The sequence below is a fragment of the Melospiza georgiana genome, chromosome 2 (genome assembly GCF_028018845.1).
Source record: "Melospiza georgiana isolate bMelGeo1 chromosome 2, bMelGeo1.pri, whole genome shotgun sequence".
Classification (NCBI taxonomy): domain Eukaryota; kingdom Metazoa; phylum Chordata; class Aves; order Passeriformes; family Passerellidae; genus Melospiza; species Melospiza georgiana.
Genome location: NC_080431.1, coordinates 79,393,977 through 79,613,318, shown reverse-complemented (window position 1 = coordinate 79,613,318; position 219,342 = coordinate 79,393,977). Strand labels below are relative to the sequence as shown.

Below are 219,342 nucleotides of genomic sequence, written 5' to 3'. Positions count from 1 at the left end.
ACATCCTGCTGAGAATAAAGACAGAGAATGTGTTAGGCACAGATGCAAACAATTTTAAGGCAAAGGTACAATTATACAGTGACTGATCTTATCCTTAAAGATAAAGCAATAGAATTGGTTAGAGTGGCTCAAAGAAAACACAGGGAACTTAAGAAAATAATTAGGCAAACCCAGAAGATTCAGGTAGAATTATAAGAGATCCTTCAGCACAAATGCAGTTCTGTAAACCTGTAAAACATTCCCCTCAAGCACAGAAGACCAAACGCTTGTAATCTAAAAGATTTAGACTTCAGCCGTGGCAAAAAATGTGATTTTTTGACTACCCAGGGTAGATTACAATGAAACGACATTTGAGACTTTCACATATATTTTCTTCTGAGAAAAAATAAGCTTGACTTTTGTCCATATTTTTAATTTCCAGTAACTTCATGTTTAAAATCTTAAATATTCTGTAATCAGCTTCCAGGGTGTTTTTTTAACTAACCTTATAAATAATTCAGACTTAATCTGATTTAATTCTTGACTCTCTCTAGGAGTAACAAGTGACAGGAACACCTGATCAATTTTCCTGAGGAACCTGCTAAACTGAGGGACATTGCTGCCATCTACATTTTGGCCCATTCCTAACACTGAGGACATCACAGTCTGCATGGATAGAGAGAAGCTGTAAAAACTCCAGAACAGCCCCCTTTTCTATGAAGTGCTCAGAAACCATGCAGAAATACCAGAAGGGAGCTCAAAAGACTTGGCAGAAGGGTTTCTCTCATCTTCTTGTAGGAAACTAATGGAGGATCAGGACCTACTTTCCACAATGGATTTAGGGTAAATGATGAGCCCTATATCCTCTTTCAATGTTTCTCTGGGACTAACATCCAAATGCATGTGCACGATACCTCTGTTACCTTGAGCAGAAAGGCAGCAAAACAGAGGTCCTGGGCTGTGATTGCAGATGTTTATATTACCCACTGAACCATGAGGAACTATGAAAACCATTTACCTTATCTATCTTTTTAATGAATCAGGAATTGCAGTTCTGGTAAAGATGAGTAGTTGACAGCACTAACCTAGTGCTACGCAGAGCCAGTGAATGCTGAACAAGTGCTGACTCCATATTCAAGTATACTCCTGTCTCTTCATCCTTTTCAGCCCTTTCTTCTTTGATTTCTGTATCCCATTTTGGAGACGCAGGTCAGAGAGACACAGCTCTTTTCCTAATTTTACTCTCCAGCCTTGTATATCTGTGGTGTGACACCTTGTTGGCAAGATCTGCTGTTACCCCAGTCTTGCCCTTTCAGCATGTTTGTCAGTAACTGCAGGCTTGACTTCTCAATTTCTTAAGCACAGCCCACCTCATTAAAAGCAGACAGAAGGGTTTTCATTCCCTCCATATGAAAAGCATGATGCTGCATGTTGTTAGTGCATTTTCTTAGCGTATCTCCTTATTTTATTTAAGTTAATAGAGAGATGAAGAAGTTTCTTTTTTTATTTTGATTTTTTTTTTTTTAATTTGGCAGATTAAGCTGGCTGGGACTTTACAGGCTGAACCCCTGTGGCTCTCAGTATCAGAGATAATTACAATGGGCATGCAGCCAACCTTTATGTTACTTAAAAATTATTTACTTCTCTTTACAATGACATCTTTATTTTCAAACTTTCCAGAGGGGTCATTATGTATTATATTGAGCTGAAGCTCCCATGCTGGGATGGAGCAAGATGAAAGGTTTAAATCTTTAATTAGGATTCTTTTTTATCTGAATTTCCTGGTTAGAGCAGAAGGATGAGAATCAAAGAGACAGCTTTGTGGTCTGGCTGTGTATTTCCATCTGTCAGAAAGAAAGGATTTGGTTACTGAATTTTGTACTATGGCAAGAATCAATGATCCAGTCTACTTGAAACTGGTTGATGAACTTGAAATGGGAACAGAAATCCAGAAATAATGCCAGGAATATGTGCAATATCTGCATGGATCTCAGATGTCATGTGCTGGGAAATGCTGAGGCCCGGCTGTGTAAGATTGGAAGGTAATTTGACACCTTGAACAAAGTCTAGTCAAGTACAATAAATGTACAATAACCCTGGAATGCTGAATTACCACCTGTGTCAGAATTATGTTTCCTTTGTGACATCTTCATCAGCTCCCTAGTCATGTAAAAGTTGAATTATAGATCTTCTGGTTATGCAAAATATCTGATCTATAAAAGGTGGATCATTTATATGTGTGTCTTGAGAGTTCTCAACATGTTCACTACCTTGAGAACAAAAACCTCTAACCAAGTTTGCTGATGCAACAAAACTCATTTCCTGTAACCAATGTATTTATTTTAAGACTATGAATGGGCAATTTTTATTGTTCCAGGCTTTGAGAATCTCCCATGCTCCAGGCCTTGGAGGATAACGAGCTATTCAGAAACTTCTCGCTTGTAAAATCTGTCATACTGGTGAGATGGGTGACGCCCCTTCTTGTGCTAGTCTAGGCTGCAATACTTTTTTAGAAGAAAACCACTGGGGCCTGCATGTTTGGGCAATGGGTCCCAGACTGTAGCTGTAGCAGAAAATAAACTTGCCAGCTTGGAGGGGAAATGCCTGAAGGGTGGGGACTCAGCACTAGGACGGTTAATTTGTTAAAATGTCCCTGCACGTATTCTTGGCATTATTTCTAGATTTCTGTTCCCATTTCAAGCTCATCATCCAGTTTCAAGTAGACTGGATCATTGATTCTTGCCACAGTACAAAATCCAGTAACCAAATTCTTTCTTTCTGACAGATGGAAATACACAACCAGAGGCAGCCCTTCATGTGACTGCCTTGTAGGACAGTGTGGGCGCTGCTCAGCTGTGACAGACACAGCCCCAGAACCCGTCAATGAAACAATGACATCTGAGCTGTAAGCAGGTATAAATATATGAAAGGACAGTATCAGGACATCCAAATGATCAAACGTGGTCCAGTAATTGTCCAGAGCCATGTAAGAGATTCACTCAGGATCCAAAAGAACTAGTGAAAATTACTTGCTCAAGGATGTTTTATTCTACTTACCCATGACTCAGTTTTATGATACCTCTGAATACTTTGCTTTCATTCCAAGAGGTGAACTGTGTACCTACACAGTCCAAAACACTCATGTCCCTAAACTGTGTATTTAGGATGACCTAAAAAGCCTGTAAATCAATTTTGTCCTTGGAATGTATCCCATCATCAGCTTTTTGTTTCTCCATTTCTTTTTCCTATTTGATTTGTCTGGATTGATAATTGAGAAAGATCACATTGTGATCACCTCTGTGGACATATTTCAGCGCTGAGAGAAGCAGTGTGGATCCAGATGATGCTTCTCCTATCTGAAGCTCATTCTCACAGACGTTGCTACACGGACCTTCCAGAGAAAGCAATGGAAACAGTCGTGGGGAGGAGCCTCCTCCCTGAACAAACACTATTCATGAGAGGAGAAGGCATCTGAAGTTCTTATAAGATCATGTAGCCCTCAGGAGCAGTAGTATTTATTTGTGGTTTTGCCTAAATTTCAGGGTGAACACTACATTCATCTTGTGAATTTTTGGAGGGGTATGTCGCTTTTTAAAATGCTTTCATTGCAACTCTGCATTGTGTGAGAATTGCACCCACCTATTTCAGAAAAAGTCTAAAAAAAGGTAGGGAATTCGTGTGTGAAAGCTAGTTATGGTCAATTTCCTATCTATGAACAAAGATCTTCATTTCTCTGTGCCACAGCTTCTCCATCTCTAAGAGATAATTAATTATTTCAGAACCATAAACAAAAGCTACTTCACTGAAATCTGGTGAAGCAGCATTTCCAAGTGCTTGAGATATTCACACTTAAGTGTTTAGAGAGTATAAACTTATGGCTGGGAAGAGAACTGGAGTAAACAAAGTGCTAAAACACTTAAATGAGAAATGCTGACAGTGAATTTGTTCACTCTGAGTGGCAATTCATTTCACAGATCTAATATCTGCCTTTGGGTCCAAACAAATTGAATCCTGCACAGATGAGAAACTAGATTAGATCTCAGGTCTTTCCCACAGGACAAAACCTAGACTGTCTTCTAGAAGTCACTCCTAATATGAAAATGAGATGAGCCTTGAACTGATAATTTCCTGAGACTTGAAGGAAATCTTATGCTTCATCTCCCTAGCTCCATGGATATTCATCACTCATTGCCATGGAAATCTTTGAAAATCCTGTAGTTTCCTATTATCTCTCAGTTTTCCACTATTAAAATACCTGTGGCTGTGCTGTGGATTTCTAGTTGTTGAAGCGTTTCTGGCACATTTGATATGGTGTGAGAGACAATAAGGAAATCGTGTGCTGCAGGAGAGATTGCTCTTCACAGTGCTGTGGTGAAAGAAACCATCAGTTTGGTGAAAGTGATGATGGAAAAGGGAGATGATGTCAAGAATCCTCAGGCCACTAAATAAATTTTCAGCCACAACTATTACAATCTCACCTACTTTAGTATTCACCTGTGGGTTAAACTACTTTTAAACTGTGTTTTCTTTATTTCTGACATGGGTGTCTCTGCAACTGTCCAACTTTTCTTCCTCTGTCAACCTGTTGAATCAGTAGCATGTCTGTGTCTCTTCCACAAATCGTAACTTCAGAATTGCCAAGAAAGACAAATCTTATGAGTGAACTTTTCTGCAGAAGTTTGGTCTTATAAAAGGAAGTACTTTTTTGTCCCTGTACCCTAATGGAACTATATCTTGTGGAGAAATGCCTGTCTGAGCCTGCAGGCAGCCTGATACAGTGAAAAGAAGCAGCAAACTTTAATCCTGTAAGATAATGGTACTGACAAGAGCTGGCAATGACTTCGCTGTCACCCATTACAAGACTAATACAACTAATATGAATCTTCATACCATGCTTCCTCTCTCATACCGTGCCCAAAACCATCAGCTCTTCATATGCAACTATGAAAATATTCTGCAACCTCAACTGTGAATAGAAATATGCAATATGAAGTTCTGATGTCTGTGGAAAGTGATTCTAAACCAAAGTCATCATAAAAAAAATATCTAAGGAACCCAAAAGGGCAGATTGTGCAAATGCATTCTCATTGTTAATAATGTATTCAAATGGAACTGTTTTTCTGGGGGTCCAGATGTATTGTAAGGTAACATTTGACATCAGACATGGCTTCATGGTTTGCCCCTTCAATTAATACAGATGGCTTTGAGAAAGTGATATTGTTAATTTAAAATTTAGATGTCTGAACATATGTATATATTAAATATTCATATAATCTCTTATCTACCCTTCTGAAATTGAAAAGCATTGCTTCAGAGTGCACAGACTTGTGATTTTCTTTCCAAAGCTGTCTTTCCAATTTGTTCCTCATGTGGATGCATTTCCTTCTTCCATTGTCTCCTACAGTCTTGGTGTCATCACAGCACGCCACATCATCTCTTCTCACCTAATCATATGCTTCAAAAAAGCATGCAACAGTCACAGACAGCAGATATTCAAAAAGGCCTCAAAAATACCACAAAAAAAGGGGTTGAAATTTGATAAGCAAAAGTGTGTGCTGAGTATCAGGAAATATTTGTGATAGTATGGAAATGGGGATATTAAGCATTAGGCACTTAGCAGACAAATTCCTGCTCAGTTTAAATTAGAGTAGATAAAGAATTATTATTAATATGCTAACACTCAGTAAGTCTCTCTCTTGACACAAAACATCTGTCTATGATAAAAAAAACTCTCTTTGAAATGCTGGAACACCTGTGCTGCCAGGATTTGGCAAGGCAGAGATGGAAGATCAGCATAGTGCCTTGTTGCAGGAGAGAACAATCTTTTCATTATACTGTTAATCTGAATCACACCTGAAGAGCAGAAAATCTCTGCAGGACAGGTGGAAAAGAATGCAAAGCCAAACCAATTTTTTGTATTTCTATATTTCATTTTTGTTTTAATTTTTACAAATTCTGTAGCTTGCTTGTTGTATGGTCCCTTCCTAGAATGCTGGGTTTTCCCCTTAAGCTACTACTGGGCTGAATTGTCATTTGATACAAACTGGAATAATGCAATAAATGCCAGTATTTTATTTATGATAGTCAACCAGCTGGCCACTGTATTTAGTAACTGTCAATGCCACCAACTGTGAGTGTAAGGAAATAAGAGAAGAAATTTGCCATTACTTTTATACTGACAATTCAATTAATTTTTAAGCCAAACATCTGTGTGGTGTATACATATACATACCTGTGGTGTGTACAGAAATATGTGTATTTTGTTCTTATACATGACTGTACTATGTGTGTATTGCATTTTTGCTTCCATTTCTTCCCTGGAAACTTCAAAATCTTCTCCTACTGAAACTAACATTGTAGATCTTTCCATCCCATTGATTTTTCAATATTCTGCTTTAAAACTGTTACTGGTCCATTGTCTAAATTCCAATTGAGAAAGTATGAAAAGTTCCAAAAGAGGGTCACTTATCTCTCCATGTAGATACTTAATAAAAGCAACTTTTCAGAGAGTTAGACATTTTTCAAATAAAATCTTCTACAGATGGTGGTCTAATCTTACTCTTGATTACTTCACTGTAAATATAGTGACATTTCATTGAAGTAAAGGCATCTCAAGTGAACTACTTTTATGAGGAAAAAAGTTCTGTGTAAATAGAGCCATTATGAGGCTGATGAACTCCTTTACATCCCACTCACACTATAAAATAAGATTGAAGTGGGACGTAAGCCTTGCACTGTGCATGATGAACTTCTCTTGCATGAGGAATGCCAAGTAGGAGCATCCACTCAGGTTTTGCACTGCCCTGCTAATAGAGACCATGAGTAAGAGCCCATTAACAGGAGATTATAAACAGGAGTTGTGATTAATATAAACAATTCCTTTCCCCTTTTGTTTGCCCTTTCTAATGTTTGTAAATAATTATTTTGTTATGCTTCCACTTGTATTTCATTATATGAATAGTTCTTTCTCTCCATCCCACAAAATCAAGGAGATATTTTTCTTTTAATTCCCGCACTAAAATGAAATGCTGAAAACAAACCCCCCTGTTATAAATCATGCCTCTGGCTGTATGGCTTTGCAGAAGTGAGTCTGGGGATATTGGTTGTCCACAGGTTGAACATGAGCCAAGCAATGTATCCTTGACACCAAGAAAGATAATCCCGGGCTGCATTAAACAGAATGCTTCCACCAGACCAAGAGAGGTGATCATTCCCCTCTGCTCAGCTCTGGTGAGGCACCACCTGGAGTCCTGCATCCAGATCTGGGCTTCCAAGTTAAGAGAGACACGTAGCTGCCACACAGAGCCCAACAAAAGGCCACTAAGACAGTTTCGGGAGTGGAGTTTCTTTCCTGTGAGGGGAGGCAGGGAGACCTGGGACTGTCCAACATGTACAGAAGTCTGAAGGGAGTGTTTGAAAAAGGCAGATCTGGACAGGCTCTTTCAGTGGTGTCCAGTGATAGAAAAAAAAAAGCAATCAGCATGAAGGACAGCATGTTCCATCAGGAAATGTATTTTACTGGGAGGGTGATAAAGCACAGGAGCAGGTTGCCTGGAGATGTTGTAAAATCTAAATTTGCTGCATTTTCAGTCATTCTGAGGCTCTAAGCCCAAAGATGTTTCTTACTTTAAAATTCTTCAAGGGTTTGCTTGTTTGTGTCTTATATATTTTCTCAGTCTGTAAGTTCTTATTCCCTTCATCTTCTCCTCTAAAGAACATAAATCTTTCATTTGCTCTGTCTTTACTCTCTGCTATGACTTAATTCTTGTCAAAATAATTTTCTCTCTCTTTCAGCCAACCCCCTCTAGATTCCTTTACTCTTTTTGCCTTCAGCAAATAATTCCAGAATGTTCTTGAGGGAATTTCAAATGAAGTGGTGGTGTGTAAATGGAGACATTTGTTGACACAGAGCTCTCCCTCTGGATCATTTGAATGGTATTTTTCAACCTCATGGTGAAAAATATTCAGTCTCAGGCACTGATACACTACAAACTTGAAGAAAATGAAATTAGTTCTCTAGTTTACATTAATGGACTAGGCATAAATCTATACTTCTTTTTTACCTATGCCACCATCAAAGCAGATGATTAAACAAGACAGAGAAGATCCAGGAATGGATCCTTGACCTGACTTGGTATGCCAAAAAATGAAAAAGCAGGGGAGATTGATGACTAGGACATCATGGATACAGTTGCTTAAGAACTTAAGAGTAGTTCAGTATTGTGGGATCTTGACTATGATGGATCAATTTGAAGAGAGGACTGGAAGGGGTGCATGTTATTTTTTATATCTATCATCAGCTTAAAAGACTTGGTAATTCACCTGCTCCATTCCTCTGTGAATGGCATCACAGATCCCAAGTGATGTATGGACAACCATCGGGTTGCTATCATGAAACACACACATCACAGCCCTGTGCAACCCAACAGCACAGGCAGTTTCATAACAAATGACAGGAGAATTTTACGGCATGGCCATCCAGATCCACTAAAAGATTTCAACACCTGAATGCCTGAGCCTGTGATCCACTAGTTGCTCCAGCAAATCTATTTCGGTTTCAGAGAGGATGTAGTTTAGGAATTTCTTGACTGAGTTATTTTAGATCCTAGGATACTGCTGTAATGCTTACCCATAAGATCACATATATGTTACTTAGAGATTATCTCATCTAGCTTTGCCCTGGCTGTACGTTGTAGGGGACCTATTTGATAGGTATTCTCTCAAAGCAGAAATGGAAAAAAATGACAGGATACAAACCAGCAGTCATGAACCAACATTTAGCAGGTGAGGTGGTAAAGTCTACCTTTGATAGGGCCATTAGGGATTCAAAAGTTCTGGATCATTTGCATTTTTAGACATTTTGTGTTTGTAAATTCCTGGTTGTAATTAAAAAATGCTGTAACAATATGGCCTGGGATTTGTAACTCCTCTGCCCTTGGAGTTTCACCAAACTGGAGTCACAGGTTCATTCCTTATTGTATTTAAGAAGGGCTTACAAGCCAGGAACAGCTAGTTGCTGGATTTTCTGATGAGGTGCTGAACAAGCAAGAGAAAACTGAGTCTATGGAGGAAGTGGCAGACACTGATATATTTTCCTTAATTCAGGCAGTTCTTACAAATACGTACTTTGAGATTTGGATAGCAAAGTTCCCATACAATTGATCTTAGGTAGTCCAGACTTGATTTATGGATCATTTTATGGTCTGTTAGATTGAAATACTGATTAAAAACTGCTTAGCATTGTAAAATGCCCATACAAAGATCCATTTTTTTTAAACTCTCCTCTAAGGGTAGCGCTTGACAGCTGAGAAAAGGGTGCACTTTCTATCTATATAGAATGGGTTTCCTAAAAAAACATTTACGTCAGAAGGATCAGAGTGCCCTGATTGAGTCAAAGAACTCAGTTGTGAAAGGCTTACTGTGATCTGTGAGTGAACAAGCAGAGAGCAGTCAGTGTGAGAGGCTGGTTTCCTGTCCATGGAGAGTATTAGTGAGACTGGTTCTGTCTGTTCTTGATATTCTTTTCTTAGAAAGGAAGGCAGAAGATGAGATGAAGAAGAGAACCATAACAAGGATGGGAGGACCAAAAAAGATGTGTGACAGGGAAGGAGACATGTAAATATTTCCTTTTTTAAGAATATAAAGAAGTGAATATGTGACCCAAGGAGGGTGGAAAAGGCAGAAGTATCAGATTACAAACAGCTCTTTATCCAAATTGGCTAGTAAACAAAAAGTGCCAGGGAAATGGCAATTAAAAATTATCACAGCCACAGGATAAAACAGTCCAAGGTATCTTTTAAAATAATTATTCCTGAATTAACCAAGATTAGATGCCTTTCTAGCAAAAATTCTTCAGTCAAATGTAAGTTAAACTCAACTGGGGGTCAAGAGATGAAGTGTACTGTCCTGAAGGGTAAAGATCAATGTTCCTTCTTCTACCTTAATAGTAGAGACAGTAAGGCACATTATAATTACTGTCTCTTCTAACAGAACAACATGAATAGATCTATTTTTAAATAGCTTATTCCAGATAGTGCCTTGTCATTCATATCTGTCCAACTAGATGACTTCTCTGAATAACTCTGATTTTTTATTTTTAATGTCCTGTTCAATTGAAGAGTTAGTAGGATTCAAAGAAGATAAGAGTCTGATCTCAGCAACAGAATTGCTTATAAATGATCAATCTCCTCCAGCTGTTCAAATGCATAGGCAGTACTAGGTTTGGCTAAAAGTGTCCAAAATGCGATGAGATGTAACTCAAATTCCAGTTGTAGCCAGCAGCATGTGTAGTTTCTAGTGTCACTATAAACTGGAAAAAATCCAACCTTACTTAGCACGGCCTGAATTTAAAGGAATAAGTTTTCAGAAGCAAACAGCTTTAGCACTGTCAGCTAAGCACACTTGGTCTTGTATAAGACACATAAGTAACAGGACAAACTATTAACGATTTGGGGCACAGATGTTAACCCATTGCACTCATACTTGTGACTTGCTCTTGCAGCACTTGAGTAAAAGACCATGTTACCCTGTTTGTTTGAGGAAAAGAGGTCATGGAAGAAACCAGAAGGAAATCTCAGAATGTTTTCATGAACCCACATGTTTCACTTCAGAGTATTTCAGGAAGAGAGTTTTCTCATCACTCAAGAAAGGGAAATGAAATGGCTAAGCTCCAGGCTTTTTGAGGGCAGTTCTTGCTACAGCACACTGGGACACTTAAGCTCTGCATTTAAGCACACCAGGGGGAGTGATTCCTCTTTGATGAGGTCCTAGTTACAGGTCCACAAGATCTGGAAGACACAGTGGCTTTTCAACAGCTCAGTGCAGCTCTTTCAACAACACTGAAATGGAACAGCTTTACACAAAGAACACGATGACCTTGAATGCCACAACAAAATGTAAATTCTGAGAGAGGTGCCATTTTTTCCATATAAAGAGTGAAGGATTAGACTAGCTTTTAGGTAGAGCAATGAGGTTTGCTCTTCCATGCTGTCTTTTAATGATATCCAAAGATCCGAATATATGTGTGATCTGCTCTGATCCAGATGCCTGGTACTCCCGAATAGTTGCTAGTGCACATCACATGTGATCAGCTGATTGCATTGCCCCTCTAGCATTACCTGGTTTCAGGAAGATAATTTATCACTTTTGTCCTGAACCTAAATCTCCTGCCTAGCTGCATCTCTAGGTGTAGAAGGCATGAACTGCACATAGAAGACATGAATTCTTCATGAAGAAGAATCGTGTAGCCAGCTGATGAGAAAATGTGCCAAAAGCAGGATGGATTCAAGCTGGTTACCTTCACTTGGAATTGCCCTCAGGTCGATGTGTTGGCTGGAATCATGACCAAGGAAGATCCAGTGGCAGGGACAGTTCTACCCTTGTTTGTTTAGTAAAACCAAGTTCCTTGGTGGTGTTCATTGTTTCCCACCACACCCATAGGTTTCATTCAGCTTCATAACATGTGAATTGTCTGGGACTAGCTAAGCAGCTTCTCTCTTTCTACACAGCCCTAGGTGCTGAATATGTTTGTGCTAAACAGACAGACTCTTTCAGCATTTCTCTCCATGGAGCAACTTGTGCTCTCTTAATTAGCCCTAGTACAGTGTTGTTGAAGCATGGACTAAGATTACACCCTTCAATTAAAAAAAAAACCAAACAAGCAAACAAGAAACCAGGGACTTCAGCCATTTCACCCACACATGCATTGAAGCTACTTGGGCACAAAGCACAGAAATCACTGCGTTAAGTTATGCCGTCATTGAGCCTTTCATTAAAATCATTTCAGGCATGGAAGAAAAAATCTTAGCTTACGTGCTTGTCTTTGAACACTCTGGTGAGCAGGGCCTGCTTCTGGCAGAAACATGCCATGGCTTAGTGAGGCAGGAGTGCACAGGCATGTAGCTCCTGGCTGAGAATTTCGCTTGGCTGCCAAAGCAGCATAGGTGGGAACTTGCTTGCCCGACGTGCTCTCTGGCAGCACAGAACACTAACTGACGCCCTGGTGCAGATCCAATTATCTGTCTGGGAGGCTGTCCAGCAACAGACACCAAAAAGACAGGTTCAAGGAACCTCATCAAGAATAATTACAAAACAGCTTGCCTTAAGGTGAAGTTTCTTCCTGTTTCCAGACAGTGAAAAGTTGTTGTTCAAGCACAAAAGACATTCATCTTTGAAATATATTCTTTCTAGCTATAGGCATGATTCTTCTTAGCTTTCTTACAAATGCCTAACACACTTAAGAAGGTCTGTCCACTGATCCCTATGCATTTAGTTTATTCATTATTCTTGTACACTGCCTGTTGTAGAAATCTTATGGAGTGAAGGTGGGCAGTAACTTCTCCCATTGCTTCCTTGGCAAAACTCTGCGAGACATTTTCAGCACTGTTTCTCACTCTTCTGGTGAAGGGCAGATATTAGGTGCCTAGATGAGCCCACTGCTTTCCCTCCTCATTTCCATGCCTACCTGTTAGGATTGCAGGACATCCCAAATGACTGTGGAAACAGAATATAGAATTTCTGGTTTCAGATGATTAAGAAAAGTAGGATCAGGGTACTTCTAATGCTTTTGCCCCGACTGCCCTTCCTCCATGTTTGCACAGTTAAAGAGTGACATGATGGCAAATGATACAAGTTGCATTGCAACTTGAGAACCTTTGCATCCCAAACTGTGTAAGAGAATAACTGCCTGAAAACTGGGAACACACTGGGAATAAAGAGAATGGAGACACTTCTTACAGAAAATAGTTATCCATTTGCACTCAAATGTGATGCCAAGCCTGCTCCTTGTGCAGTTCTAAGTCTCATTGAACAGAATTCAGGCAAGGGTCCCATTTAATTTCCTATCACATGAAGAGAGCAAGAAAATGTTTTTCTGCGTATAAGTTTCTACTAGGCTGAAAAGAGGCCATAGAATTCTATCTAGATTGCTAATCTCTCCAGTAATCCTGGCCACTCAAGGCATGGAAAAGAAAGGCTGCCTAGTTTCCCCAAATGGCACACAAACTTCTAGAATATGCTCATATATGAAGATGCATACATGCACTGTTGTCCTCTGGTGAATATATATGGAAGGTGCTAGAGACCACAGATTCCCCTCAACATCTTGTGCTCAATATGCTTTCTGAGGAGGACAACACTTGTTCTGTCTCAGATGCCGTGGGTGGAGCTGACAGTCAGCATACATGTGACTGGATGTGTGAGTATTACAAGTTTCCAGAAACCCCTTAAAAAGCACAGACTGAGATTTTCTGGGTTGGACTCTAGACGGATGTGATTTGGGGTTTTTTTTTTTAATCTTCACACTCTCTTTGTACTGTCATGAATGTTTTATTCATGTTTCCTTTTATTGTTTTTGTATTGACTTTTTTATATCTTGAAAATGCGCTGCCGTTCTCTCTCTTCAGCTAAAAAAATTAAAATAACGTTACTCTAATGCTGCAGCAAAGAGTCTAAACTGCACTGGCTATTCCAGTGCAACTATTCTGGAGCACATCCCATCATATTATTGGACTTTTCAATCACTCTTAAATATGACTTCTTGGTCTTCAGTTGTTAGGTTGACTGGGGGAATCTTTAAATCCATACAGGAGTAGTATGTGAAGAAGTTGTGATATACTTGACAGCTAGAGAAATACATGAGGTTCATGTCTAGTCCACAGATGAGCACAGATCACAACAGATGGGGTTGTTTCCTCTCCAGACACACAGAGGGTATCATAACTGGGGTCTTGTTTACCTTGGCCATTTCCCTTCCTATGTGTTGATGAGGTAGACAAGTGTGTAGTTTTCCTCTCAAGTTCAACTTCATAAGGATAGATAGACAGATACAACCCCAAAGCTCTGCTCCTTGAAGCAGAGTTTCCCATAAACAGGTAATAGTCTACCTGAAGGGATACATAAACTCTGCCATTCTGGTCACTCTCATGTGCCTTGGGATCAACATTGTTGAATCCAAGAACACTGTTAGCCCTTTTTTAAGGACTGAAATGACTTATGGAACTGGTACTATTCCCTGATCACTCTTGACAAAACCTTGGAAAGAGTTTCATCTCACTCATTCCAACTGTCTTTTTGAAGTTGACTACTGCATGTCTGCATTTTCTTGAAAAAAAAAAAGAAATCAAACTGTCCCTAATGGCTAGGGTGAGAAAAAGAGGAAGTATTTTTCAGCAGCAAAGAGTTTCAGATTTTTGTCATTCTGTTTTTCATTGTATGGGGTTCAGAAGAAAGCAAAACCCAAGATCTGGGTACTCAGGATTTCCATATATAACAGGTTATGCCTTTCCTCACAAGAATGGGCTTGTGAGAACCAGAACCTGTTTGTTTCCCCCTTCACTTGCAGGTCTTGCAGGATGGATTCTAGGTATCATTGTTTATTCTCTTGCAGTCCCATAAATAGAGATGGGACTGTTCCTCACGTCAGCACAAAAGATTAGCAATTCCCATCATGGAGCATACCCAAGAACTGCACACGAAATAGCATTGAATTTCGATTCTTTACTCTGAACCTGAGTACCAGGTGACATCTGTTTTTGCTTACCACATGCTGTGCATTAGCTGGAACTTCAGTTCTGAACTGAGCTGGCACACCAAGTGATAGCCTGATGCTCATCTCCATCTGAGGAATAATCTTTCACACCACAATGGCATTCTTCTGAAAAAAAAAGCTAATTTTTTGTTGCCTTTATTATGTCTTTGCAGCTTTGCTGGGCTCTCAGCCATAAATAAAGCCTGCGGATGACTTTGTAAAGTTGTCAGATACCTTTCGTTGGCAGACAATAGGCAATAGGTGCTTGTGATCTGTCCAAGCCATTATTTCATCTCCACCCTCTGTTATTACAACCTTCCCTCCCCAAACCCATTCCCAATGTATGACATCAGCCACATGTAATTGTCACCAGTCATTCAGTTCTGCTTTCAAATCACAGCAAGGCTTGGTTTTTGTTCATGGAACAGGACACGTGGTGTGCACTCTCTGGGTGCATTAAGTCTTCAAGTAGCATACTGACATATTTTCCTTACATTGAAAATCGCTCTGAATTCCCCCAGGACCTTTCCAGAGTCTGAGAGTAGTGGAATGAGGATGATGTAAACATCACACTTCAACTGGTTCAAGTTGATTCAAATGGACTCGCATGAGCTGGATGCTGTTTAGAATCTTCTTCTGGTGACCAACGAGGGTGATTCCAATACGCTGGATATCTCTGCAAAGGAACAGAGGACACAGAAGTTGTTAAAATGAACTGCTTGTTCTGAACAGTCTCAGTCTATTTTGCTGTAGATGCAAATAAATGTGGATGGATATGTGCGTGTGTCTATCTGTGTCTGAGAAACAGCTGACGAGGTTTCTGCTTTTGCTTGAAAAATGTGTGTGGGTGGAGGGGGTGTTGGCAGAACTTGGTAGGTACAAAAGGAAGCAGTGAAACTGGGCCACAAAAAAGAATCAGAAGGCTGATCTCATACAGAAAAAAAGAGAGCTGGAGTTGTTCAGTTAGAAGAGAAGGCTCCAGAAAGAACTTTCTCAATCAATATATAAAGGGGTCTTACAAGAAAGATGGACAATGACTTCTTACTAGGTGCTGTAGTGACAGGACAAGGGGCAGAAGTTTGAAACCGTTGAAAGAGAGCAGGTTTAGACTGGAAATAAGGAAGGGTGGTGGGACACAGAAACAGGTTGCCAGGAGAAGTTGTGGATGTCTCATCCCTGTAAACATTCAAGGTCAGGTTTGACAGTGCTGTGAGTAACATCATCTAGTTAAATGTGTCCCTGCTTATGGCAGGGGTGTTGGACTAGAGGATCTTTAAAAGTCCCTTCCAACTCAAACCATTATGTGATTCCAAGAATGTTTGTTTTCCTGGATCCTGTTTTTTACATAACACTTCAACACAGTATATGGTGTGGCTGGTTCTACACATCTGCTTAAAAGTGGTTGTTATTATCAGTGCTAGCTGTCATGAACACTGATATAAACAGGCTCTCTGCAACACTGACAATACATCTTCTGATGCACACTGGATCAGAATTGCTACTCACAGATACAGGTTACAAGTGTATCACAGCATGGGTGCCGTCCAGAGACCCTAGTAATATGCAAGCAACAGTAGCTACTTTGCTTTGGCTTCCCTCTCCTTTTCCATGTGTATGTATTTTCCATATAGCAAATTTCTCAGACTGCTTTCACTTTCTGCATGGAAAACTTAGTGTCTGGTATTTGCTGTTCCCTGCTCTGTTACTTACTCGAGAGTCATGCGTGATATGACATCAAATGTAGCCAGACCGGCCTGGTCAAAATTCTCCTTGTAGCGACCCATCTTGATAGCATCCAACCACTCGTGGGCATTGCTAAGGGAAGGGAAATCTGGAGGACAGTTGCTCAGGAGAGGCTGAGATGGTCTGCAAAAGAGGCAGGTTCTAAAACCCAAGTTATCAGCATCAGCTGAGCACACTAGTAAAATAAGAATGATGAGAGGGAGAGAATGCAGCCTCCGAAGAGGACAGAATGAAGAATAATATTTGTTCTTCGTGCCCTGGTTCCTGAAGTCCCACTTTGATGTGCTGTTTTTAGACTTCCAGTGTCCCTTTTTCTGCCTGAAAACAATCAACCAACCCAAGAAATTGATTCTCCCTTCCCATTGCCTGTATTTTCTCAGACACGTTCTCTTCTTGTTGCCCAAGATCCTTCCACATTTTCTTGGTCTAGACCTATTAGCTGGGCAATGAACTGCAGTGAGGAGGTTTCTGAAAGAGACCTTATATACCTTTTCACTTTTGTGACTAGGTCTCTCTCTCCTAAATGTTTTCTTTTGGTCAGATAGTGACCTATGACCCAATGAGTGCGTTATTTCAGCTCCAACACCCATCAGATAAAAGACTTGCACTAAAAGGCAGAAGAGATTACTGTTTACATATGGTATTTGCTCTTTTCCTCATCATCTGAACTTGACCCAGAGCTTTAACACTCTTTAGGTGCTGCTTTTGGTAAACTGGGCATCACTAGATACTTTTCCCCTTCCCCAGCTGTGGAGTGCATTCCACTGATACAAGATTTATAATCACAGGGAAAACCCCTCCAGGCCAGCAGGATGTAATTTCGTCATCAGCCCAGCAGGCAACTAACCTTGGCACCATTTATCCCTCCAGAGACTTCTTCTTTGCTGACCTCCTGCCTCTTGTTCCATCAGACCGCAAAATGCAGTTGGGAAAATATGGGATGTAAGCTGCAGTTCTAATTATTCCCACGTAGAGACTTCCTTCCCTCCCTCCTTAGGCTAAGGTCTTCTTTTCCTTCATCATCTCTTGTGCTCACATAATATGGTGTGATTGCAGAATATCTCGTGCTGCTGCACCCAGATGTGTCCCTCCCTTCATTCCCTATGATCCCTCAGTCACTCAATCTCAGTGCAACTCATCGAGATTTTTCTCCTGTCATATTCAGTGCTCAGAGCTCCCCATTAACTGAATCAGGATATACAGTTCTTCCAACCTGCTTCCTCTCTTTTTTTCCACTTCCTGTTTGTTCCCAATCTCAAATGACTGGGTTAGGAAAAAATGATATAGCCTGATTTCTGGCTTTCCTTTCCTCATGATGCCTACTGAGAGACAAGTCCTGTTATTTTGCATTAAATCCCCATCTCACCTGCTGGTCCCAGTGCCAACGGCTTTGAGGGCCGATGGCTTGCGAATCATTTTATCCAGGGCACTGACTATTTGCTCAAATTTGGGTCTCTGGACCCTCTCCTTCTGCCAGCAGTCAAGCATCAGCAGGTGCAAAACAGTTGGACAGTCTGGGGGTGGTGGCAAGCGATAATCCTGGTCAATGGCATTAATTACCTGCAGGAAAAGAACAAAGCTTTATCACAACTGGGAAAATAAAAAACAAAAGAGCTTCAATAATTCAGTGTGTGTGCCTTTCTTCTGCTTGAACTGATACAGGACAGGCAGGCAGAAGTAAATCCTCACCACTTCCAAAACTTACATCCTGATTGGACATATCCCAGTAAGGCCTCTCACCGTAGGACATCACCTCCCACATGACAATGCCATAGCTCCAGACATCACTGGAGGAGGTGAACTTGCGGTACTGGATGGCTTCAGGGGCAGTCCAGCGGATGGGGATTTTGCAGCCCTGGCAAGCAGACAGAAAGCAAAGAATGTATTGAGATAAGGACTGCTTGTGAAAACAACATCACTGAAACAATCAGATGTTAGCAGCACAACACAGCCTGGAGCACGGAGTGACAGTTCCATTGATTTGGTCTTGGAAACATTGCTGGTTTTAATTCATACAATGTTCAAGGTTTCCACCTTGTTTTGCTGACAAGTGTAAATGAAAAGAGAGAATCATGTCTCCATGATGCTACAAATCCCATGATTTTATACTTTCACAGCTTTACTTCACAGCATTTGAAAGCGGCATATAGCAGAATCCTCCTGAGTCACAATCATTTGGAAATCTAAAACCGTTTAAATAATGCCAAACTGCAGCACTTAGGGACAGATACACTGAGTAGCTAGCATTAACTCATTTCCCTTTCCATCTTGACCTCTCTAACTGCAGGTATGACCTGTAAGATTAAATACCATTCAGGTGCTGGGTCTTCAAAATGCACAGATCTAAAAATTGTTTCACTTTTCAGTGACTGAATTCTTCATCCCCTTCTTTTTCAATCCACCTGCTATACTCCCACACTTTTTGTAGTATGTGTGAGAGGTGTCACAACTTCATAGGCAATAAGCTCATTTGATGGTTGGTTGTAAGCCCATAAATACACTAAGGTCATTTATCTTTTCTGTAGGAAAAAGCCCAACTCTTTCTTCAAAGAGTGGCAGTATGGGATTGTAATCTCTCCTTCGGTCCTTTATCCTTCCTATAAAAAGCTAATGAAAGGGGGAAGATAATAGCTACATCAGGCTGTGAGGTTTGACCTATTCACCATCAGGCCACAAAGAACAGCACCGAGACTTTACATGGCAGAGTGGCTCAGGTACTCAGTTATTTTCCATTTTTACTGCTTTAGAACAAATAGCCCACAAGACAGAAGGCTCTACTCCATGCTTCTCTATGGTCTTAAGACGGAATTAAGAGGGTACACCAAACCAAGGAGGAACACAGGAAAAATTCTGTGAGCACTACACAACTCCCACCACAGCAGTGACTCACCAGACCCCCCGTGTAGGTGGGATTGGAAGCATCATCCTCCAGGAAGCGGGACAACCCAAAGTCTGACACCTTGCACACCAGGTTACTGTTGACCAGGATGTTTCGTGCTGCCAGGTCACGATGCACGTAGTTCATGTCTGACAGGTAGCGCATGCCGGCTGCAATCCCCCGCAGCATTCCCACCAGCTGCAGCACACTGAACTGCCCTTCCTTCTGCTGCAAGGCACGAGGCAAACACAGGCTCTCATGGCCACAGAACATCAAGCCAACAGGGGAGAGTAACAAAGAGCAAGGTAACAATGTGGATGTATAAAATTAGAGAACACACAATCTTAATTTCAGCCCAAATCTGCAGGTTCAAGGACAACACATAACAAAGGAGGGTGGGCTTAAAGCAATGAACCTCAAATAAAATCAGACATTGGTGAACGAACTTCTCCTGAAGACAAACTTCCTCTTTGGGCCACATCCCCCTTCAGCATCCTACACCTAACCTCACTAAGATGGCTAAATGAATGTGTGCAGACAAATCTGCTTGTACTAAGATCTTTACAACGGTCTCTATGCAGCTTTACTCAATGTGCTATTCAAATTGTACCTGCCAAAGCATTTCTGGCTGAATGAACACATGAATCAATAAAAAGGAGAACTGAAGCAGCTATACTACATAGATTGTCCGTATTTGTGTTTCATTACTAGAAAACTTGAAATCCAAAAATAACTGCAAGTTTCATTACTTCATCACAATGTTAAAACTAGAAAATATTCTGTGAAATAAAGTCTGAAAAATGTTATTACAAAGGAAAAATTTGGAACATGTACATAAGCAACTGAAAGGGTGTGTACAAAGATTTGGCACTGTTTACATTAATTATTGAAGAAGTCTGAAATACTGAAATTTTATATGGTTGTTGAGCCCTTGGAGTATTTTCACCATGTTGCTCTGAAACCACTTACTGTGGCTATTTCCTATAATTTCTATTGCACCTGAAGAGGGCAACTGAGGACTTAGGGAGACAGGAGTGAAGAAGGACAGGCAAAATGATCAGGTCTGAGACTAGCACACAGCAAGATGAAGAGGTTAGTGGTTGTGGGAGACTCTGTGGTACCCTGAGGAAGGAATCCAGCGATCCGTTCTCCATGAACTCTGTGACAATCATGACTGGTCGGCTCTTGGTGACCACCCCCTCCAGGTGGATGACATTGGGATGCTCAAACTGCCCCATGATGCTGGCCTCGCTCAGGAACTCCCGCCGCTGCTCCTCTGTGTAACCTGACTTCAAGGTCTTAATAGCTACCATGTATTCACGCTTCCCTGGGTGTTTCAGGCGCCCAAAGCACACCTCTCCAAACTCTCCTGTCAGGGAGGGAAGAAACACACCTCAAGTAAGGAAACACAGCAATGGATTTTAGTCAGATGTACTAAAGCATTCTACTGTGGATGACTTTGGGCAATGCATACAAATGAGGTTATGGGGCTCTTTAGATTAAGTCAAAATTTTTGGTGAAGGTTGGAGACCACTACATCTTTGGTGTTCAAATGAGGAGTTTTGAGTCTTCAAAGGGTGTTTTCAATTTGGCTTCGAGCCAGCATCTAAGAGTTAGTATGTTAAAATGAATTTTGGTAAAAATGAAGGTTTAGATATCCTGAGACACTTGATGTACCATGGATCCATGGGTCCACTTCAGGCCAGTACTGTGCCAGGACTCAAGGTGAACAAGAAGGCACTTCAAACACTCTGCAGATTCTCACACTACCTGATCCAATGACCTCCTCAATCTTGATGAGGGACACATCAATCTCCTTGGCAAATTCTCGAATGGCTTCATTGGGATCTTCATAGGTTGAAGGATCAATGTAGTACTTCACTCCAAGTCCTGCAGTGGGGGAAACAGCCCAAAACATAACCAGAATCAAACCCTGAGACACACAGGTATTAATGAGTCCTAGAAAGAGACAGGCCCTTGCCATCTGTTGCTCAAACACACTTACCTCGTGCACCAATATACTGCTGCAGGCGGTCTGTGTATGGGGTCTCTCGCCTTTTACTGCAGGACACAAAGGAAAGGAAAGTCAAAACACACACAAGAGTCTCTCATCAGATGCTGGGGTAGGCTTCTCAGTGCAAGACTCAGAGAATCCTTCAAATTAGGGGTAGAAGACAGATATTAAGATCCTGCCCATCTCCTGGTAACCAGTGCATGCTTGCTTTCTATGTGGTGGCTTTTACACCACTGTTGGCACCCGGACATTAGAAATGACAAATGATAGGGCTTTCAACACTATCCTGAAAAAGAATATTACAGTTTAACTTTACTGCCTTGGAAGTTTTATTGCTATTCAGGCTAAATTTGCATTTTAATTTAATTTAATTACAACAAATTATTCTTCTCAATTATAATGTATGCCTTCTTCTGTGATGCCTTTTAAGTTCTTCAAAAACATTCTAAGAGCCATTTACTCTATGTATAGATCTCCCCCAATTATTTTTCCTCCTGGCTTTGTTTAACAGCATTTACTTTGGCCATTCTATTCGTAAGTATGGTACCCAAACAAACCACACAGACCCAAACAGATGGAAATCTGTTCCTTGATGTGACTTTTGCATGTGCAGGTCAAAACAGGTATGGTCTTTATTATTGTACGTTTATTGCATATATGCATCTAATTTCCAGTAAGCACAGATCCTTCTCAGCACAGGCATTTATCAGATTTCATTCTCCTTCTGAATGTGTATGATTCAATCATTTATTTCCCACAAAATCTAATTATTTTAGAAGTTTTATTCTATTCTTTGTTTGCACTAAATCTATTTGCCATTTTCAAGCTACTTCCTTTGTTCCAAGCAGTGTTCATTTAAAAAAATAAGTATGTTTCATGCTAGTTTCCAATCATCCTATTAATTAGACCAGACTGTAAATCAAACCCTACAGTATCCTGCAGTATCCCTGCTGTCTGCATGGATTTGTGTCAACTCATGTTTTGCTGTTTCAGCATGAGACCTTTTAGCTGCTGATTCAATTAGCATTTGAAGGCAAAGTATCATGAAACATTATGTTACTTTTCTTTATGAACATAAGTAATTCTGACATTCTAACAGCTAACTGTATTATTCTTACTTGTCAGACTTATCTCTTTAAATTCTGCTTTCAAATCCACAGACAGCTTTAACGTCAAAATTTTTTCTCTTGTGCAAAGAAATCAGCTTTGCTGGGAGCCTATACCTAAGAGCTCTAATTCTGTTGTTGAACTGGAAAGTCAGGTCTACAATAATGTTTTTTATAGATTATCTAACAAATTAATTGTTTTCCATATAAAAAGCCAACAAAGCAATTAGCCAAAATAGACATTTCACAGTGCATATTGCCTGAAAAATGTGTACCAACAATTTACAAAAACAAGTTAAAGTCTTAGCATTTGACTCTAGATATGTTCGACCTTTTAAGGAACTACTCATTTCATCTGGCGTTCTTCATTTTCTGCATCTTCAAACTTTTCTTATCAAGGACAAATTTAAAATAGAAATTTAGTATCTCCACTTCTTCTGAAAAGCTGTCTATTAACTGTACATAATTCTTTAAGTATAAATGAATGTATTTTTTATGATGTTTCCTCATATGTATATTTACAAATGCCATTAATGTCTTTCCCCAACACAGTTTTGGTAATATTAACTGATTCTGGGTTTTGTTTATTTTTTTAGAAAAATATATGCTTTATTGAGTTGCGCACATAATATCACATTTCCAGCTGGAACAAGAAATTGTATTTTTAACAGTTCAAAGTAACAAAAGGAAGCAACATTTAAAATATAACAATATGTGATAATTCTTTTCTTTCCAGAAAGAAAAATATTAAAAGAGAATATACAAAAGAGGAGAAAACAAATGTAGAAAAGAGAATAGAACAAAAAAGAAATAATTAAAACTAGACTTCACTTTCTAAAGTTAAGTAGTTTATACATTTTTTTTTTAGGTCAGCAGAAAAAGCTAAAAAGTCCCTCTTGTGAAGAGGCACAGTAGAGCAAAGACACAGAAATCCATTACTGACAATCTAGGGGATTAAGTTCAAACCTCAGTAAATTCAAGGAGCGGGTAATGACTGTTTCTTTTCTTCAAATAACAAAACCCCCATTGTTTACTTTTGTACCTCTATAAAAATAGCAACCCTCACCTTTTTCTCTTTAAAATTTCTGTCCTTTTTCTTTTTTTTTTTCTGTAACAGATTATCTCGACAATCTTTTATATGCCCTTTATTCTTTTCAAAATGGAAAGTGGTATTTGCTTTCTTTAACCTGCATTTTATGAGCTAGTGTTCCATGGGGTTGAATAGATTTTATTCTTCAGCAAATGAGCCCTTGTGTTTTGGTCCTTGGTGAAAGGGTATTTATCACCTTCTAAATAACTGGATATGCATACTTATTCCACCAGTCCTTCTCCACTACATTGTTTCATTCTCCACTGGCTTGCCTAAATTGCAATTTACAGTCCCTCCTTCACAGTGATGCATTTAAGTACCTTCTGAGTAACAGCTTTGAAATGCTTTCCTTGTGTTCATATTGCTAACTAGCCAAATATCAGCTAAGTACATGAGTGGTTTACCAAAGGAGAGGCTGGTCAGATAGGAGTAATGGGGCAGGATCTTTCCTTAATTAGAGAATGGCATCTCAAGGGCATCTGGATAAATGCAGATCAGGCTGTTTCCCTTGGGACGGGGTTATGTTGCAGGGATAAGGAAGTTCCACTGTCTGAAGTGCACATGAGCAGGTCAAGGAATTCACCTCTTGAAGATGATGGCAAGGATGGCAATGGCAGCAATTACCAAGAAGGCCAGACCCCCGAGCGCTGAGCCCACGATCAGCGGCAGTCGGTCCTGCACCATCTCCGAGCGCTCCCCTGCCAAGGAAGACACACACACACGGATGCAGAGGACAGGAACTGTGCAGCTTCCCTTCTGCTCACTGAGATCTCTCCCATAATCCAGCACTACCAGCCCTTTGCTCCCCAGTCACTGTGCTTCTCCAGCACCTTCTTTCCTACATCTGAAAAGCCAGTGTTCCCTCTAAATCCACTTCCTTTCTCTTCCCTGGTCCACTGACAGCTGACAAGCCACTAAAGAACAGGTTAGCTCTACACCTGGGCTGTATCCCACTGTCCCCTCTTAATGTAGCTTGCCAATACCTTTGATCCATACCAAAAGGATGGTGATCCTGCTGGAAGGCAAGTTCCTGCACATATACCTGTGTCCAATCCACCTTTGCGTCCTCTGTCCCACCTGTCTTTTAGACATTCTCAGAGTTTTCAGCTGTAAGATGTCCCCATGACAGCTGAGGGCCAAACTACAGCAGTATATAGTGCTATGTACTGCCACATCTCCCTAAAGAGATTTTTACTGGCACATGGCACCTGCTGGTCAGAAGCACAGAGGCAACAAAGAGCAGGGCTGGGGAGTATGGCAGTAGCATAAACAATACCCTCTGACAACATGAAGCTCCTCTGAGTGAACAAATCTACATATCCAAATTATTATAAACAGAAATACAAGTTGAGTAGGAGTGTCTGGTAGCAGTCCTCCAGGGGATAATACACTCCAGGGACACAGACAAGTGGAAGGTGATCATGTGCAGACCTGAAATGGCACAAAAAGGCAGCACTTACCTCCTGTTAAAGTCTGGAAATACATCTTCCCACTGTAAGGGCCGTAGCCGACTGCTGTCCTAGCGCGCACTTGGAAGGCATAGATCTTCCCTGGGCTCAGACTTGATATCGTGGCCATGTTGGTCTCACTAGTTAAGGTCAAGGAATTATCCTCATCTTCCGCCTGTGAATGTCAATGACCAAAAAGGAATGTGAAACTTCTGCCTACACTGCTCACTCTCCTCATCAAGGCATGACAGTTTCCATGTCAACCCAATATTCTTTGAACCTTTACAGAGCCTCCCAACAACAGCTGCTATTCCAGACCTTACTTCCTCTCACACTACTCATTCCTCACTGCTGCTTTTCATTCCCCCAGGCCTGGGCTTCCCACAAAGCTCTGCTAAAGACTCTCAATCTAAACAAAAATGAAAGACAAAACTTTGTCCTATGGTTCACTTTCTATAAACTCCAAACTCGTGTACTCCCCCAGGAGAATTCAGAGCAAGAACACATGTAAAGCTGTATCCAGGAAGCTGCTATACACATCATCACAAATAGCAGTTCTTTTTGCCACTAAAAAATAGTAGCCCTGCAAAATCCTGCAGAAGTATTTCTGTGAAAGACCAGTAATATGGAATGGGAGTTTCTCTGAACAGCCCCACATATCTCTTCCCCTCAAGTCAGATGGATTAGGAGTGACAAGACATGAGAATGGAGGATAAATTTGTATTTGCCACCCTGTAATTCCAGCACACAAAGAGGTATTTGCCACTTAGCCAATGAAAGAGGGCATTTCTTCTCATAAAATTTCTTAGAGATGTCTGTCCAGGCATAAATGAGGACACAGGACTTCTCTTCATAAATGAATGACAGATTTGCAGTGAATTCAATTCCAGTAAATATATTTAGAAACTTCAGCTCCTTTCACTGTTATCAGTGTCAGCTGATACTAAACTTAATGTTAGCTGCAGCTTTTAAGCTTAAACAAGCATCTTCTTTTTCCTTAAAATCTGTCTTGTCCCTAGATGTTTCCAAGTTGGGAAATGCAGATGGACCGATGCCAGAAGACATGTATATCACAAACTTCTGGTATTGCTAGTTTGTTCCTTCCTCATAACTGAAACTTTTTTTTCCCCCACCTTGTTCATTCTGATGCAGGGGTGCATCACCCAGACAGAAAGTGCTCAGTGTCCCTTTTTGCTCACCTTGTCAAAGTAGCGTAGCTGGTAATCCAGGATGACCCCATTGGGCTGGTCTGGCTGAGGCCACGACAGTGTGATGCTGTTGGTAGTACGACTCACCTGATGCATCATAGGCACAGCAGAGGGGACTGGAATAAAAGACAAAAAGGAGAGATTGCAAAGGGATAAGCTTAAAAATGAGCTGTATTTGAACAGTCCTTAGGATGAGTTATTAACTTAGGCCAGCTCTTCCCTTAATTTTCCTTAATTTGCATTATGAAATACTTTGTAAAATAACCAGAAGAAACCCAGGCACAATATTACTCCGCTGGGGGATACAGTCATTGACAACTCAAGACTGAAAGGAAGTGAAGAAATCTACATCCAACTGATCACACAGCACAGGAGTTAAGAAATTATCTATATATTAGCTGGAATATAATTCTGATCTTCAAATGTGCAATTTATATGTGCAAGATGAGAAGGTGCTCCATGCCACTACCTTAAGATCACGCCTGGACAAAGAATACAACAGTGGTCAAAACAAATGCAGAGCACATTACTTCTCTTCTGCTCCTCCCCCAGACTGTAATTCTTTTCCTGGGGGAAAAAAATCAAGTATAGGCTACCAGAGTAATGGAGGCCTTGTATATGAAACATGTATATGTATATGTTTCATATATATAAATGGAAAATCTAAAGAATGGAAATCCACTTCTACCAAAATCATCCATGAACCCAGCTGCACACACATGCACACCCTCTAGGTTCATACAAAAGCTAAGAGTGTATGAGTTTCATCCTGGGAAGAGATTTCCAAGCAAAACTTTCAGGACAATTTCAGAGGATCCAGCTCTTTTTCCACAAAGCTCTTCTCAAGTTTTGCTTTCTCTCTGCAAAGAAAACGTCACGCTGCCAAGAAACCTACAGGTAGGCAGCTAGGGTATCCTCATTTTCCTAATGGATGCAACATTTTCAGCAACATTTAAATTCTCCAGAAAAAGCATGCAATGAAAAGTTGCCACTAAACCCCACTGGTTTTAGAAAATAGACATAAACTTCCTTGATGTGAAGAATGAAGCAGAGACATTTGGCAAATGATCAAAACCTGCAGAATATAATTTTCTTCCCTCATTAATCGTGAAAAAGATAAAAGGATTGTTTTTAATAACAAGATAAAATTATTCTGAAAAGCATATTTCAGATGGGCTTCAAACAGCTCAGGCAAGTGGGAACTAATTTAAAAATGTAAATGAAACAAAGTAAGAGTCTAAGCAATAAAATACTTTCACTCCTTGTTACTCCTTTTACTTTCTACCATTGCTCATCCTTCAAACAAGATTACACAACAACCTCACCTGCCAATGAGGATGTTGTGACAAGAATGGAAGAGAGCAACAATTAACCAAGACCATATGTAGCATTTAAAATGCAAATGAATAATACTGTACTGAAATGTCAGGAGGTAACTGGTCAGCTAACATTTGACCAAGACAGATTCTGCTACATTTAATGTTCCCCCTAAAGTTTAACTTTCTTCCACTGAGACACAAAGCAAACACTCAGGAGAGGTGCAAACCTAAATGCAGAGCTACCTTGCCAGGTAACAGTCTACTTCCTTCTAAGATTTCACAGAATGATCAGAGTTAAATCTCCCCACAATTCCTCTCCTGCCCAGCTCTAATAGTTATTCTTCTCTTGCTTCTCATTTCTCCCCGATCCCCAAGTTTCCCCCTACCTGGAAGAATTAGTCAACAAAGAAATAACAAAAACATCACTCAAGTGTATCTCTTGACCATTTGCCACAGCATTCTAGAAAGTTCCTATTATCCAGATATGTCCATCACTTAGGGTAATCAGATGGTGGCAGGGGGGAGGCAACCAGGAAACTGCAGTCTGTTGTATTAAAAATAGTAATTTTAGTGATTTGCACCTAATAAGCAGACACTATTTAGAGCAAAAGCCATTAAAACCTCTCAGAAATAAAACCAGCTATGAATCACTGAAAGGCAGATTGCCTTTAATCTGCCTCTCTGAGACATAGTTTAGATTTTGATACATGTGTGCCTCTCTTTTAAGGACCTAAAAATTATGAAACACTGACCAGGGAGCTCTTCCATCGCTTGAATGAAAAGAAATAGCAAGATTTCTCTTTTGAAAGTTTCCTACTAACATGGTTTGAATATCAATGCTAAGGTGATGTGCAAGGCAAACATAATTGTTGGTGGAGTAAGTACATATTTCCTGTCAGAAGTTATTCTCTGAGTGTTAATACATTAGGAAATATACAGTTCAAGATTTTATGTCTATAGACATTCAAAATTCCACAGAAGTGCTGGGTGAGTATTTTCCCTTGTTTCCATGACAACTTTTAAAAATGTTTATAACAGTACTTGGCTTTCAAAACTTTCTTTTGTATACACAAATGTGTCCAGGTCTATATTGATTTGTCAGTTTTATTCTTTTCTTTTTACATGAGGTTTATAGACATAGATATGTTAGGTCCCTGTCTAATGGCAGCTGAAATCACAGTGCCTGATTCAATCCAATCTGGACAGTTGGACTAGATGACCACTATAGGTTCATTTCCAACTATTCTATTCTATTCTATTCTATTCTATTCTATTCTATTCTATTCTATTCTATTCTATTCTATTCTATTCTAAGCAAAAATATGCTATGAGATCAGATCTTTAATTAAGATTGAAAAAGCAGTTGTCATTGTATGCAATTTAAATAATAGCAAATGTATGGAAAATTCTTGCCCACATAAACCCAGCTAAGCTGCAAAGAAATCCAAACACCAGTTAAGTACAACTCCCATAGTTAAGTACAACTCCAACTCTTCTATATTTTGTGGGCTGTCAGTTGCAGGACAAATTTTTTCCTGGCAGCAGACACGTGCCTGCAAGACTAAAAATCTATCTCAATCAACAGACAGGTAAGTTAGGAATGTGAAGGAAGTGCAGACTCATCTAACAACACATGACAATCCCCACTTCTGCAGAGAACAGCCAAGTGCCATTCTCAGCAGACCATGAGCATTTCTGGCATGTGACATTCAGCCCATATTACATTCCATGAAGATACTTAGAGCCAATGTGACCCCTTGTGGTTCTGCCTGGAGGAGTCCCATGGGATAATGCCCTGGAGGGAACAGTGGCTCAAAAAAACTAGCTCATGTGCAAGGATCACCTCTTCCAGGTGCAAAAGCACTCCATCCCAACAAGCACAAATTCAGGCAAAAAATGCCAACAGGCCTGCATGTTTGAACAAGGAGCTACTACCTAAACTCAGACACAGAAAGGAAGTACACGGAGGGTGGAAGCACAGACAGGTAGCCTGAGAGGAACATAGAGGCACTGTCCAAACACGTAGACACATGGCTAGGAAAGCCAGAGCCCACCTGGAATCACATCTGGCTCTCTATGTCAAAAGCAAGAAGGGTTTCTCTTTAAGTGCAGAGCTGGTTGAAGAAAGAGGGCAAATGTGGACCAGCTGCTGGGTGGTGCAGGGTCCTGGTGATCAGTCTTTACCAGCAAGTCTTGCCTTTAGGAACACCAGGTTGTGCAGACCTTGGGGAAGTCTGCAGCTGGGAAGATCTTCCTCATGCCAGATCAGGTGACTGAGTATTTAGGCAAACTACTGCATTCCATGGACCCTGATGGGATGCATCCTTTGGGCTGATATTATTTCGAGAGCACTCTTGATAATCTTAGAATCATCTTTGTGACTGTGAGAGGTGCCTGAGGCCTAGTGGAAAAGAGATGTCACTCCTCTCCTCAGTAAGGGAAGGACAGAGGATACAGGGATATGCAGGCAGCTAAGCTCCACCTTCACCCAAAGGGGTTGTTGAGTCTCCAACCTTGGCAATATTCAAAGGTGTTCTGGGTGTGGTCAGGGGCAATTGGCTTGAGATGACCCTGATGAACAGACAGGTTGGAGAGTATGCTCTCCAGAGGTATCTTCCATGCTTAACCATTTTCTGATTCTGAGGAGTCCTTCATTTAGCAGTACTGACTGGATACCCGTGGAGTACAAGAGGAGATCAGACACCTGGCTCATGGGTCATCACTCCACCAGCATTTAAACTAAATCCTGCCAAGACCTGTGTGTTACATCTGTGTTATTTATGTGTTTTCTTCCCCTTCCATCTTGCCCCACAATCTTCTGAAGTCATATGGTTTGATCAACCTCAGCTAGGCCTCTAATGTTCACTAACATGTCTCTACAGTCTCTTATAGATATTTCACTTTTGTTACCTCTTCAGGTATCCTATTCTTCTCATATTCCAAGCAGATGACATGAAGACCCTAGCTTTGTTTATAGCTTTGTCCAGTTTCCCAAACTTCATCTTCTAGGAAGATCAGTCTGAATGCAGCATGGAAATTCCCTTCTTGATGTGTTTATTATCTTATCCTTATTTTGAAAAGGCCCTACATTTTTCCACACATTTCAATTCAGTTCTGGTCCTTTCTCTAAATACCCAAAATCCTTTAAAAGTATCTTGGATTGTCTTCTGTCATAACCTTGTACTTTTGCTCCCTATGGATGAAGAGTGCTTTAAAAGGGCAAATCAGTCAGTTATTTTAACTTCCCTTCCCTCTCTTATTATTAGTTTTTGTATATGCATTCCATTCATGCTTAATAAAAAGGAAAATAGCCTTCATGACACAAGGTGCCATGTTTTACTTTGTATTTTATATTTCTACTTGCTCGAAAGATTTCTGACTTCATTTGAACAGTAAGTGAAACCTGAATTTTGAAAACAAGCCCTTTCGTTCTCTGCTCATGCTGCAGAGACTGAGAATAGTAGAGAGAGAAACTGGAATAGTTCGTTTTTGTGGAGTGACCATAGAAACCATTATTAATTCCCAGTCGTAGGTGGGCAAATCTATTAAAGATGGGTAAATTGAAAAATGTCATTAATGTCACTAAGGGAAAAATTAAAACTTAAAAAACTATTTTTGCTCTTCCTATCTGAACAGAAAACAAAAGGCTGAATTCTTTGGGAACTTTGGAGAGTGCTCCAGGTTGGCAATTAGATCATAAATAAACAAACAGCGCATTTGAAAAACGACGCATTTCATTCAGAGGACAATGAACACTCACACTCCACTTGCTGTACCTGCTGGCTTTATCTTGGCAAAACACAACAGCATGTAGCTTTTGTCAGCTCTCTTCTTATTTCTCTCTCATTTTGAACTAGAAAATGCCTTGCCTTTGTCCCTGATTTTGCCAACTAAGTCTACTGTACTCTTTTGGCTCTGTCTGGAAAAGCAAACATCTTCAAGCAATTCATCATTTCTCTTCACAATCTCATAATCATACTTGGCATTTAATTCCTTTCCCCTTCCCACACCATTTCATGTGAAAATCTTCTGTCACGTCCTCTTAAACTTCCTGACACTACCCAAAAGTGTCCTTGTCCCCATTCATCCTCTTACACAAGCCTTCAGACTGTCTAGGACTCATTTCTGCAGCGCTACAGATTTTTGGTATAGCCAGGTCCCACTGCTCTGATTTCCACTGATGCAGAAGGCTGCTACATATATTTTCACAGGTACAAGGCAACCTGGTCAAATAACCTTTCTATTCACATACCTCTACTAGCTCTCAGAATGTGCGGACTCAGCTAAAAACCCCAATACACTTGCTTTTAAAAGTCTGCATTGATTTGTTCCAACATTTAAATCTCTGCTGCCTTTCTTTTTTCCTCTTCTTTCTAGGAATGTAAGAACTGCCTGAACGAATAAGTTTAGTAGCATTTCTCTGGCAACAGACATTACTACATGCTTCAGTGAAATTTGCAGGGAAAAAGTGGTAGTTACAGGTAGTTACAGCTGTGCATAGAATAAGTTTTTTCACAGTCCTTTAAATGAAAACCTGACTTTTGTCCTTAGACATGAGAAGAGATATTTGTTTACCCTGATAAGTACACTTGAAAATGTTAAAATACTGAATAAAAGATTAGTCTGTTTTATTTTTTGTGATAATATGGTAGGAGTTTACGTTCTTTGCATTTTTGTGTGTCAGGTTCACACCTGTGATAAAGTATAACTTCATTAGAATTACATAATTGCCTTTCATCATGTGGTTCCTGATATCTGGAAAAGCCTTCCAACATCTCTCTGTACTTCCTGACATTTATTTAGGTATTCACCCTCAGCACTTCAAACCTGAGCTGAAAGCAATTCCCTTCTCTTGTCTCATCTCTTCACAGTTCTTCCGGTGATTAGCATATCATATTTGCATTTCACACTATTACTATCCAAACAGGTTTCATTACTGGTATCCAAACAGCTCTCATGTTTCAGGTTAAGTCTTACAGTAAAGGAGGTTTTTCACTGACAGCCCTTCTAATTCTGATTTCAGGCACATGGTCACTGAAGAGTAGGAACATCATAATCAGTCTGCACAGAAAAAACGTCATTCTGTAACCAAGGGATCCTATTATGCTCTGAAGAAGGGCCAGAAGACTGTGAGCAAACTCTTAGAGGAACAGTGTTTTGGAGACAAAGTTGAAGAGTGAATAGGTATCATGAGAAGAAGAAAAAGTAGGACTGCTTCCACACAGATCATTGCCTAAGATACCTCTAAAAAAGGGGCAGGAGTATTTTTTGGACCAGCAATTTTCAAGACGAGAGAGAACTCAGACTGATGTATGAGTAAGCAAAATCTTCAGAAACTGCCAGGACTGGAGGGTCTTTTTTTGGGTCATCTTTGATTCAGTGGAGAGAAAAAATTTTGCTATGGCCCTTTATCCTGACACTGTACCTTTTTCTTTTTGCTTCTTGATTTTTTTTTTTTTTTGATACCCTTCATGTTTTCCTGTACCCTTTTTCTCTCAGCATGTAAAATCCTCAAAGTTCTATCTCTGCTTGTATAATAATAATAACAGAAATAATAATAATTGTTACAATAACACAACATCAACAAGCAAAGACAAAGTGAAAAGCTGCTGAAGGGATCAAAAGGAGGGGGTATGGATGAGACAGGCCACGTGATGGAGGAAGCAGGGCCTTGTTAGTATGAGCTGTCAGTACAAATCAAGGGCAGCTCATCTCAAGCTCACTCCTAATGATCTCAAGGAAAAGCAAGGAAAGAAAAAACTGTGACCCAACACAAAAAGAAGCCACTCAGTACACACTGATGTTTAAGGAAGTTGTTGTCCCCTGAAACAGCTTTACTGCACAAGAGAGGCATCTTAGAGAGGAGTACCCAACATACTCAAGACACCCAGACACTGTAAGACACTGTGAGACACTTGGAAGAGGAGTGGTCAGAAAAATCAAACAGAAACAGAAGAAGAGGGTAGACTGGGTGATTCCGGGAAGGAGGAGGAAGGAGCTGCTCAATTAAGTTATCTCTGATATAGATAAAGAAGGCTGAGATGAGAAACATGAAGAAAGAGAATTCTGTAGGACGTTAACAGAACACCCACCTTTCTCCAGGAGAAGCCAAAGGAACTGCCTGGAATTACCATACAAATTACCCAGCCACATTTTACTGTAAATAAAAACTGATCACCCACTTGCAGCCAGCCTCTTAAGGGGACCAGAGATCCTAGAGGTGCTTTGCTACTTGATGTCTGTCAGGTAACATTTCAAAGGGAACAAATAGATCAACCCTCTGGCATCTATTAACAGCAGGAAATTAGTTGGGGGGTATATATATATTCCCTTTCTTTCCATATAATAGAAACAGAAATGAAAAGACGTGATTTAACTAAGCCCATGATGCTACATCTGGTTTCACAGCACTTCTCTGGAGCTTTGCCAAAACCTTGTTTTGCAGGGGTTCCACACTACACTCTGGAATCTCATACGGGATTTGTTTCAGTTTAACATTTACACAACTCTAAATGTTTGCAGACATTTTCTGTCACTCAGTTCAAAATGTTCCCCCTCCTTCTCCTCTTCATCACATTACTCCTTATTATATCCTCTTAAACAAGCTGTGTATAATTCCTCTCCATATTAGCTTATACATGCTTGTGAAGAACAACATATGCCCAGTCTCTTAATGCTGACATTTAGCAGAACTCTATGCCTGGATGTATGTGTCTCTCTCCAGCTCCAGTCCTTGTAAATTATATTTACAGGAAACAGAACTCCTCTGACTGCCCACACAACCCATTAGTATGTTAGTTTAGTCATCCCCACCATTTAGTTTCTAGTTACAAGGATCACGACATTTTTGAATATAACTGCACAACACATTTTAATATTTCTATCATGTAAAGAGAAAAAAAAATCGTTTCTTATTAAGAGGAAAATAGGATGATGAAATGGAGAAGCGTAGGGGATAGAGAAAATTAATAGCTTCTCTGGAAAAATGGCGTTCACAAAATCCTCATCAAGCCCTGGTAGCATCCCCTCTCTTGCACAATGAAACAATGTGCTTCGTCTGACCCACAGGGCTACATCTCCCATTGGAATCTTCTCCAGGGCAGCTTCTTCCCCAAAAATCACACCAGCTGCTAAACTGGAGTTTTTCTGCCAAGAAGCAAGAGTGGAAAGCTCATTTAGGTAAGACAGGAATGAGAAGGGCAAAAGTGAAACTATGCAACTAGCAGGGCAGGATAAAAAAAGGCACATGACACAAGTAAAAAGACAAAAGTCCAGGATTCAACAGATAAAAGCAAATCAAATGAGAATGAGAGAAGTAGAAGCTTTGGGACTCGGATGCAGGGGCCTCCTCACCTGACTGGCTGGTGCTGACATTGATGGTGGCGAAGTGGGGTGCTTCTGAGCTGAGCTCAGTGACGAGGTTGACGGCCTGGATCTCGAAGGTGTAGTGCACACGGGCCAGGAGGTTGGAGACCTGCACGCGGCTCTCGGTCAGCCCCACCTGGCGCGGCTCGAAGTGCACGCTGTCCCCGCAGCGCACGCACGGCCCCGCCGAGCCCGCCGGGCACACCTTGCAGATCACGTTGAAAAAAACGTCCTTGCGGCCGCCCAGGTCCTTGGGGAGGCGCCAGGTCAGCAGCACGTTGGAGCCCACGATTTCATAGCTGAGGTCACGAGGAGCAGAGGGGATGCCTAGAAGGCAGAACGAAGGATCAAAATCCCAGGAAAGAATGGGAGAGAGGTGAAGGAAGGGAAGGCAGGAGGCAAAGCAAAGAGAAAAGAACAGAAGAACAAGTTGCTTCTTCTTCTCATTCTTACTCTTCATCAGTTCCTTCTTAGAGCAAGGCTAAGAAAAACATACTCTTTGCTACATCAAGCACACATATTAACAAAGGAACAACTGTATTAGCACATTTTAGACAAACAAAATTACAAAGAAGAGTCTTTGTTTCAAGGGTGTGACATTTTAATTTCCCAAAAAGAACAGTCATTGTTTAGGGAAGTGCCAATCCCTTGAAATTTTAAACTTCACACAAGCTTAGTATAGATTTATCTCTACTGAGACCTGTAATTCTCTCCTTTGGCACCTAATTATCTCTGAACTTTCTCAGACTTTAGTTAACCTGTTGCATTTGCTCCAGGAACTGGACACCAGTTTTGCCTGCAATTACTCCTGGTGCCAGCCAGATTCCTCAATGCCATCAGAGGTAAACTGACAGCTCAAAGAGTGCCCATCCTGTGCATCCAACACTTCCCTCGATGGCACAGAGACAGTGAGGAGAAGGAGGAAAATGCAGAGGGTGAGAAGAAGGCATGGAGATGAGAATGGGACAAGACACTGCAGCTAAGAAGTGAAAAGTTCAGAAAGGTAGAAGTAGGCAGCAGAATTGCACTGCTAAACCTGGGCACAGACACAAAGCAAGATGGGAAGGGGAGGGACAGAGAGGCTCAGCTCAGTAACAGGGAGGGGTAAGGGAAACATTATTTACAGAACATTTTCCTCTGAAGGCTGTAATGAAACCCAAGAATCATCATTCTCACACCATCACTCTGTAGTCAGGTGCAGGAGCAAAGGGAAGTTTTGGGTTATCTCAAAGGTCTTGAGAAGAGTGGAATTGCAACCCCTTCCCCCAAATAATTTGGGCACATTTCTCTCTCATTAACTTCCTTTCTTGCTTTCAAACACTTCATCCAAACACTTACCAGTGCAGGGAGCATCAGAAGTGTCCGAAGCAGATCGGTAGTACCGGTTCTGACACACACATTCCCGGGAACCCGGCAGTGGAGCGTGGCTGTGGGCAGGGCACAGATGGCAGGGGTCATCTCCCACAGATACTTTAAAGAAACCAGGGGCACAAGCTAAGAGGAGGAAAATAAGAGAGGCAAAAGCAGGAAAATCATTAATTCAGGTTTCAGAAACACTGTAATCTAATTTACATTTAACTTCTGCTGCTGGGAGAAGTTCTTGCATAGAGCTGCTGCTGGTTTTGGTTCTTTATGGAGCATATTTTGTCCAAGTTGCCATTTCAAAACAGTTTATTTTATTCTGTATGTAATTGCTTAAATTGATTCACTGGCAGATGAAAGAGAACCAGTCCTGAGACAGCTTTGGCCACCTCAAATAATTGTCTTCTCACTATTCACTCAAAGCGCTTTTAAATTGGAGAAGTCAAGGATCCCAGCCAAGCGATTTGTCTTGAAATATCAAACAGTTACCCACACCTCCTACCCCACACCCAACACAGCCACAAAATTGGATTTTTTATGCTGCCTACAACAGTTTCACTGCTTAAAGTAATATACACTACCATTGCTGATTAAAACTAAGAGCAGACACTAAGACTGGCAGTCCTATTTTTTTTCCTGTAGGTCTGAAAACTTCCCAGTAATGGATAAAAGTATGTTAATTAGTCAAATTTAATCTGCAAATGCATAGGAACATGTATATGCAACAAGTTGAAACAAGGATGGAAATCCATCCTACAGGGAAAGAAAATGAAAAATGAAAAAATAATTTATTAACAATATGGCAGTATGGCACATTTTAGGTTTGGCAAAGATGCCTAATAGGAGGTGCTTGGACCTTATATAGAAGTGCTAGGATACAGCTTTTACTGCTGTTATGTATGTTTTCTAAAGCTGATTTTCTATATAAATAGATACAGCTCTTTTAGATTTTATAGACTAACAAGCTCAGGTGAAAGTCCATTTGCAGCTGACATTTGGTTTGTTAATTTCACAATAAAGAGCATTTACAAGGAATGGGAAACTTTCAGATAGACCCCAGATAAAAGCAGAACTATTCTAACAAGCAGAATATTCCAATGGATTGAGGATAGCAAAAATTACCTAAAAAAGGGAAAGCAAGTAAGAGAAGAATATTGTACAGAGCTGTTATATGAAATCAGAATCATATGTGTTCAGTCCCCCTTGAGGCTACAGGCACAGTCCAGAAATAACAGCCAAAAACATCTGTGGAGTCCCATCAGGTTTATGCCTCTTGTATTACTTCATCCTCTCTATCACAACTCTTCTAGGATGCACAGAGCAACCTCCAAATGTACACAGATAAGAGTGATCAGTCCTGGAACAGGCCAGACCACAAAGAGGACTTCAATAACTCTGAATGATAGCTATTAGATAGGGGAACACTGTTTCTTTCCAGCACTCAAAAAAATGACAACACTCAGTGTGTGATACATTGCCATTTGGAAAGGAAAGGGGAAGAAGAGACTGTAATTTTTCATGTGATAGATGATGGTTAAGAAAAGTGCAACTGTCTTTGTCTTCAGGCCTTTATCCAGCAGAAAATCAAATTATTCCCATACGGAGCGATACATCCGTATGTATGGACAAGAAAGAGTATGTAAGATTTTATCCACTTCATAAACTATACACTCAATTTTAGGCTCTCTTAACAGCCACAGACGTAGAATATAATATTCACACTTGTTGGCAAATGCATTTGTACTGAAACTACAAGTAGTATGAATGGGAAATTCTCATCCAACACACTGCAAAGTCATTCAACTAAAATTTCAGGGATCTTTCTTTATTTCAAGTTTGAGAATGCTGAAATTAATGTGAATGGCTTTAGTTTCCTAAAAAGTAATTTTATCTCATGTGTTTTTTCTTGCATCAAACTCTCTCTTGAGCTTTTGCTGAAGCTTAGAACTAAGGATACATTCATTCCACTTGTCAAGGCAGACCCTCTAGAATGGTTATTTTCTTTCATTCAGTATTACAGCCTGATATCAAGTAGGACACCTGGCTGCTAGTCAAAATAATGAAAATGAACAGGTAATGGTAATGTCTGCCGTGTATGTGATTCTAAAGGGAAATCTGTAGAGGGTACAGACTTCACCACAGAAGTACAAAACCATATTTACCCTACAAGGACAGTGCAAAAAGATTTCAAGTAAATTCACCTTTAGCCCAATTGCAAATCATATGGAAAGCTAGCAAAACTGTGAATGAGGAATTTGTCTGGTGTTTAATAAATAAAATTAATTTTAAAATAAACATGTTGTGCTAAAATAGATAAACATCTATTTTTACAGAGTTCTTTTAACATCTACTGGCAACTTGCTGTTGAGCCTGGGGATGGAGGGGTGAGGTCTGCAGAGATGGCTAATTCACTGTTAATGAATTAGCCAAAGGCAGTAGCACAAGTGCAGTGCTGCAGGTTTTATGCAATGGAGCAAAATGGTTTCTTTACCACCTCAGTAAAGAAAAGCAGTCTGTGTAAGTTACCTCTATTGGCTTAAAAGCACCTCTCTTGCTTAAAAGGCCATGCAAGATTTCATCCATGTTATGGGCAGTCACTCCAAGTGACCATAAACATTCAAAAGCTGCATGTAAAAACCAACCAACCAACCAACCAACCAACCAACCAACCAACCAACCCACCCACAGAGCAAGAACACAAGCCTCTGGACAGGGACAGGATGCCAGCTAATGGCTAACAATATTATCTGCTTGTATCACTGATGCAGTACACCGCTATAGGGACAACACTGGAACAGCTATGTGTAACAAACACTAATGATCAAATACTTACACCTGTTCTTAACTGCCTCACAAAATCTAATTTTACTGTCCATGCACTGTGCTTGGCATTATATGTCTGAACCATATGTAAAAGTAGGTTATTGCTGTCTCCCCACGCACTGCCCAGGGTCCAATGCCTTTAGTCTTGTGACACTGAGCTGATTCCTTGCTACCTAAGAGATCTCTTACTCACTGAGGCTGCATCTATTTTTGAGTGCAATCCCAGAACCGTGAGAGTCACTCAATGAAGAATTGTTTATTTAGGTTCAAGAGTAATGACAGCATGAGAACAGGTGACTTTACAGCAAATTACAGGTTTAAACAAGAATATTTCCACCAACTAAAGTAGCACGCTTCTGAGAAAAACTTCAAATACAAGCAGAAGACAAAAAAAAAAAACAACAAAAAAAAACCCCCAAAAACAAAACAAAACAAAACAAAACACAAAAGCAAAAAGCCTAACCACATTTAAGAAGGAACCAGGCCTGTTTATGAAATGATTTTGATACAGTTGCCATTTACATCTCTTCCTTCCAACATCTCCAGGCCAAATATTCCCTTGTCCTTTATTTACTTTAGCCCAGTAAAGCAGCCACATAGGCTCATTAATAAGTACTCCACTAGAGCTGAGTGAACTGAAGAAACAAAACTTCACTGCAGCTGTTCCAGTAATAAACCAATAAACAAATTTCAGTAATATGCTCACATGTCCTCTGTGCTACACCAGAGCAGACTGATGTCTTGGCTACAACAGACGGCATTCGATGTTTACCCGTGAAAAACTGGATGGATCCCAGAGCTGACAGCAGGAGTTAGCCTCCCATTCATTGGATCTTCAAGGGGGACTACAACCAGCCTACTGTACTGGAGGAGGAACACAGCAGGGCATAAGGGCTCCAGAAGTTCCTGGAAAGGATTGGGAACTACTTCCTGACCCAAGCAATAGAGGAGGCAATGAGGGGATGTGTCTCCCTGGACCTGATGCTCACAAACAAGGAAGGGCTCACTGGTGATGTGAGGGTTGAAGGCTGCCTTAGCTACAGCGACCGTGGTGGAGTTAAAGATCCAGAGTGCAGTGACCAGAGCAAAGAGCAAGCTCACAACACTGAACTCCAGGACAAGCAGATGTGACCACTTGGGTGATCTGGAGGAGTCCCGTGGGATAACACCCTGGAGTGAAGAGTGACTCAAAGAAACTAGTTCATGTGCAAGGATTACCTCTTCCAGGTGCAAAAGCACTCCATCCCAACAGGCACAAATTCAGGCAAAAAATGCCAACAGGCCTGCATGTTTGAACAGAGCTCCTAGAACAGAAAGGAAGTATATGGAGGCAGAAGCATGGACAGGTAGCCTGAGAGGAACATAGAGGCACTGTCCAAACATGTAGACACATGGCTAGGAAAGCCAAAGTCTACCTGGAATCACATCTGGCACAGGATGTCAAAAGTGAGAAGAGTTTCTCTAAGAAGAGAAGTGGCTCAAGGAAGACTAGAGAAAATGTGGGTAACACAGGACAAATTCTTCACATCAGTCTTAACTAGCAAGACCAGCCTTTAGGAACTCTAGGTCCTGGACACTTCAAGGAATTCTGCAGCAAGGATGATGATCTTTAGCTTCTACTCAGCTTTGGTGAGGGTACACTTGGAGACTCACGCTAAACTTGTTGAGTTTTAGGCTCAACACTAAACCATGCTGAGTTTTGGGCTCCCAAGTACACTAGAGACGTTAACGTATTGGAGAGAATCCAGCAGAGGACCACAAAGATGATGAAGGGGATGGAGTATTTCCCACAGGAGGAGAGGCTGATAGAGATGAGACTGCTCAGCCTGGGGAGGAGAAGGCTTCCAGCAATCTCATGAATGAACACAAACAGCTGAAGGGAGGAAGTGAAGAAGACAGCTCTTTTCAGTGTTTCTCAGTGACAGGCCCAGAGGTGAAGAGCACAAACTACAACACAGCAGGTTCCCTCTGAACACAACGAAGCAGTTTTTTACCATGAGGGTGACCAAGCACTGAAGCAGGTTACCTAAAGGGGTTTTAGAGTCTCCTTCCTTATAGAAATTAAAAAATAGTCTGGACCTACTTGCTAGAGATGACCCTGCTTGTGCAGGGAGGGGCTTAAGGTGTACTCCAGAGATCTCCTCCAAGTTCAGCTATTCTTTGTTTTCCCTTAAACATAAGCCAATTAAAATGTGTGGATAGAGCCCTGTGGCCTTGGTTGCCCCACTGCCAGATCATTCATCACATACATGATTGCGGGTGGGTGGACAAGGAACAATGAATGAAAAGTTCTTGACACTAGACTACATCTCATTTCAGATGTTCAGAAGTGAAATGAGAATAGGATTGTCAGGTTCCCTCTGAGGGAAGAGCCTAAAAAAAGACTTTAAACAAGACAGAAAAGTGTGAAGAAAAGGAATAAGGGAGGGATTTGCTTGCCCAGTTCCACTCACATTACAGAAATTGCACCTGAAGAACTACGGAGTGGAATACTGAGCAGCTTAGGAGGGAAGATCTCTCCACAGTGATTATTTTTTATTGTCTAGTGAAAAAAATAATTACTATATAAACCTATAATCTCACGTTGTTATTTCCAGGAGGGATGGCAGATATAGAGAAACAATCATGCTTTGAAACTCTCATTCTGCCCCTGGGTATTTCTATTTCCAGAAGAAAAACAGCAAAATGAAATCACATAGCATACTGCAAGCAAAGCAGATTTACAGTGATTAAAAATGATTCACATCTCTCTCACCTTCTTAATAAAATATAGTTGGAAAAATAATACTATGGCCTAAGTTTTCTGTTGCTTATATTTTACATCTGTAATTTTGGCCAAAATGGCCGAACTGAATAAAGTAGACACTAACTGGCCTCAAGCTACAAGAAGCTAAAGAATGGCTTCCAAAGGCAGGCACTGCAGCTATCACAAACTTTCTACTTCCAGCTGAACCCTGCCTCTGCATCCAGTCAGAGAGCTGCTTACATTCACAGGAACCATTATCCCTTTCCAGAATTGTCTAAGATAGGCTGCCCACAGCACTCAGGACTTTAGCCCACAGATAGCAATAATAATTGTTCCCAGGACATGGAGCTTTTCCTGGCATTGCCTCAGTCCAGTCACTATAAATAGTATATCGAAAGTCAAGTCAGGAGGAAAGAGAAAAAAATTCCCTGGCAATCTAAATAGGCAAAAGCCACTTCCTCTTATTCAAGCACTTACAGTGAGCCTAGGGCTGTCTTCGTACACACAGACAGAATCCATCTCTCACTTGTTTCTGAATGATCTTGCCTTGCATTCCCCTCTTACAGCAGATCATGGCATCAGGTCCACTTGCCGTGGTCCTACAGCCTCTGCAGATGACTGTGCTCAATGGAGACAGTTGTAACAAATGTTCAGACTGCAGCAGGATTTCCTTTAGTGAACAATACCACCTCAGGACCATTGCAGAGAAAGCCTGAACAAGAAGGGCTTCTCTTGAAACACCTCCACCGTGTTCCTGCAGAACAACTTCACACAAAACAGGAACACCAGCTAAGCCACAGTCCTTGTCACTGAGGATAGTGCAACTTACCATCCCCCAGCACCAGGACTTTCCAAGAAAACGCAGATCTAGCTCTGATTGATACACAATATCGGATGCAGTGACAGAGGGTTGCAGAGCTAGCACCTCAGGGGGCAGAGCAAGCTGCCACTTCCCATCAAGACAAGCCTACTACGAAAGGAGAAGGCAGAGTTTGGAGTGCGCAAGCGCTTTTCCCTCAGCTTGTCTCAGTCATTTTTCATATCTTGGCGCAGTGTCAGAATGCCAACACAGTTCAGCTGGGCACAGCTCATCTCAGACACTGACCCAGTTTTCCTCAGCTCCCCCTACAACACTTGCCCCTGTGTTGCCTGTGTTTGCCTGACTGCTCACTGGAGACAAGTTCCACCCGGGAGGCCAGAGGAACAGCTTCTGGTGACTTCTAACAATAACAAATAGCAAAACCAGCAGAGAAAAGTGCTGGGATCATGGAGGGGCAGTAGGGAGAGGGGTAAAGAAAATGAAAATGAAGATGAAGAGAGGACAGACCAAGAACCAAAGAGGTAGAGAAAGAGGCATTTAAAAGCTCACTTGGACAGTAAGGCCAGAGAGGAAATATTTAGAGAACTAAGCAAAATGCAGCAAGAGGAGAAGGACCAAGAAAGGCAGCTTGGAACTTCACCAGAGCTTTAGGTACATGCAGCAGTGACTTTAGGGAATGTGATGCAGGTGACACTGACTTTTTGTATGCAGATATGACTTGGAGCTGAACTGAGACATAAGAAGACATTTAGAAGAGCATAAAATTGCTCTCTTCTTGACTGAGGCAAGTGACCTGTATCTTGTATAGGAGTTCTGCTCCCAGGTGAACTGTGGGGCAGCAAGAATAAATACTAGATGTGAGAGTATTGAAAATGAGCAGTGTCAAAGCTGGAACTGGAGTCAACCTGGGAAGGACGAGTGGACACAGATGATTTTGAGACCTAGGGAAAACTGGATGTGGAGAGCTATAGAGGGCCTCAAATGAGAATGACTCTAGGTAAAGGGATGGAGATTGGCACTAGAGGGCACGATGGTGGAAAGGAGTTAGCAACCAATAACATTGTAGAATCATGATGCAGATATTTAGACAATACATTTCTCAAAATGCTAGAAATATAGCATAATTAGCATGCAGAATGCACACTAGGAAATAAAAACTGTAGTGTCTTTTAGACAAAACACTTCTTCCCCCCTCCCCTTCCCATAAATATACCTATGGCTTGCTTATGGTGGTTGTAAATTCCTACTGGGCCAGGCTATTCCACAGCGACTGCTACTGTGCATCTTGTTCTGAATAAGGTGGGATCAGCCTGCAATAGAAGCCAGGCACAGTGATGCAATAGGGCCCTGGGTTGATCTGGAGTTTCACACTTACTACAACTGTTTGGGTGGGGAAGAGAGACTGGAAAATGAAAGAAACATAAGGAGAGAAAAGTGTGTCTTTTGAGTCTTGAAGAAGAGCATCAAATCAACTGAGATAAAATAAATGAAGAACTCTTTCCTGCTTAACTGTTGATAGGAGATCAGTTGAGTAAGGGATTTTTTAGGTAAAAGAGGTGGAGCTGAAGCAATTACTGCCTAATTATATGTGGGAGAACTGCCAGGGAATGGGTTGTGTGAGGAAAAAAAAAGGCAAAAACATGAGAGGAAAGATTTGGGCAGGGTAGGACAGAATATGAGTAGACAGTAAGCACTTGATACAGGAAAAGAAGCAAACTACTTGAAAGCACCAAAATGTATGTGCAAGTAGCAGAAGGAGGCTCAAGGAGCTGATGAAGGGAGCAGTATGGAAGAAAAAAAAATTGAAAAGGGTAATCTAGATCAAGGCACCAAACATTGTTGTCAGCTGTGAGTTTACCTTGAAATTAAAGCTCTTACCCAGGAGAGGCTAAGACACTGGGTTTGAAGCAGAGCAGGCTGTGGGGTGGGAGCTTACGGCTGTCATCAGGCACGTAATGGGAGGATATGATGAAGGTGTAGGCTCAAGGTGGCAGAACATGAGATAACAGACAGAAGCTGTAATAACCTCTTACTACATCTTACTAAAACCTTCTTCTGCATAGGAAAAAGGAATTTCACCATGGGTGTTGTCAAATATTGGAACAGTTGCCCAGGGACATTGTGTAATCTTCATCTTCAGTAATAACTAAAACTAGAGTAGAACAGGCCTTGAGTGACCTAACCCAATTTGGTCCTGCTTGGAGCATGGGGTTGGAGCAGATGACTTTCACAAGTCCCTGCAACGTAAATTATCCTGTGCTTTTAAAGGAAGCATCCTTTAAGTGATTAAAATTTAAGAAGACCTTATTGTGCTCTTTTTTCCCTTTGCTACCAGTATGTGCATATTTTTAGCAGACTATCTAATATTTTATTTTAACATAAATCTTAACATTCTTTTAGCCTCACACACTGAAAAAGGTTTATCCAAGATGATGAGAAAGGGCATTTTTTAGTAACACAAAAATAATCATGCAATATTCTTCCCAAATGAGACCTCCAACAGCTCCATGCACAGTTGCTTGCTCCTGTAGTTATCAGTAATACAGATGTGATTCCTTCTGCAATCAGAAGGGACCGCATATATCAAAGGACATGGGCAATTTTATGGAATCCTTAAATGAACTACAGAAGACAGGCAGACCTTTTGCTTGCTAAGTACTCTTAGAAACAAACATCCAGAGAAAGAAGAGAGGAGAAGCAGCCATGTGGATGGCTAACCTTGGTAAACACCCAAATGCCCACCCTCTAACTCTTTCTCCTCAGCAAGATATAGGGAGAAAATTGGATAAGAAAACTTGTGGGCAGAGGTAAAGAAGTTATAAAGACAGGGAGCTTGTTTACCAATTACTGTCACAGGCAAGACAGACTTGGCTTGGGGAAATTTAATTTATTGCTGATTAACATAGATTTGGGTAATGAGAAAACAAAAACAAACATTAAACCAACACCTATCCTCCTCCCCCAAGTTCAGCTTAAAGCTTTCCACTCCAAACTTGTTACCTCCTCCTCTTTCTGGCTGGTATTTTCTGCCTCTGGTTAAGTATGTTTGTACAGAGGTGCCACACACATGGCTAATCAGCTCAGCTCTATCCAGAGCTCTGTCCTTCTTTATTTGTAAGTTAGCTTAGTACTATATCAGGCAGTCATTCCTCTTCTATTTTTTTCTATATTGTCATTTAAAAATATTTTTTAAAATGTCCCCGTCATAAATTCTAAATACTATTTTCAAAAGCACCTGGTAATCTAAATCCTATATGATTTTGCATGTTAAGGCACCCTGTGTGCATACATCTACAGAAAGAAAAGGAACTAAGGTCCCAAGCTTCTTTTTTCCTCTGTAAACTGCCATTCTCTTTTTTGACTGTTCAGCATGACAAGTCTAATTAGATTAAGTGAAAAGTGAATCCCACACAGATTGCACCCACATCACCCAAAGGGCTTGCTAAAGGTTGCTGTTTCACTCTTCTATTTAGCTGGAGAAATCTGCCATATAGTAACACAGAGCAGGCAGTCTTATAAAAATACGGAAAGAAAGAACCTTAAATCATGATAGGGGGCACGGGGAAAAGAAGGGCTTTCTATCTATCTGCTCAGAATGGCTCTTGGCAGATTTGTTGCTCTAAATAAAGAGATAACAGCTGGTCCAGGAAGGACTCCACAGGCTTGCATATGGTGAGGGGGAAGGCAATGCCCACACACTCTTCTTTCTACCGAAGTGTAAGAATGAAACTTGCTTCTCCTTCTTATCCTTGGTTGATTCTTCAGTCTTATTAAGAACACCTCTCTGCATTATCATCAGTAGAAATCTACCCTTGAGCTATTGCTTTTGTTCTGCGTTTCCTCTAGAACACTGTGGCTGCTCTGTATCAGGGTGGACATCTGTTCTTAGGGAAGGAGAACACAAGAACAGAGGAGAAGGGCTGGAGAGGACTCCACACAGAGGAACACCAAGCAAGGGAACACGAGCCAAGTATGGCTTCATTCACATAGGACAGCAACATGTTGTTAGCAGGAGAAGAGACTGGGAATGATGATCAAGCCAGAGGAGTTTACAAAAAACATGAGGAGGAAAGAATACCCTTTAACATTATGATTCATATCTGATTGTCATTGGCTGCTCTAGGCTGCTCATGGAATCTCGGGAAGTAAATTATAGGAACTGACTTTTGTAGCTTGATAGACTGTCATTATTTGAGTTATTCCTTATAATATTAACCATTTTCACCTGTCTCCAGCTTCTGTGACAATGAGGCTGCAAGGAAGTATCAGCTTTCACTGAATACTATGGAAAACGGAAGAGATATTTTTAAAAAAAATCCTTGTTTTTATTTGGCAAGCCAAATTTCTTTCATTCTTTCTTTTTTTTTTTTTTTTTGACTGCTTAAGACTACTATTTGAAACTAAATTATTGACTGGCAGTTTTTTTAGACTGTAAACTCGTCATGCTACTGATGCACACAACAAATTTAGTGCCATACAGAGCTGCTCTGTCAGAGCTTACTGTCTCTGAAGCAGCACTAAATGAATGTAGTTACATTTCTCTCAGAATGAGCAGGATAAAAAGGCACACATATTTTAATTATTCTCAAAGTTTAAACAAGTGAAAAGCACTTACCAATTTTAATTGCTTTTTAAGTTTCCAGTACAATGACCTGTATTTTAATAAAGCTATTTTGCATGACCCAAATCACTTTATGAAGCAGGAATTTAAGGTAATATTGACAACATTAATTAGTCATTGCATTTGCACTCTGGTGTTAACCAGAGTATTTGTACATTCCGGGTCCAAGCTGAACTATTGTTTGAATAAATCCAACTTTTAAATTTTGTCTGCAGCCAAAACTGTGTTCCACATGACATTTATCTTTTAGAGTACTAGGTGTAGCGCAGCAACATTTTAAACTGCTGAGAGATTTTGAGTAGATGCATGCTGAAACAAAGGAAGCACCAGAAGAACGTCACACACAAATTACACAACCAGCATAAGCAGTTTGCTCTAATGGACTGTCCTAACCTTAAGACAGGAACACAGTCATGACATTAGACTGGGTGCTCAGGCTTGGCCAGATTTTAGCCCAATATCACTTCTGAGTGACATGTAATGTACTCTACTTCCTCCAACAAGCATATCACAGAAATACAGAGAGTACATTATTGGTAATGATGATACCATTGTGACTGCTTTTTCTAGTCAGGACAAGCTCACAGAGCCACATTTTCCCTCTCCCATGATCAGGCTGCTGCTCTTTCCCTGTTTTTTATTGTATTACTATACATTAGCAAAAAGGCCCGAAATAACTAGGACAGAGTGTATTAGCTCTGGACTCAGCTCTCCTCCATGTGGCATCTTCCTTCTAATGCTGCTGCCTCTTGGTAAATAAGTGGAATTATAGTAGATCTGGCTAGTGACAGCTCCTGCTAGATCTGTGTGAGTACCCTCAGAGGCTGTCTCTGGTGGCAGCAGTAACTAAGGCCTGAGTGGAGCTTCCAACCATATTCTTAGCAGCAAGCAGTGGTGTCCTGGTTTTGGCCAGGACAAGGACAATCTCTTGCATTAGCTGGGAGTGGGCATGGCTGTGGGGGTGTAACCAGGAACAGATGTTACTCTACACCACCCTTATCATTGACAGGGGTGGAGGGAAGGCACTCACACTTCCAGGAAAAGGGTATTCCTTTCTGTTGGGAGAAAACCTTTCTGTGTTGGAAAGAACCAATGTGATCAGTATTTGTTTATTGTCACTTCCCATGTAAATCATCTGTCATACACCTTTTGTTGTTAATATTGTTGTTGTTATGTTCATTTTATTATCTCATTGCTGTTTCCAGTAAACTGTTCTTATCGTAACTGATGATCTTTGTATTTTGTGTTTCCAACTGGAGGGGGAGTGAGTGGCAGCATGGTTTTAGTGGCAATACCAAACTAAAGAACACCATTCCTAAACCAGGAAAAATGGTCACTCCAACTCCAGTCTGAGGAGTTAAATGTGTGAAACAAGGCGATCTCTGTGAAAAATTATTCTCTCTCCCAGCTCTCTGAAATTTTGGCTAGGGCCAAATATTGCTGACACAGAGAACCAATGAAAAAATGGCTGCCTAAGGGGAAGAGGAAAAAAGTTCCCTCACCTTGGCAGGCTCGTTCATCATCCACAGGCTGGTAGCCAGCCTTGCAGGTACATCGTCCAATGGCCACCATCCACTCCCCTTCTCCATTGCAGTGCAGCCGAACACTTGAGGACCCCGTTGTGCTTGTCTCTTCAGCGTTGGGTACACATGTCCCCGGGGATTCCACCAGTGAGGTCCTCTCCCCGCCAGCAAACGTTTCAGGAAAGGAGGCAAACCCTTTCACCACAGCTGGGCACTTGTAGAAAAAGACTTGGACTGCCACCAAGGACATGCAGGCTCCCGAATCCTGGAAGGCCAGGTAGAAGCCATGCTTGGTGAGTGGCCCAAAGCTACGTACTTTAACATTCATCTTGACCACCTTCCCAGTGCTGTCCACCTGGGAGAAGCTTTCATCAGCTGCAATAGTATCCACTTTGGTCCAGGGGCCCTCACGCCACTCCGGCATGTCCTGAGAGGCAATGTCAGCGTCCGACTGGTGGTAGTAGAGTGTGAAAGTCTCCTTGCAGGAGGAGGCCACGGTGCGCATGCTGGCGCAGTCCCTCACGGAGAAGCGGAGCCGGACGTGGACGCGGTGAGCCCCGCGCCGCTCTATGAAGTGAGTGCGCAGCCAGTTGTTCTGACCTGGTTCAGCCACGTTGCACACTTGAAAGGTTCGGATCAGGCGCTTCTTGTCATCCAGGACACTTACCTCATCCCACTACAATGGATATAGAGGAGAAAAAAGAAATAGGAATAAAAAAATGGATTCAGTATTCAACTGCACCAAAAATTCAGGACAGGTTTTTGTCTTCCCCTTCTCCTTGCCATGTCTATGACGAAATTTGAACTTGTTTATGCTATGTGCAGCAGAGCCTTCTAGACAGAGTATGACCCTGTAAAGAAGAGCAGTCAAAGCTCTGAAGTAAGAATTGTTGTGACAGAAAACATAAATCATGCAAACTTGGCCACACGACATTGAGAATCTTAAAATGCGAGAGTCACACTTTCTTCCTTCCTATCTTCCCATCTCTTGTCTCCAGAGACAAAACAAATGATACAAACAAATGAAACAGAGCAAAAGACACTGTTCTCTGGAGAACACATTAAAGCATAAGTCCCTTCTACGTAGCTTTACCACAGCAAGAGCTGTGTTCTGACATTTCTTATCACCACAGCCATTACAGGGGCAGGTCCAGATCGAGTTTGTGCCTGCAGGAAGGCACAAGGGAGGGATAAGGAGGGGTAGAAGCAGGCTCCTGTACAAAGCCGTATGACAAAACCCTCCTTACCCTCTCAACAAGCTTTACACAATAGGTACAGGGCCCTGGATATGACAGAGGACGTGCATAGTTGAGATAGAAGAGAAGGAACCTGCTCAAGCATTCTCATGAAAGTCCGACCAACCAACTTCTTACAATTAAGATCTGTACTAAGACCATTTGCCAAGAAGAAACAACAGCAAGTTATGGTCATTAGTGACTCCCTCCTGTGTGAAACAGAAGCACCCTTTTACTCATCGGAACATCTTTTCAGTCAAGTGCTGTCTCCCTGGGCCCCAGTTTAGCAATGTCACCAGATGATGGAAGAGCTCAGTACAGCCTTCAGACTACTATCCACACCTGCTTTTTCACATGGGTAAAAATGATGTCCCAACAAAAAGTGAAAAGTTGATCAAGAGTTTTCAGGGCCCTGGATGAAACGTTAAAAAAATCAGGAGCAAGTACAGGTAGTGTTTTTCTCAATCTTTCCAGTAGCAGTAAGGCACATTTGAAAGAAACAAATGATGCTGAGACACCAATACTGGCTTCAGGACTGGTGCCTCTGCCAAAATGCTTGGGTTCGTAACCACTGAAGAATCTCTGAGACACAGGGTGTGTTGGGACATGACAGGATCCAGCGTTCTGATGAAAGAAATGCATCTTTGTTAATAAACTGGAGGAACTGATTGGGAGATTTAATCTATAATTGATGAAGGAAGGGCATACCACCAGGAGAGCTGAAGATAAACCAAAGACTGGCATGGCCTAGACTTAGGACAGCACTGCCAGCTGGGATCATGTATGCTGCTCCTGGGAGCATGGAGAGCTCAGGAGCACAACTGAAATGTTTGTATACCATGGGAGCATTGGGCAATCATTCATGGCACAAAACTTAACAAGGACAAGTGCCAGATCCTGCACCTGGGATGGAGTAAGTGCAGGCACAAGTACAAACTGTGACAGGAATGTCTGGCAGGGAGGGCCCTGGGGGTGCTGGGGGCAGCAGCAGCTCAGTGAGGGTCAGCAGGGCACAGCCCAGAGGGCAGGAACCGTGTCCTGGGGGCATCAAACACAGAGCACAGCCGGGCACAGGGGGATCATCCATCACCCGCTGTGCTCAGCGCTGCTGCGGCCTCACCCGGAGCGCTGGGGGCAGCTCTGGGCACCACCACTCCAGAGGGGTGGGAAAGTCTCTGAATGTGTGCAGAGGTGGGAAACAAAGCTGGAGAACGGGCTGGAAGGTGTGTCCTGGGAGGAGTGGCTGAGGGCTCTGGGTTTGTCCAGTTAGGAGAAAAGAGAGGCTGAGGGGTGACCCCCTTGCTCTGCAGCTCCCTGAGGAGGGGAACTGGAGAGGGAAGTGCTGATCCCTTCTCCTTGATCCATGATAGGATGCATGGGAATGGTTCAAATCTGCCTCAGGGGAACCTCAAAACTGACATCAGGAAACATTTCTTTACCTAGAGGGTGGTCAGACACTAGAACAGGCTTCCTAGAGATGTGGTCAATACCCCAAGCATGTCAGTGTTTAAGAGACATTTGACAGTGCCCTTTATAACATTTATAGTTCAACAGCCCTTAAGTAGTTAGGCAGCTTGACTAGGTGATTGTTGTAGGTACCTTCCAACGGAAATATTCTATTCTATTCTATTCTATTCTATTCTATTCTATTCTATTCTATTCTATTCTATTCTATTCTATTCTATTCTATTCTATTCTATTCTATTCTATTCTATATGGAGGGGTGGCTGTAGAACTCTTTAGTATTTCTGGAGCAGAGGTGAAGGAATAGGATAAGGATGTGGCAATAGCATCCTACTCAGCACCCTTCTCTCTTAACAATCTGGCTTTGCAAAACACACTGTGTTCAAATTCTTCATATGTACAAAACCTATAAGCCAAGTCTCTCAGTTTCCCTTTCTTCATCAGATGCATGCATGTCTTCCCAGCAGACATGGAGTCGAGAGGAGGGACAAGGGAAATGCTTACCCCGTCAGAAGGATGTGCAGTCCAGCCAATCTCTGAGGTCTCTTGAGTTGTATCCAGAAGTATTTCTGTTTGTATTTAAAAAAATTAAATTAAAAAAAGTATTCTGTGCTATTCCAAGTCAGACTAAAATCTTATTTGTTCCTCTCAAGATTTTCTTGTAGAGGACTTCCATACACCAAAAATAAACATTCATGTTTTGAGACTAAATATGACAGGTTATGTCCATACTAATAAATTAAGAAAGGCCAAGACAAAGGCAGAAGCACTGGACACATAATCATGCTAACTCATGATTCTCAAGTGGCTTGGCAATATTCTCACCAGACTTTCCCAGGCAAAGTATAAGCACACTGACAGCATGGTGCAGAGTTATCATAATGAGCAGTTCAGATGAGGCCCCACTCTTTTTGGAAAGGAAAAGGTGGGACATAATATGAGCTACATGAATGCATGCCACTCTCATTAGAATTATGGCTGCCCATTGTATCTGCACATGTAAGTGTGGACACAAGGCCAAAGCATGTTTGTTCCCAGCTCTGGTACCAAATTTCTTTGGGAGTTTATGACCCAGATGATCCTGTAATGGATTGATTTTGTTCTGGAGTTGGGAATTACATTATTAAATAATTACAGTATTAGGAATTATAATTACATTATAAGGAAATACAGTATTAAATAATCTGTTGCATTATTACACTGCTCAAGAGTAGGGTACATGCAGAACTTCACAGGCCTAGTTTATTCCCACAACTAGTCTGCATTTCCATTGTTATTGAATCTACCACTGCAGACAGATCAGATATCAGCCTTGACTGCTCTTGGGCAATTATTCTCTGCTTGGGTACAAAGAAACACAAAAGAGATTCTGACAGTCCAAACTATAAACAAAGTATTCTCCAAAAGAGAATGTCAGGGTCTGAGACCACTGTGGTATGCAAGCATGTACTCTTCACTCTGTATATTTAGGACACAGAATAAGAAAATGACTCAGGTGAATAGGTTATTTACATGTGTTGATATATACTGTATAAATCAATTGGTTTTTCCTAAATTCTGGGGAGTTTTATTTGCTTATTTTGATTTTCATATTTCTATCTTATCACTTAAAAAAAAAACCTGCAAAAAACAGATTAAAAAATCCAACCCAAAACCTAATGCCAGCTTACAAATAAGGTTCATGATCCATTATTAAACCTTGCAAAGGTTTAGTAATATGATTGTTCCATGTTTTATGTAGGAGAGAGATCCTCAATGTTTTCTATTTCCAGTTATGAATTGCTTATGTCACTATCCCTATCAATACACCTGGGGATTCACTCCCCATTAATCACTGGAAAGGAAAGACTCATCCTAATGCAGACATGATCAAATGAGCAAGTTTATACAGACCTCAGCCTTCACCAATGTCCCTGAACTACATTCCCTGTATTCCTACAGACATTTTATACTTTTTAGACCTCCCTGAGGATGCAGCTCCTTGATTCAAAAGCAGTGCAAACTACGAGGCCTGGCTTGCCAAAACTGGAAAGAACTACTGGTTACAGCCGAAGCATAACCCCACTAAAATTATGTAACGGACCTCAGGAAATGCTGAGCAGCTCCATTCTCAAGGATAGCTCAGCTCCAACAGCCCCTCTGAGCAGCAGAACATCTGCAAAAGGCCTATGCCTCCCTGAGGCACAGCCTGCCCTAGGCTGCCCTAGCAGCAGAGGAACTTGGTATCCCCCATGCCCATTACCTTCTCAATTGCACAGTCTGGCACAGGGATTGCACAGTGTCTTGTCATTACTTTGCCACTGGGATCCCAGACATATGCTGAAATAATACATAAGGCCATTTTTCAAGACAGAAAGAACTTTTTTCTAATCAGATCTGAGTCTCCCATTTACCAAAGTACAATACTTCTACCCCTTGGAAACTCTAGAAGTAAAATAGAGAAAAGTTAATCAGGGCATGGAAAGCCATACAGAAAGTGAGAAAGAAATGGAGAAGAAAGGAAATGGAGAAGATTTGCTCAGTAGCTCTTGCTCTGCCATGTCAAGCAGATTCCCCAGACAACTTCTCACCAGTGAGCAAGGCAGTATTTACCAAGCACGTGAGTATTTCACAAGCAAACAGAAATAGGCAGCCTGAAGCAGACAGAACTGTCCCTTTCACAGTGAGTACTTTAAGTCAGAAACCACTAGAAAAATAAGAAAAGTACACAAGAATTTTGTGTGCATAAATCTCATTTTGCAACCTACAGCCAAAAGTCCCTCACTATTTTTGTTCTTCCTCCCTTTCCTACTGGCTGTGTGCCTGGAATCACATCCCCAGTCACACTAGCTGCACGCACACTCATAAATCTAACAAGCTGTTAAACAGCTCTCTAGCTCTGAGGACAACAAGCACTATGGTTCATGTTCCCATGGCTAAAAATTCCAACCCCACAGAAGTGCACAGCTGCATCCAAACCACCTCCCAGGAAAGGTCCTCAGTCCATCCAAACCCCTGTTTGTGATAAGATTATTTGGCATGGGCCAAACAAACCCATGGCTGTGCTCATAATTTAACAGTATGAATGACTACATGTGTACAGGTATAAGCTTTCACTCTGACACTTTATTAGCACTGATGACTAAATAGCACTTCACATCCTCACTGGGCTGGGCCACACCAGTATTCTGCTCCTCTTCAGTGCCAACAGAAATTATCTGTTCAGTTGAATTTATCACCTTGGAAGAAAAATGACTTATACCCTTTCAATATTGCTCAAAATCAAGGGTCTTGCAACATCAGGTTAGACTCAGTCTCAATCCAGCCCACGATGCTGCTAGGGGCAACACTGATTCAGGTATCTCAGGGTATCATTGGAGCAATATTCTACTCTGCATTAAAAATGAGGAATAGGCAAGGTATCTGAGCAACCTAGAGGCTTTGAAACACGTGAAATTACGATAATTCTACAATTCTTTTTCTACTCCTGATTTAATCTCAGTTTTGAATAATGATATTCCAATTGCATATTACAACTGCTATTTTACTTCAAGGAAGATAAAAACAACTAATGAGAGATTCTCCTATATTTCTCTTCTCTAAACTAAAAAAAAAAACCAACCAAAAAACCATCACTTTTTACAGAAGAGTCAAATGGGTTCATTACACTCTGCAAAATCTTAACTCTCATTTGAGTATTCTCAGCTCTTGCCAGACAGAAAGGTGAAATAAAAATCCCAAATACTTCAGCTCGTACTATTCTGTATTTACATCACAAACCAATCTCTTGGGCTACATTATGCTATAATGTCAACATCCAGAAAAACTGGGCAGAGGCTGGAAGCTATTACAGATCAGGCTGTTCAGAATAGGCACGTTAATAATTTTTACATTTTGGTCTGCCTGTACTTTCAAGCAAGACTATTAAGCGCTTGTGTTACAGACAAAATGATCCCTTGATGCAAGAGGATGGCAATTTACCCAAGGATGACTGACCCTTAGACAACCTTCATGGAGGCAGAGATGGCCTAACAGCTTTCTGGATTGAAGAATATTTGCCCCTGGTGTCTTAACAGTGCAGTGGTGCAAGAGGGAATTATACAACCAAAGCCTTGCAAACTACAGCCACAGACAAGTGAGTCGATCCTGAGAAGAGAGTAAAAGAATCCCTTTACCTGTGTGATGAGAATCTGCTACTAAAACTGTAGAATCACAGAATGAAACAAGCTAGAAGGGAGGTACAGAGGTCATCTTAACCAACACCCCGCCCCGCTCAAGGCCAGGCTAAATTACAGTAGGCTGCTCCAAACCTTGTCCAATTGAATTCTGAGTATATCCAAATGTACACTGATAGAAGGCAAAGGGCACTATGGTAAAAGGTAACAGTCAGAGAGTTTGCTTTGCTATGGAGTGAATGCCTCAAGCAGCAAAACTTGCTTGCTTAACAGATTTGAAAAGAACTGAAACATTTCTGAGCTTATTCTGCCTTCCATGATCATTCCTTGAAAAAGTAGGAAGTGTGTGAATGCTCTCTAAGAAGGCTGGGAAGAGAAAGCATTCCCTGGGCTTATGCAAAAATAGTGTTAGGAGCTGTCAAATCCAGTAACCTCACACAAGCCAGGCTGCTGCAGCTCCGTGGCCCCAGGCACAACCAATAGCAGGGTTAGGTGGGTATTCCCAACAGGCACACACACAAACATATCCAGGCACTGCACATCTATGAATGGCCAGCCACAAAGATCAACACAGGCAGAAACACTCACCAGTCATGCAAACAGAAACAGCACCACCAATGGCCTCATCCTGCTCCCCTTTCTGGTTGGTCAGGATTCAGGTCTGCTAGTGGGAAATATATATGCATTTGTATACAATGTGGATCTCTGCAATAACTGTCCTTAAAGATTTAGCCTCCTGACCTCTGGATCTGCGGTCTCTCCACCTGCTGCTACCTGAAGCTCAGCTGAAGCTCACTCCTGGTGTGAGCAGCCAGACAAGCTCACTCACTGTCTGTACACCCCTTCACACACACAGAGGCATGCTATGGATCCCCTGCTATATGGCTTTAAGGGTGCAGCCTACCCAGCAGCTAGCCCTGGGTGCTTGCTCTCCTGAGCTGCTATTCTGTGGATCTCTCCATGAAGTGGTCTTTGACACTCTGCCTACCCAGGAGCTGCCCTGGGATCATATTGTCTCTGGGTACACTGAGATACACAACACATAGACAGTACTCTCAAAGAACCCCTGGAATTCATGGTGACCAGAATACCCGACCTGGAGCTCCTCATAGTTCTTCCCTCACTAGATAAAACCCTCTGCTCGTCTCACTCATAGAGACACACACATTTAAACTGGTGTCTCACTCTTCCTCCAGACTCTGCTCTTTCCCTGCCTTCCCAACCCACTAACTCCACCAGCAAGCTAGTCGGGCTTGCTATAGAGATCACAAACTCACCAATTCAAGCTCACTCACTCCAGTTGCTGGCTGCTTGCATCACAGATGCACAGATCCTGTGACCTGTGGTCCACCTTGAGTTCCTAGCACTTGCTTTTCATCCATTCCATGATCTTCAGCTGCTGGTAGCACTGACTCATGGGCCACTCTGAGCTGTGGTTCAGCTCCAGTTGCTGGTATATAAATGTACACACACACACACAGACAGACAGACAGACACACACACACACAGACACACACAGACCCACAGACACACACACAGACACACACAGACACACAAAAACAAAGCCCCTTCACCCAGGTAACTGGTGAAAAATGGAATTTAGTAAGAAGATAGGACAGACTGTAGTGATCAGATGCCTGACAGCCATACTGACCTGCAGTTGGTGTATGTGACTGGCCCCTTATCTCTCTACTTTCTCACACTTAATCCTCCCTTTCCACACCTACAGTTACTCCCCTAAACAACCCACAATAAATTTTGCAGATTATCTTCCCTACACCCCACAATAAACACCCTGCCCCTTGCTGGCAATAATCTGCTTCAATCTGAAAGGTGCTCCAGAGAGCACTTCCACTGATTTAACTTAATGGGCTCATTCCCACTCCATGGACTGATCACACTCCTGTGATAGCTCTGGGAGAAGCTGGGTCAGGGCACTTATTTCTCTGTTAGGTTATTGAGGGTCCCCTGCCTTTCACTGTTCCTATGTGCTCCTTTAAGCATGGGGAGAGAACACTTTTATCAAGAAGTTTTTATCACTCATATAAACAAATATATTTATTCATTGGGTCAATCATTTGGAGACAAAATAGGGTGAAACCTTTGGGAAGCCCTAAATACAATAGAATGTCTTCCAAAACTAAACAGCAATTGTGGTGAAGTAAATAATATATCAGTAGCTAATGGCATATGCAACCATAGTAAGTACTCCTTTCTTAAAAAATGAGTTGATGAAACAAGTAAAAAACCAACCAAAAATAGCCTAAAAAATCCTAGTTGTTCATAACTATCCAACACAAAGGTTGATGTTGTTTTTTAAAAGAAAATGTCTTAAAGATTTGCAATGACTTAATACAAAAAAACAAGCTACAGAATTATAGAATATGCCTCCTAATATAAGAGAATATATATAAAAAGCCAACCTATATGAGAGAAATGAGTTCAAATTTTTTCTTGTATAAAGCTATAATGTCAATCCTTCAATGAATGATCCCGTGTTACTTCTGTAATGTTACTTCTCAAATGCAATTAATTTTAGAAAAGCTATTTGGAATCAATGGGATATGTGTTTAGTAAGTTCCATGAAGTATAATGTAATTTAACTGCTTGCTCTGTCAGAGCAAAATGCTGACACTATCAGAATATCAAAGTTGTCATCTGCAAGGAGGAATTCTCACACTCCAACCAGGAGTTATGTACCATCTGTGAAAGAGAGAAATGACAGCCAAATGCTGTAGGATATGGAAGTACACAGCTTTTTGCAAGGTAACACAGTTTCTAAGCTTTATGAATGATTGTGTATTTTTCTCTTCCCCAGCCCCTTTCTTTTGTTAAAGCTCTGAGGAAACTGCTGAGATTAGCATGTTGCACTACTACTGATGTCAGAAAATGCAGACATCAAGAAATTAAAATTAAAAAAGGTCCAACTTTGCATATGAAATCCAGTTAAATTACTATCTACAACTTTCCTAGAGATACAATATAATATCTACTCTTCCACAGCTTAAGAAGTTCATTCTCCAAACACTCACTATTAAGTCTAGAACTTGGGTCTAACTGCCACTGCCATCAAACCAGCTACTTTCAGTGCAGCACAGCGTGACTTTTAATGCTTATCTACATTCTCCTGCTTGCTTTTCTTCCCAGACATTAAGAAGTGAGCTTATTTTTTCCAAAGTTATACCAAGGCATACACTGAAATTCCCAGAGACCCTGCATTACAAGAATGCAATTCCTGTTCTTTGCAGCTTTAATTAGCTTTGAATATAAACAGTGTTGGTTGCAGCATGAATAGTCTCTCCTGTCCTACTGGCCTCCAAGCAGCAGATTGGGAACAGGTTTAACACAGGGCATGGTGCAAACCTGGGAACAGGGATGTCCCTAGCACAGGAACTACACAGGAATCTATTATGGAAGGAAATGAATCAAACGGAGCTGCTGAGACTGACCAGAAGGATAAACCCCTGTCTGCTCCCCCTTCACAAACAGGCTGCACATCCAGCCAGGTCTTATTCACGTTCTGCATGCCTACAACAGGATATTCCTCTACCCTGGGCTTTCCAAGCATGTAGCAAAGTTTTTGGCATGCAGGAGAGCACCAGGAAAGCACTGTGAAGAAAATACTTGCTAGGATTTTTAGCTCATGTGAATCACAAGCAATCAAACTAAAAAGTTAATTTCACTTTTTTTTTCCCCCTGAAGTAAAATGACATTAATTTAAACCTTTTTCTGTATATACTAAACTGCATATAATAAACCAAAAGAGAGTGGTATTTTTCACTCTGCTCTGAAGATTCCCTCTGAGGAAGGCATATTCTCCTCCACTTCAAAGGCAAGCCAGTTTGAGCAATCAATATATTATTTTCAACAGCCCAAGACAACAACCAGCTAGTAGAAAAAATAGGGGAAAAATGAAATGTCTGACCTCACTACCTTTTTTCTTCCATATTCCCTTTTGCCAAAGAGATACTCTTAATGCAAAGAGGTTTTACCAAAGCAGAAGAATTATTGTCTCTATGTCTTGAATTTCTGGAAGACACTTAAAAAGACTGTCCAGGGATTCTGCAGGCTTGAGAGCTTGTTGTAAAATAAATGCAATCACTTACAGACAGAACACATCATTCCTCTGGAACATATTTAATGAGTTCTACAAAATGAACTCTGCTTGTGTTTACAGCTGTAGACATTTAGAACTCCATCAAAGCAAAACCAATATTCCACATAAAATTGATCTCAGTGCCCTAGCAAGAGCTATTTCATTAACAAGTTATCACTTGCTCTCACCTGTCTTGACTGCAGCCCATCATGCATTCTTAAATTCTATGCTTCACAAACTTTTAAAGTCAGAAAGGTTAACCTAAAATGTTAACTTAAATTTTCAGTGATAAACTGTAATTACATACAAGTGTAGATTTTTAAAGAAATAAAATACTGTATTTCTTTATGTAGCTTTGAGAAAAAGGAAAAATCCATTATTTCACCCAGTGTGTAGTTCAAAAGTAATGCTCTCAAAATCAAATCCTCAAAAAACTCTTGCAGAGCTATAAACATTGAGAAATGTGATCTTAATGAAAACTTCTGTGCAATTGTGTTTCCTTTTATAAAGCTAACCCCCCCCCCCCCCCCCCCCCCCCCATATATAAATGTTTTCTGTTTTCAAACCAGTCTTCCCTCAACTTTCCATTCAGGCTTTTTTTTGGTGTAAAAATCATGTCTAGAAAACTTTGCACAGACATGCTCATTCCTGGTGAAATCAGTGTGTCCAAATACTAGAGCTATATTAAATAAATTGAGCCTAATGCCTCCTTTTTATGCATTAAAACCAATACCAACAAAATCATTTCAATTGCTTACAAGAACTTCTTCACTTTTGAGTCATGAGGGTGTTTAAAGTCCCATTAGGTCCTGTAAAAGCATGCTGTCTTCTTTCTATCTGAGAGGCATTCTGCCTAAGTATTTGCTCTCTTCATAATGCATATGAAGATAGTCTGAATCTTTTGACTACTTCCCCTCTCTACAGCTTCTCCCTCTTTCCTTAATGATTAACATTAAGGTTTAGAAAATTTCAAAGTTTGAACAACATTTAGTTTGAGACAGAATGTGATTTACATTCAGACTTTAACTCAAATGCCCGAGAAACACTAGGAAGAACTGATTGATTCATTTTCCCATTCAGTCAACTCTCTTTAGTTGGAGGTGAAATGTGTTTTAAACACCATCTAAAACTTCTAAGAAGCTCTACAAAAACTGAAGACCACACTGGATATTCCCTATATTTTTCAACTTAAATCTGAAACCTGAATTTCAAGTTTCTGCTGTATATAATGAGTCAACAAACAAGCCATGGGCCTTTTTTCTTCCTTATGGACAACTCTGCACTAAAGCAAAGTTTTCCACATAGTTATCATCAGACTTTCCTCCCCTACCATATAATTTTTATTTGACTTTTGACCACAACAAAAATACTTACCTCTGAGATGCAAATCAGCTTTAAAGTGCAAACTTAGGACCATGCAGTACAGTCACAATGAAGATGCTGACTCCCTTGACCCTGAATTGAGAGCTGAAGTTCAGCTCATGGACACCTTTACTGTTTCCTCTCCACAGGCAGAATTTTACTGTCCTATTTTAATCCAGGCAGGTCAACTATGTGATCTGTGAAGCTGTATCACACAGTGCTTTTGAAACTCTTTTTATCTTTACAAACTTTCAGGACTGAGCACTGAATTCAAAAAATGCTCATTTGTACAGGCATCACTCAGTTACTTCATATTTGCAGAGAGAATTTCTATCTCATTTCTATACCAGTTACACAAGGAATTACACAGTAATTTTTAATACAATTTTAAAATCAGCAATTCACAGAATTTCGGAGATTTAAGAATTTGTATTATAATCTTACATAAATTATTTAGCCTCTGAACTTCCCACACACACTGTATTCCCCTCCTATTAAGAGAAGGGATGCTTTAACAAGCTTTCCTCTTTTTGTTAGATCTCACACAATACTCCTTTCCTTTCCTCTAGGTCTTTCCTTGCTTCCCTTTGATTCCATCTCTCCCTCCTCTCCTCTTTCAGTGGCTTTCAGAAATGCAAGAGATGAACATTCATCACAAAGCAGTACAGTTCACTGAGCACATGTAGCTGCAAGAATATTCTTGGAACAAACAAGGGGACTGTTTACAGTACCTCTGCCCTTCTCTAACTCTCTTCCACAGCTCCCATCTTATCTCCTGCTCTCATCGCCCTCCCTTCTACCATCTATTCTTTCTTCTACCATTTTCTTGGCACCTCTTTTCCCCTGCCTACCTTTTCCCTACTCTGCCTCCAGTGCTTTCTCCCTCCTCTCTGCTGGCTGAATGTGGACTGCCTCTTCTTGTTAATGCAAAACATCCTCTCCTATCTATTATTTGAGGCAAGTTTTTCAGAGGTGAGACAAAAACTCTTGATTTCAGCCCAGTGGGTGCTGTCTTCTCCAACGGTATAAACGTCCAGAGATTGTTTCACAAAGCAAACATGTTGCAAGAAGAGAAACACAAGAATCAAACACACACAAAGCATAAACAAGGAGCTTATTCCTGGATAAAAAAAATTTATTCTTTGAGGCAGTCACTTCTGAGATAATTAGTAGTAATGCTCACTAATGATCCTTCACAAGAGGGTTTGCCTCTCCCACCAGAAACAATACTAATAACTTTTTAAATCCCAAGAGATAGTGATCAACCATCAAATAGAAAGACATGTGCTCAATGCTCATCTGAACTAGGATATAAGCATACTGGAGAGCACACTTTTTTTTTTTTTAACCTCTACAGAAAACACTTTAAAGATGATGTGAAACATCTGTTCTTACCTTCTAATGAGGTGACTAGATGAAAAAAGAAGACCATCCAGAGCCAACCCATTCCCGACACTCTTCTTGCACTGATGCCAGCATTAGAATCCATGAAGATTCTCTGTAAATACCACCATCTTCAACAAGCACACACCACTCTCTTGAAATAGTCTGAGATTCCTTGGAGTGTTTTAATACCTTTCCAAATTAAAGCACAGAGGTCTTCGCAGAGAAATGCTGTTTAGGAGAAAACAGAAGGTAGAAACAGAAATCAGGTCACTCTAACACAAAACTGACAGTTTTTATACACCCATTCCATCATTTACTACTTCCAAGATATGGGTTAAAAAGGAGTAGCACAGACCCAGTATTTTCCATATACTCATCCCTCAAGACTTCAGTCAGTCACAGGTGTTTTTTGCACTGCCAGAACACACAGATTTTGAGACTTTCATGGCATCAGGGACGGTGTGGCTCCCAAATCAACATTAATCTCTACCACAGTATAGGCTGTACTATTACTGAAGTCCTGATCCTTTCTGCATCTTTGGCAATGTTTCTTGGAAGGTGTCTATTCCATTTCCCCTGTATGCTTTTCGAATTGTGTCTCTTGTAGTTTACACTTTGCCTTTTAAGGATTCTGCAGGGCAGTAGCCATGACAGGAGAGTTTTTGCCAACACAAATCTGCACAGCTGACACACTTGTGCTGCATTTCACATGCAGGCATTTGTCCCTTTAAGCATATGACTGCACAACACTACTAAGTTGGACAGTATTTTTCCCATTGATATGTTGTACATGAGGAAGCAAACGCTGTGATATTTAAGGTCAAACAGGGAGCCTGCATTAGAGTCAGAAAAAGCACACAAGTCCAAGTTTATTATCTTAAGTGGAAAAAAATCAAAATAAAACTCTACCACCACCATTAAGAACCTGACATAAAAGCTTATCTTACAGTAAGGGAGCAGCATGTAGCCTAATCCAGCACTGCATTAGATCAATACAGCATAACAATTTTGCTAAGCAAGGTAATTCTAGCTCCATCTGTCCAATTCTCAGCCCAACAGAGAAATATCACAGTAATATGTAGGTTGCATGCAAAAAGCCAGTATGTTTTTTTCTTCAGGTGCTCTTTGAGCAGAGCACTGAAAATGCTCCAATGTCTTCAGTGAGACAGTGAAGCGTAGCTAAGGAGAAAGAAAAATGTCTCAGGCAATATACAGAAATGGCTCAATAACTTGGCTGAAAGAGGGGAGGAAGGGGGAAGATTTGTAATTAAAAGGGGCAGCCTCAGTGCAATTATCTGAAAACCTTGCAGTGGGGGATTTGAGCAAGTTGGGCATAGCAGAGGAAAAAGCAGCCTGGGGAATATGAGAAAAAGCAGAGCGCCATTAGATTTGCTTTACTGGAGAGGAAGAGAAATTTGGGCAGGATGGAACAGCTCTCTCTTCTGCTGCTCCCAGTGAGAACCTAGAGCACCCAAGACAGATGAACCAAAGGCACTCTGGGCATCACTAAAATGTAGGGAAACTAAAGGAATCTCAGCAAGAGGCAAAAGTTTTGGTCCATGCCTTCTGAGGAAAGAGAAAAATAAAATCATTAACTATTACTGAGAAAAAATTAAGATTAAATGTGAGGATGGATACAGGCACTGCTTATTACTTTACGAAGAATGTATACAACACAACACATCACAGAATAAAAACACCACTGGATGCAACTGCAAAGAGGAGAAAATTTCAGGGTGAAAAGTCAGAAAGTCCTTCTTTACAGAAACAACTACCCAAGCACACAATAGCAGTCTCCTGGAAAAGGAGTAAAGATGCTGCCTGAGCCACCAAAACTAAGACTGGGCACACCAAAATCAAGCCTGCAAGACACCTCTACATGGAGACATAAATACTCACCATTTGTACTGGAAAGCTATAATATTATAATATCTGTAAGTTTTTTATTGAACCAGTGAAATTCTAAGAGATGGGGACTTATAAGGATTCATAATGAAGGCAAGCAAATGCAGGAACAGAGGTCAAACAAACTGAAGAATACTTTCATTTCAGTCAAGGGACCTCATTTATCTGCAGAAGGCTTGAAAACAGCTCGCAATTCAGATATTCTCATGTCACATAATGTCGGAGTCACAGAGCAGAAAACAGAACCCAGATACACTTTGGCTGCTGGATCTCACACCAAAGCATTGAAATTACCACAAAACAGATATAACTAAAAAAAAATCCCTTGTACACAAAACCAGACACAAAACAATTTCTGGCTCCAAGGAAATCAATTGTTCTTCTGCTGCCCTCCTCACCTGCACATCTCTCTTACAACATCTGGTTGTCTTATCCTGGTTTCCTCTGTATCCCACCAAAGTTACACTGCTCTTCAAGAGGAATCATGCAGCCTTTGTCTGGATTAGGCTGGCAATTATTTTTCTCAAAATAAACTGTGGCTAAATCAAAAAGCTGGTTGTGATTTAGCAGATAAAAAAGGTAACTTTTTTTTTTTTTTTTTTAGGTTTTGGGTTTTTAAATTTTTTTTTTCTGCCTCTTCCACACCTCAATGAAAAATGCTTACTCCACAATGAAGGATAGAGAGAACATTATGGAAGCATTTAAGGGAGAGTAGGAGGGAAGCACTAGCCTCTGTGAATTAAAGAGTACCAAGCCCCTAAATTGCTAACCACTGCCCTGCCCTTCCCCCAAGCACTTGATGTGTACAGAATCTGACTACACCCAAAGACGCTCATCTTTCATTCTTTAGTTCTCCTACTACTTCTACCCTACACCAAACTACGTAAACAGAAACCTCAAACCATCCCAACTTTCCAACCACCCTCTCCTCTTGTCCACACAAGCACCTTTCCATGGCCGCCTCAGCTAGTTACCCGCTCCAAAACTGCTTTCAGCAAGATTACTTCTCTTTGCTATGGAATCCACTATTCCCCACACTCCTCCAAATCCAACTGCAAAGCAATACACCCTCTGTGGACAGGATCCTTTGAAGAACTTCCTTAAATACCCTTTCTCTTCCTCTCTCTCCTCCAAGTACATGAACTTGCCACTCATGTACGAGCTGTCAAACCTCTTACGATATCCTATTTTTAGGCATATATTTCCTTAGCTAGTAGAATGATTTCTATCTCCTTGGAAGTCCTGAAAATTTTAAACTGAGAAGTGACAGTTCCTGAGGATTAAAATGTCTTTCAATGATTCAACCCTATAAAACTGTGAAGATCCCAAGCAGTCAGAAAAGACCACTCATATTATTTTTACTGTAAATCTAAGCCCCAAGAGATGGGAGACGGAAGTTTCTGGGTTGTCTCCTGACATTACTCACCAAAGCTATCATGACTGTTTACTTTGGCACCATCACTGTGGTACCTCGATTACCAAAATTTACGTTTGAGTTCCCAGTTAAAGAAATAAATACAATCACCTCGGGAAGCTTGTCAAGGTGAGTTTTGAACATCACCAAGGATGGAGATTCCTCAACTTTTTGGGGCTTCCATAGCAGCATTGAAATGGGAAATCTAATTTTTTTTTTTTACTGGGGATTTTTTTCTTCCTTATATGTAGTCACAATCTCCTTTGATCTCTTTTGCTTTCTATCTCAACAGAAGAGAGTCAGCTCTTGCCAAGCACCTCAAAGCTTCTTCTACCCAAGACTGAAAACACAAGCCATTTCAGCTGGAAAGCCTTGAATGTGAAACAGCACGCCTGGCATGACTGGCACTGTTTAAATCCTGTTTATTCTCACCAGACAGGGCCGGTGCTGTAATTTCTCACTTTTTCTGAACTCAAATCTTGAGGTGGGAACACTTCAGAACTATCTCCAGGCAAATGATGCTCAGTAGTGATAGTGCTCCCACATGTGCTAAAACAGCTGACAGTAGTACAGTTCTGTGCTTGTGAGAGCTCTGTCACAGAGGGCGGCTGTCTGTCCATGCTGCACCCAAGCCGTGGCAAAGCATTTCATGCAGCCAGTAGCTTTGCAGCAGCTTCTTTATGTAAATAAAGGATTCCCTCAAAGTTCAAGCATTGTCAGTGATGACACCTGAAGGGCCATAGGGCACCAGTGCTGCCAAACAGGTCAGCATTAATCGAGAATTCCCTTCCATCAGTGCATGTGGGTTTTTTTAGAAAGGAAGCAGGTTTGCTCCAAGGTTTGTGCAGTCACTAATTTGAGAGCACCCCAATGATATATGGCTGGAGTCTTGATGGAGGTGGTCATGCACCTGGCAAACCTAAGAGGAATCTCCTTAGAATGGACTGCTTTTTTATTCTTCTGGGGTTTGCACAGCATTCTGAGACTGATAAAAAACAGTGACAGCTAGATAAACAGTGTAAATTCTGTGCTGGCCACAGGTTCTTCTGGACCTAAGCTTTGAACAAAACCCCTCCTTTTCTCAACCTCTTCACTCCAACCATAAAACATTGGACAGACCTTCACTGAAGCACGTTCTAACTTACTACACAGACAATATGTAGTCACATATCAGAAAATAAAGTACAGTGACCCTATTTCCCTCTGACAGACACCACCTGCAGAACCTGACATCAAATAGCATTAACCACTCATCAGAACCATGCATCTGTCTGGCTTCCACAGGAGGAATTCAAGCATGCATTTCGGATTAAGAAAAAAATCTAGGATTGTTCAGGTACTGCACAAGCCTTCTGGAGAAAAGATGAGGGCCTGAATATAGCTGTTTCTTTGAGTTCTACACTTCAACACATAAGAATGTGCAGAAGCAGATGAATGTCCACCTAAGCCAAGTTTTCTCCGTGTCTCCAGTGCCAGGAAGAGGTGCTGTGTGCAGATGGCTTGCAAGCCTCACCTCTATGTGACCCACTTTCCTCCTCTTCCTCCAGTATCCACAAATGTAAGACAAAGATTACCAGAGAATATCCCCCAATTGATTCACTTTAGTATCTCCTTAGGAATTCATCCAAGCCCCGTTTTGAACTTCTAACAGATTTGGAAAGATGTCTATCCTCATGCAACACAGTATTTTTACGTATTTGATATTGTTCTACTAATAGAAGCTGAAGTCGTAACAGTGCCAAATTTTTTATGTTTTCAATTCTTCTTATCTGTTCCAAGAACTTTTCCAAATCATCTTGTTTCCTCCCACTGGAACAATGCTTCTTCCTCATTCATTGTTAACTGACTCCTCTAGGCCTATTTCACAGTAGAAATCATTATATGGGTCTAATTTCCCTCTGCTACACTTGATTCCACAAATTTTCCCTGTATTTATCATACTTATTCCTCACACAAAGGACCTAGATGCAAAATAAATACACCTCAAGAACTCTCCAGTGTAGAGAAAACGCTGTACCTTTGCAAACACAGTCTTTCCTCCTCCTGCATATTTTGCACTGTGACTCATATCAGCTTAATATTATCTCTCAGCAAGAACCATTAAAAAGATAAATGAGCACAACATCTGGGAGAGTCAATAAACTACTATTCCAATTAATTTGTGCGGCACACTGATTCATCACATTTAGGCAGAGTACAAAAAGTGGAATTAATACCTCTCATTCATGATAAATAGGGAATCATGATAGTGTTACACATCAAGCAAAAGGCCTCCCCCCGTCCTTTGTTGCCCCCAGTTCTGTCCTACTATAATTGCTCCTTTGCCACTGGGATGCCCTTGCAGCAGGGCTCACTGGGATAACATCCACAATGCTGTTATGAAAAGCTGTCACTCAGTGCCTGTCCAGCAGTCTGAGCATGACATAATATTGCCTACCTTCTTTCTTAGACAATAATTACAATAACTGCTATTCATAGAAATCTTTCTACGCCCCAAACAGGAAGTGAAAGGGGGGGGGGGGGAGCAACCCATAATTTATCGCTCAGGGTTTTAATATCATGAAGTTAATGTGTTTTCTTCAAAAATTCTATTACTGGGACACATAAAGCACCACAGAAAAATGATTGACTAAATAAATAGATCATTTCAATAGCTGCTGTATATCCTTTTATCCTCTGTTACTAATTGAGATTATTTTTAATGACGCCAAACTACTTTGAAAATATCTGAGATGAGAGTAGGATTTATGGAAAAAACCCTTGTGGATTTTTTACAGTCTGTTCAGTTGCTTCATTTAATTTTGAGAGAAACGCTCTAGATGAAATGTATAACTAAGTTTAAAGGAATACTTTCTCAAGAGCATACTTCATAGCTGGCTTGATCATTTGCTTCCTACAGATTATCTAGATAGAGTTGTGTCTGTTCCTCTTGGGATCCCTTAAGTATACAATGAGACTCCAAAAGCTGATTCTGAATGTTCTCCAAAGAAAGGCATTTATTTCCTTGTTTACCATGGAAACACCAGGCGTTGTGAAGCTGATCTTCCATGCTCTGATTATACATTTCCTAGTGGTATCCAAATTAAGAACTTCCATAGCTCTTAAAGGGAAGAAAGAGATGCTTATTTTCATGAATTTTTATTAAACCCTTGAGGCTCTAATAGGGTGCCCAACTTAGAAGCATAATGACTCAAATGACCTCTACAGTCAGTGGACGGAGCTGAATCATGTTCACCAGGGTAACTAAGACCTGCACTAATTAAAAAGGGAGCCATGGACAGCAGAACAGCTCCCTCCCGATGACTCCCCAGGTGCGGCCTGAAGGTATCCGGGGAGATTCTGAGCCTCTCTGCGATCTCCCAACCCACACAGGAGGCCTGGTTAGCATCTCTTTAGATAACTACAGTGCTTTCCCTTAAATCTCTCTTCTCTGCCATGACACACTTGGCTAGAGCAGCTTTACAGCTTGGCTTGTAAATCTAGTCTTTCTTCCTAAGTAAAATTCATTCACAGCTGCCCGATGTTTCTGGAGCCTTTCTCAATACCTCCACATCATGTTTTGCTATGCCTAACAAAGATGGACACTGAAGTCTTGAAACTACAGCAATTAAAAAAATATTCTGATTAAAGATACGGATTCTTTCTTCCATCTATTATGTACTTGAATTACATACATATTAAACACAATTAAGTTCCTGAAAACAATTTCTTCCCACCTCACAAGATTTGACTTCACTGACAATTTTTATAGTGATTTGTGTAGTTTTCAAAGAAGCATTGGCAATTATAGTCAAGTTTCTAACATTAACACCAGGAAGCAAAATCCCAGCTCCAGAATATTAACAGCATTATAGAATGAAAAATGTGAAGAAATTAATTGTTATTTATGTTATCCATTACTTGCCTCTTCTCTAAATATAACAGGAAACTCTTCTAAAATATAACAGGAATTGAAGTGATACAGAAATTACTCCCTTTGAATTTTCATACTGTAAATAAAGGAGACTGTGCAAACAGGGGGAAATGAATTAACAGCTATCCATCACATTTATCTTCTTTGATGGAAAGAGAAGATGACAACTGTACCCACTGGGTATGGCTTCACTGTCCTGTTACTGATTTTACTCTAATTCCTCAGGATACCTCTCTCAGTACAACTGTGCACAGATCCCTGCACTTTTATCTATGTAGAAATACACACGATGTTATCAACTTCAAGTATAATTTATCTTCGACAATTATACCTTCATCTGTACAAAAGGAAGACATAAGGCTTCAGCAAAGAAAAAAATAAGCAATTCACAAACTCTAGGGCACAGCTGCAAACCTTTGTTAAGCACTATGTAAAATGTTGTATTTCCAAAATTCTAAGTACAGAATTTTAAGTTTAGAATACTAGACTCAAGTATCCCTGAAGATCACCACATTATTAACTTCTAGGTGACAGTAATCTGTGGTACTAAAAGTTCTTTGAAAATTTCCTTTTGTGATACAAGTTAATTTTAAACAAACACCTCAAAATTCACTGAAATTTTGTAATAGAAGACGTCTGAAAACAAGAAAAAAGATGCATCCTATTTCTGCATTTAAAAGGGGAAGGGAAATAACACATTTTCATAAACGGTTATTAAACAAAGAATGTTTTGCAGTCCCGGTTTTGGCTAGGATAGAGTTAAATTTCTTCTTAGGAGCTGGCACAGAGCTGTGTTTTGGAATGAGAATACTCTTAATAACACAGATGTTTTAGTTGTTGCTAAGTAAAGCTTACTCTAAATCAAGAACTTTTCAATTTCCCATGCTCTGCCAGTGAGGAGATGGACAAGAAACTGGGAGGGAGCATGGCCAGAACAGCTGACCCCAACAGGCTGAGGAGATATTCCACACTCTGGAATGTCATGCTCACTACATAAACAGAGGGGACATGGCCAGGATCTGTTGATGATGGGTCAGGGATGTGCTGGGCATCCATCGGTGGGTGGTGAGTGACTGTACCATGAGTCACTTGTAGTTTTTGGGGGTTATGCCTCTCTCCCCCTTTCCTTTCCATCATCATCATCAACATCATCACCATTATTATTATTATTTTACTACAATTATTAGACTGTTTGAATTGTTGTTATCTCAACCCATGTCTTTTACCTTTTCCCAATTCTCCTTCCCATGCCACTGGGATGGGAGGGGTGGGAGGGTCGGGGCTAAGCGAGCAGCTGTGTGCTGCTCAGCCGCCAGCTGGGGTTAAACCACGACAGTGACGTAAAAAGAAAGTCCCTAAAATCATGTTCTCATCTACTCAGCAACGCTGATCATGCTTTTTTTTTCAAGTGAAATTAAAGTTATTGTATACCAAGTTCTGTTTGCTGATGGGTGGAAAGTGGTAAAGAAGCCAAGCATAGTGTTGGCGATGGCCAGACAAGCAATGCCACGAATCAGAAAAATAACCTTGACATTTGCTGACCAAGTGTGCAAATGCAACTGCAAATCTACAAAGACAACCCAAACACAGAGATGCACAACAGCCTTAAAGGCATTTTCAGGACGCTGGAAAAGAAATCAAGGGCCTGAAGGGTTGAGCAGGAGCAAAAGTGAGAGCGGCTTGCGACACTAAGATATTAATAAGTCTAAGAAAAGAGATGTTTTATACTAATGCTCTTTCCCATTGTAACTTAAGAATGTAGCCTTACATGGCATGTCTAGAAATATATGAAGCAAGATCCATGCACAAACACTCAAAAGATACAATAGAGGGGAAAAAAAGAACAAGCTGAAAATACTTTTCTTAAACTGTTCATTGTGGACCACTTTGCAAAATCCTTTAGTAAGGATTAATATTTTCTTCAGCTGCAGTAAAGAACTTCAATTTTTGCAAAAATATGCTTACTGTCCTCATCTCTAATTTTGCTTTTGACTTCATGAGGGTTTTACAGTAAGAAATATTTAGCATAAGCAGAAAATGCATGTCATTTGTATTCACAGAATCCAAGGTTATGTTGCCTGTTGGGATATAGTGGCAGCACTGACAGCCGGTTAAAAGATAATGTTCCTCTTCTATGGGAATTCCCATCATTTTGAAATTGCCTTTCATTCCATGGGAGAAACTGTCATTTCAAAACAGATTACAGAAAGAACTAATAATATTAAAGCATCTTAATTTAAGTGCAGCTCTTTTTATTAACCTCCTGTCTGGCTTCAATGAGGCAGCTTGGGTTTTCAGAGAATGTGCTTCATAATTTAAGGGTTAATTAAAACTACTTTTTTCCATTTTAATCAGTTTCACAGCCTTGGGCTGTCATAGAGCTTGGTTCACAAATTGTTGGCTTCATGCATTTGCAGATAGAGGCTACTTTTAAAACTAGTTAATTACTAGTATTATTTATCATCACTGTTTTTATTCCTGTTAAGAGAAGCAAGAATGCTTCTTTGTAAAACAACAAGGCAGAAAAGCACTGAAGCATGATCACTTTACTGACTTTTTCACTGCTTTGACCTTGCTGTCCAAACCTACTTTCCTACCTTCACTCCATGCAAATGATTACCAGCTACCTTCCATCTAGTTATAACCCCACAGAATTACAAATACCAGTTTTTGAGTTCATAAGGTTGCCCCAACAGAGGGCTGTAACATAACATATTCCCCAAATGGGAGTGAGAATAAAAAAATATATTCAGTCAAGCTGATTCCCTTACATTTTGCTGACTGCACCAACAGGCTGTACAATATACAAGCTTTAGCTCCAGCACGTAAATTAGAGCGTTTGATGTGGAAATATATGCACCAAACTAGGAAGCTATGAGGGAGGGAGAAAATGGCCCAGAGAAGAGCTCTACTACACAGCCGTCATTTTTTTATGACCACTGTTTGCCAAGATGGGAATTCTGTCTGTTCTACCACTAGTTTGAGTCTCAAATTCATGTTAGGTATTCAAACATCACAAAACAACCCTGCACTGCACTGGTCATACTCTGAGAAGTGCACCACACCAACACTTACTACTACAAAGCCATTTTTTGCAGGAGGTGTTACCTCACTGTGCAGACAGGCAATAAGGGAGCTGCCTTGGCAGCAAGCTCTTGAGAACACAGAGAAAAGAACCATGAGACCTAGAACCAAGGCAAGAAAATATATGGTTTCTCCAGTTTTGCTGTCTTCAGTTCCAGTCTTGAAATCCATAATATTCATTCAGACTCAGTTGTCTTTCATCTTAGTGCCTTGGTCTCACTGTTAAAATGACTGAACTGAGCAACAAGAACAGACATTATGGAAGTTCTGTTGGACTTCAGAAACATTTCACTTGGTCTTTCACACTAAGTTTCTTTCAACTTTTGTCACCATCTAGATGATTATTTAGAGAACAACACTAATGATTCATGTTGATTCAAGGCTAAAATCAGATTTTCACTTTGATTTTGGGAATCAGGTTGCCCAAAATTGGCTCTCATCTACAAGAAAACTGAGAGGGAATTGAAGCAGAAACAGTAGCTTGAAGAAAAGAAATCAGATGAATGCTCCAAAGAAGAGATTATCTGAATGGCAATGACTGCTTGAAACAATTACCTGAGTTTAGTGAAGCATCAGAAAGAGCCCATGTGTAGCAAAAGTGGGTTAGAGAGCTCCACCAAAAATTTGAACTTGCCACTGGCAGAGCCTGAAGAACAGCCAATTTTGTTCTCAGGTCCTTCCCTCCTCCTCCATCCTGCATTTCCAGTTTGATGTTTCCACCCTCAGGAAATGGGGACATTATGTGCCACTAATACTTCAGCAGAACAGAAATAGTCTTAAGAGGAAAAGGGAAGGCCAAGCAGGTTACGGTAGAAGGATATTTCAGGCTCATAGCATCTCTTTCTAATGCATGTTTGTATTATTTTTTGTGCCAGAGATGAAAGCAACAACACATAATTCTCAGAGTTCATCCTGCCTCCTCAGTGTCTCAAAGGCTTATTTATATTTCAGTGTGGATGCTGGGGCTCACTGCTCTTGTTACATCCACATCCAACCTCAAAACCAAAGGATTACATTTAAAATTGAGTGAGTACAATACACCACTTCCTTTCCTTGGATATCAACCAGTCTTGGTCTTAACAGAGCAGATCCAAGATATGTTTTCTGTCAGGAAGGTAGTACCTCCCCAGCTGATGGCAAAACTATAATAATAGAAATGAAATAAAGGGGATGGGCACCTTTATTTAGAGTCAACATCTGGCTTACAGTCCCATATCTTCAGGACTTTTGTTGGTGCATTTCTTTAGGCTTCCCTAGTCATATTTTTAAATGTCATTAGCAATAAGGCTTCCATGACTTTCTACAATCTATGCGGGCCTTTGCTGGAAGAAAACACACCTTAATACTGAACCCCAACCCATCTACTTTGGGCAGTTTGAGCCAGCCCTTTTCCTTTGGCCAGCACATTGCCTAGAATCCTGTCAATAGTCTTTTAGGTACTCTAGCTACTCCAGAGCAAACCCTTTTCACTCATCAGTAAGTTAGTGCTTTTTAATAGCATTTTAAAAATTCCCTGTAGTCACCTAATCACTTCTGTGGCTCTTCACTGAGCTCCCAGTTCATCAGTGCTGTGGCACACAAGTTCACACAGTCAAACACAAATAGTCTCTGTGCATTTGCATTAGTGCCATGAAGTCAGAGACTGTACAATTTCAACACCACGGGTTCAGAGGCACAAAAGAAAAAAAAAAGTAGAAAATGCCAGGCTGATATGCTATGATCTGGGTGGAAGAGGGGAAGGCCAAGCCTTTAAAAAAATAATCTAAAAACTAATTTTAAAAGAACTTTCTAAGGATTTAGAGCAAGTTCCCCTTCCCACTCTGACTTCCATATACACAACTCTTTTCAACACTGGACTGGTACAGACTATTGGCCAAGAGAAGCAGGAAATGTACAATTCATCGGACCCTATTCTGATCCTTTGAATTAGGACTGTTCAGTAGGTGTTAATTTATCAAACAGAGTAAGATCTGTTTTAGCTTAATTCTTTTAAAGAATTTAACATTTTTGTTTTTACTCTGTTTCTGAAGACTGATGTGCTTTCTTCACACTCTGTCATCACACACACTTTTTGGAGGGTAATCCATTAGACATAATCAAAAGAATTTATTTAGGAGACAATTTTTAAAGCGATTCCTCTCAGGTAACAGGGATCTAGTCACTAATTTGATTTCACAGAATCACAGAATGGTTTGGGTTGGAGGGGACCTTAAACACCATTTAATTCTGACCCCCTGCCATGGGCAGGGACACCTTCCACTAGACCAGGTCGCTCCAAGCCCCATCCAGCCTGGCCTTGAACACCTCCAGGAATGGGGCATCCACAGCTTCGCCAGGCAACCTGTTCCAGAGCCTCACTACTCTCTCAGTAAAGAATTCCCTCCTCTACACTAACCCTTCAAGTCTGAAGTCTTTCCCAGATATTGTATTGCTTACAGGTCCTTGCCAAAAGTCCCACTCCAGCTCTCTTACATTTGGGTACTGGAACATTTAGGCGCTCTCTTACATCCCCTTTAGGTACTGGAAGGCCACAATAATGTCACTCCAGAATCTTCCCCAGTCTGAACAATCTCAGCTCTCTCAGCTTGTCTTCAGAAGAGGTGCTTCACCCCTCTTCCTGGCCTTTTCTGGCCCTCCTTTCATGACCCTCCATCTTCTGCCCGAAGATGTCCTTAGCTCTTCCAAGAACCTGCAGTTCTCTGAGACCATCCAGAGCCACTTGTAACTCAAGAGTGGTAAAATCATCCATGAGAAACACACAGCCATCAACACCATTCTTGCAGTCTGAGCTAAGAGAACTTCTGACTGAAACAAGGAGCACAAGTCATGCATCATTCCCATTACGTTATTTCACCAAATGTCTTTCTGGTGCTCAGCCTGGGGCCCCAAGCAAAAAGGTAGCTACAGCAAGGCTCAAAATGAAGACTAATTACTCTTCAGCATCTGACTCCACATACATGTCCCAGCAGAACAAGGCACGTGCAAAGTAAGAAAATTCCCTCTGTCAAAGCCTCTACCTATCCCCTAGATTTTAACAGACTGCTGATTTACACTCAAGTCACCAGAATTTGTTCTCACATCACATGAGAACATCCTTATGTACTTCTGACGTGGTTAGATACTGGAAGAGGAGAAGACCACTAAGATCCTCTCTGCACTAGCAATGAAACAAACATTCCTCAACAGCACTATTCCATTCCTGACACCATAGTGATGGCAGTGCTAACTGCTGATATGGTAGCCCCTTTATGGACAACACATGCACCAAACGGGATTAGCAAACTCACTGAGAAGTGAAAATGTCAGTACATATTTGCATCCCCCTTGCTGCTGGCACCAGCTGAAAGCCTACTGACATTAGGAAGGGAAGGGACCATCTGGGAGACAACTACAGGCGTGCATCCCAATCCAGCTGTGCTTCCAGAGCTTCTTCCTGGCTCAAACCCAAGAAGGAGTAATTTCCAACATCTTCCTGGTGCAGAAAGCATTCCAGATTCTGCGTACTGGAATGAAATTGATCCTAGCTGTGCGTGAAACCTAACACTTGGAAATTCAAACAGTCTTATAAACAGCCCAGTTTGAATTTCCAAATTGAAATTATTCAAAACCAGCCCAGAAGGATCTGTAATGTTGTCCCTCTTGTGACATCCCACTCTCTTCTTAGAGAATAGTTAAGAAGATAAGAGAGTTCTGCCAAGGAACCATGCTTCCATTTGCAGACATCCCCAGGATCTGAGGGAGCCTGTGGTAAGCCTGATGCTAAAGGCTTCCACACAGGCGTCTGTATCCTACACACTGCCTCTGAAGTGGTCAGCTGGGCCAAACAGATTCATATCATGTGAGTGTTTTGCAGAAAGTGGGAGAGAGATCAGGTCATTTAGGGAGCTTTGAAAGCTTTACAGTAACTTGGAGAAACATCAGTATGCTAAAACAGAAATATCTTACAAAGAGCCAGTAGTTCTCAGTCTTTAGCTTCTAGGGTTTAATTACATGATTTAGACATGTTGGATATTTTCCAGAGACATGGCACAGAGCAAAAAACTGTACTTGGAAACTGCAGAATCAGCAGAGGAATCATTTACTTGGCAAGCTTAAGGAGACAGGGGAAAAAAAAAAAGCCTGTCTGAAAATGAAGTCATGTATGTTTCAATGTGCAGGTCTGGGCTGGCGAGAATTTCCATCCTAAGGTGAATCAAGAGCTTAAGGATTCAGCTTTCACGTGTAAGACTGCAGTTTTCAGGCTGGAGAGGCTGTGCTCTTACAGTACCCAGCATCTTCTCTGCTGCCAGGACAGCCTTTTTTCCTGCTCTTTGCCCGCAGCTGTGTGCACACACGGGCATGCGCACACGCGCGTGCACGCGGGCGTGGGGGTGTGCATGTGAAACGTTTGAACAAAAATCTTCTTGACAAGCAGGCCTGAGCAGCAGAATGCACAGGGGCCTCTGGAGGCACGGAAAACTGAAACCAGTGACTAGAAGAGCTTTTGTCAGAAGCGGTCTCAAGAACAACCTTCAAGTAGGACCTCTGTGACAGAAGCATCAGCTTGCTCCGTGATGACTTTTTAAGAGGCAAGACAGCACCTTCAGTATAAAATAAGGTGATAAGATCTCCAAAAAGTACATGCATTTTAATTGTATTTTTTAAAACACAACATATATTAACAGTACCCTTCCGATAAAATTCTATTTCTGGTGGCAGAGGAGTATTTCTTGAAAGCACAACAGAGTGCCTCTGAGAAGGAAGTACTAGTGTAGTTATTTATTAAGTTTAAAACTCCTTGTATAAATCAAGTGTGAGAAGAGTGACAACATGAAATGGCTTTTTCTTACTCAGAATTGCTGCTCACATGTTTGACTGCTGTGGCTGACATAAGCAATTAAGGAGCTTTTATCCTTTTGGGGGTCTGTTTACACAGCAGCACTGGAGAAAAAGTGATAGTTTGCTGTTGTACAACATCTACACAATTATTTAAAAAATACACCTGTGTTACATTTGTGAACACCCCTGAAGCCCATGACACTTCATGGTTGCCAAAGAGCAAACATGAGAGAAGAGTGATATCCAACCCAAGACTTATCAGGTAGAAGCTAAAGTATAAGGTCATAATGAGCTGGAAAACTGCTGAATGTGTGCAGTCGGTAGCTGGAAGAAATACTTTACCTGTATTTCTGTAAGATGATACAAAACTTGCTAACAAAATCAAAATCAACAGCAAGATATAACTGTAATATAATACTAAATCAAGTTTAAGAAAAAAACCAACAGCAAACAAGACTAAATAATGACAGTATTATAGGGGCTCATCAGTTTCCCCCTAAACCTTTAATCAACTTTTCACAGAAATAAGTCATTGAGATTTTTGAAAAAAATCATCACATGTTTATGACTAAAACCAGACAATCTGGAATATTCTTAATAAATACTTTTTAATGACAGCACCCTTTTTAGAAGACACTGCCCTCTTGTTTGCAGGCTAAATGACATTATAAAGCTCTAGCTTGACCACCAATTTGTACTTCTTCCACCTTCTGTTGTTTATGTGTGCAGTAAATACATGCAATATGGCCACAGAAATGAAAAATAAAAATATATTGTGCAACCTTAGGTGTGCTCCAAAAGCACTCTGCACTAATCTGTAGGGACTTCAGGTTAACCCTCTGCACAGGCACTGCTGATGGATAATGAAATACAAGGAAACTAAGGTTTTAGGGAAAGCAGATCTGAAGACAGGAGCATTCCTGAACCAGAGGAAAAGTATGCATAAATCTTCTGACAATCCAGGGAAGGAAAGTTGGCCAAAAACCAAAACTGTCTTAATTGGAGGCACAAGAGATAAGGGGGGGGAGAAATACACTAATCTCTTACATGATTCTCTGCATATGGCACATGCAATATCAGAGGGGAGAAGGGGAAGCCATCTGCACCTGGGCACAAAGAGGGATCCACACAGTGAATCCCTACAGGCATAAGGAAGACAATTCTCAATGGGCTAAGGGATCAGCTCCCTCGTCAGACACATCTGCTGGCAGCCTATGGGAGCACGCTGGAGAATAAGCAGCTGTCTCCTTGGAGCCACCAGCTGCCTTCCCCCCAAAAAGGATTTACACTGTGCCATTGGTCAGCCTCCAAGAAAAATACGGGAGGCAAAGACAGTAGCAGCCCTGGGCAAAAGAAAAAATAATTAGACATCTCCTCCCCAACCCCCTCCAAAAAGTCCTAAGATGCTCATGCCACAGATAACAGCTTGGAAGAGCTGAGAACTTCAGCACAATGCAAGAAAACATGACTTTCTGTGGGGTTTCAGTGATTAAATTAGAAAGAGATACAATCCTACCTCATACAATATCCAGTGCCCCAAAGTGATGCTTTTTCCAAAAATCAAAACACATGGCCATGCAAACAATTCTGAGCAGCTCAGTGCAAGAATGCCAAATAGGAGAGAACTCAGAAAACAAGAAAAAATGTTTAGTGGCTAAAGGGGCACACAAGTCAAGGAATTAAAAACTGCACCTATGTAACTTGGCTCAGAGAGCATACATGTAAAAAGGCAGAAAAGGAAAGGATGCAATTATGTGCAGTTATCTGAAGCTTGCCAATACATAAGCAAAGTAAACTGAAGTAGTGCAAGGTGTTGAATTTAGGGAATGAACTTCTAAAGAAAAACAGTATTTTTTTCTGCAATGAGATGGGGTGAGAAGGATTATTAGATTGCAGATTATCTTTTCCTTTCCTTCTCCCAATGGAACACCAGCATTGGAATTATTTCAAACTGGGAATGAAGAAATATCTAAAAGTAGCCAATAAATATTGTATTAATGGCTTAGGGCAGGTGGATCAGCTGTGACTAAACATGAGGTGCACCCACACCCAGTTCCATGTTTTGGATTAGAACCTATAAAACAATGAAAAAGGAAGCCTCCTCCTTCATTGCAGCTGAGGCTACAGATTTGTCTCTCTAACAGACGTGTCTGGTGGCAGCTAATTCTCCTTTGACTTTGTTGTTTCCATTTGCCCCCTCACTCTCCTTCATCATGAATCTGCATGACTTGGTATCTCTGCTAGTGAAGGATGCCCCTTGGGAGGAGATTTGCTTCCCCATCTTCACTCTCCGATTTCTGGAAGTTGTAGGAAAGGCAGGTGATACACTCCTTCCCAACCGAACGAGTGTGGTAATAGCAAGAGAAACTCCAGAGTAAGTGAAATCATCTTAGTGGATCCCACAAAAGGCAAAATAAAAATTACCCATCACAACAGCCCCTCCCACATTCACAGATTTATTTAGCTTGAGTAGTAGTAACTTGCATCATCTCCTTGAAAAATAGCCTAACATGGCTTTTCTCTGCCACAAGCACTCATACAGCCATCTGTCCCCCACAAGATCGCTGAGCAACCCTACCCACAGACAAGGCCACACAGCCTCCCCTGTGTCGTTCCACGAGGATCGCGAACCCACACCAGCATCCATCAAGCCCCACTTCAGAGACTTCAAAGGCAGCATTTCCTTACGGTTCTCCAGGGCTGGAGAGAGGGGAAACACGGCTCGTGGAGCAGACCAAAGGCAGCACGGCCGTGTGGAAGGGCACTGGGGCTGATGGCAGTCTCCGTGACCGGAGAGGCCGTGACCCGATTCCCCACATCTGTCCTCTCCGTGCCCACGGCCGGCACCTGACAGCAGGCGTGCGCTCGGGGGAGGGTCCCGGTAACGCCGCCTTTGAACAGCACACACCGGGAAAGGAGGCAAAGAACATCGCCTGAGGAGTTTTAACCCCTTTCGAAGTAGTCCCCGTTTGTTCTGTGCCCCCTCCCCCGGACGGCAGAGACCCGCGGGTACCCGCCACCACGTCCCGCTCGCTCCGAGCGCTCCGGCCGGACTCACAATGCCCGTCCTCGCCCGCCCGCCACGGTACCTTGTGCAGGACTCCAGCAACACCCCCTCCACTTCCCAGCATTACTCGAGCAGTGTTCGCAGGAGCCCTTCCCGCTAGAGCCGTGCCGCCCGGCCTCCCGGCATCAGAAAAGTTGGACAAAGACCATTTTCACCGCTCGAGTTGCACCATCCCGGCGGGCCAGCGCCAGCTCCCTCTCGCTCCGCGCCCAACGCCGCTTTGTCCCCCGGCCCCGGGCACAGCCTCTGGCCTCGCTCGACGTCTTTCAACAAGTCGGATGCTTGTGAGCAGTCCCGATCTTTGCGCTCCCCTCCAGGCCCTTCACCGGCAATGTCCTCTCCCCGCCCAGGTCCCCCTCCTGCAGGAGTCTCTCTTTCTCTCGCTTCCCAGGATCTGCCTTATCCCTTTCTCCAGGCTCCTCTCGCTCTCTCGCTTTCTCTCCCCCTTCCCTCCCTCCCTTCCTCGCCGTGCCCCTCCTCCATTCTCTCTCCGCCCCCCCGACCTGCTTTCCTTCGCAGAAGCCCAGCGACGGCAAATGGGGGTGGGGGCGCTGCGAGATCCCGCACTCTGAGGCGGCTGCAGCCACTCCTGTCACTTCCGCGGCCATCGCCATCCTGTGTTCCGCACGCCCCGCCGGCTCCCCCGGCCGCCGGCAGCCTCCCCTCGGAGCCGCTCCGCTGGGCGGGTCACTGGGCGGCACCGGCTTCCCTCCGCGATCCCAGGCTGTGCTGCCGAACCCCTCCCGCTTCCCCCAGCCAGCCTCTTCCAGAGGGGGATTTTCCAAAAGAGTCTTCCCTCACCGCCTGGTCTCCGCGGATCCCGAGCGCGGCCGCAGCTGTGCCCCAACCTCTGGCCGAGCCCCTGGCCCAGCCCCTACTCCTGCCAGGCTCAGGTCAGGAAGGACAGTGTGGCTGCACAAGTCTGATCCTTGGTCAGTCTCTCTTGACATTGTTGAAATCCTTGTTACTGTGTGCCATCTCCTGTTGGTCTGCATAACCCAGGCTCAAGTTCGTGCATCTGTGCTTACTTGTTCTCCACATCCAATGCTTCTTCTCTACGGAGCCTTGAAGAGGCTCCTCTGGACTGCTGTGTCCAGTTCTGGGCTCCTCAGTCCAAGAGAGACACAGAGTTCCAGGAGCGGGTCCAGTGGAGGGCTACAAAGATTTATTAACAGGCTGGAGAGAGCTGGGCCTGTTTAGCCTTTAGACGAGATGTCTGAGAGGGGGCTCATCAATGTCTCTAAGTGTCTGCAGGGAGGGTGCTGAGGGTGGATCCAGGCTCTTCTCTGTGGTGCCATGCACTAGGACACAGGGCAGTGGGCAGAAACTGATGCAGAGGAAGTTCCACCTGAGTATGAGGAAGAATTTCTTCACTGTGCAGGTGACTGAGCACTGGGATGGATATCCCAGACAGGTTATGGAGACTCCCTCACTGGAGATATTCCAGAACCATCTGGACATAATCCTGTGCCATGTGCTCTGGGATCATCCTGTTTGAGCAGGAAGGTTGGAGCAGATGATCCCTCCTGTGATCCCTTCCAACCTGACCCACGCTGTGATTCTGTGAAATGTCACAGAGGCAAGGTGCTTCCTTGATTCTAGGTACTGACAAACTTCAATCATGTGGGTGAATCAAACAGGGTTTCTCAGTTCTTCCAAAAGAGGACCTCACCTTCCAATGTGGAAAGAAAGGACTGAAAGCATCTTTCTTGAAGAATCTTTCTGGATGTCTCCTGTTTCTTGCTAGTATGAGAACAAGAGTCTACCTACTCATTCTGGAAATGTCACTGGGCTGCACACAGAGAAATGCCAGTGGATGAGGCACACAACATTACCCTCTGCTCGTTCCTACCATTCAGTGAGTTATACAGCCGAGTGGCAGAAAATGAGGGAGGGTGCAGTGAGCTAAACACAGCATGGATTAGGACTGGACAGAAAAGATATCAAAACCCAGTGCCTTACAATTCATAAATGCTTCTGTGATAACACAGAGCAGAATTTTGGGCCTCTGTTCCCAAAGTAACTCCTTTTGGTTTGAAGTATGAGCTTCACAACACACACAATAGAAAGTGACCGCGATTCCCTTCGACGTAAGACACTGGTACACATACAAAAGGAGAAAGCACATTCAATAAAGTTCTGCTTAAAAGAAGTACCATCAGCAGACAGTGACACATCTCAGTGTTCAAAAAGCTAGGGCTGGTTTCCACAGAGCACAGCCTTTTCTAGCAGTTCTGTATATATGCAGGGTAACACAAATACCTACTTCTTCCCAGACAGCATAGTTTCTTTCTTAATCCTCTCTGTGGGGGTTTCTAGACACCAATTACAACAGACCTCTTTCCTTCCAACTTTACTCCCTCTCCCTCCCCCCATCTGATTCTAAAAGAAATTTACTTCAGGAGAAATTGCAGGTATTCAGCTCCTCCTGGAATCTGGTCCTTACTAGCTGGGTAGCAAATTTTTGCACATATGTTTTCCTTTCTTCCTCGTTTTACTACTATGAGTAGCATCTGGCCCCTAGAAAGGAGCAGTGGGACTGTACCATTGCACCGGGGTCGGGAAAGAGGTTAACTAGCTGCTTTGTTCAATAGCTGCAGAAACACTTCCTCCCCTTTATGGTAACGGAATATTCCCCCCAAAACCTCCTCCTCCTCCTTCTTGTGGAATGAAAGCCAAGCATGAGCGAACTGCTACACTGAATGGGGAAGTCTGAGAAAAGTTCCTGTGCACGCGTGCACATGCAACATCCAAACCCTCTTTAAAACTTCACCTGGTGAAAGGATAGCTGACAGTCAGTCTTTTACGAAGGATTTATTTTTACATCAGCATTTTAATGTTTTTTCTCCAGTGTTGCAGCATTTTGCAATGCTGGAGAATGTGTATGTTTAAAAAAAAATTCCAGTTTCTGAAATCTTCTCTTTGCTAGGCAAACTAATGCACCCTACCAGAAAACCTCAGCCCTCTCAATATATAAACAACCACAGCCGACATGACAGAAACAGAGAAGAAAAAGCTCTCAATCCCAACTACCACGCATGGATCAGATTCTCAGGAGAATCTTAATTGTGACAAAACCAGCATATCTCATGCAACAGTGTGGCTGGCATGATAGAGAGCTGTGATCTCCAAAGAGGGCTGCATGCACCCCAGAGGGGTATGCAAGGCAACACATTGGTGTGCAGGAGGAAAGCAACAGAACTTCAGTAGTATGTAATTTATAAATAAGTAAATATATGTATAATGGGGGTGTATGCTAAAGCCTTTTACCAAGAGGAATATGTGATCAAGAAAGTTTGGAGACACTGACAAAGGCAATCATGTACTCCAAATTACACAGACAGACATTCATTTTATAGACATGATTCCACACAATAGTGAGTTTCAAATGTCCAGACACACAAACAGATCTCATAGTATTTAAAGTTGCAGTTATTAAAACAATGGTCAGAGCAGCGAAGCATAATTCATTTATCAAATACTCTCCTCACTGTGTGAAACGTGTTAGGTCTTGAAGAGAAAAGAATTGGAATGTGCAGGGCAGACCACACAAACCAAAGAGAAGAAAACCACCCATGAGAGAATAGCTGAGGAGGATAAAAGGGAGGGGTGAGGCTAAGACAAGGGGAATAGAGTTTCAAAGAAAAAGGAGAGAAGAAGGAGGGTAAGAGTAAGAGAGGTGGGAGACAGAGGTAGGGAAAGCAAGATACACACATTGCAACTATAAAAGACACACAAGGAAAGAAAGGGATGTGAAGAAGAAAGGGAGGAGCTGGGAACAGCAAATAGAATAGCAGGCAGAGTAAAGAATAAAAAGGGTACTATTTATACATGAGAGAACATGTTTGACAAGCAGTTTTGAAGCAGAACTATTTAGTGGATAAAATCTTCAAGAAGATTTTTTCAAGAGCAAATTTATCACTGCAACTGTCTGAAATAGCACATTTTCCTTCACAGATTTCTGGAAAATAATCATACAGCTCAGTAAACTAAAACCTTGTAATATCCTTCTAGATACCCTATATCCAAAGCCTTGTTGTTTTGTTTGTTGATGTGTTTGGTGAAGTACAAAGGTATTTTCTCCCTAAGAAAGCCTGGCACAGAAAGAGGAGAAGCCTACAGAAAATCCATAAGAGATAACTGAAGATAATTTGGGGAAGCACAGAAGTGCTGAGGGGCAGCTCAAGATGGAATGTGAAAGATCAGACCCTGCACTTTTACAGTTTCCACACTGGCTCTTGGCAACCATCAGTATACAGTATGCTTTTTAATTATTTTTTTAATCTTTATCACAAATAATGAGATTTTTTTTACCACCAAGAAGGCTTCTGAGTCTCAGTTCTCCCTTGAAACAAGCAGTGTTCTTCTTCTTGCAGACCAGGCTTATTCTCTGCTTTGTTCCTTCTTTGTCATTCACTTCTGCTTAGGGCTTTGCTTATGAGCTTTAATGGAAATAAATTCCAGAGAGGAGAAAAACCACAATCTACATTAGCTGACTATTCACCCACCTGTATTTTTAATTATTATTTTCATTATGTGTATCAGTTGTTATGAAAATTATCTTCCTTGACTATTATATCAAGCAATCTTTATAGTGTAACAGTGTATTAATTTTGTTAACATAATATTATTTCATATTTCATATTGTACACTGTATTGTCACAAAGCTGCGAAATTTTACTGAAGTTAGTAGTGTTCCTACTTAAGTAAAAGAAACTAAAGGGTAACCTAGTCCTGGCAATATGGACTTTGACAACCAAGATAACAGCATCATCTTAGACCACATCTTGCCAGCATCTTCTGGCATCAGAGCAAGTAATTATGGCAAGACTGAATCCAGGGATGTCTGGATCAACAGATAAGCAGAAAGAATTCTGCAAAAATGCAGGTGCTTTGCAGAGATTTACTGTTATTAATAATCAGTAGTGTGGGTGTAAGTGATTAGTCAATCATGTATTACCTGAATATTTTAAGGGTATAAGAATTGTGTGTAAAACCACATTCGGGTTGCCCCAATTTGGCTGGGACACCTCGTGCACGTGAATTAACATTTGCCCATTATAATTCTATGCTTTGCATCCTAACCTCTCTCTTCAGTTGGCACGGGCCAGTTGCAAATTTTCATGACAGTCTCAAAGGGGAAGAAACAGCTAGACTTGTGCCAGTTCACCAGAGCTACAGTCTGAATGTCTGTTTATCTATCCATTTTCCAGCATCCTACCTATGCAACCTGAGTGTTCTAACACACTCATCACACAGACTGAGTGCCAGCGGTCATCATGCTAACAGCCAGAGGGAAAAACAGCCATTTTTGCTGTGGACTAGGATTTGGGGAACCTTAAAAAGAGAAGTGTCTGCCTGGGAATCCATGACTGGTTTTACACTAAGCCTTGTTCCTTGCTGGGACCGGACACTATTTAGTCAATTCTGTGCAGACCTGCAATCCAGCTGTGTAAGTTCAATACTGCTACTAGGTTTCACCTGAATACCCAGACCTTGCAAATTAATTTTTTGCTTACTGGAACATGAGACACTACAGGGTTTCTGAAGCTGCCAAAGGGAGAAAAAGTAAAATTCATGAGCTCTTCAGCCATGGCTGAGGAACAGAAATGTGCAGTTAGAGAGATGGTTATTTATTTTGTATATGTTGTTATTAAAGTCCTATGAATTATTTAGAAAATATGAATGTATAGGTATATCTTTTACAAAGGGATTGAAGTTGTGAACTTGTATGTTTCACAATCTCCTCTATATTCTATAATGTACCTGAGACCAGCCCTGTCTATCTGCTGATCCATGTTGATCCAAGCCTCACTCACTTCCTTTGGATGTGTGCTGCAACCACAGTTTTTGACCAAGCAAGAAATTTCTAATTTCTCCTGTGAAAACTAGAAACTACAAACTCCTTTTGGAACAGCGCAGACAAAGAATCACTGTATTTTTTTCTGTAATGTCTGTTTGACTTGGAAGGAAGAGAGGCTCAAGTAAACTGCAATTATCCTATTGTTCTGTTGCTTCCATGAGAGTGTTTGGAAATATTCCATGCTTTAAGGAGATCTGTGCTGGATTTGGGTGACTGTTGCTCATCTGAAGAATGACTCCAGAAAGTTGCAGAAAATTTCATAAAGCTCTGCTTTCAGTTGCATGCTTATGCTCTAGTGGAAAAAATGTACCAACAGTTACGTAGATGGAAAGGGAAGTTGCACTTCCTAAGTGCCCTGGGATTTAAGCAAAATCACCCTGCTAAAAAGATCACATAACATACAACTTATTCTTGGAAGCCCAGTAGAAAAATAAGGACATTAAGTTACTGACATTGAAAGGCAGAGAGGTGAAGGCTTCACACCCTCAGGAAACTGAAGGGAATGGAGCTGAGCTTCTATGAAAGAATGTAAGGTACCCACAGGAGTTTTCTTTTTGGCTGCCAAAGAGGGTGACTGGTGCCACCCTATGTCCAGACCCATCAGTAAAGGTCTGTGAGCCTGCCCAAACTTGCATCGAGGGGTTACATAAATGACTGCCTTTCTCATTTAGCTCTTGGCTGAAAAATGAGTAGGAAAGGAGAACTACAAATTTAGTTGAGAATAAAATTATTTATTTTCTTTCAGAGAGAAAAAGAACGTGGGAAGTGTTAAAACAATTTTGTTTAGCATGAAGCTCCACTTAATGTAATTATTTCAGGAGTTTTTCAGAGAAGGGAGTGAATGGCTGGATAAATCTCCTGGCAGAAAAAGTGTTTCATGAACAGAACTGGTCTGTATCCTGGCAGCTCCTGAGTCTCAGTCTGAGCCAGTTTCTTCCCCGAGCAATGCTTAATTATTTGTAAGACATGGAAACATCTCAACAGAAAAATTACTTTCTAATTCAATCTCCCATGCACAGACTGGCATATTCAGGAACCCCAAGGTGGCAACATATTTCTAGAAAACAGCTTAAAAGCACTGTAGTGCAAAATAGGAATTTACTTCTAAGGCTGTAGTCCCACAGATATTTCAACTCCACAAGAATATGAACTTCTACAGAGACAGATAAGCTTACACTCTTTTTTTTCTCTGCCCTTTCCTCATCACCTTCCTAGTACTATCAGCAAAGATTTGTGCAGTGATCTGGATCAGGGACCTGATCTGTCTGAAAACTAATTCATGAAAAATTAAATGCACAATTTTGGTGTACATGGAGGAGACTTTATGGAATTGAATAAAATGCTACAGCTAGAAGATGGGTGGGAAGGCAAAGGGTGGGCAGGTTGGGGAGGGACAGTCAAGAGAGCTGATGTTTGTTTTAAGTGGCCATACGCCAATCCCCAGAGTATGAGGCCTTTGAAACTGAGTATCCCATAACAGGGATGTGTTTTCAGTACCCCTTGCTGTTGCAGTCTGTGTATGAAACTGTTCTCTTCCCACCAAAAATAAAGCTGCAAAAAAGAAAGAAAGAAAATCGCCAAGAAACTATGCAAGAAAATAAAGCTAAACCTGAAAATGCCTCTAGAAATTGCTGAAATGCCCTTGTTGAGTAAATCTGGAAAACACTGAGGGTGTCCAGGTGTGAAGTCACACAGGTTTAGCCACAGGGTAACATGCAAAGAGTAAACCCCCTATGCATTAGGCAGCACAGCTGCAGAAGGTGAGTAAGCACCTTGAAGGTAACAAAAGCAATGAACAACTGCTTATCTTCATCATGTTGGGAGTAATATATTACAATCACATCAGCTCTCTTGCTTTTCACCCTGCATCACAGAATTATAGAATCAAAGAATTATAGAATCACAGGATATCTTGAGTTGGAAGGGACCCATAAGGATCACTGAGTCCAACCCCTTGTTCCTCACAGGACTGCCTAAATCTAAACCATATGACTTAAATGCTCCTTGAACTCCAACAAGCTTGGGGCTGAAACCGCTTCCCTGGGGAGCATGTTCCAGTGACCAGCAGTGCTCTCAGTGAAGGAATTCTTCCTAATGTCCAATGTAAACTTCCCCTAACACAGCTTCATATAATTTCAGTGGAATGAAAAGACAATAAAAATGTCTTTATAAATACATCAGCAACAAATGGAGGGCTTAGGAGAATATCCATCCTTTACTGGATGCTGCAAGGGGATGAGGAAAAGGTACATAATAGACCTTCCTTGCCTCAGTCCTTATTAGCAAGACCAGTCGTTCTTCAGGTACTGAGCTCTCTGAGATGGAAGACAGGGAGCAGAATGCACCCCCATAATCCAATGGAAATGCTCAGTGACCTGCTGCAGACACACACAGGGCTTTGGATCCAGATGGAAGGGAAGATCCAGGGAGCTACAGACCTGTCAGGCTGAGCTCAGTGTCAGGGAAGGTCAAGGAACAGCTCATCCTGAGTGCCATCACACAGCATGTGCAAGGCAACCAGGGATTCAAGCCCAGCCAGCATGGATTTAGGAAAGGCAGGTCCTGCTTGATCAACCTGATCTCCTCCCATGACAGGGTGCTTAGTGGATGAGGGAAAGGCTGTGGATGTTTTCTTCTATCTGGACTTCAATAAAGCCTTTGACGCCATTTCCCACAACATTTTTTTGGCATAAACTGGCTGCTTATCACTTGGACAGGTGTACTTTTCACTGGGTTAAAAACTGGCTGGATGGCTGGGCCCAGGAAGTGGTGGTGAAAGGAGTTGTGTCCAATTGGCAGTTGGTCACCAGTGGGGTTCCCCAGAACTCAGTACTGGGGCCAGTCCTGTTTAATATCTTTACTGATGATCTGAACAAAGGGATCAAAGGCATCCTCAGTCAGTTTGCAGGAGATAGGCTGGGTGGGAGTGTTGACCTGCAGGAGGGCAGGGAGGCTCTGCAGAGGGATCTGGACAGGCAGTATCCATGGGCTGAGGCCAATTGCGTGAGGTTCACTAAGGTTGAGTGCAGAGTCCTGCACTTGGGTCACAACATGCAGAGTTACAGGCTTGGAACAGAGTGAAAGGAATGTGGCCCAGTGTAAAAGGACCTGAGGGTGTGGCTGAACAGGAACTGGCAGTGTGCCCAGGTGGCCAAGAAGGCCAATGGCACGTGTATGATCAATACTGTGGCCAGCAGGGCCAGAGCAGTTCTCCTTGTCACTGGTGAGGCCACACCTCGAATCCTGTATTCAGTGCTGGGCGTCTCACTACAAGAGAAACCTTGAGGTGCTGGAACGTGTCCAGAGAAGGGCAACAGAGCTGCTGAAGGGTCTGCAGCACAAGTCCTGTGAGGAGCTGCTGAGGTAGCTGGGGGTGTTTGGCCTGGAGAAAAGGAGGCTCAGTGGGACCTTAACACACTCCACATGTGCCTGAAAGGAGGTGTAACCAGGTGGGGGTGAGTCTATTTTTTTTATGTAGCAAGCAACAGGACAAGAGGAAACAATCTCAAGTTGTGCCAGGGCAGGTTTAGATTGGAAAATAAGGAAGATTTGTTCACCAAAAGGTTTATCAAACACTAGAACAGGCTGTCCAGGAAAGTGGATGAGTCACCATCCCTGGAGGCATTTAAAAGATGTGCAAATGAGGCAGTTAGGGACATGTCTTAGGCACAGACTTGGCAGTGTTTGGTTTATGGTCTTAAAGGACTTTTTCAACCTTAATGATTCTACATTTCCTTGTGTCCTGTCTTTGGTCACCAGAGAGAGACGATCAGCACCTCCCACTCAATTTACCCCATGAGGAAGCTGTAGGTCACTCCTCAGCCCTCTTTAGGCTGAACAAACCAAGCGACCTCTGTCTCTGGAAACCTTTTATCATCTTGGTAGCCTTTCTCTGGACACACTAACAATCTGATGTTCCTGTTACATTGTGGTGCCCAAAACTGCACACAGAACTCGAGGTGAGGTCACATCAAAGCAGAGCAGAGCAGGACAATCCCCTCCCTTGGCTGGCTGTGCCTGATGCACCCCTGGACCCAGTGAGCCCTTTTGGCTGCCAGGGCACTGCTGACTTATGCTCCACTTGCATCAACCCAAACCCCCATATCCCTTTCCACAGGGCTCTCCAGCCTCTCATCCCCCAGTCTGGACGTATTAGAGTCCAGGCTGTGAAGAGAGCAGACAAAGATTTGTGAAAAAGGTACGAAAAAGAATTGAAGAAAACCGTGGAAGTGTAATTTTGAACTAGACTCAGGAGAATAGCGAACAAGTAATAAATTCTTCCTCGCGCTGAAGTCCGAACGCAGAGTGAAGACGCTGTGTGGAGGGCCTGGCACTTGTCAGGCCCGTCCAGGCGAGCCCGGCGCTCCGGCTGCTGAGGGCGTACGGACACCCGGCGAGGCCATTTCGGGGCGCCCTTGCCCGGGCCGCAGGCTGGGCCGGTTCCGCGGCTGAAGAGTGCCGCCCGGCGGCCACAGCTGGCACTGCACCCCCGCACCGCCTCGTCCCTCGCGCTTCCCCGAGCCCGGCGTGTAAAAGCATCGAGTATTCAAATGTTAGAAATCCCGTGAAATAAATTAAAAACAAACAAACAAACAAACAAACAAACAAACAAAAAAACAAAAAACAAACAAACAAACAAAAAACTGGGACAGTACTAACCCTTTCCTTTTTTGGGTCACCACTAGCACTGCACAGTCCAGGGTACTGAATTCGGTAGGGAAAGTAATTTGAAACTACCTACCTAATCTCTAGCGTTTCAGGGATACTCATGAATTCTAAGTGACTGTGACTGATCACTAATCATTAACTACTCTCCTGATGGGCTTTCTCTGCTGCAGAAAGTACCTTGAAGCAACGAGTGCTCGCTGTTTAAAGTCATCATTATCCTACTGACACAGTCTGGTTTAAGTAAATATTTTTTTCAAAGTCTATGATTTCCACTGTGATGCTTGTTGAAGCTGTACGCCTTCAGCCAAGACAGTCAGGGTCCTGAGTGCACCAATAAGCTTTAATTGTTCTAGACAAGCTCACCTGCACTCTCCAACAATGCCGTTTCTGTCCCTTGCCCCAAAAGCTGTATTTAAACTCAAATGTCAGCACACATCCCTTGTCTAAGCTATGTTGAGAGGTGTTGGTAAAATGAGTGAAATGCACCACTGGTCTGCAGGTCCTGCCTTGCATTTGCCATTGGAAAAAAGCTCCAGAGATCTTTTATGGACCATATTTACAAATTGCCTGTTCTCATGTTGGCAGTCTTCTGCTCGTTTAAAGGCTTTCTCTCCTACTTAGTGACCCTGGATTGATGCATAAATGCTTGGGACCATTTTAAGGGCAGAGTGTCATTCAGGAAAGGCCAGCTTAAGGTTTTTGCCACTGACACAAGTGGCTATGTTACATTGCCAAAATACAGACATTTTTCTCAGATCCCATTAGCATTACTGAGACAATAAATCAGTCCATGTACAGGCAAGAGCAGGGAAATGTCATGCCAAAGAAAACTGTAGGTTTTATGGAAAGTGTCATTGAACTACTTCTGCAAGGTCTATCAATTAGAGTCAGGCTTGTGAGGACCCATGTGTAGTTACATCTCATCTGTACTGCAGCTCGCTTGCTGCATTAAAAAAAAGTTAAGTTTTGACAAAGTACAGCCAAGTGAACAATAAAAAGTTGCAGGGGAAAAAGAAATTTTACAAAATGGGGATCTTGCTTGCTGTGCTTTCCAGCAAGATTGGACAGGTCATCCAAATAAATAAATGAATAAATAAATAAATAAATTGTGGGCACGCAAAATGTGTGGTACAGTTGTTGTTTCGTTACAGCTGATTATGTGTTTGCTCAGAGAGGACATAGCAAATAGCTTGTCTGGGCACAAAATGCAGGTGAGGAAGAGGACACCTCTCCTAAAGCAGGTAATGAAGGCTGCTTGCAGTGAGGCGCCTTCCGGTTTCACATTCGACAAGATGAACAAGGATGTGGTTGAAAGTTTTCTGTCTGTAACTGCAAGTTTGCATCCTTGGCTAAGAACTCTCCGGCTCAGAGAAAAAAGTAGCTTCAAGAAAATGCTGTGACTTCAGATAAATACAAGACTGTATTTGAGGATCAGTTCCTAAACTGTGGCCTGTGAAGAAAGTAAAGCTGTTTTGTCCACAGTAATGTGGCTTTGCTTTTTTCTCCATAAATAAAACTAGCCTAATGTCTTGCTTCTACCTCAGTGTCCTAGGGACAGACCTTACTCCCAAATTACCTGTCTTTTGCTTTGTACAAGTCCATTTTTCTTTTTCATTAACATTTATCCTAAAACACAGCCTGTGTCAATCTGCCTTACAATGAGTCTGTGATAGTCTAATCAGGCAGTCTGGTATTTCTACCTACTGACTTTCTGTCATTCCCTTCATAATGAAGTGCTTTTAAATGAACTGCTGAAATTCTTCATTTTCCTGGACCGAGCTTCTGCCTGAGCAAGACTAAATCAGTAAATGTTTTGAGCTAATCATTTAAGAGGAGAGGAAGTTGCCACATGCAAAGAGGTTCATGCAGTTGGTTCAGGGTTCAGCATCCTACCCTCAAAGAAAATAAATTAATGTGAAGAATTGTAAAAAACAGAAATTAATGTGAATAAATGTAAAGAACAGAAATTAGTGTAAAAAAGTCATGTTTAAGGTGCATTTATCTCTTCTTTCAAGGATGGAACAAAACTCATAAAAGGAATACTCCAGGAAAATGGGACCAGTTTCATAACCAGTTTTTCAGTAATTCTTTGGTAAAATGATTCTGTGGAAGTGGAATATTGAGCAAAGCATCATAGGAAAAAGTGTTAACTTCAGATTTTTCAGGAAATTGAAAAAATAATTAAAGAGGGAGAACTGGGAATAAAGGGAGAGTCCACGGCATAACCAAATAACAAATCCAGACTAATGAATTAATGTAGACTGGGAAAAGGGAAGTTTTGTTGGGAAAAATAAAATCCAGGCAACAGATAGAACAACTGGCTTCCAAGTGCCTGATATCTCTTGCTGACATCGGTGCAGTTGCAGGACAGAAAAATGATGACATGGTTGCTTCTCTTTACATCTGCTGAATGTAGGGACACATTGTAAGCTCCTGACTGGAGCTGTCAGGACCAAGAGGTGTGTCTTCTCTTTCTCTCCTCCTTCTTTCAGGTGAGTGCTCTCAGACCTTTTGGTAGCCTCCCTATTTAGGTTTTCAGCTCCAGGGATGATCAGTCCAGTGTTTTGGAAAGCCGTAGTGAGTGGCACAGTTCCTCTGAAGCTCTCGCAGAGCCGGTGCTGTGTGCCGCTGGGACAGGGCGAGCATCCTGCCCAAACGTGTCTGTCACGGCTGCTCGGCAGAACAGGCAGCGGCCAGCGAGCACACGGAGTTCCATCAGCAGTGACACCACAGCTGTGTTACTGGTGCCTGGAGCCTCATGCGGAAAACACATTGTTATAAATGATCAACGAGAAAGCCACAGTCAGAGACAGCGTCAAGCCCGGGATCGGCCCTGGGTGAACCAAGATCCGACCCCTATAGCATCAGACCTCCCTCTGTTCACGAATGCCGTCTCCAGCAAGGCTGTTTTATAGAATTTTTTGTGCCTTAGGCAGAGATGCCTCGACTTCTTTTGTCACCCTGCATGTGTATGAGGTTTCTTTCACTGTGCACGGTTGGAAAATCGCTGTTTCTTGGGTGGTGGCGGGTGCTGGTCATGTCAGGAGAAATTGGGTATTCAGATGTATGTTCTTGATGACTTCTGTTATCTTGATTGATGACACTTATCCAGTGCTGATCGTCCTTGGGTGTTCCCGTGTGGTTCCAGAGGCATCCCATCTCCCCACTAGCCAGGTCTTTTTACTTGTTAACGAGGCATTCTTTCCTGCTGCCACAGGAGTGTCGCAATTTTGGTGTGGTAATCTGTCTCTGGGCTGTCCGTGGTTTTCACCCAAGCATGAATTACTTTACATTACATATTACACACATGAAAACACAGCTCTTGCACGGAGCTCTTTATGGGCTGAGCAGAGCTGGGCTGATTTCAGCTGGCACTTCCCACCCTCTCTCAAGGGAGGTGCCCCGGCTGCTTCCTGATAAATATGGACTGTTTACCTTTTGTTAATCCTGGAAGCTGAATGAAAAAGGAACTTTTCATTAGTAAAGTCTTTTCAGAAGTTTTGTTTCAGTTCACAAGTACAAATACTCCCAAGTTTCAAAGAAAATTCTGAGTCAATGAAAAGGCTTTTTACTGATTTATTTTCAATATCTCCGATAAGTTTTGTACGTCGTTTCATTGCTATTTTACATATAAAATAAAGATTCACTGGAAAATATAAAACTGCCTTCTCCTTGGGACTGTTCTTAAAATCTGCATTTTCAGGATGCATGGAATGTGGTTCATCTACTTCAGCCTAAGGAATGCTCATCAGTGAGAAATCCATGGAAAGGTGAGCCCTCAAGTGTGTTCATGCCCTAGGGGAAGTGGAAATAGGATCAGCTCACAATCAGTTTAATTATGTGTGGGAGGGACAATTTCTTTTGACTCACCCTGCACTGAGATTTTATTAATGAATAGGAACAGGTTGTTCTTAAATCTTGTTGAGGCATTGTGCCTGTTCCCTAAGATCCTGCTCAGGAGCTGGCTGGCACAGCTCGTGCTGAGGCCTGACGAATGCTGGGGGCAGACACTGGGTCAAAGAGAGAGCGCCAGCAGGCAGGACAGGTGCCCAGAAAGGGGCAAAGGGCCATTATGCAGCCACTGTCACCTGCAGGTCCCTGGCACCTGCAGCCATCCTCTCCGTCTGCCACTCTCTGCACAATCTGCTAATTTATGGAAATGATTTAGACCAAACCTTCAGGATGGAAGATATAAAACCATCAGCTTACTCAGAGTTCATTTAGAGCAGGCACAATAGAAGCTGGATTGCTGGGACTTCCGTGGTTGCCGGTGTTTCACAGGGGATGCCCAAAGCATGATGGAAGAGAAAGGATGAATATTCTCACCATTGGATAGATGACTAATTGATTTTTTTTCCTTGTAAAGGCATGAATTAACAATTATGGGTTCTAAGATTTGAAACCATATGATTTGAATGCTGAATAAATTAATTCCTGTGATAGACTAGTCTAGGTAAAAGGGGGTGGAGCCCCTGTTTGTCAGACTGGCTGCATTTCTTTATGAGCTTATGACATGAAATTTAGACCACAGATATTTTATCCTGTAAATTTGAATTATCCCAATGGACCATGGCCCGACATTTAATGTGACAGCACCTGACAACATTATGTCCTAATGTTGTTCTATCTGCAGTCTTTTCTAGAGATGCTTGACATTTTCCCACAGGTCAAGAAAAACTAAAGGGTAAATGAAACATACGAACTTGTTTTAGGGACAGAAAAATGTTGACAATTTTCAAGTAGAAAAAACAAGGCTATAAATAACATCTTCTTGGGCTGTGTTATGAGAGAAAAACTGATGTCTTTACAAAGAGTTTGATGGGTGAAGTGTGGGTGTTAACATCTTTGCAATGGGAGTTAATGTCTCTACTAAAGGCCGCAGGTTTGCTGCAGAGCCCTGGCACCTTGGCCCCTGAAGCAGACAAGGATGCACAAGCCTGAACTCCTGAGCTTTGGGGTAAACCAGCAGGTTCAAGGGGGCAGTGGGTGGTAGGCGGTTCGGGAAGGCTGCACCTTCCCAATGCCTCAGCAATGGGGAAAGGAAGAGGGAAATGTGTGGCCTGGAGTTTAGGATCAAGGGAGGCTGTGCCCTTGAAAACCCTGAGAGAGAAAAACCCTGCGGGTGTGCGCCCCAGCGGACTCCCCCCTGAATTCAAACAAAGCTGAAGGACTCCCCTGTCTCCTTTTTGGGCATAAACCTCTGGCGTTAGTGGATTTTCCTGAAAATTATACCAGTTTTTTAACATAAATAAACTTTGTTTTCTGCTTTCTTTTAGAGTATCCTAATACAAGTTTAGCTATAGTGAATAATATATATAGGAAAATATCCTTTAGCCCCATTGCTATTAGAAATTAGGCCTAGTTCTTCTTAAATCATCATATGTAACTGCAGAAATAAGAGATTAATTGATTTCTAGTCTTTTATATTCCCATTTGTCTGCGTATACTTATTTATTATCATATGTTTGATGCCAACTTTATTTCACAGTTTGAGAGAAAATTGTTTGACCACATTTTGCATGTACATCAACATAAGTTCATTCCTATAATCACATTGCTCCCCAAACTCTTTTCCAGCTTCACTAAACTGCTTCAAAAGCTTGTAAAGAAAATGTAATAAGGGTTTTTCTGTGGATTCAAGTATATTTGCTAAAGTCAATAGTGTAAAATGGAGAAACTCACATATATCTTAGTTATAGAAGTTTATCAATGCTTATTGAAAATCCTTTATCTTTCTCTATGAAAAAGTCTAGATACTTAAGTTTTCAAATGGAATAGTAAAGTTTATTTGTACTTTATTGTCCTGGTTTCAGCTGGGGTAGAATTAATTTCGTTCCTAGCTGTTGCAGTGCTGCATTTTGGATTTGGGAAGAGAATGCTGCTGCTAACACACTAATGTTTTGGTTTTTTGCTTTATCCCGAGTCAAAGACTTCTTTCTTTTTCCATGTCTCATGCTTTGCCCGTGAGGAAATACACAAAAGAAGCTGGGAGGGAGCATAGCTGGGACAGTGGACTCAAACTGAGCTGAGGGATATTCCACACCATGGAATGTGATGCCCAGTATTTAACCAGGGGGGAGTTAATGGCACCACAGCCTGTCTGGGGTTGGTCAGAGGGTGGTGAGCAATTGCGTTGCAATGGTGAGTGCATCACTCATTTGTTTCATTATTATTAATGCTCATTATTATTATATTTTACTTTATTTTCAATTATTAAACTGCTCTTATCTCAACGTACAAGTTTTACTTTGATTCTCCTCCCCATTGCACCAGGGGAGGTGTGGGGGGAAAAGGAGGGGGAGAGTGGCCATGTGCTGTTTCATCTCCAGCTGTGCTTAAACCCATGACAGTTCTTTTTTGCCAAAGTGGGGCATGGAGGTTGAGATAAGGACAAATCCAAGCAGAGGCTGTTGTGAATTTTTTTCTTTTTTTTCTTGGTACTTTGATTACCAACACAACATCAAATGTCACCACAAATAAAGGTGCTTAGGGACTTAACTGTTATTTATTGTTCCCATCTTATTTCCCAGAGAAGAAGTGTGTTCAAGCAAGTATAACTTAACTGCATGAATTATTTTCTCAGGATGTAATGAGTTGTGAAATATAACAGGGTTTGTGTACATTGTTGCACAGTGAAAGTGGCCTGATAGATCATGCTCCTGAAACTACAAAAAAAGTTATTAATGTCACTCAGATTCAGCCCCCCTTCCCCTCCATGCTTTACTGTTCACAGAATCAGCTTTTAGGTAATTTTAGCCAGTATGTAATAATATTTTTGGAATAATCTGAACAGTGAAAAAAAGGATAGTTGTGACAGATATAGAAATAGTAGTATTCTTTCTCAATCACATCCTGTTACCAAACATATAGTTATATCATGAATTATTGCTACCTTAAATACTGTAGGGTTATACCTCTGTGTTGTGGTATCATCAACCAGAAGGATTTCTTCCTTCTCCCATACAGTCCTGCTAGCATCATAAAACACAAGCTGTGTTTCTTGGTCCTGCAGTATGAGACTCTCACTTTATTCACTGCCTGGCTATATGTTATTTTGATGTTTGCGAAGTCAAATGTTTTGGTTTTATTTTTTTATCATATGGATAAGATTGGCAAAAAAGAAATTATTTTTATTTGGTGGTTATATGTGAGATTTTATACAGATGTGCCAGAAAGAAAAATCCGCAATTAAATACTTTCATCACCATGTGATAAAATACAGTTTCAGGCTGGTTTTAAGGTTTTGCTGACTTGTCTTCTTTCCTTGGTTTTTCAGTAAACTGTTGAATAGTTAATGAGCAATATCTTCTACTCAAGAATGTGTGGCAGCCAGCATCCTTTAGGCTTTATTTGCAGCTGTGCTGTAAAGCATGCTTCTTTACTTACATGAGAATTTAGAGGTCTATAGCTTTTGCTTCCTCTGCAAAGTATTTTATTGACTACATTGACAGCAAATATACACAAAATCAATACCTTGAATGTTAGGCATTGCTTAGGTGAAGGACAAGCAGCTGTAAAGCTGTAATTGCTGCATCTCGGTGCACAGCATTGCAAGGAAACATCCTTTCCTTGGCTTCATATTCTCTTTATTTCAGCCTCCACCTATCTCTCTTCTGGCTGAGGTAATACACCTGTTGGTCTGCTGTCTGCTATTCCAGTTCTATCTTCCCTCTCACCAAAGTAGTTGCATTGTTAAGAGACAAGAGGACTTAGCTTTATGCCAAACTTTCTCTTTTACTATTTGACTCCTAATGCTGGCTGTTCTCCCACTGACTCTCCTTTCTAAAGCACTCACAAGCTGGTTTATTAGTGAGAAGCAAAAGATCAGTATGGCTGCAACATGCTTGATACCAGCAGCTAAAACAGGAGGCAGACTAATATGAGTTGTGATCAGCTGCCCAAGGAGCCATCAGTCCTGCAGGACAGGATATTCATGGCTGCTAAGTAGTGTGATATGAAAGACTAGACCTGGATGAACGTGAGAATGTGCTTTATCCTGGTGTTGATTGCCAAACAGAGGAAGGCTTTCAGTATCATTCCTTTCACTCTGTGTGATTGAAAGAACAGAAGGTAGAATTTGCACGATGAGGTTGTGTAGGCCAGATGAGTGGGTGGGGGAAGCCTGAGAGTTTCTTGTGTTCTTAAACACTTACAAGATGACCAAAAGTAGTTTAGTAATGGAAATTTTAAAAGGTTGCTTTGTTATCTGGAGACTAACAAAAGTACAGTCTGATCACAGCAGTGAGGTTTGGCAGGCCTTGATGCAAAAAGGCACAGGAACAGAAAACCTGTTTAGAAATGATAAGTTTTATTGAGGAGGAGGAAAAGCAAGAAGGTGGGAAGAGGGGAGAATGGAAATAATCTGTAAGAGTGTCGTATGCAAATTCTGGAGCAAATTAGGGATAAGCCTAAGACAAATGGCAGTGGAGGATAGAAAGTCTGCAATGGTATGTGATTCAACTGATCTGTAGCTTTACCTGTCTGGAGGAAGGAAAATTATCTGAGATGTTTAAGGAAAGAAAGGTACCTGGGTAGCCATTGCTTCTTTTTATCATGACATTCACTAAATACATGACAGAAAGGATCTGCTGTGCATAAGAAGACTTTCTCCTTTCTCTGGTTTTGTTTGTTTGTTTGTTTGTTTTGCTTGTTTTACTCCTTACGGCATTCCTTCTTTTTCAGGTGGATTCTCTGGTTCTCCACCAGGAGGAGCACAGAGACAATCTTGCGTTTACTGCTTCCAACAACCGGTTCAGGGAGTTGAGACAGCGTGTCTTAGTGCAGGCAGCCAAACAAGTGGAAGTTTAGCCTGAGTATAAAAACACCTTATCAGAAAAACAGAGATCCCAAAACACTGGGGTGCATTACAGTGCCAGGAGCCTTCAGTATGACCAAGCACGAGCAGATCCTGCAACAACAACAAAACAATTTCCTTTACTCTGACTGTGAGTAGCTGAACAGACAGTTTCTGTCAGTAGTCCAGTTTCTTTCCCTTCCAGCCTCACCAATGGATGTTCCTGAGATAAACAGTCCATTCCTTAATTCCATTGTATTTGCAGTAAGAATTTACAACTGGTTCAAATGAAAAAAACCAAAGAAGCCATCCTAAAAAAAGTGGATTGAAATTCTAGGAGGGCCAATAGCACCAAACCTCCATTGCCAGTGGCTTAACTGAATGACAGCAATCTTGTGCTGTGCTGAAACTTCCATGACCCTCACTGAGCAACACACAGGGTTCTGAAACAGAGACACTATCAAGAAGTTAGAGTTCTCCTGAAAGAAAACATGTAATTCAGCCCTGAATAATAGCAGAATTCAAATTTCTGACAATGAAGAGAGCTAAGAGATCCCTGATTTATGAGATAAATATTTTTATATCTCTGGACATTATGAAATTCACGCTGAAACCCACACTGAAATCCTTCTCTATGTAACTCATCCTCACCAAAAGTGCTGTGTGAAATTGAACTGACCACAGAAGATATTACAGAACATGCAAATTATTCTAAATACCATTATCATATCTTTTCCAAATAAAAAAATTGTCACAACACAAGTCTGAAACAGCTGGCTTACAGACAGGAGTGAGTATTCTCTTGTGAAATGTTCCTTATACTCATGACTGGAAGGTGACAAATGTAACTAATTTTTAAATAAATTTGACAAATTGAAGAAAAAAAAAGAGTGTGTTTTCTACTTTTTCTACATGCCATCTTGTCTTTTTTCCTGACAGAATAATAGTCAGGGCATTTGAACAAATATTTTTTTCCTACCCTAAAAAAAAAAAAAAAAAAAAAAAAAAAAAAAAAAAAAAAACCAACCAAAAAAAAAAAAACGGAAGCGCAGTGTTTAAAAGAATTTTTTAAATTATTTAATTATTTTAATTAACAATGTAATAACTTTTCCCACATCTTGTAATTTCAGTGTCACACAAAAATTAAAAAACATGGCTAAAAGGTTAATCGTGACATTTGTTGAGACTGAAGCCCATGTTAGATGTGTTTATTCCCATTAAGAAGAAAGTAAGCCTGTCACAGCACTGAGCTGATGATTAGGTGAATAGGTTTATCAGCCATATTATGCTCAGTAAGACATTTTGATGCCTTTATTTTTACAACTTTTACAACCCAACAAACTCACTGCCAGGATTAAATGATGAGGTCTCTCCCTCCAACTGCCCACACTTAACCACTTAGACTTAACCACTAGTGTGCAGCAGGATGTTGTGAGTCATATTTTCCTCTTGAAATTCTTTCACTTTGTACTAAGTGAATACATAATTAAATAATACTTAAATATTTATTGAATAAATACTTAGATATTTATTGATCAAACATAGAATCTGAAATCTAAGCTATAATTTGGTTTTTATACAGTAGCAAAAACTTAGTAATTAATCCCTTTGTGATACCTTACAGCACAGTGCACTAGAGAGCTGGTTTGTCAGGATTCAGATCTTGTCTCAAAACAGCAACATGGGATTTGAATCTAGATATTGTTCTGAAAGGTTTTACCTGTAACATTGCTGTAGACCTCCTCTGGCTGCTGTACCATGTAAAACCCAGAGGAAAACTGTGTTCTGAGTGAAAAGAGGTTTCTCTTCCCACCCCATTTACCTGGATCTTAGGACAGTTTTTACAGCATATCCAGTTAGGAACTTCATCAGCTACTACAGACACTAGTTCCCCTCCTCATCTGCATTATGTTTTTGAAATCCCATTCTCAATATCACCTCTGATATTTTTCTTGTCCAGATAAAGAACCTGTGTACTTCTGAGTCAAAATTTTCAACACAGCATTTCACAGTCTCCAGTTTAACAATAGACAGATATATATATCTGGTGCATTAGTTCCAGTCCCTTTCCCATGAATATCTGCAAATGCAAAAATAAAGATCTGTCAAAAATAATCCTCTAAGGATCACTGTAAACACCCCCTCACTCCACCAGATGGTGTCCTTTCACTTAAATAAGAAAGAATATTTTCAGTAGCACAGATCTTGTCTTGCTTGATATGAGCCCTGGCCTCTGGGGCTATAATATATACACTTCAAAGCTATAAATGGCAAATTATGAGTAGTGTGATGGCTCCCATTGTGCTTCCAAAATACCATGGTGGGGCAGCAATCAATCTTCTTAATACAGGTTAAAAGTTTGTGTCAGAATCAGCAGTATCATTTTGGATCCTGCAAGATATATATTTTAATATAATTAGTACAGGTACTGCTGGCCAAGAAATTGTTAGATATTTACTTCAGGAATAATCCAGTTTTCCTTTTTTTTTGCTTTGTGCTAAGGCTGCAACAGGGTCCCATATAAAGCTCTTCTCAAAATAATATCATGCATGCTTGTTATAACAGGTGGAGAAAGAAGAAAAAAAAATTAAGGTCTAAGCATAGATAGTGTATTTTTCCTGAAAGAAAAGATCCATCAGTTACCAGTACAAAATGAAACCACATTATTTGGTTGTACTAAACATTTTCTGGTTTATTCTGGAAACAAAATATCAAAAGGTAAAAAAACCACGCAAGGATAAATAAAACCACAGCTGTCATTGGTAGAGTATGAAAAGCTTCCAGATGAGTCAGTTTGAAATTTTCTGTGTGTTTTCAACACATGCACTTCAAATAAATAAAGTGTTTGCGTGAAATCTTGCAGGAAGGAGCTTGTTTTTCAGCGTGGATGTAGCTGTTACAGAGATATCCGCTATTGGTTTAGGGGAAGCAGGTGAAACAGATCTATATAAGTCATATGGGGTAGGGTCACTGACTCCCGAGGCAGAAGTGAGGATGTGGACAGCTCTGTGTGTGGCTATGTACTTCTTTGGAACAAGTAAGGAATCAGTAGAGCCATAATATCTGTTCTGATGCTGGGAGAATATGGCTTGTTTGTTTTATTGTGTTTTCATTTTGTTCTGTTTTACAGGAGCCGAAATCACCCAAACCCCAAGTCTTGTGGTGAGAGAAGATGAGAAAGTTACTCTGAAATGCAGTCAAAATGATAATCACAATTCTATGTACTGGTATCTGCAGCAGCCAGGGAAGGCGATGCAATTGATTTATTATTCCTATGGTACAACTCTAAAGGAAGAGGGTGACATTAAGGCTGGATTCCAAGCTAACCGGCCAAATCTTGCCGAATTCTATTTGGATATTTTGTCTGTGAAGTTGAACCACTCAGCCCTCTATTTCTGTGCCAGTAGTTTGGACACAACACTTCAAAGTCACTTGCTTTCTTTACATAAACCTCTCCCCTTTCAGCACCTTCCGTCCGAAGGGAGCCGCTCTCAGCACAGGAAAAGGAGTGTAGGGCAATCATCTACTCACAAACCAGATGTTACTGAGAAGGTGGAACAAGAGTAGGCAGAAATAAGACATAGGCAAAATAGGTATTTGAAGTGCAGGCTAATTGCTGAACTCCTCTTTCCCGATCAGCCATTTATCCTCCACCTTATCAGAACAATAAAGATGGTTAAGCAAATACAGATGTAAAATAAAGGAAATGTAAATTCTAGTTGATACAACCACAAGTTATTGTCCATTAAGACATTTTCGTACCTGACACAGAACAGTTGCCTGACATACACAAGTCTGAAATACTTTAGAGATAGTGACTTCTATGTGCACTCTCATTCCTTCCTGAACCACAATGTTTTTCACTGTGCTTGGAAAAGTTATCCTAATCACAAGAAAACTGTAGAATTACTATTTCCAATGGTGATGAAAAGGAGTCTGAACAAAAAATGATGAAGGAATAGAATCTATACAGAACTAATATACAACAGACCGGATTAAAATTACAAAAGAGGAGTCATTACTATGGCTTGCGAGTGCATGGACAAAATCCTGAAAAGCTGTATGTATATGGAGGGTATAAAGTGGGAAGGCAGGTAGTCAAGGTATTCCAACTTGGAATGAATTCACATTCAAGAAAACATAACATGTAGATTTTCATTTTTTCAGAAATTGTTCTGACTATGGAGCTTACTTCTGGCTGCATAGTGAATCCCATACCACTGTGTGTGTCCCATCTATCTCTTTATATCTGTGTCTCACAACTGAATAAGCAGCAATATTCAGTATTAATCTGGTTGATTTCTTCTCTCTGTGGCTGAGTTCTGAGGGTGTTTTTTATCCAAGGCAACTTTGTGATGTTTCTCAAGGCCTTATAGATCTTTCTGAGTGTGAGCAAGGTCCTGATAGGAACACTGCTTCACAGAGCATCCATATTTTGAAGACAAAAAAATAGAGAGGGATGAAAAAACAGGATGTGAATGTAAATTTATATACTGCATAACCTCTCCCTGACAGGATATTTCTGGTTTGCCACGAAGACTCTTTCATGCCACCCAAAACGACTTACCAGTGTTCTTCCATCACCACCATTCTCCCAGACAGTGTAATTGAGGCAGTGGGATTAGTCATAGCCTGAGATACTCATTGGTGTAAGCCTTTCATGGTGATAATGTAACAAATTGTCTTAAATTGTTCTAAAACAAAAAAAAAGCACTAAGCAAGGTTCTTGTGATGTATAAAAGGCACCTGCAAAATTTGCTAGTTTTGAAATAAAGAATAATAGTAATAATTATAATAATAATGTGTTTCCAGTTTTGGAAAGTTTTAAATAAAGGATGTAGAATGGGAAGATTCCATAATTAGACACAGCATGCACACTGTGATATTATTTTTATCCCGGTCTGAACTATGTTAGATTATATTTAAATGTTGTAGGGCAAAGGACTATTACCATGCATGCAGGATAACCATACTGATCTTCAAAGGAAATTTTCAACTTGTGATTATTGTGCAGAGTTTCTTCATTGGAATGGGAATTATTGGACTACAGGCACATCCCTGGAGAAAAGGCAAAAGAACTTTTATGTGAATCCTTTAAATATCAGCTGACTGGCTAGGAGAACCACCTTGCAGAACAGTAATTAAACATGAATAGGCAGCAAGCCCTTTCAGCAATGAGAGCTAGTTGCATTTTTGGTTGCATTAGCAAGGGTGCAGTTAACATATTGCAACACCCTTGAGACTACATCTGGAATACCAGCTCTCTAGTCTACACACATTCCTGCCATGTCCCAGCCCCACTGCAGCAGAGATATCAAAAACTGTAGAGTGCAGCAGAGGGTCAGTCACTAAGACGATCAAGAGACTGGGGCAGAAAATAAGAGAGGTTGAAGGAATTGATTTTGTTCATCATGGAGAGAAGAAGACTAAAAGATTAGTAATTGCATGACTCCAAATGCCTAACCAGAGTTGTAGTCTTAGAGGGCCACAGTTGAATCAAGTGTGAACAAGCTGCAGCAAGATAAACTCTGATTAGGCTTATTAAAAAGTACTTTCTGTTGATGATGCTTCCACACTGGAAAATGTTTCTTGGACAATTTGTCAAATCTCTGTCCTTGAAGATATTCAGAAATTACCTGGACAAAGCTCTGAGCAACATTGAGTTAGCCCTGTTTTGAACAGGAATTTGTATTGAGACACTTCCAGAAGTCCCTCCCCATCAATTTTGCTACAAGTGTATGATCTTTGTTATATTGATTTGCTGATTTGAGATGTGTAGAAAAAGCATTAGAGGTTTTTTATTTTGCAAAAGCAGGTCAGCAACTCCTCCAAAACCACAAATCTTTTTTTTTGTTTTTGTATGTTGCACAACAGAAAGAGCAGCTGCACATGCAGGACCCATCTGCCAACTTGAGCAACAAGAAGATTGTGTGATAACTGGAGGCAAAAAACCCAACAGCTTTCATGAGACCGTTTATGTGTCACTTTTTCTGCCCAGCTGTAAAATGGTGAACAGAAAGCCACATCCTGTGTATTGTCCTGAGAAGCTGGGGTGCTGTTGTGCTAAGAGAGGCTGATATGTTATCAAAATGGTTTTCTGAGTAAATGTCAAACCGCATCCTGTTTTGGTAAAATTTAACTGCTGTTCCCTTAAAGAGATATTTTCCAGCACATTTTGGCACATCACCTGCTCTCATTCTGAGGTACAATTTTCTTCTGAGGCCTTGAGAGACAATTTCCTCTGCTGTTGACTCTCTGTTAGACAGAAACTCCCTTTAGGACCTCTACTCTAAGCCTCCTACTTCTTGTGACTGATTAGTACATTCTGAGGTCTTCAGCTTTGAAAGCTTGACAAGTGCTCCTCTACCTTAGACTGCATAATTCATACATACAGTCCTGTGTGAGCATCCACAGAACTACCAATGGTTTTACTCGAGGTGTGAGAAAATAATGAGGTGCAAAGCGGATGAAAGAGCTGCAGAAAGTCTCTCCACATTTAGTAAGCCCTTGGGTTTATAGTTTATGGAGCACAGAAAAGGTCCCAACAAACATAATATTACAGAAACACAATCTGGTTCCCTTTGCTTCTCATCCACGACAGGTTCGATTCTTTTGGCTATCTCTCAATTGTACTCATTTGCCCTGTCTCTGAGTTATGTGTTTATTTATTTTCATCCTCGGTTTGATTTTCTTAGTATTTATTTTCTTACTCTTGCTAATTTTCTTTTTACTCCTTTCTTTAAACAGTCTACACAAGTTTATCATGCTACATCTATTGCCCAGTGCACCTGGCATTCTCTCCTACTTTTTGCCTAAAATTCTCCCTTTCATTATCACTAATTGGTTCTCTTGAAAATTGTAAGAGACACAGTGCAATTGTAGACAAGTGGACTTACATAAATATCACCCTGAAGACATCACTTTCTCCAAAGTGATCTCCTGTGTGGTTGAAGGACTGATAATAAATGGGTGCAGAGCAGAATTCTGCTTCTCTCCTTGGACCTAGGCATCAACCCCATCACAAATATCCTCTGTAGAAAACAATCTTGGAAAAGAGCTTGATGGACAAAAGCTTTCCTTTAAACATACTTCAATTCAATAGAAAGAAAAGAAAAAGGAGACATTATATGAGCCCAGATATGTACGTGTCTCTCTTTTAAAGTGCTCTCTCTGCACAATCACCTGTATAATAGCAGAAGTGTGTGGGAATGAGAATTTCAAGGCTTGTAGCAAGCTTGGAAAAGAACAGGATTGGATTGCTGACCTTGGTCTCCATTTCCAGAGAATGACAGATATGAATTCAGTGTGGGAACATTCTTCTTATTCCAGAGTCTAAAGGGAAGTCTCTGTCATTTGACAAATTCTTTTCTTACATAGAACCTCTTAGTTATGTCCCTGCTTCACACCATAGCTCATGTGCTCCAAAAATGCCTATGCCCAAGTTTGTCCTGTGTTCACTTTAAGCAAGTTCTACCATGACCATTCTGAAAGTCTGTCTGTGTGAGGACAAGATTGATCTGGGGATTCTTCTGACAACCCTGATAAATGCAGCCATTTTCACCAAATGTCCTAATAAATTATATTCATCCTAATGTGTTTCTGACTGAGATGGAATTATTTTTTGTTGATACTCCATTCTGCTGTGCTCCAATCTAATCTAACTTCATAGGGCATGAACAACGGGGTTTCTTGGGAAAAGAACCCATCATCATAATCAAAAGATGTCTCTGTTTGCTTATTTTTGTTGTATCCCCTGAAATGTGCCCCTTTGTACAACCTTCTCACGATTCCCACTTGCTGAGAACTGTTCCTTTCCTTTCTTCTCCAAAGGGGACACCTTTCCCTAGACCAGGTAGTTCACATCTTGTGAATGTAAGAACCCATGAAGCATTTTTGTGAAAAGTTTTTTTCAGGAAACAGCTCTCTGTTTTGTTTCAAGCAGCCATGAGACTACTTAGGTTATTTCTGTTCTCCATATAAACAGAACACCAAATAAATCCCTTGGTTCAGTAGGATATTTTCTCCTCTTCTGAAGTGTTTTGAGGAGATTAGAGGAGTGTCAAACACAGAGCAGGAAAAACAACTGCATTTTACAGCATTATACCCATCTGCCCTCGGGCACTAAGATGCAGCTTTTTTCTTTAATGACATGAAAAGAGTTATGACAGATTCCTCTCAAGTCTGTCATCAGATCCTTTTGAAACAAACACATTAAGTGTCAGGTGAATTTTCATCTCTTCACCAAATTTTTCTTCACTGCCACAGTGAGTCTGGTGTCTTCACCAAGCTAATCTCACAAAAGAACTAAGAGAGAGAAAAAGCAGCTCCCATGCCTCTCCCAAGAGAATGTCACTTCTCATCTGGCTGGAGTGCTGTTTTCTTCTCTACCACCTTTGAATTATGCAGCTCTTCTGGCTCCAAAGCAGCCCCTGGCGAGGGCAAGACTCCAAAGCCCACAGCCCTGCTCCACTTGTTGGTACACAGTGTGAGTAGTGGATGAGTCTCTGCTGTTCCCCTAACAGATAAGTTATTTCTACAGGGATTGTCAGTGAATGATCTTTAATGAGAGTTGCTTATGGCACTATTCATCATTGAAAGTTGTGTGGTAGGACACTATTACTACAGAAGACCAAATTTAAAAGCAACGACTCAGGCTTTTCAAGGGAAAAGAAGCAAAACCTTTATTCCTAAATCAAGGAGATGAGTTCCCAGCCTCTGAGCCTTAAGAAGGTGCTACTTTTAAAGATATGTTACAAGAAAATATGATACATTATGATATGGAAGCACAGGGAAAGCTCAGCAGTGATTACAAAATAGTGAAGAACAGGATGGCAACAGACAATTACAAAAAAATTATATTCAGAAGTTCGTAGAAGCTTAGATATTTTGCTATGGAAAGGTAGCAAACTTGTCATGTTCCTGCTGATGTGATGACAAGGGCTCTTCATTTATTCTCTAGATAACTTGACACCGGTCTAATTGAAAACAAAATGGGATAAAATTAGAAGAACTGTAAAACAGCAGAGAAGACAACAACATACACCAACCAACGGAAACAAATAGAGAAATTGGCTGCATGACCTTGCCCAAAGAGTTACCATCCATGGCTGAGTGTTCAAGTGGCAGTCAGTCACAAACCGTTTCCCTCAGAGGTCTGTACTGGGGCCAAAAGCATTTTTTCCACTTTCATCAATGTCTCATTGACACAGGGAGCAAGGGCACCCTCAGCAAGTTCACAGCTGACACGGAGCTGTGTGGCCCTTGGTGTGTTTGAGGGAAGGGATGCCAACCACAGGGACCTGGGCAGACTCAGAGAGCGGGCCCATGTGAGCCCCCACCAATCCCACCTGCAGTTCTGTGTCCAGCTCTGGAGGCCCCAGCACAGGAAACTCATGGCCATGACAGAGCAGGTCCCAAGGAGGCCCACAAAAGCCAGTCACAGGGGCTCAGGGTATGGAGACAGGCTGAGAGAACAACCCCTCTTGAGACGGGAGCAGAAAAGCCTCTGGACAGGCCAGCCTGGGGCCTTCCCAGATACAGCAGTGGGGGGCTTTTATGAAAAACAGAGATGTTTTGCCAAGGCCTGCAGTGATGGGATGAAGAGCCCTGGATTTAAACTGATACAGGGTAGCTTCAGATTAAAGGAAGACATTTGTTCTGCGGAGGGTGCTGAGACAGTGGAACAGGTTTCCCAGAGAAGCAGTGGACGTCCCACCCCTGGAAGTGTTTGAGGCCTGGTTGCATGGGGCTTTGAGCCACCTGGTCCAATGAAGGATATCCCTGCCCTTTTCAGAGTGGGAAGGGAAGTAGATAATCTCTAAATGTTCTTTCTAGCACAAATCATTCTGTGATTCTAGGATTATGATCCAGAAATGGACAAATCTACCCCCTCCAGTATATCCTTGCAAAAGGACCAAAAAAAGGATAACTGAGATGATTGGCCTCCTTGCCCTCAACTCTACCAGGTCACGTTTCAAATACATCTCCCTCTTCTGCTTTTAAAGGGTCAAGTGCAGAGACTTCTGCTGCTCTCACTGCATGGATGCTTCTGCTGTAGGAAAAACTTACTAATAAAAAACATTTCCTGGTAGATGGTTTAATTTATCCCATTTCTTCAGACTGATCCCACTATTCATTATAAATATTTGTAAATATTTGACCACATTTTATGCCCTGCATCACTTCAAAAAACTGCCTGCTATTTTCTCTGGAGCTTTAAGCTGTACAATGGTTACACAACTGCATGATATATCTGATTTTTCCCTCATTTACTTTTTGGGCAACTTGTCCTTAATTCTCATCTTTTTCATGAATTTAAAGAGGATTGTGAGAAGGAATTCCTCTGCTAGACAGCATTGATTTTATTTGAGTTCTGGAAAAACAGAAAGAGAAATCCCATCATTTGTGATTTTTCAGGCTGAACTGCACAAAGCCTGGCAGAGCACCTGCAGAACAGCCACACCTCTGAGAACAGGTTTAGTCTGCATCCACTGATCCTTGACTAGTGAGTAAAAGCCCAGCCTTCCTGGGCCACTCTGACTTACCTTGGCCGTCCACACCAGACCACTCACCAAAACTGCATAGACCAAGGCTTTGCCACAGAGGATGAGGTAAGTGAGCTTCAGGGAATTTCCATACCGCAAGTACGACTCTGCAAGTCAAACACCATTTCTATTTGTGTATTCCATTTTCATCATCATCATTACAAGATGCTGGCTGTAATGGAGCTTTCATCAAATGAGAACCCTTGAAATCTTTAGCTAAGCAACAGAAAGGAACTAGAGGCAAATGAGTGGCTCTGTTGGCACCAGAGAACCTGGGAAGGGACAGAACACAGTGACTCAAAGAGCCAAAAGAGAAAGCAAGTCTAGGAAAGACAGAGATTGGCTTTATTCTGGGAAAGTACTGAGTTCCATACCTACTGATGAACTGGGCTGCTCATCTGACATCCCAGTCTGGAACGCAAAGGAGGCTGAATCAAAAGATACCAACGTTTTATTTTGTCTCATTATTGTCAGTGTCATTATGAGTGCTGCTGATGTATCAGGAAAGTTTCACAAAGCCCAGAATAACATGCCTTCTAGAGGTTTTATTCTTGAAGATTTTTCACTCTTAAGGGGCTACCATAGAATTGAGATACAAGATCAGTCTTGGTTCATCCTTAAGATTCCTGAAGCATTCAGGAAGTTCTTGAAAAACAGGAGTGTGCAAATTTGTACATAAAGTGTAAAGAAATGTAGTTTGTAGTATGGATATCCTCCACACATGACAGACATGAGGAGCAGAATGTGACTCGTCATGGGAATTGTTCTGAGTTTGATACTGAGAAATAGTCAGAATATTACATCCTGAATCTTGATGTCAGAATCACTTGGGTAAGTATGGATCATTTCTTTCCTGGCTGAGCATGAATATTCAATGGAAGCCAGTTTCAAGGACTGAAGGTGATGACAAAGAGTAAATTACAATCTATAGGAAGGCACCATGACTCCATCAATTTTCAAAATCGAATCATAGGGGGGAGCGAAACCCCAAAGCTGAGTTACATACAATATGTATAAACAGCCCTCCAAAAAACTCTTGTTCCTTTTCTTTTGTTTTTGTTTTTTTTAATATCACATGCAAATCACTTACAGGAGAAAGTAGAAGCTATTCATACAGCAGATATCTCCCACATGTTGTACATAATGTCAGTAAAACTGGCATTAAAATACACACTGATAATAGCCTGAGAGAAGAGGCAAAATTCCCTTTACGTGAGAAGCCACACGTACCTTCGGTGAGTGCACAACCTGAAAGACAAAAAGGAGCTGAAAGTCACGTTTCTCTTCAGAGCAAACAGAATACAGATTTTAGAAGTTTCAGTTTATCAAACAGTGCCTCATTCTTCCTACTGAAAGTAGGTGTTTTATGATACTGTTCAATTTATTCTACTACAGAGATTTCTCAGTGGAAAGCCTGAAGAAACTCTAGATGTAGAATGGTAACCCAGGGACAAAGGCCCAGGAATGGGAAGAGACATATGCTAATACCCAGATCTTTAGGTCTGTAATTGTGCCAGAAGAACACCTTGTATGGAAGCTACCTATAGATGTGGCTCATATCACAACACTTGCTCTTTTGATTTGTGATTTCTATCTGATACAGCATGGTAAGAGATGTTTCTTTACTCACCAGCATCACCATGGATAAATTTGTTTATTGATGCTGTTGTTCCATTCTGAAAAAAATTGGCAACACACTCAAAGCGATTCAGAGGGTTGAACCACTCCCAGGCTGGCATTCTCAGTCGGCTGGTCAGCGAGTAGGTGCTCCCATTCTGTGTGGAGTACTCATCTGTCCCCACCCCTTCGGTCCTTTTCACACCATTCACCCTCCAGACCAGAGTCAGGTGGTCAGGGTAGAAACCAGAGGCCAGGCACACCAGCGTGGCCTTGCTCTTCTGCTGGATCTCCTGCTTTGATGGGGAAAAGATGGCCACGGCTGGAGGTATGATTTCCGCATTCTTGCCTGAAACACAAAGCAACATGGTCCAGAGCCTCCATCCCTCTGTTCAATCAGAACCCCCTGGAAATGGTCCTGAGTTTGTGCCGTGTTACTCCTGAAATACCTGGCCTTTTAACTGCTGTCTATTGGACAATTCATGTCTACTGGATATGACACACCAGGACAGTGGAAGGATTTCTTTTCGCTCATCACACACAGTTTTCAAGGGTCTGACCACAGAAATGCACAAGCACATGAAATTCTTTTATGGCCTCTTGCCAGAAGCATACAAATATGCAAAGAAACTGAGCAAACAGATGGGCAGAAAAGTCCCCACTTTTGCTGTATGTAAGGCCTGTATTTGTAATATTGTATTTAAAGTTAAGGGAGTCTCTTTTAAGACACAAACATCTTTAGCAAACTGGGTTGCATTCCTGGAGAGGGAGTTAAGACATGATGGTCGTTGCAGTGTTCAGAATTGTACTGGCATGGGATACCCTACTTGGCCCCTGTCTATGAGATGAGCTGCAAGGAAGGAAGGAATCAAGGAAGGAGTTGATCTTTCTCACTGTCTGAAGTGAAAAACAATTGAGGCAGGTAACATGAATCTGCCAGGGATGGGTTTTGCCTTGGGTTTTAACCAATCCATTTTTAAGAACCTTAAACATGATTTTATGTCATTTAATTTTTAGGTTATTGTAGGTATGAGAAGCTCTGATCCTAGGCTACACACCTTACGAGAATATTGCAAGATTCCCTAGACTTGCAAATCAAATGTGTTTCCCTGTCCTAAAGTGTTTAATACCTACTTGTATGATAACTGAGAACAGAGTTCAGTCAGAAGGATGTTCAAGGCAGACATGAGCAGTTACTCAGAAGCCATGCAGTGACCCTAAAAGACAGGAGGGGTTTCCATATACTAAATCAAAATGCCTTTTTGACCCATCCTGCATGAGAAACCCATGAGGTCTGTGAGTGCTGCAGGAAAAAGGAATGTAGGCAAAACAATGGAGCCAAAGAGAAAATTATTACTCTGGGTTGGTTTTTTTGTATGAAGGCACAATGAATTGTGGACATTCTTCCTGAGCACTCTGTCCTTTGCAGAGGGAGAGGGGGAGCAGAATGAGCAGAAATTAATATCTTGCAGAGATCTTGTCCCCTAAGCCCTGGTGTTTGCATTCAAATGATGCCTTAATTGTGACCAGCAGAGCTTGCACTGCAAAGATTCCCAGGCTGCTTCTGTATGAGCTTTTACAGACTTTAGATGACCTGGATATTAAATAGAGGTAACTCCCTAGAGGGTTTAGCACTGCTCTGCTTTCCTTTTCATGGGTATGAAGAGAGCTTGATCGCTCCTACTTCTCCCTGCCAACACTTGGTGTTATGACTTTTTTTCCTATCCTAGAAGTATCTCTGACAAATTCTTTGGCTCATAGCCCTAAAGGCTAATGAGTGAAGTGATGGAAACAGATAGGATGGAAAAAGAAAAAGGAGAAATTTAATAGGCTAAAGAAAGAAAGGAACCACTAAAAATTGAAGGTAGGTGGAAAGAGACAGAAAGAAACAAAGAAAGATAAAAGTACTGAAACTACTGGAAAGACAAAGAAAATGAGAAAGTTAGCATGCTTGAAATGGAATAAAGGCATTAGAGCAAGAACTAGAAAAAAAAGTCTGATCAGCAGCCCCTTGTGTTCTGGTCTTCTTTCTGCTCATAGGAGACACTGACCGAACATTTGATAACTTCCATGCATAAAACTCATTCCCTGTCACACAGATTTCACCCACCCCAGACAAAAAGTATCACGGTTCTTCCATTCCCATCACCGCAAGGTCAATTTTATAATTTCTTCTTATCTTTCACTCCTTCTCTCATTTTAAAATCATCTGTGTAAATGCTACATACCATGAACACAAGGGCAATTTTCAAGTGTCCTCCACACTGAGCACTTGGGTTAACAACAGCTCCTTACCTATGACTCTGAGCACAGTGCCGACTCCAAAGTGAAGCTGCTGGTTTGCACAGCTGTACAAAGTCAGGCTGTAACCCCCAGTGTCATTATGCTCTTCCTGCCAGACACATAGCTCCTTAAAATGGTACTGTTTAAAGGAGCAGGCACCAGGGAGGATTTCTACAGTTTGCTATCACATGGGGAAGCAGCAGATGGAAAAATTACTTTGCCCTGTGATTCCAACATGCCCCAATATAGGTGATGTTAAATCCTTTCTGGAATGGGAGAAAATAGAGAAAGAAAATGGGGAAAAAGAAAAAGAATAGAGGAAAAAATATATGCTGAGAGAAAATAATACTGTCCTTGCTGAGTTGTAGAAGTTGTGAGAAGGATTGTTTGCAGAACCCAGCATCCCAGAGCAACTATAGACAGCCTGCAAACCATCTGTGGAGAGGCAAGTAAAGTGCCAGCAAGATTACTCCTTCCCTCCATGGTTCAGCCCACAAGAGAATCCAGATTCTACCTCCAAAATACTGCTTTGGATCATTACACAGATAAACTGAAAAAACCTGAGGACCTGCAGGAACATTTTTCATTCCTAACCTCTATAATATTTCCTTGAAAGATGGGTGAAAATTAAATTATTTATTCCCTTCTCCCTGCATGAAGTTCCCAGAAATGAAAGACAAAGGCTGCAGACACAAGGACCTCAGCATTGGTGCCTGTAAATCCTATGTTTCCATAATGGCACATCTCATTTTAATAAGCAACCAATAAAGCATTAATCTTGTTCTCATGGCTGCACGAAAAATTATCATTAGTAAGCTTTTAATTAAGAATGTTCTTGTCCCCTAAAGCAGTATCACATAGATCACAGAGATCGGACTTACCTATGACCGTAAGTTTTGTCCCACTGCCAAAGAACAGTCTGTTATTATTCACACCATTTTGCAGCTGCAGAAAAACCTCTCCTCTACTCTCAGATCTCTAAGCCAAGCCTGTGGACTAACCCTCCCCTCATGTGGTACCAGCAAAAGAAGAAATAGGGAGTACATTTATCTCAGATCTCCTAGAAAACAGGTCCGTAAGGAAAACCACCAAATCTGTGTCTAAACAGCTGATATCAAGATCAGAAATACCCTGTCCAGAGCCCTTCTGCTTCAGGCTCAATCAGTTGTTGGAGGTTCCACCATTTCTTTGGATGATATTTCTCTATTTATCTAGGTGTCATATAAAAATATTAGAAAATATTTCCCAGATGTCAACATTCCCTAAGATCTCTTCCTCTTTGAAATGAACCATATGTTAGTTTTCTGTGGTTTTCAGTGGCTGTTTAACATCTATTCTGAAATAGCAAGATCATTGTCCTCTGTGATCTTTGTATCCCCATCCGGGCAAGCCTGTATAGTGGAAAGAAACTGGCTGTGCTGTGGAGAACTATTTTCTATAACAATAAGGACTTTACAAGCTGCAGAGAGATTTTAGTATTGCTTATTATATAGTACGGTATATACTAGTGCCTTCTTTTTTATAAATTAAAAATGCTAGCACACTTGTTTTCCATGGTTATCTAAGACAACACATTCTTTAATTCACCCTGGGAAGATCCAAGGTAATTGAGGCTTGTATCGTCTTGACTTTGTTTCCTAGACCCCTTCAAAGTGTAACTGTAAGTCAGTTCTTTCCAGACAGATGGACAGCTTTTCACTCACTTGTCCTTAATTATCTCTAGCCCCAGCAGAACCAGCATTATAGAGAGTAGCCGTACTTTTGGTGGAAAATTTTTGTATGTGTTGATTCATTAGGACAACGTTTTTTGTGTCATGCATACATTATTTCTCTCATTCCTTATCCTCATTCTTTTTAGGGACAGTTTTTTCTTTACTGAAAACACATTCATTCCATTCTCCAAAATGAAAAGGAGTCCCTACCTAGAGGACCCAACTTATACTATTCCCTGAAATAGACAGGGTTACTAACACACAGCAGTTTAATAACGTTAGGGAGGTTAATGATGATGTTCTCTAAAGAGAAGACATGGCATTTGACGTGATTTAAAAGAGGAAACAAAAAGTTCTTACCTATTACTGTAAGTTTTGTGCCGCTGCCAAAACGCATATCAGCACTGCTCACAGTGACAAAGTGATGTATCATAAGCTAAGAGAAGGGATGCACTGCACCTGCCTTTCTATAAGCACAAGCTTTGGAAACTGTTACTGTTCTTGGAATCCCAAACATCACCCATTCTTTATTTGAGCTGGTTCACCTTTGGCAGGGAACTAAAACAAATCCCTTTGTTTCCCCTTCCATGGCAGGCCAGCTGTCTTGGATAGTCTTTCAGGATCCCCTTCAGTTTTCTGATAGGTTAAAATAATCCACACAAGGAGGGCCCAGAAGAATCTGTTGACTGGTCCCACACAAAACCTTCATAGCCATTAGGAAGAACTGCAGTGAGACAGTGGGGATGGGGATTACAGGCAACTTTTGCTCTCATAGGCATGAGGCAGTCAGCAGATCTTGGAGGATTATTTCAGAGAGAAAAGCTCAACACATTTCATGTAGTGCCTCTGGGAGATACCTGCTATATGTCAGAATTCTTTCTGTAATACTTGTATCACTTTAAGAATGAACCATTTTGTCATCCATTGCAAACATTGGTTAATCTGGAAAAAAATAATAATTCCAGCTTTGCATGGTTGATAGGCTTTAGGTGCATCTCTAGTCACAGTCTGGTTTGGTGAAAATGAATTTCAATATCTCAGAACTTCCTAGCTGGCTTGCCACGGAGGGCAGGCTCAGTTCTCAGATGATGAAAGTAAGTCCCAGCACAGAAGGTCTGGTTAGAGAAACCAAGGCAGAACATGCCTGCTCTGCTGCAGGATTCTGTGCAGCTGCCTTCACACGCTCTGCCACAAGGCTCATGCACCCTTGGGTTTTTGTAAAGGCTTCCTGGGGAATGTATCATCGTGGTCCCCCCCCCACTGTGCCACAATGATATAACCTGGTACAAAAACAATCCCACCCATGACTCCACCCCCTCATTTTGTCAACCAGGAATGACTGCCATGATTACATGTGCTGGTTTGGACTGTGGTACTGTTGGACGGTGGTTCAAGTTAATTTCCTTGAAAGAGGTTACTGTGGAGTACAGTTTGGGCTTGTTCTGCAAATACTGTTGGCAAGAGAGAAATGTTTTTGTTATTGCTGAGGAGTGCTTACATGACATTCAAGGACTTTTCTGCTTCTCATACCCCCATGCTGGCAAGAAGGCTGGTGGTGCATGGGAACCTGGGAGGAGGGACAGCAGGGAGAGCTGATCCCAAATGATCCAAGGAATATTCCATATCCCATGGTGTCACGTTCAGTATGTGAAAGAGGCAAGTAGGGGGAAGAAGAAGGAAGAGAAAGGTGTTTGGAGAGATGGTGTTTGTCTTCCCAAGCACCGTTATGTGTGAGGGGGTGCTGCCTTCCTGGGAATGGCTGAACACCTGCCCGTCCATGGCAAAAGGAGAATGAATTCCTTGTTGTCATTTGCTCGTGTGCACAGTTTTTGCTTTACCTCTTAAGCTGTCTTTATCTCAAGCCACGAGTGTTTCACTTGTGCTTTTCTGATCCTCTCTCCAGTCCTGCTGGTGGGGAGTGAGCAAGCAGCTGTGGGGCTTGATGCTGGCTGGGGCTAAACCATGACACAACCACAGACCACATCCTTCCTTTGCCATTGTTGTTTCTATGTGATAGTCCAATCACCTCTCAGTGTATCCATTATTGCTCAATTTATAATATCAAGATTTTTTTCTTATACTCAAAAATGTAACACATTTATTGATTGACTTTAAATGCAGTAATTTTTCACTTGGTAGTGTCACGGCCATGTTTATGCTGCTTTCCTTTCTACATGATCTCTCTTCTGTCCCCAGGATGACAAGCAAACCTCCAGCTCACAGTCTGCAATTTTTGGTTTGCAATGAGAGTCATTTGCTTACTATGGGCTGGTGTTTGTCTCTGTAGCTTGGTGTTGCTTGAGAGCATTCTCCCAGGGCTTGTGCCTCTGCCTATGAAAAGGCTTCATCCAGGAGTAAAAGCAAGATTTCATTTTACAGACTGTCTGAAGGGATGGGAACTGACGGGGACAATTAACAGGCTACATTTATCTCCCTCCTTTATATGTAAGTGACATGGTCTTGTCTCACAAAGTTTCAACACATAGTTAGCAACATAACCTAAACATGTTTTTCATATTGCTCTTGAACAGCTTCACTTGAATCTTTCTTGATATGAAAAATAGATTACAAAGCACAGAACAAAATGCTTCAGAACAAAGTCTTTCTACTAGGAAAACCACAAAATATTTTTTCTATTATTTTCAGGTATCCCAGTTCTTCTGCATTCAAACTTAAAGTATTGCTCCTCTACTTTAGACTGCATTTTCCTACATCTGTGCAGGAAACATTTATACATGAAATGTATGACTGCGTTCTTCATTTAGTCCTGTGTGAACTTCCACTGAACTACCAATGGTTTTACTTGTGGTGTGAGAAAATAATGAGGTGCAAAGTGGATGAAAGATCTCCAGAAAGTCTCTCCACATTTACTAATCCCTTGGGTTTATAGTTTATGGAGCACAGAAAAGATCACAACAAACACAATTTTACAGAAACACATTCTGGTTCCCTTTGCTTCTCATCCACGACAGGTTCGATTCTCTTCCCTGTCTCTCAAGTGGATACTTTTGACCCTGACTCTGAGTTATGTGTTTATTTATTTTCATCCTTGGTTTGATTTTCCTACTTTTTATTTTCTTACACTTCCTATTTTCCTTTTTTACTCCTTTCTTTAAACAGTCTACACAAGTTTATCATGCTACATCTATTGCCCAGTGCACCTGGCATTCTCTCCTACTTTTTGCCTAAAATTCTCCCTTTCATTATCACTAATTGGTTCTCTTGAAAATTTTAAGAGACACAGTGTAATTGTAGAGAAGTGGACTTACATAAATATTACCCTGAAGACATCACTTTCTCCAAAGTGATCTCCTGTGTGGCTAGAAGGAGTGATAATAAATGGGTGCAGAGCAGAATTCTGCTTCTCTCCTTGGACCTAGGCATCAACCCCATCGCAAATATCCTCTGTAGAAAACAATCTTGGAAAAGAGCTTGATGGACAAAAGCTTTCCTTTAAACATACTTCAATTCAATAGAAAGAAAAGAAAAAGGAGACATTATATGAGCCCAGATATGTATGTGTCTCTCTTTTAAAGTGCTCTCTCTGCACAATCACCTGTATAATAGCAGAAGTGTGTGGGAATGAGAATTTCATGGCTTGTAGCAAGCTTGGAAAAGAACAGGATTGGATTGCTGACCTTGGTCTCCATTTCCAGAGAATGACAGATATGAATTCAGCGTGGGAACATTCTTCTTATTCCAGAGTCTAAAGGGAAGTCTCTGTCATTTGACAAATTCTTTTCTTACATAGAACCTCTTAGTTATGTCCCTGCTTCACACCATAGCTCGTGTGCTCCAAAAATGCCTATGCCCAAGTTTGTCCTGTGTTCACTTTGAGCAAGTTCTACCATGACCATTCTGAAAGTCTGTGTGTGTGAGGACAAGATTAATCTGGGGATTCTTCTGACAACCCTGATAAATGCAGCCATTTTCACCAAATGTCCTAATAAATTATATTCATCCTAATGTGTTTCTGGCTGAGATGGAATTATTTTTTGATACTCCATTCTGCTGTGTTCCAATCTAATCTAACTTCATAGGGCATGAACAATGGGGTTTCTTGGGAAAAGAACCCATCATCAGAATCAAAAGATGTCTCTGTTTGCTTATCTTTGTTGTATCCCCTGAAATGTGCCCCTTTGTACAACCTTCTCGTGATTCCCACTTGCTGAGAACTGTTCCTTTCCTTTCTTCTCCAAAGGGGACACCTTTCCCTAGACCAGGTAGTTCACATCTTGTGAATGTAAGAACCCATGAAGCATTTTTGTGTAAAGTTTTTTTCAGGAAACAGCTCTCTGTTTTGTTTCAAGCAGCCATGAGACTACTTAGGTTATTTCTGTTCTCCATATAAACAGAACACCAAATAAATCCCTTGGTTCAGTAGCATATTTTCTCCTCTTCTGAAGTGTTTTGAGGAGATTGGAGGAGTGTCAAACACAGAGCAGGAAAAACAACTGCATTTTACAGCATTATACCCATCTGCCCTGGGGCACTAAGATGCAGCTTTTTTCTTTAATGACATGAAAAGAGTTATGACAGATTCCTCTCAAGTCTGTCATCAGATCCTTTTGAAACAAACACATTAAGTGTCAGGTGAATTTTCATCTCTTCACCAAATTTTTCTTCACTGCCACAGTGAGTCTGGTGTCTTCACCAAGCTAATCTCACAAAAGAACTAAGAGAGAGAAAAAGCAGCTCCCATGCCTCTCCCAAGAGAATGTCACTTCTCATCTGGCTGGAGTGCTGTTTTCTTCTCTACCACCTTTGAATTATGCAGCTCTTCTGGCTCCAAAGCAGCCCCTGGCGAGGGCAAGACTCCAAAGCCCACAGCCCTGCTCCACTTGTTGGTACACAGTGTGAGTAGTGGATGAGTCTCTGCTGTTCCCCTAACAGATAAGTTATTTCTACAGGGATTATCAGTGAATGACCTTTAATGAGAGTTGCTTATGGCACTATTCATCATTGAAAGTTGTGTGGTAGGACACTATTACTACAGAAGACCAAATTTAAAAGCAACGACTCAGGCTTTTCAAGGGAAAAGAAGCAAAACCTTTATTCCTAACTCAAGGAGATGAGTTCCCAGCCTCTGAGCATTAAGAAGGTGCTACTTTTAAAGATATGTTACAAGAAAATATGATACATTATGATATGGAAGCACAGGGAAAGCTCAGCAGTGATTACAAAATAGTGAAGAACAGGATGGCAACAGACAATTACAAAAAAAATTATATTCAGAAGTTTGTAGAAGCTTAGATATTTTGCTATGGAAAGGTAGCAAAGTTGTCATGTTCCTGCTGATGTGATGACAAGGGCTCTTCATTTATTCTCTAGATAACTTGACACCGGTCTAATTGAAAACAAAATGGGATAAAATTAGAAGAACTGTAAAACAGCAGAGAAGACAACAACATACACCAACCAACGGAAACAAATAGAGAAATTGGCTGCATGACCTTGCCCAAAGAGTTACCATCCATGGCTGAGTGTTCAAGTGGCAGTCAGTCACAAACCGTTTCCCTCAAAGGTCTGTACTGGGGCCAAAAGCCTTTTTTCCACTTTCATCAATGTCTCATTGACACAGGGAGCAAGGGCACCCTCAGCAAGTTCATAGCTGACACGGAGCTGTGTGGCCCTTGGTGTGTTTGAGGGAAGGGATGCCAACCACAGGGACCTGGGCAGACTCAGAGAGCGGGCCCATTTGAGCCCCCACCAATCCCACCTGCAGTTCTGTGTCCAGCTCTGGAGGCCCCAGCACAGGAAACTCATGGCCATGACAGAGCAGGTCCCAAGGAGGCCCACAAAAGCCAGTCACAGGGGCTCAGGGTATGGAGACAGGCTGAGAGAACAACCCCTCTTGAGACTGGAGCAGAAAAGCCTCTGGACAGGCCGGCCCGGGGCCTTCCCAGATACAGCAGTGGGGGGCTTTTATGAAAAACAGAGATGTTTTGCCAAGGCCTGCAGTGATGGGATGAAGAGCCCTGGACTTAAACTGCTACAGGGTAGCTTCAGATTAAAGGAAAACATTTGTTCTGCTGAGGGTGCTGAGACAGTGGAACAGGTTTCCCAGAGAAGCTGTGGATGTCCCACCCCTGGAAGTGTTTGAGGCCTGGTTGCATGGGGCTTTGAGCAACCTGGTCCAATGAAGGATATCCTTGCCCATTTCAGAGTGGGGAGGGAAGTAGATAATCTCTAAATGTTCTTTCTAGCACAAACCATTCTGTGATTCTAGGATTATGATCCAGAAATGGACAAATCTACCCCCTCCAGTATATCCTTGAAAAAAGACCAAAAGAAGGATAACTGAGATGATTGGCATCCTTGCCCTCAACTCTACCAGGTCACGTTTCAAATACATCTCCCTCTTCTGCTTTTAAAGGGTCAAGTGCAGAGACTTCTGCTGCTCTCACTGCATGGGTGTTTCTGCCGTAGCAAAAACTTACTAATAAAAAACATTTCCTGGTAGATTGTTTAATTTATCCCATTTCTTCAGACTGATCCCACTATTCATTATAAATATTTGTAAATATTTGACCACATTTTATGCCCTGCATCACTTCAAAAAACTGCCTGCTATTTTCTCTGGAGCTGTAAGCTGTACAATGGTTACACAACTGCATGATATATCTGATCTTTCCCTCATTTACTTTCTGGGCAACTTGTCCTTAATTCTCATCTTTTTCATGAATTTAAAGAGGATTGTGAGAAGGAATTCCTCTGCTAGACAGCATTGATTTTATTTGAGTTCTGGAAAAACAGAAAGAGAAATCCCATCATTTGTGATTTTTCAGGCTGAACTGCACAAAGCCTGGCAAAGCACCTGCAGAACAGCCACACCTCCGAGAACAGGTTTAGTCTGCATCCACTGATCCTTGGCTAGTGAGTAAAAGCCCAGCCTTCCTGGGCCACTCTGACTTACCTTGGCCGTCCACACCAGACCACTCACCAAAACTGCATAGACCAAGGCTTTGCCACAGAGGATGAGGTAAGTGAGCTTCAGGGAATTTCCATACCGCAAGTACGACTCTGCAAGTCAAACACCATTTCTATTTGTGTATTCCCTTTTCATCATTACAAGATGCTGGCTGTAATGGAGCTTTCATCAAATGAGAACCCTTGAAATCTTTAGCTAAGCAACAGAAAGGAACTAGAGGCAAATGAGTGGCTCTTTTGGCAACAGAGAACCTGGGAAGGGACAGAACACAGTGAGTCAAAGAGCCAAAAGAGAAAGCAAGTCTACGAAAGACAGAGATTGGCTTTATTCTGGGAAAGTACTGAGTTCCATACCTACTGATGAACTGGGCTGCTCATCTGACATCCCAGTCTGGAACGCAAAGGAGGCTGAATCAAAAGATACCAATGTTTTATTTTGTCTCATTATTGTCAGTGTCATTATGAGTGCTGCTGATGTATCAGGAAAGTTTCACAAAGCCCAGAATAACATGCCTTCTACAGGTTTTATTCTTGAAGATTTTTCACTCTTAAGGGGCTACCATAGAATTGAGATACAAGATCAGTCTTGGTTCATCCTTAAGATTCCTGAAGCATTCAGGAAGTTCTTGAAAAACAGGAGTGTGCAAATTTGTACATAAAGTGTAAAGAAATGTAATTTGTAGTATGGATATCCTCCATACATGACAGACATGAGGAGCAGAATGTGACTCATCATGGGAATTGTTCTGAGTTTGATACTGAGAAATAGTCAGAATATTACATCCTGAATCTTGATGTCAGAATCACTTGGGTAAGTATGGATCATTTCTTTCCTGGCTAAGCAAAATATTCCTAACGGAAGTCAGTTTCTAGGAGTGGAGGAGAATATGAAGAGTAAATGACAATCTACAGGAAGGCACCATGACTCCATCAATTTTCAAAATGGAATCATAGGGGAGAGCGAAACCCCAAAGCTGAGTTACATACAATATGTATAAACAGCCCTCCAAAAAACTCTTGTTCCTTTTCTTTTGTTTTTGTTTTTTTTAATATCACATGTAAATCACTTACAGGAGAAAGTAGAAGCTATTCATACAGCAGATATCTCCCACACGTTGTACATAATGTCAGTAAAACTGGCATTAAAATACATACTGATAACAGCCTGAGAGAAGAGGCAAAATTCCCTTTACGTGAGAAGCCACACGTACCTTCAGTGAGTGCACAACCTGAAAGACAAAAAGGAGCTGAAAGTCACGTTTCTCTTCAGAGCAAACAGAATACAGATTTTAGAAGTTTCAGTTTATCAAACACTGCCTCCTTCTTCCTACTAAAAGTAGGTGTTTTATGATAGGGTGCAATTTATTCTACTACAGAGATTTCTCAGTGGAAAGCCTGAAGAAACTCTAGATGTAGAATGGTAACCCAGGGACAAAGGCCCAGGAATGGGAAGAGACATATGCTAATACCCAGATCTTTAGGTCTGTAATTGTGCCAGAAGAACACCTTGTATGGAAGCTACCTATAGATGTGGCTCATATCATAACACTTGCTCTTTTGATTTGTGATTTCTATCTGATACAGCATGGTAAGAGATGTTTCTTTACTCACCAGCATCACCATGGATAAATTTGTTTTTTGAGGCTGTTGTTCCATTCTGAAAAAAATTGGCAACACACTCAAAGCGATTCAGAGGGTTGAACCACTCCCAGGCTGGCATTCTCAGTCGGCTGGTCAGCGAGTAGGTGCTCCCATTCTGTGTGGAGTACTCGTCTGTCCCCACCCCTTCGGTCCTTTTCACACCATTCACCCTCCAGACCAGAGTCAGGTGGTCAGGGTAGAAACCAGAGGCCAGGCACACCAGCGTGGCCTTGCTCTTCTGCTGGATCTCCTGCTTTGATGGGGAAAAGATGGCCACGGCTGGAGGTATGATTTCCGCATTCTTGCCTGAAACACAAAGCAACATGGTCCAGAGCCTCCATCCCTCTGTTCAATCAGAACCCCCTGGAAATGGTCCTGAGTTTGTGCCGTGTTACTCCTGAAATACCTGGCCTTTTAACTGCTGTCTATTGGACAATTAATTCATGTCTACTGGATATGACACACCAGGACAGTGGAAGGATTTCTTTTCACTCATCACACACAGTTTTCAAGAGTCTGACCACAGAAATGCACAAGCACATGAAATTCTTGTATGGCCTCTTGCCAGAAGCATACAAATATGCAAAGAAACTGAGCAAACAGATGGGCAGAAAAGTCCCCACTTTTGCTGTATGTAAGGCCTGTATTTGTAGTATTGTCTTAGAAGTTAAGAAAGTCTGTTTTAGGGCACAAACATCTTCAGCAAACTGGGTTGCATTCCTGGAGAGGGAGTTAAGACATGATGGTCGTTGCAGTGTTCAGAATTGTACTGGCATGGGATACCCTACTTGGCCCCTGGAAGGAAGGAAGGCTGGAAGGAAGGAAGGAATCAAGGAAGGAGTTGATCCTTCTCACTGTCTGAAGTGAAAAACAATTGAGGCAGGTAACATGACTCTGCCAGGGATGGGTCTTGCCTTGAGTCTTAACCAATCCATTTTTAAAACATTAAACATTAATTTTATGTAATTTATTTTTTAAATTATTGTAGGTATGAGAAGCTCTGATCCTAGGCTACACACCTTACGAGAATATTGCAAGATTCCATAGACTTGCAAATCAAATGTGTTTCCCTGTCCTAAAGTGTTTAATACCTACTTGTATGATAACTGAGAACAGAGTTCAGTCAGAAGGATGTTCAAGGCAGACATGAGAAGTTACTCAGAAGCCATGCAGTGACCCTAAAAGACAGGAGGGGTTTCCATATACTAAATCAAAATGCCTTTTTGACCCATCCTGCATGAGAAACCCATGAGGTCTGTGAGTGCTGCAGGAAAAAGGATGTAGGCAAAACAATGGAGCCAAAGAGAAAATTATTACTCTGGGTTGGTTTTTTTGTATGAAGGCACAATGAATTGTGGACATTCTTCCTGAGCACTCTGTCCTTTGCAGAGGGAGAGAGGGAGCAGAATGAGCAGAAATTAATATCTTGCAGAGATCTTGTCCCCTAAGCCCTGGTGTTTGCATTCAAATGATGCCTTAATTGTGACCAGCAGAGCTTGCTCTGCAAAGATCCCCGGGCTGCTTCTGTATGAGCTTTTACAGACTTTAGATGACCTGGATATTAAATAGAGGTAACTCCCTAGAGGGTTTAGCACTGCTCTGCTTTCCATTTCGTGGGTATGAAGAGAGCTTGATCGCTCCTACTTCTCCCTGCCAACACTTGGTGTTATGATTTTTTTTCCTTTCCAAGAAATCTCTCTGACAAATTCTTCAGGTCATAGCCCTAAAGGCTAATAAGTGAAGAGATGGAAACAGATAGGAGGGCACAAAAGAAAAGTATAAAACCTGCAAAATAACATTGCCCCATTAAAAAAAAAAGACAGGTAAAAAGGGAGACAGAAAGAATAATAATACTACCAGGAAGAGTAAGAGAATGAGCAGGTTAGAAATGGAAAAAGGAGTCTGCTAAAAGTCAAAACTGGAAGAAGTGTCTGATCAGCAGCCCTGTCAGTCAGTCTAGTCTGATCAGTCTGATCAGTTTAGTCTTCTATACTGGTCGTTTTCATTTCCAACCTCTATAATATTTCCTGGGAGATTAAGAGGAAACAAAATTGTTTATCCCCTTCTCCCTTCATGAATTTTCCCGATATGAAAGATAAACGCTGCAGACACAGAGATCTCAAAATCTTTGCTTTCAAATTCTACAGTTTCATTGTAGCACTTCTCATTTTAATAAGGAAGCTATAAAGCATTACTCCTGTTCTCATGGCTGCATGAAAAATTATCAATAATAAACTTTTAATTAAGAATGTTCTTGTCCCCTAACCAGTATCACATAGATCAAAGAGATCTGCCTTCTTACTTACCTATGACCGTAAGTTTTGTCCCACTGCCAAAGAACAATTGCTCATTATTCACACCATTTTGCAGCTGCAGAAAAACCTCTCCTCTACTCCCAGACCTCTGAACCAAGCCTGTGGACTAACCCTCCCCTCATGTGGTACCAGCAAAAGAAGAAACACAAAGTGCTCAGGTCTTCTAAATAAAACAGGTCTGTAAGGAAACACCACCAAAATCTGTGTGTCTAAACAGCTGAGGTCAACATCAGATACACCCTGTCCAGAGCCCTTTTGCTTTAGGCGTAGGTGAATCATTTGTTGGAGGTTCCACCATGTCTTTAGAGAACATTTATCTATTTATCTAGGGGTCATATTAGAATATTAGAAAATATTTCCCATATGCAGACTAAGTAATTTCTTTTTCTCAGCTAAATAACCACATTTCCTTTAAAATGTGTTCAACGTTTTGGGTATTGTTCATTTATAAGATAAATGCCTTTTTATAACATAAAAAAAAATTTCTAATATATAGCACAGTGTCTTGGTCCACTCTGCCATTCATAGAAGTTCCTAAACATGCCCCCTTTCCCTTTCCATTTCCCTTTCCCTTTCTCTGGAAGGCTTTCCTTGAAAGGAAGTCTCTGCTTTTATTCTTTGTCCTCCCCTGGTGATGATTATTCACATTTGCTGCATAAATGCTATGGTCAATGAGGGGTCAGCATATTCATTTTTACCAGCTCAGGCATCTCAGATAAACTTTGAATTTCAAAAAATGTGCTGATCATTTTTTCCTATGGAGGGTGAATTTCACTGTTTGTTATCAATTTATTCTCTAGTGGCACAACGTGGCACAAATATCTGAGGAATCTATTCTTCCATAATTTCTCAGCATCTGAGCATCAGCCATCTTTTCCCCAGATTTGGACAATCCAAATCCATAAATGTGGCTCAGAAAGAAACATTATCTGAGAGCTCCTTCCCCTTGAAATGAATCATATATTCTTCTATGGTTTTCAGTGGCTGTTTATCATGTATTCTGAAATAGTAAGACATTTGTCCTTAATGATGTTTTTATCACCATCCTGGCAAGCCTGTACAGTGGAAAGAAACTAGCTGTGCAGTGGAGAGCTACTTTCCATAACAACAAGGACTTAAAATCTGCAGTGAGATTTTAGGATTGCTTATTATAAAGTTAAGCATTTATTTTTGCCTTTTTTTTATCAACCAAAAATGCTAGCACATGTGTTTTTCCTGGTTATCTGAGACAACACATTCTTTAATTTACCTTTGGAAGATCCAAGGTAATTTAAGCTTGTATCAGCTTGATTTAGTTCCCTAGACCCCTTCAAAGTGTAACTGTAACTCAGTTCTTTCCAGAGAGATAGACAGCTTTTCACTCACTTGTCCTTAATCATCTCTAGCCCCAGCAGAACCAGCATTATAGAGAGTAGCCATACTTTTGGGGAATTTTTTGTACATTTTGATTCATTAGGACAACTTTTTGTAATGTCATGCACACCTTATTTGTCCCATTCCTTATCCTCATTCTTTCTAGGGACAGCTTTTAACTTTTTCTTTACCGAAAACACATTCATTCCGTTCTCCAAAATGAAAAGGAGTGTCCCTACATAGAGGACCCAACTTATTCTATTCTCTCAAGTAGACAGGGTTACTAACACACACCAGTTTAATAATGATAGGGAGCATAGTAATGAAATTTTCTAAAGAGAAGACATGGCATTGGAAGTGAATTAAAAGAGGAAACAAAAATTCCTTACCTATTACTGTAAGTTTTGTGCCACTGCCGAAAGACAACCCAGAGGTGTACACAGTGACAAAGTGATGTATCATAAGCTAAGAGAAGAGATGCACTGCAGCTGCCTTACTATAAGCGAAGCCCAAGAGATAATTTTTGGCATTTGAAATTCCAAGCATCAGTCCCTGGGATATGGCAGAAAACCAGCTTGGAATCAGTTGTATAGTGTGTAGAATTCATAAAAGCATTTCCCAGATTTGTTTGATACCTTGTCTACATTTCACCCCAAGTTGCTTTTGCAACCTTTCTCCAATCTACATGTTACATCACTGATTTTATCTGCCATTCTCATTTGGCATATCTCAAAAACAAGCAGATACACCCAAAGGTTGTCACTATCTAGGAACAGAACATTTCTAGACCTAGAACTTCCTCACTGTCAGTCTTATATTCCAAGCATTGTGACGCCTTCTTTTCTGTAACTTGTGAAGTTAATAATCAAATTATATGTGCTTTGTGGTTTTCATAGTCAAATGCACGTGGTTCACCTTTGGCAAGGAACTAAAACAAATCCCTTTGTTTCCCCTTCCATGGCAGGCCAGCTGTCTTGGATAGTCTTTCAGGATCCCCTTCAGTTTTCTGATAGGTTAAAATAATCCACACAAGGAGGGCCCAGAAGAATCTGTTGACTGGTCCCACACAAAACCTTCATAGCCATTAGGAAGAACTGCAGTGAGACAGTGGGGATGGGGATTACAGGCAAACTTTGTTCTCACAGGCATGAGGCAGTCAGCAGATATTGGAGGATTATTTCAGAGAGAAAAGCTCAACACATTTCATGTAGTGCCTCTGGGAGATACCTGCTATATGTCAGAATTCTTTCCGTAATACTTGCATCACTTTAAGAATGAACCATTTTGTCATCCATTGCAAACATTGGTTAATCTGGAAAAAAATAATAATTCCAATTGCATGGTTGATAGGCTTCAGGTGCATCTGCAGTAACAGTTTGGTTTGGTGAAAATAAATTTCGATGTCTCAGAATTTCCTAGCTGGCTTGCCACGGAGGGCAGGCTCAGTTCTCAGATGATGAAAGTAAGTCCCAGCACAGAAGGTCTGTTAAGAGAAACCAAGGCAGAACATGCCTGCTCTGCTGCAGGATTCTGTGCAGCTGCCTTCACATGCTCTGCCACAAGGCTCATGCACCCTTGGGTTTTTGTAAAGGCTTCCTGGGGAATGTATCATCGTGGATCCCCCTGTCCCCACAATGATATAGTCTCCTACAAAAACAATCCCACCCATGACTCCACCCCCTGTTTTTGTTAACTAGGAATGATTGCCATGATTACTTATGCTGGTGTGGACGGCTGTACAGTTAATTTCCCTCACAGTAGCTACAGTGAGGTTGTGCTTTGGGCTTGTTCTGCAAATACTGTTGGCAAGAGAGAAATGTTTTTGTTATTGCTGAGCAGTGCTTACATGACATTCAAGGACTTTTCTGCTTCTCATACCCCCATGCTGGCAAGAAGGCTGGTGGTGCATGGGAACCTGGGAGGAGGGACGGCAGGGAGAGCTGATCCCAAATGATCCAAGGAATATTCCATATCCCATGGTGTCACATTCAGTATGTGAAAGAGGCAAGTAGGGGGAAGAAGAAGGAAGAGAAAGGTGTTTGGAGAGATGGTGTTTGTCTTCCCAAGCACCGTTATGTGTGAGAGGGTGCTGCCTTCCTGGGAATGGCTGAACACCTGCTCGTCCATGGCAAAAGGAGAATGAATTCCTTGTTGTCATTTGCTCGTGTGCACAGTTTTTGCTTTACCTCTTAAACTGTCTTTATCTCAAGCCATGAGTGTTTCACTTGTGCTTTTCCAATTCTCTCTCCAGTCCTGCTGGTGGGGAGTGAGCAAGCAGCTGTGGGGCTTGATGCTGGCTGGGGCTAAACCATGACACAACCACAGACCACATCCTTCCTTTGCCATTGCTGTTTCTATGTGATAGTCCAATCACCTCTCAGCGTATCCATTATTGCTCAATTTATAATCTCAAGATTTTTTTCTTATACATAAAATGGAAACACTTTTTTATTCTTTTATTGGTTGGCTTTAAATGCAGTAATTTTTCACTTGGTAATGATCATGGCCATGTTTATGCTGCTTTCCTTTGGCCATGTTTATGCTGCTTTCCTTTCTACATGATCTCTCTTCTGTCCCCAGGATGACAAGCAAACCTCCAGCTCACAGTTTGCAATTTTTGGTTTGCTATGAGAGTCATTTGCTTACTCTGGGCTGGTGTTTGTCTCTGTAGCTTGGTGTTGCTTGAAAGCATCCTCCCAGGGCTTGTGCCTCTGCCTATGAAAAGGCTTCATCCAGGAGTAAAAGCAAGCTTTCATTTTGCAGACTGTCTGAAGGGATGGGAACTGATGGGGAGAGGTAATATTTATCTCCCTCCCTTATACGTAAGTGACACAGTCTTGTCTCACAAAGTTTCAACACAACCTGACCAAGTATCTGTAGTAAACCTGTTTTTCATATTGCTCTTTAATGGCTTCCTTTGAGTCTGTCTGGATATGAAAAAGAGACTGTAAAGCACAGGAGAAAATCCCTCAAAACAAAGTCATTCTACCAGGAAAATCACAAAATATTTTTTCTATTATTTTCAGATATCAGAGAAGAAGCCACAATTTCTGATACAGCCTGTTTAGCTAGGAGGAGGTGTTAGTGTTCTAGAGATGGGAATGAAAAACATAGACTAAGATGTAACATGTAGGACCAAGAGAGAGGACTACAGAACGTGAGGTATCGGGCTGGTCATCTCGGCATGCTTCTGGGTTGTTCTCTCTTCTACAACAGTGAACAGAGTACTTAATCACCAATTAGGTCTGTTTATACAGAACTTTTGTTTGTATATATTGAATTCTTCCAAAAAATACATTTAGGATTTTTTTTTTTGGCTGTCACTGCCTAAATAATACAACCAATAGTGGAATATTATTTTCCTGCCTTGGTCTTAGTATATCTGTGACCTTAACACTATTTATTCAGGGACTTAATCCATTGGACTAAAATTCATTTAAGACTATTCTGACTGCATCTCCAGTCTAGAGCTCCATTAGTGTACTTACTGTCACTTACAGCCTCTCTTCCATGAGGTGTCTTTCATTTAAAAAGAAGGAAGTCACCTCTCTATTAGTTTTGAAGGAATATGTGGTGCTAGCAGCTCCTCAGGTCATGTTCAAAAGGCAATTTCCAAGACGTGCCAGCAGAGACCAGTCTTGTTGCACCTTAACGTTTCTTTGTAACCTGTCAAAAGGAAAGTACTTGAAGGCCATGAATTGAAATTAATGTGAGTGACAAAACAAAGGGGAGGGAGATCCTTGAATTTTATTTCCAAGTCTTTCATAGGAGGATTTTTGAGCTTTGGAGGCTGTGCTGCCTAAGATTTCAGACAAGGAAAAACAACAATGTGTAAGGAATAAACATATAGGGATATATTTTCTAACAATTATATTATTTTGCTGGAGAATTTTACAGGAATCTAGAGACTGCATCATTCATACCTGTCCTCCATTCTGTGGATTTTACAGAACAAGCAGCTGCAAAGAAGCAGGCCACTCTACAGAGACTCCCTGAGCTTTACAGACTTGTTTTAGAAACAACTAGGATGCTTTTCACAAATATCCAATGCTTTCGACCAGAACCCGATAAAGTTAGCAAACAGCTCTTCTTCAGGCCATATCTGTGCACTGAAAAGATATGATGGTGGAAGGAGGGATCTGATTAATAATTCAGCTTTGAAGACAGAGGCTGCTGCACTGCTCTGTTGCTCTCCAATTCAAAATATCCTGGGTCTATTACCCCAACTTCTATGAAGTCTTCTTTCTGCTCTTCCTCTTCCCCTCTCCTCACTGTCTCACATTTTTCAAAGACTTCATCTCTCACTCAGAGAAGGTGGGGATTTTATCTTGGTGTTCAACCCTGTCGCTACACCGTGCGATCATTCGCAGCACAGAAATACGTGGCTGCATCCTGGGCTGTCACATTCTTGATTGTCATCAGAGAGTAATCAGTATTCTCTCTGGTTACTTCAAACTTGGCCTCAGAGTAACCATCCTCATAAGAGTTATGACTCCATGTACTGCTGCTGACTATTAACTTCAAACCATTTCTTGGAGGCTGCTGGTACCAGAACATATAGGCAAGGTTACTGTAACTCTGATAGCAGGAGATGGTCAAAGAGCCTCCCGGTCTCAGAATGATATTTTCAGGCCACTGAGCAATGTAGGCTCCAATCCCAACACCTGCATTAATAGGAGATAACAAGAGAGAGTGAGGAGAGGGAGTACAGATGATGATCAAAGGGGTCCTCTACCTTACAGTAGCCCTGCATGGCCTGGATGAGAGCCCAGCTGCAGATGGATCTGTTGTCTCTCACCAGGTAAAAGAGCAAGCACAACAGCCAGCATGGCCCTCCAGCTCTCCCAGGACAGTGTGCTCCTGCTCACTGTTAGACAAGAGTTAAGAGACCCATGCCCCTCCCCTTGCCCTGATTTGTCTGTCAGGTTTGGGCAGGGAAGAGAGAAGGGACTGTCCAGCTGGGATGCTTTCTTTGGTGAGCCAGTAAAAGCAAAGCTAAATCTTCATGTGGCTCCAAGGTCTGCTTTTGCTCTTCCACAAGTCAGTGTTCTGAGCTGCTGACACAAATGTGGAATTTCTCACAGACCAGTATATTGCTGGCTGAATGCTGAGCTGTCATTCCATGATTGAGAGGGTCTGGGTGTTGGAGGCCAGACAGAAACCAAGGATCAGTGGATTCGTAAATAATTTTTGGAGCCATTTATATCAGTGGCTATAACTTGGACCATCTTTGCAGAAGGATTTCCAGCAGAAGTACACCTGTTCTGTTTCATTCTGAAGAGTTGTTCTTAATATCTGGAGCACAGTATTTCACAACTCGGATCTTGTTAGTCAGAAGCAGGATAACTGATCAAGATAGCAAAGGCACAAAAATTGTGTTTAATCATATCTTAGTTTTCTTCCGTTTTCCAGGACAGGCATGCACATTCCCTGCTGGGTAATCTTCCTGGGATCTGTAATTCACTTTTACAGAAATCAAGACATCTCCACCAGCCATTTTTTCTCACAACAATGACCATAGTTAAACATAAACCTCATGAACACTCTGTTTGTTTCTAGCCTGCCAGATACATCCTAGATATCCTATTCTATATATAGAATATATTCTGTACTATTCTATACAACTTTATATATAGAACCTATGCCATTCCCCATTATTTTCTGAACATATAAGATTCAAAATTATTATTGCAACTGCTTCTTTTCTCCCTAGTACTTTTATAAAATACATTTAATTTCCATGACCTTCAGTAATCCTGATATTGCATCTTGCACACAATTGGGATACTTCTGGGGTTCTATCTTTCTCTCTTTTTTCTCTTTTTCTCCATTTTTCTTTTTAAGGGCCTATCTGTGCACTGAAAAGATAAGACATTTCAAGGAGAAATCTGGTTAATGATCTGAAAAAATCTGAGGACAAGCAATTAGACAAGGAGAGTAGCTGTTTCATAAGAAACTTAGAATAGTGGCTTTTTGTGCAGATGCAATTCAGGCTGGCCAAAGAAGTACTGCATGGGAGAAAAATGTCACTTAGAGCTGGAAGAGGGAACTGTAATCAAAGAATTCACAATGGCAATAAACCTAGAGAGCTCTGTGGTTTGCTATTGCCACTTGGAAATTGCACAGCTATGAGCACTCAAGAGCCATTTCATTAAATTGCTGTATGTTCAAGGTGACTGATAAGTTTGTTATCACAAGGCCTAAAAATTGCCTTTGCCACTCAAAACTAAAAGTGCTGTGGAGGTGAGAAGTAAAAAGGATCCTTCCTCTGTTGTATTACCAGAGCTGAAAATGTGGTTTGCAGTGCTTATGAAAAAGGTCTGAGCTAGGACTGTAACATGCTTTTCAGGAATGAGTAACTTACTAAAATAGAATTAAAAAAAAAAAAAAAAACCAACAAACAAACAAAAAAAATCCCACAAAAACAACCAAAAACCCAACAAAAAACCCAAACCAAAACAAAAAATCACCCCAAAGCCTCCATCAAAGTGTTTATATTTCTTCAGAATTCCACTATGAACTAGTTTTCCTGAAACTTTCACAGGGAATTTGGATCAGCAGTAATAATTCAATAATTCCAGACAGCATCAGTGTGAACATGTTTTACAAAGATGATGTCTTCAAAAAGATCAGAGGCTGAAGAAAAAAGGAACTCAGTATGTCTCTGGTATGTGAGAAACAAGGAACTCAGTATGTCTCTGGTATGTGAGAAACAACACTTTCCCAGTGCTTCCCTGCTGTTTGTCTGTAGCCTGACATGAACAGGGAGGAGATCATGGATCTGAGGGTGTTCTGAGGAGCAGAGGAGCACTCCTTGAGACTAAGGAGTGGTGTGTTACATCTGCTGCTGAGCAGTTCTTGAAGTCAGGAGAATATTGGCTCCAAGGGTGTCACTTGTCTGGATTTCCCTAGCCCCCAACACTTTACTTTCTTTCAGAGCACAGGTAGGTTTATGTAGTGTGGTTTCTCAGGAGACTTGGATGCTGCCATGAAACTGAGTGATCCATCTTGGCACTGCAGGAGTCTTCCAGCAATGCTGGAGATATGGAGCGTGAGGATCTTTTACAGGACCTGCTCCCAGCTGATTCCTGCTCCTTGCTCTCACCAGCTATTCTTACCACCTCCCATTCCTTTTCTTGCTGTGATCACACAGCATGTGTCACTTCAGCATACCCATATCCAGCTTTGTCCACATCATGGAGCAGCACATTTGCTACCTGTGATAGCCAAGTGCTTCATATGCCGTGCCCTCCACATGAGCACATGAAACAATCAATTGGTTCATGCTCAGTGGTAGGTATGCAGACTGTCAGGGCCACAGCATAAAAACAGAATCCAAAATACACAGGGTATAGCCACACTTTTAAAAAAATATCTTTTGCTCTTTTATGGGCTGTTTGCCTTCCTTTGGAGAAAAGGTAAGTCCTAGGTTGTGCAATAAAAGCAGGAGCATGGACAGGCAATGGCAGGTGAGGGAACCCTAATAATACCCTACCCTCAGCATTCCAGGTCTATCGTGGAAGAACAAATAGTTCATCAAAAGTTCAGCTCTGCAAGCAATGGAGACAGAGGCACAATGGGAGGAAATTTCTGCCTTCAGCTGTTTCTCGCACGTAACAGCAGCTCTTTGTGGTTTCTTTTCTCTGCCTATGAAGTTCTGCCCTGAAGGGATGCCTGGGTCCAGCTCAGAACTGTATGCATTCCTGTGGCAGGGAAGAAAGGGATCCTGCAATTAAGTAGTGTGTGGAGCAGGTGAATAAAATGATGCAGTGCACACTGTTGCTCATAAAGATGCCAATGGACTGTTCCTTCCACAATGGGCAGGTATGCTTGGTCCCCGGAGTATGTTTTCCTCCACTGTTACTGGCCCCATCCTCCTAAGTCCACAATCAGGGGCTGAGCTCTTCTCACACACCAATCAGTTTCTCATCGGGCACCTCAGTTCTGTGTAGATCATGACTATGGGATAGAACTTTGAATTCTCTGGCAGCTCAGTATTATTTTACTGGTGCTGTGGGAGTATCTGTGGAGAACTAGTGCCCTGGGACATGACTGTGCTTCTGGAGTACCAATCAGCAGAAATATCTGCTGCCTTATCTAACCATACCAGCCGTGCCTCAGTTCTCTATGCTGATCTATGGGTTTGTATTTCTGTCTTTGCCTTCAAAGACAGAGGCTGCTGCACTGCTCTATCTCACTCCCACTCAAAATACCGTGGGTCTATTGCTCCAACCTCTATGAAGTCTTTTTCTGCTCTTCCTCTTCCCCTCTCCTCACTGTCTCACATTTTTCAAAGACTCCATCTCTCACTCAGAGAAGGTGGGGATTTTATCTTGGTGTTCAACCCTGTTGCTACACCGTGTGACCGCTCGCAGCACAGAAATACGTGGCTGCATCCTGGGCTGTCACATTCTTGATTGTCATCAGAGAGTAATCAGTATTCTGTCTGGTTACTTCAAACTTGGCCTCAGAGTAACCATCCTCATAAGAGTGATACCTCCAAGAAGTACTGCTGACTATTAACCTCAAACCATTTCTTGGAGGCTGCTGGTACCAGAACATATAGGCAAGGTTACTGTAACTCTGGGAGCAGGAGATGGTCAAAGAGCCTCCCGGTCTCAGAATGATTTTTTCAGGCCACTGAGCAATGGAGAGTGTAACCCCAACACCTGCATTAATAGGAGATAACAAGAGAGAGTGAGGAGAGGGAGTACAGATGATGATCAAAGGGGTCCTCTACCTTACAGTAGCCCTGCATGGCCTGGATGAGAGCCCAGCTGCAGATGGGTCTGTTGTCTCACCGGGTAAAAGAGCAAGCACAACAGCCAGCATGGCCCTCCAGCTCTCCCAGGACAGTGTGCTCCAGCTCACTGTTAGACAAGAGTTAAGAGACCCATGCCCCTCCCCTTGCCCTGATTTGTCTGTCAGGTTTGGGCAGGGAAGAGAGAAGGGACTGTCCAGCTGGGATGCTTTCTTTGGTGAGCCAGTAAAAGCAAAGCTAAATCTTCATGTGGCTCCAAGGTCTGCTTTTGCTCTTCCACAAGTCAGTGTTCTGAGCTGCTGACACAAATGTGGAATTTCTCGCAGACCAGTATATTGCTGGCTGAATGCTGAGCTATCATTCCATGATTGAGAGGGTCTGGGTGTTGGAGGCCAGACAGGAACGTAGGGTCAGTGGATATCCTATTCTGTATATGTAATATATTCCATTCTGTTATATACAGTTCTATATATATAACTTATCCCACTCTCCATTCTTTTCTGAATATATGATTCAAAGATATTATTGCAACTGCTTCTTTTCTCCCTAGCACTTTTAATAAAATACACATAATTACTGCCAATCACCTACAGTAATCCTGATATTGCACCTTCAAAAACTCTGAGATACTTCTGCGGTTTTCTCTTTTTCTTCATATTTTGTTGTTATCCCCTCTCCCATATTTTCCAGATGCTCTAGAGAGATTTATATCTTCCCTAGGCCTCTAGACATTTATATAAAAGGCATGTTCTTTCTATAAGCCTGGCAATATTGTGCTTAGAGCCTGAGGCCTTGTTCCTGAATCCTCCAGGATTCAGAGCAGTGGAAATCTCAAAAATCTGGCAGTGAATGTTCCCTGTGTCACTTTTTAAATCCATCTTTTTAAGGGAGTTGACAGAAATTGCCGGAGTAGTTATAGCTTCTTCCCGATCAGGAATAAAAATGCATTTTATATGATGTATAAAAGTTTTGTATGATTTCTAGTGTCAGGAACACTTTGCATCTAAGAAATAGGAGTTTGGCCAGTTCTTGGGTTTTCTCAGGAGAAATTATTCCATACCTGTGCTGCCATGAGGTTGAACCCTGTGCTGAAGATATTACAGTTTCAGTGACTTGTCAAGGAATTACAGGTGATATGGACCTTTTTAATTACCTTCCATAACTTTTAAATTTTTCTTTGAATTTTTATGCTGTTTTCAAAGTCAATAGATCAGTTAGCAATAAATTTGAACAAATTTAATATAATTCCATATCCTTTTATGTTTCAATACTGATTATTCTTTGATGCATATTTTTAGCTTTTACTCCTCACAGGCTTTTCTTCTTTTTATGGAAGGTTTATTTTGATTTTACTTGTTCTTCATTTTATTTTATTGACATTTTGCCCTTTCACCTTACTGCTAGGATGGGACACTTTTAGACACTTCCATGGAGCCTACTGAGACAGTTCCATAGGACACTGCTGCTTTGATCAATGTCCCAAAATGCATGCCTTTTGCACGAAGACAGTAAGGATTTTTATTTTATTTTTATTTTAAGTTTGATTATTGTCTGTCATGCCAAACCTGTTAAAAGCCTTTTTTCCCAGTAGTAATCAGACCCTAAATCCTGGAGGGAGAAACTGTTTCAGAGACTTGATGGGAAATTAAACAGATTGTGGAGGCTGTGGGAAGTAATTCTAAGATTGTTCTGTGCAAGAACTCTGAGACAAGGAAAAAAACATTTCAATGCAGTTGGGCTACACCTTCTTCTTTAATCACTTATGTTAGAATTTATTACTCATTCCAGGATGAAGAAATTTTATTCAGATGAGCTTTTCTGTCTCAGGAAACAAAAGATGATTGCAGACTTTCCAAAGGAAGGAAGCAACTGGAAGATGTAACTCAGGACCTCTAGTGTGTCTCTTGGGAATTGCTCAATATGTTACTGCCTTTTGAAGAGTAGCTAAATTGACAGACCTTTCATTTTTCAGTTCAAAATGTCTAATTCTTTCAGTCTGTTTTCTTCTAAGATTAAAGATGAGACAAGAGGAAACAAAAAAGTACCAAGATAAAGGCAGATATGATCAATCTTCCCAAGTAAGACCCTGAACTACTGCACTCAGGGAAGAATAGATGCAGAAAAGTGGAGGAATACAGTTATAAAATGGGCCATTCACAGGTAAGCACGATGCTAGTGAGTATGCTTGTCTGCCTATGCTTTGTTCTGGCTTAGCTCAGTCTTACTAAGCCCTGTCTTACTAAGTTCCATTTCTAAGTATTTACCTGAGGGAGGAACTGTCTATTCTATGTGCATGTGTTTTGTGTCTGGACATCTACGGGCTAGGAACTGGAGTCAGACCACAGGCAGCAGCAGCTGGAGAGAGCAGACTAGGTGAACTTAAGCAGCAGACACTGGAGAAGGGCCACAGGCCAGAGGGGCCATGTGTTCCCTGTGCTGGCAGCTGGGGAGAGGAAGGGTGTGCAAGTGTGTGATCACTAGTGAACGTGAAGCCAGACTACCTGGCAGGTAAGTGAGGTGACCTGGGCTCCAAGTGTGTGTCTCTAATGACAAGAACAGTGAGAGGTGGCAACAAGAGGAAGCAGGGGAGTCACAGACATTTTGTGGAGAGGAAGCTGTGTGAGAGGTGCGTGTGTGGACATAATGGCAACTGGACTGCAGCTCTAAGGGACTCAGAGGTCCAAGATGTAACTAGGAACTGGAACTGGTCTAGAACCCTGATTTCCCACTGTGAACCCCAGCCAGAAAGGGATAAAGGATTAGGCTAGCGGTGCTGTTCTGTGGGTGCATCTAAGTTGATCCATGTGTTCACTTCTGTAGAGATGTATGTATGCTTGGTATTTATTGGTATAAATACTAGGGAAACATTCTCATTCTCACTGCCAGCTGGGCCAGGGAGCCTGGAGCTGTGGTAGCTTCCCTTCTGTCAGCCCAGCCTAACAGTGAGCCTTGGTGAAAAACATGAGATCTCCTCCTTAAGGGTAAAAGAGACCATTGAAGAGTTATGACAATGAGGAAAAGGCTGAGGTATGCTGCCCACATGGAAGAGAACCAAGGGAATAAGGAAAAGATTCCTACTGAAGAGTGTTTAACATACACTGATAACAGCAAGTACTGGCTTAGCAGAGGTTTATGCTAGATTTGGAAACTAATGTCATGAAACAAGAGCATCAGGCAAAGATGATCTTCCATCTCCCAAACATTAGAGAAAAATGCCTGTTGCAAAGCAAGGAAGGCATTGGAAACCCGTTATCCGACCTACATGTAGGCTTAGTTCCTAAAGTCTGGACTAGAATTGCATCCAAGACAGTGGTGACTGTGAGCATCAGATGGCTCTGTAGTTTTAGGGGATTTGAGGCATCTCAGGCCAGTCCCTTTCAGTAGTCTACACTAGTACAGGAAGGTCCTCCAGGGCCAATTCTTTGCAGACAATTTTTAGAGGAATCCTTCCTCCTCAGGCTTGTCATCCCTTGCCCAGTCAGACCCATGTTGCTCCTTTCTTTACAGCTCTCACCCCCAAACAGTCCAGTCAAATTCTATTTCTAATGGAAGTAGCGTGTCTGCTTATTTGGTGAAAGTTCCTTTTCCTCATCCATTCTATTTCACCATGCCAGCCTTGCTGGCCACCATCCCTAAACTTCTTCCCAAGTTTTTCAGACCATCTGACTTTCCACATCACCACCTTTACGCTTTTCCCAGTCCTTCCTTGTGTTCTTTTTTGTCTCTCCTAAACTCTCCATTCCATATTTTTATAGCAAAGAGTCAGCTTGTAGGTTTAGAGATGTTAAAATTGCCCAGTTTGTATAGGCTTGGGGTACATAGACCCTCCAGGGAAGGTTCTTCAGCTCTCTTGCAGATCATGTGCTGCATGAGATGGATTAAATAAATATTGTATTTGCAGGGAGCCCCGATGAAGGCAGGAATGATGCATCTGACTCCATGTTCTCAGAAGGCTAATTTATTACTTTATTATATAATATTATATTATATTAAAAAATACTATACTACACTATACTAAAGAATATAGAAAAGATACTTACTCAATGCTAAAAAGATAATAATGAAAACTCATTACTCTTTCCAGAGTCCCAACACAGTTTGGTTCCCAACTGGCCAATGAGTCAAAACAACTCACACCAGAATCCAATCAGGCAATCGCCTCTGTGTAAACAATCTCCAAATATATTCCACACCTGAGCACAACACAGGAGAAGCAAATGAGATAAGAATAGTTTTCCTTTTCTCTGAGGCCTCTCAGCTTCCCAGGAGAAAAATCCTGGGCAAAGGAATTTTTCAGGGAATGTGAAGGCCACAAATAAATACTTTCAAATTTGATGTCCCCCTCTGCTATGTCCTTTCAAGGCCCTTCCTTCCTGGTCCAGCCATTTGCTGAAGATTACTGGGACACAGTCTGTTTCCAGCCTCAAAGGCTGAGGCTTTATATCCACATCTGGCTCAATGTGGGACCCCTTTTCTTAGCATTTTCCTACCCTTCTTCCTAGTACCATGCTATTTTCTTACTTTTTTATTCCCTCAGTGCCTCTGGCCACAGTCATCCAGAATTCCTTCCTAATTCCTGACCCCAGGCACTTTGAAAGAAGTTATAACTTTCCTTCTTCACCCCCCCAAAACTTAACAAAAAACAGAATGGCTGCAAGACAGTGAAGAAATCAGAGAGGACATGAAGGCTCTGCAGAATTGGACACTGTTGGACACTGCATGTTATAGCAAAATGTAAGAAACCCCATGTGAAATATTTTTTGACAGTACTAGAACAGTGTTCTCCAAAAATTCTTCAATATACACCCCTATCAGAGAAGTATTTTTAAACACATACACCCAGTATATGTACATTTAGTAGCTGATAATTAGATATGTGTAACTCTAAATTTCTAATGCTTCCCCCTCACACCTCAGTGCATCATCTTGCACCACACTTTGAAGACTTCTGCACAGGAACATCATAAGCCAGCAGCCTGTCACTGAAAATGGATTTCAGATGCAAAGTCTAGAAGATGCACAGCCCTTCACCAAACACTCCCCTGATCCCCAGCAACTGAGGAGTTGATGTTCCAAGTCATAGGGGTGCCTGTCCAGGAACACTACTTCACTGGCAGAAGATGCATGGGAAGAGAGGAGCAATTGCTCCTCCACCACAAAGCTCTTTGAGATCACGGAGTCACAGAATATTCTGAGGTGGAAGGGACCCACAAGGATCAATTCCAGCTCATAAGTGAATGGCTCATACAGGGATCAAACCCATGACTGAGATGTAAAATGACTAAGCTCAGAAACTTCATGTTTTATGCTCATGGGAAGCTTTACCTCTGTCAGCCCATAGTCTCAACAGGTTTCTCTTTCCCAGGATCTTGCATCAGCCTGGACAAATATATTTGCTTTATCTGAGTCCTGTGATGACACAGCTGACCAAAATACTTGAACTAGGAACATGGAGTTCCAGAAAAACAGCTGCCATTGCTTGTCCATTGATAATATCTAACACAGCTACCCTTCAGCCACCATCCCTCCCCCTTCTTGTGCCCCCAGGAGCCACCAGCTTTCTACTGCAGCATTACTACATGAAATGAGAAACTTCTTTGCAGCAATGGATGTACACTCTTGAGTGTATTCTTTGAAGGAGACTATAAAAAACCTTTCAATGGGTCTGTGAGATGTTCAGCACCACTGAGAAGAAGGACTTATTTGTGTTTCAGACAGGGATTTCTTCTCCTAAAGAAAGAAAGGAAGAAAGGAGGGTCATTAGAGGGTGTTCTGATTTCAGCTGTAATTCAAAGGGGTTTGTTCATCCTCCACAGTTCTCATGGAAAGATCTGAAAGGCTGCTCTGAGACTGCTTGCTGGATGACCTCTGAATCATGCGTCAGAAATGCCATTTGCCTTCCTTAGACATCAGTTTGCCCCATGAGCAGAACACCATGGAGTTCTGGGCTTTATGGGAGCCTCTAGAAGGGGCGTCAGAGAGGCTGTTAGGAGAATGAGAGGGGCTTGGGTGAGGTATGTTCACTAGATACCTGCCATCAAAGACTTAGAAACACAAGAGCCACAGGAGCTATGATCCAGACCTTTGGCTGTGAGCTTTAGCAGTAGCCTAGGAACAGGTCAGGAGTCTCCTCTTGCTGATTTAAGCAAGTAGCTTATGGAACCAGAGAGATCATGTTCTGTTGTAGTTTGAAATTATTTTATTGATTCCTTGTTAAGTGGTTTGTTCTGTTGTACCCCCATGCTCTCCCTGAGTTGGTTTACCCCTGGGTTCTTCGCTCCCTCAAAGCTGTCCCTCATACCATGCCCCACCTATTGTTCCAGCTCTTTCCCTGCCTGTCAAGGCAACCCAGCCCCTTTTGTTCCTGAACATTCTCTGCCACCATAACCTGCAGCCAATCCCTGACTGCAACACCATTTTGGAATTCCCCTACTTCTGGAAGCCCCATTGGCCTATGTGACCCATCCTCTTCACCCTCCTACTCCAATTGGCCCCAGACACTTGCTGTAATCCCCTCATTCCTCCCCTGAGGATTCCCTATTAGTTAGCTGTTTGTATCCACCCCCTGAGTTGTATCTGTATAAAAGCCCTAGCACTGGCACTGTGAGAGCTCTTTGTGTCGGGTTTCTTTACTCGCAATAAACTCTTTGTTGTACCATCTCAAGACAGACAGCCTCCTCCTTTCTCTTCTGCCCGGTCCCTGTCATGGCTTGTGTCTGGCACTGTAGAGCAAGTGGATCTAAAGGTTCTGCCTCTGGTAAATCCCTATCATGAGGCAGTTCCCCACTCCTGGCATGGTGCCAGAATTATCAGAGCTAGCCCGGGCTCTGGTAGCCATGGCAATGTTCTTATGGGGGACTATCAGCCAGCCCTATATGATGGACTTTTCATGCTGTTAAGAATAATTTGTATGTTAAAGATGAGATAGGATTAAATAAGTAACAGAGAAAAACAGTAAAAAGTACTAAGGTAAAGGCAGGTATGGGCAAGCTTTCTGATTCAAATGCTCACTTCCTAATTCACGTAAAATTTGTGTGGATATTAAACCGAATAAAAAACCCCAAGAAAGGAAGAAAAGTTGTAGCCTAAGTGTTATCTTACAGGACATGAAAGCTATAGATTAGGAAAAATACTGTTCTAAAACATGGGTCTGCTTCGATGCTAATGACACGTTTCAGACAAAGAAAATAGAAATCCACAGATCAAATGAAACCCTAGAGTAAACTGGAAATTTTTCTTTCTCCATTTAATTATTATGAGATTGGACAGCTTCAGTAGTTTTTGACCCTCTTACTCCTTAGAACTCCTTTTCCTTTCCCGCAGGAAGCTTCTAATCCTTCTTTCTTTCACAGGATACAGCATGCTTGTAAGAAAGCTGTGCACTAATACCAGTTTAAAGGCCAACAGAATTCATGCACCACCTTGGAGGAGGCCCAGGCCTTGGACTTGTACTTCAACATGAAGGAAAATTTCCCTCTGGACAGTGATACTGTGTGTAGCAGTACTCCAGGGTCTACAAAAACTGAATCAAGAAATGGAAAGGAAGAGTATTCTTATTTAGTGTCTCAAACTATTCCAGCATTTCCAAACATATGGCTTCTTTTTAATGTCTCTGGAGAGAATCCTGTGTCTTTCAGGAGCTAACATGATGAAGTTGGCAGCTGCTTGGAGAATGAACATGATTATTCAGCAAAGCATTAAGCTTCAATAAGCTTTGCATCATGACAGAAATCCTCACCCAGCAGAGAGGGATTTCAGAAGATCTCATTATTTTTGTTTGCAGCATTATTGTACATCTACATCACGCTCATTAACATCAGAATTGTACTGAAATTCTTATGTGGCAAAAATGAGTCTGTAGAACATTCCAAAGATGAATAAAAGCATGGTTTGGTACATAGGCAGACATTTTAATACAGGTTAGCAGAGAGAAATTAGAAAAGGGAGATGCTGAGCATTCCCACATTTGACCTATTTGACTTGGGAAACGAGGAGGGGCACAGGATTGTTTTTCTATCCTCCCTTTTGAAATTACAGTGGAGGAATTTGATTTAGGAAAACACTGTATTGCATATGATACAAACAGACATTATTCATGAAAAGGAATTTGCTAAAATAAATTTAACAAAGTTAAACACTGGGTTTGCTGGAGTTTTTGCTTTTTTTTCCCAAATAAATGCAATGTATCTTTGTGTCTACTATCTAAACTATGCAACTTTGGGTAAAAACATGCATTTTTAAGAAAGATACCATCAGCACAGAGGAATTTGAAAGAGGTTTGAGAGTTGTTATTCCTGTTGTACAGGTGCTGTGTATAAGAATGAGACAGACAAACAACTACATATCTTCCAAAGCCAAATAGTATTTTTAGATTGAAGGCTACCTTACGGAATAATTAGAATAGCTCTCTATCTTAGCAGAGGTTTATGATTAACGTGTATGACATTTGTACATTCTACCAATGCCTGTTAATTCCCACACTTGGATCTTCAAATTTTCCACTGTGTACTTTTTGTCTGGAGAAAACCTTGGACTAGAGATAAGACCATCACCAAAAACGTATTTCTAGCAGCTCCCGCGTCCAGTCAGCCAGTCTGGGTTTGAGGTCGAATCGAGACCATGAAGTGCCTGCTGCTTCTCGCCTTTATTGGGGTGGCTGGTGAGTACATATTTTATTTCTATTTCTGCCATTTAATAGGAAGCTGATTTTCTAAATGAAAACTACAAAGTAGCCTGTTGTGGGAAAGCCAAGTCAGTTTTGACTTGCACAAGTCAGAGCCCTGCAGGTTCCATCTTCTCTCTGTTCATAATGCCTTGTGCCACAAGCTGGAGAATGAACACCTTCATAGGGTTTCCTGACCCAGCTGATGTGGCCACAGCTTCAGAAAAAGGCTGCCTCCTCCTTCGGGACTAGGGAGTGCACAGGGAATAGCTCTGGACCGAGAAGTCCTAAAGCAACTGCAAAATTTTGGACCCTCAGTGGGTGCTCCAAGAAGATATCACTGCACAGTAGTTTTTACTTTTTTCCTCGTCAACCCTTGACTGTTTCAGTAGATGGGGTTCAGGGAAAGACACACCCGTGATCTGATCCAACCAAAACATTTCTGTATCCCTATGCTCCCTCAGGGAGTAGCCAGCAGGGCTTTACTCGCAGATACGTGAGGCACCCGTGTAAGTCTGCTCCCCTTCTTTGAGGGTGCAGCAAATGCATGTGCCTTAGACCTGCCCACCAGCGCTGCCCTGAGTGTCCATAGAAGGGGAGCCTACAAGTGAGGGGCTTCAGACAGGCAGTCACAGGGCAGATTACAGGCCACATTACCTTAGGCCAGCTGTTGACACATGGCACTTCTTGTCCCCCAGTTGCCTTCCCCACCTTTGCTGAAGACGATGATGACAAGATTGTGGGAGGCTACACCTGCGCACAGAACTCCGTGCCCTATCAGGTGTCCCTGAATTCTGGATATCACTTCTGTGGAGGTTCCCTCATCAGCAACCAGTGGGTCGTGTCAGCTGCTCACTGCTACAAATCGTGAGTGAAAAAAATTACATCCTTCTAGAACCTACTTCTGTCCTCCAGTTCACTTCTAGCAGGCATTCTGAGCTATGAGATAGAAATATGTAAGTGCCTCCATTCTCACCAGAGACAGCCAAGGGATGGGTGGATCATTCAGGAAGCCAGGCCAAGGGATCCTGAGGAGTTTTCCACTTCTGCAAACACTCCTGTGAATGCAGAGCATTTTCTGATATAACAATGAGATAATCAAGCAGAGAGGTCTGGGCTTTGATTTCCTATCAATTACATGAATCTTGCTAAAGCATTCTCCCTGGAGAACAGGAAGAGGATCAAGGTCCGGCTGGAGCCGTTTGCCTTGTCCCAGAATATCTGTATCTAGTGCTGCTCTGTATTCAACTGCTGCCAGGTATTTACAGACCTGCAGAAATTCACCACCCATGCATGGAGTGGGTTAAGATCTCAGTGTGGATTCCCAGGGCTCCCTGCAGGACAAGAAAGATGCTCTGCCCCAGAAGGCTTCTGTGGCAGTGGTGTTGGAGCAAGTGCACTCAGTGACAGGGAGGTTTCTCTCAACCTGCCGCCGGCAGTAAAGGACACGCTGTGCCTTCTGTTTTCCAGTCGCATCCAAGTGCAGCTCGGGAAACACAACCTGGGGCTCACTGAATCCACACAGCAGTTTATCAACTCTGCTAAAGTCATCCGCCACTCTGGCTTCAGCTCCTACACCCTGGACAACGACATCATGCTCATCAAGCTGGCCACCCCAGCCACGCTCAGCAAAGCTATCCAGACCATTCCTCTGCCCACCAGCTGCGTGGCCGCCGGCACCACCTGCCTGATCTCCGGCTGGGGCAACACTCTCAGCAGTGGCAGTGAGTACTCTGGGGGAGCCTACAGACCCTCGGGGGCCCAGGACAGTCTCTAGGACCTGGCCATTAATCCCCAACAGGACAGGCTAAAACACAGGGAAGTGCTGTGGGACAGCTTTTTGGAGTGATGCGTCAGTGTAGGAACTGCACAGTTAATGTCAACAGAGTTGTCAGTTCTCTGAGAATAAGGGTGAAGTCTGGGACTGTGGAACTTGAATTCCTACCAGAGATCTCTGTTCTCTCACACCCATGGTCAGAGATGTGCATAGCCAGTGGTGTCTATTCCATTGAACCTGCACCAGAGGAGAAGATGGTTTTCCTGAGGCTCAGGTTTCTTCCAGTGCATATATCAGAAGAGTGGCCCCACCTTTACCAACTGATGAACTTCCAGGTACCAGAAAAGTTAAGGTGGCTGCAGTGTAGAATGGTGGGCCCATGGGTAGAATTTGTTCCGTCTCTACAGAAGGGACCCATGCTGTGCTTACTGTGGACAGGAAGCAGGATGGCTGGGAGAACAGGGTGTCCAGCATCTGCTTTTCTGCTAAGATCTTCCCCGAGCTCTGAAAAGGACTCAGCAATACCAGCAATCATCTCTCCCTATTTCTTTGCAGCTAACTACCCAGACGAGCTGCAGTGCCTGAAGGCTCCCGTCCTCACCGACGAGCAGTGCTCTGATGCCTACCCTGGGCAAATTACCAAGAACATGATGTGTGTCGGATACCTGGAGGGAGGAAAAGACTCCTGCCAGGTAACTCATCTGCCTCTCCTCACCCAGTCATTTCTCTCCCACCTTTTCCTAGCTGAAGAGGCCTCCACATTACAGAGTCAGCTATACTCACTGCACTGGTAAATCTGAGTTTTTCAATGACAGCAGAGGCTTCAGGCACACATATCCTGAAGGTTTGCCAAGTACCACATACAGCAAAAGCAGGCAGCTGACTCATCCTTAGCTGTGGTGCCCTTGGAGCTCAAGTCAGGCACGGTAGCATCAGGTGGAGAGTGTGAATCAGGAACAGCCCTGGTAGAACTTTGTGCAGAGTACGCCCGGCATGGCTTCCTCCAGGGTCAGTGATCTCAGGGATCTCTGGCTCATTGCTCAGGCTAATGCCATTTGCTGAATATCCATACCCTTTGTGTGCACAGGGAGATTCCGGCGGTCCCGTGGTCTGCAATGGACAGCTCCAGGGCATTGTCTCCTGGGGTTATGGATGTGCCCAGCGTGGCCTTCCCGGAGTTTACACCAAGGTTTGCAACTACGTCTCCTGGATCCAGTCCACCATTGCCTCCAACTGAGATGCTTGTTTGGTGTGACCTGTATTTTCTCCTCATCATTTCTGTTCTTTTGGGTCTGGACAAGCAAAAATTATGAGAAATTAATAAAAACTTTCAGGCACCCCTACTTTGTGCATGGTTTTGCTGGAAATTTCCAAAGGCTGTTATATGGAGCACAGTGGCAGTGAACACCAGTCAGGAGAAAATACTTATTATTTGTAGTGCCTGTCAATCGACAGGGTCTTGGAACACCTTGCAGACTCATCATCAGGATTCTTTCAGTCAGTTACATGCTCTTGTTTCTGAAGCAGAACATAGTTTCTGTTCTTTTTGAGCAGGAAAATTATTACCAATATTTCAACAGTTCTTGAAGTGATTCTGAAATTCATCCTATTTCTCTTGGAACACTACCAGCTCCAGTATGGCATCATTTCTTTGGGCCTGCTTATATCACCGCCTGAGGAATGGAAGAGGGATGAGGATGTTGAGGGTCAGGAGAGGGCAGGGCATTGCAGTAGAGTATTTGGATCTGCCATGTTGAACAGTTGGTCCTTGCCAGGAGGCTGATTGGGACATCATGTTTTGTGCTTGCAGAGTCCCAGAACCAGGCTGTGGCGTCCCAAATCTCAAGATGAAAAGGTCAGGAGAGAGGAAGGAGGGAAGTGAGGAAGGAAGGCAGAAAAGCTGCAGGAAGACAGGATTTAGAGCTGGGAGGGAAGCAGGAACAGGAGCCATAAAGGGAGGAAGATAACGAAAAGAGCAGGAGAGAAGGAAGGAAGATAAAAAGGCAAAAGTCCATTTAAGAATGAACACTAAAAGGAAGACAGGAAATGAAAGTAGCAGGAGGGCAGGAAGGAAAGCTCAGGGAGTGTTGGTAGCCATGAGTATCTGCCGCTGCCTGGGACTCTTTGCCTACAGTCCTGGGATACTGTGGAGATTGGATTACATCATAAACATTGCAGTGCTCAGGCCACGGGCTAGTGATGTTACATGGGGTCCCAGCTGCACAGCTGTGTGCCCTTCCCTTTCAGACCAGTAGGGACAACCATTAGAGGGCCAAGTATTTCGAGATTCTGGAGAAGGAATGGGCTGTATGAACTATTCCACATCCTGGTTGTCAAACCATAAGTTGACATACCAGACAGATTTGACAGACATACCAGAGATGGATGGGGAATGGAATAGGAAATAGGAAAAGAATAGGTGTAACCGAACAGAAACGAAAGGTCAGGGACACAAAGAGACGCAGAAGGAATAAAGTGACAAGCAGTCTGAGAGTGGCGAAGAAATGACTGCAGGCAGTGAGGACAAGAAGAAAACAGAGTCAGAAGGTGATTCAGAGATGGGAAAGAGATGAAAAGCAGATATAGACCATGCTAAAGACAGACAGATGGCCAACAGACACAGAGTGTCTTTTCAGAACAGCTGGAGGCCAACTAAGAAAACAGGGCTCTCTCAAACACAGGCCTCAGTGTGTGCTGGTGGCAGATCCCTGCTTGCCTGGAAAGGTTTGTGCTGTGCTGCACCAGCCTTTGACTCACTGTGGATCTTGTTCAGCACAGAAATATGTGCCTGTGTCGTTGAATAGGGCATGCTGGATCTGCACAGCTAAATGGTTGTTCCTAGTCCCGCTACTCTGGAAGCGATTTTGGAATTCCTTCTCAATATCTGCTTTGCCACCTTCCACTGAATACACAGCCAGCTGCATTCTGGCATCCTTCTCCTTGGGTAACTTGTACCAGTACATGTTTACAAAAGTTTTCCCTGATGCAGAACATTCCAGAGTGACGGTGTCTCCCAGCCAGACAACTGTATCTGGTGACTGCTGAAGGGCCCAGCCTGGAGAGACAGGAGATGGAAGGTGGGGAGTGAAATGCATTGAAGAGGATAAAAATACACATCCTTCAAGTATGCCATGGAATGGAATCACACCAGGATACCAAAAATATATGGGCCAGTGCCCATCTTCTCTGAAAAAGACACATAGGATCAAAAATCCCCAAAGAAACAAAATTCAAATGCAACAGTAAATCTCTTTGGGGAAATAATGAGTTTGGTACTCTCAATTGAAGTATTAAAATCGGGCAGGAAAAACTAATTGTAGCTTTGCAGGGTTTCCTGATTCTTTATGTGGTGAAAATGTTCAACTGGTTCACTGCCAACCATACCCCTGGAATCCTTGGGAAGGGGCAGTGCCAGCAACTGGGAGCAGAGCTGAGGATGCAGCAGCAGCTCCAGTGCAGCTGATCAGGACCTAGGGAATGCCCACTTACCCACAGGCAGCAGCATGGCCACAAGGAACCGGTGGAAATCCATGGAGAAAAGCCCCCTCCTTCCAGGCACCTGCCCCTGGTGCCAGCACAGACGCAGAGGTGTGCAAAGAGGAGAGGTGCAGAGCAAGAGCTGCGTCTCTCTGTGGGTGGGCAGGGGAGGCAGCGGCAGTCTGAAATGTCACCAAGGCTCTTGGCTGCCCAGCAACGGTGGGCAATGACACCTGCAGGCAGTCATGAGCTGCTTGTGCTCTGCTCCTCTGGCTTCCTGCTGTGTGCGAGCGTGGCTGGGCAAGGGTAGGGGGGACTTCAGCAGGTGCCAGAGTTCAGAGCTACCACGGAGCAGGATGGGGCTGTGGGGCAGCCTGAGTGTGTGCGCAGGAATGCACAAAGTGGCAGAAATTGATGGGAAGACAAGGAGATCTCAGGAATGCATGTTTGTGTGTCTGTGTCCCGCTGTTTGTCTCCTCCCTAGCCTCCCTCACACTCACAGATTCCCAGCCCTGCAAGCTGCATTGGGGAATCTCTGCTTCTCCCAGTCAGGCCTGACGTGTTGTCTAGGTACGGGAGGAGCTGCTGACCTGCAGAACTGGTGTCTCTTGGAGCCTGGCAGAGAAGAGTTCTGTAGCTGTTCTTCTCTAACTGCAGAGAGGGATCTCAAGGAGAGAACAGGCTGCCTTTGCTTCTGCACTGGGATTATCCTTTTGGAGACACACTTCATCTCAGAGAGATTTCTGAGGAGAAGTGTGTGCCCCACAGGATTTGCTGATACACCCTGACCATCTCTGTGCCAGAGAACAGATATAATCCTTGTCTCTTTATGGCAGCAGTCTGCAAATGAGCATCAGGACACAAATGGGCAAAGCTGGAGAAAACCATGTCCTCTGCTCTCTGTGTCCACCCAGCCTTGTTCCCCTGCCCAAGGCAGTGGGAAATCCCTGTAGGCAGGAAGGGACACTCGTAGTTTGTGTGCCCTGAGTTTGGGCACAGAGCTCTGGCAGCGCCTCTGCCCATCCGTGCTGGGCTGTGTGCACAGCAGGGTGAGGCTGGCCCATACAGGACATGGAGTGATGCCAGTGCCCAGGGCTCGGAAGGGCTTTGCAGTGAAGATGTTCCCCTGTGTCCTATCAGCAGAGGAGAGCAGCAATGCCTGCAGCTCCTCCCAAATCCTCTGCTGCAGCTCTGAGTGTGTCCCATTGCATTCATTTCCCCAGGCTGCCTAGAGAAGATTCAGGGAAGACCCCAGATTCCTCTACAGAAGTTGTAGAAAGAAGCAAAGAGATTGGGCTGCGTTGTAGGAACCCCACATCCTGCCACCTGCAGCAGCAGCAGCAGCAGCAGCACTCCAGCAGAGAGGAGGCTGTGCCTGATGTGTCCATGCCAAGGGTCTCCAGTTCCCTGGGGTGAGCAGAGGGCAGGGCAGTGCATGGGGAGCCTTGCAGAAGACACAGGATTTGAGGAGTCAGTGATGTTGAACAGCCATGGCTGCTGTGTGGGGTCCTGTATTTAGGCTCTTGGAAATTGGACGTTACCGTGGTAATCTGCAGGGTGGGAACCACCTTTATTGTGAATAATGAAATCCTGGAGATGACAGTTATTTTTCAGAGTAGTAATTGGTAGTTGATGTTAATGAAGTTGATAAGGTCTTAATTTGAAATGTTGGTCTGTTGTTAAACATTGAATATTAGAGTTCTAAGACTTTCCTTTAGTTACTGTTGTTAAATATTACTGTTTTACTCTGTATTTGTATCTCTCCTCATCATACTCTCTATTTGTACGGCATCTTAGTCTCTTGTTAAACATTGAATGTTAGAATTCTAAGACTTGCCTTTATTTGCTGCTGTTAGATTTTACTATTTTACCCTGTATTTGTATCTCTCCCCGTCATACTCTGTGTTTGTACCCCTTTCCATCTCACCCGGGATTATTAGCCATTCCCATCAGGACCCACTTCCCTGCTCCCCTGCTCCCAGGAGGCCTTGCACCCGGACTGAATTCAAAGGAGAGGCTGTGGGAACTCTATGAATCCTCTCAAAACAACAAACCAGCACATAAACTTTGACTTTAAACCACCGGAACCACACTAAATCACCCACTCTTGACCAGAGCCAGATTCCGTCCTGTCACCATAATTTTGATAGTACCCAGCTTGGAGGATACCCCTGGTCTACGAGCCAATATTGCCTTCCTAATGACTCTCCTGAGGATGGAAGCCCCAGCTCTGCCGAAAGACAAAGATGCACTCCTCCTCCTCAGCGCCGTCCAGTGGGAGCAGTGGCGGTGTGCGCGACCCCTCGGGTTCCCCACCCAGAGCTGTCTTTAATAAAGGCCTTTTTAAAGGAGCTGGTCTCCCTCCTGGCCCTGTTTAACATATGGAGAGCCCTGAGCAGGCCTGTGCTGTGCTCGGGTTTGTGTTATGCAGGACAGAATCATGAGGGGTGTGGCCCAGACAAGAAGGGACCTCAGGGGGTCACTGCTCCAACCTCCCTGCTCAAGCAGAGTCATCCCAGAGCACATGGGGCATGACTATCTCTACATGGTTCTGGAATATCTGCAGACAGAGGCACCACAACCTCTTTAGGCCACCTGCTCCTTTGCACAGTCTTCACCGGAGCTAAGCTCTGGTCACAGATTAAGGTGGAACTTCCAGTGCAGCATTTTCTGCCTCTTGTCCTTGTACTTGGCATCACAGTGAAGAATCTGGATCTACCTGTAGGAACCCTGCCTTCAGATCCTTGTTGACATTGATGAGGTGGCCACTTGGTGTTTTCTTCTCAAGGCAGAAGAGGCCCAGCTCCCTCAGCCTTTGTTCCCTAAAGAGATGCTCCACTCTACTAGTCACCTTTCATCTCCTGTCATTTTCCAGGAGATCCATGTCTCTTATGCACCAAAGAGGCCAGAGCAGGACACCTCACTGCAGATGTGCCTCACCAGGGCAGAGTGCAGCCTCACTTCCCTTGCCCTGGCAGCAATGCTCTTCCTAATGCATCCAGAACACCACTGGCTTGTTGGACATCAGGACACATTGCTGGCTCGTGGGGAGATACTTGTCCACCAGGACCCCAGGAAATTCTCTGAAGAGCTGATGGTCAGTGCTTCCCTATGCTGCTGCATGGAGCAATTCATCCCCAAGGGACGAAGCATGTATTTGTCTTTGCTGAATTTGAGAATGTTCCTCTCTGTCCATCCCTCCAAGCTGTCAAGGCCCATCTGAAGGGCTGTACAGCCTTCTCAGCTATCAGAAACTCCTCCTAACTTGGTGTTATCAGGGAACTTGATAAGGACACTCTCTACCCTTCATCTGAGTCACTGGTCTATAGAACATTGTAAACTGTGGGAAATTTCTCTTATCTGCTCAGTTTGCTAATGTAACCTGTAATTTTTATCCTACATTTGCCGAAGATAAAATGTATTATGTGGATGAAGGGCTGGAAGGCAGGTGGATCCTGCCCCAGACACCACTCTGCATGGAGGAATTAGGGATCCACTGAACACTTTACCAGAGCAAGCACAGGCTCGTGCTCTGCTGTTCCTATTCCTTGGCCACAGAACAACCACAGAGAAGGCGCTGGAACAGAGGAGCATGTGGGCAGCTGCCACACGGTGCTGGCTACTGCCACACCTGCCAGGCCTTGCCTTCATGCACAGGTGCACCAAGAACTTCCCACACAAACACTCCTTCCATTTCACAGTGAGAAGTGTGAGCAGGGTTGACAGGAGTTAATTAAGAGGAAGACAATGGAGTGCAGATTGAAGACAGAAAGAAGCAAGGGAAGGGAATTGAAGGGAAAGGAAGGGAAGGGAAGGGAAGGGAAGGGAAGGGAAGGGAAGGGAAGGGAAGGGAAGGGAAGGGAAGGGAAGGGAAGGGAAGGGAAGGGAAGGGAAGGGAAGGGAAGGGAAGGGAAGGGAAGGGAAGGGAAGGGAAGGGAAGGGAAGGGAAGGGAAGGGAAGGGAAGGGAAGGGAAGGGAAGGGAAGGGAAGGGAAGGGAAGGGAAGGGAAGGGAAGGGAAGGGAAGGGAAGGGAAGGGAAGGGAAGGGAAGGGAAGGGAAGGGAAGGGAAGGGAAGGGCTGACAGAAGCAAGTGTAGTGCAAAAAAGAGGTAAATGCAGAGGGAGGCCTGGAGTGGCAAGGAGACAAGGATGGACAAATAAACTGTCAGCATCTGAGAAGAGAAGGAAGGCAAGGCAAGGAAGCAGAGCAGCTAAGGAGTGAGCAGTGATCACCCTGCCTCGTGCAGCTGCCACAAGTGGAAAGCAGGTCCTGTTTGTGCAGGGACAGGTTTGTGCTCAGCTCCCTCAGCAGTCTCACCACTGTGATCACTCTCAGCACAGTAGTATGTGCCAGAGTCATTGAGAAAGGCATGTTCTATTGAGAGGGTGATACTGTCTCCTTTTATCTTGCTGCTCTTGAAATGGCTCTCAAAACCCTTCTCCACCACTGCATTGGCACCTTCATATGCATAAACCAGCTGGGTCAGACTGGAATTCTTCTCTGAAGGCAGCATGAACCAGTACATAGCTGTGTTAGAGGATTTCTTCTCGGAGCATTCCAGATTCACGGATTGGCCTTCTTTGATCACCATGTCTGGAGACTGTTCCAGGGCTAACACTGGAAAGGAAAAGTAGGAGCAATGAGGAAGAGGAAAAAATAGGAATAATTGGAACTTGGCACAGTGAGTTGGTAGGGAAAGGGTGAGAAGGGATTGGGCAGCCAAGGGAGCAGTTCAAGGCACGGGACAACTCTTCAGATCAGCAGGTGAATTTCCAATCTCTCCTCAATAGGCAAGGTGCATTCCTGGGCTGGTTGAGTCCAAAATCAGGAACCATCTACGGGCTGCACAAAGAATGACAAATAGATGGCCATTGCAGAAGATTCAGGCATTCCCATTGCCCCCACATTCCCTGCTGATCCTCCATGCAGAAAGCTCTGCAGGATGCAGCAGTGCCAGCAGTGGCTCCACAGGTGGGAGGGCAGCAGCGGGATGAGTGGAGGTGCTCAGGGCTGGGTTGAGTTCACTTACCCAGAGGGGCCAGCATGGCCACAAAGAAACAGCAGGGAACCATGGCGGGAGAGCCCCTGGCCTGTCAGCAAGCTGCCTCTTGGAGCTGCCCAAAGGTTTGTGCAGAGGGAGCAGTGAGTGAGGGTGAGACATCTCGGGGTGGGGCTGGCCAAGAAATGAGAGGAGGCATTGGCTGGCTGGGAACCCTGGGCAATGACACAAACTGTGTGTCAGCACAAACTCTGTTTCTGCAGGAAAGCAGGAACCCTGCAGAGATGCAGCAGGTGGAATGGACAGGCTCGGCATGGGTGGGTGTGGAGGGAGGGCTGGGGTTGGAAGGACAGAACTGTGCTGAGCTTGCACGGGAGTCTGAGTGTGTGCAAGGCAGAGGAGTGATGGCTCCTCCCCTCCTGCCTCTGAAGTCCTTGGGAGATGGAGGAATGGGGGATAAAGGCCACCCAGAGGTGCCTGGAATTTTCTCATGCACTCTTCCTGTCTTCCCCAGTCATGGCTGGTTCAGTCCCTGCCTGGCCCACCCCATGTCCCAGCCAGCTGTGTGACAGCTCTTCTTCTCTATCAGCCCTGTGAGCACAGCAAATGCCACCTGTGAGAGGGAGGCAGGAGCCTGAAAGACACCACAGCAGCCCAAGCACTCAGAGCTGTGAGGGCTCTCATGGGCGCTGCAGTGAGAGCGGCAGGAGAGGAAGGTGAACACCTGTGGGGAGCTGAGGCACAGTGAGCCTTGTCTTTCCAGGTGGTGGAGAGGGAAAGTGCTATGTGAACTATTCCACATCCTGCTTCCCTGGCCTTGAATTGATGTAACTGATTGTAAGGAAGGTGAGATGGAGGAGGAAGGGAATAAAATTAGGAAGAAACTAGGTATGAGAGAACAGCGTGGAAAAGTCAGGGGGATACAGAGAAAGACAAGAAAAGGAGAAAGTGAGAAGCATTTTTTGAATGGCAGAGTAAAGAGTGGAGACAGTGAGTATAATAAGAATTGAGAGTGAGAAGGTGATTCAGAGATGGGAAAAAATAAAAGAACAGTGAGAGACCACGCAACAGACAGAAAGATGGAGAGATGGATGGACAGCCAGAGATCCAAACCATTTTTTTCCTGATGAGCTGGAGGCCAAGTAAGAAAACAGGGCTCTCTCAGACACAGGGCTCAGTGTGTGCTGGTGGCAGATCCCTGCTTGCCTGGAAAGGTTTGTGCTGTGCTGCACCAGCCTTTGACTCACTGTGGATCTTTTTCAGCACAGAAATATGTGCCTGTGTCATTGAGTAGGGCATGCTGGATCTGCACAGCTAAATGGTTGTTCCTAGTCCCGCTACTCTGGAAGCGATTTTGGAATTCCTTCTCAATATCTGCTTTGCCACCTTCCACTGAATACACAGCCAGCTGCATTCTGGCATCCTTCTCCATGGGTAACTTGTACCAGTACATGGTCTTGACTATGTTGCCCTGTCCAGAACATTCCAGAGTGATGGTGTCTCCCACCCGGACAACTGTATCTGGTGATTGCTGAAGGGCCCAGCCTGGAGAGACAGGAGATGAAAGGTGGGGAGTGAAATGCATTGAAGAGGATAAAAATGCACATCCTTGAAGTATGCCATGGGATGGAATGGCACCAGAATATCAGAAAGATATGGGCCAGTGCCCAGCTTCACTAAAAAGAACACATAGGTTCCAAAAGCCACAAACAAACCAACTTCAAATGCAACAGTAAATCTGTTTCGAGAAATAATGACTTTGGTACACTCAAGTGAAGTATTAAAATCGGGCAGGAAAAAAACCACATTGAATCTCGCAGAGTTTCCTGATGAAATAGCTGGTGGAAAAGCTCACCTGGTTCATTGCCCAGCCCTGCCCTGGAATCCTTGGGAAGGGGCAGTGCCAGCAACTGGGAGCAGAGCTGAGGATGCAGCAGCAGCTCCAGTGCAGCTGATCAGGACCAAGGGAATGCCCACTTACCCACAGGCAGCAGCATGGCCACAAGGAACCGGTGGAAATCCATGGAGAAAGGCCCCCTCCTTCCAGGCACCTGCCCCTGGTGCCAGCACAGACGCTGAGGTGTGCAAAGAGGAGAGGTGCAGAGCAAGAGCTGCGTCTCTCTGTGGGTGGGCAGGGGAGGCAGCGTCAGTCTGAAATGTCACCAAGGCTCTTGGCTGCCCAGCAACGGTGGGCAATGACACCTGCAGGCAGTCATGAGCTGCTTGTGCTCTGCTCCTCTGGCTTCCTGCTGTGTGCGAGCGTGGCTGGGCAAGAGTAGGGGGGACTTCAGCAGGTGCCAGAGTTCAGAGCTACCACGGAGCAGGATGGGGCTGTGGGGCAGCCTGAGTGTGTGCGCAGGAATGCACAAAGTGGCAGAAATTGATGGGAAGACAAGGAGATCTCAGGAATGCATGTTTGTGTGTCTGTGTCCCGCTGTTTGTCTCCTCCCTAGCGTCCCTCACACTCACAGATTGCCAGCCCTGCAAGCTGCAATGGGGAATCTCTGCCTCTCCCAGTCAGGCCTGATGTATTGTCCAGGTATGTGAGGAGCTGCTGACCTGCAGAGCTGGTGTCTCTTGGAGCCGGGCAGAGAAGAGTTCTGTAGCTGTTCTTCTCTAACTGCAGAGAGGGATCTCAAGGAGAGAACAGGCTGCCTTTGCTTCTGCACTGGGATTATGCTTTGAGACACTTCACTTTGGAGAGATTTCTGAGGAGAAGGGTGTGCCCCACAGGATGTGCTGATACACCCTGACCTTCTCTGTGCCAGAGAAGAACAGATATAATCCTTGTCTCTTTATTGCAGCAGTCTGCAAAAGAGCAGCAGGACACAAATGGACAAAGCTGGAGAAAACCATGTCCTCTGCTCTCTGTGTCCCCACAGCCTTGCTCCCTTGCCCAAGGCAGTGGGCAATCCCTGTAGGCAGGAAGGGACACTCGTAGTTTGTGTGCCCTGAGTTTGGGCACAGAGCTCTGGCAGAGCCTCTGCCCATCCGTGCTGGGCTGTGTGCACAGCAGGGTGAGGCTGGCCCATACAGGACATGGAGTGATGCCAGTGCCCAGGGCTCGGAAGGGCTTTGCAGTGAAGATGTTCCCCTGTGTCCTGTCAGCAGAGGAGAGCAGCAATGGCTGCAGCTCCTCCCAAATCCTCTGCTGCAGCTCTGAGTGTGTCCCATTGCATTCATTTCCCCAGGCTGCCTAGAGAAGATTCAGGGAAGACCCCAGATTCCTCAAAAAAGGTGTAGAAAGAAGTAAAGAGATTGGGCTGCGTTGTAGGAAGCCCACATCCTGCCACATGCAACAGGAGCAGCAGCAGCAGCACTCCAGCAGAGCGGAGGCTGTGCCTGATGTGTCCATGCCAAGGGTCTCCAGTTCCCTGGGGTGAGCAGAGGGCAGGGCAGTGCATGGGGAGCCTTGCAGAAGACACAGGATTTGAGGAGTCAGTGATGTTGAACAGGCTTGGCTGCTGTGTGGGGCCCTGTGTTTAGGCTCTGGGAAGCTTGGATGTTACCATGGGAATGTGCAGGGTGGGAACGACCTGGATTGTCCTTAGCAGGCCTGTGCTGTGCACGGGTGTGTGTTATGCAGGACAGAATCCTGGGATGGGCCAGCCTAGAAGGGACCTAAGGGCGTCACTGCTCCAACGTCACTGCTCCAGCAGAGTCATCCCAGAGACCATGGCATATAGCTGTATCCAGATGGTTCTGGGATATCTGCAGAGAGAGAGGCTCCACAACACCTTTGACCAATCTGCTGCATTGCAGAGTCTTCAAATGTGCAGAGTTCTTATCACAGATTGTGGTGGAACTACCAGTGCCTAATTTTCTGCCTTTGGCTTCTTCTCCTCGTGCTTGGCATCGCTGTGAGGAACCTGGATCCACCTCTAGGAACCCTTCCTACAAATACTTGTAGACATTGATGAGGTGGCCACTGAATTGTTTCTTCTCAAGGCAGAACATGCCCAGCTCCCTCAGACTTTGTTATCCGAAGAGATGGCCCACTCTACTAAACACATTTCATCTCCTGTTCTGGACTTTCTCCTGGAGCTCCATGTCTCTTTGGCCCCAAAGAGCCCAGAACAGGACACCTCACTGCAGATGTGCCTCACCAGGGCTGAGTGCAGCCTCACCTCCTTCCTCCTGCTGGCATTGCTCTTCCTAATGCATCCCAGGACAACACTGACTTCGTCGCAACCAGGACAAATTGCTGACTCACAGAGAGCTTCTTGTCCAGCAGGAACCCCAGGTCCTTTTCTGAATAGCTGTTCACCATCAGATCAGCCCCCAGCCTGGGCTGGTTCATAATGTATTTTCCACACACATAAAATCCTGCATTTGCTTTTCCTGAATTGCAGAATATCCCCCTCTGCCCATCCCTCCAAGTGTTCAAGGCCCATCTGAAGGGCTGCACAGCCTTCTCAGCTATCAGAAACTCCTCCTAACTTGGTGTTATCAGGGAACTTGATAAGGACACTCTCTACCCTTCATCTGAGTCACTGGTCTACAGAACACTGTATCCTGTGAGAAATTTCTGTTATCTGCTCAGCTTGCTAATGTAACCTGTAATTTTTATCCAATATTTGCTGAAGATAAACTGTATGTGGATCAAGTGCTGGAAGGCAGGTGGATCCTGCCCCAGACACCACTCTACATTAGGGACTTAGGGATCCACTGAACACTTTACCAGAGCAAGCACAGGCTTGTGCTCTGCTGTTCCTACTCCTTGGCCACAGAACAACCACAGACAAGGCGCTGCAACAGAGGAGCATGTGGGCAGCTGCCACACGGTGCTGGCTACTGCCACACCTGCCAGGCCTTGCCTTCATGCACAGGGGCACCAAGAATTTCCCACACAAACACTCCTTCTGACAGTCAGAATTATGTGCAGGGTTGACAGGAGTTGAGTAAGAGGAAGACAATGGAGTGCAGATTGAAGACAGAAAGAAGCAAGGGAAGGGAAGGGAGACAGAGAGAAGAAGGGCTGACAGAAGCAAGTGTAGCGCAAATAAGACTTAAATGCCGAGGGAGACCTGGAGTAGCAAGGAGAGAAGGCTGGAGAAATGAACTGTCAGCATCTGAGAAGAGGAGGAAGGCAAGGCCAGGAAGCAGAGCAGCAAATGAGAAGTGATCACCCTGCCTCGTGCAGCAGCCACAAGTGGAAAGCAGGTCCTGTTTGTGCAGGGACAGGTTTGTGCTCAGCTCCCTCAGCAGTCTCACCACTGTGTTCACTCTCAGCACAGTAGTATGTGCCAGAGTCATTGAGAAAGGCATGTTCTATTGAGAGGGTGATACTGTCTCCTTTTATCTTGCTGCTCTTGAAATGGCTCTCAAAACCCTTCTCCACTGCTGCATTACCACCCTGTATTGCAGATGCCAGTAGAGTCAGACTGGAATTCTTCTCTGAAGGCAGCATGAACCAGTACATAGCTGTGTTAGAGGATTTCTTCTCAGAGCATTCCAGATTCACGGATTGGCCTTCTTTGATCACCATGTCTGGAGACTGTTCCAGGGCTAACACTGGAAAGGAAAAGTAGGAGCAGTGAGGAAGAGGAAAAAATGAAATAAGAACTCAAGTAGGCACTGTGAGTTGGTAGGAAAGGGTGAGAAGGGATTGGGCAGCCAAGGGAACAGTTCCATGCATGGCACAGCTCTTCAGATCAGCAGGTGAATTTCCTATCTCTCCTCAATAGGCAAGATGCATTCCTGGGCTGTTTGTATCCAAAACCAGGAACCATCTACAGGCTGCACAAAGAATGACAAACTGATGGCCATTGCAGAAGATTCAGGCATTCCCATTGCCCCAACATTCCCTGCTGATCCTCCATGCAGAAAGCTCTGCAGGATGAAGCAGTGCCAGGAAGTGGCTGCACAGCTGGGAGAGCAGCAGCGGGATGAGTGGAGGTGCTCAGGGCTGGGTTGAGTTCACTTACCCAGAGGGGCCAGCATGGCCACACAGAAACAGCAGGGAACCATGGCGGGAGAGCCCCTGCCCTGTCAGCAAGCTGCCTCTTGGAGCTGCCCAAAGGTTTGTGCAGAGGGAGCAGTGAGTGAGGGTGAGACATTTCGGGGTGGGGCTGGCCAAGAAATGACAGAAGGCATTGGCTGGCTGGGAACCCTGGGCAATGACAGAGAGCATCTGTGTCATTGTCCCCTCTGCCCTGACAATTGGCCTCTACAAGGAGATTTGCTTTTTTGGCAGGACTGAGCTTGTCCTCCAGTGGGGTGTGGAGGCTGCCCCTGGGATTCAGGCCGTGAGAGCCCTGGGGTGTTGAAAGCAGCTGTGCAGTGCAATTGCATTCACTCATGCTCTGCCAGGGACACCTCTGTGCTGCTCTGCTCACAGGCTGAGGACACCCAGGCCACTGCAGCCTCTCCACTGCAGCCTCAGCTGTTTCTGCTCTGAAGAAAATCCACATGTCCTCTGCTGCATGGGACAAAATCTGCATGGGATAACTGGGGAACCCAATGAGCACAGGGATGAACAACATCTGGGACCATGGCAAAGGGTGAAAGGGACACAGGGAAGGAGTGACAGGCCATTCTGACGAGGTCTGCTGGCAGCACATTTCCCTCATGCTTCTCCTCCCTGTACCTAGAGCTCTGCTGGTCAATAGGGAAGGAGACACAAGTGGAAAAGTGTGAGAATCCCTGGTGGAATTTCTGTCTCGTAGTGCTGGGAAGGAGAAGGCTCCTGAGATGTCATCCACTTCAGTGTTTGACTGAAGGAGAAATTTCCATGGAAGTTTTAACGAAAACTGTATGCAAGTGCCAAGACAGGATCAAGCAGTGGAGACTGTGGCACAGTGCTGTGTTCTCAATTCACTCTGAGAATAATGGTGTTAACAGAGTGTCAGCTGTAGTTAAGCACTGCTTACCCCAAATCCAGGACTTTCCAGTGTCTCATGCTCTGCCAGAGAGCAGCTGCACAAGCAGCTGGAAGGGAGCATTTCTGAGAGAGCTGACCCAATCTGGCCTAAAGGACACTGCCTCCCATTCAGCCTGATGTTCAGCATGGAAACAGAGGGCAGCTGACCAGCTGCTGCCTGTTCTTGCCCAGGGATGAGCTCGGCACCACGTCAGCCAGTGCTGGGTGACAGTATTGTGTATCCCAGGGATTTACTTGACTTTTATTTCTGTGTCTTTTCCTTGTTATTTACTCCTCTTATTGCTGTGTTTGGATCTCAACCTGTCATTTCTGCCCTTTTACCCATCCCACCAGGGCAAGGGGGTATTGAGGGAGTGCCTGTAACACCCAGCAGCTGACTGGGCTTTAGCCACAAGGACCTGAGCACCAGACAGCATCTCCATGTCCCCACTGCTATGGCATGAGCTGCAGCTCCCCTGACCAAGCCTGTGCACCACACTGCAGCAAGGAATTCCCCGCAGCTGTTCTTGATGCATTATAAGCATTTAGGTGAGGATTCCCTTGAGCCCTTGCCCTCTTTTTGAACTGTAGATAAAGAGGAATAAGCCAGTCAGGGCAGCCCTCGTGACTTTCAGCAAGCAGCAGGAGATGAAGGGGATGGGCCAGACAAGATGCTTGGGCCAACAAGCCCTGCTGAAAACTCCTCTTGAGCTTCTTCCTCTTGGTCCTTGTCCTGGTCACCAGGGACAATCCATGGCTCACCTGGGCAACCTCTTGCTGTGGGCAGGGACAATTCTCAGACATCAGATTGTTCAGATCACAGGGTGTGTATGTAACTTGGACTGTGTGTCGATTCCCTGCTGGCCACTGGGGCCAAGGATCAGTGGGTTTTGTTTTTCCAGGTGGTGGAGAGGGAAAGTGCTGTGTGAACTATTCCACATACTGCTTCCCACGCCTTGAATTGATGTAACCGATTGTAAGGAAGGAGAGATGGAGGAGGAAGGGAAGAGGAACTAGGAGGGGATTAGGTGTGAGAGGACAGAGAGGAAAAGCCAGGGAGACACACAGAAAGATATGAAAAGAGCAAAGTGGGAAACAATCTGAATGGCAGAGAAAGGAGTGGAGACAGTGAGGACAAGAAGAATTGAGAGACAGAAGGCGATTCTGGGATGGGAAAGAATAGAAAAGCAGCCAGAGACCAAGCTAAGGACAGACCGATGGACAGATACACGGACAGATGGACAGACAGACTGTCATACCATGTTTTACCTGAAGAGCTGGGAGGCAAGTAAGAAAGCAGGGTCCTCTCAAGAACGGGGCTCAGTGTGTGCTGGTGGCAGATCCCTGCTTGCCTGGAAAGGTTTGTGCTGTGCTGCACCAGCCTTTGACTCACTGTGGATCTTGTTCAGCACAGAAATATGTGCCTGTGTCGTTGAGTAGGGCATGCTGGATCTGCACAGCTAAATGGTTGTTCCTAGTCCCGCTACTCTGGAAGCGATTTTGGAATTCGTTGAGTAGGGCATGTCGTTGAGTAGGGCATGCTGGATCTGCACAGCTAAATGGTTGTTCCTCGTCCCGCTACTCTGGAAGCGATTTTGGAATTCCTTCTCAATATCTGCTTTTCCACCTTCCACTGAATACACAACCAGCTGCATTCTGGCATCCTTCTCCTTGGGTAACTTGTACCAGTACATGTGTATGTAATTGTTTGCTGATGCAGAACATTCCAGAGTGACGGTGTCTCCCAGCCAGACAACTGTATCTGGTGATTGCTGAAGGGCCCAGCCTGGAGAGACAGGAGATGAAAGGTGGGGAGTGAAATGCATTGAAGAGGATAAAAATACACATCCTTCAAGTATGCCATGGGACGCAATGGCACCAGGATATCAAAAATGTATGGGCCAGTGCCCATCTTCTCTGAAAAAGACACATAGGATCAAAAATCCCCGAAGAAACAAAATTCAAATGCAACAGTAAATCTCTTTGGGGAAATAATGAGTTTGGTATTCTCAATTGAAGTATTAAAATCGGGCAGGAAAAAAAAAAGTTGTAGCTTTGCAGGGTTTCCTGATTCTTTATGTGGTGAAAATGTTCACCTGGTTCACTGCCAAACATGCCCCGCGAATCCTTGTGAAGGGGCAGTGTCAACAACTGGGAGCAGAGCTGAGGATGCAGCAGCAGCTCCAGTACAGCTGATCAGGACCAAGGGAATGCCCACTTACCCACAGGGAGCAGCATGGCCACAAGGAACCGGTGGAAATCCATGGAGAAAGGCGCCCTCCTTCCAGGCACCTGCCCCTGGTGCCAGCACAGACACAGAGGTGTGCAAAGAGGAGAGGTGCAGAGCAAGAGCTGCGTCTCTCTGTGGGTGGGCAGGGGAGGCAGCGGCAGTCTGAAATGTCACCAAGGCTCTTGGCTGCCCAGCAACGGTGGGCAATGACACCTGCAGGCAGTCAGGAGCTGCTTGTGCTCTGCTCCTCTGGCTTCCTGCTGTGTGCGAGCGTGGCTGGGCAAGAGTAGGGGGGACTTCAGTAGGTGCCAGAGTTCAGAGCTACCACGGAGCAGGATGGGGCTGTGGGGCAGCCTGAGTGTGTGCGCAGGAATGCACACAGTGGCAGAAATTGATGGGAAGACAAGGAGACCTCAGGAATGCATGTTTGTGTGTCTGTGTCCCGATGTTTGTCTCCTCCCTAGCGTCCCTCACACTCACAGATTGGCAGCCCATCAGGCTGCAATGGGGAATCTCTGCCTCTCCCAGTCAGGCCTGACGTGTTGTCTAGGTACGGGAGGAGCTGCTGACCTGCAGAACTGGTGTCTCTTGGAGCCTGGCAGAGAAGAGTTTTGTAGCTGTTCTTCTCTAACTGCAGAGAGGGATCTCAGGGAGAGAACAGGCTGGTTTTGCCTCTGCACTGGGATTATCCTTTGAGACCCTCTTCATCTCAGAGAGATTTCTGAGGAGAAGGGTGTGCCCCACAGGATGTGCTGATACACCCTGAGCTTCTCTGTGCCAGAGAAGAACAGATATAATCCTTGTCTCTTTATGGCAGCAGTCTGCAAATGAGCAGCAGGACACAAATGGACAAAGCTGGAGAAAACCATGTCCTCTGCTCTCTGTGTCCACCCAGCCTTGTTCCCCTGCCCAAGGCAGTGGGAAATCCCTGTAGGCAAGAAGGGACACTCGTAGTTTGTGTGCCCTGAGTTTGGGCACAGAGCTCTGGCAGCGCCTCTGCCCATCCGTGCTGGGCTGTGTGCACAGCAGGGTGAGGCTGGCCCATAGAGGACATGGAGTGATGCCAGTGCCCAGGGCTCGGAAGGGCTTTGCAGTGAAGATGTTCCCCTGTGTCCGGTCAGCAGAGGAGAGCAGCAATGTCTGCAGCTCCTCCCAAATCCTCTGCTGCAGCTCTGAGTGTGTCCCATTGCAATTATTTCCCCAGGCTGCCTAGAGAAGATTCTGGGAAGACCCCAGATTCCTCAAAAGAAGTTGTAGAAAGAAGTAAAGAAATTGGACTGCGTTGTAGGAAGCCCGCATCCTGCCACATGCAACAGGAGCAGCAGCAGCAGCACTCCAGCAGAGCGGAGGCTGTGCCTGATGTGTCCATGCCAAGGGTCTCCAGTTCCCTGGGGTGAGCAGAGGGCAGGGCAGTGCATGGGGAGCCTTGCAGAAGACACAGGATTTGAGGAGTCAGTGATGTTGAACAGGCTTGGCTGCTGTGTGGGGCCCTGTGTTTAGGTCCTGGGAAGTTTGGACATTAGCATGGGAATGTGCAGGTTGGGAATCACCTGGAGTGCCCTGAGCAGGCCTGTGGTGTGCACGGGTGTGTGTCATGCAGGACAGAATCATGGGATGGGCCAGTGTCCTGCGTTGACTTCATGATGCTTTTATCCCCAATCTTCTCATTCTGTTTTGCTGAATAATAAGTTTTGCCCCTTTAAGACTTGTTGCAGAGAGTGAAGGGGGAGAGGAGAAGTGCACAGTTTTTATTTTCTAGACGCTGCTGTCCCTCCTCCACATTCCTGCTCTGGACTGTGTTGTCTGTGGGACAGAGCTCTTTTTTGTCTTTAGTTAGTTTAGCTAGATGAGGCAAAGACGTTCCCTGGCCTGTGGGTTTTTTTCCCTTTCTACTGGCCTGTTCAAACCTGCTCTGGCCTGAACACCAGCAGAGCACCGGCAGCTCACACTGGGGCCCACAAGGCCAGGCTTGGGCCGCGGCATTTTCAGCACCTAAGGGGATGATCAGAGACTGAATGAGCTGAGCTGCAACCCTGGGCGGGGACTTTCTCAATTTGTCGTCTCTTTTGGAGCTGCAAGGGGTTTTATTGTGTAATATTGTTTAGGTTTTATTGTATAATAAACAGTTTTTTTCCACTTTTCTCCAAGGAGGTATTTTCTACTGGACTGGTTGGGGAGAGGGCCCAATTGAATTTGCTTTCCTACCGGAGCCCCTTTGGGGATTCTCTCCCAAATTTGCTCTAAACCAGGACAAACCCTCTAAGAAGGGACCTCAGGGGGTCACTGCTCCAACGTCCCTGCTCAAGCAGAGTCATCCCAGAGCACGTGGCACACAATTGTATCCAGATGGTTCTGGGATATCTCCCAATAGACTCCACAATTTCTTTGGGCAATCTGTTCCAGGGAAACAGTCTATCACAGTGCAAAGCTCTGACCTTAGATTCATGTAGAACATCCTGTGTAGCATTGTCTGCCCTTGGCCTCTTGTCCTTGTGCTTGGCCTCACAGTGAAGAACCTGGATCCACCTCCCTTGCCCTGCTGGCAATGCCCTTCCTGATGCATCCCAGGACACCTCTGGCTTCTTGGCCACCAGGACACATTGCTGGCTCATGGGGAACTTCTTGTCAACCAGGACCCTCAGGTCCTTCTCTGAACTGCTGCTCACCAGCAGGTCAGCCCCCAGCCTGTGCTGGTAAGGGAGGTTATTTTTCTACTCACGTAAAATCCTGCACTTGCCTTTGCTGAATTTCAGGAAGCTCCTCTTTGCGCATTCCTCACACCTGTCAAGGCCCATCTGAAGAACTGCACAGCACTGTGGGCTATCAGCAATTCCTCCTAATTGGGTGTTATCAGTGAAGTTCATGAGGAGACTCTCTACTCCATCGCCAGAACCACAGATGAACAGAACACTGTAACCACTTGGAAATCTCTATTAGCTGCACAGCTTGTGAATATATCTAGTATCTTTAGGATTTTTTTTGTAAAGCTGAATGGTATTATGTGGATAAAGTGCTGGAAGGCAGGTGGATCCTGCCCCAGACACAACTCTGCATGGAGGACTTAGGGATCCACTGAACACTTTACCAGAGCAAGCACAGGCTTGTGCTCTGCTGTTCCTACTCCTTGGCCACAGAACAACCACAGACAAGGCGCTGCAACAGAGGAGCATGTGGGCAGCTGCCACACGGTGCTGGCTACTGCCACACCTGCCAGGCCTTGCCTTCATGCACAGGTGCACCAAGAACTTCCCACAGAAGCACTCCTTCCATTTCACAGTGAGAAGTGTGAGCAGGGTTGACAGGAGTTGAGTAAGAGGAAGACAATGGAGTGCAGACTGAAGACAGAAAGAAGCAAGGGAAGGGAAGGGAGACAGAGAGAAGAAGAAGGGCTGACAGAAGCAAGTGTAGCGCAAATAAGACTTAAATGCCGAGGGAGACCTGGAGTAGCAAGGAGAGAAGGCTGGAGAAATGAACTGTCAGCATCTGAGAAGAGGAGGAAGGCAAGGCCAGGAAGCAGAGCAGCAAATGAGAAGTGATCACCCTGCCTCGTGCAGAAGCCACAAGATGAAAGCAGGTCCTGTTTGTGCAGGGACAAGTTTGTGCTCAGCTCCCTCAGCAGTCTCACCACTGTGATCACTCTCAGCACAGTAGTATGTGCCAGAGTCATTGAGAAAGGCATGTTCTATTGAAAGGGTGATACTGTCTCCTTTTATCTTGCTGCTCTTGAAATGGCTCTCAAAACCCTTCTCCACCACTGCATTGACACCTTCATATGCATAAGCAAGCTGGGTCAGACTGGAATTCTTCTCTGAAGGCAGCATGAACCAGTACATAGCTCTGTTGGAAGATTTCTTCTGGGAGCATTCCAGATTCACAGACTGGCCTTCTTTGATCACCATGTCTGGAGACTGTTCCAGTGCTAAAACTGGAAAGGAAAAGTAGGAGCAGTGAGGAAGAGGAAAAAATGGGGAAAATTTCAACTAGGCACTGTGGTATAGTAGGAAAAGAGTGAGAAGGGATTGGGCAGCCAAGGGAGCAGATCCATGCATGGGACAGCTCTTCAGATCAGTAGGTGAATTTCCAATCTCTCCTCAATAGGAAAGGTGCATTCCTGGGCTGTTTGTGTCCACACCCAGGAACCATCTACAGGCTGCACCAAGAATGACAAATAGATGGCCATTGCAGACGATTCAGGCGTTCCCATTGCCCCCACATTCCCTGCTGATCCTCCATGCAGAAAGCTCTGCAGGATGCAGCAGTGCCAGGAAGTGGCTCCAGAGCTGGGAGAGCAGCAGCGGGATGAGTGGAGGTGCTCAGGGCTGGGTTGAGTTCACTTACCCAGAGGGGCCAGCATGGCCACACAGAAACAGCAGGGAACCATGGCGGGAGAGCCCCTGCCCTGTCAGCAAGCTGCCTCTTGGAGCTGCCCAAAGGTTTGTGCAGAGGGAGCAGTGAGTGAGGGTGAGACATCTCGGGGTGGGGCTGGCTAAGAAATGACAGGAGGCATTGGCTGCTGGGAGTCCTGGGCAATGACACAAACTGTGTGTCAGCACAAACTCTGTTTCTGCAGGAAAGCAGGAACCCTGCAGAGATGCAGCAGGTTGAATGGATGGGCTGGGCATGGGTGGGTGTGGAGGGAAGGATGGGGATATCTCCCTGTCATTTCTACCATTTTTCCCATCCCACCAGGGCAAGGAGGTGTAGTGAGGGGGTGCCTGTAACACCCAGCAGCTGACTTAGCTTTAACCACAAGGACCTGAGCACCAGACAGCATCTCCATGTCCCCAGTGCTGTGGCATGAGCTGCAGCTCCCCTGACCAAGCCTGTGCTTCACACTCCAGCAAGGAATTCCCTGCTTCTGTTCCTGATGGAATATGAACATTTAGGTGAGGATTCCCCTGGGACCTTGCCCTCTTTTTATAAGCGGAAATAAAGTGGAATAAGCCAGTCAGGGCAGCCCTCGTAGCTTTCAGCAAGCAGCAGGAGATGGAGTGGATGAGCCAGACAAGATCCTCGGAGGCACCAACAAGCCCTGCTGAAAACTGCACTTGGACTTCATCCTCCTGGTCCTTGTCCTGGTCACCAGGGACATTCCATGCCTCACCTAGGCAGCCTCCTGCTGTGGGCAGGGACAATTCTCAGACATCAGATTGTTCAGGTCACAGGATAGGGGTGTATCTTGGGCTGTGTGTCAATTCCCTGCAGGCCAGTGGGGCCAAGGACCAGTGGGCTTTGTCATTCCAGCTGGTGGAGAGGGAACGTGCTGTGTGAACTGTTCCACATCCTTCTTCCCACGACTTGAATTGATGCAAAAGATTGTAAGGAAGGAGAGATGGATGAGGAAGGGAAGAGGAAATAGGAAGAAACTAGGTATAAGAGGACAGAGAGTAAAATTCAGGGAGACACACAAAAAGACATGAAAAGAGCAAAGTGGGAAACAATCTGAATGGCAGAGAAAGGAGTGGAGACAGTGAGGAGAAGAAGAAAGCAGAGTGAGAAGGTGATACACAGATGAGAAAGATTAGAAAAGCAGCTAGAGATCAAAACATAACACATACCGATGGGAGAGATAGATGGAGAGATGGAAAGACAGACTGTCATACCACGTTTTATCTGAAGAGCTGGGGGGAAAGTAAGAAATATCGGTCCTCTCGAGCACAGGGCTCAGTGTGTGCTGGTGGCAGATCCCTGCTTGCCTGGAAAGGTTTGTGCTGTGCTGCACCAGCCTTTGACTCACTGTGGATCTTGTTCAGCACAGAAATATGTGTCTGTGTCGTTGAGTAGGGCATGCTGGATCTGCACAGCTAAATGGTTGTTCCTAGTCCCGCTACTCTGGAAGCGATTTTGGAATTCCTTCTCAATATCTGCTTTGCCACCTTCCACTGAATACACAGCCAGCTGCATTCCGGCATCCTTCTCCTTGGGTAACTTGTACCAGTACATGTTTACAAAAGTTTTCCCTGATGCAGAACATTCCAGAGTGACGGTGTCTCCCAGCCAGACAACTGTATCTGGTGATTGCTGAAGGGCTCAGCCTGGAGAGACAGGAGATGAAAGGTGGGGAGTGAAATGCATTGAAGACAATAATAAAAATCGTTAAATTATCTCATGGGATGGAATGGCATCAGGATATCTGAAAGCAATGGGACAGTGCCCAGCTTCTCTGAAAAAGACACATAGCTTCCAAAAACACCAAGCAAACCAACTTCAAATAGAACAGCAAATCTGCTTTGAGAAATAATGATTTTGGTACTATCAAGTAAAATATTTAAATGGGGCAGGAAAAAAAAAATTTAGCTTTGCAGGGTTACCTGATGAAGTATGCGGTGAAAATTTTTACCTGGTTCATTGCCCATCCCTGCCCTGGAATCCTTGGGATGGGGCAGTGCCAGCAACTGGGAGCAGAGCTGAGGATGCAGCAGCAGCTCCAGTGCAGCTGATCAGGACCTAGGGAATGCCCACTTACCCACAGGCAGCAGCATGGCCACAAGGAACTGGTGGAAATCCATGGAGAAAGGCCCCCTCCTTCCAGGCACCTGTCCCTGGTGCCAGCACAGACGCAGAGGTGTGCAAAGAGGAGAGGTGCAGAGCAAGAGCTGCGTCTCTCTGTGGGTGGGCACGGGAGGCAGCGGCAGTCTGAAATGTCACCAAGGCTCTTGGCTGCCCAGCAACGGTGGGCAATGACACCTGCAGGCAGTCATGAGCTGCTTGTGCTCTGCTCCTCTGGCTTCCTGCTGTGTGCGAGCGTGGCTGGGCAAGGGTAGGGGGGACTTCAGCAGGTGCCAGAGTTCAGAGCTACCACAGAGCAGGATGGGGCTGTGGGGCAGCCTGAGTGTGTGCGCAGGAATGCACAAAGTGGCAGAAATTGATGGGAAGACAAGGAGATCTCAGGAATGCATGTTTGTGTGTCTGTGTCCCGCTGTTTGTCTCCTCCCTAGCGTTCCTCACACTCACAGATTCCCAGCCCTGCAAGCTGCATTGGGGAATCTCTGCTTCTCCCAGCCAGGCCTGACGTGTTGTCCAGGTATGGGAGGAGCTGCTGACCTGCAGAGCTGGTGTCTCTTGGAGCCTGGCAGAGAAGAGTTCTGCAGCTGTTCTTCTCTAACTGCAGAGGGGATCTCAAGGAGATAACAGGCTGCCTTTGCCTCTGCACTGGGATTATCCTTTAGGAGACACACTTCATCTCAGAGAGATTTCTGAGGAGAAGTGTGTGCCCCACACGATGTGCTGATACACCCTGAGCTTCTCTGTGCCAGAGAAGAACAGATATAATCCTTGTCTCTTTATTGCAGCAGTCTGCAAAAGAGCACCCGGACACACATTGACAATGCTGGAGAAAACCATGTCCTCTGCTCTCTATGTCCACCCAGCCTTGCTCACCTGCCCAAGGCAGTGGGAAATCCCTGTAGGCAGGAAGAGGCACTCGTAGTTTGTGTGCCCTGAGTTTGGGCACAGAGCTCTGGCAGCGCCTCTGCCCATCCGTGCTGGGCTGTGTGCACAGCAGGGTGAGGCTGGCCCGTACAGGACATGGAGTGATGCCAGTGCCCAGGGCTCTGAAGGGCTTTGCAGTGAAGATGTTCCCCTGTGTCCTGTCAGCAGAGGAGAGCAGCAATGCCTGCAGCTCCTCCCAAATCCTCTGCTGCAGCTCTGAGTGTGTCCCATTGCAATCATTTCCTCAGGATGCCTAGAGAAGATTCAGGGAAGACCCCAGATTCCTCTACAGAAGTTGTAGAAAGAAGCAAAGAGATTGGGCTGATTTGTAGGAAGCTCACATCCTGCCACCAGCAGCAGCAGCAGCAGCAGCAGCAGCACTCCAGCAGAGAGGAGGCTGTGCCTGATGTGTCCATGCCAAGGGTCTCCAGTTCCCTGGGGTGAGCAGAGGGCAGGGCAGTGCATGGGGAGCCTTGCAGAAGACACAGGATTTGAGGAGTCAGTGATGTTGAACAGGCTTGGCTGCTGTGTGGGGCCCTGTGTTTAGGTCCTGGGAAGTTTGGACATTAGCATGGGAATGTGCAGGTTGGGAATCACCTGGAGTGCCCTGAGCAGGCCTGTGGTGTGCACGGGTGTGTGTCATGCAGGACAGAATCATGGGATGGGCCAGTGTCCTGCGTTGACTTCATGATGCTTTTATCCCCAATCTTCTCATTCTGTTTTGCTGAATAATAAGTTTTGCCCCTTTAAGACTTGTTGCAGAGAGTGAAGGGGGAGAGGAGAAGTGCACAGTTTTTATTTTCTAGACACTGCTGTCCCTCCTCCACATTCCTACTCTGGACTGTGTTGTCTGTGGAACAGAACTCTTTTTTGTCTTTAGTTAGTTAGGTAGATGAGGCAAAGACGTTCCCTGGCCTGTGGGTTTTTTTCCCTTTCTACTGGCCTGTTCAAACCTGCTCTGGCCTGAACACCAGCAGAGCACCGGCAGCTCACACTGGGGCCCACAAGGCCAGGCTTGGGCCGCGGCATTTTCAGCACCTAAGGGGATGATCAGAGACTGAGTGAGCTGAGCTGCAACCCGGGGAGGGGACTTTCTCAATTTGTCGTCTCTTTTGGAGCTGCAAGGGGTTTTATTGTGTAATATTGTTTAGGTTTTATTGTATAATAAACAGTTTTTTTCCACTTTTCTCCAAGGAGGTATTTTCTACCGGACTGGTTGGGGAGAGGGCCCAATTGAATTTGCTTTCCTACCGGAGCCCCTTTGGGGATTCTCTCCCAAATTTGCTCTAAACCAGGACAAACCCTCTAAGAAGGGACCTCAGGGGGTCACTGCTCCAACGTCCCTGCTCAAGCAGAGTCATCCCAGAGCACATGGCACACAATTGTATCCAGATGGTTCTGGGATATCTCCCAATAGACTCCACAATTTCTTTGGGCAATCTGTTCCAGGGAAACAGTCTATCACAGTGCAAAGCTCTGACCTTAGATTCATGTAGAACATCCTGTGTAGCATTGTCTGCCCTTGGCCTCTTGTCCTTGTGCTTGGCCTCACAGTGAAGAACCTGGATCCACCTCCCTTGCCCTGCTGGCAATGCCCTTCCTGATGCATCCCAGGACACCTCTGGCTTCTTGGCCACCAGGACACATTGCTGGCTCATGGGGAACTTCTTGTCAACCAGGACCCTCAGGTCCTTCTCTGAACTGCTGCTCACCAGCAGGTCAGCCCCCAGCCTGTGCTGGTAAGGGAGGTTATTTTTCCACTCACGTAAAATCCTGCACTTGCCTTTGCTGAATTTCAGGAAGCTCCTCTTTGCGCATTCCTCACACCTGACAAGGCCCATCTGAAGAACTGCACAGCACTGTGGGCTATCAGCAATTCCTCCTAATTTGGTGTTATCAGTGAAGTTCATGAGGAGACTCTCTACTCCATCGCCAGAACCACAGATGAACAGAACACTGTAACCACTTGGAAATCTCTATTAGCTGCACAGCTTGTCAATCTATCTAGTATCTTTAGGATGTTTTTTGAAAAGCTGAATGGTATTATGTGGATAAAGTGCTGGAAGGCAGGTGGATCCTGCCCCAGACACAACTCTACATGAAGGACTTAGGGATCCACTGAACACTTTACCAGAGCAAGCACAGGCTTGTGCTCTGCTGTTCCTACTCCTTGGCCACAGAACAACCACAGACAAGGCGCTGCAACAGAGGAGCATGTGGGCAGCTGCTGGCTACTGCCACACCTGCCAGGCCTTGCCTTCATGCACAGGGGCACCAAGAACTTCCCACAGAAGCACTCCTTCCATTTCACAGTGAGAAGTGTGAGCAGGGTTGACAGGAGTTGAGTAAGAGGAAGACAATGGAGTGCAGATTGAAGACAGAAAGAAGCAAGGGAAGGGAAGGGAGACAGAGAGAAGAAGAAGGGCTGACAGAAGCAAGTGTAGTGCAAAAAAGACTTACATGTTAAGGGAGGCCTGGAGTGGCAAGGAGACAATGATGGAGAAATGAACTGTCAGCATCTGAGAAGAGGAGGAAGGCAAGGCCAGGAAGCAGAGCAGCAAATGAGAAGTGATCACCCTGCCTCGTGCAGAAGCCACAAGATGAAAGCAGGTCCTGTTTGTGCAGGGACAAGTTTGTGTTCAGCTCCCTCAGCAGTCTCACCACTGTGATCACTCTCAGCACAGTAGTATGTGCCAGAGTCATTGAGAAAGGCATGTTCTATTGAAAGGGTGATACTGTCTCCTTTTATCTTGCTGCTCTTGAAATGGCTCTCAAAACCCTTCTCCACCACTGCATTGACACCTTCATATGCATAAGCAAGCTGGGTCAGACTGGAATTCTTCTCTGAAGGCAGCATGAACCAATACATAGCTCTGTTGGAAGATTTCTTCTGGGAGCATTCCAGATTCACAGACTGGCCTTCTTTGATCACCATGTCTGGAGACTGTTCCAGTGCTAAAACTGGAAAGGAAAAGTAGGAGCAGTGAGGAAGAGGAAAAAATGGGGAAAATTTCAACTAGGCACTGTGGTATAGTAGGAAAAGAGTGAGAAGGGATTGGGCAGCCAAGGGAGCAGATCCATGCATGGGACAGCTCTTCAGATCAGCAGGTGAATTTCCAATCTCTCCTCAATAGGCAAGGTGCATTCCTGGGCTGTTTGTGTCCACACCCAGGAACCATCTACAGGCTGCACAAAGAATGACAAATAGATGGCCATTGCAGACGATTCAGGCGTTCCCATTGCCCCCACATTCCCTGCTGATCCTCCATGCAGAAAGCTCTGCAGGATGCAGCAGTGCCAGGAAGTGGCTCCAGAGCTGGGAGAGCAGCAGCGGGATGAGTGGAGGTGCTCAGGGCTGGGTTGAGTTCACTTACCCAGAGGGGCCAGCATGGCCACACAGAAACAGCAGGGAACCATGGCGGGAGAGCCCCTGCCCTGTCAGCAAGCTGCCTCTTGGAGCTGCCCAAAGGTTTGTGCAGAGGGAGCAGTGAGTGAGGGTGAGACATCTCGGGGTGGGGCTGGCTAAGAAATGACAGGAGGCATTGGCTGCTGGGAGTCCTGGGCAATGACACAAACTGTGTGTCAGCACAAACTCTGTTTCTGCAGGAAAGCAGGAACCCTGCAGAGATGCAGCAGGTTGAATGGATGGGCTGGGCATGGGTGGGTGTGGAGGGAAGGATGGGGATATCATCCTGTCATTTCTACCATTTTTCCCATCCCACCAGGGCAAGGAGGTGTAGTGAGGGGGTGCCTGTAACACCCAGCAGCTGACTTAGCTTTAACCACAAGGACCTGAGCACCAGACAGCATCTCCATGTCCCCAGTGCTGTGGCATGAGCTGCAGCTCCCCTGACCAAGCCTGTGCTTCACACTCCAGCAAGGAATTCCCTGCTTCTGTTCCTGATGGAATATGAACATTTAGGTGAGGATTCCCCTGGGACCTTGCCCTCTTTTTATAAGCGGAAATAAAGTGGAATAAGCCAGTCAGGGCAGCCCTCGTCACTTTCAGTAAGCAGCAGGAGATGGAGTGGATGAGCCAGACAAGATCCTCGGAGGCACCAACAAGCCCTGCTGAAAACTGCACTTGGACTTCTTCAGCCTGGTCCTTGTCCTGGTCACCAGGGACATTCCATGCCTCACCTAGGCAGCCTCCTGCTGTGGGCAGGGACAATTCTCAGACATCAGATTGTTCAGGTCACAGGATAGGGGTGTATCTTGGGCTGTGTGTCAATTCCCTGCAGGCCAGTGGGGCCAAGGACCAGTGGGCTTTGTCATTCCAGCTGGTGGAGAGGGAACGTGCTGTGTGAACTGTTCCACATCCTTCTTCCCACGACTTGAATTGATGCAAAAGATTGTAAGGAAGGAGAGATGGATGAGGAAGGGAAGAGGAAATAGGAAGAAACTAGGTATAAGAGGACAGAGAGTAAAATTCAGGGAGACACACAAAAAGACATGAAAAGAGCAAAGTGGGAAACAATCTGAATGGCAGAGAAAGGAGTGGAGACAGTGAGGAGAAGAAGAAAGCAGAGTGAGAAGGTGATACACAGACGAGAAAGATTAGAAAAGCAGCTAGAGATCAAAACATAACACATACCGATGGGAGAGATAGATGGAGAGATGGAAAGACAGACTGTCATACCACGTTTTATCTGAAGAGCTGGGGGGAAAGTAAGAAATATCGGTCCTCTCGAGCACAGGGCTCAGTGTGTGCTGGTGGCAGATCCCTGCTTGCCTGGAAAGGTTTGTGCTGTGCTGCACCAGCCTTTGACTCACTGTGGATCTTTTTCAGCACAGAAATATGTGCCTGTGTCGTTGCGTAGGGCATGCTGGATCTGCACAGCTAAATGGTTGTTCCTAGTCCCGCTACTCTGGAAGCGATTTTGGAATTCCTTCTCAATATCTGCTTTGCCACCTTCCACTGAATACACAGCCAGCTGCATTCTGGCATCCTTCTCCTTGGGTAACTTGTACCAGTACATGTTTACAAAAGTTTTCCCTGATGCAGAACATTGCAGAGTGACGGTGTCTCCCAGCCAGACAACTGTATCTGGTGACTGCTGAAGGGCCCAGCCTGGAGAGACAGGAGATGAAAGGTGGGGAGTGAAATGCATTGAAGAGGATAAAAATACACATCCTTCAAGTATGCCATGGAATGGAATCACACCAGGATACCAAAAATATATGGGCCAGTGCCCATCTTCTCTGAAAAAGACACATAGGATCAAAAATCCCCAAAGAAACAAAATTCAAATGCAACAGTAAATCTCTTTGGGGAAATAATGAGTTTGGTACTCTCAATTGAAGTATTAAAATCGGGCAGGAAAAAAAAAAGTTGTAGCTTTGCAGGGTTTCCTGATTCTTTATGTGGTGAAAATGTTCACCTGGTTCACTGCCAACCATACCCCTGGAATCCTTGGGAAGGAGCAGTGCCAGCAACTGGGAGCAGAGCTGAGGATGCAGCAGCAGCTCCAGTACAGCTGATCAGGACCTAGGGAATGCCCACTTACCCACAGGGAGCAGCATGGCCACAAGGAACCGGTGGAAATCCATGGAGAAAGGCACCCTCTTCCAGGCACCTGCCCCTGGTGCCAGCACAGACGCAGAGGTGTGCAAAGAGGAGAGGTGCAGAGCAAGAGCTGCGTCTCTCTGTGGGTGGGCAGGGGAGGCAGCGGCAGTCTGAAATGTCACCAAGGCTCTTGGCTGCCCAGCAACGGTGGGCAATGACACCTGCAGGCAGTCATGAGCTGCTTGTGCTCTGCTCCTCTGGCTTCCTGCTGTGTGCGAGCGTGGCTGGGCAAGAGTAGGGGGGACTTCAGTAGGTGCCAGAGTTCAGAGCTACCACGGAGCAGGATGGGGCTGTGGGGCAGCCTGAGTGTGTGCGCAGGAATGCACAAAGTGGCAGAAATTGATGGGAAGACAAGGACACCTCAGGAATGCATGTTTGTGTGTCTGTGTCCCGCTGTTTGTCTCCTCCCTAGACTCCCTCACACTCACAGATTGCCAGCCCTGCAAGCTGCAATGGGGAATCTCTGCTTCTCCCAGTCAGGCCTGACGTGTTGTCCAGGTACGGGAGGAGCTGTCGACCTGCAGAGCTGGTGTCTCTTGGAGCCGGGCAGAGAAGAGTTCTGTAGCTGTTCTTCTCTAACTGCAGAGAGGGATCTCAAGGAGAGAACAGGCTGCCTTTGCTTCTGCACTGGGATTATGCTTTGAGACACTTCACTTTGGAGAGATTTCTGAGGAGAAGGGTGTGCCCCGCAGGATGTGCTGATACACCCTGACCTTCTCTGTGCCAGAGAAGAACAGATATAATCCTTGTATCTTTATTGCAGCAGTCTGCAAAAGAGCAGCAGGACACAAATGGACAAAGCTGGAGAAAACCATGTCCTCTGCTCTCTGTGTCCCCACAGCCTTGCTCCCTTGCCCAAGGCAGTGGGAAATCCCTGTAGGCAGGAAGAGACACTCGTAGTTTGTGTGCCCTGAGTTTGGGCACAGAGCTCTGGCAGAGCCTCTGCCCATCCGTGCTGGGCTGTGTGCACAGCAGGGTGAGGCTGGCCCGTACAGGACATGGAGTGATGCCAGTGCCCAGGGCTCTGAAGGGCTTTGTAGTGAAGATGTTCCCCTGTGTCCTGTCAGCAGAGGAGAGCAGCAATGCCTGCAGCTCCTCCCAAATCCTCTGCTGCAGCTCTGAGTGTGTCCCATTGCATTCATTTCCCCAGGCTGCCTAGAGAAGATTCAGGGAAGACCCCAGATTCCTCAAAAAAGGTGTAGAAAGAAGTAAAGGGATTGGGCTGCGTTGTAGGAAGCTCACATCCTGCCACCTGCAGCAGGAGCAGCAGCAGCAGCACTCCAGCAGAGCGGAGGCTGTGCCTGATGTGTCCATGCCAAGGGTCTCCAGTTCCCTGGGGTGAGCAGAGGGCAGGGCAGTGCATGGGGAGCCTTGCAGAAGACACAGGATTTGAGGAGTCAGTGATGTTGAACAGGCTTGGCTGCTGTGTGGAGCCCTGTGTTTAGGCTCTGGGAAGCTTGGATGTTACCATGGGAATGTGCAGGGTGGGAACGACCTGGATTGTCCTGAGCAGGCCTGTGCTGTGCACGGGTGTGTGTTATGCTGGACAGAATCACGGGATGGGCCAGCCTGGAAGGGACCTAAGGGCGTCACTGCTCCAACGTCACTGCTCCAGCAGAGTCATCCCAGAGACCATGGCATATAGCTGTATCCAGATGGTTCTGGGATATCTGCAGAGAGAGAGGCTCCACAACACCTTTGACCAATCTGCTGCATTGCAGAGTCTTCAAATGTGCAGAGTTCTTATCACAGATTGTGGTGGAACTACCAGTGCCTAATTTTCTGCCTTTGGCTTCTTCTCCTCGTGCTTGGCATCGCTGTGAGGAACCTGGATCCACCTCTAGGAACCCTTCCTACAAATACTTGTAGACATTGATGAGGTGGCCACTGAATTGTTTCTTCTCAAGGCAGAACATGCCCAGCTCCCTCAGACTTTGTTATCCGAAGAGATGGCCCACTCTACTAAACACATTTCATCTCCTGTTCTGGACTTTCTCCTGGAGCTCCATGTCTCTTTGGCCCCAAAGAGCCCAGAACAGGACACAGCACTGCAGATGTGCCTCACCAGGGCTGAGTGCAGCCTCACCTCCTTCCTCCTGCTGGCATTGCTCTTCTTAATGCATCCCAGGACAACACTGACTTCGTCGCAACCAGGACAAATTGCTGACTCACAGAGAGCTTCTTGTCCAGCAGGAACCCCAGGTCCTTTTCTGAAGAGCTGTTCACCATCAGATCAGCCCCCAGCCTGGGCTGGTTCATAACGTATTTTCCACACACATAAAATCCTGCATTTGCTTTTCCTGAATTGCAGAATATCCCCCTCTGCCCATCCCTCCAAGCGTTCAAGACCCATCTGAAGGGCTGCACAGCCTTCTCAGGTATCAGAAACTCCTCCTAACTTGGTGTTATCAGGGAACTTGATAAGGACACTCTCTACCCTTCATCTGAGTCACTGGTCTACAGAACACTGTATCCTGTGAGAAATTTCTGTTATCTGCTCAGCTTGCTAATGTAACCTGTAATTTTTATCCGATATTTGCTGAAGATAAACTGTATGTGGATCAAGTGCTGGAAGGCAGGTGGATCCTGCCCCAGACACCACTCTACATTAGGGACTTAGGGATCCACTGAACACTTTACCAGAGCAAGCACAGGCTCGTGCTCTGCTGTTCCTATTCCTTGGCCACAGAACAACCACAGACAAGGCACTGGAACAGAGGAGCATGTGGGCAGCTGCCACACGGTGCTGGCTACTGCCACACCTGGCAGGCCTTGCCTTCATGCACAGGTGCACCAAGAATTTCCCACACAAACACTCCTTCTGTTTGACACTGAGAATTATGTGCAGGGTTGACAGGAGTTGAGTAAGAGGAAGACAATGGAGTGCAGATTGAAGACAGAAAGAAGCAAGGGAAGGGAAGGGAGACAGAGAGAAGAAGGGCTGACAGAAGCAAGTGTAGCGCAAATAAGACTTAAATGCCGAGGGAGACCTGGAGTAGCAAGGAGAGAAGGCTGGAGAAATGAACTGTCAGCATCTGAGAAGAGGAGGAAGGCAAGGCCAGGAAGCAGAGCAGCAAATGAGAAGTGATCACCCTGCCTCGTGCAGCAGCCACAAGTGGAAAGCAGGTCCTGTTTGTGCAGGGACAGGTTTGTGCTCAGCTCCCTCAGCAGTCTCACCACTGTGATCACTCTCAGCACAGTAGTATGTGCCAGAGTCATTGAGAAAGGCATGTTCTATTGAGAGGGTGATACTGTCTCCTTTAATCTTGCTGCTCTTGAAATGGCTCTCAAAACCCTTCTCCACTGCTGCATTACCACCCTGTAGTGCAGATGCCAGTAGAGTCAGACTGGAATTCTTCTCTGAAGGCAGCATGAACCAGTACATAACTGTGTTAGAGGATTTCTTCTCAGAGCATTCCAGATTCACGGATTGGCCTTCTTTGATCACCATGTCTGGAGACTGTTCCAGGGCTAACACTGGAAAGGAAAAGTAGGAGCAGTGAGGAAGAGGAAAAAATGAAATAAGAACTCAAGTAGGCATTGTGAGTTGGTAGGAAAGGGTGAGAAGTGATTGGGCAGCCAAGGGAGCAGTTCCATGCATGGCACAGCTCTTCAGATCAGCAGGTGAATTTCCAATCTCTCCTCAATAGGCAAGATGCATTCCTGGGCTGGTTGTATCCAAAACCAGGAACCATCTACAGGCTGCACAAAGAATGACAAATGGATGGCCATTGCAGAAGATTCAGGCATTCCCAGTGCCCCCTCATTCCCTGCTGATCCTCCATGCAGAAAGCTCTGCAGGATGAAGCAGTGCCAGGAGGCGGCTCCACAGGTGGGAGAGCAGCAGCGGGATGAGTGGAGGTGCTCATGGCTGGGTTGAGTTCACTTACCCAGAGGGGCCAGCATGGCCACACAGAAACAGCAGGGAACCATGGTGGGAGAGCCCCTGCCCTGTCAGCAAGCTGCCTCTTGGAGCTGCCCAAAGGTTTGTGCAGAGGGAGCAGTGAGTGAGGGTGAGACATCTCGGGGTGGGGCTGGCCAAGAAATGACAGAAGGCATTGGCTGGCTGGGAACCCTGGGCAATGACAGAGAGCATCTGTGTCATTGTCCCCTCTGCCATGACAATTGGCCTCTACAAGGAGATTTGCTTTTTTGGCAGGACTGAGCTTGTCCTCCAGTGGGGTGTGGAGGCTGCCCCTGGGATTCAGGCAGTGAGAGCCCTGGGGTGTAGAAAGCAGCTGTGCAGTGCAATTGCATTCACTCATGCTCTGCCAGGGACACCTCTGTGCTGCTCTGCTCACAGGCTGAGGACACCCAGGCCACTGCAGCCTCTCCACTGCAGCCTCAGGTGTTTCTGCTCTGAAGAAAATCCACATGTCCTCTGCTGCATGGGACAAAATCTGCATGGGATAACTGGGGAACCCAATGAGCACAGGGATGAACAACATCTGGGACCATGGCAAAGGGTGAAAGGGACACAGGGAAGGAGTGACAGGCCATTCTGACGAGGTCTGCTGGCAGTACATTTCCATCATCCTTCTCCTCCCTGTACCTAGAGCTCTGCTGGTCAATAGGGAAGGAGACACAAGTGGAAAAGTGTGAGAATCCCTGGTGGAATTTCTGTCTCGTAGTGCTGGGAAGGAGAAGGCTCCTGAGATGTCATGCACTTCAGTGTTTGACTGAAGGAGAAATTTCCATGGAAGTTTTAACGAAAACTGTATGCAAGTGCTAAGACAGGATCAAGGAGTGGAGACTGTGGAACAGTGCTGTGTTCTCAATTCACTCTGAGAATAATGGTGTTAACAGAGTGTCAGCTGTAGTTAAGCACTGCTTACCCCAAATCCAGGACTTTCCAGTGTCTCATGCTCTGCCAGAGAGCAGCTGCACAAGCAGCTGGAAGGGAGCATTTCTGTGAGAGCTGACCCAATCTGGCCTAAAGGACACTGCCTCCCATTCAGCCTGATGTTCGGCATGGAAACAGAGGGCAGCTGGCCAGCTGCTGCCTGTCCCTGCCCAGGGATGAGCTTGGCACCACGTCAGCCAGTGCTGGGTGACAGTATTGTGTATCCCAGGGATTTACTTGACTTTTATTTCTGTGTCTTTTCCTTGTTATTTACTCCTCTTATTGCTGTGTTTGGATCTCAAACTGTCATTTCTGCCCTTTTTCCCATCCCACCAGGGCAAGGGGGTATTGAGGGAGTGCCTGTAACACCCAGCAGCTGACTGGGCTTTAACCACAAGGACCTGAGCACCAGACAGCATCTCCATGTCCCCACTGCTATGGCATGAGCTGCAGCTCCCCTGACCAAGCCTGTGCTCCACACTCCAGCAAGGAATTCCCCGCAGCTGTTCTTGATGCATTATAAGCATTTAGGTGAGGATTCCCTTGAGCTCTTGCCCTCTTTTTGAACTGTAGATAAAGAGGAATAAGCCAGTCAGGGCAGCCCTCGTGACTTTCAGCAAGCAGCAGGAGATGAAGGGGATGGGCCAGACAAGATGCTTGGGCCAACAAGCAACAAGCCCTGCTGAAAACTCCTCTTGAGCTTCTTCCTCTTGGTCCTTGTCCTGGTCACCAGGGACAATCCATGGCTCACCTGGGCAACCTCTTGCTGTGGGCAGGGACAATTCTCAGACATCAGATTGTTCAGGTCACAGGGTGTGTATGTAACTTGGGCTGTGTGTCGATTCCCTGCTGGCCAGTGGGGCCAAGGATCAGTGGGCTTTGTCATTCCAGCTGGTGGAGAGGGAAAGTGCTGTGTGAACTATTTCACATCCTGCTTCCCTGGCCATGAATTGATGTAACAGATTGTAAGGAAGGCGAGATGGAGGAGGAAGGGAAGAGGAACTAGGAGGGGATTAGGTGTGAGAGGACAGAGAGGAAAAGCCAGGGAGACACACAGAAAGATATGAAAAGAGCAAAGTGGGAAACAATCTGAATGGCAGAGAAAGGAGTGGAGACAGTGAGGACAAGAAGAATTGAGAGACAGAAGGCGATTCTGGGATGGGAAAGAATAGAAAAGCAGCCAGAGACCAAGCTAAGGACAGACCGATGGACAGATACACGGAGAGATTCACAGACAGACTGTCATACCGTGTTTTACCTGATGAGCTGGGAGGCAAGTAAGGAAGCAGGGTCCTCTCAAGAACGGGGTTCAGTGTGTGCTGGTGGCAGATCCCTGTTTGCCTGGAAAGGTTTGTGCTGTGCTGCACCAGCCTTTGACTCACTGTGGATCTTGTTCAGCACAGAAATATGTGCCTGTGTCGTTGAGTAGGGCATGCTGGATCTGCACAGCTAAATGGTTGTTCCTCGTCCCGCTACTCTGGAAGCGATTTTGGAATTCCTTCTCAATATCTGCTTTGCCACCTTCCACTGAATACACAACCAGCTGCATTCCGGCATCCTTCTCCTTGGGTAACTTGTACCAGTACATGTTTACAAAAGTTTTCCCTGGTGCAGAACATTCCAGAGTGATGGTGTCTGCCAGCCAGACAACTGTATCTGGTGATTGCTGAAGGGCCCAGCCTGGAGAGACAGGAGATGAAAGGTGGGGAGTGAAATGCATTGAAGAGGATAAAAATACACATCCTTCAAGTATGCCATGGGACGCAATGGCAACAGGATATCAAAAATATATGGGCCAGTGCCCATCTTCTCTGAAAAAGACACATAGGATCAAAAATCCCCAAAGAAAAAAAATTCAAATGCAACAGTAAATCTCTTTGGGGAAATAATGAGTTTGGTACTCTCAATTGAAGTATTAAAATCGGGCAGGAAAAAAAAAAATTGTAGCTTTGCAGGGTTTCCTGATTCTTTATGTGGTGAAAATGTTCACCTGGTTCACTGCCAACCATAGCCCTGGAATCCTTGGGAAGGGGCAGTGTCAACAATCGGGAGCAGAGCTGAGGATGCAGCAGCAGCTCCAGTGCAGCTGATCAGGACCAAGGAAATGCCCACTTACCCACAGGGAGCAGCATGGCCACAAAGAACCGGTGGAAATCCATGGAGAAAAGCCCCCTCCTTCCAGGCACCTGCCCCTGGTGCCAGCACAGACACAGAGGTGTGCAAAGAGGAGAGGTGCAGAGCAAGAGCTGCGTCTCTCTGTGGGTGGGCACGGGAGGCAGCGGCAGTCTGAAATGTCACCAAGGCTCTTGGCTGCCCAGCAACGGTGGGCAATGACACCTGCAGGCAGTCATGAGCTGCTTGTGCTCTGCTCCTCTGGCTTCCTGCTGTGTGCGAGCGTGGCTGGGCAAGAGAAGGGGGGACTTCAGTAGGTGCCAGAGTTCAGAGCTACCACGGAGCAGGATGGGGCTGTGGGGCAGCCTGAGTGTGTGCGCAGGAATGCACAAAGTGGCAGAAATTGATGGGAAGACAAGGAGATCTCAGGAATGCATGTTTGTGTGTCTGTGTCCCGATGTTTGTCTCCTCCTTAGTGTTCCTCACACTCACAGATTGCCAGACCTGCAAGCTGCAATGGGGAATCTCTGCTTCTCCCAGTCAGGCCTGACGTGTTGTCCAGGTACAGGAGAGGCTGCTGACCTGCAGTGCTGGTGTCTCTTGGAGCCTGGCAGAGAAGAGTTCTGTAGCTGTTCTTCTCTAACTGCAGAGAGGGATCTCAAGGAGAGAACAGGCTGCCTTTGCCTCTGCTCTGGACTTATCCTTTTGGAGACACACTTCATCTCAGAGAGATTTCTGAGGAGAAAGGTGTGCCCCACAGGATGTGCTGATACACCCTGAGCTTCTCTGTGCCAGAGAAGAACAGATATAATCCTTGTCTCTTTTTTGCAGCAGTCTGCAAATGAGCAGCAGGACACAAATGGACAAAGCTGGAGAAAACCATGTCCTCTGCTCTCTGTGTCCAAACAGCCTTGTTCCCCTGCCCAAGGCAGTGGGAAATCCCTGTAGGCAGGAAGGGACACTCGTAGTTTGTGTGCCCTGAGTTTGGGCACAGAGCTCTGGCAGCGCCTCTGCCCATCCGTGCTGGGCTGTGTGCACAGCAGGGTGAGGCTGGCCCGTACAGGACATGGAGTGATGCCAGTGCCCAGGGCTCGGAAGGGCTTTGCAGTGAAGATGTTCCCCTGTGTCCTGTCAGCAGAGGAGAGCAGCAATGGCTGCAGCTCCTCCCAAATCCTCTGCTGCAGTTCTGAGTGTGTCCCATTGCATTCATTTCCCCAGGCTGCCTAGAGAAGATTCAGGGAAGACACCAGATTCCTCAAAAGAAGTTGTAGAAAGAAGCAAAGAGATTGGCCTGCTTTGTAGGAAGCCCAAATCCTGCCAGTAGCAGCAGCAGCAGCAGCAGCAGCACTCCAGCAGAGAGGAGGCTGTGCCTGATGTGTCCATGCCAAGGGTCTCCAGTTCCCTGGGGTGAACAGAGGGCAGAGCAGTGCATGGGGAGCTGTAGCAGTCCGAATTGTGGCTAGCATAGTCCAGGGTAAGGAAGCAAAAGGACCTCTGTATAATGTCCAGAGCTGTTTAATTCAGCCACGTGGTGAGGTATTCAAGTCCCAGCTCCCCCAGCACAGAGAGTCTCCCTGTCTCTCTACAGGGGCCTGGGGGCTGACCCTGGTCTCGGGGCAGTACAAAGGTGACGGTCAATCAGAGAATTGGGACGAGCAGCTCAGGGACATAGGAACAGATGTAGGAACAGGGGAAGGAGCCAATGGGGTCTGACAGCTTTTTGAGGGAAGCTTCTTCTGTCTCACGACACTAGGGAATGCTCCCCGAGGGTCTCCACAGGGAGCCTTGCAGAAGACACAGGATTTGAGGAGTCAGTGATGTTGAACAGGCATGGCTGCTGTGTGGGGCCCTGTGTTTAGGCTCTGGGAAGCTTGGATGTTAGCATGGGAATGTGCAGGGTGGGAACGACCTGGAGTGCCTTAAGCCGGCCTGTGCTGTGCAGGGGTGTATGTTATGCAGGACAGAATCATGGGATGGGCCAGCCAAGAAGGGACCTCAGGGGCTCACTGCTCCAAGCTCCCTGCTCAAGTAGAGTCATCCTAGACCACAGGGCACACAACTGTCTCCACACGGTTCTGGGATATCTGCAGAGAGAGAGGCTCCACAACCTCTTTATGCAGTCTGCTCCTTTGCAGTCTTCAACACTGCAAAGCTCTGACCTTAGATTCAGGTGGAACTTCCTGTGCATCATTGTCTGCCCTTGGCCTCTTGTCCTAGTGCTTGGCATCACAGTGAAGAATATGGATCCACCTCTGGGAACCCTCCCTTCAGATCCTTGTAGGCATTGATGAGGTGGCCACTTAGTTGTTTCTTCTCAGGACAGAACATGCCCAGATCCCTCAACCTTTGTTCTCTAAAGAGATGCTCCACTCTCCTAGTCACCCTTCATCTCCTGTCCTGGATATTCTCTAGGAGCTCCATGTCTCTTTGCATCAAGGAACCCAGAACAGGACACCTCACTGCAGATGTGCCCCTCACCAGGTCTGAGTGCAGCCTCACTTCCTTCCCCCTGCTGGCATTGCTCTACCTAATGCATCCCAGAACATCAATGGCTTCATGGCCACCAGGACAAATTGCTGACTCATGGAGAGATTCTTGTCCAAGAGGACCCCCAGGTAATTCTCTGAAGAGCTGATGTTCAGTGCTTCCCCGTGCTGCTGCATGGAGCAATTCCTCCCCAAGGGCAGAAGTCTGCATTTGTCTTTGCTGAATTTGAGAATGTTCCTCTCTGCCCATCCCTCCAACCTGTCAAGGCCCATCTGAAGGGCTGCACAGCCTTCTCAGGTATCAGAAACTCCTCCTAACTTGGTGTTATCAGGGAACTTGATAAGGATACTCTCAACCATCAGCCGAGTTACTGGTCTATAGAACACTGTAAGCTGTGGGAAATTTCTGTTATCTGCTCAGCTTGCTAATATAACCTATATTTTTTATAGTATCTTTGCTGAAGACAAACTGTATGTGGATGAAGGGCTGGAAGGCAGGTGGATCCTGCCCCAGACACCACTCTGCATGGAGGAATTAGGGATCCACTGAACACTTTACCAGAGCAAGCACAGGATCGTGCTCTGCTGTTCCTACTCCTTGGCCACAGAACAACCACAGACAAGGCGCTGCAACAGAGGAGCATGTGGGCAGCTGCCACACGGTGCTGGCTACTGCCACACCTGCCAGGCCTTGCCTTCATGCACAGGTGCACCAAGAACTTCCCACACAAGCACTCCTTCCATTTCACAGTGAGAAGTGTGAGCAGGGTGCACAGGAGTTAAGTAAGAAGAAGACAATGGAGTGCAGATTGAAGACAGAAGAAGGTAGGGAAGGGAAGGGAGACACAGAAAACAAGAACGACTGACTGAAATAAGCGTAGTGCAAATAAGACTTAAATGCCGAGGGAGGCCTGGAGTAGCAAGGAGAGAAGGCTGGAGAAATGAACTGTCAGCATCTGAGAAGAGAAGGAAGGGCAAGGCCAGGAAGCAGAGCAGCTAAGGAGTGAGAAGTGATCACCCTGCCTCGTGCAGCAGCCACAAGTGGAAAGCAGGTCCTGTTTGTGCAGGGACAGGTTTGTGCTCAGCTCCCTCAGCAGTCTCACCACTGTGATCACTCTCAGCACAGTAGTATGTGCCAGAGTCATTGAGAAAGGCATGTTCTATTGAGAGGGTGATACTGTCTCCTTTTATCTTGCTGCTCTTGAAATGGCTCTCAAAACCCTTCTCCACCACTGCATTGGCACCTTCATATGCATAAACCAACTGGGTCAGACTGGAATTCTTCTCTGAAGGCAGCAGGTACCAGTACATGACTGAGCTGGAGGATTTCTTCTGGGAGCATTCCAGATTCACGGACTGGCCTTCTTTGATCACCATGTCTGGAGACTGTTCCAGGGCTAAAACTGGAAAGGAAAAGTAGGAGCAGTGAGGAAGAGGAAAAAACTGAGAGGAAACTGTGCTAGGCACTGTGAGTTGGTAGGAAAGGGTGAGAAGGGATTGGGCAGCCAAGGGAGCAGTTCCATGCATGGGACAGCTCTTCAGATCAGCAAGTGAATTTCCTATCTCTCCTCAATAGGATAGATGCATTCCTGGGCTGTTTGTATCCAAAACCAGGAAACATCTGATGGCTGCACAAAGAATGACAAATGGATGGCCATTGCAGAAGATTCAGGCATTCCCAGTGCCCCCACATTCCCTGCTGATCCTCCATGCAGAAAGCTCTGCAGGATGCAGCAGTGCCAGGAGTGGCTCCACAGCTGGGAGAGCAGCAGCGGGATGAGTGGAGGTGCTCAGGGCTGGGTTGAGTTCACTTACCCAGAGGGGCCAGCATGGCCACACAGAAACAGCAGGGAACCATGGCGGGAGAGCCCCTGCCCTGTCAGCAAGCTGCCTCTTGGAGCTGCCCAAAGGTTTGTGCAGAGGGAGCAGAGAGTGAGGGTGAGACATCTCGGGGTGGGGCTGGCCAGGAAATGACAGAAGGCATTGGCTGGCTGGGAACCCTGGGCAATGACAGAGAGCATCTGTGTGATTGTCCCATCTGCCCTGACAATTCGCCTCTACAAGGAGATTTGCTTTTTTGGCAGGACTGAACTTGTCCTCCAGTGGGGTGTGGAGGCTGCCCCTGGGATTCAGGCCGTGAGAGCCCTGGGGTGTAGAAAGCAGCTGTGCAGTGCAAATGCATTCACTCATGGTCTGCCAGGGACACCTCTGTGCTGCTCTGCTCACAGGCTGAGGACACCCGGGCCACTGCAGCCTCTCCACTGCAGCCTCAGGTGTTTCTGCTCTGAAGAAAATCCACATGTCCTCTGCTGCATGGGACAAAATCCTCATGGGATAGCTGGGGAACCCACCCATCACAGGGATAAACAACATCTGGAAGAACATTGGCAAGGGGCGAAAGGGACACAGGGAAGGAGTGACAGGCCATTCTGACGAGGTCTGCTGGCAGTACATTTCCCTCATGCTTCTCCTCCCTGTGCCTAACCTCTGCCTGACAATAGGGAAAGAGGAAACAAGTGGAAAAGGGCTAGGATCCCTGGTAGACCTCCTGTCCCATAAGAGACTGAATGAGAAGGGAAGGAGAAGGCTTGTGAGGTGTTACCGAATTCTTTTATGGTGTAATATCCCGGTAATATTCCAAAACAATTCAGTGTTTCAATGAAGGACAAATTTCAGTGGAAGTCCTGAGGAAAACTGTATGCAAGTGCTAAGACAGGTTTAATCAGTGGAGACTGTGGAACAGTGCTGTGTTCTCAATTCACTCTGAGAATAATGGTGATAACAGAATGTCAGCTGTAGTTAAGCACTGCTTACCCCAAATCCAGGACTTTCCAGTGTCTCATGCTCTGCCAGAGAGCAGATGCACAAGCAGCTGGAAGGGAGCATTTCTGAGAGAGCTGACCCAATCTGGCCTAAAGGACATTGCCTCCCATTCAGCCTGATGTTCTGCATGGAAACAGAGGGGACCTGGCCAGCTGCTGCCTGTTCTTGCCCAGGGATGAGCTCGGCACCACGTGAGCCGGTGCTGAGTGACAATGTTCTGTATCCCATGGATTTACTTGACTTTTATTTCTGTGTGTTTTCCTTGTTATTTACTCCTATTATTGCTGTGTTTGGATCTCAACCTGTCATTTCTGCCCTTTTTCCCATCCCACCAGGGCAAGGGGGTATTGAGGGAGTGCCTGTAACACCCAGCAGCTGACTGGGCTTTAACCACAAGGACCTGAGCACCAGACAGCATCTCCATGTCCCCACTGCTATGGCATGAGCTGCAGCTCCCCTGACCAAGCCTGTGCTTCACGCTCCAGCAAGGAATTCCCTGCAGCTGTTCTTGATGCATTATGAGCATTTAGGTGAGGATTCCCCTGGGACCTTGCCTGCTTTTTAAACTGGAGATAAAGAGGAATAAGCCAGTCAGGGCAGCCCTCGTGACTTTCAGTAAGCAGCAGGAGATGAAGGGGATGGGCCAGACAAGATGCTTGGGCCAACAAGCAACAAGCCCTGCTGAAAACTCCTCTTGGGCTTCTTCAGCCTGGTCCTTGTCCTGGTCACCAGGGACATTCCATGGCTCACCTGGGCAGCCTCCTGCTGTGGGCAGGGGCAATTCTCAGACATCAGATTGTTCAGGTCACAGGGTATGGGTGTATCTTGGGCTGTGTGTCAATTCCCTGCTGGCCACTGGGGCCAAGGATCAGTGGGCTTTGCCTTTCCAGCTGGTGGAGAGGGAAAGTGCTGTGTGAACTATTCCACATCCTGCTTCCCTGGCCATGAATTGATGTAACAGATTGTAAGGAAGGCGAGATGGAGGAGGAAGGGAAGTGGAAATCAGAAGAAACTAGGTGTGAGAGGACAGAGAGGAAAAGCCAGGGAGACACACTGAAAGACATGAAAAGAGCGAAGTGGGAAACAATCTGAATGGCAGAGAAAGGAGTAGAGACAGAGAGGACAAGAAGAATTGAGAGTGAAAAGGCACTTCGGGAATGGGAAAGTATAGAAAAGCAGCTAGACACCAAGCTAAAGACTGACCGATGGACAGATAGATGGACAGATGGACAGACAGACTGTCATATCATGTTTTATCTGAAAAGCTGGGGGGCAAGTAAGAAAGCAGGGTCCTCTAAAGCTCAGGGCTCGGTGTGTGCTGGTGGCAGATCCCTGCTTGCCTGGAAAGGTTTGTGCTGTGCTGCACCAGCCTTTGACTCACTGTGGATCTTGTTCAGCACAGAAATATGTGCCTGTGTCATTGAGTAGGGCATGCTGGATCTTCACAGCTAAATGGTTATTCCTAGTCCCGCTACTCTGGAAGCGATTTTGGAATTCCTTCTCAATATCTGCTTTGCCACCTTCCACTGAAAATACAACCAGCTGCATTCCGGCATCCTTCTCCTTGGGTAACTTGTACCAGTACATGGTCTTGACTGCATTCCCCAATCCAGAACATTCCAGAGTGATGGTGTCTCCCAGCCGGACAACTGTATCTGGTGATTGTTGAAGGGCCCAGCCTGGAGAGACAGGAGATGAAAGGTGGGGAGTGAAAGGCATTGAAGAGGATAAAAATACACATCCTTAAAGTATCTCATGGCATGGAATGCCACCAGGATGTCAGAAAGTAATGGGACAGTGCCCAGCTTCACTGAAAAAGACACATAGGTTCCAAAAACACCAAGCAAACCAACTTCAAATAGAACAGTACATCTGTTTTGAGAAATAATGATTTTGGTACTCTCAACGGAAATATTAAAATGGGGCAGGAAATAAAAATGTAGCTTTGCAGGGTTACCTGATTAAATATGTGGTGAAAATGTTCACCTGCTTCATTGCCCACCCCTGCCCTGGAATCCTTGGGAAGGAGCAGTGCCAGCAACTGGGAGCAGAGCTGAGGATGCAGCAGCAGCTCCAGTGCAGCTAATCAGGACCAAGGAAATGCCCACTTACCCACAGGGAGCAGCATGGCCACAAGGAACTGGTGGAAATCCATGGAGAAAGGCGCCCTCCTTCCAGGCACCTGCCCCTGGTGCCAGCACAGACGCAGAGGTGTGCAAAGAGGAGAGGTGCAGAGCAAGAGCTGCGTCTCTCTGTGGGTGGGCAGGGGAGGCAGCGGCAGTCTGAAATGTCACCAAGGCTCTTGGCTGCCCAGCAACGGTGGGCAATGACACCTGCAGGCAGTCATGAGCTGCTTGTGCTCTGCTCCTCTGGCTTCCTGCTGTGTGCGAGCGTGGCTGGGCAAGAGTAGGGGGGACTTCAGCAGGTGCCAGAGTTCAGAGCTACCACGGAGCAGGATGGGGCTGTGGGGCAGCCTGAGTGTGTGCACAGGAATGCACACAGTGGCAGAAATTGATGGGAAGACAAGGAGACCTCAGGAATGCATGTTTGTGTGTCTGTGTCCCGCTGTTTGTCTCCTCCCTAGCGTTCCTCACACTCACAGATTGCCAGACCTGCAAGCTGCAATGGGGAATCTCTGCTTCTCCCAGTCAGGCCTGATGTATTGTCCAGGTACGGGAGAGGCTGCTGACCTGCAGAGCTGGTGTCTCTTGGAGCCTGGCAGAGAAGAGTTCTGTAGCTGTTCTTCTCTAACTCCCGAGAGGGATCTCAAGGAGAGAACAGGCCGCCTTTGCTTCTGCACTGGGATTATCCTTTGAGACCCTCTTCATCTCAGAGAGATTTCTGAGGAGAAAGGTGTGCCCCACAGGATGTGCTGATGCACCCTGACCATCTCTGTGCCAGAGAAGAGCAGATATAATCCTTGTCTCTTTATTGCAGCAGTCTGCAAAAGAGCAGCACGACACAAATGGACAAAGCTGGAGAAACCCATGTCCTCTGCTCTCTGTGTCCACCCAGCCTTGTTCCCCTGCCCAAGGCAGTGGAAAATCCCTGTAGGCAGGAAGAGGCACTCGTAGTTTGTGTGCCCTGAGTTTGGGCACAGAGCTCTGGCAGCGCCTCTGCCCATCCGTGCTGGGCTGTGTGCACAGCAGGGTGAGGCTGGCCCGTACAGGACATGGAGTGATGCCAGTGCCCAGGGCTCTGAAGGGCTTTGCAGTGAAGATGTTCCCCTGTGTCCTGTCAGCAGAGGAGAGCAGCAATGGCTGCAGCTCCTCCCAAATCCTCTGCTGCAGCTCTGAGTGTGTCCCATTGCATTCATTTCCCCAGGCTGCCTAGAGAAGATTTACGGAAGACCCCAGATTCCTCAAAAAAGGTGTAGAAAGAAGTAAAGAGATTGGGCTGCATTGTAGGAAGCCCAAATCCTGCCACCTGCAGCAGGAGCAGCAGCAGCAGCATTCCAGCAGAGAGGAGGCTGTGCCTGATGTGTCCATGCCAAGGGTCTCCAGTTCCCTGGAGTGAGCAGAGGGCAGGGCAGTGCATGGGGAGCCTTGCAGAAGACACAGGATTTGAGGAGTCAGTGATGTTGAACAGGCATGGCTGCTGTGTGGGGCCCTGTGTTTAGGCTCTTGGAAATTGGACGTTATCGTGGTAATCTGCAGGGTGGGAACCACCTTTATTGTGAATAATGAAATCCTGGAGATGAGAGTTCTTTTTCAGAGTAGTAGTTGGTAGTTGATGTTAATGAAGTTGATAAGGTCTTAATTTGAATTGTTGGTCTGTTGTTAAACATTGAATATTAGAATTCTAAGACTTGCCTTTAGTTACTGTTGTTAAATGTTACTGTTTTACTGTGCATTTCTATCTCTCCTCATCATACTCTCTATTTGTACAGCATCTTAGTCTCCTGTTAAACATTGAATGTTATTATTCTAAGACTTGCCTTTATTTGCTGCTGTTAAATTTTACTATTTTACCCTGTATTTGTATCTCTCCCCGTCATACTCTGTGTTTGTACCCCTTTCCGTCTCACCCGGGATTATTAGCCATTCCCATCGGGACCCACTTCCCTGCGCCCCTGCTCCCAGGAGGCCTTGCACCCGGACTGAATTCAAAGGAGAGGCTGTGGGAACGCTATGAACCCTCTCCAAACAACAAACCAGCACATAAACTTTGACTAACCCCACGGGAACCACACTAAATCACCCACTCTTGACCAGAGCCGGATTCCATCCTGTCACCATAATTTTGATGGTACCCAGCTTGGAGGATACCCCTGGTCTACGAGCCAATATTGCCTTCCTAATGACTCTCCTGAGGATGGAAGCCCCAGCTCTGCCGAAAGACAAAGATGCACTCCTCCTCCTCAGCGTCGTCCAGTGGGAGCAGTGGCGGTGTGCGCGACCCCTCGGGTTCCCCACCCAGAGCTGTCTTTAATAAAGGCCTTTTTAAAGGAGCTGGTCTCCCTCCTGGCCCTGTTTAACATACGGAGAGCCCTGAGCAGGCCTGTGCTGGGCTCGGGTTTGTGTTATGCAGGACAGAATCATGGGATGGCCCAGACAAGAAGGGACCTCAGGGGGTCACTGCTCCAACCTCCCTGCTCAAGCAGAGTCATCCCAGAGCACATGGGGCATGACTGTCTCTACATGGTTCTGGAATATGTGCAGACAGAGGCACCACAACCGCTTTAAGCCACCTGCTCCTTTGCAAAGTCTTCACCAGAGCTAAGCTCAGGTCACAGATTAAGGTGGAACTTCCAATGCAGCATTTTCTGCCTCTTGTCCTCGTACTTGGCATCACAGTGAAGAATCTGGATCTACCTGTAGGAACCCTGCCTTCAGATCCTTGTTGACATTGATGAGGTGGCCACTTGGTGTTTTCTTCTCAAGGCAGAAGAGACCCAGCTCCCTCAGCCTTTGTTCCCTAAAGAGATGCTCCACTCTACTAATCACCTTTCATCTCCTGTCCTGGACATTTTCCAGGAGATCCATGTCTCTTATGCACCAAAGAGGCCAGAGCAGGACACCTCACTGCAGATGTGCCTCACCAGGGCAGAGTGCAGCCTCAGTTCCCTTGCCCTGGCAGCAATGCTCTTCCTAATGCATCCAGAACACCACTGGCTTGTTGGACATCAGGACACATTGCTGGCTCACAGAGAGCTTCTTGTCCACCAGGACCCCAGGAAATGCTCTGAAGAGCTGATGGTCAGTGCTTCCCTATGCTGCTGCATGGAGCAATTAATCGCCAAGGGACGAAGCCTGCATTTGTCTTTGCTGAATTTGAGAATGTTCCTCTCTGTCCATCCCTCCAACCGGTCAAGGCCCATCTGAAAGGCTGTACAGCCTTCTCAGGTATCAGAAACTCCTCCTAACTTGGTCTTATCAGGGAACTTGATAAGGACACTCTCTACCCTTCATCTGAGTCACTGGTCTATAGAACATTGTAAACTGTGGGAAATTTCTGTTATCTGCTCAGCTTGCTAATGTAACCTGTAATTTTTATCCTACATTTGCCAAAGATAAAATGTATTATCTGGATGAAGGGCTGGAAGGCAGGTGGATCCTGCCCCAGACACCACTCTGCATGGAGGAATTAGGGATCCACTGAACACTTTACCAGAGCAAGCACAGGCTTGTGCTCTGCTGTTCCTATTCCTTGGCCACAGAACAACCACAGACAAGGCGCTGCAACAGAGGAGCATGTGGGCAGCTGCCACACGGTGCTGGCTACTGCCACACCTGCCAGGCCTTGCCTTCATGCACAGGGGCAACAAGAACTTCCCACACAAACACTCCTTCCGTTTGACACTGAGAATTATGAGCAGGGTTGACAGGAGTTAATTAAGAGGAAGACAATGGAGTGCAGATTGAAGACAGAAAGAAGAAGGAAGGGAAGGGAAGGGAAGGGAAGGGAAGGGAAGGGAAGGGAAGGGAAGGGAAGGGAAGGGAAGGGAAGGGAAGGGAAGGGAAGGGAAGGGAAGGGAAGGGAAGGGAAGGGAAGGGAAGGGAAGGGAAGGGAAGGGAAGGGAAGGGAAGGGAAGGGAAGGGAAGGGAAGGGAAGGGAAGGGAAGGGAAGGGAAGGGAAGGGAAGGGAAGGGAAGGGAAGGGAAGGGAAGGGAAGGGAAGGGAAGGGAAGGGAAGGGAAGGGAAGGGAAGGGAAGGGAAGGGAAGGGAAGGGAAGGGAAGGGAAGGGAAGGGAAGGGAAGGGAAGGGAAGGGAAGGGAAGGGAAGGGAAGGGAAGGGAAGGGAAGGGAAGGGAAGGGAAGGGAAGGGAAGGGAAGGGAAGGGAAGGGAAGGGAAGGGAAGGGAAGGGAAGGGAAGGGAAGGGAAGGGAAGGGAAGGGAAGGGAAGGGGAGACAAAAAGACAAGAAGAAGAGCTGACAGAAGCAAGTGTAGTTTAAATAAGACTCAAATGCCGAGGGAGGCCTGGAGTAGCAAGGAGAGAAGGCTGGAGAAATAAACTGTCAGCATCTGAGAAGAGGAAGAAGGCAAGGCCAGGAAGCAGAGCAGCAAATGAGAAGTGATCACCCGGCCTCGTGCAGAAGCCACAAGTGGAAAGCAGGTCCTGTTTGTGCAGGGACAGGTTTGTGCTCAGCTCCCTCAGCAGTCTCACCACTGTGTTCACTCTCAGCACAGTAGTATGTGCCAGAGTCATTGAGAAAGGCATGTTCTATTGAGAGGGTGATACTGTCTCCTTTTATCTTGCTGCTCTTGAAATGGCTCTCAAAACCCTTCTCCACCACTGCAGTGGCACCTTCATATGCATAAACCAACTGGGTCAGACTGGAATTCTTCTCTGAAGGCAGCAGGTACCAGTACATAACTCTGTTGGAAGATTTCTTCTGGGAGCATTCCAGATTCACGGACTGGCCTTCTTTGATCACCATGTCTGGAGACTGTTCCAGGGCTAAAACTGGAAAGGAAAAGTAGAATCAGTGAGGAAGAGGAAAAAATGGGGAAAATTTCAACTAGGCACTGTGGTATAGTAGGAAAAGAGTGAGAAGGGATTGGGCAGCCAAGGGAGCGGATTCATGCATGGCACAGCTCTTCAGATCAGCAGGTGAATTTCCAATCTCTCCTCAATAGGCAAGGTGCATTCCTGGGCTGTTTGTGTCCACACCCAGGAACCATCTATGGGCTGCACAAAGAATGACAAATAGATGGCCATTGCAGAAGATTCAGGCGTTCCCATTGCCCCCACATTCCCTGCTGATCCTCCATGCAGAAAGCTCTGCAGGATGCAGCAGTGCCAGGAGTGGCTGCACAGCTGGGAGAGCAGCAGCGGGATGAGTGGAGGTGCTCATGGCTGGGTTGAGTTCACTTACCCAGAGGGGCCAGCATGGCCACACAGAAAGAGCAGGGAACCATGGTGGGAGAGCCCCTGGCCTGTCAGCAAGCTGCCTCTTGGAGCTGCCCAAAGGTTTGTGCAGAGGGAGCAGTGGGTGAGGGTGAGACATCTCGGGGTGGGGCTGGCCAAGAAATGACAGGAGGCATTGGCTGCTGGGAATCTGGGCAATGACACAAACTGTGTGTCAGCACAAACTCTGTTTCTGCAGGAAAGCAGGAACCCTGCAGAGATGCAGCAGGTGGAATGGGCAGGCTGGGCGTGAGTGGGTGTGGAGGGAAGGCTGGGGTTGGAAGGACAGAACTCTGCTGGGCTTGCAGGTGAGTGTGAGTGCGTGCAACGCAGAGGAGTGATGGCTGCTCCCCTCTTGCCTGTGAAGTCCTTGGGAGATGGAGGAATGAGGGATAAAGGCCACCCAGAGGTGCCTGGAATTTTCTCATGCACTCTCCCAGATTTCCCCAGTCGTGGCTGTTTCAGTCCCTGCCTGGCCACCCCATGTCCCAGCCAGCTGTGTGACAGCTCTTCTTCTCTATCAGCCCTGTGAGCACAGCTCTCATGGGCGCTGCAGTGAGAGCGGCAGGAGAGGAAGGTGAACACCTGTGGGGAGCTGAGGCACAGTGAGCCTTGTCTTTCCAGGTGGTGGAGAGGCAAAGTGCTATGTGAACTATTCCACATCCTGCTTCCCAGGCTTTGAATTGATGTAACTGATTGTAAGGAAGGTGAGATGGAGGAGGAAGGGAATAGGAAAGAGGAAGGGACTAGGTATGAGAGGATAGAGAGGGAAATTCAGGGGGACAGACAGAATGACTTCAAAAGAGCAAAGACAGAAACAATCTGAATGGGAGATAAATGAGGTCAGACTGTGAGCACAAGAAGAATTGTGAGTGAGAAAGTGATTCAGAGATGGGAAAGAATAGAAGTGCAAAGAAATACAGATGGACAGATAGTTGGACAGACAGAGAGCCAAACCAATTTTTCCCTGATGAGCTGGAGGGCAAGTAAGAAAACAGGGCTCTTTCAAACACAGGGCTCAGCGTGTGCTGGAGGCAGATCCCCGTTTGCCTGGAAAGGTTTGTGCTGTGCTGCACCAGCCTTTGACTCACTGTGGATCTTGTTCAGCACAGAAATATGTGCCTGTGTCGTTGAGTAGGGCATGCTGGATCTGCACAGCTAAATGGTTGTTCCTAGTCCCGCTACTCTGGAAGCGATTTTGGAATTCCTTCTCAATATCTGCTTTGCCGCCTTCCACTGAGTACACAACCAGCTGCATGCTGGCATCCTTCTCCTTGGGTAACTTGTACCAAGACAGGTATATGAAATCTTTCCCTGATGCAGAACATTGCAGAGTGACGGTGTCTCCCACCCGGACAACTGTATCTGTTGATTGCTGAAGGGCCCAGCCTGGAGAGACAGGAGATGAAAGGTGGGGAGTGAAATACATTGAAGAGGATAAAAATACACTTCCTTAAAGTATCACATGTCATGGAATGGCACCAGGATATCACAAAGCAATGGGACAGTACCCAGCTTCTCTGAAAAAGGCAGATAGGATCCAAAATCCCCAAAGAAACCCAATTCAAATGCAACAGTAAACATGTTTGGAGAAATACTGACTTTAGTACGCTCTAGTGAAGTATTAAAATGGGGCAGGGGAAAATAAATTTGCCACTTTAGAGTTTTGTCATTCAACATGTCTTGGCAAAATTCACCTGGTTCATTGCCCGCCCCTGCCCTGGAAATCTTGGGAAGGGGCAGTGTCAACAACTGGGAGCAGAGCTGAGGATGCAGCAGCAGCTCCAGTGCAGCTGATCAGGACCAAGGAAATGCCCACTTACCCACAGGGAGCAGCATGGCCACAAGGAACCGGTGGAAATCCATGGAGAAAAGCCCCCTCCTTCCAGGCGCCTGCCCCTGGTGCCAGCACAGACACAGAGGTGTGCAAAGAGGAGAGGTGCAGAGCAAGAGCTGCGTCTCTCTGTGGGTGGGCAGGGGAGGCAGCGGCAGTCTGAAATGTCACCAAGGCTCTTGGCTGCCCAGCAACGGTGGGCAATGACACCTGCAGGCAGTCATGAGCTGCTTGTGCTCTGCTCCTCTGGCTTCCTGCTGTGTGCGAGCGTGGCTGGGCAAGAGTAGGGGGGACTTCAGTAGGTGCCAGAGTTCAGAGCTACCACGGAGCAGGATGGGGCTGTGGGGCAGCCTGAGTGTGTGCGCAGGAATGCACACAGTGGCAGAAATTGATGGGAAGATGTCCAGGTGTAGAGCAAATTTGTGGAAGAATCCCCCTAAGGACCTCTGGTGGGAAAAGCAGATCCAATCGTTCCCTCCCCCCCCCAACTGGTCCGGGAGGAAAAAATACCTCCTTGCAGAAAGGTGGAAAAATACCTGTTTATTAAACAATAAAACCAAAACAATATCAAACAATGAGACCCCTTGCCACTCTAAAAGAGATGACAAACTGAGAAAACCCCGTCCTCGGGTTGCAGCTCAGCTCACTCAGTCTCTGATCAGTCCCTCCGGTGCTGGAATTGTCGCAGGCCAGGCCCGGCCCGGTGGGCCACAGCTGCAGCTGCCGGTGCTCTCCTGGGTGTTCTTTCCAGAGCAGTTTGAAGAGGTCCAAAGAAAAAGGAAAAAAAAAAGTCCAGGGAACTTCTTTGCCTCAGCTAGCTAACACTAACTAAGAAGCAAAAGAAGAGCTCTGTCCCGCTGTCTGCCCATCCACAGACAACAGAGCCAGGAGCAGGAATGTGGAGGAGGAGTGCAGTGTCTGAAAACAAACTGCGCGCTTCTTCTCTCCCCCCTTCACTCTCTGTAACACTCTTAAAGGTGCAAAACTTATTATTCAACATAAACAGAATGAGACGACTGGGGATAAAAGCATCATATAGTCAACCCAGGGCATTCCACCCCTTATCCCCGTATCATCTGCTTACTACTAAAACTAATATAAATTCTTACTCTACAAGTACATACATGATACATCCATTATACATCTATGCACAGACAATGGTAATAACATTCAGCAAACAGTGATATTTACACAGGTTTTATGCAACAATCAGATCTCCCTGAGGTACACATCATGTTCTTCCATCTTTTTGCATTATCCACCATGTGCAACCTGGTCCCTGAGCGAAAACAACCCCATGAATGGTTTTGTCTGTATTCGAGGCAGGATTAATCCAAACTGTCTTCCCTAATAAACCTCTGACATGTACCACTGGGACTTTGTCTCCATCTACTCTCTGCAAAGGCTCAGATTGGGCAGGGCCCTCTCGGTTAGTAGAGCCTCGGGTGTTAACTAACCAGGTGGCTTTTGCCAGATGCTGCTCCCAGTTTTTGAAAGATCCCCCACCTAATGCTTTCAATGTGGTTTTCAACAGTCTGTTGTACCTCTCCACTTTACCTGCAGCTGGTGCATGGTAGGGGATATGGTACACCCACTCAATGCCATGTTCCCTAGCCCAGGTGTTGATAAGGCTGTTCTTGAAATGAGTCCCGTTGTCTGACTCAATCCTCTCAGAATGGCTCCACAGAACTTGCTTTTCAAGGCCCAGGATGGTGTTCCGGGCCGTAGCATAGGACACAGGGTGGGTTTCCAACCATCCAGTGGTGGCTTCCACCATGGTCAGCACATAGTGCTTGCCCTGGCGTGTCTGGGGCAGTGTGATGTAGTCAATCTGCCAGGCCTCCCCATACTTGTACTTGGACCACCGCCCACCATACCACAGGGGCTTCACTTGCTTGACCTTCTTGATGGCAGCGCACGTCTCACAGTCATGGATAACCTGAGAAATACTGTCCATGGTGAGATCCGCCCCTCGGTCTCGTGCCCACTTATAGACGGCATCCCTACCCTGATGGCCTGAGGCATCATGGGCCCATCGAGGTAGGAATAACTCTCCTTTATGTTGCCAATCTAAGTCTATCTTTGACACCTCTATCTTTGCGGCCTGGTCTACTTGCTCATTGTTTTGGTGCTCCTCATTAGCTCTACTCTTGGGAACATGGGCATCTACATGGCAGACCTTCACAGGCAGTTTCCCTACCCTGGTAGCCATGTCTTTCCACTCTTCAGCAGCCCAAATTGGTTTTCCTCTACGCTGCCAGTTAGCCTCTTTCCACCTCTCCAGCCATCCCCACAGAGCGTTGGCTACCATCCATGAGTCAGTGTCGAGGTAGAGCTTTGGCCACATCTCTCTTTCAGCAATGTCCAGGGCCAGTTGAACAGCTTTGAGTTCAGCAAGTTGGCTTGATCCACCTTCTCCTTCAGTGGCCTCTGCCACCTGTCATGTGGGGCTCCATACAGCTGCTTTCCACTTCCGGTGCATTCCCACAATGCGGCAAGAACCATCAGTAAAGAGACCGTATCATATATCTTCTGCTGGCAGTTGATTGTATGGTGGAGCTTCTTCAGCCTGTGTCACTTCTTGTTCCCCTTCATCAGTGAGACCAAAGTTTTCACCTTCCAGCCAGTTTGTAATTATTTCCAGAATCCCAGGCTGATTCAGTTTTCCAATACGGGCATGTAGCATTGGTGGCATGGTGTGTAGAGGGAACTTTTGCTTTGAACATCCACCCCAATACTGGTAGTCGGGGTGCCAGGAGGAGTTGTGCTTCAGTGCCTATTACCTCTGAGGCAGCCTGGACTCCTTCAAAGGCAGCCAAGATTTCTTTCTCTGCTGGAGTGTAGTTGGCTTCAGACCCTCTGTAGCTTCGAGTCCAAAATCCCAGCGGTCGGCATCGAGTCTCCCCAGGCACCTTCTGCCAAAGGCTCCAGGACAAGCCATGGCTCCCAGCTGCAGAGTAGAGCACATTCTTCACCTCTGGTCCTGTCCTGACTGGGCCAAGGGCTACTGTATGAGCAATCTCCTGCTTGATCTGTGCAAAGGCTTTTTGCTGCTCAGGGCCTCAGTGGAAAGTGTTCTTCTTACGGGTGACCAGGTAGAGAGGACTCATGATCTGATTGTATTCAGGAATATGCATCCTCCAAAAACCTATGGCGCCTAAGAAAGCTTGTGTTTCTTTCTTGTTGGTTGGTGGAGACATTGCTGTGATCTTGTTGATGACATTGGTGGGAATCTGACGCCGTCCGTCTTGCCACTTCATTCCCCGAAACTGGATCTCTTGAGCAGGTCCCTTGACTTTGCTCTTCTTGATGGCAAAGCCAGCTTTTAGGACAATCTGGATGATTTTCTCCCCTTTCTTGAACACCTCTGCTGCTGTCTTCCCCCACACAATGATGTCATCAATATATTGCAGGTGTTCTGGAGCCTCACCCTTTTCCAGTGCAGCCTGGATCAGTGAATGGCAGATGGTGGGGCTGTGCTTCCACCCCTGGGACAGTCGATTCCAGGTGTACTGCACGCCTCTCCAGGTGAAAGCAAACTGATGCCTGCATTCTGCTGCCAGAGGAATGGAGAAAAATGCCTTGGCAATGTCCATAGTGCCATACCACCTTGCTGCCTTGGACTCCACCTCCTACTGGAGTTCCAGCATGTCCGGCACAGCAGCGCTCAGGGGTGGAGTCACTTCATTCAATGCACAATAGTCCACTGTCAATCTCCATTCTCCTTCAGATTTACGCACAGGTCAAATGGGACTGTTGAAGGGTGAATGGGTCTTGCTGACCACCCCTTGGCTCTCCAGCTCACGAATCATTTTGTGGATGGGGATCACAGCATCTCAATTCGTTCAGTATTGTCGGCGGTGCACTGTTGAGGTGGCAATTGGCACTTGTTGCTCTTCTACCTTCAGGAGTCCTACTGCAGATGGGTTTTCTGACAGTCCAGGCAAGTTGTTCAACTGCTTGATACCTTCTGTCCCTACAGCAGGTATTCCAAATGCCCATCTGAGTCCCTTTGGGTCTTTGAAGTACCCACTTCGAAGGTAGTCTATGCCCAAAATACATGGGGCCTCTGGGCCCCAGTCACGATAGGATGTTTCTTCTATTCATACCCAGTCAGGCTCACATCAGCTCCCACCAAAGTGAAATCCTGGGATCCCCCTGTCACACCGGCAATGGAGACAGACTCTGTCCCCACATGTCTCAACGGAATTAATATACATTGCGCACTAGTATCAACCAAAGCTTTGTACTCTTGTGGTTCTGATGTGTCAGGCCAACGAATCCACACAGACCAGAAAACACAATTTTCCCTGGCCTCTACCTGGCTAGAGGCAGGGCCCTTCTAAGCCTGGTTATCCTTCTTTCCCTGGGCATATGTCTTGGATGTTCCTTTAAGGGTATCGGACATGTCATCATCATCATACCTGGCAATTCGGCTACAGGCAACTGGTGCTGCTTTCCTTCTGGTGGCTTCCTTCAATTCACGCACCCGTCATGCCAGAACAGCAGTAGGTTTTCCATCCCACCTCCCCATGTTTTCTCCACAATCACACAGGTAAAACCACAGCTCATTTCGTGGGGTGTACCATCTCTCAACACCTGGGAGACGTCTGCCTTGGATACCAGAACCTCTGATCTGTACTGCCGAGATTTGGAGAAGGTCTTCTTTAATCTCCTCTCTGAGCTTCTTATGATTCTCCTCTATCTTATCCTCTAAATTCTGTAGACGTGTTTCTACTGCTGCAATTCTGGCATGTGTTGAGCCACGCACAGCATCTGCATATGCTCGGAGCTTCCTTGCCATGTCAAGCACAGTCTCATCCCTCTCATCCCTCTTCATTATGGCTAAAGCAGAAGCGTATTCTCATGGCCCAAGTCGTACAAGTTTTCTCCACATCACAGATGTGCATGGTACCAAGTCTGGATTTACAGTGTTTCCATCATCTGAGAAGATAATCTCAGGCACTGCCATTTCCCTCAAGCGTTGAACCCCTTGTTCTATGGTTTTCCACTGAGTTTGCTGCATATAGAGATCGTCTGCACACAGGTGTCTTTCTGCTACACTTCTTAGGACCCGTTCCCAGAGGCTGTGAGGGTTAGCCCCTCTCATCATTCCTTGGTCTATGGCAGGATCCTGTGACAGGGATCCCAAATGCCTCGCTTCAGTGTCATGTAGAATTGCAGCTTCGCCTGCAGCATCCCAGAGACAGACCAGCCAACTAATTATGGATTCATCAGGTCGTCGGGTGTAATCCTTCCTTAGGCCACGAAGGTCCTTCAGGGGATAAGACTCAATATTTGCGTCTGATCTTGCACCTGCTGCTTTGACTCCTGATTTTATGTCAGGAGGCATCGAGGTTCCTTCTCCTGTATCACCATCATCATCATCATCATCCACTGGTCGATTAGTTTTTTCCGTGCATTTCCCACTGGTAGCAACAGCCATGGGTTTAGATGCTGGCTTAGGCTCACTATCTGGTTTGGCTGCTGGCTTCGAGCCTGGGCTGTTGGCTACAGCTTGAGTGACTGGGATAGCTGATTTATCTCCCTGCCCCCCTGCCTCTGTCTGCTGCCCTACACTATCTAACAAAGTGTGATAAGCATAGGCCAGGGCCCAGCTTATTGCAATTAGCCTTTTCCCCTTAGAATCGTCATGGCACTTCTCTTTTAGGTATTTCCCCACTTCAGCTGGGTTCTGAATTTGTTCCCATGGAAAATCCCAGTCTACAGGATCAGAAAATTCCTTCAGGGTTTGGCCTATATTTTCCCATTCTCCACACCACTCAGGATTTTTCATGCCTGCATCTGCTTCTTGGGTCAGGGGTCTCACCAGCTCCTCTGGATATCTCAGCCCTCATTCTAGAGAAGCTGCAGACCATATAGAGGAAGCTTACCAAATTAAATACCAGAAAGATGGTCTCTTTAACATTCAGGGGAAACTGAACATTCTCAAAAAGTAACATAACTGATCCAAAGGAGAAGAAGGAAAGGGAAGGCTGGAAAGTCTTATTCTCGGCTCCTCCTCTAACAGACTGAGTGTAATTACTAATAAATTCCCAACATGTACTACTGGAATTGGGATGCAGGGTAGGATAAGAAACCATAAACCATACATAAACCATACATATTGTAAACAGACGCCAGTATCTTTGCTAACGCTTTATAACTCATTATCACCAAGGCCAGCACAACAGCTATTCCAATCCGTACCCCCTACCGTAAAAATTACTTGTTATGGACAATAATCCAAGTGACAGAAAGGTATTGAAACCTCAAAAAGGTCTGGAGCATAGAGCCACACAAAGGCTTTCACATCCAGAGACATCAGGGATTCAAGCAGCATGGCTATTAACTGCTTTAACAACAAAAAACACACAATTAATAGAGCTTTTTTCCAGCTTTTCCAGCCGCGCGTTGGGCACCAATTCATGTATTTGTCCAGGTTTAGAGCAAAGTTGGGGAAGAATCCCCCAAAGCAGCTCTGGTGGGAAAAGCAGATCCAATCGGCCCCTCCCCCCCCAACTGGTCCGGGAGGAAAAAATACCTCCTTGCAGAAAGGTGGAAAAATACCTGTTTATTAAACAATAAAACCAAAACAATATCAAACAATGAGACCCCTTGCCACTCTAAAAGAGATGACAAACTGAGAAAACCCCGTCCTCGGGTTGCAGCTCAGCTCACTCAGTCTCTGATCAGTCCCTCCGGTGCTGGAATTGTCGCAGGCCAGGCCCGGCCCGGTGGGCCACAGCTGCAGCTGCCGGTGCTCTCCTGGGTGTTCTTTCCAGAGCAGTTTGAAGAGGTCCAAAGAAAAAGGAAAAAAAAAAAGTTCAGGGAACTTCTTTGCCTCAGCTAGCTAACACTAAATAAAAAGCAAAAGAAGAGCTCTGTCCCGCTGTCTGCCCATCCACAGACAACACAGTCAGGAGCAGGAGTGTGGAGGAGGAGTGCAGTTTCTGAAAACAAACTGCGCGCTTCTTCTCTCCCCCCTTCACTCTCTGTAACACTCTTAAAGGTGCAAAACTTATTATTCAACATAAACAGAATGAGACAACTGGGGATAAAAGCATCATATAGTCAACCCAGGAGAGAAGACAAGGACACCTCAGGAATGCATGTTTGTGTGTCTGTGTCCCGCTGTTTGTCTCCTCCCTAGTCTCCCTCACACTCACAGATTCCCAGCCCTGCCAGCTGCAATGGGGAATCTCTGCCTCTCCCAGTCAGGCCTGACGTGTTGTCCAGGTATGTGAGGAGCTGCTGACCTGCAGAGCTGGTGTCTCTTGGAGCCTGGAAGAGAAGAGTTCTGTAGCTGTTCTTCTCTAACTCCCGAGAGGAATCTCAAGGAGAGAACAGGCTGCCTTTGCCTCTGCACTGGGATTATCCTTTTGGAGACACACTTCATCTCAGAGAGACTTCTGAGGAGAAGGGTGTGCCCCACAGGATGTGCTGATACACCCTGACCATCTCTGTGCCAGAGAAGAACAGATATAATCCTTGTCTCTTTATTGCAGTAGTCTGCAAAAGAGCAGCAGGACACAAATGGACAAAGCTGGAGAAAACCATGTCCTCTGCTCTCTGTGTCCACCCAGCCTTGCTCCCCTGCCCAAGGCAGTGGGAAATCCCTGTAGGCAGGAAGGGACACTCGTAGTTTGTGTGCCCTGAGTTTGGGCACAGAGCTCTGGCAGCGCCTCTGCCCATCCGTGCTGGGCTGTGTGCACAGCAGGGTGAGGCTGGCCCATACAGGACATGGAGTGATGCCAGTGCCCAGGGCTCGGAAGGGCTTTGTAGTGAAGATGTTCCCCTGTGTCCTGTCAGCAGAGGAGAGCAGCAATGCCTGCAGCTCCTCGCAAATCCTCTGCTGCAGCTCTGAGTGTGTCCCATTTGCATTCATTTCCCCAGGCTGCCTAGAGAAGATTCAGGGAAGACCCCAGATTCCTCTACAGAAGTTGTAGAAAGAAGCAAAGAGATTGGGCTGCGTTGTAGGAAGCCCACATCCTGCCACCTGCAGCAGCAGCAGCAGCAGCACTCCAGCAGAGAGGAGGCTGTGCCTGATGTGTCCATGCCAAGGGTCTCCAGTTCCCTGGGGTGAGCAGAGGGCAGGACAGTGCATGGGGAGCCTTGCAGAAGACACAGGATTTGAGGAGTCAGTGATGTTGAACAGGCTTGGCTGCTGTGTGGGGCCCTGTGTTTAGGTCCTGGGAAGCTTGGATGTTAGCATGGGAATGTGCAGGGTGGGAAGCACCTGGAGTGCCCTGAGCAGGCCTGTGCTGTGCACGGGTGTGTGTCATGCAGGACAGAATCCTGGGATGGGCCAGCCAAGAAGGGACCTCAGGGGGTCACTGCTCCAACCTCCCTGCTGCAGCAGAGTCATCTCAGAGCACGTGGCACACAATTGTAGCCAGATGGTTCTGGGATATCTCCCAATGGACTCCACAATTTCTTTGGGCAATCTGTTCCAGTGCACAGTCAATCACAATGCAAAGCTCTGACCTTAGATTCAGGTGGAACTTCCTGTCCATCACTTTCTGCCCTTGGCCTCTTGTCCTTGTGCTTGGCCTCACAGTGAAGAACCTGGATCCACCTCCCTTGCCCTGCTGGCAATGCCCTTCCTAACGCTCATCCCAGGACACCTCTGGCTTCTTGGCCACCAGGACACATTGCTGGCTCATGGGGAGCTTCTTGTCCACCAGGACCCCCAGGTCCTTCTCTGAAGAGCTGCTCACCAGCAGGTCTGCCCCCAGCCTGTCCTGGTGCACAGGGTTATTTTTCCACTCAGGTACAATCCTGCATTTGCCTGTGATGATTTTCAGGATGTTCCTCTCTGCCTATCCCTTCAACCTGTCAAGGCCCATCTTGTTGGGGAGGATGAAACAGGAAAGCCCTACAAATATGATTGTCTAGCAAAAGATTATGATCATATAGAAACTATAAGCGAGACTGAAATGAAAGCAAACTTTAAGATGCATTCGTTACTGAACAACTAGAAAACAATAGTGTGGCCAGCTGAAGGTAATCCCCTTCTGATGAAACAATGCCCTCTGCTTGCAGACAAGTTCAAAAGTCAGAGCAGACCCTACTAGCTCAGCAGAAGGCATCCAAAGAGTAGTTTTCAGGGTTTAACATGTAATACAGTATAGTCATGTAATGATTTTTATAATCATTACATTATGTAAATGCTATAAGCTTTGTATATTGTACTAGATTAGTTTGTGAGAATTAGAAAATTCAACACAGAGGAAGATTTATTGTACTGTAACAAGAACCTCGCTCTCTTATCCCTTTTACTCTCTTACCCATTTTACTCTCTTAGCTTTTTTACTCCCTTACGCTCTTACACTCTTACTCTCTTACCCTCTCATCCTCTCTACCCCTCTGTTCTCTCAGGCCTGCTTTGAGTTGTGGCTGGCAGCTCCCAGCAGGGCCCTGCACCCAGGCCCTCTGCAATAAACCACAAGTTCCACGAGCTGGCTTCAGAGATCTCTCGTCTCCGTCCGTCCTGACCGTCCTACCCCCGAGGCTCCTACACCATCGGAAGGGCTGTGCAGCACTGGGGGCTGTCAGCAATTCCTCCTTACTTGCTGTTATCAGTGACGTTCATGAGGAGACTCTCTACCCCCACTGATGAACAGAACACTGTAACCTCTTGGCAATCGGTATTGGCTGCACAGCTTCTGAGCATACATTGTAATTTTAGAATGTTTTTGGCAAAGATAAACTGTATTGTGTGGATCAAGGGCTGGAAGGCAGGTGGATCCTGCCCCAGACACAACTCTACATGGAGGACTTAGGGATCCACTGAACACTTTACCAGAGCAAGCACAGGCTTGTGCTCTGCTGTCCCTATTCCTTGGCCACAGAACAACCACAGACAAGGCACTGGAACAGAGGAGCATGTGGGCAGCTGCCACACAGTGCTGGCTACTGCCACCCCTGCCAGGCCTTGCTTTAAGCACAGGTGCAGCAAGAACTTCCCACACAAACACTCCTTCTGTTGTTTGACAGTGAGGAGTATGAGCCGGGTTGACAGGAGTTAAGTAAGAGAAAGACAATGGAGTGCAGATTGAAGACAGAAAGAAGAAGCTAGGGAAGGGAAGGAAAGGGAGACAAAGAGCAGAAGAAGTGCTGACAGAAGCAAGTGTACTGCAAAAAAGAGGTAAATGCAGAGGGAGGCCTGGAGTAGCAAGAAGACAATGATGGAGAAATAAACTGTCAGCATCTGAGAAGAGGAAGAAGGCAAGGCCAGGAAGCAGAGCAGCAAATGAGAAGTGAACACCCTGCCTCGTGCAGCAGCCACAAGTGGAAAGCAGGTCCTGTTTGTGCAGGGACAGGTTTGTGCTCAGCTCCCTCAGCAGTCTCACCACTGTGCTCGCCCTCAGCACAGTAGTATGTGCCAGAGTCATTGAGAAAGGCATGTTCTATTGAGAGGGTGATACTGTCTCCTTTTATCTTGCTGCTCTTGAAATGGCTCTCAAAACCCTTCTCCACCACTGCATTACCACCCTGTAGTGCAGATGCCAGTAGAGTCAGACTGGAATTCTTCTCTGAAGGCAGCATGAACCAGTACATAGCTGGGCTGGAGGATTTTTTCTCAGAGCATTCCAGATTCACGGACTGGCCTTCTTTGATCACCATGTCTGGAGACTGTTCCAGGGCTAAAACTGGAAAGGAAAAGTAGGAGCAGTGAGGAAGAGGAAAAAACTGAGAGGAAACTGTGCTAGGCACTGTGAGTTGGTAGGGAAAGGGTGAGAAGGGATTGGGCAGCCAAGGGAACAGTTCCATGCATGGCACAGCTCATCAGATCAGTAGGTGAATTTCCAATCTCTCCTCAATAGGCAAGGTGCATTCCTGGGCTGTTTTTATCCAAAACCAGGAACCATCTACGGGCTGCACAAAGAATGACAAATAGATGGCAATTGCAGAAGATTCAGGCGTTCCCAGTGCCCCCACATTCCCTGCTGATCCTCCATGCAGAAAGCTCTGCAGGATGCAGCAGTGCCAGGAAGTGGCTCCATAGGTGGGAGGGCAGCAGCGGGATGAGTGGAGGTGCTCAGGGCTGGGTTGAGTTCACTTACCCAGAGGGGCCAGCATGGCCACACAGAAACAGCAGGGAACCATGGCGGGAGAGCCCCTGCCCTGTCAGCAAGCTGCCTCTTGGAGCTGCCCAAAGGTTTGTGCAGAGGGAGCAGTGAGTGAGGGTGAGACATCTCGGGGTGGGGCTGGCCAAGAAATGACAGGAGGCATTGGCTGGCTGGGAGCCCTGGGCAATGACAGAGAGCATCTGTGTCATTGTCCCCTCTGCCATGACAATTGGCCTCTACAAGGAGATTTGCTTTTTTGGCAGGACTGAGCTTGTCCTCCAGTGGGGTGTGGAGGCTGCCCCTGGGATTCAGGCAGTGAGAGCCCTGGGGTGTAGAAAGCAGCTGTGCAGTGCAAATGCATTCACTCATGGTCTGCCAGGGACACCTCTGTGCTGCTCTGCTCACAGGCTGAGGACACCCAGGCCACTGCAGCCTCTCCACTGCAGCCTCAGCTGTTTCTGCTCTGAAGAAAATCCACATGTCCTCTGCTGCATGGGACAAAATCTGCATGGGATAACTGGGGAACCCAATGAGCAGAGGGATAAACAACATCTGCGACCATGGCAAAGGGTGAAAGGGACACGGGGAAGGAGTGACAGGCCATTCTGTTGAGGTCTGCTGGCAGCACTTTTCCCTCATCCTTCTCCTCCCTGTACCTAGAGCTCTGCTGGTCAATAGGGAAGGAGAAACAAGTGGAAAATGTGAGAATCCGTGGTGAAACTTCTGTCTCATAATGCTGGGAAGCAGAAGGCTCCTGAGATGTCATCCAATTCAGTGTTTGACGGAAGGGGAAATTTGCATGGAAGTTCTGAGGAAAACCGTATGCAAGCGCTAAGACAGGATCAAGGAGTGGAGACTGTGGCACAGTGCTGTGTTCTCAATTCACTCTGAGAATAATGGTGTTAACAGAGTGTCAGCTGTAGTTAAGCACTGCTTACCCCAAATCCAGGACTTTCCAGTGTCTCATGCTCTGCCAGAGAGCAGATGCACAAGCAGCTGGAAGGGAGCATTTCTGAGAGAGCTGACCCAAACTGGCCAAAAGGACATTGCCTCCCATTCAGCCTGATGCTATGCGTGGACAAGGAGGGGACCTGGCCAGCTACTGCCTGTCCCTGCTGAGGATGGGCTGGGCACCAGGACACTGGATGCTCAGTGACAGTATTGTGTATCCCATGGATTTACTTGACTTTTATTTCTGTGTCTTTTCCTCGCTATTTTATCCTATTATTGCTGTATTTGGATCTCAACCTGTCATTTCTGCCCTTTTTCCCATCCCACCAGGTCAAGGGGGTAGTGAGGGAGTGCCTGTAACACCCAGCAGCTGACTGGGCTTTCACCACAAGGACCTGAGCACCAGACAGCATCTCCATGTCCCCACTGCTGTGGCATGGGCTACAGCTCCCATGACTAAGTGCTTCACACTCCAGCAAGGAATTCCCCGCAGCTGTTCTTGATGCGTTTTGAGCATTCAGGTGAGGATTCCCCGAGGCCCTTGCCCTCTTTTTAAACTGTAGATAAAGACGAATAAGCCAGTCAGGGCAGCCCTCGTGACTTTCAGCAAGCAGCAGGAGATGGAGTGGATGAGCCAGACAAGATGCTCAAAAACACCAACAAGCCCTGCTGAAAATTCCACTTGGACTTCTTAATCCTGCTCCTTGTCCTGGTCACCAGGGACATTCCATGGCTCACCTAGGCAGCCTCCTGCTGTGGGCAGGGACAATTCTCAGATATCAGATTGTTGAGGTCACAGGGTATGGGTGATTCTTGGGCTGTGTGTCAATTCCCTGCAGGCCAGTGGGGCCAAGGACCAGTGGGCTTTGCCTTTCCAGGTGGTGGAGAGGGAAAGTGCTGTGTGAACTATTCCACATCCTGCTTCCCACGCCTTGAATTGATGTAACAGATTGTAAGGAAGGTGAGATGGAGGAGGAAGGGAAGAGGAACTAGGAGGGGATTAGGTGTGAGAGGACAGAGACGAAAAGTCAGGGGGACAGAGAGAATGACTCAAAAAGAGAAAAGTCAGAAACAATCTGAATGGGAGATAGATGAGGTCAGACTGTGAGGACAAGAAAAACTGAGAGAGAGAAAGTGATTCAGAGATGGGAAAGAATAGAACAGTAGCTAGAGACCAAGCTAAAGACAGATTGATGATCAGATTGGTGGACAGAAAGAGAGACAGGCAGTTATATTATGTTTTTATGAAGAGCTGGGGGGCAAGTAAAAAAGGAGTTTACTCAAACAGGGCTCAGTGTGTGCTGGAGGCAGATCCCTGCTTGCCTGGAAAGGTTTGTGCTGTGCTGCACCAGCCTTTGACTCACTGTGGATCTTGTTCAGCACAGAAATATGTGCCTGTGTCATTGAGTAGGGCATGCTGGATCTGCATAGCTAAATGGTTGTTCCTAGTCCCATTACTCTGGAAGCGATTTTGGAATTCCTTCTCAATATCTGCTTTGCTGCCTTCCATTGAATACACAACCGGCTGCATTCTGGCATCCTTCTCCATGGGTAACTTGTACCAGTACATGTGTATGTAATTGTTTGCTGATGCAGAACATTGCAGAGTGACGGTGTCTCCCAGTCGGACAACTGAATCTGGTGACTGCTGAAGGGCCCAGCCTGGAGAGACAGGAGATGAAAGGTGGGGAGTGAAATACATTGAAGAGGATAAAAATACACATCCTTGAAGTATGCCATGGGAAGGAATCGCACCAGGATGTCAGAAATCAATGGGCAAATGTAATGCCTCTCTAAAAAAATATACATAGTATGGAAAGACCCCAAAACAATGCCCTTTTAATCCAACAGTGAATCTCTTTTGAGAAGTAATGTCTTGGGTACTCGGAAGAGAAATAATAAAATGGGGCAGGAAAATCTAAATTGTAGCTTTGCAGGGTTTCCTGAATCCTTATGCGGTGAAAATATTCACCTGGTTCGTTGCCCAACCCTGCCCTGGAATCCTTGGGAAGGGGCAGTGCCAGCAACTGGGAGCAGAGCTGAGGGTGCAGCAGCAGCTCCAGTGCAGCTGATCAGGACCAAGGAAATGCCCACTTACCCACAGGGAGCAGCATGGCCACAAGGAACCGGTGGAAATCCATGGAGAAAGGCGCCCTCCTTCCAGGCACCTGCCCCTGGTGCCAGCACAGACGCAGAGGTGTGCAAAGAGGAGAGGTGCAGAGCAAGAGCTGCGTCTCTCTGTGGGTGGGCAGGGGAGGCAGCGGCAGTCTGAAATGTCACCAAGGCTCTTGGCTGCCCAGCAACGGTGGGCAATGACACCTGCAGGCAGTCATGAGCTGCTTGTGCTCTGCTCCTCTGGCTTCCTGCTGTGTGCGAGCGTGGCTGGGCAAGGGTAGGGGGGACTTCAGCAGGTGCCAGAGTTCAGAGCTACCACGGAGCAGGATGGGGCTGTGGGGCAGCCTGAGTGTGTGCGCAGGAATGCGCACAGTGGCAGAAATTGATGGGAAGACAAGGAGATCTCAGGAATGCATGTTTGTGTGTCTGTGTCCCGCTGTTTGTCTCCTCCCTAGCCTCCCTCACACTCACAGATTCCCAGCCCTGCAAGCTGCATTGGGGAATCTCTGCTTCTCCCAGTCAGGCCTGACGTGTTGTCTAGGTACGGGAGGAGCTGCTGACCTGCAGAACTGGTGTCTCTTGGAGCCTGGCAGAGAAGAGTTCTGTAGCTGTTCTTCTCTAACTCCCTAGGGGGATCTCAAGGAGAGAACAGGCTGCCTTTTCTTCTGCACTGGGATTATCCTTTTGGAGACACACTTCATCTCAGAGAGATTTCTGAGGAGAAGTGTGTGCCCCACAGGATTTGCTGATACACCCTGACCATCTCTGTGCCAGAGAACAGATATAATCCTTGTCTCTTTATGGCAGCAGTCTGCAAAAGAGCAGCAGGACACAAATGGGCAAAGCTGGAGAAAACCATGTCCTCTGCTCTCTGTGTCCCCACAGCCTTGTTCCCATGCCCAAGGCAGTGGGAAATCCCTGTAGGCAGGAAGGGACACTCGTAGTTTGTGTGCCCTGAGTTTGGGCACAGAGCTCTGGCAGCGCCTCTGCCCATCCGTGCTGGGCTGTGTGCACAGCAGGGTGAGGCTGGCCCGTAAAGGACATGGAGTGATGCCAGTGCCCAGGGCTCGGAAGGGCTTTGCAGTGAAGATGTTCCCCTGTGTCCTGTCAGCAGAGGAGAGCAGCAATGGCTGCAGCTCCTCCCAAATCCTCTGCTGCAGCTCTGAGTGTGTCCCATTGCATTCATTTCCCCAGGCTGCCTAGAGAAGATTCAGGGAAGACCCCAGATTCCTCTACAGAAGTTGTAGAAAGAAGCAAAGAGATTGGGCTGCTTTGTAGGAACCCCACATCCTGCCACCTGCAGCAGCAGGAGCAGCAGCAGCGCTCCAGCAGAGAGGAGGCTGTGCCTGATGTGTCCATGCCAAGGGTCTCCAGTTCCCTGGGGTGAGCAGAGGGCAGGGCAGTGCATGGGGAGCCTTGCAGAAGACACAGGATTTGAGGAGTCAGTGATGTTGAACAGGCTTGGCTGCTGTGTGGGGCCCTGTGTTTAGGCTCTTGGAAATTGGACGTTACCGTGGTAATCTGCAGGGTGGGAACCACCTTTATTGTGAATAATGAAATCCTGGAGATGACAGTTATTTTTCAGAGTAGTAATTGGTAGTTGATGTTAATGAAGTTGATAAGGTCTTAATTTGAAATGTTGGTCTGTTGTTAAACATTGAATATTAGGGTTCTAAGACTTTCCTTTAGTTACTGTTGTTAAATATTACTGTTTTACTCTGTATTTGTATCTCTCCTCATCATACTCTCTATTTGTACGGCATCTTAGTCTCTTGTTAAACATTGAATGTTAGAATTCTAAGACTTGCTTTTATTTGCTGCTGTTAGATTTTACTATTTTACCCTGTATTTGTATCTCTCCCCGTCATACTCTGTGTTTGTACCCCTTTCCATCTCACCCGGGATTATTAGCCATTCCCATCAGGACCCACTTCCCTGCTCCCCTCCTCCCAGGAGGCCTTGCACCCGGACTGAATTCAAAGGAGAGGCTGTGGGAACTCTATGAATCCTCTCAAAACAACAAACCAGCACATAAACTTTGACTTTAACCCACCGGAACCACACTAAATCACCCACTCTTGACCAGAGCCAGATTCCGTCCTGTCACCATAATTTTGATAGTACCCAGCTTAGAGGATACCCCTGGTCTACGAGCCAATATTGCCTTCCTAATGACTCTCCTGAGGATGGAAGCCCCAGCTCTGCCGAAAGACAAAGCTGCACTCCTCCTCCTCAGCGTCGTCCAGTGGGAGCAGTGGCGGTGTGCGCGACCCCTCGGGTTCCCCACCCAGAGCTGTCTTTAATAAAGGCCTTTTTAAAGGAGCTGGTCTCCCTCCTGGCCCTGTTTAACATACGGAGTGCCCTGAGCAGGCCTGTGCTGGGCTCGGGTTTGTGTTATGCAGGGCAGAATCATGGGATGGCCCAGACAAGAAGGGACCTCAGGGGGTCACTGCTCCAACCTCCCTGCTCAAGCAGAGTCATCCCAGAGCACATGGGGCATGACTATCTCTACATGGTTCTGGAATATCTGCAGACAGAGGCACCACAACCTCTTTAGGCCACCTGCTCCTTTGCACAGTCTGCACCGGAGCTAAGCTCTGGTCACAGATTAAGGTGGAACTTCCAGTGCAGCATTTTCTGCCTCTTGTCCTCGTACTTGGCATCACAGTGAAGAATCTGGATCTACCTGTAGGAACCCTGCCTTCAGATCCTTGTTGACATTGATGAGGTGGCCACTTGGTGTTTTCTTCTCAAGGCAGAAGAGGCCCAGCTCCCTCAGCCTTTGTTCCCTAAAGAGATGCTCCACTCTACTAATCACCTTTCATCTCCTGTCATTTTCCAGGAGATCCATGTCTCTTATGCACCAAAGAGGCCAGAGCAGGACACCTCACTGCAGATGTGCCTCACCAGGGCAGAGTGCAGCCTCACTTCCCTTGCCCTGGCAGCAATGCTCTTCCTAATGCATCCAGAACACCACTGGCTTGTTGGACATCAGGACACATTGCTGGCTCACAGAGAGCTTCTTGTCCACCAGGACCCCAGGAAATGCTCTGAAGAGCTGATGGTCAGTGCTTCCCTATGCTGCTGCATGGAGCAATTCATCCCCAAGGGACGAAGCCTGTATTTGTCTTTGCTGAATTTGAGAATGTTCCTCTCTGTCCATCCCTCCAAGCTGTCAAGGCCCATCTGAAGGGCTGTACAGCCTTCTCAGGTATCAGAAACTCCTCCTAACTTGGTCTTATCAGGGAACTTGATAAGGACACTCTCTACCCTTCATCTGAGTCACTGGTCTATAGAACATTGTAAACTGTGGGAAATTTCTCTTATCTGCTCAGCTTGCTAATGTAACCTGTAATTTTTATCCTACATTTGCCGAAGATAAAATGTATTATGTGGATGAAGGGCTGGAAGGCAGGTGGATCCTGCCCCAGACACCACTCTGCATGGAGGAATTAGGGATCCACTGAACACTTTACCAGAGCAAGCACAGGCTCGTGCTCTGCTGTTCCTATTCCTTGGCCACAGAACAACCACAGACAAGGCGCTGCAACAGAGGAGCATGTGGGCAGCTGCCACACGGTGCTGGCTACTGCCACACCTGCCAGGCCTTGCCTTCATGCACAGGGGCAACAAGAACTTCCCACACAAACACTCCTTCCATTTCACAGTGAGAAGTGTGAGCAGGGTTGACAGGAGTTAATTAAGAGGAAGACAATGGAGTGCAGATTGAAGACAGAAAGAAGCAAGGGAAGGGAATTGAAGGGAAAGGAAGGGAAAGGAAGGGAAGGGAAGGGAAGGGAAGGGAAGGGAAGGGAAGGGAAGGGAAGGGAAGGGAAGGGAAGGGAAGGGAAGGGAAGGGAAGGGAAGGGAAGGGAAGGGAAGGGAAGGGAAGGGAAGGGAAGGGAAGGGAAGGGAAGGGAAGGGAAGGGAAGGGAAGGGAAGGGAAGGGAAGGGAAGGGAAGGGAAGGGAAGGGAAGGGAAGGGAAGGGAAGGGAAGGGAAGGGAAGGGAAGGGAAGGGAAGGGAAGGGAAGGGAAGGGAAGGGAAGGGAAGGGAAGGGAAGGGAAGGGAAGGGAAGGGAAGGGAAGGGCTGACAGAAGCAAGTGTAGTGCAAAAAAGAGGTAAATGCAGAGGGAGGCCTGGAGTGGCAAGGAGACAAGGATGGACAAATAAACTGTCAGCATCTGAGAAGAGAAGGAAGGCAAGGCAAGGAAGCAGAGCAGCTAAGGAGTGAGCAGTGATCACCCTGCCTCGTGCAGCTGCCACAAGTGGAAAGCAGGTCCTGTTTGTGCAGGGACAGGTTTGTGCTCAGCTCCCTCAGCAGTCTCACCACTGTGATCACTCTCAGCACAGTAGTATGTGCCAGAGTCATTGAGAAAGGCATGTTCTATTGAGAGGGTGATACTGTCTCCTTTTATCTTGCTGCTCTTGAAATGGCTCTCAAAACCCTTCTCCACCACTGCATTGGCACCTTCAACTGCATAAACCAGCTGGGTCAGACTGGAATTCTTCTCTGAAGGCAGCATGAACCAGTACATAGCTGTGTTAGAGGATTTCTTCTGGGAGCATTCCAGATTCACGGATTGGCCTTCTTTGATCACCATGTCTGGAGACTGTTCCAGGGCTAACACTGGAAAGGAAAAGTAGGAGCAATGAGGAAGAGGAAAAAATAGGAATAATTGGAACTTGGCACAGTGAGTTGGTAGGGAAAGGGTGAGAAGGGATTGGGCAGCCAAGGGAGCAGTTCAAGGCATGGGACAACTCTTCAGATCAGCAGGTGAATTTCCAATCTCTCCTCAATAGGCAAGGTGCATTCCTGGGCTGGTTGAGTCCAAAACCAGGAACCATCTACGGGCTGCACAAAGAATGACAAATAGATGGCCATTGCAGAAGATTCAGGCATTCCCATTGCCCCCACATTCCCTGCTCATCCTCCATGCAGAAAGCTCTGCAGGATGCAGCAGTGCCAGGAGTGGCTCCACAGGTGGGAGGGCAGCAGCGGGATGAGTGGAGGTGCTCAGGGCTGGGTTGAGTTCACTTACCCAGAGGGGCCAGCATGGCCACAAAGAAACAGCAGGGAACCATGGCGGGAGAGCCCCTGGCCTGTCAGCAAGCTGCCTCTTGGAGATGCCCAAAGGTTTGTGCAGAGGGAGCAGTGAGTGAGGGTGAGACATCTCGGGGTGGGGCTGGCCAAGAAATGACAGGAGGCATTGGCTGCTGGGAATCCTGGGCAATGACACAAACTGTGTGTCAGCACAAACTCTGTTTCTGCAGGAAAGCAGGAACCCTGCAGAGATGCAGCAGGTGGAATGGACAGGCTCGGCATGGGTGGGTGTGGAGGGAGGGCTGGGGTTGGAAGGACAGAACTCTGCTGGGCTTGCAGGTGAGTGCGAGTGCGTGCAACGCAGAGGAATGATGGCTGCTCCTTTCCTGCCTCTGAAGTCCTTGGGAGATGGAGGAATGAGGCATAAAGGCCACCCAGAGGTGCCTGGAATTTTCTCATGCACTCTTCCTGTCTTCCCCAGTCATGGCTGGTTCAGTCCCTGCCTGGCCCACCCCATGTCCCAGCCAGCTGTGTGACAGCTCTTCTTCTCTATCAGCCCTGTGAGCACAGCAAATGCCACCTGTGAGAGGGAGGCAGGAGCCTGAAAGACACGACAGCAGCCCGAGCACTCAGAGCTGTGAGGGCTCTCATGGGCGCTGCAGTGAGAGCGGCAGGACAGGAAGGTGAACACCTGTGGGGAGCTGAGGCACAGTGAGCCTTGTCTTTCCAGGTGGTGGAGAGGGAAAGTGCTATGT

General features: G+C 44.7%; 5 protein-coding genes and 7 gene segments (V, D, J or C); 1 reads left to right on the top strand and 11 right to left on the bottom strand.

Annotated features, from left to right (window-relative positions):
- Positions 1 to 14,627: 14,627 nt before the first annotated feature.
- Positions 14,628 to 81,074, bottom strand: EPHB6 (EPH receptor B6). Of its 2 annotated transcripts, none has more exons than XM_058045394.1 (17): positions 80,974 to 81,074; positions 62,279 to 62,497; positions 51,776 to 51,840; positions 48,552 to 49,248; positions 36,016 to 36,171; positions 34,666 to 35,004; positions 25,985 to 26,109; positions 24,798 to 24,960; positions 23,921 to 24,035; positions 21,133 to 21,188; positions 20,898 to 21,017; positions 20,249 to 20,496; positions 19,140 to 19,355; positions 17,955 to 18,104; positions 17,616 to 17,809; positions 16,217 to 16,372; positions 14,628 to 15,182 (listed from the first exon to the last, which is right to left on the bottom strand). In XM_058045394.1, the coding sequence occupies exons 2-17, from the start codon at positions 62,370 to 62,372 to the stop codon at positions 15,074 to 15,076; spliced, it is 3,003 nt and encodes a 1,000-aa protein (XP_057901377.1). In that variant the 5' UTR covers positions 62,373 to 62,497; positions 80,974 to 81,074; the 3' UTR covers positions 14,628 to 15,073. The 2 variants fall into 2 exon arrangements, with proteins under 2 accessions (XP_057901377.1, XP_057901376.1); XM_058045393.1 differs by lacking the exon at positions 80,974 to 81,074 and adding an exon at positions 80,493 to 80,869.
- A 27,376-nt stretch (positions 81,075 to 108,450) lies between these two features.
- LOC131096909 (M1-specific T cell receptor beta chain-like) lies at positions 108,451 to 116,384 on the bottom strand. The segment is given in 5 exon segments: positions 108,451 to 108,770; positions 110,340 to 110,446; positions 111,570 to 111,587; positions 111,970 to 112,305; positions 116,312 to 116,384. Coding segments are annotated over 5 exon segments (561 nt in total).
- A 6,284-nt stretch (positions 116,385 to 122,668) lies between these two features.
- LOC131096908 (T cell receptor beta constant 2-like) lies at positions 122,669 to 161,836 on the bottom strand. The segment is given in 8 exon segments: positions 122,669 to 122,695; positions 122,868 to 122,974; positions 124,093 to 124,110; positions 124,493 to 124,828; positions 126,829 to 126,868; positions 136,549 to 136,558; positions 157,114 to 157,411; positions 161,794 to 161,836. Coding segments are annotated over 8 exon segments (879 nt in total).
- Positions 145,169 to 148,733, top strand: LOC131096564 (trypsin-like). The gene is made up of 5 exons (XM_058044930.1): positions 145,169 to 145,610; positions 146,312 to 146,480; positions 147,084 to 147,337; positions 147,946 to 148,082; positions 148,478 to 148,733. Exons 1-5 carry the CDS (start codon positions 145,571 to 145,573, stop codon positions 148,625 to 148,627), a joined length of 750 nt encoding a protein of 249 aa, XP_057900913.1. The 5' UTR covers positions 145,169 to 145,570; the 3' UTR covers positions 148,628 to 148,733.
- Positions 161,837 to 164,117: 2,281 nt separating the features above from the next.
- LOC131096907 (Ig kappa chain V-V region MOPC 149-like) lies at positions 164,118 to 164,993 on the bottom strand. The segment is given in 3 exon segments: positions 164,118 to 164,156; positions 164,252 to 164,514; positions 164,951 to 164,993. Coding segments are annotated over 3 exon segments (345 nt in total).
- Positions 164,994 to 177,158: 12,165 nt separating this feature from the next.
- Positions 177,159 to 180,214, bottom strand: LOC131096906 (T cell receptor beta variable 30-like). The segment is given in 3 exon segments: positions 177,159 to 177,460; positions 177,897 to 178,035; positions 180,128 to 180,214. Coding segments are annotated over 3 exon segments (528 nt in total).
- An 829-nt stretch (positions 180,215 to 181,043) lies between these two features.
- On the bottom strand, positions 181,044 to 181,888 carry LOC131096905 (T cell receptor beta variable 20-1-like). The segment is given in 2 exon segments: positions 181,044 to 181,432; positions 181,846 to 181,888. Coding segments are annotated over 2 exon segments (432 nt in total).
- Positions 181,889 to 184,176: 2,288 nt separating this feature from the next.
- On the bottom strand, positions 184,177 to 189,254 carry LOC131096904 (uncharacterized). The gene is made up of 3 exons (XM_058045543.1): positions 189,212 to 189,254; positions 188,500 to 188,799; positions 184,177 to 184,478 (listed from the first exon to the last, which is right to left on the bottom strand). The coding sequence occupies exons 1-3, from the start codon at positions 189,252 to 189,254 to the stop codon at positions 184,177 to 184,179; spliced, it is 645 nt and encodes a 214-aa protein (XP_057901526.1).
- Positions 189,255 to 191,596: 2,342 nt separating this feature from the next.
- On the bottom strand, positions 191,597 to 197,580 carry LOC131096902 (uncharacterized). The gene is made up of 3 exons (XM_058045542.1): positions 197,538 to 197,580; positions 196,826 to 197,125; positions 191,597 to 191,898 (listed from the first exon to the last, which is right to left on the bottom strand). The coding sequence occupies exons 1-3, from the start codon at positions 197,578 to 197,580 to the stop codon at positions 191,597 to 191,599; spliced, it is 645 nt and encodes a 214-aa protein (XP_057901525.1).
- A 1,076-nt stretch (positions 197,581 to 198,656) lies between these two features.
- LOC131096901 (Ig kappa chain V-V region MOPC 149-like) lies at positions 198,657 to 199,435 on the bottom strand. The segment is given in 2 exon segments: positions 198,657 to 198,958; positions 199,393 to 199,435. Coding segments are annotated over 2 exon segments (345 nt in total).
- Positions 199,436 to 207,957: 8,522 nt separating this feature from the next.
- Positions 207,958 to 210,515, bottom strand: LOC131080148 (T-cell receptor beta chain V region E1-like). The segment is given in 3 exon segments: positions 207,958 to 208,147; positions 209,771 to 210,058; positions 210,473 to 210,515. Coding segments are annotated over 3 exon segments (462 nt in total).
- A 2,274-nt stretch (positions 210,516 to 212,789) lies between these two features.
- On the bottom strand, positions 212,790 to 218,628 carry LOC131096900 (uncharacterized). Its single transcript, XM_058045541.1, has 3 exons — positions 218,586 to 218,628; positions 217,874 to 218,173; positions 212,790 to 213,091 (listed from the first exon to the last, which is right to left on the bottom strand). Exons 1-3 carry the CDS (start codon positions 218,626 to 218,628, stop codon positions 212,790 to 212,792), a joined length of 645 nt encoding a protein of 214 aa, XP_057901524.1.
- Positions 218,629 to 219,342: the final 714 nt, after the last annotated feature.

What these genes read in the sequence shown, in the direction of transcription:
- EPHB6 (XM_058045394.1), bottom strand. Translation starts at nt 62,372, where the DNA reads ATGGATTCTAATGCTGGCATCAGTGCAAGAAGAGTGTCGGGAATGGGT. An exon ending in TGTCAGCACCAGCCAGTCAG is followed by an intron (nt 26,110 to 34,665) that starts GTGAGGAGGCCC and finishes CTTTTATTCCAG; the next exon opens with TCCCCTCTGCTGTGCCTATG. An exon ending in CTTGCCATCATCTTCAAGAG is followed by an intron (nt 21,189 to 23,920) that starts GTGAATTCCTTG and finishes TGTGTCCTGCAG; the next exon opens with TAAAAGGCGAGAGACCCCAT.
- LOC131096564 (XM_058044930.1), top strand. Translation starts at nt 145,571, where the DNA reads ATGAAGTGCCTGCTGCTTCTCGCCTTTATTGGGGTGGCTG. An exon ending in GCTGCTCACTGCTACAAATC is followed by an intron (nt 146,481 to 147,083) that starts GTGAGTGAAAAA and finishes TCTGTTTTCCAG; the next exon opens with TCGCATCCAAGTGCAGCTCG. An exon ending in CAACACTCTCAGCAGTGGCA is followed by an intron (nt 147,338 to 147,945) that starts GTGAGTACTCTG and finishes ATTTCTTTGCAG; the next exon opens with CTAACTACCCAGACGAGCTG.
- LOC131096904 (XM_058045543.1), bottom strand. Translation starts at nt 189,254, where the DNA reads ATGGTTCCCTGCTGTTTCTGTGTGGCCATGCTGGCCCCTCTGG. An exon ending in GGCCATGCTGGCCCCTCTGG is followed by an intron (nt 188,800 to 189,211) that starts GTAAGTGAACTC and finishes TTTCCTTTCCAG; the next exon opens with TTTTAGCCCTGGAACAGTCT. An exon ending in TGCTGAGAGTGATCACAGTG is followed by an intron (nt 184,479 to 188,499) that starts GTGAGACTGCTG and finishes CTGTCTCTCCAG; the next exon opens with GCTGGGCCCTTCAGCAATCA.
- LOC131096902 (XM_058045542.1), bottom strand. Translation starts at nt 197,580, where the DNA reads ATGGTTCCCTGCTCTTTCTGTGTGGCCATGCTGGCCCCTCTGG. An exon ending in GGCCATGCTGGCCCCTCTGG is followed by an intron (nt 197,126 to 197,537) that starts GTAAGTGAACTC and finishes TTTCCTTTCCAG; the next exon opens with TTTTAGCCCTGGAACAGTCT. An exon ending in TGCTGAGAGTGAACACAGTG is followed by an intron (nt 191,899 to 196,825) that starts GTGAGACTGCTG and finishes CTGTCTCTCCAG; the next exon opens with GCTGGGCCCTTCAACAATCA.
- LOC131096900 (XM_058045541.1), bottom strand. Translation starts at nt 218,628, where the DNA reads ATGGTTCCCTGCTGTTTCTTTGTGGCCATGCTGGCCCCTCTGG. An exon ending in GGCCATGCTGGCCCCTCTGG is followed by an intron (nt 218,174 to 218,585) that starts GTAAGTGAACTC and finishes TTTCCTTTCCAG; the next exon opens with TGTTAGCCCTGGAACAGTCT. An exon ending in TGCTGAGAGTGATCACAGTG is followed by an intron (nt 213,092 to 217,873) that starts GTGAGACTGCTG and finishes CTGTCTCTCCAG; the next exon opens with GCTGGGCCCTTCAGCAGTCA.